Here is a 287,455-nt window from a genome sequence, read left to right on the forward strand (position 1 = left end):
GGATCAGTCAAACCCAGGGCTTTGTGCATGCTGAGCAAACACTTCCGCCATCTGAGCTACATCCCAGCCCAGGAACTGAACTCTTCATTTGTTAAATTAGTGCTCACAGGAGCACTGGAGCCATAGCTTCCCTGTGTATGAGTGTGTGTGTAAGTGTGTATAAAAACAGAACAGTGTGTTTGCATCTATGTAGGTATGCACAAATATGCCCATGTGTCTGTGGGTCGGGCAAATAAAGTGCCGAAGACTAAGACACACACACACACACACACACACCGTCACCCAGAACAGCAGTTTCTAAGTCGTTACTTTTTATTTTGAAAGATTCGTCAAGCTCTTCACGTCATTGTGAGAGTTGGCATGATTAATGAGAAGCAGCTTTTTCATGAAATGCTTGGAGGTGAACAAATTCTTCGCCTGTGAGATCCGACCATTTCACTGACTTGGAAGTTTCTCTTGATTAGTAGATGGTTAGTAGTGGGGTAGGGGTGGAGGGTGTGCTAGAAACTTCATGACGGTCATCTAGATGTGAAAATCAAACCCATTCGCCAGCTTCACTTTCTCAACGTTACAACTCTCTTTGTCTTCCTCTTGAGTCTCACTTTCCTGAAACCGCCTCCCAGTGCCTGGAGCCCCCAGGAAAAAGCCTGAAAGCCATAACCGGTGGAATCCTGTGAGATGTTCTGGTCCACCCATACATAGCCCCATGGCTTGCCAAAATCTGAACCAACAGCCAAACATGGAAAGAAACTGCCTGAAGAGTGCAGGAGATAGTGAGGTCTTGGGCTGCTGAGAGTCTACACATGCACATCACAGCTCTGGAATATTCTCTCAGCTGTTGACCTGGGCTACCATGACTATCTGGGTTCTGATTGGTGGATCCTCAGGTCTCGGAACATCCTTGTATCCTGTGTCTGTAACTTCCCCTTGCCTACCTCCAAACCATCAGGGGAAGACCCCCATATAGCCCCCACCCCAAAATGAAATAAGCACAGAATCTGAGTGGGTGAGTGTTAGAGTCAAGTGGAGAATAGAAATGAAAGCTGAACACCTCATGCTTGTGGAAAGCAAACTTGTGCGACTCCATTTCCAACACAGCCCGTGAGACACTGGGCGGTGCAGGGGAGGAGGGGCCTGTGGATGCGCCACGCCCCAGAGTCAAGTTATGTGGGGAAATGTCATGGCTTAGGTTATAGTATCCTTTTTTTTTTTCTTTTAGCACCGTTAATGTATTCAGTTAAATCTATGTTAGCACCTTATCCCCAGGCAGAACAGCCAACCATCCAAACATTTTAAACAAGGGGGGAATGGAAGAGGGGAACATCAGAGGGAGAGAGAATCCAGGACTGCAGAAGGAGGTGTGAACTTAGATCACCAGGTCCTTGTTGATGTCCTCTGCAAAGGAAGAAGAGGTGGAGTTAAAATGAGGTTTGGCCACAGAAAAGCCAAGGGGCTGGTTGAGAAGGGGACAGTAGGAGTGGGAGCAGGAGAGGGTAATGAGCCGTGAAGACGATCAAAATATACTATGTAGATGTATGAAAATGCCATAATGAAAGCCATCACTGTGTATAATCACTATGCGCTAATAAAACAGAGAGGCCGGGTGTCCATCCTAGGGTCTGTTGGATTCCCTCCCATCTCAGGACCAGGGGCCAGTGACCAGTCAAAGTCACTGAGAAGAGGGTGAGTGGGACCTTGATCTCCCTGACCCTAGACTGTTTCCATCTCTTGAACTGGCTGCCAAGTTGCACTTCCTGTTTCCTCTCCCCAGGCAGCCTGTTCCCAAAATAGCACTTACACGGAGTGAGGACTAATGTGTGACGTCCAGGAAAGAGACGTTCAGGGCGCAGAGACAAAGAGAGCAGAGCTGAGTTAAACAGGCAAAGGAGACAGGACAGACAAACGCCAGACAGAGCCACCAGAGGGGAAGTGACAACATCTCATCCCTCGGGGGCACTTCTTCACCCTGAGCCCCAACACTTACGCTCCTTGATGCCAAAGCAGCCCGCCCACTCGTCCAGGGCAATGTACTTGTCACTGTCCAAGTCACAGGTCTCGAAGAAGCGTGTGGTGCAGTGTTCCATGGGGATGAGGGGAGCACGCAGTGGGGCCAGCTCAGTGTGGGACAGGTACCTGGCAGGGAAGAGAGGGGAGGGTGTGAGCATGGGAGAACCCACAGCCCAATATGGGAAGCCGGTGGTCAGAGTCCAGAGCTGGGATCCTGGCTTTACCCGCAGCTCTGCCCTGGACCTATAGTGCTACACTACCTGACTCTGAGCCTCAGTTTCCTACTCCATCTGACAGGGGAAGGAATAGGCTGTTCCAGTTCTGAGTCTCAATGGCTTCCTTGTAAGGGTCACTTGGCTGAATGGGGACATAGAAACAATATATTCCACACCTGAGTTATAGTAAGTCAAAAATCTAGTGAGATCACACTATAGATTTTTCAATGTTCATACATCGATATATAGATGAAGGTGCCCAGAAAAGGGTCTAGAAAGAGACCCATCAGCCCTGTAATAGGCCTGAGTTATAGCTCAGCATTAGAGCTCCTGCATAGAATCCCCCATTGAGAATCCACCAGTAGAGGATTGGGGGACATGGCCCAGTGGTAGAGTATTTGACTAGAGCCCTCTAGTAAGGGGCTATGGTGTGAGGTGCCTCAGGGGTCGAGCACCTTCCTAGAATTCCCTAATGAGAGGCTTGCCTAGCATGTTCCAGGCCCTGGGTTCCATTCCCAATGCTAAAAATAAGAAATAAGTGAACAACAAAACTGGTGATGTTTCTGACTCCTGGGAGGGGCTGAGCCAGGGCTGGCTGGGCAGCGGGATGGGAAGGGCACATGACCTTCTTGCATCCTCTGTGTATCGTGCAATGAATGGCTTCAGGATTGCCCTCTGGGGTCCCTCCCACTGTCCTTCCTGCTGGACTCCAGAGCATGACCTTTTCTTCTTTTCCTTTTCTTTCTTCAGAATCCCAATTAATTGTCCCTAGAACACTATTGCCCACAAGGGACTTCAGGGGACACCACGACTCCAGCGTTCTTCACAGCCTCCTGTTTACAGGAGGCATCACACAGAATCTGACCTGGCCAGGACCCTCCTTCACCGTCCTGTGAGAAAACAGGTTCAGGTGGCTGCAAGGCCACCAGCCACTCTGACCAAGAGGAGGCTGGAGCATTTTCCCAGCCACCCAGCTCCAGCAATCCATCGAGAACTTTCTCTAGGCCACTTGGCTCATGGGATCTGGATGTCCCCTAGGACTCTCCCCTTCTTACCCCACCCCGTGTCACTCCATTGGATCCCAGCCACAGCAAGAGCTTGGGAGAGGAACAGCTAAGAGCTTCCCAGAGCCTCGGAGAGCCAGGCAATGGGGGTGGGGTGGGGGTGGGGTGGGGAGGGTTGACCAGCAGGGTGGGCAAGTGTCCTGGCGCACAGCCGGACACAGAGCGAGCAACGGGCATTTCAGAGAGGAGCCTTCCTGGCCTGGCATCTCTCTCCCAGACTTGCCAGCAGGGTGGCCCTGCCTGTCCCCTGAGTGACCACCTGCTTCTGACATTCAAAGCAAAGGGCAGGAAACGTTCTGGGAAGGATCAAATGAGTTACCTCTTTGGGCACTAAACAATGAGCTTAGTCTCATTGTCGCATAAGGAGACCAGCAGTGACAGAGGGTGGGGGGGTGAGGGTGGCGGGGGTGGGAGTGGGGAGGGATGGGGAGGTGGGGGGCCGGTTTTGCAGTGTCAGCTCAGGTACTGCTCCTCAAACGCCTTAGTGCCCAGGTCATGTCCAAGAGCACCCAAGTCAGGAATCTGCGCTGTGGAAGCCATTGACTGAAACTACGGGGATTTCTGGAGCTAAACCTCAGGCTGGATCTGGGACAGGGCCGTTGGGATGGCTGCCCTCTTCTGCTGAAGGACCACAAATGAGCGAGCATGAACGAGGGAGGCGTGAGCATGGCTGCTGTGCCTTGGCCCTGGGTCACATAGGAATCTGTTCCTGGATGCTCTCTCTCTGCACACAAGGGTCCCCTGCCCCTGACTTCACTGGTGTAGGGACCATTCTTTGTACTGCTGATTCCTGCTCCTGCTGTTAGAGGGTCTCGGGGCGTTCTTCCTCCCAAGCCATCATCTCTCCTCAGGATGCTTGTTCCATCTGCTCTAACCCTCAAAAGATTGCTGAGGGGCCTGATAGACTCACCCAGTAGCCCTCTCAGTCCAGGCCAGAGCTGAACCTATGGTCCTGAGGACCCTGACTCTTACCCATCACTGGGGTGCTGGTCCAGCTGGCCAAACTGCCAGTGGACAGGGAAGATGTACATGTTGTAATTCTTCTCGAAGTCTCGGGCCAGCAGCTCCACAGGGTGATCTCCGGCCTCCAGACGCTTCTCATTCTCATGGATCTTCTTCACCTGTAGGTGTGGAATCATCAGGTGACCAAGGGTCCAGGCCCCTTCCATCTGTGACAAGAGGCCACCCAGGCCAGAGCCCACAGTGAGAGAAAGAGAGAGACACTGGTGGGAGCCAGCAGCTTGTCCATAGATGGGGAGGCCATAGTACCACCTGCCTCAAGCCACCACTGCCTGAGGAGGCTTAAGGAGAGGCTGAGAAGTCAACATTCAGTCTCTGCCATGGGGCTAAATATGCCCACTGAAGGAGAAGGCCTGTTGACTCAGATGCGGAAGGAATAAATAGGGTTACGTTTTGGGTCTGTCCGCTACAGACCTTCTCAGAGCCTCCAAAGGCAGCTGGAAGTTTGTGTCCTGGAATCCAGGGTGAAGGCACCCTGCAAAGTGAGGCATAGGTCACCTCGGGGCCTGGTTCTAGGAATTAGCCCTTGATCTCCATCAGCAAGGTCCAGAGAAGTCAATAACAGGCACACTGGTCCACGCTGGGAGACCACTTACCCGCAGCTTCTGCTTCTCAGTGAGGAGGTTGTTGCCCTCATCTCTCTCGTACAAAGTGACCAGGACGTTTTTGAGCCAGTCACGCATGCGCAGAGGGAACTCGGTCAGCTCGGAATCCAGGCAGGGAGGGATGACTAGGGCACAGAAGACAAGATTCATCAACCTGGACCTGCCAGAGGGCAGACACACTCCCTGGCCACTCTCTCCTTCTTGTCCTACTCCCCACAGGCACTTCACTGGGCAACCTCGGCCATGGTGCCTCTGCCCCTCTGAGCCCGACCCTTCACAACTCGGTAAGTAAAGAAGGCTGCAAGGCGAAGCTCAAGGGTCTGGCTGCTTCCCAGCTTTCACCTAACCGGCTGGGGCACACCGCCACCCCAGATGCTCCTGCATCTTCCTAGGTGATGGGCAGCATGTGATCTCAGCAACAGGAGGCCAAACCCTGGAAAGTATCTGAAGCAACCTCTATCCATAGGTCCAGCATAACGACCATGGGGAGAAGGCTCGAGAATGCACAACCCCCAGAACCTCTTTAGAGATCATAACCCCAGAAGGGCACACCTGGAGAATTCGTTCATGCTCTCCTGTCACTGGACTTAGCAGTGGGCAAGAGAAGGCTCTTGCTTGCAGCCAGATTATCAGAACATCAGCCTGCATCCAGTTAGAATGGATACCTGGGGGATCTAGTGTGTGTTCTTCCATTGCTTTGAATCCAAAGAATGCCCCTCTGAGGCTAGGACCATTGCCTTCTGGGAGTGGAAAGCCCTATATGGAGCGGCCTGGAGAGGTGGGTGGCCTCAGAGGCAGCAGCATCCACTTGCTAAGGGCTCCTTAGAGCATGCCTTGCCTCACAGCTCAGGCCTCCCCACCAACGTTCTCTACTCTGTCTTCTCTTAGGCCCTCTAATCTATGCCTTCCTTTCACATCCCAGCCCAGTCATTAAGAGCTCAGGGCTAACTATTGAAACATTTGTTTCCTGCCCTCACTTCCTACAGCTGAAAGCCTCAGGCAGGGGAGGGGCCTTCCCTTGTTTTAGTTTGGTTCAGTTTGGCTGGCAGAGCTGGGGATGGGATCTTGTGCATACCAGGCAATCACACTACCACGTAGCTATAGTCCCAGCCCATGGGGAAAGATGGGCTATGTAGAACATGCTACAGATACACAGCTTAGGCTGTCTCACAGGCAGTGAGTATGGCAGAATTTGCATCTTGAGTCATTAACAGTGGGCCAGTCAGAGCTCCTGGCATCCTTTTCAAAATCTCTAGGCTTCTAGAAAAGGGAGATGAGGAATATGATGGAATAAGGAGCTAAGGGTCTGTGCCAATACAGAGGAACAGAAGAAAAGGACAGGTATGCCTCTATTTTTAAATGCACTTATTTATTTATTTATTTTGGTATAGATGTGTGCTCACAGTCACGTGTGCATGTGTCCACGTGTGGAGGCCAGAGGTCAATCTCAGATATCACACTTCAGGGGACATCGTACTTATTTTTTGAGACATGCTCTCTCGTTGGCCTTTTGCTCACTGATCAGGCTAAGAGGACTGACCTGTGATGCCCAGGGGTCCTCCAGGCTCCACCTCCCCAGTACTGGGAGTACAAGTGTGTGCTGCCACACATAGCCTTTTACATAAGTTCTGGGGGTGGAACTCAGTCCTTATGCTCATACAGCAAGCATTTTATCCTCAGCCTTCTCCCCAGCCCCAGGCATGCTCCTATTTGAAAAGCATTCAAATTGAAAGATCTTTAAAATATTCTAGGGGCCCAGGTCAAACATTGTTTTGGTTTTACTGTGTTCAAACAGGAAGGATTTGAGTTAGCCTTAGGAAAGAACATCCTTGCCTGGTGCTGGTGGTGCATGCCTTTAATCTCAGCACTCTGAAAGGCAGAGGCAGGTGGATCTCTGTCTGTGAGTTCAAGGGCAGCCTGGCCTACAGAGCAAGTTCCAGGACAGCCAGGGCTACACAGAGAAACTCTGTCTTGAAGAAAGAAAGAAAGAAAGAAAGAAAGAAAGAAAGAAAGAAAGAAAGAAAGAAAGAAAGAAAGAAAGAAAGGAAGGAAGGAAGAAAGAAAGGGAAGGAAGAATCTTCAATCTTTTCTAAAATGAGCTCCTATGGTGGCTAAGGTTCCTCCTAGGAGAAGATGGCCTGAATTCCCTTTATGAATGGGTACACTGAAGCTCAGAGAGTGGATGGAATTTACCTGTATCACAGAGCTGGCATCAGTGAGGACATAGAGCTAGCTCCCTGAGAAGGAGGCTAGAAGGTGTGAGGACACTCACATTTGCATGGCCCGATGTAGTCCAGGTGCAGCTTGTGACCCTTCTTGGTGCCCTCCAGGGTGCACTTGGTAGCGAAGAAGTGGCAGGAGGAGTCGAAGGTCTTGTTGTCATTGCTGCACACCTGTTGGCCAAGCACAGGGCACCTCGCCTTCATCCCCAAGCCCGACCTGGGATCCCTGTCCTTGTCCCTTTCAGAGATAGGGACACGGGAACCCAAATGATAAATCTTTTTTTTTTTCCCCAAATGATAAATCTTAACAGCCAAGTGCTCACACACACAGTGAACCAGAGATTGCAGAACAGAAGCCCACTGTGGTGGTCTGAAAGATAATGGCCCACCTACGCCCATAGGGAGCGGCACTATTAGGTACGGCCTTGTTGGAGGAAGTGGTCCTTGAGGATGGGCTTTGAGTTCTCAGATGCTCAAGCCACACCCTGTGTGTCAGTCTCTTCCTTCTGTCTGTGGATCAAGATGTAGAACTCTCAGCTACCTCTCTAGCACCATGTCTGCCTGCATGCCACTATGCTTCCCACCATGATGATAATGGACTAACCCTCTGAAACTGTAAGCCAGCCCCCAATTAAATGGTTTCCTTTATGAGAGTTGCTGTGGTCATGGTGTCTCTTCACAGCAACAAACAGTGACTAAGACAGTCACTCTAGACCCCGCTGTTCCACTATGTGAGAGAGATGGGTGATTCTGGAGCAGAAGTACATCTGAGTCATGGCCAAGACAAGAAAAATACTTCAAGGATACTAAAAGGTAGGGCTATGGAAAAGACACATGCACATGGAAAAAAGTACACAGCAAGCCAAAAACCATTATCCTTTGAAAGACACAGTGGGGCAGTTAAGATGGATCAGAGGGTAAAGACACTCAAGCAAGGCATGGTGGCGTACACCTTTTTTTTTTTTTTTTTTTTTTTCTTTGAGAGACAGTGTTTCTCTGTGTAGCTTTGCGCCTTTCCTGGAACTCACTTTGGAGACCAGGCTGGCCTCGAACTCACAGAGACCCACCTGCCTCTGCCTCCTGAGTGCTGGGATTAAAGGCGTGCGCCACCACTGCCCGGCCAGTGCACACCTTTAATTCCAGTATTCAGGAGGCAGAGGCAGGTGGATCTCTGTGAGTTCAAAGCCAGCCTAGTCTACAGAGCAAGTTCCAGGACAGCCAGGGCTACACAGAGAAACCCTGTCTCAAACCAAAACAAAACAAAACAACAAAAACAAAAAACAGAAAACTAAGCAAAACAAAACAAAAACTTGCCACCAAGTTTACTGAACTGAGTTTGATCCTGGGAGCCACATGGTAGAAGAAGAGAATTGACTCCTAGCACAAGCCGTGACACACACACATGGGCACACACACAAACACAAACAAGCAAACAAAGAAGGAAGGAAGGAAGACATCGTAAGGGTGGCCATGGCCTGGGGCCTGGAGCTTGGCTGATGACAGCGCCCTAGTTGACAAGGATGTTCACTGAACATGGGCTACTTGCAGAGAATGCTTTAGGCAGAGCACCCATGCTCCCAGTGGGAGTCTGGAACTGGTCCCCACTCAGAAGAAGGCAGCTATGGGACCAGTCCCTGGTGCAAACATTTTTGCAGTGCCAGAGCTGAATAGCTTGTGCATGGTAGGTGGGTGCTCTATCACTGATTTAAAGCCTTATCCCTTCATTGTTTTAATTTAAGACACTGTCTCACTACATTGGCCAAGCCAGCTTTAAACACACTGTAGCAGAGTGAAGCCTTGAACTTTCCTCTTACTCCAGCCTCCCTGTACCACCAGGGTTTGCCCAAAGAAAACTGAAGGGCCAGTGAGACAATTCAGCAGGTAAAGGTACCACATGGTAGAAGGAGAGAGCTGACTCCAGTGGGCTCCTCTAAGTATGGAGCTGGGTAAGAGAGATCTCTGTGTAACCCTCCCTCTGTGAAGACTCCCTGGATGCTGCTGCCTCTCTCTGCTTCCCATGTGATCCAAATGACTATTCAGAATATGGACTAGGGTGAACCTCAGCTGGGCCAACTGACTCATTGAGTCCTGCCGGAAAACCTCTGGTCATAAAGGAACCAAACAGAGAGGCTGAGGATTAAGCAGGGGCACAGATAGGAGCAGATTTTCATAAGGGAAGAACCTGGCCTGCAGGTGTGGAGTCAGTAAAGGCTTACACGTTGCGATAGGGGGAGACTGCAGCACCAGGGAGCAGTGGGATTGGGGGGGGGAGGGGAGTTAAAAGTGAAGCTAATATTTGAAGCCCAGAGGCAAGGTTTGTCTTGGAGAGATATTTAAGAATGAGCACCTAGATTGGAAGTTGCTGGAAGAATATTGGTACCAGGTTTTCTGCCCTGAGCCAGATGGTCACTACCACAATGGTTGGCTTAAGTATGTATTCAAAAAATATTTGCTTGAATAGATGGATAGATGAGTATGTAGATAGATGGATGGATGGATAGATGGATGACTATATAGATGGATAGGTAGATGGATGAATGAATGGATGATGAGTTTTGAATGGATGAGTAGAGTGAGTGAATGGGTGGTTAAGTGGGTAGGTGGGTAGATAGATGAATGAATGAGTAGATGGATGAGTGGATAGGTAGAAAGACAGATGGGTAGCTGGATGGGTGGGTGAGTTGATGGGTGTCTGAGTGGGTGGATGGATTCATGGGTGGATTTATGGTGGTGTGGGTAGATGAATGCATAAGGATGGGTGCATGGCTGGATGGGTGCATATATACATGATGGATGTGTGGATGGGTGGATGGATGGATACATGGTGGGTGTGTGGATGGGTAGGTGGATGGATACATGGTAGGTACACACATATTGGAGATAGAATGGATAGGTTTGAGAAATAACAATGCTGGGTCCTTGTCACATACCTGGCATCCTTTAACAAATGCACAGCAGCTCTAGGAGTTCAGGATTCTCTCTCCCTTTTCAGTTGTGAGGGTACTTAGAGATACCCAGTACCTTAGCTGAGATCTCACAGCCATCAAGTGGTAGAGATGAGGTTGGCAGTCAACCTTCAAGCAGACCCTAGACCCCCATCTCTGGGCACAATGCTTTGCTGACTACAGAGAATGCATGACACGGCCAGTGAGATGGCTTAACAAGTAAAGATGCCTGTCACCAAGCCTGATGAGCTGGAATCCTGCACCCCACATGGTGGAAGGAGAGAACAGACCCCAGCAAGTCCTCTGACCTCCATATATATGATACATACACTCATACCCACATAATAAATAAAATGCAAAACTAAAAGTAATAAAATTATGAGCAAGAGTGCATTCCAAGCCAGGTGGTGGCGGTGCACGCCTTTAATCCCAGCACTGGGGAGGCAGAGGCAGGTGAATCTCTGTGAGTTCGAGGCCAGCCTGGCCTACAGAGTGAGTTTCAGGACAGCTATGTTACACAGAGAAACCCTGTCTTGAAAAATTAAAAAAAAAAAAAAAAAAAAAAAAGAGTGCATTCCATCTGAGATTATGTAGCACTTAGTGATCATGTTCAACACAGAGCCTGGAGCCTGGTGGTACAAGTAAATTCTTTTGAATTTTCAGCAGCAGCCAGAAGGGTGGGGCCAAGCAGGCCCTCAACTATGACTCAGCTCCACTTTCCTGTTGTGACTGGTCCTAGAGGGAGGACTTCCAAGAACAGAGGGGCCCTGCTAAGTCGCCCATGCCCACAGATTCCTTAGCACACTGTGTTTCGCAGGGCCCAGGTCCTCACTCTTACCTTCTCAAACTCGCCAATGGGAGCAGGGCAGCTGGTGGGGTCCTGGCACACACACATGGGGGTGTTGCTCTCATCCAGCTCACACACCTTGCCGTGTTTGCAGTGGTGATTCTGGCAGGGGTCTGGGAGATAGAGCATAGTGTCAGCTCACCAGGATGGCACGTTCCCCCACACGACACAGATGGGAGTTTGGGGCTGACCGCTTTGGGCTGTACTGGACTCCCAACACCAGAGTTTTGGGCATCTCCCAATCCCCTGTGCTCAGTCACAGAGTTCAGGGGAGCAGTTGGCCCAGTCTAGGGATTAGAGATTCAGTTCAAGGTCGGGACTAGGCCCCTTTCAGAGGGCTAGAACCTCAGTCAAGGACTCAGAAACATGGGGTGCCTATGGATCCCCCAATGACTGAAACAACATCCAGATTCTCAGCTCTCTGCTGAGCAACCACAGGACAGCATTTCTTGATTCAAAGCGCTCTCTAGAATGACTTGGAAGACTGAGCTGTTGTCATGGATTCACTGGGCTGTGAGGTCCAACAAAATAGAATCAGGTGTCCGCAAAGGAAAAGGAAGAACCCAGGCCCACAGGAGACAATGGGCCCAGCTATGACAGGAAACAATGGCTGGGCATGGAAGAGGAAAAGGATATGACTCAAGACCCCATGCCCAGCCCCTGCTTCAGCAAGCCTGCCCAGCTCTCTCCAGATACCCTTAACTGTCCCCTTGAGAAAGCTAAAGTGGGACCTGGGGATTTGAACTCGGGGCTTCACGTTTGTGCAGCAAGTGATCTTACCCACTGAGCCATTTCCTTGGGGCTTCCATCTGCACCACTGCTTTGTTAAGACATAGAAGCCCTGGTTCAAAGGATTCAAATCTCGTTTGAATCTCTACTTCCAAAGTCCATGCCCTTGATCCCTTGGACACAGATGCCTCAGCCTATGGGCTGAAGCCTGGGGCCCTGAGTCACTCCCTCTGTACTTGAGCCATCAGACTTTACATTGGGTTCTTTTCTTACAGGCCCTGCTTCCTTGGGCCAAGTGGAAATTGAATGAGCCAGTCAGCTTTTTCAGATGGGCTCCCGGGAGGAGCTTGAGCCCAGGCTGAGGCCCTGGGGGAATCTTGGTGACCAGATGTGACCATGACTTTTGTGGGAATGTGACACCCAACTGTGGAGTTTCCTCTGCCCTTCACAGCTTGGATGGGCCTGGCTATAAATAACTCTATCCCAGACTCCCCTGGCCTGAGGATTCCCAGCTGGCCTTCCACAGCTACCAGGGCCCCACAATGCATCTCCTTAGTCAGAAACTTCCTGTGAGCTGTCCTTGGGCCTCCACGCAGGCAAGGGCAATCCAGATGTGCCAAGTGACAGAGAAGAGACTTACTGTCAGCCACCACCTCCTCGACAGTTTCCTCAGCACCGTCCTCAAACTCGCCCATTTCCACCTGGACTGGATTGGCACCCACGGGCACCTGCCATGGAAAAGAGAGAATGAGGCCAGGGGTCCCCATCCCACCCCAGACCTGGGAGAGAGCTGCAGAGAAGGAAGAGGGACCTACATGAAAGCTTTAGAAACCCAAAGAGGGTGTGAGGGACACACAGGAAAAAAAGTGAGCTGGACCCAGATCACAGTGCAAATGCTAGGGTGGAGAATTTAGGGGAAAGCCTATATTTATTATTAGTTTGTTCAATTTATTATTCTAGACTAAATATGTCTAGAGCCCTGAAATTCCATAAAGATAATCAGAGGCCTCCAAGATGTTAGGACAAAAAGCATGCCGAGCCCTCTACACCTGCCAGGCCCAACTGTGTGGGTCCCTTTGTCTCACACTGGGGGAAACTGCGGGTAATAAGAGAAGAAATATGATACGCAAACATTTCTGAATCCTCCCAACCTCGGGGCTTCACTGAAGCTTGGGGGAACAGTCAGGAGTATGTCTGGGGATATTCAGGTTAATATCTGTGTCCTGTGTGCACACAGGGAAAGAGTGTGTGTCCCATTCCAGTGAGGAGACCCACTACACTTGTCTGGATGGCCCAAGGAAGGGACCAGGCAGAAGGGGGCGGGGGGGGGGGGGGAGATTGGCATCCGTACCCCTGTCTCCTCGACCACGGTTTCTTCTGCCACTATTTCCTCAGCCGCTTCGGTCTGCTGCTGCTGGAAAAGAAGACAGGGTTCCGAGAGTTGGTCAAGGCCAAGGCCAGCTTCCTCTGTGAAGTGTCACTGGTTAGGAGCACAAGCCTGGGGGCATTGAGGTCTCAGGCTGGAGCACACAGTGCAACTCCATTCTCCTTCCTTCCTTTAAAAATTTTGTTATTACATTTCTTTTATTTGTATGTGTGTGAGTTATATGTGTGGGATGGAGTGAGCACCCACGCCACAGTGAGGCAACTTGTGGGAGTCGGTTCTCTCTTTCCACCATGGGGCTCCTGGGGATCGAACTCAGTTTGTCAGGCTTGGCTGCCGAGCCATCTCACTAGCCCCCTCTTTATTTCTTTTTTTAAAGTATGGGATACTTCGTGTATTCGTGTGTCCCCTTGCACCGGGGCCTGGGCCAATCTTCTCTGTATCCTTCCAATTTTAGTCCATCTACTGCTGAAGCAAGCCTTCATTACATTATTTCATTTCATTTGGACAGGCTCTTGCTACAGAGCACAGGCTGGCCTTGAACTGGCCAGTTATGTTTCAGCCTTCCAAGAGCTGGGACCATGCCCTTGAGCTACCACACTTGGCTTTTTTTATACTTTCCATCAAACCATCTAGCCCATCCATTATTTTACTGACAGGTCAAGTTATTTTACTGCTCGTCAAGTCTCAATACAGCCTGAAAACAAAAAAGACAGAAGACCTCCCTTTAACTCACAGATGGGGAAACTGAGACCCAGACAGAATGAACACCCTCTGTGACTTCTAATAGATGTCAAACCTTCCTGCCCCTCGTGTGTGACTCATTTTATTGTTATTAGAAAATTGCCTCCTGACATTTCAGATTCCAGGAGGAGCAGAGCAGGGTGTGTGTGTGGGGGGGGGGGGGGAGTGACACAAAACTTGGAGGCCCCTTAATTGGCTGCAATTGCTTCCAAAATTAAAGGCAATTACTACGCCAAGTCTTCAGTCCAAATCTGCCTGCCTGATGAGTTTGGCCAGAAGCTGCCATCCACCCACTAGTGAGGAGGGCAGGGAATGCCATTGAAAGAAAGAAGCTGTTCCTAGCCAGGCGTGGTGGCGGCACACGTAACCTAGGATTGGGAGTTGAAGGCAAACTGTATATAGAGAGACTCTGGAACGGGTAGGGGGGCTAGGACCTCATTTGGCCAGATGGGCTCTCTTTAAATGTCTTTCTTTTTTTGTTTCATCTTGTGTTACATCCACACATTCCCTGAAGATGGAGTAGTGGTCATTTCTGGTTCATTCTGATGGCAACCTCTCCCTCTCCCTGAAAGCCTGCCCAGTTCTAGTCTTGCCTCAAGATCTGACTGGGGCTGCCCCATCCCAGACCTCCTACAGCCTCCAATGTCATAATCTCTGTCTGCATCTCCTCTACTCCTCCCCCCCCCACCGCCCCCACAACTCACCTGGAGTCTGTTACTTATAATCAAATGGCTTCATAGACTCAGAAGCCAACCTGTTCCTTTCCCAGGACCTAGGTCCTTTCCCAGCTTCCTTCCCACCAACAGGCCTTCATCCCTGCTATTGACACCCTCAGAGAAGAGGCCAGTTCCAGCTAATGGGAGCCTGAGCTGCTGTGTAAGCTCTGACCTGTGGGTTACAGAGAGCTCTCTTTTTTGGAACCTTTACCCAATAGTTTCTTCCCATTATTTCTCCTAACCATGCTGACTTAAGAAAAAGACTTACGTATCTTTTCTTTAATTTTTAGATTTCTTTATTTTATTTTATGTGTGTGAGTGTGTTGCTTGCATGTATGTCTGTATTCCATATGCATGCCTAGTACCCACAAGATGTCAGAAGAGGGCATTAGAGCTCCTGGTTGTAAGCTATCTGTGGGTGCTGGGGATTGAACTTGGGTCCTCTGCAAGTCCTCTTAACCACTGCATCATCTCTTTAGCCCCTATTTTTTTTTTAAAGACAGGCTCTCATGTAGCCCAGGCTACCCTCCAGCTTACTATGTAGCTGAAGATGACCTTGAATTCCAGATCCTTCTACCTCTACCTCCCAAATGCTAGAATTATAGGTGTGTTCCATAAGGCTTATGAAATGCTGGGGACTGAACCCAGGGCTTTGTGCATGAATGCTAAGCAAGCACTCTACCAACTGAGCCACATCCCAGCCCTGCTGTCTCCTCCAGCACCTAGAGAAGGTTCAGAAGCTGGGGAAAGTGGGGTGAGTTAGAACTCAGACAGCATCTTTGGGTACTCACAGGGGCTGCCAAGGCCCTCCCGGCCAGGCAAAGGAGAAAGAAGATCCAGGCCCTCATGGTGCTGGAAACCCTGTGGGGAGAAGAGAATATGGGTCAGCAAGAGACACTTCCTCCTGAGTTCCTAAGATGTGAAAGGTGACTTCAGATAGGACTGTTAACCAGAGGGGAGAGAGTCGTATTAACCTCTTGGCAGTAAAGAGGAAGCCTCATTTACGGCTAAGATGCCCTTTGCACCTCTGACGCCCATTGTCCTACTTCTTAATGCAAAGAGCAGACATGGCCTGGAGCCTCCAAGGGAAACTATGCAGCTGCAAGTGAACGGATGTGGTTTGTTTGCTTCGTGGCTCTTCCCACCTCCCAGTTTCCTTCTATTGAGGATAAAGGTACGGGAGTTTTCTATTTATGGTCATAAGATGAAGTCTCCATTTTAAGTACATTGATTGCGGTTTTTTAATTGGTTGGAAAAAATGATGGGCTAAAAAGTCAAGTTTGGGCTCTTTGATCCCTCTTTGTTCTAAGGCTTTTCCCCCTACTCCTCAAGCTCTCCCTCCTCCACTCCTCCCTCTTAGTCCCTCCCTTCCCCCTCCTCCTCTTCTTCCTCTTCAACACACTCCCTCCTCTGTAATGGGAGAAGTCAACAGGAATCAGAGACAGTGAGATACACTTGAAAGCAAAGCCCAGGGCTCTGGGGTGGTGGAAACATTTTCTCCACTCTACCCAGAGGGATCCTCCAGGGACATCGCCCAGCAGTGTCCCTGTGTCGAGCTAAGATCTACAAAGTCCCCCTGGTCACTGCTCTGACCCAGCTTTCCAGATGTTGAACTTTGAACTCTTACACTCAAGCCTTGGAAGGGACCTTGGAGCAGAGACCTCTGCTGATGACTTAGGAACCTGTGGTGGGGACATCTGACTCCTTGTGCTGACCAGACAGGCTTCTGCTACCAAATGATCTAGAAAGTTCTTCCTAAATCTGCTTGTGGTCTATCCTGTCTCTTTCTATAGACTCACTGAGCAAGCCTGCTCCCTCTGCCTCTCAAGAGCTTTCAAAGGAGCAATGGTGATGCCTTCCTGATCTGGTTACCCGAGAGTTCCCCATCAGCCCCACCAATCCTAGCTTCTTCTAAGACATTCTCAACCGACAAAACGTGATGCTGGGAGATGCCTTGGCAGCATGGGCAAAACTATTAAACTTGGATTCGATGCCCAGGGTTCTCACTCTACCTCCATATTGTCTCCATGTGTGGGTTAAATTCCTTGTTCTCTCTAAACCTTGGCTCCCTATCTGTCAAGAGAGAGGGTTAGAAGAGGTAAACTTTTGAGATAATGGATGCAGCCTTTAAAATGCTTACAGTGAGCCGGGCGGTGGTGGCGCACGCCTTTAATCCCAGCACTCAGGAGGCAGAGCCAGGTGGATCTCTGTGAGTTCGAGGCCAGACTGGCCTACAGAGCGAGATCCAGGAAAGGCACAAAACTACACAGAGAAACCCTGTCTTGAAAAACCAGAAAAAAAAATAAAATAAATAAAAATAAAATGCTTATAGTAATGGAAGGTTGAGAGTGTAGCAGAGGAGTGGAGCATATGCTTAGCTTTCTTTCAGTCCCTGACACCAAACAAACACACACAAGGAAAGCTGTCTTGACATATCGCCACCTCCAGTATCCACCTTCTTCCCTTGGATAATAGTATTTGGGAAAAAAAAAAAAAGTCCAGGTTCCAAACATCTTTGAGCTGAGGATGTAGCACAGCAGTACAGAGCTTGGCCAGAATGTACAAGGCCCTGAACTCCATCTACAGCACCACAGAACTATTTGGATGGGACCGGAGTAGCAGAACAGGTAGAGGAGAAATGGACCACAACGGTCCGGTGCTAGCTGAAGCTGGAAATAGCCTCACCCCCTCCTTCATGGTGTCGGCACGAAGTAAAGCTATAAAGGAGTCAATGAATTGGTTTGGAAGCTTGTCATTGCTTCAGGATAGCTCTGGCTTCCTTTCCTAGTCAGTTTCTGGAACATTCTTCCCCCTCTCACAGCTGTTCACTTGTTTCCCTTCTCGCTTCTCCGTTTGGAAAACACGAGTTCAACATGCTCCGTGTGTGGCTTTGGGCCGACGGACCAGGAGGGAGCGCATCAATGAGGGACTTGTCTGAGGCTGTTTGGAATGGAAAGATCAAAGCGGGGCTGGCAGCTAGAGCCCACGTGTCACCCAGGCCAGGCTTCAACAGCAGAGAAGTGAAGTCACTGGAGAGGGAGCCAGGCTAGGACCAGACATGCCGTAAATTTCAGGTTAGAGGGTTAGAGAGACGATTCGTGAGTCTGGGTGCCCCGTCTGAGCAGAAGAAGGAGGGGATCTTAGGACCCCAAGATGGTCCTTCTTCCGCCATCCTGCTCTCTCAAATGCCCTGTCTCAGGCCCTAAGTCCTGGAGTGCTTCATGGCCTTAAGGCCAGAGGCTGGGTAAGGAGGGTAGGGAGAAAACAGACATACAAACTCTCAGGGGATGTGGTCATTGTCCACATCTTAGTTCTGCCTTGTGCTGCTCCACCAATCCCAGAATCCTTTTCCTCGAGATGTCAGGGTGAGCAGAGAGGGGAGCCCCTTAACTATTCCGGATGAAGAGCTACATTCCCGGGTTGCCCATGAGACACATCTCTGAGGTTCTTCTATATTATACCTCTGACCAAAGAGGCTGGGGACCACCCTTCAAAGCCAGCTGGAGGCGCAACATTCACCCCAGCCAGGTCAGGGCACAGGGTTAAGACCCTGTAGTCAGTACAAGGTAGTTGTGATCTTCCACACCCAAAGCTAGGTCCTGCACACTGGGGAACGTACAAACACCTTCAGAGTCTTCACAAGCCAACTTTCCAGGGACGGCCTGAGGCAGGTCTTTCTGCCCAAGAGAAGAATGAGGCCTAGAAAGGAAGATCCATACCCTTGCTAGCAGCCCAGCACATGAGTGACAGGTATCAGCCTGGTCTCTCAACTCTGTGTGATGTTTCCCTTGGCAGCTACCTGCTCCCGGGATGGTCATCAAGATGGTGCCCACTTGGGCCAAACTGGCCTGAGGCGTAGGTAGGCAAAATGCCCTGGGCAGGGGAGGAAGTGGAGGTGTATTACCCTTGGCTTGGTGACCGCCAAATACAGACACCCCTGGTCGGCACACTGGCGCCCCCTCCCCCTGTTCCGTACATTGAGTCTCTTTCTTCTGCCTTTATTTGTTCTGGAGAGAGCTGAAAACCCAGCCTGGGCTGCCAGCAGGACCCGAAGCAGAGGTCACTGGTCTAGCTCTCCTGATGGAAGAGTTGGGATGGAAAAGTACAGCCAGCCCCCAGCTCACTTCCCATCAAACCTAAAGGGGCTCCTGGGAGCTCCCTGCGGACATGGAGATGCCACTGCTTATCAAAACCCAGGGACAACCTTGGAACTGTGGGCGTTTAGACAGTGTGACTCAGGACCACACTCTTAGGACGACCTACCTTGGATGGAAAGTGTGTGGAGAAACGCAATCTCAGAAAACTTCCTAAGGGTCTCAGGGAGCTAGGCTGGCCTTGAACTTGATCTGTGGCCAAAGACGGTCTCATACACCAGATCCTCCTGCCTCCACCTCCCAAACACTGGGATTTACAGGCCTGAATCCACCACACCCATTTTGGTTGGTTTGGGGGTTTTGGGGTGAGGGGCCTGTTTTGTTTTTTGAGACAAGGTCTCATTGTGTAGGCAAAGCTGGCCTCCAATTTGTGATTTTCCTGCCTCTATTTCCTGAGTGTTGGGCACCACCAGGCCAGGCCACAGAAGTTACTGAACCTTGAAATGTTGCCAGTGTGAAGGCCTTGTTGAGAAAGCCTGCCCCAGAAGAGCAGTGCCCTTAACAGACCAAGGCCTTTGCTGGACCATATGACTATGTCTATGCATGAAATTAAAAACACAAACAAACAAAAAACAGAGATGGGGGGGTGTCAATTGATAAAGTGCTTGCTGTGGCTAGCATGAGGACTGGGTTCAGATCCCCAGTATTCATGTAAAAGCCAGGCGTGGCAGCACATGCCTGTAACTCCAGCACTAGGGAGAAGCAGAAACAGGAGGAATCTGGGGCTTGCTGGCCAGTCAGTCCAGCTGAATCAGCAAGACAAAGGCCAGTGAAAGACCCTGTCTCAAAAACAAAGTAGAGGGAGCTGAGGAGCAACAGCTAAGGCTGACTCTGGCTTCCACAAGCACATAAACAGAAGCGCGCACGCGCACACACACACACCACACACACACACACACACACACACACACACACACACACAGGGGGAGAGCTCAGTATAATAGGAGTGGAATTGCATACCTCAACACCCCCAAGCCTCTTGAAATAGCTCTAGGTTCCCCTAGAAACAGCCAGATACCCTTGGACAAGGAAGCCCCTAAGGTCCCTAAGGTCTGTTCTGAGCTCCTGAGTTAGCGCAGTGGATTTTGGAGTACCCCCTCTTCCCCCTTGCACCAGATTCTTTGTTTTTATTTCTGTTTCTTGTTGGAAGGGATGAAGCTATGGGAAGCGGTTAGGGTGTCACAGATGCTAAAACCTAGAATTGGTTCTGGGCAGCTGAGAGGCGGCTCCAGAGTTTGTGGCTGGACACAGCCCTGCTGAAATTCCACAGAGTCTCCTAAAGTGCCACGTTTCACTTTGTCTAGACCAGGCTGGAGGAGTTCCTGCTGCCTCTGCACCCTCCAGACCATGTGACTGGGTCCTGCTGGCAGCCCGGGCTGAGTTTTCAACTCTCTCCAGAACAAATAAAGGCGAAAGGAAAGGACTCAATGTACAGCCTGTGGCATCAGGGGTGACCACAAATGGAGGGGATAAGAAACATCAAAATACCCAAGATGTAACATCTGGAAAGGACTAAGGGATTCCAAAAGCAGCAGATATGCAGCACACCAATCTCCCCATACTCCTCTTGTGTATGTGGCAGACATTACTAATCAATCATACAGTATTTTCCCCTCAAAGTCTGGAGTGGCATCAGAATTTTGAACACCATTCTGACAGCCACTACTAGTGGCTTGCCATTGTGGGTCACATGATAATTCTTTACCAAGCCTCTACTAGACAAAGAACTCACGACTTAGAGAGAGAGAAAATAATTCACTCAAATTCCTAGGGCAAGGTGGTTTCTGAGCCAAAAAATCAGAACTATCTATACTTTTATTGCGATTGGTTTTTTTTCTATTGAAGTCTGACATCCTAATGTTACAGTTAGTACAGGATGATCCAAAGAGGTCCTTTAACCCAGGGCTTTATATCAAGTCACTATCTCTGCTCATGGCTTCCCTATTAGATATCTATGGCCTGGCAGGCGAAAGCAGAGCTGATTTGCTGCCCAACACACCCCTGGCTAGGGCAGAGGCTGCTCACTAAAAGCTTCTGTTAAGTCATCATTTGCTGGCTTTGGCCCTACCCTGTGCAACCCAGCTGTCCCTGGGGTAGAAAGTGAGTCTGGGAGGGAGCAGGGGTTCACACTCTACTGTGTAGGGGAAAGGTAGCTCCTCCATCCCCAGGGATGGCTGGAAGCTGTGCCAGCCTCTCCTTCTGTCTGTTTTAAGTTGGAGGCTAAGGAGGGGCCAGTGGAAAGTAACTGCCTTGGGCCTAATGACCAAGTCACTGGGGCTGAGGTAGGCCACTGTAAGCCAGCAAAGGGGGAGAGGAATTGCTGTTAATTATGTGTTGTGCATGATTTAGGGTCTACAGAGCAAGATTAGCTCCAAACTGACCAGAACCTGGTAAGGTTCCAAAGATCTGGAGGCTGGACTCAGCCACCAACCTGCTGTATACTCTCAAGTGAGTTACTTTCCCTTTCTGAGTTTCAACTTTTGTGTCTTGGAAATAAAGGAGGCACTCGAGAGAGAGAGAGAGAGAGAGAGAGAGAGAGTGTGTGTGTGTGTGTGTGTGTGTGTGTGTGTGTGTGCGCGCGTGTGCTTGTGTATGTGAAAGAGAGAGTGATGTCTTCTTCATGGCTGATAGTCTGTTTGACGGTATGTGTGTTGGCATCCTTGACGGTGTGACTCTAAGAGGTGACAAATGGCCCGACCTAGCATCTGTTAATAAAAGAGGATCAGCGTTTTCATACTCACCAGATGTACCTGGGGGAGGGGCATGGTGGCTGAAGAACTGACTCAGCCATTAAGAGCGCTTACTGCTCTATCAAAGACCCACATTCAGTTCCCAGCACCTGAATCAGGCAGTTCACAGCCATCTGTAACTCTAGATCTGGGGATTTAGGTGCCCCCTTCTGGTCTCTGAGGGCACTCACAGGCATTGTGCAAATGCACACACACGCACGTGCGCAGACATACATATATATGTTCACATAAATAAAAACAAATATTTTTTAAAGATGTACTTAAAGAGCCAGGCGGTGGTGGCGCACACCTTTAATCCCAGTACTCGGGAGGCAGAGCCAGGTGCATCTCTGTGAGTTCAAGGCCAGCCTGGTCTACAGAGCAAGATCCAGGACAGGCACCAAAACTACACAGAGAAACCCTGTCTCAAAAACACTAAAAAAAAAAAATGTACTTAAAGAATCTCTCTCCCTGTGGTGCGTGTGTGTGTGTGTGTGTGTGTGTGTGTGTGTGTGTATGTGTGTGTATCACTCAGGGAGAAGAACAGGAGGGTGTGGCTGCATTCCACACTTATTTTTAGCCGTGCTTGTGGTAAAGTCAGTATCTACTTATTTAAACTCTGTGCCCCATGTGTTTGCCTATTTATCTCCCCAGACTCATCCACCAGCCCAAAAGGCCTCGACTGGCAAGCATTCTTTGCCTCACAGCCGCTGCTATTTAAAGCTTATTTTCAACATGGAAAGCTGCAGCTGGAAATGAAAAGCCCAGCTGTGCACCGGGCTGCAGAGCCCACAGCTGGATGAGGGTCCACCCAGAGCCGGTGCCACCAGAGCCTTCTTTCCTGTTCCTCTCCCAAGACAAGAAAAGAGGCTGCTATTAAACGTGAAGGGTGCTGCCCATTCCAAGGAAATCAGTGCCTGGGACTGGGTTCACGGGATATCGAGCTCAGCTTGTCCCCACCTGACAGACTGGGAAACAAAGGCTAACACAGGTTGCTTTTACCAACAGCAAAATACCCTTCCTTTCTTCTTTCCTTTCCTGTGTATGATGTGTATATGTATTGTGTGTGTATGTGCGTGCGTGCGTGCGTGCGTGTGCGTGTGTGTGTGTGTGTGTGTGTGTCTTCGTGTCTGTGTGTGTAAGCCAGAGGTCAGTGTCTTCCTCTGTTGTTCTTCACCTTTTCCTTTTTTGTTTGTTTGTTTGTTTTTGAAGACAAGATCTCTCTATGAAACCCTGCCTAGCCTGGAACTCACTTATATAGACCAGGCTGGCCCCTACCTCACAGAGATCAGCTTGCTTCTTCTATCTCCTGTGTGCGGGGTTTAAAGGCTTGTGCCACCATGCCCATCTACTTTATTTTTTGAGACAGGTCTTTCACTAACCTGAAGCTAGTGAGCCAGCGAGGCAGGCTGGCCAGTAAGCTCTAGGAATCTGCTCTTCTTTGCATTCACCACGCCTGGCTCCCCATGTTGGGGCTGAGGATCAAAACACAGGTCCTCAGGCTTACAGCAGCAAGCACTTCAGACTGAGTCCTGCCTGGTCCCAGCCCGGATCGCCAGACTTTCTGTAGTGGAAGGCGCGCTGCTCTTGGGAAACTGAGAAGACTCCCAAATTGAAATGAATTGAAACAATGTATTTTTAAATACCCCTGTCAGCACTCTTGTTCTCTGACCCTAAAAGTTGGAGCTGCCAGAAGAAAAGGGACTTTGAATAATCCTATCTGTGCTAAAGCCGATCGTGCATCGTTTCGTTCCATCCAGCACCCTCTCCTAGGGACTGCTGTTACTGCCGGAAATAGGGAGGAAACCAGAGTTCAGGAAGAAGACAGATTAATTCAAGGTCAAACAACACCTTCTGAGCACAGATCCAAACCCCCTGTCTTGCAAAGGGCCGCACTAGAGGCTTATCGCAGTCCTGGGGCCCCTGAGACGTGGGAGATGGAGACGGGGCCAGGAATTTGCTGTCGTCCTTGTATTTGGGGCGGGGATGGGATGGGGTGGTGGCGGTGGCGTGGGGGACTGGAACCTGACGGTCCCTGAATGTTCCCAGAGTCCCCTCCCAGCCAGTAGGCAGACCCTAGGGGGAAAAAAGGGTTACCGTGGCAACTCGCATTCTTCTCCGAGTGAGTCACCAGGGAGAAGAGCCTCTTGGTGGGTGGGGCTTGGAGAAAGTTTCAAAAACTGACTCCTCAGAGCCGCCCCCTCCTCCCTCCCTCCCCCCTCCCCCCAGTGCGGCCTGTCGATGTGGCAGCTGATGGCTGAGTTAACTCTCTCTTCCCCTAACCGCTCCTTTCTGGTTTAATCCTTGGCAAATAAAAACTTGTGTCTGTTCTCGGCATCACACCCTTGCACCATTCTGGAGGTCTGATATCTGTTTGGGAAGATCTTAAGCCTGAAAACTGTGGACACCCATCATCTCTTTTACACACACACACACACACACACACACACACACACACCACTACACTGTGCACACAATATTCAGGAACTTTCAGAGACTCCCTGAAGCTATTCAAAGTCCAATTTATAGGATTCAATTAGTTATCTGGCTTGGAAAGTCTTACAGGAATTCAGGTGCTCCAGGGACTGACCCTCTTCCTTAGGACAGGAAGGCTAAACCCAAGGGAGATGCCTTTATGAGATCGCCCACAATCTGTGCCTAAAGCTTGCCACCCCACGTAGGGTCTGCATCTCACTCCACTCACTACGTGCACGCAGATGGTTCAAGAAACTTAACCTAGAGGATTGCCAGTGGAGGCACTTTCTCCCCTCAGGTACACTATCTGTCCCTGAGGAAGATGCCTGTTCCCTTTAGGTGAGACTTATCTCAGCCATCCTGGGTGTCACATACAGGAAGTTCACAGAACAGCTCGGAGCAGACAGGCATCCAACAGGCTGGTCTGTGAGTCTTGGGTGGATTCAGCAGTGAGGTAGGTGTGAAAGGTGTCCTGAAGCCCAAATCCCCCAGTCCCCCCACCCTACCCCGCCCCATGTCCCTCCTCCAATCACCTCACTCCCTCTGTCTGGATTGTATCAATTGTTGGTTTTCTCAGATGTCTAGATACAGTAAAAACAATTGTTGGTGGGTTCCTGTGATGACCAGCTCTCAGAATTAGGATGGGAACAATGGCAATCCCAGGTTGGGAGAGACAATAGTATCGCGGGCTGACTGACGCCACCGGATGATGTGGGGGTGGACAGAGAGACTCCAGGGACCTGAGCCTTCCCAGAGGAGCTGAGTGAAGGGAATGCCTTGCCTTTGCTGTTCGCAGATCGGTTTATCCTTCTCAAAGTCCCATTTGGACCACAGCACTCTGACCCAGAACTAGCTGTCTGTTCTCCTGGACTAGGGGGCCAGACCCAGCAGGCTACCAGCCAGACTCTCCGGGTTGGCAGCGTGATGGGCAAACGAGGATCAGATTCCCAGAAAAGGAGACAGCTGCCACCGAGGGTGACAGAGGACCCACGGCCTCTGCCACCGGAGAACATACAGAGAGAAAGTGCTCCCTGCAAATCGTGTCTATTTTCTGCAGAGCTACAGAGATGGCAAGTTCCCCTGTGAGTGAGCAACAGGCTTCCAGCCTGTGCCCTGAAAGGAAGCCTCCCTTCAGCTTACCTCCCCCGACCCCCAGGCTAGTCAAAAGGAAGGGGCAGAGGGATGGATGCAGCTTACAGAAGGGCAGGGGTGGCGGGGTGGTGCATACCTCGGCGCAGGCAGGCAGGCAGGCAGGCGGGCGGCAGAACAGTTCTGGCAGTCTGAAGGGCTGCAGGAATGTGGAGGGGTTTAGAGGCAAGCAGCAGGAAGCCACTTGGAGCTCTGGGCAGGGTCTGTCTCACCCTCCGCCTCCACCCAAAGGCCCTCCTCCTCTCCTGTCTCCTCCTTCCCCTGGCCTGCCTCCCCCTCCTCCCCAGAACCAAAGCTAACTGTCTTTTCTTCCTTCTTCGCCTTGCCTTGTGGCAGGCTGTGCTACCCAGACACCCGGGCCCCACCTGCCTCATCTGTTCTGGGGCTGCTGCCTAAACAGACATGAGGGTCAGAGCTGGAACAGCCACAGGAGTCACCTAGAACAGCCCTGGCCTTGTTCAGAGCTAGGCCGAGGCCTGAGGAGTCCAAGGCATTACCCAAGAGCCGCAGGGGCACAGCTCAGCCCAGTGTCCTGGCTTTCTCGCCCGCTAGTGAACTTGACTGAACCCTCCCGTGGACTTAGGCGAGGTGGAGAAGGGCAGAGCAATTGGAGGAGTGGGGAGTCTGACGAAACCAAGTGCCGAATTTTCTCAGTGCCAACAAAACAAGCCGCCACTCAACACTGACAAGGGTGGCATCATCCTTGATGAGGAAGTGAGGTCTTGGTCTAAAAAGTCCTCTCTAACTCCAGTGGCACCAACCATAGATAAGTGAGGGGTTGGAATTTAGCTAGGAGACTGGCATCACCAGTACCGGACAAACCCAGAGAGCGATAATATTGATAGATCGGAAACAATAGCCAGGGTTGGTGGGGAAGCCATGTTGACACAGCAGGCCTTCCATTTATGTGTTGTTTGTTTTGGGACAAGGTCTCACATAGCCCAGGCTGACCACTTACTCACTACATAGCTGAGGATAACCTTGAATTTCTGATCTCCCTGCCTCTACTCCCTGGGTGGTAGGATTACAGGTGTGTACCACCATGAGTGGTTTATACAGTGCTGGAGATTGAATCCAGGGATTAATGCATGCTAGGCAAGCACTCTCCCAATTAAGCTACATTCCCAGCCTGACTTAGATACTGTTAAGAGACCATTTAATAACAAGGGCACAGGCTCACGCAGGGCAAACGGCTTGAAAAACAACACCTGGCCAAAAGTGGTCCAAGAAAGCTGTCTATCATTTCAGCCTGGTTCTTCTTTCGGGAACGTGAGCTGCTCCATCCATGCAGCAGCTCTCGACTGAGCACTTCATGCCTGCCGACTTCAGGAGGTACCAGAATGGATGCTGCAGGAGCTTTGAGTGTGGCTAAAAGGATGTACCTCACGCCCAGAACCACTTCCTTGGTGATGCAGACCCTAAGGCTTCTCCTAGAAGGCCGGACTGACAGAGCCTTCCTGAAAGCATAGGATATTGAAGCAGTCATTGGGTTTGGATAACATGGAATTGGAGAAGGCAGGGAACAGTCTAGGGATAAACTTCTGCACACCAGGACCGCTGCCTTGCTTGCCATATCCTCACTTACCACACTCCTCCTGGCCCACTTGGTCCAGCCAAAGCAGCTTGCCCTTAGTTCATCGGGCACTCCAAAGCCATCCCTATGCCCAGCCTCTGTTCCTCACTCTTTTCTCTGCACATCACTTTCCTGATCCTGGACGTTTCCCACCCTTCAGAACTCTATTCTAACGTCACTCCCTAGAGAGGCCCTTCTTGGCCACTCAACTCTCTCCTTGCCTCTCTCACAGGAGGGTGGGTACCCTTAACATCATTTCCCTTCCTCCTCCCATCTGTCACCGTCTGACACCTCGTACTTCCTTCCCTTGACAGCAGCCCAGGAAAACAGAGGCTTCGTGCATCTCTCAGTCTGAAGGGTTTTAGTTAGCTAGTTTTGTTTGTTTTCAATCAATAATGGCCTTCTACTATCCCACCTGAAAAAAAAAAAAACCCAGAATGGAGTCTTTTCTTGGGGTTCTAGCCTGGGACAGAGACCCTCAGACCCCCTACCCTACGTACCTGGGCATTTTTCTGCAGAGAAGAGTCTTCTTCCTGGTTCTCCAAAGGGCCTGTGAAGAATCCTAAGACCTTTTGACTTGTAAGGCCCTGAGTCCTCTCCCTGACCCAATAGCCAGGAGCTTTAGATCACCAAATTTGGGGGGCCAGTAAACTCCCCAGACATCTGATTTGTCCTTGGGACAGGGGTCTATTTTTATGGGATCGGTTGCTATAGCTCTGGCCACCATGGAGTCTAAAATTAACTGCAGCCCTGTGTCTCAGTTTGGCAAACCTAAGCAAAAGGGTCTACATCTAGTATGGACTTTGGGTTCCCAGTTAGCCTTGGGTACAAATGTTGGAAACATGTTTGGGGCCAGGGGTTGAGGTAGAGTATGTGGGAATGCTAGTCAAGGCCCCTGGGAAGACAGAGGAACTAGAATCTCATGGACCAGTCAAGTGGCTCAGCAGGTAAAGGCACGTGCCACCAAGCCTGACAACCTGAGTCCCACCCCCCTAGCGAATTGTCCTGTACCCACAACTCACTCACCCAATGTGGTGTGTTCACCCCATCCACCACCACTCAAATAAATAAATAAAAAAGAAATGAAAAGAGAGAGTGATAGAATTCCAGGGAGGATTTGAATTCAGCATTAAAGAATGCTGAGGGACAGGAGTCCTGCAGCAAGGATGACCCTGATCAAGACAGGAGGTTGCGGAGGCTAGAGCTGGGTCTCCTGCTTCACCCAGGGTTTCATGGGAAGGGAAGGAAGCATAGGAGGCCTGGTTGAGCTCCCTCTCTGCCACTAAGTCTCCATTAACGTTACAACATCTCAAAACCCTTAATCTACAAAGTAAATTTATGCTCATTCCTAGTCCTGTCTGAACTATTTTTTTTCCATTTGTGAACTGGAATAGACAATTGAGTAACATTTCTTTTTGTGTGTGTGTGTGTGTGGTTTTTTGAGACAGTTTCTCTGTGTGTATTCCTGGCTATCCTGGAACTCACTTTCTAGACCAGGCTGGCCTTGAACTCAGAGATTTGCCTGCCTCTGCCTCCAGAGTGCTGGGATTAAAGGTGTGCACCACCACCACCCAGCTTTGAATAGCATTTCTTTTTTTTCCTTTTTTTTTTTTTTTTTTTTTAAATGTGCATTTGTCGGGTCCCCTGGAACTGGAGCTACAGACGGTTGTGAGCTGCCATGGGGGTACTGGGAATTGAACCTGGTTCCTCTGGAAGAGCAGTTAGTGTTCTTAACCACTAAGCCATCTCTCCAGCCCCATGAATAACATTTCTTAAACACACACTTTGGATCAAGCAATGAACCAAGTTTTTGCATAGATTTTCTGATGACCCTTACAAAACAGGAAGTGTGTGTGTGTGTGTGTGTGTGTGTGTGTGTGTGTGTGTGTGTATGTGTGTGTGTTATGGAGGCCAAGAAAGGTGTCAGGATTCCCCTGGACATGGAGTCACCAGTGCTTGTGATCTTCCCAACATGGGTGCTGGGAATCAAACTTGGGTTCTTTGCAAGATCGGCAAGCACTCAACCACTGAGTCACATCGCCAACACCTGGACCTGTTTTTCTTCATGCAAAATAAGAAGTAAGGACCTTGAGGTCCTTGCTCCCGGCCAACACCCCCTCCAGGTGCCTCCAGCCTGCTCCAATTGTGTCCCTCTATCCCACTGCCTTGGGGATGCCCTTGTGGCATGACTTTCTGTTCCACATGCCTATTTTATGTGATGCTGAGGATGGAAACCAGGGCATCCTGCAAGCTGGTGAGCTACATCCCCAACTGCTTTCCTCTGCCTTCAAGTGCTCCTCTCCCACCTCTACTTCTGCTCACATTTCTTTGTCTGGCTTTGATCCTCCTGCCTCCATCTTCTAAGGTCCCATGATGATGTTACTTCACCTCAAAATTCGTAATCTACAGACTTCAATCCAGCCCCTTTCTCCTTGAATGGCTAGGAAATAGAGGCTTACAAGACCAATGAGACAGTGTGGATGACAAAGCCTGGGGCCTTGATATCCTAGCCCAGGCTGAGCTGGTGCCAGCGTGGCCTGCTCTAGATGCAGGGCCAGAATCGTGTATCACGGCCCTCATGGCTGTGCCCTCTGTGTATCTGGCTCAGAGCCAAGGCTGCTGGGCTCACATGGCCAGGCACACCAGAGACTGACTCAGCCCATTGCCTTGTTACTGCATCTTTCTCCAGTCAAGTCTTCCCATTGGCTGGAAGACACAAAGATCCCATTGTCATCCAGGCCTTAGTCCCCTGGGCACAGAGGCTGCTGATCAGGGCAAGGCCAGACACAGCGGAGGATGAAATTTGACTTCAGCCCCTCGTTCCTCTTACCGCACTCCCCCAGGCAGCTAGGAGCTCTCCCTCAGTGCTGTGCAGTCCACAAAGGACTTTTCTCTTCCGGTCTCATTGAGCAGTGCACTGATTTGATGTGTAAAGTAGAGAAGCTGGGGTTCTCTAAGATTGCCTTGGCCCAGGTAGACTGGACAGTACTAGACAGTGATATCAGGGCTGGCTTTGCAGTCAGAGCTCTGGGCTCGGACCTGGGACAAGTTATTTAATTCTGTTTAAGTTGAGGCATGTTACTTAACCTCCAGCCTCAGTTTCCCCAACGGTAAACTGTACCCCTTACTTGTTACGAAGTTCTTGTGAATATTAAACAAGGTCATACGAGATGCATTTGGCTAACTGTCAAATGCCATAAGCACTCCATAAACATTAATAATCTTTTTTTAGATTTAATTTGTAATTATGTTTACATGAGTACAGATGCCCTCGGAGGCCAAAAGAAGGTGTTGGATCCCTTAGAGCTGGAGTTATAGGTGGTTGTAAGCCACCTGATGTAAGTACTGGAAACCAAATCTGGGTCCTGCTGTGGATATGGACAAGTACTCTGAAATGCTAGAGATTTGTGGGTGTGGAGCTGTCGATCATTTGGTAGAGTGAGTGCCTAGCAGTCATAAGGCACTGAGCACAGTCTCCAGCACAGCATGGTAGTGCATCCCTGTCACTTAGGATGATGAAGAAGGACAGGAGCTCAAGGCGTGAATGCTAGAGGTTCGTGTGACTGTTCTGTGGCTCTTCCATTTTCCTTCAGTGCCTGGACCCACGCCTTTGGGGTACAGGGTCTGCTCTGGCCTGCACAGTCTCCTGCCTCTCTGGGCCTGAATGGAGGAGCTAGGTGGTAGATTGCTTCTGCCTTCCCAAGTCCTGGTCTGTAATAGTCAAGCTGCTGGTTGAAGGCCAGGAACATTCACAGGCAGGCACCAATTTTCTGAACCTCCTAGAACTCCTTTCTGAAGGGAAGAGGAAAGCCAGACAGCCCAGCCCTGACACGTGGCAGCTTTACACGGCCCTGACGTGGCCCACAAACCAAACCTCTGTCAGTTTCAGTGGCTGTGTGGGAAGCCAGGAATGATGAGGACTACTCGGGCCGAGACGTGGCAACCCAGCCCATGACTCAGCCATCTGGCCCAGAGGCAGCCTGGAGACTCCATGCATCTTCTGGGGATCTCAGATGTCCTAGAAGAAGGATCTAGCTCGGTCTCTACTCTGCATCCCTAGCTGGCCCCCAGTGGAAGGTTCTGTCTCCTGACAGTGCCCTGTTGTGCCACACTCCCCATTTCTAGCTCCTGGACCCTCTCACAGGCTCTCAGATTTCTTATTAGTAGCTTGCTCAGGGTCTGTGAAGTCCTAGGAATCCCACATGGAAGCCTACAGGGGCGAAAGGGCGGGGCAGGTTTCCAGGTCTCTACCCTGCCCCCACTTGACTGCGGTGTCCTGCCTAACAAATCAGGGTTTTACCTAAGATTTCACACCTGAAAGTGATTTTACTACTTGAAAACAAAATTTGAGGGGACTGGAGAGATAGCTCCATAGTTAAGAGCACTTGCTGCTCTTACAGAGGACCCAAGATTGGGTCCTAGCACCCTACATCAGGAGGCTCACAATCACCTGCAACTCTAGCTCCAAGAGACCTGAAGCTCTTATGGCCTCTGAGGGCATCTGCATGCATGTGTGGTGCGTACACACACACACACACACACACACACACACACACACACACACAAATCTTACTGTTATAAAAAAAAATTGAGGTCAGGCATGGTGGCCTGTGTCTATAATACCAATACTTGGGAGGCTAAGGCAGGAGGATTGCAAGCTTGAGAACAGCCTAGTCTATGGGATGAATTCCAACCCTCTCTTCTTCAGGGTGAGCTCCTGTCCTGACAAAGAAATAAGCAACAAAACTAAAAACATTTCAAGTGTGCTAACGGACGTTGAGCCTACCGACTCTCTGTGTATATGAAAGTTCTGAGAGGAGAGCAAGGACCCCCAAAGGCAAGAGACCCACTTCCTGCAAGCCTCTGGATACCACAGTCCCTTCAGCACAGGCTGAAAGAGTAAAAAAATAAAGTGATTGCTTTGAACCCTGAAGCCTAGTGTCTCCCACCCAGAGACTGGTTCTTTCTCCCCTCTCAAAAGGTTTTCTCTTCAAACAAAACCCACCTGCAGCAGACAGCTCCCTTGGGGCCACCAGTGAGAAACTGGAGTCTACTTTCATTAAGAACCCAGTGTCTCCCAGCCTCACTCCCCCCCCCCCCCCCCCCCCCCCCCCCGTATCGTCTTCAGAGAGAAGAGCCAGCATCCAGCCTGGGTATCTGGAGTTTGTTTTTATGGTTCGGACACAGGCTCTCATTCTGGCTAGCCTGGAATTCGCCATCTTCCCTGCTCAGCCTCCAGAGAGCTGGGGTCACAGTTGTACACCACCAGCCCTGTAGCTTGGGTTTGAAAACAGCCGCCCGCTTTCTTCTCGCTCCATGTCTGGTGCTCCTCCTCATCTTTCCTCCTTTCCGTCCTTCTCAGCCTTTGATTTCTGTTTGCTTTTAACTTTTTTAAAAATTACATTTCTGGGGGTGTGGGTCTACATCACACATTTAGAGATAGAAGGATAACTGAAGACAGTCAGTTCTCTCCTTCCACCGTGTGGGTCCCAGGAATCGAACCCAGGTCGTCAGCCTTGGCAGTAAGCACCTTTACCTGCTGAGCTATGTGACTGTTTTCTCCACCTTTTAAAAAGAGCACTAGGTGGGAAGCTGAGAGACCCAAGCTCCTCACTAGTCATTCGAGGACACGGGCAAGTCAACTCCAACCTTTCTGCCTTGCTTTACCCAAACTTGAGATGGGCGTGTCAGCTTCAGCTGACCTTTTCAACAGTAAGAAACAAGGGGCAAGGTGGTAGCCCCAGCTCTGTCTTTCTTTTTGTGTCTCCAGTCATTTTGCTAATTTAATTGTAAACAGGGTTCTACATTAATACGATGTCTGAAAAAAATAATCGAATCCTTTAGAAATACCTTTACCCCTTAGAAATCACTTTTCTTTTAGACAGGGTCTCACTATGTATGTGGCCTTGACTGACCTGGAACTTGCTATGTAGACAAGGCTGGCCTCAAACTCAGAGATCTGCCTGTCTCTGCCTCCCGAATGCTGGAATCAAAGGTATAGGCCACCAATGCCCATCCCAGAAATGTTTGTCTATAAAAGGACTGAGGATTGAACCCGGAGCTTTGAGCATGCTAACCAAGTCACCTACCACCAAGCTACACCCTCAGCAATCTTTTAGACTTTAAATTCAGTGTTTGCCTTTCTTCCTCTTCCATCGACATTTCTCTCTCTCTCTCTCTCTCTCTCTCTCTCTCTCTCTCTCTCTCTCTCTCTCTCTCTCCCTGAATTCCTCACTCAGGGCTCAATGGTTGTCTTCTCCAGGCAGAGATACGGGATTCTCTACCTCCCACTCCCCAAAGCTCCCATTGACCTAGATTCGGGTCTCCTGTGTGGCCTTTTACTTGCAGCACAGCCTAAGATTCCAGAACAATGAGTGAGACCTGAGAGCGGGCCCAGATCCTAGCCAGATATCCCATCTGGTCCCAGGCTGCAGTCTCGGGCCCCGCCTCCCCCACACTGAGCAGCCTCCTCTCCAGCCCCACCCCCACCGAGTTATTCTCCTGATTCAGACATTTTTGCAGTGTGAAATCACCTCCACTGGGGCCAGCTGAAGCTGGGAGCGTGCGTGCCTCTGCTCACTGCAGTAGCTCTAGGCCCTCCCCTCCACTGCCACGTCCCCACACCCTCCTCTGCTCCAGGCCCTCAGAATTTCCCTGTGATTTCTCCCAACTTTGCAGAGAAACACAGACAGAGTGACCAAGACAAGTGGGATGGAGCTCTATTATTTCCCCATAGCTCCTGCTACAGACCCTGGACACAATCCATCCCCTGAGTGACGCCGTCAGTCGGATTTGTTAAATCAGGGCAGAGACAGAGTGAAAGGACACAAGAGTCCCAGAAGGTGACAGAGAAGAGACAAACAAAGAGATGCATCAAGGTTGAGAGACAGAGAGGCATAACCTATACCACAGAGAAAGAAACAGAATGTGACAGTGGACAATGGTCGACCAGTGACCTCTACACTGGATGGGAGCATGGCACCCGAGCCCATCCAGGCACTGTCTTTGCTCAGGGCTTATCTTTGCTGGATTTGCTGTTTCCTGTTGATTAGGCTCCAATTTTAAAGTTACATGTTAACCCATGGGTTTCTGTCCAGTGACACAATCTGATTTCCTTGTTGGACACTAATCAGTATCTCATCTGACCCAGCAGCCTTTCCTAGCATTTGCTCATTCAAGGCCTATCTGCACATAATCTTTTTGAATTCCTGAATTCCCTTTGTATTACCTGTCAGCTGCTGCTGCTGCTTCTTCTTCTTCTTCTTCTTCTTCTTCTTCTTCTTCTTCTTCTTCTTCTTCTTCTTCTTCTTCTTCTTTTTCTTCTTCTTCTTCTTCTTCTTCTCCTCCTCCTCCTCCTCCTCCTCTTCCTCCTCCTCCTCCTCTTCCTCCTCCTCCTCTTCCTCCTCCTCCTCCTTCTTTTCTCTTATTTGTGAAGTAGGAGTAATAATAATAATAATAATAATAATAATAATAACTTTTTTGCTTTTTTTTTGTGGTTTTTCGAGACAGGGTTTCTCTGTGTAGCTTTGCACCTTTCCTGGAACTCGTTTTGGAGACCAGGCTGTCCTTGAACTCACAGAGATCCGCCTGGCTCTGCCTCCCGAGTGCTGGGATTAAAGGCGTGCGCCACCACTGCCCGGCCTACTTTTTTGCTTTTGAGACAGGATCTAATGTAGCCTAAGCTGGTCTTGAGTTCTCTTAAGATGTAGCCTATGTAACCAAGAATGATCTTGACCTGATCCTCCCGCCTCCACCTCCTGAGCGCTAAAATTAGAGGTGTGCTTTGTTACACCCAGCTCTGGCCAGCATCCCTACAGGAAACCCTGTCTCAAAAAACAACAAACAAACAACAACAACAAAACCCTGAAAAAACAAACAAACAAAATCCTTCCTATTAAGGCAAGTGTGCATCTTCGGTGGCCCATACCTACATTCCTACCACTTGAGAGCCTAAGGCAAGAGTCTGGATGGTCAAGGCTAGTCTGGGCAACATGGTTAAGACTGTCACAAACACACACACACACACACACACACACACACACACACACAAACACACACACAAACAAACCCTATATTTTAGTGAGAGGCAGACCTAACATGAGACTGGAATGAAAGGGAGAGAGGCCAGAGGAGAGGGCAGAAGCTATATGGGAGAGATGGGGGGGTGAGGGAGGGAGAGAGAGAGAGGAGAGCTGTCAAAAAGGGTTAGTAGGGCTGATGCAGATGCCTCAATGGATAAAGTCACTTGCCACACAGCCCAATAGTCTGAATTCCATCCCCAGGACCCACAGGGTAGAAGGAGGGAACTGACTCCCAAAAGCTGTCTTCTGACTTCCTCAAGCATACTGTGACACACACCCACACACAAACACATATGCACACACATAAATACATAAATAAATGCAATTAAGAGATTAGCATTAGGCTGGAGTAGCTCAGTGGGAGAGAGCTTGTGTAGCGCTCATTAGGCCTGGGTGCAATCCACAGTGGCACAAACTCCTCCCCCTACCACTCCCCACCCTACTACTAGTGGAGACCTGAGACTTCCATGCACACACAGAAAGCTAAGAATGCCCAGAGGAGGGAATAGAGTGGAGAGAGGTGGAGATGAGCACAATTTCATTTCCTTCTTTATACCTCCATGTAGGATTTCTTACCAGCACATAATCTTGTCTATTTTACCCTTTTAAAACTGGGGATCAGCCGGGCAGTGGTGGTGCACGCCTTTCATCCCAGCACTCGGGAGGCAGAGCCAGGCGGATCTCTGTGAGTTTGAGGCCAGCCTGGGCTACCAAGTGAGTTCCAGGAGAGGCGCAAAGCTACACAGAGAAACCCTGTCTCGAAAAACAAAAACAAAACAAAACAAAAAACAAAAAACTGGGGGCCAAGGCCTGGCATGGTGGTACATGCTCAGCACTCAGGAGGCTGAGGCAGGAAGATCACAAGTGCAAGGCTAGCCTGGGTTACATAGTATGACCCTGTAACCCCAGCACTCCAGAGGGAGAAGCAGATGGATTTCTCTAAGTGTTGGAGGCCAGCCTGGTCTATATAGCAAGTTCCGGGCCAGCCAGTGCTTCATAATGAGACTCTTTCTCAAAAATGGTTAGAGGAGATGGCTCAGGGTTTAAGAGTGTGTACTGCTCTTGCTAAGGATTCAAGTTAAATTCCTAGTACTCATGACAGCTCACAGCCATCTGTGAACTCCAGCTCTAGAGGGCGCCCTCTTCTGGACTCCATGAGTACCTGTACTCAGGTGCATATACTCACACAGAAGCACATATACTCCTATGATTTTAAAAATAATAAAACAAATCTTTTTTAACTTGTAAAAGAATAAGAAATCAGAGAGAAGAGGCAAGCAAGACCATAAGGGAAGCAGAGGCCACCAGAAAAAGACAATATCACATCAGGAAGAGTAAAACTTGGGGCAGGAGAGATGGCTCAGTGGGTAAAGGTGCTTGCTGCCAAGCCTAAAGGCCCAAGTTCAATGCCCAGGACCCTTTGACAGGAGAGAACCAACTTGTAAGCAGTCCATTGACCTGTACACACTCACAGCAATATTCATGCATGTGTGCTTACACACACACACACACACACACACACACACACACACACACACACTTAATTAAAATGTAATAACAACTAAAAAGAGTGACAGACAAGGGCAGGAGATGTAGCTCCACTCCGTGATAACAGTGCAAATTTCGCTGGGAAATTGCTCTCCTGTAGCAGAGGGAGGAGGTTCCTGAGGGCAGAGACAGGGTGGTTACATCGGAGCCTGTGGAGCTCTCTACATTTGACCCTGACACCCAGAGGTGCTGCCCATTTATGGAGGAGGCAGAAAGGAAGTTGGAAGGGGTAGAGAAGAGGGAAACACAGAGATGGCCAGACAGATGCACAGCAGGGACAGATCCTCTGACCTTCTGGGACTGGCACCCGGGAGACAGAAAGTCAAAGAGATTAAGTAAGGAGGGAGAGCCTCCAGAATAACCCAGGGCTCAGCCAGCCTAGGGGTGGGCTGATGTTTCTCCTCAGTAGAATGAAACCCGGCTTCTGTCTCTAGGCCCTTAGAGCCCACTGCGACCTGGTCCCAGTATCAGCATCACCTTGGCTCCAGCTGCCACTCTAACTAGTTCTTCACTGACAGGCTTCCCTCCTCTCATCCTGTATGCTAACATGTTGTTAGGAAAGGATCTCAACACGCAGGCCACGTAGGCCACGTACCTCTAACTTCGAATCCTCCTAATCTTGGAAAGAGTCACCAGTAGCCAGCCCCTCCCCACATATCTTCTCTATTCTCCTGCTCTGAGCTATTGTCTTCTTACTACCCACCACAAAGACACAATTATCTTCTGTTTGTTGACCGACTCTTCTCTGCTACCCTCTCCCAGAATCTGGGCCATTGTCAGCCTTAGTAACTGGTCTGGCCTTATTTGACTGGGATTCGTCTCCGATCAAGAATTTACATTATGGGGCTGGGCATGGGGACTGTTCTGGTTTGCTTTTCTGTTATTGTGATAAAACACTGGCCCAATGCAGCCTGGGAGAAAAAAAGTTTACTTCGCCTTACACTTCCAAGTAATAGTCCTCCGTCACTGAGGGAAGGCAAGGCAAGAACCTGGAGGCAGAACCTGAAGCAGAGGCCATGGAGGATCCCGCTTACTGAGTGGCTCCTCATGGCCTGCTCAGCCTGTCTTCTTACATAGGCGAGGACCATCTGCCTGGGGGCGACACTGCTCACAGCTAGGCCCTCCCACGTTAGCCATCAATCAAGAAGATGCCCCACGGACAGACTGGTGGAGGCAGTTCCTCAGCTGGTGTCTTTCTTCCCAGGTGACTCTAGTTTGTGTCAATTGACAAAAACTAACCAGCATGGCCGCCATGCCTGTCAATCTACAACTTAGCAGGGAAGGGAAGAGCCAAGGTGTGGAGTCGGGGTGAATCTCTAGTTCCAGCCCAGCCTGAGCTACATAGCAGTATCCTGGAGAGAGAGCAAGAAAGAACAGAAAGAAATTTCCATTACATTTCTTTTGTCACAATAATACAAAAAAATCCTATAGGTAACAAGATTGGAAAGTTTAAGAAATACTAACTGGCCGGGCGGTGGTGGCGCACGCCTTTAATCCCAGCACTCGGGAGGCAGAGCCAGGCTGATCTCTGTGGGTTTGAGGCCAGCCTGGTCTACAGAGTGAGATCCAGGACAGGCACCAAAACTACACAGAGAAACTCTGTCTCGAAAAACAAAACAAACAAACAAACAAAACAATAAAAAACTGGTGGGGCTGAAAAGATGACTCAGGAGTTAAGAGACTGGCTGCTCCTGCAGAGGTCTGGGCTTGGGTCTCAGCAGCCACATTCGGCTCACAATTGTCTGTAGCTCCAGTTGCAGGGGATCTGATGCTCTCTTCCTGCCTCCCCAGGCACCGTATGCACGTGGTGCTCATACATTGCAGGCTTAACACTCATACACTTAGAACTAAAATAAATAAATATTTTACAATTCTTTTAAAAGCGTATCACCCTAAAATATATTAGGAATTTGACCTGGCTTTTAATTTGATCTTGACAAAGGACTCCTATCTTTTCTGAAGGATGGACCTGTAAATATCTATTGTACTTATTTTGGCTGGAGCATGTGCATGTATGCGTGTGTGCGTGCATGCGTGTGCTCGTGTGTGTGTGTGTGTGTGTGTGTGTGTGTGTGTGTGTGTGTTGCTGTTGTTGTTTTAAGCAGGGTCTCATGCAGCCCAGGCTGGCCTTCTGGCCTTGAACTTGCTTTTGCCCCCATGTTTCTGCTCCGTGTTCAGCCCTGCGGGCTGGGGTTGCAGGCACGTACCCCCACACTTGATGAAGTTGGGCCTTTGGTATGTTTGGTTGTTAGGTTTGCGTTAGGAGCTGTTCGGGCCTCTTTCTCTTGCTGGCTTCACAGCAGCCAATAGGCACCCTGCTGTGGCTGTGAGTCTGTAATCTTCAAGTCTCCAAAGGAAGTTTACTCTAACCAATCAGGGGCTACAGATGAGGCATCCATCTATCTTGTAAAACAGACACACATTAACTAAAGGGCCCAATCTCTCTTTTGTCTCCCGGTGCCTAGAGATTGGAGACAGTCTAACTACAAGTGAATATTATGGGCTTCTAACCAACTGCAGGCCATGGGACTCTCTGAAACTTACATGAAGTGACACCATTCTCTCCCCCTCCCCCCAGTTAGCCTTGTGGGCCTGAACTTGCTTCTGAACCTCAGCCATATTGTCATGGTGTTAATAACTTCCCCAATTTTTGTTTTGTTTTTTTTTTTTGTTTTTTCGAGTCAGGGTTTCTTTGTGTATCCCTGGCTGTCCTGGAACTCACTCTCTAGACCAGGCTAGCCTCGAACTCACAGAGATCTGCCTGCCTCTGCCTCCTGAGTGCTTGGGATTAAAGGTGTGATCCACCATCGCCCGGTTTATATCAGTTAGTCTTAATCTGCTTCCATTTCCTCCTTGAGCTTCCATTTAGAAAGCTTATAAGGATCTCCCACAATTCTAGACTTCTGTGGGGCAGCAGGGTACGGGAGAAACAGGATCTCATGTGGCCCAAGCTGCCCTTGAACTTGCTATGGAGCTGGGGATGATTTTGAACTTCTGATCCTCCTGCCTCTGCCTCTCAGGTGCTGGGATTATAGGCATGGGCTCCCAGGCCCAGCACCACAGTTCTGCTTGGCTTTGGCTGGCCTGCCATTTCTCAAAGTTTTTTTTTTTTTTTTCTGTTGGACACTGAGGCCTGTGTCACACCAGCGTCACTCTGCCCAGAGTAGACGGACAGGGTCCCGCCACTCCTGAAGTAGGTAAGGATGTGTCCACACAGGCACAGTGCACACTCGACTGGAAAATCACTTTCCTGGCCCAGGATGCCCATCTTTCTGGAAAAGTACTGAATGATCCCAAACTCTGTAAGAATCCATTTCTTATAGCCCGGGAAGCAACTGTGGAGCTGTGGAGCTGACTGAGACCTGCCTAGTCTGGGGTGGATTCCCCGGGGAAGAGCTGGCTGGGTCCCATTGCTTGGCATTAGATGGACTCAGTGTATCAAGAGGCCAGGCCAGCCAGCAGCTTACCCAGTGTGTGTCTGGACTTGTTTTTCCTGCCTTTCGCTGCTCCCTTTAGAGCCTGGCTGAATGGCCCCAGTCTCTCTGTTCTGCCCAGCCAGCACTGGACCCCTCCATGTCTGGCCAGCTCCTTTCCCACCCGCCTTGATAAACAACCCTCTGCCAGCTGGGAACCACAGCAGGAGGCTGTTTTCTCCCTCCTGCACCCCAGGATGCCTCTCCCTCATCTGGGCTGCCTTCCCAGGGCCTTGGCTGGGAACCTAGGTTAACTCATCCTTGGTTCACCTGAAGGAAAAGGGACTCCCAGTTTTGTTTTTAGCAGGAAAATGTTGTTTTCAAAACCAATTACTACCCAGAGCTTGCCAGTTTACAGGACAGATAAATACGGATGTTTATGGAAGGCTTGGTAATTATGGGCAAATATGGGAAAGAAAGTAAATTTCCATCTGTGGGGACCAGGTTAAATAAAATGATGGTGAAGTTATATGACTGAACACTATTCAGTCCCCTAAAAGCCTGAGTCATACCCCAACAATAACAGTAAATGTTCTGGGAGAAAATCGCCGTTTTCTATGGACAATATTCGCTTCACAGTTCCATTTTGGAGCAAAGGCCAAGATGACTGCTTGGCCTGTTAGATCAGATCACCTTTATTTCCACTCCTCAAACATCTATTTCAGAGTCAAACGTGGCAACAGAACATCTTGTTTCATCCCAAACTCAAAGGTTTCTTGGGATATAAAGTCTTGGGACATTAAATGTTGAGAAAATCCCAAGCGAAGACATAAGTGCCATCCCACCTTTAATAGCAATCAGACTTTTATATTTTAACTTTTTTTTTTTTTTTCAGGGTCTCACTGTGTATTCCCAGCAGGCCTAGAACTCACTCTGTAGACCAGGCTGGCCTTGAACTCGCAGAGATTCACCAGCCTCTGCCTCCTGAGTGCTGTAAAGGTGTGAACCACCACACACAGCCTGGCACTTTACTTTTGGAAGAATAGGTAGGGAACTGCTAATTTCAGACCATGTTATTAAGCCAGCGTAGTAGTCACAAATGTAAATGAACCAGTTGTATGCTTTAGGGGTGATTGCTTGTTGTTAAGATTTATTTTTAATTTTAATTATGTGTGTAGGCACATGCCCATATGTACAGGTGCCTGAGGTGGCCAGAGGTGTCAAATCCTTTGGAGCTGGAGTTACAGGCCATTAAAAGCCTCCTGACGTGGGTGCGGGGAACTGACCTCAGATCCTCACAAGAGCAGTGTATTCTTAGCCACTGAGCCATCTCTCCAGCTCCATGTTCACTTGTTTTGAGATAGGGTCTCCCTACCCCCAGCCCAGGCAGGCCTCAAACTTTTATCTTCTGCTTCAGCCTCCTGAGTGCTGGGATGAAGGCATACATCACCATGACCAGCATCCCACTTATTTTTTTCTTTCTTTCTTTCTTTTTTTTTTTTTGGTTTTTCGAGACAGGGCTTCTTTGTGTAGCTTTGCACCTTCCCTGGAACTCACTCTGTAGACCAGGCTGGCCTCGAACTCACAGAGATCCGCCTGCCTCTGCCTCCCGAGTGCTGGGATTAAAGGCGTGCGCCACCACCGTTCCCCACTTATTTTTTGAGACCTGGTCCCTCACTGACATTGGAGCTCTCTGACTGTGCAGGACTGGCTGGCTGGTGAGATAAGTCACACTACAATATCATCCAGCCACTCAAACAGACATGAAAGGACAAACTTGAGCTTTTCACGTAGTGTCTGTCAAGTAACATGTGTGGGGACCCCCTGCCCCCAGCCTGGGGGAGACTTAGTTCTCAATCCCCCCTTAAGTGAGACTGGGCAGGAGACTTTCCTTCCTGAGAGCTAAGTATGGAAAGAGAAAAACAAGTCTTTTTACAGGGAAGGAAAATGGTACAGTCAATCTCAGTGCCCTCAGGTAACATAGCTAGTGCCAGGACACAGGACACAAGAGGCTCCTCTGGGACAGGACAGTAAAAGGGTATTTGCCCTCCCCCAGCTCCAGTATAATCCAGCGAATGTGTTAGTCAACCGCACTAGTGAGACAGCTTATAAAATACCTGGCCAGTATTCTTCGAAAGTGGAAAATGAGAACATGACAAATGAGCTGATGACATGGTGAGCCCCTGTGACCCTGGACTAGGGTGGTGAGGGCAAAAGGATTTGGAGTTCAAGCCCAGCCTGGACTGTGCAATGAGACTGCTTCAGAGAAAAAGAAGAAACATGAAATGTAGGGAGTGAGGGCTGGGGGTGTGGCTCGGCTGGCAGAGTGCTTGCCCAGCGTGCGTGAAGCCCTGGGTTTCACCTCCAGCACTGTATGCCATGATGATGCATGCCTGTGATCCCAAACACTCAGGACACGGAGGCAGGAGGATCGGAAATTCCAGGCCAACCTGAGCTACGTGAGCTCCTGTGTCAAACTGCCAGAGCACCAATGTGAAGAGGTCAACGTGTACCCCAAGTGGAGCTGGGAGAGCAGGAAGGCAGACTAGGGAAGCTACTGGGTTCAGTGCGGCTCTGTCCAGCTCCGGACGCCCGAAGCAGCTGCCACCACAGGAGGTTTGGTCTGCAGCAGAGGTGGAAGCTGAGGTGGCACTGGGAGGATCTTAGCCCCACAGAGGGGTGTGGCACTCGACGGGCTCCAGGCTGCTCATCTCCTAGTCTTCCGACCTCTCTTTCCTGCCATCCCTCGCCACCTCTGGCTTTGTGGCCCTCTAATTACTGGGCACGCATAGGGACCACAGCTTCTGTTTAGGTAAAACGGGAGCCACGTGGCCACAAACAGCTGCCTCTGGGAGGGCTATTTCCAAATTGAGCCTGGACTGAGGGCAGAGGTGGAGCCAGGCCCAGCATGGGATGCCAGTGATTGCGCACAGTGGAAAGATGTGGGGATGTGCTCTCGAGTGCGGAGCCCAGAAGCTGGTTTTGGTGGCGCACCTACAAGGCTGGGGACTTTGTGGGGTTATCTGCTCCACCAGGAGCCACAGTGTCAGGCTGAGGATAGACAGGGAACCCCCACCACGACCTCTTCTTGAGCGTCCTCCAGTTCTCTGGGTTCAGTGCATCTGCACCCAGCCACATGAGGACCTTACTAGCTGGGCTAGGATCGGTGTGGCCCAGTGCCCCTTGGCCTTTTCCACCTTTTCTCAGCTCCCTTTATCAAAAAGGTATCCGGAAGGCTGGGCACAGTGGTACACACATGTAATTCCAGCACTGAGGAGGTGAAGGTGGGAAGATCAGGAGTTCAAGGTTATCTTCAGCTGCAAAGCAAAGTCAAGGCCAGCCTGGAGTACCCGAGATCCTGTCACAGAAAAGCAGTGGTACTGAGAAGGAAAATATTGACCAGAGTCACCGTTAATACGAGATTGTTTGATTTGGGATATTTATGGGGGACAGAAGCTGGAGAGGGTGGCAGAGAGGAGAAAGGACTCTTCCTATGTCACCACCACTGGGAAGAGCTAGGCTAACATCCCACGTGTTGCAGTTTACCAGCCCTAGGCATGAGGAAGGCTGAAGGTCAGGGTGGGCTTTCCACAGGAACCACTCCCGTGCTCCAAGCTTTGATTCTCAGGGGCATCACACCAGGCAAGGCTGGGGGACCATTCAACAGAAGCAGGGATACATGACCACCCCCACTGTCACCATTTCTGGCACCCTGCACACCCACAGACTCACACATAAACTCACACACACTCATGCACAGTCACATGCAGACACACACACACACACACACACACACACACACACACACACACGATGATAAAGTTTAAACCAACAGATTAAGGAAACATCATTCACTTACTTAAATTAAGTGAACACAGCCACCAGAAAACACAGAATTCTAAAAGCAGTCCTGATGGACACTCCCAAGAAATAACAGACTTGGACTGTGTAAAAGATGGGCACTAATTAAAGGAGATGTCATGAAGAGGGCGGTGGCCCAAATGACCAATCCCCTCCCACATGGCACAGGGACAACCCTCCAGGCGTGTTTCATTTTCATAGTCTCTCTCTCTCTCTCATTATCAACCTTCAGTTTTCCAACTGAAAGACAACGCTCTCCTTGTGGAACTGACATAAAGAATGATGAGAAGTCATCACTGTCGCAGGAGCTACGGTGGTGAGCCCCGTAGTACAGATGGGGAAAGTTTCACAGAAAAAGCCATCACCCTCCACCAGCCTCAGCTACCCAGTAGCAGGGGAAGGATGTGAATACTGAAGACCAGAACACGCTGGCTGCAGGAGGAAAACCAATCCATAAAACCGAATCAAAGCTGGGTGCAGTGGTACCCATCGATAATCCTAGCACCGGGGAGGATGAGGAGAATCTTGAGTTGAGGGGGCAGCCTGGGCTACACAGTGAGATTCTTCCTTAAAAAGCAAACAATTGGGGCTGGAGAGATGGTTCCATGGGTAAGAGTGCTTGCTGAATAAACACGAGGACCTGAGTTCAGATCCCAGCAGCCATACGAAAAGCCAGGTGTGGCTGCATGCAGTTGTAACCTTAGTGCTATGGGAGGGGGAGACAGGGTAGTTCAGGCTTGCTGCCTGCCGGGCTTGATCTAGAATCAGTGAGAGACTCTGTCTCAAGGGAATAGAGCATAGAGTGATACAGCAGGACACCTGACGTCCTCTTCTGGACTCCTCATACACTCACAGGCATGCATAGCTGCATATATAAGAAATACACGCATATGCACAAACAGCTCAGTGATAAAGTGCTTGTCTAGCATCTTCAAGGCCCTGGTTTGGTGGTCAAGATCAACAAAACAACCAAGTCAAGCTGCTTTGTCTTGCATGTTTTGGGTGGATCAAATTGGAAGGGTCTATTCTATATTTTTTAAGATTCATTTATTTATTTGTTTTATGTATGAGTGCTCTATCTTCATGTATGTCTTTATGCCAGAAGAAGGCATCAGATCCCACTCTAGATGGTTGTGAACCACCATGTGGTTGCTGGGAATTGAACTCAGGACCTCTGGAAGAGCAGCCAGTGGTCTTAACCTCTGAGCCATCTCTCCAGCCCCAGAGGGTCTGTTCTACATGAGTCTCCTAATGCCCTTGGGGAAACTTGGTGGCAACAGTGAGCATCTTGAAAAACTGGAAACTGGGCCGGGCTGGGCCTAGGTTGGCATACACAAAGTTCTAGATTTGGTGGTGCATGCTTGCAATCAGGGTTAGGTTGGCATGCACAAAGTTCTAGGTTTGGTGGTGCTTGCTTGCCATCTGGGAGGTGGAGGCAGGAGGTCCAGAAATTCAAGGCCATCCTTGACTACTTACTGTGCTCCTTGACCATGTCTCAAAAACAAAATAAATAGGGCTGAAGGGATGACTCAGTGGCGAAGGGATCACATTGTTCTTTCAAAGGACCTGAGTTCAATTCCCAGCACCCACAAAAGGTGACTCACAACTGCCTGTAACTCCAGCTCCATAGGGACCCAACACTTCTGGCTTCCAAGGTGACTTGAACTCAAGGCATATATCCACAGACATACATATACAAACACACACTTAAAAATAAAGTAAATCTTAAACAACAGCAACTGGGATGTTTGAGAACATCTGACTATTAACACCCTATCTCAAAAAGAAAAACAAAAAACAAAAAAAGCCAAACTCTTGCAGGCTGCAAGAATATATTATAGAGATTCCGCTGTGTATTAAAGCTATATCTAGAAATTTCAAGGCATTTTTCTAGAGAAAGCCATCTCTCATGGAATATTTGGTATTATTCAGTTTTTAATATTTCAGCTGTCTTCTGCTATGAAATTCTTGTGGGCCTATATACTACTAGGCCATTTGGCAAACAGTTCAGCTTCTCAGACCTGCTGATCCTCCAGGTAATTAACTCCCCCACTAAGCCTAAGCGACAAGCAGGCTGTAGATGCATAGCTTTGCTCCTTGTACACACAAAGCTCAGACTATCCCTTGCCTTCAGGCCTACTGGCATTCCAGAGCTATTGACTCTTCACTCCAGGTGGAGCAAAGAGTGAGGCAGAATTCCTGGGGGCAGAGAGTCATATGGTGGGGAGAAGAAGAAGAAGAAGAAGAAGAAGAAGAAGAAGAAGAAGAAGAAGAAGAAGAAGAAAAAGAAGGCGGCAGTTTGTCTGTAGAGGGTAGACAGAGCCACATGGCCAGAGAGAAAAGAGAAAGGCAGAGATTCCGTAGATGGTGAGGCAGATCCCTTGTAGAGTTTATCAGGTCCAGGAGTAAGAAGCTAGGAAGGATAGATGGAGGATGAGGGAACAGAGGATGAAGACAAGACCAAAAGCACAAGGCTTAGTTATTACTAGGGCTATGAGGGGACAGAAACAGTAGGCACAGAGAGGATCTGAATGTCAGGACAGAACTGAAGCTGGGTAGACAGAATTTTGTCTTAGAGAAATAACGTGTAAGGACAAAAGGCCTTGGTATACTTAGATTCTTGGCCCGGAAATAATTCTTGCCACTGGTTGTTTCTCTCTTGGGCCCCGTGAGAAGAATATTCTTAAGACTGGTCCTATAATACCAAACCAAATCAAAGACTTGGGCTTGGCAAGGGGGATGGATCACTGGGACTCACTGACTAGACGTTCTAGCTGGAGTTGTCAAACTCAAGGTTCAGTGACAGACCATGTCTCAGGTAAGAATTGAGGAAGACACCAGACATCGAGCTTGGGGATGGCTTCCCTTCTGAGCTGAGCTGGTCCAGTCTGCCTAGCCCATTGGAAACACCCAAGGCTTGAGACAGTGGTGCCTTTTAGGGGTAAGGGCTCCTCGGAGGGACCTTTGCCTCTTCTGTTCTAGTTGGAATCAGAACATTCAGCTGAGGCTCTTTGCTTTGTCGGATGACCAAATCCGAAGCACACTGCCCTCTAGTGGCCAAAAAACACATACCAGGAGGCTTGGGAAGAAGCCCTTGGGCCCTAAGGGACCACAAAGGCTTGGTTGGTAGGCAGTTGATTGAGGATGTAATTTTATGCAGCTCAAGCTAGCCTAAAACTCTCTATGTATCTGAGGCTGGCCTTGCACTCCTGATCCTTCACTGTCTGAGTGCTGTATCACAGGTGTGTCCCTTCACATTATGCTAGCACCTCTGTTCAAAGTGAAAGGATGCCTCGGTTCTGGCTACCAAGTTTCCTGGAGTGATGACATTGTGACTGTCCCGATGAAGAAACTTCCTCTGGGAGAGATTACCTGACTAGTCCAAGGCCATGGTTGGCCAAGGGCAGAGCTAATCTTGTGCCAGGTCCAGCAGTATAGTGCCCATTAAATGCCAGGGGATCCACATTCAGTTCCCTTTACCCACCTAAGGGATCTCACAACTGCCTATAACTCCAAGAGATCCAATGTCCTCTTCGGGTGTCCTCAGGTACCTGCATACACACGGCATATACTCATAGATACATACATACTCAATAAAATAAATCTTAAGGTTGGACATGGTGGTGCCTGCCATTAATCCAATCACTTGGGAGGCAGAGGAAGGTGCTTTTCTGAGTTCCAGGACTAATGTCCTGCCTAAAACAAGTGAACAAACACATTATAAACCTGCCTGTGCACAGCGGTCACTTGCAGAAAGCTGGTTAGTTTTCTTCTGGCTTGGGAAAAATGGAATTCTGGTCAGTGTAGGCTGGCAAAAGATGCCACGTTTTTTTTGTGAGGTGTGGTTTCCTCTTTCCAGCTCTCCCATCTGGGCCTGGGTCATGAGGTAATGACTTTGTCCAGATCATTAATTCTCCCCATGTTCTGAAATCTGTTTTGCTTATGTTCGAGGACATCTCAGACACCAAGTGTGTCCTGCATGGTTTGGGGTCCATCGTGGTATCTCTCTGGTTCCCTGCTTGGCAGCAATATAACACCTCAACCCGCCCCCCCCTTTTTTTTAAAAACTACACAAACTAAAACACTGCCTTGCTTTGCCAAGCAGCTCTGTAGATAGAGGTGGTGCTCTGAGGGGAGGGATTTGCCATGCCTCTCTCCTTGACCCACGAAATATGTACAAGTTAGTGAGTAGTGGATGCTTGCTGCAGGATTTCTCTACTCCAAATAGTTCACACACTCTCTGGTTCATTTTGTAACTGCCACCATCACAGACATTTGTGGAAGGCACTGTTCTCTCCCAGGCCTTGAGCACTGAGAGGGTAAGCAGACCAGCAGGGAGGTGCTGGAGCCAAACCCTGCTGGGGCAGCCGTTCTTCAGGGGCTTCCCAGCTAACTGCTTCAGAGACTCATTGTTATTCCCATTACAGAGAGGCCCAGAGAGGGCAGTGGGCTGCTCAAGATCACACAGCCGAGAATGGACATGTGATGGGCCCCTGACCTCGAATGGGAGGCTCTAGCAACCTAGGCAAACACAACAGCAGCTTGTAGGTGAGCAAGCAGTACCAAGAACACACAATAGACACTTCTTCAATAAATGCAGCTTGACTTTATTGCAGGGAAGCCGGCAGGGAGCCGGCAGGGAGCCGGCAGGGGAGGGCCTGTCTGGGCAGGAACTCCATGGCTGAGCTGGACTGAGCAGTTGGTGTTCCAAATCTGCAGGGAGACCAGATCAACGGCCTAGGAGAGAGGGAAAATTAGACGGATCAATGGCGCCACCTACTGTGCATGGGAAACACTGTACCTCAGTCTCTGGATTCCTCTCTGTACTGCCCATGGTAATTGGTGTATGCGCAGGTAAAACTTTGAATGCTACAAAGTAACCAGATCTGCTAACTCTGGGTCTCGGTGAAGGGCAAGAGCAGACTCCTTCCATACAGAGCTTAGACATGTTTGATACCTCCCAGGAGAACCTGGCTTGGTGGCAGACTTCTGTAATACCAGCACTGTGGAGGTAGAAGCTGGAGGATCAGGAGTTCCAGGCCAGCCTGAGCTACAAGAACCCTTAAAACAACAACACAACAACAACAACAAAAACCCAACAAAAACAGGCATGATGATGGTGATACAAGCCGGTACTTCCAGTCTGGGGAGGTGAAGACAGGATGATCAGAAATTCAAGACCATTTTCACTAAATCTTGAGTTCAGGGCTAGCCTAGGCTACCCTATCTCAAGTGAGCAGGCAAGTAAATAAACACACTGTATGATTCCCTTTGTAGAAAGTCTCTAAGCTAGCCAGAGGGTCGAGGAGCAGACTGGCGTCGTCAGAGGAAGTAGTGAGGGTGACCGGGCAACCAGTGCTTGACAGACATGAGGTGTTTGTATCAGATAATGAAAATGTTCTGAAGTAGGTACCAGTGTGCCCATGCTCCACCGTTATTTACAAGAGTTTCTGTGTCTAGACCATGTCCAAACTGCAGGTGGGCACGGGCCACTCTACCTTCCAGTCCTTACCCACAGAGATCATGCTTATCAAATATAATCTCTCCCCCCAAAAAAATTAAACAGAACATTTTTATTAGTATGGTGCAGGTGTGGGGGCCACCATATGTGTGTGTAGGTCAGAGGACGAGTTTGTTCTCTCCTTCCATCTTGTGTGGATTCTGGAGATCAAACTCCGGGCACCAGGCTTGCACACAGGTGCCGTTACCCACTGAGCCGTCTTCCTGGCCCCAAATACAATCTTACACAGAGAAGCTGGGGATGGGGGCTCCCATCAGTAACCACAGCATTTGAGGGCCTAGGGCAGGATTGTTGCAAATTCCAGATGGTTTAGGCTACACAATGAGGCCCCGTTTCAAAAATGATTTCTAAAAATTAAAACTAACAGAACCCAAACAAACAAAGAAAAACTTTAGCCAGGCGATGGTGGTGCACGCCTTTAATCCCAGTACTCGGGAGGCAGAGCCAGGCGGATCTCTGTGAGTTCGAGGCCAGCCTGGACTACAGAGTGAGTTCCAGGAAAGGCACCAAAACTACAGAGAGAAACCCTGTCTCGAAAAACCAAAACCAAAAAAAAAAAAAAAAGAAAAATTTTACATGGATGTCCAAACACGACAGGGTTGTTTGAAAGAGATGGAGGCCAGTGGCCCACCCTCACCTGACCTACAAAGCCCAAGGATGGAGGAACCATGCTGGATGCGCAGGTCCGAAGCATGGCAGAAACTGCTGGCATTGTTATCCCATTACAGGACAAATCTTAAAGAGGCTGCACAGGGATCCAAAAAGGCAGTGGGACAGAGTGGAGGGTCCACCCACTTCCCAGATCCGATCTCAGGCAACTCAAAAATGTCCCAGTCTGGAATGAGAACAGAGCTGGCCCCTGAACCCCAGACTCCTTGCTGTTCACATTGGCTTGTTCCTGGCCATGGAGAACATGGCTTTTATTTATTGTGTTGAATGTGTTTAGTCAGAGGACAACCTGAGGGACTCAGTTCTCTCCATCACGTGGGTCCTGGAGATTGAATTCAGGTTGTCAGTCAGGCTCAGCAGCAGGCACCTTCACCTGCTGAACCATCTTCTGGCCTTGTTTTTTTTTATTATTATTATTATTATTATTATTATTATTATTATTGTTGTTATTATTATTATTTTTTTGGCATTATTATTTTATTTTGACAGGATGTCTCTGTGTAACCCACGTTAGCCTTGACTTCCTGCTCCTCCTCTCTCGCCTTAGCCTCCTGTGAACTGGCTCATCCGTGTCTTTTAATTTGCTGGGATGTCACCATACACACAGAACACAGGGCTTGGGTTGCAAATGCTCACATATGAGGAAGAAGGAGGCTCTACTAAAAGGGGACCCTCCTACCCCCAGTTGATTACAGCTGACATATGCTAGGGGCTCTCACGGGTCACTTTTAGGGTCAGCGATACTGTAACCACCACTCGGGAATGCTCACACAGGAGTCCTGGCTTGTTCCGGCCTCTGCCACCCACCTGTCTGGACTCTGGTCAGGTCATGTCCATTCACCAGGCCTCATTTTTCTCAGTTCCAGAGAGGGTACAAACCACCAACGAAGTGGCTGTCCTAATTCGTGGGTCAGATGCAATGCACAGGAAGTGAGACTGCTGGGCACAGTGGGAAGAACGGCTGGATGGCCAGGTGAGGTCTGTTCAGCAGGGAAGGCACTGGCCCTGGGCCACTTCCTGCCTCCCTGGGACCCACAAAGGGGAAGGAAGAGAGCTCAGATGAGCCATTGATTCTGCACCGGGCTGGGCTAGAGGCACATCCAACTCCCAGCAGAAGGAAAGGCAGGGTGAGGATGAACTCCTGAACAAGAGTGCAAGGCTCAGGACACGGGTCAACTGTGAAGGGACAGTCACTTCACCAAAGCAAGAGGCTCTCCATTCCAAGAAGGTCAGATACTCTAAACTTAGACCCTGCTGACCAGGCAAGGTGGCCCTGAAGTTCCAGAAGGGACTCTGGGAACATAACACGGAGCTCTGTCTACTCACTGGAGGTCATCAAGACTCCTGAGCTTCTGGTTTGTCTGGACAGTGATGATGTACTTGTGACCCTTCCAGAGGTGGGCAGTGGGCTGAACACATCAGGGCCCCCTCCCACCTCACTTAAGAAGCCCAAGTTCAGGCTGAGCACCTCAAATCCAGGAAACTTCCTGAGTGCCAACTCAATGGCAAAAATGTTTAGGGTTTTCCTATTATTGATGCCCTTCAGGTGAGGTTAGGCAAAGGTTCTAAATCCCAGAGAAACTGCAATCTGAACTGCTTCTGGGCCCAAGCCTTTCAGGTGAAGGATTTGTAACCCATGGGACCCCTGGAAAAGCAACAAGCTTGTACAAGGAAGGCTGGGGCCTCACCCACCTACCTCTTTAGTACTTCCAGAGGGACTGGCCCAGGTCCTGGCTACTTGGGGCCGAGGTAGGACACGGCCTTTCCTGTTTTGTTGAGCGTGGCCAGCAGGGTGTCTGTGCTGTGCTCAGACTCAATGCAGACCTTCTTGTTGGGCAAGTCAATGTTGAACTCCACTCCTGCAGGAAGAAGGAAACTGGGATGTGGGAGCGGAAAGCAGGATCCCTCCACCCACTGAACAAAGAGGTCAACCTCCCTAATTATTCCGGTAACGCCAGGCCCCTCTCCTGGAGCCAGGGAGCAGCAAGCTCCTTCTGTTTTAGGCACCCTGAGCATGGCAAGCTCTGCTGCAGGCTCCTCTGTGTGTGAGGGGTTTTGGCGATAGGGATTGAACTCAAGACCTTAAGCATAAGCAAGCACACCACTTCTAAGCTATTTCCTCAGCCCTCTGAGTTTTCTTCTCTCTTTCCTCCCTTTCCTTCCCTCCTTCCATCAGCTCCCCCAGGCAACCCCCCCCCCCCAACATGACCATCACTCTAGTACCTCACTTTCCTACACTCATGCTAACCTTCCAATTTAGCAATACAGAGCTACTGGTACCCAGGGTATCAAAACATGCCAAGCAAGCACTCCATCACCGAGTTCCATCCCCAGGCCTTCTTTTTTTTTTTTTTTTTCGAGACAGGGTTTCTCTGTGTAGCTTTGCCCCTGTCCTGGAACTCACTTGGTAGCCCAGGCTGGCCTCAAACTCACAGAGATCCGCCTGGCTCTGCCTCCCGAGTGCTGGGATTAAAGGCGTGAGCCACCACCGCCCGGCCCCAGGCCTTCTTATACATTTTATTTTGAGGCAGTCTCATTAAGTTACCCAGGGTAGCCTTGAACTCACTCCACAGACCAGGGAGGCCTGAGTTTATGATTTTCCTGCCTCAGCTTCCTGCTTAGTGTGGAGACAGGCCTGGCTTCCTCCCTTGCTTTTCAACAGTTCCCTGTCTTTCCAGTGTGGTGTCTCCACATCTGCCCACGGACTCAATCCTTCCTAGGACAGGGGATCAGTTCTGCCTGCCCAATACCATTCTATAGCCAGTGCACCCAAGCCCACCTGGCCACACCCATGAAATACTTCCACACCATGAATCAGAGGAGAACTGTGGGGCACAGGTGGGATGGTAAGAGCCATTGCCAAACTGCCTTCCTACGGTCCAGCCCCTACTCCCACCACAAAACAACATCCACAATGCTCTCCTCTAAAATGGTGTGCCAATGAAAAGGCCCCTGTGGCTATGGTCAGGACCATTACAGGCCTTGGCTTTCCCAGCTGTCAACTAAAGGGGTTGGGGTTGGCCTCAACGCCTTTTCTTGCCCAAGTCACCCATTAGTCTGACTACCCAGGTCCTAAGCACTCAAAACACCTTGGCTGTCTTGCAGAGGCCAAGAAGGAGTACTGCTTACTGGCTCGCTTTGCTCCTCATGAGCTAGGCCCTCCCACACCAATTGTTATCAAGAAAATGCACCAGAGACTTACCCATAGGCCAGTCTGGTGGGGTCATTTTCTCAATTAAGGTTCCTGCTGGCCAGGCAGTGGTGGCGCATGCTTTTAATCCCAGCACTCGGGAGGCAGAGGCAGGCAGATCTCTGTGAGTTCAAGGCCAGCCTGGGCTACAAAGTGAGTTCCAGGACAGGCTCCAAAAGCTACACAGAGAAAAAAATAATAATAAAAAAAAAAATAGGGTTTCCGCTGCCCACATGACTCTAGCTTGTGTCAAGTTGATATGAACTAGCCAGCACAGGGATAAACTTATCAAAGGAAAGGCCCCTCAGTCCCAGCAGGGCTGTTCAGCACATGGTGCAGGGCATGATTGCAATCTCTGAATCTACATATAACAAAAAGTTACTGACAGTTGTGAGCTGCCAAGAGGGAGCTGGGAATTGAACCCGGGTCCTTTGGAAGAGCAGTCAGTGCTCTTAACCTTTGAGCTATCTCTTCAGCATACCCTATTCCATTTCTGAAGCATCTCCGGCATATGCTGATATGGACTGACATTCTCAGATCATAGCTGGGGATGCCCAAACCCAGGGGAGGGAAGCCCATGGCCTTGTGGGATGTTAGCAGCCAGGTTCTCCTTGATGTCTCAGATTCCTGTGAGCAGATATTTCAGTGTAGCTGGGTGTGGTGGCTCATGCCTGGAACCCCAGAACTCATGACACTGAGGCAGGAAGACTTAATGGTTTGAAGCCTACCCTGGGCTACTCATGGTGAATTCCAGGCCAGCCTGGGCTACCATGGGAGACCATGTCTTAAAAACAAAAAGAAAACATAAAAAGAAGCTATTCCAGCTCCCAAAGCTCAGAATGGAGTCCCTGAGCCACTGACTTACTCTCACTGTGGGACTTGGTCAAGGTACTTCCCCTCGGGCACTGGTGTCGTCAGCCTCACCCCGCCTTGCAAAAGTCACACCACTTTGTTGACTGACCATGTGTGACAGTCTCAACACTCAGTGGTATTGTTTCCCTAGGTTTTATTTATTTATGATTTGTAGAGATAGGGTCTCTCTCCAGGCTAGCCTCAAATCCATGGCAATGCCTAGTTTGTCTCGGCTGGGATTACAAGTATGAGCGGCACACCCAACTTTGCTGTAATAAACTTGTTATTATTTTTATGCTACTCAAGCCCTTTATTTCTCAGCTGCACCCCCAGCCTCTGGTCATTTTTACTTTCAGACAAGGTCTCCCTAAATTGTCCAGGCTGGCCTAAAACTTTTGATTTGGGTTTACTGGGATGCACCTCCAGGCCTGGCTATTGTTAATCTGTATATGATGTTACACTGCAGATCACCAACATACTAATATAATACCTCCAGGGCCCCAGAGCTTGGTGGTGTGGCCAAATCCCAGCTCTGCCCTGCTGGCTTTGTAAATCCAGCCACGTCATTGACCTCTAGACAGTTCTTGCCTTCATAAAAGAAGACAGTCGCTTCGCAGTGGTGGTGTGTGCCTGCAACTCTAGCGAGGATGGATGATGGAGTCCATGACCACCAGCCTGGGCTACACAGAGATCCCAAAGAGGGAGAGGAGAGGTGAAAAAATGGACAACAAAATAGACTTGTATACGGTAGCATGGTGGCACATGTTTGTAATTCCAGCACTTAGAAGGCAGAGGCAGAAGGATTATCGCAAATCTAGCCGCAGCCTCTTCTATATGGTGCATTCCGGGACAGCCAGGGCTACGTAGCAAGACTTTGTCTCAAAAACAAGACTGAACTAGGAGGGGAGGAGCGTAGTGAATGAAAGAAACCTGAGGTGGCTGCAGTGAGGTGCAGGACTTCTCCACATAAGCCACTGAGCAGAGGCCAAGGTGTGCACGGGGCCCTCCACACACTTCAGTACCAGCTGACCTGCAGCCGATCCTGGTAGGTCTCATGTATCTGAACACGACTCCCCACGTAACCATCTCCCCATCCCATCCCCAAGGGAGAGCCACTCACCTCCCAGCTTGTTGAGGACTCGGGAGACAGCATCAGCACATCCCCCGCAGGTCATATCCACGGAGAACTCGTGCTTCTGCAAGAAAGGGAGGTGTGAGTCAGGCCCTGCAGTGACCCATACACAGTCTGAGGGGCTACTTGGGCTGACAGGGAGCACAGAGAGCGGGCACAGTCCCACTGGAAGCCTGTCTGTGAACCTAGTCTAGTCAGCAGAGGAGGGATGCAGGGTTTCTGTGTATCACAGGCTGTACCAACAGAGACAGCCTCCATGATGCCTTTTGAAGGCCTGGCACAGGATCAACAGATTCAGGTCTGTGAAAGAAGCTCTTTTCCAGTTCGCCCTTGAGATGACTGCCTCTCGTATGAGCTGTGACCCCACTCTCAGCAGAACTAATCTGGGACCTGGTTCTGTATCAGAACATTAGTTTCCACATTGGAGTCACGGGAGCTCAGCAGCCTGGATCGGGACATCAATGATGCCAACAGGCAGGATACTCAGGTATGTGGCCAGCCACCACTGCTCTGACCCAAGTACCTCCTGCTCAAAGGTAGCACCAGGAAGGGAGAGGGTTCCCTGGGCTCCCCAGAACACTGGAGGCAGGTGGGAAGGGATCCTAGGTTCCCACACTCTCCAAGATATCTAACAAGTCAAGGCAGGCAAGTGTCTAAAAGACTGTGCTTCTGTTCAAGCACAGATATTCACTGTTGCACCCCAAATACTGGGAACAGCAGCAGGCACAGAGGAGGGGCGTCGCCCATTTTATGAGTGAGTCGATGATCAACATCACTTCTGGACAATGCCTGGGTCTCTGGCTGTTTTCAGAAGGACTGTGCCAATAATCCCTTCCCTCACAATATCTGGAAATGAGAACATCTGGGCTCCAACACTTGCAACTTGTATGACCTCAGTAGCTTAACTCACGGGGTACCAGTCCCTTCTCCAGGCTGAAGAAAGGGACAAACACAGGATTTGACATGTGGCAGCCAGGTTCCATTGTGACCTCCATCTTCTCTGCCTCCTGGTATTTATGCTCTTGAGAGTTCATTCCATAACATCCCAGCGTAAGCCTGTGTGTATTCAACATAAGGCTGAAGCACCATTATATGACTAAGCTGGTCACAATGCCAGCTTCTGCCCGGCTCCCTTCTCAGGTCATTCTGGAGCCAGCCAGCTGCCATGTTAAAGGACACTCTACTATTCACCCAGAGGTCTACCTGGTGAGAAGCAGAGTCTCCAAAGTCAAAGTCAAGGAGTGCACCAGCCCAGCTGGGCCAGCCTCTGTCCTGCACTGTTGTTCCATAAGTCCCCAAGCCTAGTCACTCTGCTCAGCCACTCCCAGGTCCTGACTCTAGGTTTGGGGATAAATATTAGAGGACAATAGATAGCTAATAGGTTAATAAAATGAGCTGGGAGGTGGTGGCGCATGCCTTTGATCTCAGCACTTGGGAGGCAGAGCCAGGCGGATCTCTGTGAGTTTGAGGCCAGCCTGGTCTATAGAGCAAGATCCAGGACAGGCACCAAAACAACACAGAGAGACCCTGTCTGGGAGGGAGGGGACCCAAAAAATAAAAAATTAAAAGATTATCGGACTAGATGCCTCTACGTGAAAGTAACTGGATGATAATTATGATAATTATTTTCTTCCATTTCTCTCTTGCTTTTGGAAAACAATGTCTTGGCCCCAGGAATGTGATTCAGTGGTACACTGCTTGCATGGAGTGTGCAAGACCCTGGGTTTACTTCCCAGTACTGAGACAGCCAAGCATAAGGAATGGCTTGGGCTATACACAACTGTCTCTTGACAGTGAACCTAGCAGCCTGTTAGCAACCCAAGACTGACTCTCATACTTGCTTTAAGCATTGGAAGTAAGTTACTCCCCTCAGCAATCCCTGATTTCCCCATTTCCATCCAAACGTCCTGAACCACAATCTGGAAACTATTAGCAATGGGCTGATCTGGCTTAGACTGCTTTGGAGTGCTCGCACAATGGGGTAAACTGTCCTTGAAGTGAAATTTCAGAGGATTCCTTATTTACCACCCTACACCTATGCGTAATTGGGTATACATATGATTCCAATCAGATGCATCAGGTGGGCGGTCATGGTGCACACCTTTGTTTCCAGCACTCGGGGGGCAAAGGCAGGCAGATCTCTGAGTTTGAGGCCAGCCTAGTCTACACAGAGAAACCCTGTCTTGAAAAATCCAAGTCAGTCAGTATAGAGAAGTGACCAAATTATAGCCCCAGCAAACAAATTCCCCCTTCTCTTGAATCCCATAAAAGGAAGCCCCAAACAATAAGTAGGGCCCTTGAGTACCCTCACGCAATGGCAGACTGCTCTGCTGCAGTATATTCTGACCTGTTTTGTGTATTGCTGTTTTGACTAGTTTCATTGCTACTTTGTGATCTATGTGCACCTTTACTTTTTAATTCTTTGAAGATGCTAAAAGCATAGAAACACCCAGCTTAGACCACAACCACCAGTAACAGTACTGCAAACAATAACCAAGCAATGGCTTTCCCATGCTTTCTTTCCTGCTTTTTTTAAATTCATCTATTTATTTTGTATACAGTGTTCTGCCTGCATGTATACCTATGCACTAGAAGAGGGTACCAGATCTCATGATGGTGGTGCTGTTGCCGCTGCTTTGAGGACAGGGTCTCATTAATGTAGACCAGGCTAGCCTGGAACTCACTATGCAGGCCACCCTGGGCCTTTAAACTATCTTCCTGCCTCAGAATCTCAAGTACTGTATAAACAGGTGCCCAACAGCATACCCAAATTGAATTCCCCATGAAGCTCATCAAAATATCTCTAGGACAGGCTGAGTGTTCTTTATCTGAGTGCTTGGGAGCAGAAATGTCCCTCATTAGGGAATATTTGCATACACATAATGAGGTATCTTGGGAATGGGATGAGTCTAAACATGAATCATATTTATACACACAGACTGAAGGTAATTTCATGCAAAGTTTTTCTTTTTTCTTTTTTTTTTTTTCTTCAAGACAGGGTTTCTCTGTGTAGCTTTGTGCCTTTCCTGGGACTCACTTGGTAGCCCAGGCTGGCCTTGAACTCACAGAGATCCGCCTGGCTCTGCCTCCCGAGTGCTGGGATTAAAGGCGTGCGCCACCACCGCCAGGCTCATGCAAAGTTTTTAATGCACCATGTTTGGGCACACACTACTTGTTGCATCAGACTCTGGCTGGTCAGAAACTCCCTATGTAAATCATGCTGGCCACAAACTCACAGCGATCTGCCTGCCTCTGCCTCTTGAGTGCTGGGGTTAAAGTCATACACTACCCCAGCACTCAAGAGGCAGAGGCAGGCAGATCGCTGTGAGTTCAGAAGCCAGCCTGGTTTACAAAGTGAGTTCCAGGACAGCTAGGACTGACTGTCACACAGAGAAACCCTGTCTCAAACAACAACAACAACAACATAAAAGTCATACCCTACTGTATCCAGCATACTTCTTTTTTTTTTCTTTTTTTTTTCTTTTTTTTTTTTTTTTGGTTTTTCAAGACAGGGTTTCTCTGTGTAGCTTTGCGACTTTCCTGGAACTCGCTTTGTAGACCAGGCTGGCCTCGAACTCACAGAGATTCGCCTGGCTCTGCCTCCCAAGTGCTGGGATTAAAGGCGTGCACCACCACCGCCCGGCTTAACTTTTTTTTTTTCTTTTTTTTTCCAGCATACTTCTTAGAAAAAAAAAAAGATTTATTTATTCTTTTTTCTTTCTTTCTTTCTTTCTTTTTTTTTTTTTTTGGTTTTTTGAGACAGGGTTTCTCTGTGTAGCTTTGCGCCTTTCCTGGAACTCGCTTTGTAGACCAGGCTGGCCTCGAACTCACAGAGATCCGCCTGGCTCTGCCTCCCAAGTGCTGAGATTAAAGGCGTGCGCCACCACTGCCCGGCTTATTTATTCTTTTTATGTGTATATGTGTGTGCCTTCATGAGTTTATACACATCAGGTATGTGCAGGACTGCACAGAACTCAAGAGTATGTAGCATTCCCTGGAACTGGAGTTAGAGGTAACTATGGTGAGAGGAATTGGACTTGGCGCCTGTGAGTAGCTAGTGCTCTCATCCTCTGAAGGGTGGTAGCTCAGTGTGGTAAAGAGTTTGCCTGCCATGACCTAAGTAAGGCCGGGGGTTCAATCTCCAGCACTATCAAATAAATAAATTAGGCTACCTTCCGTTTGGAAAATTACATTTGGGGACTGGAGAGATGGCTCAGCAGTTAAGAACACATACTGTTCTTCCAAAGGACCCAAGTTTGAATTCCAACATCCACATTAGCAGGCTCACAACAGCAGGCTCACTCTAGCTCCAGGGAGATCTGATGCCTTATTCTGGACTCCACAGGCACCTACACTTATGCGCACATTACCCCCCCCCCCCATATATAATATATATATAAAAAAAAAAAAAAAAGAAGCCAGGCAGTGGTGGCACACGCCTTCAATCCCACCACTTGGAAGGCAGAGGTAGGCAGATCTATGAGTTTGAGGCCAGCCTGGGCTACAGAGTGAGTTCCAGGACAGTCAGGGCTACATAGAGAAACCCTGTCTCAAAAACCCAAAACAATCAATTTTAAAAATGGTAATAAAAATAGGGCTAGAGAGATGGCTCAGTAGTTAAGACTACTTGTTTGTACTCTTCCAGAGTTCCTGAGTTTGGTTCCCTGAACCATGTCGGATAGCTCACAACCACCTGTAACTCTAACTCTAGGGGATCTGAAGCCCTCTTCTGATGTCTGCACACAAATGGCGTGGGCGCAGCACACACACACACACACAAAAATAAATCTAAAAGATATTAAGTAGATTGTACTTATTCACTTATTTACATGGGGGAGGAGTGTGTGCCATGGAATCAGTGTGGATGTCAGAGACCATGAGGCTTGGCAGCAAGCATCCTTATCAGCTGACCCAACTCGCAATCCTCAAACCCTCTTTCTGCAGTATTTTTCTAGCTGGAAAAGAGAACCATTCAGTTCCTCTCGCTGGGGCTCACTAAGGTGATTGATGATGGGTGCAAAGGTGAAAGGCTTTCTTTGCTCCACGGAACTCTTGCTGGTTTTAGAACAGCCAAGTGCCCATCCCCACATGCTGACTCTGAGTAGAAGCCCTGAAGGGGGTTTCTGAGGATAATTTTTGCTGCCCAAAGAAGTCAACAGTTAATCTGAGCTCCAAACTGAGAATTCCAACAAGGAAGTCTTTCACAGTACTGAGGTCAGAGGCCGGGCGGCAGGTCACAGGAAGCCAACATTCCAACTCAGAACTCCAACCTCCACCTACAAATTGTGCAACTAAAAACCTGAGTGAGGATGACAGAAAGTCTGCCTCATGGACAAGAGATCCAGTCCTCACAAGAGTATCTCAAGACCTGCTTCTGGATGTCTCCCAGTGCCTCTAGACCTCTGTTTTCTCTTACAAAGGGTTGTGGCTCAGTGGCAGAGCACATACACAGCATACATGGGCCTCGAATGAATTCAATCTCTAACATCACAAAACAAAACAAAATTTTAAGCGGAGCGCTGGTGGCGCACTCCTTTGATCCCAGCACTCAGGAGGCAGAGCCAGGCTGATCTCTGTGAGTTTGAGGCCAGCCTGGTCTACAGAATGAGATCCAGGACAGACACTGAAACTACATAGAGAAACCTGTCTCAAAAAACAAAAAAAAGCAAAACAAACAAAAAACCAAAACTTCAAGCCAGGTATGGCAGCTCACTTCTATAATCTCAACACTTGAGAAGCCGAGGCAGAAGGATTGCTATGAGTTTAAGGATCAGCTTCACTTATAAGCCAACCTGAGCTATAGTATGAGACCCTGTAACAAGCAAGCAAAATGAATCTCTTAAATATAATGTTTATACATTAATGAATCCTCTTAAATATAAAGTACATATTAATGTTATATGGCAAAATGTTGTATTATCACAAATACTATTACTTCAGAGAGCTAGTAAGTGGTAAAATCTTTTTTTGTTGTTTGTTTTCAAGCCAGGGTTTCTCTGTGTAGTTTTTGGTGCCTGTCCTGGATCTCACTCTGTAGACCAGGCTGGCCTTGAACTCAGAGATCCGCCTGGCTCTGCCTCCCGAGTGCTGGGATCAAAGGAGTGTGCCACCAGCGCCAGGCTTAATGTTCTTCTAGAGAATGATATTGGGTCTTTGGATGCTGGAGTCTGGATTCCTGACACTAATATCTAAGTATCTCTGATGTGCTGCACCTTTTTCTAAACACCTTGTACACTGTCTCGTTTAATAGCTACAATGATTTCATAAGGAAACTCTTGTCGGGGTACACTGCGTAGTGCAGGTCAGTTGAAAGAAGGCACTCCCTACATGAAATTTTAAGGCCTATGTGGCAGCAAGATAGTCCAGCCTCTTCTGATGGACTGAACCCCCAAAACAGCCATACAAAGGCATATTTATTGATTATTACACAAAGAATTTCCTCATACCAAGGTCCCTAATCTTAATTTACATGTCTTACTGAAGGATAGCATCGCATGCCTCCTTGACTCCAGTTTTTTATTACGTATCCTGTGCAATACATGCTAATACAAGAGCCTCAGGTGTGCCTGAGGCATCTTGTGACCAAAGTCATGGGATGGCTGCAAAGTTTCTTCAGCAAAACAATTCTACAGATCACAGGAAACAACCACTGTTTTCCATAAGGATTCTTCTCTAAAAAAAGTTGTTCATTCTAATATCTATCCCATACAGTGATTCTGCTAAACTCCTACAACATTTCCCTTCACAGGCTCTAATATCCCTTACTGGTGGCTTGCTCAGGGAAGAGAAATCTGAAACTCTGAGGGTAGGTACTGACTCAGGGAGACGCAGCTCATGCAGGGCCGGGGTTGGACAGAGTACACTGAGGTCCATGTTAAAACGGGCTGGAAGCCCGCCCACACAGTTCTACCCCACTTGTCCTACATGTATAGAAAAGTTACCATGCCTTGGGGACAGGATGGGTCCCTGGGCTGTGTTATATATTTTGATGACATAATTCTAGTTAATACCAACCACAGCCCTGCAAGTTCTGCTTTCAGTCCCTATTTTACAGAGGAAGAGATAAAGGCACAGAGAGGCAGAACAACCTGCCTGGGGTTGCCCAGCCGGAAAGCCAAGGGCACAGACTTTCAGGTTTCTGGGTTAAGCTTTGGTCTGCAAACCATCTTGGTTAAGATTCATTTCCCAGCACTCGGGAGGCAGAGGCAGGCGGATCTCTGTGAGTTCGAGGCCAGCCTGGGCTACAAAGTTCCAGGAAAGGTGCAAAGCTACACAGAGAAACCCTGTCTTAAAAACAACAACAACAACAACAACAACCAAACGCCCCCCCCCCCAAAAAAAAAAAAAGATTCATTTCCCTGGCTAGACTGGAGGCAACACTTGACCAAGACCTCTGCCTTTAGCTGTTGTTCATTTTTTTTTTTTTTTTCCGAGACAGGGGCTCCTCTGTGTAGCTTTGCACCTTTTCTGGAACTTACTCTGTAGCCCAGGCTGGCCTCGAACTCACAGAGATCCGCCTGCCTCTGGGATTAAAGGAGTGAGCCACCGCTGCCTGATGCTCACTGTTGGTCTTGAGATAAGGTGTCTACTATATGTCTCACTCCCATCAAAGTCCCTAGAGGCAGACACAGAATAGAGGGGTCCTCAAACTTTTTTTTTTTTTTTTTTTCTCCACTGCTGCCTTCTGGAGAGCCTGGCAGCCTCCACTCTGGGATCCCAGGGTCATGAATGATTCTCACACAGCAGGCAGACAGGCTTGACTGGTAGGATGGATTTTTATCAAGTCTTTTGTCTGTGCTTTGTGCGATCAGAGGAAAGGTCTCAAGAAATGACACCTGAGGTTTAAGACTGCATCAGGAGGGAGCCTCGGGTTCACTCACGGAAGATAATCTGCTAAAACATTCAATACCCGCGGGAGACCTCTGGGTTCAGAGGCACCAGGAGGAAAATGCTGCCGACCAAATCCCTAACCATTATCTCAGGAACTCAACTGGGATCAGAGCTTCCCTTCAAGCCAGTACAACTGGTTTTGCCCAGCACTTCCCAGTCGGCCTGGCCTCATCCTGGATCCTACCTAGCTAGCTCCCAACAATAAAGGCTTTCCAACAAACACTGGGCTTTTCCTTCTCTTCTTGTGTAATGTGTCAAAGGCCTTTATTTAACTAAGCGATGAGGTTAGAAGCCACCATGCATAGGAGTGGGTGAGTTCAAAGGCAAGATAAGCGTTGCTCTCGGCTCCCGAAACTCTGCTCCGAGGTTTGGGAACTCATGGCTGGAAAGGAAGAAAGTATCCTTTCGGTTCAATGTTGCCCAGTGCTCAAGTGGATGCGGCCAGAGCGGGCTGGGGAGGTGGAGCGAGACCTGATTCTCTGAAAACCCGCCAGCTCTGCTGCAGGGGCATGCATGTGGAAAGGGCAGGTACGGAGTTCTCTGCCCCACCTCCCGGCTTCAGTTTCCCCATCATGCAGGGAGAGTTGGGACTGCCCCTCGAAAGACTCCCCGGAGAGATCTTGAGGCCTGTGTTCTCCATCACAGTGCTCTCTGCAGCTTTCCCGAGGGTCGCGAAGCTGGAGAGTCGATGCGGAGAGTCAACTGAGGAACCACTGCAGCTCCGGCGACCGCCTGCGCCTTAACAGCAGCGTCTGGCCGGGCAGCGGTGCATCGGGCTGGAGACAACGGTTCGCACGGGCGGAGCGGCGAGGCCACTTACCGGCATGACTGAAGCAGCACGGGAAACGACGGCAGCGACGACTGGAGCGCTGGAGCGCCTCTCCGGTACAGCAACGCGGATCTTCCGGAGAGCGTTCTTGGAAGCCCTACCTTTAGGCCGACCCAGCCTCGGCTAGGCCCCGCCCTAGGGCTGGGCTCCGCTTAGTCCCCGCCCCTTCCGGGTTCAGCCACGGCAAGGCCCCGCCCTCTGAGGGAGGCTCTGCTTAGTTCCCGTCCCTTCTGCCAACTGGGCTGGCCTTCACCGAGTTCCCGCCTCTTTCTAGCCTGGATATATTAGGCCCCGCCTCTTTGGAACAGGTCACGAGCCCTCCGGAGGGGTGCAGAGGGATTGGATTTTTAGGTTTTTTTTTTGTTTTTTGAGACAGGGTTTCTTTTGTGTAGCCTTGTGCCTTTCCTAGGACTCACTCTGTAGCCCAGGCTGGCCTCGAACTCACAGAGATCCACCTGCCTCTGCCTCCCGAGTGCTGGGATTAAAGGCGTGCGCCACCACCGCCCATTTTTTTTTTTTTTTTTTTTGAGACCTACCCAAGACTGTCACGTGAGATCTTAGGATGCTGGGTCGTTTTCTGTGTGGGGCTAAGGAATGCAAGGCCAAGGGTCCTGGGAAGGAGGGATCCCGGCATTCCCTAAAGATACCATCTTCCTTGCTTATCACTCAGTCCCTATGCTAGAGTGGCCTGGCCTAGGGCTGCAGGCCTGTTGTTCCAGCTACTAGAGAGGCTGAGGCAGAAGGGTCCCGGGTTCAAGGCTTGCCTGGGCTGCAGAGTTCAAGGCCTTCATGGGATGTCCAGAAAACTAAGACATGGTGTCCAAGAAATAGGTCCCGTCCCCTGCACACCAGTCCCACACTGAGCTCTAATCCTCATTGGGAAGGGCACAGCCGTGGCCCACTGAGTGCAGAGTGCCTGGGCTCTGGCTGAGAAGTCTGGCTGGGAGGCTACTGGGAAAATACCTGCATCCCTCACTAAGGGAACTGATGCCACTCTCTGTCTCCTCTCCCCAGTTCTACTCTTGACTTCTAGAGAACAAGGACCTCCTGTCTATCTGTCCAGGACAGAAATGCCGCAGAGGCTGATGCAAAAGCCACAGAGCCAGTGCCAAGCACGGATGGCCCCAGACTTGTTCTGGGAGAAGTGACGCCGCCATCTTTATTTCACCTACTAATGTGAGCCTTCCTGTTACCTGCCCCTGACATGCCTCACTGACAGAGTCCCCACCTGAGGGACATGCAAGTGCTTCTGGTCTCAGTGCAGTGTTAGTGTTACAGTGACATCATATATATTGCCCTAAAATTCCATGTAGAATAAATTTGTATGTCTTATCATTTAAAGTTTTGATAGATTCAGCCAGACTGTCTCTCAAAAAAAAAAAGGGGGAGGGTGTTTTTATTTATTTATTTATTGGGTTTTCTTTTTCTTTCTTTTTTTTTAGGGTTTTTTTATTTTTATTTTTTATTTTTTTGGAGATAAGGTTTCACTATGTAGCTCTGGCTGTCCCAGAACTAGCTCTGTAGACTAGGCTGGCCTCAAACTCCAGAGATCCCCCGACATAGAATTAAAGACATGTGCCACCACTGCCCCGCTTTATTTTTTAATTTTAAAGATTACATTTACTTATTTTGTACGTGTGAGTTTTCACATGTCTGCCATGTCATGTGTTTGGAGGACAGAGGACAACTTTCACGAGTGGGTTCTCTCATGATGGGAGTTCCTGGAATCAAACTCTGGTCATTAGACAGTGGAAAAAGTTCTTGCTGGCCTGGTTTATTTTACTATTTTTTCTTTTCTTCTTTTCTTTTGATGGAGGGCGGGGAGGAGGGGAGAGAGAATGAGGTCTTACTATGTAGCTCAAGATGGGTTCAAACTTCTAATCCCAGACCCAAAGTGAAGACACACGCCTTTGATCCCAGCACTCAGGAGGCAGAGGCAGGTGGAACTCTGAAGTCCACACCAGCCTGGTCTACATATTAAGTTCCAGTCAGCCAAGGCTACATGGTGAGATCTTGTCTAAAAACAACAACAAAAAGATCTTTATATCCTGGGCCCAGGTGATGATAACAATCTGAGTTTGCTCCCCAGGTCCCCAACAGTGGAAGGACAGAATAACTACTTACTGTCCCACTGTCCTCTGGCCTCCGAGGCAGGCCACGGCTTGTGCACACCCACAAATTGAGCATGGTGATGCATGCCTGTTATCCCGGCACTTGGAAGGTGGAGACAGGAGGACCAGAAGTTAAAGGCCGGACTGTTTGGTCATGACTCAAACAAGACAACAAATTAAACAGGAAAAAAAAAAAAATCCCACAGTACCCAAGGGTACAGAATGAAAACTAAGCTTGCCTTCTCCACTGGGACAGAGTTCATCCCACTATCACTAATCATTAACTGTTTCTTGTGACTCAAATTCAATCATCACTAGGGCAAGCCCAGTGGACAGACAGGAATGGATGGTCCTGGACTACCCAGGCTGTCCAGTGTTTCCATGGCAGCCTCTGCCATGTAGTCCAGCCTTGTGCCCAGTATAATGTTCCCATTCTTCCTCCTTTACTTGCTTTCTCTTAAACACCTCTATAATAGAACCTGTAGACTGGCCCTCATCTTCTGGGTGTTTTGGTGACTATCCTTTGGAAGTGGAGGTTTTGTTGTGTCTGTTACAGTGTTATGTCTCTTTATGTAGCCAGATGTTTGGGTAGGGTTGTTTTCTTTTTCTTTTTTTCCCTTCCCTCCCTCCCTCCCTCCCTCCCTCCCTCCCTCCCTCCCTCCCTCCCTCTCTTTCTTTCTTTCTTTCTTTCTTTCTTTCTTTTTGAGGTATTCTCCCTACCAAGTCCAGGTTGGCCTTGAACTTGAGATGGTATTCCTGTCTCAGCCTCTGGGAGTGGTGGAATTCCAGGCCCCGCCTTTATCTTCTATCTCTGTTACAAACAGGGCTGCCCTAGAAATTACTGTAGTAAGCCCTTGTTTACATAGACGACCTCAGGCCCTGTGTGCCACCCTCAGACTAGTGAATCTTACAACTCTTGCTGAGAAGTTTTTTCTTGCGATTAACACAGTAGATGGCGATTAACACAGAGCCTCATGATTTGTTCAGCATACTAGAATGTGAGGCTGGAGTTCTCAGCCCTGAGTGGGATGTCTATATTGCCTGTGCACCTTCAAGGCTCAGGGTTCTTTGAAGAATAGGAGGCAAAAAGAATGTAAGAGGCTGGGCTGGAGGGATAGCTCCGCTGTTAAAGGCTAGGCTCACAACCAAAAATATAAGAATGTAAGAGGCAGAGAGTAGATAATGACTCAGGACCGCATCAGGGCATCTGCACCTATGAACCCATGACAGGGATGTTTTGCACAAGACCTGGGAAAGTTCAAGTCAAAGTTCCACAAGGTCCCACCCCTTAGCTGCGGAGCTATTGGTAACTGATGGCCACAGGAGAGGGAGAGTCGGTTTTCTTCAGGTAGGTCCCACCTCAGAGGCTATGATTGTTCCAGTAGATGCCCCTACACCCACGCACGTATAGGCAGTACTAAGTGGACCTAGTAGGAAAAACAATATCAACGAAAAAAAATCGAAAATCAAATCAAACAAACAAAAACCCCCTTGGGATTGGAGGAGAGGGAATAGGGTGGCCTTGATCAAAACGCTTCCCATGCATGGATACAACTCTCAAACAATAGAAAGATATGTATCTTTATTCTCCCTTTAGGAATACATCTTTACAACTTTTTTTTTTAAAAAACTTATTATTTTTACTTTTTTTATTATTTTTTTTTTGTTTTTTCGAGACAGGGTTTCTCTATGTAGCTTTGCGCCTTTCCTGGAACTCACTTGGTAGTCCAGGCTGGCCTTGAACTCACAGAGATCCGCCTGCCTCTGCCTCCTGAGTGCTGGGATTAAAGGCGTGCGCCACCACCGCCCGGCTATTTTTTATTTTTAAAGCTGGCTGTGGTGGTGTACTGTTTTAATCCCTGCAGAGGCAGAATCAGGAGGATCTTTGTGGGTTCCAGGCCAGCAAGGGCTACGAAGTGAGACTTTGTTAAAAAAGTAAAACGAAGGAAATAGAGAATGAAAGAAAGGCAAAGCAGCCAGGAGAGCGAGAATTGCAATTAAAAAAAAAATCCTTGTGAAAATCTGTCAAAGTTCTCTGATTCCTTGGCTGGACTAAGTATCCTAGAGACTTCTCCATGCAGAAACGTCCGTGCCGCTTCAGGGCTTGGCGCTTGCCGTCCTAGAAGCCGGTTCCCACTGGAGGCTCAGCGCGGGCCACCTGTAGACAGGCACCTTGAAGCCTCCCGCTGCGTCACGGCAGAAGATGCCGGGCTGCCGGGCCCCAGGGGGCACTAGCGACTTTTCACTTGGCTTCTGGCCTCCAGAGTTCCAGGTTCCGTATGGTTCTCTTTTCCTTCTAGCCTGGGCTGGGCTGGCTCTGAGTCTTTCCTTTGCACTAGAGGACTGTCCACGTGTTCCCTTTTAGGAAATTCGCTGTAACACTTTAACGCCTGTATTCTCGGTATTAAGGAAGTTAGGGCAGGAGGATCGCCGAGTTCGAGGTCTACATGGCAAATCCAGGTCAGCATTGGCTACAAGGGGAGACCTTGTCTCAAAAAGCCTTTAAAAAAAAATCAAAACAAATGAATGCAAGATTAGCTTGTATGTAGCCCAGGGTGACCTAAAATTCTCCCCTTGCCTCCACCTCCAGGGATCCTAGGGAACACAGATCAGGGTCCTGTCTGTACCTAGAATTCGGACCGCACCTCTATTAAAGAGTTCATAGTGGCCAAACAGAGGGCTCACAGAACCCCGATTTGCGGACAGTAGGAAGTGCTACTTGGTCCCTGGAGCGTTTGTAGGGGAACTTAAGGCGTGTCTGCCTAAGAGTTGGATAAGTTCCCATTTCAGTTAGAAAAGCATGTGACAATGGCTGGCGGTGACGCACCCCCATGGCGCACGCAGGCCTGAGGGTGATCCGAGTGGGGATCTTGTCTCTCCAATCAAAGGGAAGGAAAAACCTGAAAACGTCCACGGGCCACTCGTGCACCACCTGCTGGAAAGCCATGGGGGACACGCGCGTTCCCAGCGAGGCTGCTGCACCGGATGCTTTGGAGTATCCTGCCTGAGCCAATTTCGCTGTCCTCTGTGGCCACTGTAAGGGTCATCAGTGAGGGCTCTTCCGAAACGCATGTAGAAAAAAAAAGTTTTGATGTGAAGAGGAAAAACAAAAACCAAGAAACTTTGTCACTTAGATCCCGGGTACCAAAGTCGCCAGGGAAGGCAGGAAAGGGGGTCCTCGGGGACAGAACTCGACCTAAGAGGAAGAGAAAGGAAAAGGGAACGGAAGGTGCAGCTAGCACATCCTCTTAACCGCCCCGGAGGGCACGGCGGCCCTGGGGCTGTCTTTGGAGAGGTCCAGCCCTCCCTGTCAATTAGCTTCATCTGGCGTTGCGATTGGCTGGTGGCTTCCTTGCTCCCCCCGCGTCCACCTCCTAGTTGCATGGGGTTTACTTCCCCAAAGTACACGGGCCCCACCTTGTGGATCAACCGCTCCTGCCTGAACCGCGGGTTTCCGCCCAGAGGAAGCTATGTAAGCCAATGAGAGCGGGTGTGTACAAGTATTGGCCTGTCTGGGTGTCGCTCACAGGGCATCCCGCCCCTGTTTTCACAGCTCACTCAAGTATTGGTGAGGCTTCGTGTCCATCTGGGCTCTGGATCCCGTAGTCATAGGCAGATGCGGCAGCCACTCAGGAGTCCGGCCCCTGGACGAAGGCACCGTCCAATCGCAACCAAGGGGCGCGGCGGCGGGGCGGCCATTGGTCCCTGCGAGCGGCCGGGAGCAGCAGGTTGGGCTGAGCGCGGCTATATAGCTGGCGGCGGGCACGCGTGCCGCGGCATCGCGCGAGGGACGCCGCCACCTACTCCCGCGCTGCAGCCCGGTCCTCCCGCTCAGCCGCGCAGGTACGTGGGCCGCGGGTGGGGCGGGGCCGATGTGGGCCGGGCGGGAGCCGAGCTGGGGCCGCGAGCGGGGCGCCCGGGGAGGCCGCGCGGCGCGTCCCCACCCCCACCAACGGCCGGCGCGGCCTCCTGATTGCGCCCTGGGCCCCGCGCGTGGTGTGCCGCGCCAACGGCCTTATGGGGCCCCGGGTGGGCGTCACGCGGCTGGGTGGTCCGCGTGCTCCGCGCACATCTTCCGGCGCGCTCCTGCTCTGCGGGTTGATGTAGCTGGGCCTGGATCCCAAGGAAGCCTTCGGGATATGGGGGTGGGGGGGATCCCCACGCTGAGAGCGCGATCGCTCCTCCCAAGTCTGCAGAGCGGAGGCGCGCGACCCCAGGATCAAGGGTTCAGTGGTGCAGGGACAGTCAGCCGCAAGCCTTTATCTCTCCAAATCCCACTGTGTGCTCCTGCACTATGCTGAGGGCTTCCTCCTTTCCCGCCCTTCCCGGTCACCTGGGCGCGATCAGGTAGGTACAGTGACTTGGAAACGGAGGTGGGTGACTTGGACCAAGGCCCTCCGCCGGGAAGGGACTGTAGATTGCGTGGCTGCGGTACACCCTTGACCACTGAGCTCTTGAACCTGGGTGCAAACCTCAGCATGAAAAGACCTGTGGTGGCATCTGTGCGAGCCGGTGTCGGACTCAGGAGAACGAGGTTGCAAGTGAGGTTTTGAATGACAAAGGAGGACTTGGCTTTCTTCGAAACTGGATGGATTTCTATTTGGAGAGTTGATAGATGCGCCTTCAGGTTAGCTTCTGGGAAAAATAGAGAAGAAAATACAGCCAGTGTAATGTAATGAAAGAGTGTGCCCCTCAGCATGTCCGAAACGCACCTCGAGGTAATGGGAAATTCCCGCCAGCAGGAAGTCAGGCTCTGACACTAGATCTTGACTTTTCCAGATCCCTTTTAACTTTTAATGTTTTCGTTTTGAATCAGAGCAAACTTAGATTAAAAACCTTTGAGAAGATTATAGTTCAAGGAAACGAAGAGTTTAAATTCTCACCGGAGTTGAGGTTAAAGTTTGAAATTGGATAGGACCCTGGATCTAGCTCAGAGGTGGAGCCCTTGGCATGGAATACAGGAAGCCCCAGGTCTAATCACCAGAGCCACAAATAAGTCACATCTGAAATTGTTGGGGAAAGGATGGTGTCCAGTGTCCAGTGATTGTGAATTGGGACCCAATCACTGATTGGATTTGTTGGCAAGCACAGCATTAGGTCTCCTGCCAAAACCATCTATGATCAACTCTTTTTCTTCTCACTGTGGAGCTCTGATCCTCTCGAGTGTAGGAGTTAAGGTGTATCCCACCAAGACCAGCTCAGCTATTTATTTTAGCCCTTATTTGGCTGGACTCCTAGAGTTTGCAAAGATGTTTTCAAAGATTTGTGGTCAACCTATCTTTCTGTGTGCTGACTATATTTTTGAATGTTTAGGTCACCTTTACTCAGGGCTTATAAAACATGTTAGTTTGTAGATCCAAGTCATGGCAAAACAGAAAAAAGACTACAACAAAGGTTTTGTGTCTCACTCTCAAGGCACACACCCTTGCCAAAAGTTAAAAACCATAGAAGTTTAATGTTGTGTTTCTATTTTCCAAATGAATACAAAGTGGCAATAAAGAACCAAACACGGTGAGGATGAGTGCTGAATTTACTGGATTGCTTCTGAATATAACATTGTTTCCTTGGAACTTGCTCCAGTTAATCTGCAGGCAGGTAGGCGAATGTTAGTAATTCATCACATTAAAAAAAATAAGGTAGTGACCTGCCTTTAGCCTGGGAAGTTTGAGTCCAACTAGTTTTATTAACTGCTTGAGGTCAAATATATTAAGGTGAAATTATCTAAATGAGGGGAACTTTTGTTAATTTCATCCTCACGTGTTGGAAAGAGCTGTGCGCTTGGCCTCAGACAGATGGTTAGTAGAGCAGGAAAGGGAACATACAAACTGACTCCCTAGCTTACTGTCAGAAAGAAGGGAGTTGAAGCAGTGATAGAAACCTTGGGCTGCTCCCTTTCAAGGTGGCCAGAGGCTACTGTTGGAGTTACATCTTCTTGTTTTGAGACAAGGTTTCTTGATCTGTAGGCCTGACCTCAGATCTGCCTGCCTCTGCTGGGACTGAAGGTATGCGTTACCAATGCCTGGCTGCATATGATATTTTCAGTGGATGAGTTCAATGCTAACATGTTTAATATAAAGCTGAGAATTTGTGACCCAAACCAAGTTTTTTTCTCGATTTTTTTTTTTTTGTCAATGTAATAAAACTGCCTAGTTTTTTTTTTTTTTTTAAAGTTTCAGTACTCACATAGAAGATATACTTCAATTATATCACATTGTTGATTTACAGAGGGGGTAATTGTCAAATAGGTAGCTCAAGCTGGGTCTAGTGATGCACACCTTTTAATTCCAGCACTTGGAGGTAGAGGCAGGGAGTTCTCTGAGTTCCAGGCAAGCCTGGTCTACATAGTGAGCTACAGGCCAGCCAGAGCTACACAGTGAGACCCTGTGTTCCCCCCAAATTAAAAAATGATCTGCCATGTCCCCCTTCCCCTGTAGTTGTCTCGGCTAGTGGGGGGACCTCTGCCCAAGCCCAGGAATTAAATATAGATTCGGCAGCTGTCACCCTACTTGTAGTTAGTGACCAGTGTCCGTTGGCTAGAAATATTACTATTCTTAGTTTTTTTTTTTTTTTTTTTTTTTTTCTCTCGAGACAGGGTTTCTCTGTGTAGCTTTGCGCCTTTCCTGGAACTTACTTGGTAGCCCAGGCTGGCCTCGAACTCACAGAGATCTGCCTGGCTCTGCCTCCCGAGTGCTGGGATTAAAGGCGTGTGCCACCACCGCCCGGCTATTCTTAGTTTTTGGTTTTGGTTTTTTTTGTTTGTTTGTTTGTTTGTTTTTCGAGACAGAGTTTCTCTATGTAGCTTTGCGCCTTTCCTGGAACTCACTTGGTAGCCCAGGCTGGCCTGGAACTCACAGAGATTCACCTGGCTCTGCCTACCGAGTGCTGGGATTAAAGGCGTGCGCCACCACTGCCCAGCTAGTTTTTGTTTTTTAAATGTGCAACTTTTTCTGGGAACATGAGTTGCTATAGGTAGGTGATAGGGTTAAGAGTTAGGAATACTTGTAATGCATGGTTTGCATTATATATAAAGTAGAAAGCTGCAGCCTAGGGAGGGAGGTCTTGGCTTTGTAGTGATGTTCTTTAGCATGTGCTGCATTTTAGGTTAAAAAAAAAATTAAAAGGCCAGTGAGGGGCCCTGTGTCTTGAATTGGGGCACATCATTGTAGGCGTCCGTTTCTGGTGGCTGGTCACTACGTGGCTGCTTTGGTGTGGTGGACTGAAATTGGGACTTAACGTGGACTCTTACTCAGCCACAACCCCAGGTACTTCAGGTGTTTGAAAAATGGTCTCAGGGCCAGGCTTGGCTACATAGGAAGGCAGGCTAGCCTGGATTGCATGAGACACTCCCCCACCCCCATCTTCAAAAAATCCTGGCATTGTAGGATCCAAGGAATAGGAGCTGTTGTTTGGGATTGAGTGTAATGTACCTTTTGATCTAGTTAGATGTTCTATTTTGTGATGCTTGGATCAAACCAGAGCTAGGACCTGTGCATGTTGAGCTAGTCCTCTGCCCTTGAGCTGCATCCCTTTACTTTGGGGTGTTGCTGTCTAGCACAGGCTGCCCGGACTCTTTAAGGTGTGGGCTGCCACATGGGTTATAGTTCTCTGCTAACTTTAGAATGGGCAAGGGCTACTGAGGGAGAGGAAAGCACATTGTCCAGCTTGCTGGTACTTGTAGTTTTTCTTCCTGGAAAACTTAGTATTTGAGATAGTTTTAGATTTAGAGAAGAATTGCAGCACAGATCTGTGTACCTCATCCTATGCAGTCAAATGTATTTCTCGAAACCAGTGAAGCTGGGAAACCCTGTTGACATAGGCTTTATTTCGGTTCCTCAGGTCCTTCTGCAAATGTCCTTTCTCTGTTTCAGGATCCACCTGAGGTGCCTCATCCCTTAGTCTTGTCTCCTTTATCTCTTCTCATGTGAGTTTCTGTTCTTTGTCCTTCACAACCTTGACACTTAGGATCTCATTTGGGTCTGTCTTAGGACTGAATTGAGTTTATGGCTTTGGGCGAGGACCACAGAGGTCTGTACAACAATCTCCATGGCATCCATAGCACTGTAGCTCGTGGTACCTTGACGGTGTGGGGAGGGTGAGGTAGCATGTGTCAGGTTACTGTGTTTTCCTTTCTTCCCACTCTTTATTAAGTCCAAACTCTTAACTCTAGGGAGAGAATCTGAGTTTGTATACATATATACTAAGGCTGCTAAGATTTATGGCTTTTTGTGAGGAACTCACTCTGTATGTATACCAGGCTGCCTCTCAAAGACTTATGCCACCGTACCAGCTGGGGTTTTGTTCTTGAGATAGGGTCTCCTATAACCTAGTCTGGCCTCTAATGCTTGCTGCCCCTGCCTCTGTCTCCCAGGTTCTAGGATTAAAGTGTATAGACTTCTGGTTTCGAAGAATGTTTTGAAGCCTTTTTTTTTTTTTTTAAATAGTCTTGCTTTTCCTTAAAGCTTTCCTCCTTGCCTGGCGGTAGTGGTGCATGCCTTTAATCCCAGCACTTGGGAGGCAGAGGCAGGCGAATCTTTGTGAGTTCGAGGCCAGCCTGGTCTACAGAGAGATCCAGGAAAGTCGCAAAGCTACACAGAGAAACCCTGTCTCGAAAAAAACAAAACAAAAACAAAAACAAAACAAAGCTTTCCTCCTTAATTATTTTACATGCTAGCTTATTTTTATTTTGAGGCAAGATTTCTCTGTCTCCCAAGCTAGTATTGAATTTGATCTGTTTCAACCTTCTGAAATGCTAGATTACAGCACTCCCAGCTCCTCTTGTTAATTTTTATTCTTTGAGTTGTGCTCAGTATTTGACCTTTTTTTTTTTTTTTAAACAGTTCCCCTGTGTAACTGCTCATGGATGTCCTGGAATTCACTTTGTAGACCATACTGTCCTCTAAGACAGGGTTTTCTCTGTAACTAAGGCTAGCCTTGAACTCACAGAGATCTGCCTGCCTCTGCCTCCCAAACTGGGATTAAAGATTTGAGACACCACTGCCTGGTTATTCTATCCAATTTTTAATTATTTGTATATTAATGTTTTGTTGGTATAATCCCCCCTCCCCCCTCGATACTTCTCTTTCTGTGGTATGGGCAATAAACCCAGGGTCTTGGGTGTGCTAGGCCAGCACTGTGACTTCGATATGTTCCCAGTCCATATTTGAGTTGCTTATTTTCCCTGCATGGTCTTGAACTCTGGAGTATTTTCTTCTTTGCATTAATTAACTGGGTATTTTGCCTGTTCAGCTTAAAATTAGCCTTTCACCAGGGATTGTGGCAGGTAGGGAGTCTAAAGAATTTAAGAGACAGATCACTTGCTTCTTTTTTTTTTTTTTTTTTTTTTTTGTATTTTCGAGACAAGGTCTTTCCTTTTTAAATCTTTTTCAGAAAGATTTATTTATATGCTATGTATGTAGTGTTTGCACACCAGGAGCGGGCACCAGATTTCATTATAGATAGTTGTGAGCCACCGTGTGGTTACTGGGAATTAAACTCAACCTCTGGAAGAACAACCAGTGCTCTTAATCTCTGAGCCATCTCTCCAGCCTGAGACAAGGTTTTTCTGAATAGCTGTCCTGGAACTCATTCTGTAGATCCACCTGCCTCTGCCTCCCAAGTGCTAAGATTAAATACCTGCGCCACCACCTCCGGGCAGCTTGCTTGCTTCTTAAATAAGGAGATTGACTTCTGTAACAAAGTTACTCTGGTCCTGGGAAGACATTGTTTCAGTTCTCAGAGCCTGGTTTCAAACATTGAAATACAATGTATATAATCTTCAAACACAATTGATAACATTTTAATATTCTTATTTTTTCTTAGTGTTTTTGATACATTTGTAAAATAGTTAAAATGACACTTTGACACTATTCAGAGGATAGTTAATACTTTGTATTGCTTGTTAAAGAATTCCTTCTGGGCAGTGGTGTCCCATGTCTTTAATCCATTACTTGCAAGGCAGAGGTTCACTCTTAAGTTCAAGGCCAGCCAGGTTTACAGAGGGAGTTCCAGGACAGGCACAGCTACACAGAGAAACCTTGTCTGAAAAGAACTCCCCCCCTCCCCAAATGAGCAGATTCTAGTAAGTTGTCTTCTGACCCCCAAGTATGTGGGTGCTTGTGTGTGTATATATGTATACACACTAAATAAATGTAAAAAATGATAAAACTGCCATGATGGTGTACACCTTTAATCCTAACAGTCAGGAGATAGGCTGGTAGATCTCTGTGAGTTCCGGACCAGGTTCACACACACACACACACACACACACACACACACACACACAAAGATAAAACACTTCTTTTCCATGTCTGTTTTTGTCTTATGCTCATGGGTGAGTTCTTTGAATATAAGCCCAAGAAAGAATTGTAGGTTATTTTTTTGAGGCCCCATCTTAGCAGGCCAGCACCTACTCCTGACTGAGGTGACATGCTTGGGGATCTTGCCTGAGAAGTGATACATCTTCAATGTTTTGTTTGTGCATCTGGTACTTCCTAGGAATTGCCAGTTCTGCTTTAATTATGTGCCGCCGTGCTCTTCTGGAATTGTTCAGTCCCGCCTTTTTAGGCAAGTGCTCTATCCCCAAGCTGGGTTGTTGTTCTTTCGTGATTTTCTGTCTTTGGTGCTGGGGACTGAACCCAGGGCTTTGCTCATGCCAAGCATGCTCCTCACCACTGTTCATTCTGGATAGTAATTTATTATATCATGTTGCTTAAAAAAGCCCCTTAAAACTGTCACTTAAAGTGAGCTGTTGACATGCTATTTTTGATTTTGTTGGAAAGAGTAAGCAGAGCTGTTGAAACTTTGAATGGGGGGTGTCTGGCCTTTGTCATTCCTACTCCCCATGTGTCAGCAAGTAGAGTGGACACTGTTGGTTGTCTGGACTTGGGGGAGGAGCCTTAAGTGACACTGTCCATTTCAGCAAAGAGGTCATGAGATCAGGCAACCTGAGGTCAAGTGAGACATTTTAAAAGTTTATGTGAAACTTGTAAGCCTGTCAGTCCAGCCCGTAGGAAATAGGTGCTAAACAAGAAATCACTGATTTGTGTGTGGTGTGTTACTGCCTTTTCTTAGTGGTTCTGAGACTGACTCCAGGTCTATGCCAGGTAAACACTTTACCTCCGACTCCCACCCCTGCAGCCCTGTGTGTTTTGTGATTGAGTTTCTTTTGTTTAAATAGATTTTTTTTTCATACAATATATTCTTTTTGTTTTGGACAGCCAAATCTTTATTTTGAGAGAATGGGTCTCTGGGGGGGTGGGGGTGGGCCTGGGGCCTCACTGCACAGCTTGTTCATTGGCACTGCCTCCAGAATCCTGTGGCTTCATCACATCCGGAAGCTCTGGAGGGCTGGAGAGGGCTCAATGTGCAGGGCTTCAAAGGCATCATCTGCTCGGAAGGCCAGGCCCACTGTGTGTTGTGGCCTGTATCCGGGCTGTCTGGCTAGTGAAGCCACACGCGCCCAGAGTTTATCCATCATCAAGGAGCTAGCTGGTCATCCTTGTACAGCCGCTGCTCGTCTGGGGCCGCTTGAGGATGCCTTTGACTATGCGCTTTAATCGAACATGGTGCTCACTCCTTGGCCAGATCATGACAAACACATCCATCCCGGCGGCTGCTTGACGCGCCATCGCCTCATACAGTATATTCTGATTATGGTTCCCCTTCCCCAGTTCCTCCCTGATCCTGTCCACTTTCCACCCACCCAAATCTACACCTTTTCTTTCTCTTTCATTAGAATACAAACAGGTATCAATAATAATAATAATAATAATAATAAATAAGATAAAATAAAAACAAACCAGAATAGGACAAATCAAACTGGAAAAAAAAGAAACCAAAAAAAAAAAAAAAGCACAAGAAACACAGATGCTGAGATACACACATTCACACAGAGAAAACCCATAGGAACAAAATCGAAACCATAATATATAAGCAGAAGATCTGTAAGGCTAAAAAAAAAAAAGCCTAGATAAACAGATAAAGCATTGTGAGACCAAAAATGTCCAGAAATACCATTGAGTTTGTTTTGTGTTGGCCATCTACTGCTGGGCATAGGGCCTGCCCTTATAAGTGTGATTATATGAGACTTACTAAAGAAAATTAATTTTTTCTCTGCGAGGAGTTACCAGTTAGAGATAGCTTCTGAGTTAGGGGGTGGAACTTTGTGTCCTCTTCCTTCTCAAGACAGACCCCCATCTGGCCCTATGCATGCTGCCACAGTCTGGGGGTCATATATGGGTCAGCTTTGTTGTGTCTGGAAGGCCTTGTTCCTTGGTGTCTCCTGTCTCCACCCGCTCTTAGAATCTTTCTGTCTTCTCTTCTGCAGGGTTCCCTGAGCCCTGAGGAGAGGGATTTGATGGAGACATCCCATTTAGGACTGAATGTTCCAAGGTCTCTTACTCTCTGCACATCGTCTGGCTGTGGGTCTCTGTATTTGTTCCCATCTGCTGCAGAAGGAAGCTTCTCATGATAGCTGACTGAGCAAGGCACTGGTCTACAAGTACAGCAGAATGTCATGAGGAGTCCTTTTATTGCTGTGTTAACTGTAGTGTTTGGTTTTCCTCTAGATCCATGTCTTACCTAGTCTCAGGTTCTTGGCCTCCAGCTGTGTCAAGCATCTCACTGTACATCTTTTGGAGTGGGCCTTAATTCCAGTGACTGAGTTTATTGAAGGATTAGGTGCTCTTCAGATTGCTTAATAAAAATGTGAAGTTGAGGGCTGGGGAAATGGCTTAGTGGTTCAGGATGTTTCATTCACACAATGCACGTGCATTGGCACACGCAGTAATAAAAAACTGATTATAAAACATCATTGGGGGGTTGGGGATTTAGCTCAGTGGTAGAGCGCTTGCTAAGGCCCTGGGTTCGGTCCTCAGCTCTGGGAAAAAAAAAAATCATTGGAATGTTAAACTTTGTTAATTGAAAGTGGCTTAACCTTTCATCTTTCCTAGGCTAATTTTCCTTCATTTCTGGTTTCCCTAAATCATAATGATTTAAAGGTAGGGTTCATATCCTTCCCCAGAGGTTACCCTCCTGGGAGAAAGTGTAAGAAGTTGGGGCAGCCTCAAAGCGGCCTATTGAGCTTGCACTCCCTGGACAGGGCGTCTGTGCTTTTAGACTAGGCCTCCCTGGGTGTGGGCAGACTTGCTGGTTCCAGTTGAGTCATCCAGCTGGCCTGCTTCCTGGTGCTGAGCTTGGTAGCTTTATCGCTGGCCTGTTAGTTACGTTGGGGATGGGGTGGGGTGCGGGGGAGGTGTGTATGTGTCGTATTTGTAGCTATTTCTAAAAGCTCTTTGGAGAGGACACAATGTAACGGAGCTCTGGCTGAATAAGGGGAACCTTGGAGCCTCCAGTTTGTGTTTTCATAGAACTTGACAGTTTTCACAGGTTTGCATTAGGTCTCCATTTGCCACCAAGGAACAGTGACTGGCAGATGTGTTTCTAGAAGGAATCTGTTTGAATTGTTTTGTTTTTCATAATTGTTTTGTGTTAGACAGAAATTGATAGCCTGTTGAGGTCCAGCATTTGAGGCCAAGGCTGGAGGAGAATGAGTTCTGGGCCAGACTGGGGTACATAGAGTTAATCTGCTTCAGAGAATTGAGAGTTGACTAGTTTAAGAGTGAGATAAAAGCATTCTTAGGGGTCGCTGTGTTATCCATGCTTCATGTTTGAGCTGGGAAAGAAAATGTAGACTACTTCAAACTCAGCAATCCTCCTGCCTCAGCTGAGATGATTAAGTATGTGCCACCATGACCTTCTGTGATGTCTGAGAATCCCTGATGTTCAGCGTGTGTGTGTGTGTGTGTGTGTGTGTGTGTGTGTGTGTGTGTGTGTGTGTGTTTTAAGGGAAGAGTTTATTTGCCTTACCCACTTCTAGGTCACAGTCCATTGAGGTAAGTCAGGACAGGAACTCAGCGGGAGCTAGATGTTTGCTCACAGAGTGGTTTGGAGTGGGGTTCTAGTGCATTCTTTAGTGTTATATATGGGTTGCCAGTGTCACCTGAAGGAGAGAAGAAACATGGCCGAGGTTGCAGGGGACTCCAGACCATTAATCTATATCTAAGTAGCTTTATGGGTGGCTCTGAATTTACAGCATGGAGACTGTTTCTAAGGAGGCAGTGGAGAATTTTCCAGTTGCTACCTTAAAAATCTGAAGATCATGGAGTCAGAATCTGAACTTAGATACTGTAGACAGACGGGGCCAATGCACTTCCGTGGTCTTCGTTGACTAGGATCAAAGTGTCTGTTACTAGTTTTTTTTTCCTCAGCTGAGCCTTCAAGAAGGTAGACTGCTCTCCTGCTGCCACCTGCAGCTGCTCCATAGTCAGCTGGGGCAGGGCTTCTCTGGCCACATCATCTACCAAGTTCATGTTGGTAAACCACACAGTTGAATTAACAAAAGCAAAATAAGTGGACTGGAGAGATTCTTAGTGTTCTTGCAGAAGACCTGTGTTCAGTTCCTGTCACCCACGTGGTGGCTCACAACTATCTAACTCCATAAAATACCAAGTGCACGTGTGGCACACATACATTAAAAATGTTTTAAATAAATGTACTTGTGGTTTTTTATTTGTTTGTTTTGGTTGGGTCACATTCAGAAATGTCCTGACTAGATTCTTTTTTTTTTTTTTTTTTTGGTTTTTTGAGACAGGGTTTCTCTGTGTAGCTTTGGAGCCTGTCCTGGAACTCACTCTGTAGTCCAGGCTGGCCTTGAACTCACAGAGATCACCTTGCTCTACCTCCCAAGTGCTGGGATTAAAGGCGTGCGCCACTACTGCCCGGCTATGACTAGATTCTTTTTTAATTCTTTTCTCATATATTACACCCTGACCGTAGTTTCCCCTTTCTCCTGCCCTCCCAACACTCTCCCCTCTCCCCAGATCCACCCCTCCTTCTTTCCATTCAGAAAAGAGCAGGCCTCCCAGGGATATCAACCAAACATGGCATATCAAGTTATAATAAGACTAAGCACATCCTCTCATTAAGGCTGGCCGAGGCAGCCCATTAGGAAGAAAAGGGTCCCAAAAACAGACAAAAGAGTCAGATAGCCCTTGATCCCAATGTTAGGAGTCCCATATCACCAAGTTACACAACCATAACGTTTATGCAGAGGAACTAGGTCAGACCCATACAGGCTCCTCGACTGTAGATTCTGTACCTGATCTCACAACTGTAGTTGGAAAAGTGAACAACCCTTGGGGTAATTTAGTGAAATAAAAAAGTGGGTCAGATATTCAAAAACAATGCAATAAGTGGGCAGTGTTGCACTTGGGAGGCTGAGGCAGGGAGATTGTGAGTTCCAGGCTATCCTGGACCATAGTGTGAGACTGTCTCAAAAACCACATGCACACAGACAATCAGCCTTGCATGGTGTAAACAGCAGTAGTCTGAGCAATAGTGATGCTAATTAGGGGGATTACCCAAGCCAAGGAGTTTGAAGGTAGCCTGAGCCAACACACCAAGATCCTAGGTCAACAAAAGCAGGCATGAGCCAGATGAGGGTAGAAACTTAAAACAAGAACGTGATAGAACCAGTCCATCTTTCCCCACCCTACTCAAACCTTGATGTCCCATTTGACTACCACATTTTCTCTTGATAGTAGATTTTAGTGGCTATGCTTATGGGATAGATTAAAGTTGCCATGATCTGAAGAGAGAGGGCTTTCCAGTGTTCTCCCTCTATATGAAATGGCTGAACAGTAAATAAACTGCTGCTTATGACAATGGGTTAAATGTGGTTAAAACCCAAAGTTTGAGTAAAGGATTTTTCCCTCCCATATTTAATTTATTTATTTTTTTGAGACACTTTCTCTGTGTAGATCTGGCTGTCCTGTAATTCACTATGTAGTCCAGGCTGGCCTTGAAGTCACAGGGACCCATCTGTCTGCCGCTGCCTCCAGAGTGCTGGAATTGAAGGCATGCACCACTACTTCCCAGCTCCTTCCTGTGTTTTAAACAGGGAGCAAGCAATATGCTCTATCAGTGAAAACCCAAGTGTTAGCAGGGATGTACTTTTCTGATAATGCTGCTAAGACACCCATGTCTTCCCAAATTAGTGGAATAAACAGTTTCTTCTTTAATGCATAGTAGATGCTGTGCTGCTGTTAAACACGCATATTAATAAAACTGAAAGGGGGCTGGAAAGATGTTTCAGGTTAAGAGCACTGTCTGCTTTTTCCATAGGACTGGGGTTTGATTCTCAGCACCCACATGGGAGTTCACAACTATCCGTAGCTCTAGTTTAGGAATCCAATGTCCTCTTCTGGCCTCCCAGGGCACCAGATGCACACATGGCAGAGAGACATATATGTAGGCCAGACACGGATACCATATACTTAAAACAGCAAAAAAGCTGCTATTGCTGTGAACTCTGCACCCGATCTCGGAACTCTAGTTGGGAAAATGAATAGGATGCCATGTTTCAGCTTGGGAGATTGCTGCATGTACCAGGTCATACCAGAGGATATTGAGGATTTACAGGTATCTTTGTAAATGGAAGTATTAATTGTCAGTCTCCATGGTATTTTGAGCTGTTAAGTTTTAGTAAAAGAGTATCTTGTTAACTGTATACTATTTGATTTTGATTATTTTATTTTTTACAATAAACTAATGAGAATGTTAAGAATTTATTTATAGAGTTAACTTTTTTTTCTCTCTAAACTGTATCCAGCTTTATTTTATTTATTTATTTATTTATTTATTTATTTATTTATTTATTTATTTATTTATTTATTTTGGGTTTTTCGAGACAGGGTTTCTCTGTAGCTTTGGAGCCTGTCCTAGACTAGCTCTGTAGCCCAGGCTGGCCTCGAACTCACAGAGATCCACCTGCCTCTGCCTCCAGAGTGCTGGGATTAAAGGTGTGCGCCACCACCGCCCGGCATATCCAGCTTTATTAAAGATACTTTCCATACACAATCATGGTTTTTCAGGCAGGACATGGGTAGACAGTCATTAACAATATACAAGAACTTCCAAACTTCCTTCTTGTATAGACTACCAAAATCGGAAAGCAATTGTAAAACCCGATGAACCTTCATTAGGTGCTTTGCGAAGGGGAAGAGCTTAGAGTGAGGGCTGACGGTTCACAGTGAGGATGCTGTTTAACAACTTCTTACAAGCCGACCCTGACTTTCAGAAAACGAAATGAACTCGGCAGAATTATCAGTCTGAAGATCCACGATCTTTTATAAAAGGAACCGCTGCTCTTTTGAGGACACAATGATAGCACTGCAAAGTCCAGATTGCCTGATAGACCAGCAAAACCAATTTGGGGGGTCAGGTTCCAACAGGTCTCTGGTTTGAAGGGAGTTAAGTCTATGTTGATGGTACAGGGGGAGGAAGACACAAAAATGAATTTTTTTTTTTTTTTTTTTTTTTTTTTGGTTTTTCGAGACAGGGTTTCTCTGTGTAGCTTTGCGCCTTTCCTGGAACTCACTTGGTAGCCCACGCTGGCCTCGAACTCACAGAGATCCGCCTGGCTTTGCCTCCCGAGTGCTGGGACTAAAGGCGTGCGCCACCACCGCCCGGCAAAAATGAATTTAGAGTTTTCCACACAAGGCATTTTGTGCCATGGTGGCACATATGTCAACACCAGGACGTCTCTCCTGAGAGCCAAGAGGAGTCTTTCAAAATTATCAGGAAAAGATGTTTTCCATCATCAACCATCTTCAATCCAGCTTGGGAGACATTTTGTTAGTGACACATGTCCCCCTCCCCCCAAAAAAAAACCAACGATGTGTTCTGTGTGCTTAAAAAAACAAACAAAATTCTGCATTTTTATAAAACTTGATAAAAAGTAGTATTTCAAACTGTACAGTCACCAGAAGTACACAGTTATCAAAATGCACACATCTCACTTGGCATCTTCAGCACCTTCAGCTCTCTGTGCCTGCTCTGTTTGGGCTTCTCCATTTTCTGTACCCTTACCGGCATCAGCTTCCCCCTTCTGCTGCTTGGGGACCTTCTCTCCCTTCTTTGCAGGGGCATTTTTAGGCTTGGGCTTTGGAGGAGCAGGTTTAGCAGACAACCTTGGCTTTATCTCCTTTAGTATCCCCTTTCAGTCTTTCTTTTGGGCATGGCAGTGGCGGGGCACGGGAGTGGTTCTCGCTGTCTTCCATAGGGGTTAACTTTTTTTATTTTGGCTTTGTTTTTTGAGACAGGGTCTTACGTAGCCTTGGCTTACTTGAAAGTAGAAATGTAGGCTTGTCTCAAACTTACAGATCTGCCTGTCTCTGCCTTCTGAGAGCTAGGATTAAAGGCATGCACCACCACACCCAGTTAAAAATTTCTTTTATGTGTGTTTGTCAGTATGTGTGTATGTGTAAAAGATGCCAGATTCTTGGAACTGAAGTTACACATGTTTGTTAGCCACCATCTGGGTGCTGGAAACTGAACTCCCATCTTCTGGAAAAGCAATGGCCGAACCGTCTTTCCAGCCCCTGCAGTGTGTTTTGTTTTCTTCTTTGAGACAGTTTCTCTGTGTAGCCCTGGCTGTCCTAGAACTCTCTCTTATAGATCAGGCTGGCCTTGAACTCAGAGATATGTCTGTCTCTGCCTCCCAAATTGGGATTAAAGTCATGTGCCACCACCGTCTGGCCTGTAGGGTTTTTTTTTTTTTTTTTTTTGTTGTTGTTAGTATACTAGAACTGTGTCAGCTGTACCAGAGTGTGGTGTGTGGTACATGGGCATCAACTGTAATGCCTGAGGTTGTTCTTGAGTCAAGGACAGGAGAGCAAGAAAGAGCTCAGAGTTAGTGGTGGAGGTATTGCCAGGTGTAGTGGCATGTGCCTTTAGCCTCAATGGCAGCATGTCTCTGCAGATTTTGAGGCCATCCTACACAGCAAATTCCAGGACAGCCAAAGCTATGCATAGGAACCCTGTCTTGAACACAGCCCTCCCCCTGTCCCAAGCCAAACAAAACAAAACAAAACAAAAAACCCAAAACCAAAAACGGAATGGAAGTCCTTTAAGTGAGCTTAGGAACTTAATAACTGGGCTGGTGCATGCTGGGAATGTACTGTTGGGGTTTTATCTCTAGTTTAAGAAAACTGAATATTTGGAATAATGAGTTTACATTTTTTCCCTCATATTCATCTGGCTACAATACATTTGGATGTAAAAATTATGGATTTAGTTTGTTCTTGTAATGTTTATTCCTTTTTAAACTTTAAGATTACCGGGTGTGGTTATAATCTTTACTGGTTGAATTTGAGAGGCTGAGGCAGGCAAATCTCTGAGTTTGATGCCATCCTGGTCTACACAGTGAGTTCCACGGTAGCTCGACCATGGCGGGGAGACTCCTAAGAATGCTGAAGCGATGGTGTACAGCTGGCTTAGCACAGTGAGTCATTCCTTTTCAGGCTCTTACAATTGATTGACTGACTTGTATTGTTTTACAGGTTGAATCGACCAAAGCGATGGTTATGGAGAAGCCTAGTCCCCTGCTGGTCGGGCGGGAGTTTGTGCGACAGTACTACACCCTGCTGAACCAGGCCCCGGACATGCTGCACAGGTGTGCTTTCATGTGCCTAGGAGGGGTGTTGTGGGATGACTCTTCACATAAGCACCTATAAGTAGAGGTTTAGAAAGAGCATAAGATCTTACCATGGTCGGTAGCCCTGGCCTGGCCTGGCCTGGCCTGGAATTCACAGAGTTCTGCCTGCCTGTGCCTCCAGAGTGCTGGGATTAAAGGTGTCCACTATGCCTGGCTCACACAGATTTACTTTGTAAAGCTGTATTAATTCACTAGTGAGGTGGTTAGAATCTGTCTGGTATTTTTGGTTGTTGTAGTATATAAAACTATGCGGACTTAGATTGATTTTTCACACAAATCCTAAGATGAGTTTGCTGGGCTAGAGCACTATATTTTCTACTTCAGTCAGGCTGGAATTTTTTTTTAAAGCTTTATCATTTCTAAGACAGAATCTGCTTCTCTTGACAACCTTTTGGTAAAGCATTTCAGAAGCTGGCCTCATCTTATAGATGTTGATTTTCAGAGCATTTAAAATTCTCTGGATTCACCTTTCAGCAGCAGAAAAGGTCTTTGCATGTTTTTACTCTTCTTCCTTTTTTTCTTAATTCTTGCTGGGTTTTATGTCCGTTTTCTTCTCTGCTCTGCCTTGTAAATGATTTAAATTTGTGGTGTCAGAACCTGCATCAGCGCAAACCCAAGCTGGAGCTAGAAGACACTGCATGCACACCTCTCTTACTAATGCTGTTAGAGCCTACGATTTCCTTTTCCTGCATTTCCATTCCCATCGAGGGTGGAGTGGAGAGGGGCCTGGTGGAGAGAGCAGAGGCTGCTGAAGTGAGTTCCTTTAGTCATGTGAAAAGTAGCATGTTGCCTGATGCATTGGTGCATGCCTTTAATCTCAGCACTCTGGAGTCAGAGGCAGCTGATCTCTGAGTTCCAGTCACATCTGGTCTACGTAGTGAGTTCCAGACAGTGCTCAATAGGAGAAACCTTGTCTCAAAAAGGTAGATGTGGATGTTGATAGAAAATACAAAGCCGTAGCGTGGCTCACTTATTTTAGAGTTTATTGGGCTGACCCAGATGTCTCCCGGGATTGTTCTTTAGTGGCATTTGGCCGTACATCTCTCTGATATCCTTGTAGTGAAAACGGTATTTGAGGGTATAGGCGGGAGAGCTAAAGGAATGAAAGGCCGTACCGCCCGCACACAGGACAACTGCCCACTGCCTTCTCAGGTGGGAAGGCACCGACTCTTCGGTCCGTGACAGGGCAGCTGTCCTCAGCGGAGCAGGAACTTGACTTTGATTTTAAGTGCCTGGCTTTGCTGACAAACTCCAAGGTCCTTCCCAACATGATCATCCTGCCCTGAAACCTGGAAGTCGGGACTTGAAAACCACACACATGCCTCACTGACTGAGATGTTCCCACGCCGGGTATGTCCCTGCTGTGAGTCTGCCAGTGAGGTGGATAGGTATCAAGCCTGAACACTAAGTACCTGCTCTTCCGGTCCTTGAAGATGAGAAGTAAATTGCCTTCTCTTGTACAGATTTTATGGAAAGAACTCTTCCTATGCCCACGGGGGCTTGGATTCCAACGGGAAGCCAGCGGATGCAGTCTACGGGCAGAAGGTGGGTGCTATGGACCAGTAGCAGCAGCGGAGATAGTTTCTTGCCTGCCAGGCAGCTGGTCCTAGAGGGGTGACTCCTGTTTAGTTCCTTGGTTTGCTGAACTGCCTGTGTGTTGTCACATTACGTGTCTGTGCTAGATAGCTGGCTTCTGCATAGGAATGCCATTTCTAAACTTAAAAGGTGTTCATTTGCCGCGCGGTGGTGGCGCTTGCCTTTAATCCCAGCACTGGGAGGCAGAGGCAGGCGGATCTCTGTGAGTTCGAGGCCAGCCTGGTCTCCAAAGTGAGTTCCAGGAAAGGCGCAAAGCTACACAGAGAAACCAAAAAAAAAAAAAAAAAAAAGTGTTCATTCAAGACAGCTTTTTTTTTTTTCTCTCTCGAGACAGGATTTCTCAGTGTAGTTTTGGTGCCTGTCCTGGATCTCGCTCTGTAGACCAGGTTGGCCTTGAACTCAGAAATGCACCTGGCTCTGCCTCCCGAATGCTGGGATTAAAGGTGTGCGCCACCACCGCCTGGCTCAAGACAGCTTTTTGAAACATGATTTTGATATGTGTTTTTCGCTGTCCAGGAGCTTGTTATGTATGTCTGTCCAGCCTCCTGCCTCAGCTTCTTAAGTGCTTGAATTATACATGTGGCAGGACAGTTATTTTTAAGGGGCTGAGCTGTGATCACTGGAACTAGAGTACACACAGACAGTTGAACTGTATTGTAACAACAGCAGAACTGGAGCACAGACAGACAGTTGAACTGTATTATAACAACAGCAGAACTGGAGCACAGACAGACAGACAGACAGACACACACACACACCACACACACACACAGTTGGGCTATATTATAACGGCAATGTATGCATTCTCTTTATCTGTGTTGTGTTGGGAAATTTTTATTTTTTAAAGTTCTTTTAAAGATGTATTTATTTTCGTTTTATATGTGTGTGGATGTTTTGCCAGCATATATGTCTGTGTACCATGCACATGCCTAGTGCCTGAGGAGGCTAAAAGAGTGCTTTATAACCCCAGGAACTGGAGTTGCAGGTGGTTGAACTGCTGTGTGGGTGCTGAGAACCGAACACAGGTCCCAGGAAGTGCAGGAAGAGCTCTTAGTCATGGAGCCGTCTCTCCAGCTCTGAAATGTTTACATTTAGTGATTTTTGAGGGAATGTGACTGTCATGGTATGCATGTGGAGGTCAAAGGTCACCTTGTCAGGAGCTTTCTGCTTCCTCCTTATAGGCCCTAGAGATCACATGACTATGGTCAGACCCCATAGCAAACACCCTTACCTGCTGAGCTACCTCACCAGCCTGGGATCTATCAATTTGTCTGTCTGTCTTTCTATCTATCAATCAATCTTGTCTCTGTCTCTCTCTCTCTCTCTTGTATGACTGGGTATTGTGTAATTTTAAGGTGTTAATTGCAGTACTAGAGAAGTCTGGTTGTGTTAACATGCTGTTCTCACTGCTGAGGCAGAACCCCTGGCAGAAGCAGCTTAGGCAAGAAGGGCTATTGAGGCTCAGGGTTTGAGGGTGTGTTCATCATGGTGGGGAAGAAACGTAGTAGAAGCACAAGGGAAGTGCTGGTGCTCAGTCCCCCTTCTCTTTTCTACAGTCCAGGACCCTAGCCTATGGATTGGTGCTGTCCATGTTTAGGATGGGTCTTCATTCCATGCTTGACCTAGTTTGGACACATGCGCAGAGGATTGTCTCCTAGGTGGTTCTAGGTACCGTCAAGCTGCCTGGAGCCATGGAACAGATTTTTGCCCTTCCGATGTGCTTGTTGTGTTGCTCTTGAGATGGCTTTGATTGCTTTGCTCAAGGACTGCTTGCAGGAGCAGGAGGTAGGGCTGAGTGTCAAGGACCAGATCCAAGAGAGAACACAGGGAGGAGCTGGAGGGTCTGCCAGGGTCTGTTTTTGGTGCTGGTAGCTGTTGTCTTAGTTTCTGAACTGCTGAGTTCCTGAGGGATTGACTCTTGCCTCCATTCCTCAGGAAATCCACAGGAAAGTGATGTCACAAAACTTCACCAACTGCCATACCAAGATCCGCCACGTGGATGCTCACGCCACTCTGAACGACGGGGTGGTGGTCCAAGTGATGGGGCTACTGTCCAACAATAACCAGGCTCTACGGAGGTTCATGCAGACCTTTGTCCTTGCTCCTGAGGTATGTTGCATGATGGCTGTTGGCTCTGTAGTGATGGAGCACGGAGATACTAAAAACTGTGTAGTCCCTGGATTTCTGGCAGCCGGGTTATAGGAATGGCTGCAGGGGCAGAGCTGCTTTGTCCTTCTGTCCTGGAGCTAGGGTGTTCTCACTAGCCCAGGGAGCTGTGTTATTGGGGGATCTCTTCCTTCTAAACCATCTGAAATGAAGGACACTTTGTATCCATTCATCTGGCATCTTCTCAGGACAAGGAATTCTGTCCCGTAACAGAATTTGTTAGCAAATTCAGGAAATACTACTCAGTATAACTTGATTCACATTTAAATTTCAGGAAATATGCCAATATAGTCTTCCATAGTAGTTTGTTTTTTTCTGAGCTAAGATTCTGTATCTAACTGTCCATTGTGTTCCTCTGGTAGTGTGTCTCTGGTTCCCGTCATTCGTAGTACCTTCTTACTCTTTTGATTTGCTTGGCCTTGACAGTTCTGAAGAGCACAGTCACATGGTGTCCACACTTGATGTGTTTTTCTTCTAGTCATCATTCAGTGCCATGATGCCATTTAGTGGCTCTGGTTTCCCAGGTAATGTGTGCAGGTCTTGCCACTGAAGTCAGGTAGCTTTCGTATCTAGTTTGTAAGCTGTGACCAATTCTTGGATCCTGTAGAGACATGCTGCTTGCTATCAGTTTTGTATGCTGTCATTGGTCTTAATGGGAGGCTCTTGGCTGAGTGCAAGGATGACAGATGGGAATGTCTGGTCCCATCCACTACCCTGGGTTCATTCATTGGCATTATCTTATAAAGAACCCCCCCCACCATCATTCATGTATATCTAGTATATTTAGTGAGTTATGATTCATTAATAACTCTTCAGCATATCCCTATGACCTGGGCTTAGTCAGTGGGAACCCTTCATGCTGTCCTGTTCTGGTATGGGCACAGGATGCTTTATGTCCTTGTGCTGGTCCTGGCTCCTTAAGCCCTGTTTGGGAATTAGCTTGTTCCGTTTGTTCATGGTGGTTCTTTGTAGTTAGGCTTCTGAAGGTTCCACAGGTGGATGATGAGGGATGTCATCTGTGCCTTCAGAGAGCAGGGGCAGGAAGCTGCATAAGTGTGGAATCTCCTTATAAGGACTTGCTGAATAAGTGTTTTCTCTTGCATTCATCTAAAAATTCTGTTTAGGATAGTAAAATTACTATCCCTATCTTTAAAAGAATTTTTGGAGTGGATGGGGCATTTTTAAGACAGGGTTTCTTTGTGTAGTACTGGCTGTCCTGGAACTTGTTCTGTAGACCAGGCTGGTCTCAAACTCAGATCTGCCTGTGCTGGGATTAAAGGCAAGCACCACTGCCACCTGGCAGATATTTTTGTTTTGAGACAGAACCTCATTATGTAGCTCAGACTGTCCTGAACATCACAGAGATCCTTCTGCCTCAGCCTCCCAAGAGCTAGAATTGCAGGTATGTACCACCATTGAGTGTGTAGTTGAGATTTTTGAAGGAAGACTTAAAGTGTAAAATACTTGACAGCCATGCTGGTGCATACATGTAATTCCAGTTTTAAAACCTTTTTGTTTTATGTGTGGGGGTGTTTTGTCTGCATGCACATAGTGAGCTCAGAGGCCAGAAGAGGGCAGTGGATCTCCATGTGGATACTGGAACCAGAGCCTGGTTCTCCTGCAAAAGCAGCCAATGCTCTTAACCACTGAGCCATCTTTCCAGTTCAGCAATTCCAGCTTTTGAGAGGCTGAGGCAGGAGGTTTGCTAGCTTGAGGTCAGTCTACAATAAACCAAGAGGTGATGTCTTAAAAGGAGGCGGGGGACAGATGACTTCTGTATGGGGAGAATTTTACAGCCTTGTATTGCTAATTACAGGCTCATCATAGTTCCTTTTTGTCTTTAAATGGAAGCCTTTATCTCCCTTAAGAAAATGTATTGTTGCATAAACCATCTCAATACACCAAGTACTATGGTATGTTTTGATATCCCACTTGTTGTGGTTGAGAGAACAACCTTAGAAATTGAACAGCCAATAAATGAGATGAGGGAATTTGGGCTCAAGTGTGTCTAAACCCACATGAGAACTCTTTTGAGTTTTATTACTGTAAGTACTTGTTCTTGGATTAATGTTTACTTAAGAGTTAGGGCATTTAAATACCTCCTTGAGTTGAGACTACAGTGCCTCTAAATGGTCAAAAAGTCTTTGGCATCCTATGCAAGAGTTTTACTGATTTTTTTTTTTTTTTTTTTTTTTTTTTCCCTATGTGAGTGACCATCTGGTGGTAAGGATGAATATTTTAACAATATGTCTGCGTGGTTCTTTACAACTGTATGAACAGGATTTCACACAGTAGGGCATTCAGTCTTGGCACAGATGGCATCTGCTGTTGAGTGCTGCTACTATTTAGCGCTCTCCCTGTTCTTGCCTTAGCAGTTATCAGCCCCCATTGTTAAAACAGAAATGTTTCTAGATGGTGCCAGATGTCGGCTGGGGCAAAATCTCCTGTAGCTGAGAGCTGCTGGTGTAGGGATTTGTTTTTTTGTTTTTAAAGGAAGAGTTTGCTTTGGTTCACGTTTGAAGGGTGCAGTCCATCATGGCAGTGAAGGCAGGCAGTGGGAATAGGAGGCAGCTGCCTACAGTGCATCAGAAGCAGGAAGTAGAGAGATGAATGCTCATGATTCATGTTTTTATAAGTCTGAATAACTGAAAACTTGTTGCTGACATTGCAGGGCTCTGTTGCCAACAAATTCTATGTTCACAACGACATCTTCAGATACCAAGATGAGGTCTTTGGTGGCTTTGTCACCGAGCCTCAGGAGGGTAAGTGTGAAGCCATAGACACAGTTACTTGTGTGGAATTTGTGAATGGCATCAGGTTGACTTATGAGAATGTTTTTTGTTACAATGTATTTTATTAATGAGTCTTATCAGCATGGCATCTGCAGGGATTATCTTAGTTAATGTGAATGGTTAGTTTCTCCTGGGTCAGAAGCAGACCAGTTAGCCCGGCTCAGTGTAGGACACCATGCAGAAGGCCTGGCACACCCGTGCTGCTGAGAGATGTGCAGCCTCCTCTAGGAACCTCAGTTCTGTAGAATGGGCAGTCAGGAGCTTGTCTTTTCTATGCAGGGAATGCCGTTCTAAAGCTTTATGCTGGTGTAGATAACGGCTAGAAGAAAGGACATGGTGGAGTGTGCAGAGTAGTCTCTGTGTCCCACCCGGCTCTAAGTAGAGGCCTGTTAGGTCCACTCCTCCATCCTATAGGCTAGGTGACTGCTAACAAGGTGGGGTGGCCTGCTGCAGATGCACGTTGTGGTTTTTGCTTTTTTTTGGTCACTTTATTGAGTTCGTTCCACAGTGTTCCTCACAAAAGCTGACATTTTCTTTCTGAGAAGGGATTTTTGCATCAGTCTTTGTTACTGTTAACTGAATCCCTGGGAAAGGGGAGTCACTTTTGAGAGTATAGATTTGAGATGGTCCCAGACCCACCGTTTTCCTCTGGGGTGTAGGCCACCCTGATGAGAACCATGTGACCACAGCAGTGGGCGATGACTGAATTCACATGCCACCTCGTTCTCTAGTCCCACAGTTTACTTGGCTGTATGAGTTCCTTCCGGGCTGGCCTTTGTAATAAACACAGGTGCTCTGTGGGGTCTCTCTTCACTCCTTTTGTGTACTTGATTTTCTCAGCTAAGACAGATGGGAGGCTGAGGAGCCCAGTGCAGAGTAACCTTCCCTACCCATCCCAGAATTGAGAGCAATTACAGATCCTACAAATGTCTCTCTTGCGGTGATAAAATACCCCAACTTTGGAAAGAAAGGGTTTATTTTGGCTCACAGTTTAAGGGGGACAGGTCTGTCATGGTGGGGGAGGCATGGTGACAGGCTGATAGGGCATGTGGCAGGAGCAGGAAGCTGGCCCGTCACATTGTATCAGCACACAGGAAGCAGAGAGCCTTTTCCTTTTTAAAGAGTCTGTACTTAATTAAAATGCTGAATTTTCCCTTAAAGTCTGTGCCTTGACTTTACCAAAGTGCCCTGCTTTCTTTCCTGTATTTTTCTTTGTGTCTGTAGTAGAAACTGTAAATTAAGGAACTTGTGGGTTTAGAGTGATTGTAATTATTTTACATATTTTCCTCTTAGAATCTGAGGAAGAAGTAGAAGAACCTGAAGAAAGACAGCAGACACCTGAGGTGGTGCCTGATGATTCTGGAACTTTCTATGATCAGACTGTCAGGTAAGGGAACTTCTCTTCACGTGTCTAGACTTGCAACAAGAAGTTGAATTGTGTTGGAGCAGGCGTGTCTTCTAAGGATTAATCTCAGGCAGTGAGCAGGGCTGGGTGTCTGTATCAGTGGGTAGAGGGATTGCCTAGTATACCCCAGATCCTGGGTTTGATTCTCAGCACTGCCTAAGTCAGGTGTGGAGAGATACCTGTAATCCTGCTGTTCCAGAGGCTGAGGTGAGAGGATTGCTGTGAATTTGAACATACCCTGGAGGGCTGTGGAGTGAGACTCTCCAGTGAGGAAAAGCAATGGTAATTTTCTAGGAAAATGGTTTGTGTTATTTCTGACTAGATAGCAATATGCAACTTGTTTATTTTTATGGCATGTACTGTGAAAACTGTTTAGATAATGTTTATAAGTTGCTTTGGTTCAGGTTACTAATTGTCGTGTAGATAGGAGCTCACTTTGTAGCTGAGGCCAGCCTGGAACTCTTAGGATCATCTGTCCTAGCCTTCTAGATGCTGGGCTTACAGGTGTGCACATAAGTATCAGAAGAATTTACTTAACTAGATGAATAAAATTTCAAAACCCATAAGCTAACTAGTAATGAGAAGTTTCACAGCCCAGTACTATGGCTCAGAGAAGGCTGGGTGGCTCAGGATGACCTGTGTTTGATTCCTGAAACACCCATGATGGAAGGAGAGAACTCACTCCTGCAAGCTGTCCTTTGACTTCCATGGGTATACCGGGACACATGTGCAGCCCTCCTCCCCATAAGTCAATGCAATAAAGATTGTTAAGGTTGTCCTGGGGGCTGGAGAGACTGCTCAGCTGTGGCTCTTGCAGAAGACTTGAGTTTAGTTCCCACCACCCACATGGTGGCCCATGGTGGCTTAGACACACTCTTAACTCCAGTTTCAGGGGTTCTGATGTGTTCTTCTGGACTCCAAAGGCCCTGGCATGGATGTGTATACTCTCAGAAACATACATAGACATATAAAAAATAATTTTTAAGGCAAGTTTTGGGTTATACTCTTTTTAAAAATTATTTTGTCATGACCTCAAACAATGAGTATAGTATTGTCTTTGCTTTTTTTATTGTCCTGGTCCTAGGGCAGAAATGTTTTTAATGGGCCAAAATGTATACTATTGTCATGGATGTTCCATGTGTCAATACTCAGTGCTCAAAGCCCCTTTCAAACCTTTATCAAAGTATGGTCATACCTGTTTACTCTGGCTGAGTGAAGAATGTGTTTAACCACAGACCTACTGAGGTCCGGTGCCCAGAGGAAAAACATGGCCAGGGACAGTGTGTGTTGGCAACTGGTGTGGAAATGTAACCACTGTTTGGAGGTGTAACTGATGTCTTCTCTCCCAGAATTCCTTGTGGCTTTTTAAAGATTTATCTATGTATTTTGTGTATATGGGTGTTTTGTCTGCATGTATGTCTGTACACCAGAATAGGGCATCAGCTCACATTGTGAGCCGCTCTGTGAGTGCTGGGAATTGAACTCAGGGCCTTAGGGAAGAACAGCCATCTAAGTCGTCTCTCCAGCCCCCTTGTGTGCTTTTATGGGAGCTGTTTTTTTGTGGCTAAAGCCATAGATAGTAACATTTGCTATCTTGGATTTTGAAGCTAACTGGCTTCACTAGCCTTGCTGTGCCTGAGCTAGGCCTCAGAGATCAGAGAGTTTGATCTTTCTCCATTCAATACAATGGTTCTGTGATCCATATAAATAAGCTAATTAATAGTAACTGAGAAGCACTTGACTCTGTTTTGATCCTTAAGATCGTATGTTCGTCAGAATTTAGCAAACAAGCTCTTGTCCTGAGACCTTTCTCTTATGTCATAGGTGGCTCCAAGTGTCTGGGTGGGTCATAGAGACAGGCTTACGTTTCTCAAATTCTCCCATGACAGCAATGACTTGGAGGAGCATTTAGAGGAACCTGTTGTGGAGGCAGAACCGGAGCCGGAGCCGGAGCCAGAACCAGAACCTGTGCCTGACATCCAAGAGGACAAGCCTGAGCCTGCATTGGAGGAAGCTGCTCCGGAGGATGTGCAAAAGAGCACTTCCCCAGCCCCAGCAGATGTCGCCCCAGCACAGGAGGACTTGAGGGTATGGCTTGGGGCTTAGCACTGTGTTCCTGTGCTGAAGATCAGTCCCAGGGTGTCGGTAGATGTGCAGTGTCCTAGCGTTGGCCGCTCCAGAGCTCTTTCTGTTTTGAGACTGATTCTCATGTCTCCTAGGCTGGCCTCAAAGTAATCCTCTGACCTCCATCTCCTGAGAACTGGGAATGTAGTTATGTCCCATCAGGCCTGACTTTGAAGACTCTGGGGACTGAGCCACATCCTCACTCTCTGCTAATTTTGTTTATTTGTTTTGGTCTTTTGAGAAGGGTTTCTCTGTGTAGCCCTGGCTCTCCTGGAACTTGCTCTATAGACCAGGCTGGTGTTGAACTCAGAGAGAGATCCACCTGCTTCAGCCTTCCAAGGGCTGTGATTAAACACCTGCACCTAGCCTTCAGCTAGTTTTTAAAATCTCTTTTTCTCAATCGTAATTACTTTGGTTGACTTTGAGCTGGTCTCACTAAGGCTAGCCTTTCTTAGTCCCCTAAGTATTGGGATTATAGGGGTGTATTGGTATGCTTGACTGCTTCCAAGACAGTGTTGTAAGCTGTACTGTTTGTAAGCTGGCACATGCTTGTAGACTCTGCCTGTGATTGATGCAGAAAGGTGTATGTATGGGAAGCAGACATTAATGACTCTATGTTGCTCTGATGTGTCTTGTTTTTCTTCCCTAGACATTTTCTTGGGCATCTGTGACTAGTAAGAACCTTCCTCCCAGTGGGGCTGTTCCAGTGACAGGGACACCACCTCATGTGGTAAAAGTGCCGCCTTCACAGGTAAGGGTCTGAATCTAGGACTTGGGGTAGACTTAACTGCATTTAAATGGGATCCTGGTATACAGGGAAGGGGAGAGGCTAGCAGGTGGTGGTGTTTTACTAGTGTGGTGAACGATGCAGTAGCTAGAGTAGCACTTGGCCAGAAAGCAGGGCCTTTTATGGTTTGTATGAAGTTTTCTTTCTATGAATGTGGACACACAGGTCTGTGCATGCATGTAGAGGCCAGAGGCCAACACCAGATGTTGTTCCTCGGGAGCTGTGCACTTTGGTTTTTTGTTTTGTTTAGTTCTTGTTTTTGAGACAGGGTCTTTGTAGATCTGGAGCTCTTAGATTAGGTGAGGTTAGCTAGTCAGTGATCCTCAGGGAGCTACCTATCCTCCTTGGAGCCACAATTGCTATTTTCTAGCTTAATAATTTTGTTTAAGAAAATAGACAAGGGGTGGGAGAGATGGCTCAGCTGTTAGGAGCATTTACTGCTCCTAAATGGGGGATCAATTCCCAGCATCCATACGGTGGCTCCAGTCCTCGGGGATCCAGTGTATAGACGATGCATGTACTTTGCACAGATTCATACAGAAACACATAATTAACAAAATTATTCTTATTGTTTGGGTATGGTTATTTTGCCTGCAAGTATATTTGTGCATCATGTACCTATCTGCTGTCCTTGGAGGCCAGAAGAGGGCATAGTGATTCCCTGGGACTGCAGTTATAGTTATGAGCAACCAGGGGGTGCTGGGAATCAAACTTTGGTTCTTAGTGCTCTTAACTCTGAACCATCTCTCCTGCCCTACATATATAATTTTTTTAAGTTTAAAAAATGTGTGTGGGGGTAGGTGGCTGGATTATGGCTCAGTGGTTAAGAGCTCTTATTGCTCTTGCAGAGGATCTGGGTTCAATTTGCTTACAACCATCTGTAACTCCAGTTCCAGGGGGTCCAGTGCTCTCTTTTGGCCTTTTCCAACCCAAGACATATGCATAGTGCACAGACGTGCATGCAAGCAAAATGCTCCTACACATAGGATGAGAAATAACGAGGCTGGTGAGATGGCTTAGTGGATAAAGAAAGGCACCAAGTCTCACAGCCTGAGTTGGATATGTGGGACCTACTTGTATGTGTATGGTATGTGCATAGCATGTCTGCACTTACACACAATAAATGTAATTAAGTTTGTTTTAAAAGAAAATTAATATCAGATAAGCAAAGGGTAATCAGTAACCTTTTTTTTTAGCCCCGTCCAGAATCTAAGCCTGAATCTCAGATTCCACCACAAAGGCCTCAGAGAGATCAGAGAGTTCGAGAGCAACGGATCAATATCCCTCCTCAGAGGGGACCCCGGCCAAGTAAGAGCTTTGGAGACTTGTCTAGCTGGTGGTTTGAGATGGGAACAACTTCTCTGGGTCTGCTTGGTGCGGTGGAATGACTTGGTTTGGGGCGGAGGGAAATTTGTTCATGAAGAGTCTGAGAGTCTGTTTTGTCTCTGAAGTCCGTGAGGCTGGTGAAGCAGGAGATGTGGAGCCTCGGAGGATGGTGAGGCACCCTGACAGTCACCAGCTCTTCATTGGGAACCTTCCACATGAGGTTGACAAGTCGGAATTGAAGGACTTTTTCCAAAGTAGGTGCTGAGTCTCCGTGTCCTGACTTCCTAAGCAGCCTCACATAGTGGAGGCACAGGTGTAGTGTCAGCTCTTCTAGTGGCAAGGAGCAGAGACTTAATGATCTGTTTAGTCCAGTGCTTGAGTGAACCTTCACTTCCACAAACATGAGTTTCACTCCAAAATAACGGATGTCATAACTGCCACTTCCCTAGAGCGTGACATCAAGTGGAAAATTCCACCCTGACCTCAGTATCATGAGATGTAGGCATACTACAGTGTTGTATAAAACTCTTTACAGGGCATGTAAGGATCATGTGAGACATAATGCACTTGGGTCCTCTCTCCAAGATCTAAAATTCACAAAGCCCATAGCCTGAAACACTTAGATCTTGGTTATGAGCATTCATCTGAGGGGCATTTGAACTCTTTGCATTTTAGTGTGACATCTTTAAAATCAAGTGTGCATTTTCGATTCATAGCACATCTTTGTTTGATGTGAAACCGAGTGCTGGGTAAGCTGGGTGTCTGCAGAGAAGTCATGAGCTCTTTGCACTTACAGATTATGGGAACGTGGTGGAGTTGCGCATTAACAGTGGTGGGAAGTTACCCAACTTCGGTTTTGTTGTGTTTGATGATTCTGAGCCTGTTCAGAAGGTCCTTAACAACAGGGTAAGCAACTTTGCATCTCTGTGTGTGTTTTGTCTGCATTGATAATATGTGTGCCAGGTGTGTGCAGTGCCCTCAGAAGTGAGAAAAGTGGGGGAACATCCCCTGGAACTGGAGTTATCTTTTTATTTATTTATTTTCTTATTTTCGAGACAGGATTTCTCTGTGTAGTTTTGGTGCCTTTCCTGGATCTCGCTCTGTAGACCAGGCTGGCCTCGAACTCACAGAGATCCACCTGGCTCTGCCTCCCGAGTGCTGGGATTAAAGGTGCGCGCCACGGCCTCCCGTTGATGGAACTGGAGTTATCTATTTTGATAACTCCAATTGTACTGGCAGGTGACTCTTGAGGTGCTCTCGACCTTCTCTCCATGTCGCTATGCGGGTGAAGGTTCTGCACTCACTTCATAGTCTGTTTTTTTTTCTCTTTTTGTGGGTTCAGCACTAGCTCACTGAGTATCACTTTCCATCCAAGAGGCCCTCTTCACATTCTTCTTCAGGTGCCTTACTTTCTTATCGTTGAGCTGTTTTCTCCTTTTATTTAAGTCAGTTTCATGATGTTTTTACTTGAGGTACCATATTCTGCCCAGTAACCCCAAATCTGAGGAGGCATCTTTTTTTTGGTTTTCGGAGACAGGGTTTCTCTGTGCAGCTTTGCGCTTTTCCTGGATCTAGTTCTGTAGACCAGGCTGGCCTCGAACTCACAGAGATCCGCCTGGCTCTGCCTCCTGAGTGCTGGGATTAAAGGTGTGCACCACCACGGCCCAGCCTGAGGAGGCATCTTTATGTCATTGTTTACCTGAAGTTTGCTTTAGTTACTAGTGAGTTGCTTGTGTTTCAGGGCTGTTCAATTTGCCTCTTTTCTACTCCCCATATAAGCATGTACTGGTAACAGGGAGTTCAACAGAGAAGCAGGTTTGTGAGCTGGTTGAAGCTGCTTCTCCTCAGGGAGGCTTTGTTTCTTTTCCCAGTCAGGAGCTGGTCTCAGTGTCTGCTTTCCTTGTTCCTCACAGCCCATCATGTTCCGAGGTGCGGTCCGTCTGAACGTGGAAGAAAAGAAGACCCGTGCTGCCAGGGAAGGAGACCGCAGGGATAACCGCCTTCGGGGACCCGGAGGCCCCCGTGGTGGCCCGAGTGGTGGGATGAGAGGCCCTCCCCGAGGAGGCATGGTGCAGAAACCAGGCTTTGGTGTGGGCAGGGGCATTACAACTCCAAGGCAGTGAATTGCTTGGCCCAGATCTCCACACAGCACACAGCCCTGGCTCCTGCAGAATGGTGAATTCCTTCAACCAGCCTTTGGTGTCTCAGAGTAGTCTATTATAAACTGCTCGAGTTTGTACAATTTTAATTTCGCTTGTGTTCATGGTGTGTGCCCCTCCACTCCCCCTTTCCTCCCTGACCTTTTAGTCCTTCACTTCCAGTTTTCCGGAACGATACTTTAGGAGGAGTAGGTTTTTAAAGAAGAGGGAGGCTCGCCTTCCTGCCCACACCGCAGATACAGACTGGAGTTTAACAGCCATTCCCCAAGGAGCGCGTCTCGCTTTTCACTGACAGTGGATGTTTCATTTGTTGGGAGACACGGATTTGATAAACGTTTTGGAAGCAGGAAAATCCATATTACCTGTCGAGAGTCACGACTCCTTTCTGGTGTGGAAAAATTGCCTTTTGGCAACTGCCGCTGGGTCCCTGCTGGTGTGGCTAACTGAATAAAAGGTGTTTCCAGAACTTTGTTCTTTTGACATGTGATTACCAAACAGTTCTAAACCTCTGTTTTTACCATTGGATTTTAAATTGTGACGTAGTCTGTCAATGTCTAGAACGCAGCTAAGGATTTTTTTGTTGAACTGTTAGGTTTTTTTTTTTTTTTTGAGGTAGAGTTTTTCATGTTTTATTTGTATTTGTAAAAAAAAAAAGAAAGAAAAGAAAAAAAAAGAAAAAAAAGGACAAAAAAATCCCCATGAGAAAACAAACCCCCAATCTGATAACAAAACCAAGCAAAACTGTGCCTTCTATTTATCTTTGATTCTGGTCCTGACAATTGTTTAAAGAAAAGTAATAAAGATTCTAGATTTGTGTTCAGATTCAGAGTATGTGGGGGAACTGTAGAATTTTTTTTTTTTTTGATCACGTGTATGTGTCGTGTTAACATTGTTCTGCCTTATCCTGAAATCACGCCTCAGACTGGACCGCTTTTGAGGAAGGTGCTTCTGCGAGGCCTCTGACCTCAGTGGCTGATGGCCACGTTCTACTCTGCTGTCTATCTGGGTTCCTTAGGGGCCCGTCAGAAGGATTTGGCTTGAATCTCGGACTTGGCTAATGTGCTCCAGGGTCTGCATATTTTTTTTTCTTTAAATCATAGCCATATGGTAAATTTTCTATTTTGTTACGGTTCTCTTTTACTGATGGACATGCAGTGGGTGTTTCTTGGAAAAGGCCAATTTTTATTAAAATATTTCTGGAAGAAAACTTCATCTGGCAATGTAGACTGCTAAAACTCACTTCACAGTGTTGTGTTGAGTGTTGTGTGTGAGATGGGTGAAGGTTTGTTTACACAGCTTCAGTGTGTGGGTAACCAGATTGTCAAATCTAACTTGCTAATGTTTTTATGTGTGTGTATGTATGGGGGGTGTATTCACACATGGGTGTACCACAGCGTACTTGTGGATATCAGAGGACAAATTGTGTGCAGTCCTTATATTCCACCCTGTTTGAGACAGTCTGTCCTTTTTCTTGCATAGGCCAGGCTAACTGGCCCATAGCTACAAGTTCCCAGGGATCCTCTCATCTTGCTGTAAGCACAGGGACTGCAGACATAAGCCGCATCTGGCTTTTCTGTGGGCTCTGGGGTTAATCAAGTCTTCACACTTGCACATAGCACGCCTGCCAGTCATCTCCCCAGCCCTCTTGAACTGTCACGGATGGGTAAGTGTTACAGTTTTGTTGTTAGAAAGGGTAGTTTGGGTGGAAATGACGAAGGTATCGGTCTGGTCTCAGTACCTCACAGATCTGAATATTGGCAGCATCTACACGTGAGGTAGCCGAGTCACATGACTGTTTTAGGGTTAGTTTAAATATTTTCATTTGTTTTAGGCCAGTGATTATAGGAAAGTGTTCAGCATGTACTGCTACAGAAGTAGATCACGTAAAGGTTTTGGTGACAAAGACAACAGCCAGGTGTGGTGGCACATGACTTTAATCCCAGTACTCAGGAGGCAGAAGCGTGTAGATTTGTGTGAGGCTAACCTGGTTTAGGAAGCAAATTTCCAGTCTGGCCAAGGCTGCATAGTGTGACGTCAAAAATCAAAACAAAAAGGCAGCCAAAGAAAAAAGATACCCTAGATTACTTCTGAAAAAAATAAATTGAGGCGGTGCACTTTGGCATAGGCCTGTAGTCTCAGATACTAGAGAGCCCCAGGCACAGGAAAATTTCAAGTTCAAGGCCAGTCTGACCTATGTAATAAGGTCTCTCTAAGTTTCAGTAACTCAGGTAAATCTAAAAATGATTTTCACAATTGTACTAAGTCAGATGGAAGTTCTTCCTCGTCAGGAGTACTAACCTACTGAGGCGATTGACGTTTGACAGTACAAGGTGAGGAGGTGTCTTGGGATCAGTACTGCCTCTTATATTCTCTGTGGGTCAAGGGTGATCAGGATTGATCTGAGAAATAAAACAGTTTCCTGTGGGTACATGGAATGGTGGTGGGATCGGGAGATAGAAGTCCTGTCTCTTTGGCCTCAGATAAATGGGAAGTGTAGATCTCCATGACCTCTCTGTATTGCGTGGGTGCATGTGTGCATGTGTATAGGGATGTAGCAGTATGCCTGAATTGCTTGTGACCAGCCCCACTTGGCAGCAGTGGGATTGGGATGGAGATGTGCTTTGAAAGGGCATGGACCTGATGGGACTTGGCAGCACAGTTTACATTGCTGAGAATCTGGATGTCAATACTGACACCACTCAAATCCTAAATCTCAGTGCTTAGAGGCAGGTAGGTGTTTATGGCCACGTAGAAAGCACAGCATTTTTCTGTATGTATGAGGCTGACTCTTACAGCCTCAGATCAAATTAAGATTTGATCTGTAGGGATGACTCTGGATAGTTCTTTGTTATTGAGTGGGGTTTTAACCTGGACCTGTGATGGATTTTTTTTATTTATGCGTACATGTGTGTATGTTTGTGTGAATGTTGGCCATGTGTGTGCAGGTGACTTAGGAGGCCAGATGATGTTGATGACTCGCTGGAGCTGGAGTTACAGGTAAGTGAGCCTTCCTACATAGGTGCTGGGAACCGAACCCATGTCCTGGAAGAGCAGCAAAATGCTCTTAGCCACTGGGCATCTCTCCAGCCCCGAGTCTTTGTCAGACGTAAGTAAATCTTAAACAAAACTGTTTTATTTGCTTTCATGGTGAGATGGTATTCCCATGTTCTTCAATCTCAGCTGCTGCTCTGGAGCAGTGGGAATTGGATAGTTAAAATAAAGGCACATACTTGTAATCCTGATGTTCAGGAGGCCGAGGCGAGAGGATTGTGAGTTCAAAACCAACCTTGATTACAAACCATGAGCCTGTGCAGCAAAAAACAAGTGAACTCACTTAACTTTCATGTCTACCCTGTGGATTATGGTACAATAACAAGGGCAAGATATGGCATGAAGCAGTTGAGTGAGCAGGGCTTCCAGGAACAGGTGGGGTTTCTAGGCAGTACCTATTGTGTTGAACCAGGAGCCCGTGTTCAGCTGAGTGCCTGTGAACCAGGTATTCCTAGAGTGGGATCGCCACTGCACAGACCTGAGTTGCTGTAACATTCAGAACACAGTAGCGCCCCTGTTCCTTTAGGAAAGTAAACTCATTGATTGCTTATAGAACTGGTGTTCTGTCCCCACTCCCCTTAGAGATGGATGCATTTACTGTCTCAGCAAGCTGTTTTTTTGTAAGAAGGGCGGGGGAAGGGTACAGGTGTGTGTGTGTGTGTGTGTGTGTGTGTGTGTGTGTGTGTGTCTGTGTGGAAACCAGAGGCCAGAGGAGATAGCCTTGAGTGTTCCCCAGGAGTCATCCACTTTTTTTTTTTGAGATGGTCTCACTATGTAGCTGTAGTTCTGTAGTTGTTCTGGAACTTGCCTCCTCTTTAACTCACAGAGATCCACCTCCCTCTCCCTGTCAGATGTTGGGCCTGCGGCACACACTTGCAATCCTGGTGCTCAGGAGGCTGAGTAGGTGTACTGGAAGGCACCTATGTTGAAGTTCCTAAGTGATGCCTGAGTCTATGTTTGGAGTCAGTGAGGTGTGCAAGCCCGCATCAGGCTCTACCTTGTTCTTTGAAATAAGGCTTTCTCACTGGGACCTGTTGCTCTCATTAGGCTAGGTAGCTGGCCAGTGAGCTCAGGGTGTCCACCTGTCTGCCTCCCCAATGCAGGATTACAAGTGTGTCTCCCGACACCCAGCTATTATGTTCTGCAGACTGAACTCAGGTCCTCAGGCTTGTGCGGCAGGCATTTTACAGAATGAACAGTTTCTCCAGCCTTGCTAATGTGATGCTTTAAGAGCTGAAACTCAGCTGCCATTTTCTCTGAGGTCTTTCAGTATATGTATTTGTATTTGGTGTGTTGGTGCTTTTAGTCCCCAGGGGCAGTGTTTGGGGCGGAAGCACTGCCCTGTCGCCTTCCTGCCAGGCTATACAAGCCACGTTACGTATCAATGGCCTGCTGTTCTTTTTCACACGATTCACTCGTGAGGCGAGGCTCCAGCTCGTGGAATGACAAGAGTCCCCATGGTATTCCTGGACATGCTAGGTCCATAGCTTCCCGTGCCTTCTCTTCCCTGAACATGGGCATGTGCCCCCAGCCCCATCTCTGTTTCATACCAGTTTTTGTCAAGACCCAGTTCACTGTTAGAATTGTAAGTGAACAAATTCACCTCCCTTTCATTTTGTTTTGTCCCTATTTGAAGTTCTGTCCCGTTCATCATCATAAGTAGTGTCTTCCTGGAGGACTCTTTCTCATGGTTCAGCCTGGAGTTGGAATTAGCTTTTTACCACTGTGTTAAGTTCTTAGGGAACTGAGAACAGATGCTTAATGTCTGTATCCCACAGGGAGGCACCTACCCTGAAGTCCCTAAGTGATGGCTGAGTCAGTGACTGGAGATAGATAGCCTTCCATCAATTTCAGATTGTGTGACATTTCAGTACAGGAAATTTTTGGAAGACTGGGAGGTGGAAGTAGGGGGTCTATTGAGGAAGTCTGTGGTCTGAGTATTCTTCCTGGATGTCCTTAGTCCATTGTAGGCATTGTCCCTGCAGGACAACTGATTTCTCACAAACTCGCTACTCATGCTCCACCCTGCTAGAAGGGAGCAGTCAGTTTCCCTCCTTCCTCCCTGCATCCTCCTTCCTCCCTGCATCCTCCTTCCTCCCTGCATCCTCCTTCCTCCCTGCATCCTCCTTCCTCCCTGCATCCTCCTTCCTCCCTGCATCCTCCTTCCTCCCTGCATCCAGTCTTCAGAAAAGTCCCATCATGCTACCTCAACAGACTTGACACCACACTCCTCCCACCCCGTGACGTCACTGGTCTCCGTTCATCATTAGATTAATCTTTCTGAAACAGCCCTGGCCTTGTACCCCACATGTGTTTCTCTCACCACCCCCATAGACTGTAAGCTCTTTGTGGCAGGATCTGTGAGTGAGTCACCTTCGTTAACCCCCAGTGGTATCTACCAATAAATATTCTTGACTAAACAAATGAGTTCTCATTTCTCACTATGAAGTCCTAGTGAAATGCTTCCCAGGTTATACACAGGTTTTTCTCTGGGGGTAACTATAGGATTTCAGAAGTTCTCACAAGATTGGCGAAGTCTAACAATTAGGAGTTAATCACAGAAAATTTCAGAAAACTTTAATTTTTTTTCATTAGAATTGGCATGGATATGTGTCTATGGATGGCTCAATAAATATACTTTTATATACAGCACAGAAATTTTACATTCCATCTTTAAATTGCAGAAATAGATTTTTTTTTTACAAGCTAAAAAGACCTGAACCAAAACAAAACAAAAATAACAAAAACAAACCCTGCCATAACTTTAATGACTTCATGCAAAAAAGGGAAGGGGCCAGAGAGAATTGCCTGTTCAAGGTTGAATGGTCAATGAGACGTAAAAATAGTACATTAAGGAAGCGGTTGCTTAGCACGCTGCTTAAGGTGGGAGCCAGACAGATCCTTAACTGCAGCTTTAAGGCCATACCTAGTTTATACATATGTACAAAGAAGTTTCCATAGAAAACACATGGTCACATTCTCTTCTGGGAAAGGATGAGGAACTTCCGTGAGAGTAATTCAGACCCAATTTTCCAGGTCAATTCATCAGAGATGTCCCGGGACTGCTACTCAGCAATCTGCTTTGGCTATGTGGCTTGTGGAAACCTCCCATTATGGTGGTGAAGTACTTTACAGCTCAGCCTACAGTGCCCAGCTAAGCACGGCTCTTGCATCCTTTGGACTTAGGCAATTGTAGGCATCTTACCTCTAATGGACCCCACATCCACACTGGCACTGTGATAGGAAGGATGGCAGGATGCCCTTGTAGGGTTGAAATGCCCAGGGAGTCTTAACTTCCAGGGAGCATTTCCTACCTGTTTTAAGGGGCTGAATTTTCTCCCTTGTGATTTGTGACACATTTCAGTTGGAAGCTAACTTTACTGGGGAGGGAAAAAGGAAATATAAAGTTACCCAAAGAGCCATCTGTCCTGTCTCAGAACCAAGCCAGAGAACTCTGAAGACAGGTTAGCTTTGTGCAAACACCTAGATGGATGAACTAGAGATGACAAAGGGTAGTCCTTTGGAGGTGACTCCCAGGTCCACAGGAAGTCATTCGCTTTGGCAAGGTTTGGGTGAGACTGGGGTGGCACATTGCTCCCATCGGCAGAAGCTAGCTCATTTCAAATGAGTGAATTACATCTGAGGTTCAGGTGAGAATGGAGAGCTTACCAAGTCTGGGAGAAACAAGGCAAATGCAGCAATCACTCCAGGCTTGTAACCACCCAGGCATGTCGAAAGCCGGTCCAGTCTGGTTTGGCAGCTCCCTGGCTTGTTTGAACAGTCACTTCATTTTTACTAGTATCAGCCTTTGAGTAGCACTGTCAAGGACTTGCGTGGATCCCAACAGGACTGTCACGAGGTTGATCCTGACAATAACAAGAGGGCTTCAAACAACTTCCGGTCTTGTCTTGGCCACTTGGTTTTTGAGACAGGGTCCTGCTGCTTAGCTCGGGCAGGACTGGAACTCACTAAGTAGCTCAGGGTTAGGTCTTCCTGATTCTACCACCTGTGTGCTGGGATTATAGTCATGCACCACCACAACTGGCTGTCTTGGTCACTTTGTTTATTAGAAGACATGTATTTTATCCAGTTTTTCAAGGTGGTTTTTTTTTTTTCTTTCTTTTTTTTAGGCTGCTGCAGCCCCTGCTATGCCAATCTTTTGTAAGCTTAACTCTGGTTGCTTAAATGAAAAAAAATGCGAACATACTCCTCACCTCTTTGTTGTCCGTAGTATACACATCAGCATGCAGTAGGCATTGCATGGGTCCAGTATGAGAAAGAAGGAAGATGAGCCCCTTTGGAGCCCAGCTCGTTCATCTCATTTTAACTTGGTGGCGATATTATTATCATGGCTGCAGCGTTGAAAGATGAAATCGTTATGACATGAAATTGGATGGGTTTAAAATGTGCAATTTATCTCATCCAACACTTCAGCTTCATTGATACCATTCTGGCTAAATTAGCGTGCTGAGAGCACAATGTCTTTTAATATGAGGTAGAAATGCATCTAACATGGAGAACATTAACCTACCCAACTGCTTGTGTGATAACCCTCCCTTTCAAGCTAAGACCTAGGGACAATCTTTTACAGAGGGAGATACTATAAGCCATCCCCCCCAAAATACCCCTCCTAAATTTGCCAGGGGAAGGAAGGCAAGTTCCTGAGGGTGGGGGGAACCTGCCCTTTTGTGCATTTGCACCTGCAGTGGCGTGAACAGCATCTGGTTCCTGTCTGTATTTTCTCCTCCATACCGCTTCTTCCTTGTCTGATTGTGTGCCTGGAATAATTCTTCTCTAGGTTGGGAAATGATTTTTAGATGCAGCTAAGGATGAAAACAACATGTCAGACTTCTTTTCCGCCAGGGCTGCTCTTCAGTGAGATCAACAAGGTGATGTCTGGACCACAAACTCAGCTCTAGAAACACCTTCAGTACACTGCTGAGGATGTGGTTTGGGGGTAGAGCTCTAGCCTTGCATGCCACGGGCTGTGGGTTCAATCCCCAGCACCACAGCGGGGAGAACAGAAAGAACACAGGTCTTCACTGTCTGCCGTGTGTGCTCCGTCAGTTAACCGTGACAGGAAGGACTTTTTTAGTTAGTGTTCTTAGTGAGCTCCGTGAGGAACCACAACTTTTAGGAGACGGTTCAGTCAGTAAAGTGTTTGCTTCACAAACATAAGGACCTGAGTTCGGATTCCCAGACCCATATAGAAGCTGGGTCCAAAAACCTTTCACCTCTACACACACACACACACACACACACACACACACACACACACACACACACCCCACAAAATAAATAAACAAGCCTGACTCCCAAGCCCCTATCTAGCTCTAGAGCCTTCTTAGCGTAAACTCTTAGCACTTAATGGGATAAATTGATGACCTTTGAGATGTGAGTTCCCACACGACTACTTTATATGCTTCCAAGATCGAGGAAAAGCAGGTTCTCCCATGAGAAGTGCAGAAGAAGCTGAGAGGGCTGGGGACATCACAGGGGTCAGGAAGGAGATGGAGACTTCTTGCTTTGTCCTGCCAAACGGCCTAATGAGACCTGATCTGTAGCATCTCCTGTAAGCGTGCCCGATAGGCACAGACCCGCCTCTCCTAACCTGCCTTCAATTCATTATCCTTCACCCGAAAGTGCAAGCAATGCTTACATGAGCCCCTTCGTTTTACCCCTGGATCTTAGCACTTGCTCAGTCTGCTTGAGATTGTCCTGTCGCATCTATCAGAGCTTCACCTGTTCCTTACATGACCGCTCAGCTGGGCTTCCGATACACCACCATCTACTTCTTTCTCTGTGGCATCCTCCATCTCCCATGCTAGTGACTCTTTTGGAACTTCAGTTGTTGCCTCCTACATGGTTTTATTTGGATGCTCAGCTTTCATAGTATGCCACTTTCAGTCTTAACACAGCAAATGTAGGAAGGGCAAGAAGAAAGTCAGAAAAATTGAGAATACCTCTATTTGTAATGTCACATGTGGTTATAGTCTAGTCTTGGCTGTGACACATAACAATATGAGAGAATTCTCTGGTCCAGTTAGGTTAAGTTGTTCTGTCCAGACTGAAGTATTCAAAGGCTAGTGTGTAATTTTCATTTGGAGACCCACTAAGTCAGACGTGGCCTTCACTAGAGTCCATTCAGAGTGAAACTGTCCTCATTACCCAGATGATCTGGGGGCCCTCGGGAAAGAAGCTAACATGTTCCTGGGTACATTACTCCTACAGGTAGTGAACCTGTTTTGCCAACACCCTGGCTTTAGGATAGAGCTGAAGAGCCTAGGCGAGCCCTGGGAAATAGCAGGAGAGACCTTGAACGGGGAAATGGACTGCCTGGGGTGTTGTGCACATCAAGTTATCTACCGGACAGTTAGACCAGGAACAAGGGGATCCCGAGACAAGTATCTATTTAGTTCTTAGGGTTTTTGTTTTGTGGTGAGGGAGGAGTTGACTCTCTACACGTTTTGTAATTCCATTTCCCCCTTTCATTTCTAGATCTGGGATGAGAGTGAAGAGCTACTGGACAACCCTTCTTTTCTGGAACATTGGTCAGTGTTTCTGTTTCATTTGGCTCTTATCTGAAGGTGGCTCCTTTTTACTCAAACACCTGCCTGGAAGAAGTAGCTGGGCGGCTGTCCCACAGGGTTAAACCATTTGCCTGCTAAACAGGTGGATGAGACCCCCAAATAGTAAATGGTTGCCTTGGATATAGTCTTTCAAATTTGGGATCAAATGTCCTATGCTCCAGAACCCCTGAGCATCCGTCCTAAGAGTGAGATGCTCTCAGCACTGTCTCTGCCTGTTGTCGCTGCATCTCGCCCTGAATTATTCAGTCACACCAGGTCTCACCCTGCTCAATTTCAAGGCCAGCCCTTAGAGACGATGCTTATCTTTGGCTCCTAGGCCTTTCCCTGTTTCTCATCTTGAGTGGATGTTAAAGGAATTCTAGACTTTGGAAAGCCTCAGGGAAGGTCTTGTCCTAGCTCTGCACTCCAGCCAAGTTTACACCTTCCTAGCACAAGCCCCCCCCCCCCCCCCCCCCCGCAGGATCACAAGTAAGGCACACTGTCTGTATCCTCCAAACACCACTGATTCTCACCTGCCCTCCAGCTCACTCCTCTTCGTTTTCAAACTTCAGTAACTGCTCAGTGGCTTCATCTCAGCCAAGTTCCCTGTGTATCAAGCTGTGTTAGTAGATTATTAACCTTGAAGATGAGTTAGTGAATTTATATTGCTTATGACTACATTTTGAGATAAGGAAGAGAGAAATTGCCTCCCCTCCCCCTGAGACAGGATTTCTCTGTGTAGTTCTAGCTGTCCTGGCACTCGATTTGTAGACCAGACTGGCCTTGAACTCACAGATCCACCTGCCTTTGCCTTCTGAGTGCTGGGATTAAAGGCATACACCACCACCACTGAACATTGGCTTTTGATCAAGATCTTTGATTTCTAATCTAGTAAAAGTATTCACCAGCATTTGAGTGGTAACTAGGACTTAAATGTTCATATACTGGGATGTTCTTAAACAAAAAGATCCAGACTTTTGATCTGCAGCTATCAGATTCATTTTAGTGAAATATCTCATCTATATTCTACTTTTTTTTTTAAAAAAATGATTTATTTACTTTATGTGCATTGATATTTTGCCTGCATGTATGTCTGTTGATGTCGGATCCCTGGAAGGTAGAGTTACAGGCAGTTGTAAACTGCCATGTCGGTGCTGGGAATTGAACCCAGGTCCTCTGGAAGAACAGCCAGTGCTCTTAACCACTGAGCCATCTCTCCAGCCCCTACTCTACTTTTAATAACAAAAACATTGATCTATTTCATTTCTTCAATTTCATGCTCATCAACAATTTGGGAAGTTAGGATTCCTTCAAGATCACAGAAGGTGAAATAATTTGTTGAAGATTAAAAAACACATACATGGAAGAGGTAAATGGACACCAGCCAGTCTCAAAACTCAGTTCCTTGTCCTCTGTGGGACCAGGCCTGGATACTCTCTGTCAGGCTTTGTCTTGGGCTAGTTATCTTTGGCTCCCATGACTTTCACTGTATGCTTTGGACACTTCATCTGGAAGGGATTTTAAAGGAACTCTAGGCTTTGGAGTTATACTGCTTAGGAAAACCATGGCAGGGTTTAGAGAGCTTTCTGAGGGTGAAGGGTGAGGCCCCTTCCCATTTTCTGCCCTGTAAGTACCCCAGTCTCCTATACTAGACCCCTCCTTTGAAGGCTTTTTTCCTCAACAACAATCCACATGGCTGCCAGTCATGTGACATCATCTCCTCATCTGTCTCTCCTTTTCATCAACCCCCACACCAGGGAAGTACTCTTCTACCAGAGACTTGTTTATTGCTCTGGAGATTTTGACCCACTCAAGGATGTCTTCTCTGTCACTGGGATGTCAGAGTACAACAGACCAAATCCTTGCCAGGATGTATGTTTTCCTTGTACAGACAGTCCTCATGGCTGAGCCATTAAAGCAAGACACATTCACTCCTCTCTCATCATAGACTCTTGTTACTGTTCTCTAGAATTGGAGGAAAAGAAGAAGGCTCTCACTTCAAATTTCTGAAGTAGAAAAACAGAATCCATGTTCTATTTAAAGAATATGTTTCCTGCTTGCTTGGGTGGGAGACACATTGTTCTAGTTGAGTCAATGGGTAGAAGTCATTCACTGATTCAGACTTATTGGCCACTTATCAATCCAAGAGACATCCCGAGAAAACCCAGCCTCACCTGTCTGGGCAGAGTTAAGGGTGGAGGGTAGGTAGAAAGTGCTGAAGATGATCATGAAATAGATATTGATAGCTTCCAGCGTGACGTTCCTTGTTCTGGACTGGGTTTCCAGCCTGGCTGGGAAAGGGCTGTGACCCTCAGAGCCCCGAAAAGATACACTCTGCTTGTCATCTTCCTCAAAGGGTGCAGTCGCTGCCAGGGTTGTGACAACCCCCTTTGGTTTCAGCATGTTGCAATGAAGCAAGACAGAAGACAATTATCAGTGGCAGTACCGTCTTGACTGAAGTGCCAATCTGTCCTGTAATCCTGGTGCCTCTCAAAGACATTACTTCTTTTTATGATGCTGGTAAAGATGCATATGCTGGATGAAATGAACCAGCCTTCTTGGTTATTTGCCTCCCAAGTAGGAAAAAAAAGGCAATGGAAAATATTGGTATACTTCTGAAAGGCATTACTTTCCTATTTATTGATAGTTTAGAAAAGGAAATAATTGGGGTGAAACTTCCTTCTTTTTTTCTAGAGTTAATAGAAAAATAGATCTCTCTCTCTCTCTCTCTCTCTCTCTCTCTCTCTCTCTCTCTCTCTCTCTCTCTCTCTCTCTCTCTCACACACACACACACACACACACACATTTTCCACGGGAGCCTTTGCCATGAAGGGTCTTGCAGGTGCTAGAAAATTCCAGCAGAGGGCAGAGTGGAGTCATTTATTTCTGAAACCAATGGGATCCCTGGAGCAGTTGGTGTCCCCACCTGGCTCCTAGGATAAGCTGCAGCTTTGGAGGTGAATTGAAGTCATCTGCTCCTCTATGCCCCTTTCCAAGTTTCACACTATGCATGAAAACCAGTATGTACTGAAGAAGAGCTTCAAAACGGGTAAGGTATTCTCTGCACGGACATCAGATTTCCATATACTGAAACATCCATTTTATACCTGTAATCCCAGGACATAGGGCCCTTTGTGCTCAGCCTAAAGGGGAAATTGGGAAAGCCTTGCCCTGTTCATTGGGGTCACCTGAAAGCTTTGGCCTAAATTATCTAGTTCAAATTTCTTTCTTTCTTTCTTTCTTTCTTTCTTTCTCTCTCTCTCTCTCTCTCTCTCTCTCTCTCTCTCTCTCTCTCTCTCTCCTTCCTTCCTTCCTTCCTTCCTTCCTTCCTTCCTTCAAGTTTTGATTAAAAGTGGTACAAGAGGAAAAGCAAATTTGCAAATTTTCTGAAGAAGAGAAGCAACAGGAATTGTGTAGATCAGTGCAACTGTGCATAAATCTACATGCTTGCATGGAAGCCTGAGAAATCAAAACGATGGTAAGCTTTAAGTTGTGCAAAGATCCTCAGTGTAAACACAGATTCATAGCAGGTAGAGCCAGGGAGAGTTCAGATACTGTCCCATTCTCTTCACAGTGCATTCAGAGAGACCAAAGCTTGGACATCCACCCAAGAGCATTTTGTGTATTAACCGTAGGCTTGATTCAGGTTGTCTCTTTGCTTATGGTCTGAAGGGTTTCAGTGACATTCCCCAGTATGTCTCAAAGATGTGAGCCCATTGCTTTGCTGAATTGGCCACCTGGGCCAGACAGCTCACAATGGACCATTCCAAAATGATGACACGGGGACCTAGGAGCCCAGATGAGACTGGGCAAATGGTTCATTGATTTCTCTGTCTTAGGGTGATTCCAGATGCTTCCCGTGGAGACCATTTTGGAAGGTGCTGGGTGGTTCTGTGTTCAGCACAGATTCTGATGTGTCCTGGTGCCTCCTGTGGTCGCCCCATTCACCTGGTCTTGAGTCAGTCTGTGCACAGTAAGGAGAGGGCTCCATTGGTTATTTTCTGTTACAAATATCTGTTACCTAAATAAAGGGGATAAAGTGCCACTGGAAAGGACTGATTGCAGCCTCTCCTAAGATGCACAGCCCTGGAGTGACGAGATTCCTCCTCTTGTGCTGAGGAAGATGCTCACGGCTCCACACACTGGCGTCTTCATCCTGAACTCTGGCTATTCAAGGCCATCTTCACTTTTCCCACTTCGAACATTTTTCCGGTGGGAAAGGACAAACCTTAGATGAGAGTCGTACACTCACAGGGCTCCCACTGCTCAAGATTTCCTGTAAACAAAGGTCCTGTGCCCCCTTACCCAGAGCCGAAACGTAGATTGTTTTTTTGGATCTCACAGTCCAAGAGGAGGCAAGGCACGGGCCGGTTGCTGAACCTGGCGGGATACTAGCAGTTCAGTCTCATCCCTCTGGCTGCACAGTGCATCTTTACTCAGAACTCATGGTCTTTGTCTTGGCTTCCTCTGTTTTAGACCCATCTAGGCATTAGCTTCGATGCCACAGGGGAGAGCGGAAAACTCCCCAGGGAAAGTGCATGGCAGGGGGGCAGGTAGGCATCACCTCATCATCCCACTTCTCCATCCTGCCCCTAAGCTCCCTAGCTGATTGTCAGCGATCAATCTCCATCCTACCTCTAACTCTGACCCAAGGCCAAGACTGTAAAGCGCTAGGACAGAAGTGCCATGCCAGTGCCCTAGCCACAGGCCGCAGGACTGGGACAGGATTTGTGCCATGGGTAGGGTGGTTCTGTGCATATCCAGACCTGTCAGCGGGACTCCTTCTTCCAACTCAGTTCATCTCAGTCCCTGTCTCTTTCCCTGGAGTGCCCTGGCTAGTCTGGGACCCTTCTGGCACTTCAGAGTTAGAAGGAAAGAGAACTATTTGTCTAACTTTCCTACATGTTAAAGCTGTGCAAAGCATCTTTAAAAAAAAAAAAAAAGACTTATAAAAATATAATGGGGTCATTCCCCCAAGCTTCCCATGTTATGATATATGAAATGTCAAAATATAATGAGTGGACTTTCTAAATATCATTGTCTCTTCCCACCTGTAAACAGAATGGGCAGCAGCAGCAGCAGCATCGGTGGCTTCCCTTTCACATCTTCAAACTGTATTCCCGCCTGGCATTTGGGACCTGTTTCGGCCAGGCCCACCTTTCCCATAATGCACCTACTTGCAGTTCCAAAGAGACTCTCCAAAAAAAATAGACATTTGGAAAAAAGTTCATGGGTTTACACTCAGTCTCTCCCCATATTGTTTCTCAAGATTATTACTTTTTTTTTTTAAACAATAAAAAAGATTGCATATTGGTAATACAACGAGAAGACCATGGCGGCCGTAGAGCTGGCACTGAGTTGGGCTGGCGCTGAAGCGCAGAAGCAAGAGGAGCAAGCTTGGTGCTCTGTTGGGGGGGTTCCTGGGTTCTCCATCCCCAGGCTTCTGCAATGGTCCTTCTCCTCAGTCACTTCCTGCTGTTAGTCCACCTTTATCCATCTCCACGACCCACGCCTATGTCATGTGACCCTCTCGAAGCAGAGGTGGAATGGCTTTTTGGCATGTGTCCACCGGGGTCAGTTTGAAGACAGACATGGCATTTGTAAGGGTGTGATGTGGGCACATACCACAGCAAGCTTATTAGTGACCATTTCTACTCTGGGAAAAATTGTCCATCACTTTGGGGATTTTAAAAGTTTAAGCAGTTACTAGGCTGATTTAAGAGATGCGTCTTTTGTTCTTGTGGGATTTGCATTAACGTTAAGCATGGTTATATGTCATATATTACACTACTTTCCTGCTCTGGGGCAGGCGGCACTGACCTCCAAACAGGAGACCCCCCCCCAATCAAACCAATGGACTTGAATTTTGAAAGCTGTGATTCCCCGATCCCCCTCCCTCACCCCCACCCCACCCCTCATGGTCCTCAGTTGCTGTATTTGAAAAGCACCCCCCAACTCATGCCCTCGGAGGCTAGATGAATATTGCCATACCCTGGAAGTATCCACCCCTGTGGTCTCTATTGCACTTGGTGGAGGGAGATGGGTGTGCGCTCTCCCTCTCTCCCTCCTCCCCTGGCTCCCAGCCTCGGTGCTCCTCCCACCACCCTCTCCCAACCCCCCACCCCACCCCAGAGCCTTCACTTGTTGTGGACATCCTCCCTTCGGACGATCTTGTAGATGATCCAGTAGAACATGTTGAAGATGAGGAAGGCCATGGGGAACCCAATTCGCGATATCTTGTCGATCTTCTTGGCTCTCTGGATGAAGAGTTTCCGCATCTCCTCCGGGGACTTGGACGGTGCAGGAGGGGGGTTGGTGGTGTTGTTGTTGTTGGCACCCTTGACAGAGATGCCATCCTTGGCCTGCAGACAGGCTGGCCCCATCCCATAGGCGGAGAAGTTGAAGCGGCCTTCTCCACCCTCATCATCCTGAAACAGATTCAGCATGGGGCTCTACTTAAAATAAGACAAGGGCTGGGCACCCTCCCTGCAAGGCACTCCCCTGGGGGACCAGGCCATGCCATCTGATCCTCCCTGTCTCTTAGGCTTTGTGTCCCCAGTTGCTGGAGGCAGTCTGGCTGGCTGGGGAGTTCAGCCAAGTAGAGGGGTGCCACTCGCATGCTGAAACAGATGCAAGCCAGGGGATGGGAATGGGTACAGATTCTGAGGCCCGAGCTCCACACCAGGCTGTGGGGCTTTGTCATTTACTGACTTGTGACCTCATACTGGTAACTTCCTTCCTGGTGCCTGAGAATGATTTCAAGGTTTCTTCTCAAGGCTTTTTAACCACTGGAGACTTCACTGAGTAGGTGGCTCCAGGCTGGCCTGGGTTTGGGTTAGAGTTTTGGAGAGTGGTTTGCAGACATCCCCTGCTTTGCCTCTGTTGCATCCTTCCCATCTTCCCCACCCCGTGATGGCCCGGGAAGGAGCAGAAAGCTCCTGGCTTTCCCATGTTATGAGTCAGGGAAGCCATGGCTTCTTCCTGCCTCAAGTTCCCATGCCATCACCTCCAATAGTCTTCTGATTTCCATAAGCTTGTCACAGGCTCTTTGTTATTCGGCTCCAACTTACCTTTCCAGCCCCACCCCATTTCCCATGTGATCTGTACCCCTGCTGGCTTTCTTGGCCTTCTCCTCCTTTGTAAAATGTTTGATCCCCGATCCTAGTGGTTCAGCCCTTTCCCAGCCAGCTCCGTCATGCCCTGGTCGGTCCCCTTAACCTGCAGTTCCACAACAGGACCAAAGGCCAAGGTGTTTGTTTTGTTTTCTGTGTGTATGTGTGCTCACAGGTGTGTGGGCACATGTGTGCATGTGTGTGGGACATGTGGAGGCCAAAGGTTGATGTCAGGTATCTTCCTGGATTCCTGTCCTTCTTTGTTGAGACCAGGTCTCTCAATTGAACCCAGAGCTCACCAGTTCAGCTAGTCTCGTGCTGGCCGGCTTGCTCCCGGGATCCCGTGTCTGCCTCCCTTGAGCTGAGATCACAGGCGGGCTACCCCACTGGCCTGGCACTTCTGGTTCTCACGCTTAAGCCAGAAGCACTTTAGTGGCTGAACCATGTCTCCAGGCCAAGGCCAGTGTTTCAGCTGCAGCTGAGCCGCCAATTCAGTGTGTGGTGCTGGCAAGGTCCACCAGCTCACATTGCCCTCCTGGATACCAAAAACTTCCAGGAGAGGAATTCTGTCTTGCTTTTCCCCCAAAAGACAGTGCCAACGAGAGTAAGAAATGCAATACAGGGTCCAATACTCTGATCTTCCCATGCCTCTGCCACCCTTGGGCATGCCACCATCTGGCTGACCTGGATGTCTCAGTCTTCCCGCCTCAGTATACCAAATGCTGGGATTATGGGTGTGTGCGACTATGCCTTGTTCTACTAAGAACTTTCTAGCAGGCTGCTGCTGACCTCAGGATAATTAAATTCTTCCAGTGCTAAAGAAGGCCTCAGATTCCCTGGCGTGTGTCCACCTGTTCCGTCTCCCTTCATGCCATTTTCTGTGTGACATTATTCTTCAGTCACCCTGAAACATTCCCTCACGTTTGAGGATGTTGGGCTGAATTCCTCTTTGGTTGAGTTCAAGTTATTCTCTCCGCTTTGCCTCTGCCTCCAAAAATGGGAGCCCTGGCCTCCCACTTAGGTGCCCCTTGAGCTCCCAAAGACAGGCTAGCTGTCCTGGAGAGTGCCCTGTGAGTGACCCCGAGGAGAAGCTCCGATTCCACTGGGTTCTGATTCCTTTGCTGATCTTGCCCCTCCCATTAGATCAGCAGTTCTCAACCTGTGGGCCACGACCCCCTTGGGGGGTGGTGGTGGTTTGAAGGAGAATGACCTTTTCACAGGGGTCGCCTAAGATCACCAGAAAACACAGATATTTACATTAGGATTCATAACAGTAGTAAAACTACAGTTATGAAGGAGCAACAAAAATAATTTTGTGCTTGGGGGGTCCCCACAACATGAGGAACTGTATTAAAGGGTCATGGCATCAGGAGGTTGACAACCACTGCCCTAGAGAGAAAGCTTTGTGAACAAGCAGCTGTGGTGCAGCCTGTCACCCCAGTGTTTGGAAGTAGAAGCAAGAGGATCAAGAGTTCAAGGTCGGCTGAGCCACACAGACGGAGGTCAGCTTGAAGTACACGAGGTCCTGTCCCCCAAACCAGCAACACCCAGCACCCTGAAACAAGCACTGAGCAGACAGACATGTTCTTTTGGTGCAGAGGCCCAAAACCTAGCAATATTATTACTTCAGTAAATGGCATCTTCACCAGCCCCAGCCTCCTTAATTGTTTTTCTTAGACTTACTTATTTTATGTGCATGGATGTTTTTCCTGCATGTGTTTATGTTCTAAGTGTAGGTAGTGCCTTCATTGGCCGGGAGAGTGACAGGTATCCTGGACCTGGAGTTACAGACAGTTATGGGCTACCATTGTGGGTGCTGAGAATCAGACCTGGGTCCTTTACAAGATTAGCAAGTGCTCCTCAATATCTATCTGAGGGAGCTCTCCAGCCCACCCAGCCTCCTTTGACATATTTTCTTCTCTTCATTCCTTTGGTTTATCTAAGTGGGGTTGCATTCTGCATCAGACACATGGCTAATGACCGGGAAATGTTCAGTGAGTGCATCTCAGAATTCACCGTGGAAGAAAGAGAATGTGGGTCACATACCGAGGGCAGACAGGTGCAAAGCCAACACTGGAAGGTGGTGGAGGCTTCACACCAAGGCCAAGAAGAGGAATGTGGGAACCAGCACATTCCTGGACCCAGGGGCTGGCAAGGGACCTGGGACTTCATTACATCTAAATGTAGCTGAAGTTTTTCTGTGTCCTGTTTGGTCCTCAGCCACTCAGACCCAAGTAAACACATGGAGGCTTATATTAATTAAAACTGTTTGGTCATTAGCTCAGGCTTTCCATTGATTAGCTCTTACATTTAAACTTAGCCCATTTCTGTTAATCTATATGTTGCCATGTTATTCATGGCTTTACCTGTGTGCCATTACATGCTGCTCCCTGGATTGCGGGCTGGTGTCTCCTGACCCAGCCTTCCTCTTACCAGAATTCTCCTTGTCTGCTTATCCCACCTATACTTCCTGCCTGGCTATTGGCCAATCAGTGTTTTATTAAATCAGTGTACAAAAGCATTATCCCACAGCATCTAAACATAAACTTGCCCTTACTGTTAGGAGGCAGAGAATAGAGACTGTTGTTTTCCCTTTTTTATGGCTGTTGTCACCACACAACACAGCCCCAGTGCTGACAGCATGGGAATGGAGGACACAGAAGTGTAAACGGTCTCTACACATCTGCAGCTCTAACTCAGAACTAACGCAGCTAGCGCTGAGCCACGCTGATGCTCTAAGAAAGCAGTCAGGCTGGAGAGACGGCTCAGCACTCAAGAACACTGGCTGTTCTTGCAGAGGACCTGGGTTTGGTTCCCAGCTCCCACATGGTGGCTCACAACTGTCTCTAACTCCAGTTTTAGAACCATTTTTTTTGTCTCCTCTGGCACTGGGCACATACATCCACACAGACAAATATTTATAGACATAAAATAAAAATAAACTTTAAAAAGATTTAAAAATGAATAAAGCAGGTATGGGCTGATAAGATGGCTCAGTGGGTAAAAGTGCTTGCTGCTAAGCCTGGAAAACCTGAGTTCAATCCCTAGGACTCACACAATAGAAGGAGAGAACAGATTCTTACAAGTTGTTCTCTGATCACTGTATTTCTGCATATGTAGACATTCATGGACATTTGTGAGTGTGTGTACACACACACACACAGACACACACAGACACACACACAGACACACACACACAGAGTATTCAAGGCCAGCCTGGGCTACATGAGACTGTCTCTAAAAGCAAATAAAGAAAAGGAAAAACTTGGAGTGACATTTGCAGTAAGTGAGTAGTAAGTACGTCGTGTATATAATTAACCGTCTCTAGACAAAGAGGAGCACCACCACAACATAAATCCCTACCATATATAACAGACTCTCTTGGTATGGGAAACATCACATTAGCTTTCCCAGACATTTTCGGAGATTTATGCTCCACCTTCCTTATCTGTTACTCATTGGCAGGGGAAGAGGTTTGGCTCCATCTAGATAGACAGCAGCCCCTTGTATCCTGGAGAAAGGAAATGCCTGAGGAATGACGGGCAAAGGCTTGCTATTCTGACTGCAACCAGCAGATGACAGGACAAGCATATTCATCTGCCTGGAGACACTTGGGGACGGAGCAAGAAACTGGAACACAGACTGTGGAACCCACCCGAGGGATCTGGAGCGTCTGCTGCATCTGGGCCCCACAGAAGCTTCCTGAGGACCCTTCTAATGAGGTGGGCCAGGGACTTGAAAGACTGGATGCTTTCTGCCCAGCAGATGAGGCAGCATTTGAAAACATGGAAAAACAGTGGGTGTTGGGGAGCCTGGCCCAGATCACTGGCTGAAAGAAATCCAGCCCAGGGCTAGTTCCTTGCCACTCACCAGCAAGAGCTTCAAAACCTGCTCAGGCTTATTACTCAAGGGAGGTTTCCGCAGCCCAAATCTGCAGGACTTCAGTGCAAACCACACCCAGATGCCAAAGGGAGGTCTTCCATAGTGTGAGCCCAAGTAACTGACATTGGTCTCATTGATTGATTGATTGGTTGGTTTTTCAAGACAGAGTTTCTCTATGCAGTAGTCCTAGCTGTCCTGGAACTCTCTCTGTAGACCAGGCTGGCCTTGAACTCACAGAGATCCAATTGCTTCTGCCTCCTGAGTGCTGGGATTAAAGGTGTGTGCCTCCACGATCCAGCTCAGCCTGTGTTCCTAACCACTGTACCAGCTCTCCAGCTCCTCTCTTCCTTTATCCCTTTCTCCCCCTTTCTATTTCTCCCCTCCCTTCCTTCCTTCCCTTTTTTTCTTTCTTTTCTTGTAGCCAAGGCTAGCCTTGATATCTCTACCTCAACAGTGATGTTGTTGGGCTTACTTACGGGGCTGGGTGAAGGGTTACTCACAGGAGCATGGGGGCCTCCAAAGCAGCCACAGGGGGAAGTCTTTGCCCAGTCTGGATGATGGCTTCCCCATGGCTGCCTAGAGGATTTCCCTTCTTCAGTTAACCTTTCCTAGCTTTTAACCTTGAGCTTTTGATCTTCCTGCCTCAGCTTTCAGAGTTCTGGGATTACAGTGGAAATCACTGCACCTCATTTTATTTCAGATTTTTTTTTTTTGAGAAAAGATCTCATGTAGCTCAAGTTTCCCCTTGAACTTGATATAGCAAAGGATGGCTTTGAACTTCTGATTCTCCTCCCTCTACCTCCAAGTGCTGGGACTACAGATGTGCTTTCATGTCTGGATTTATGCAGTGTGAGGTATGGAATGGGGGGAGGGGCTTCACAAATGCTAGGTGAGCACTCTACTCCAGCCCCCACTTTTTTTGAGACAGAGTCTCATGCTGTAGTCCAGGCTGACCTTGAACTCCCGATCCTCCAGCCTCTGCACATCATACCCAAGTACTGGAATTGCAAGTATGCACCACAGTGTCTATAGATGATTACTACTCCAAAGGAGGGACTTGGTGTCTAAAGGGCAGTAGGTAAGGCTAAGCCTTCTAGGAGGTTCCATCTAGCCTGCCAAATCTTTTCCAGTAAAGACATAGAAAGACCTTGTTGTCTGGACCTGCCCTAGAAGATCATCCTATGGTAGAGTTAATTGAATCATGTTGCCAGTGTTTAAATAACATACTAATGGGGAGCCGTGTGTGTGTGTGTGTGTGTGTGTGTGTGTGTGTGTGTGTGTGTGATAGTTTTCATCCTTGACGCCGGTGTGGCAGGGACAGAGTTGAAAGCTTCCTTGGAACCTCTGACTTCACCCTCAGCACAGTCTCCCACCAAGCCAGTCTTTGTAGATGATGAAGAAATGGAGCCCAGAGCCAGGCCGGCTTGAAGTCACATTGCAGAAAACCAACAGCAGGCCTGCCCCAGCCTGCCCTGTCTGCAGGATGAAGCTGGTTATTGTCCTGACTACAGGCATTTGCTTCTTGATGTCACATGATCCCTACAGCACTGTTGCTGTGGTTAAAGAGAGGCTCTTGGTAGCCAACTAGGTCATTATTCACAAGGGGAAAAGTCAAGCTTTTCAGGATTCGATCCCTCACTCTCACTTGCCCTGCCCATGGGGACAGCCCAATGAAGCAAGGGTAACCGGACTGCTCAGAGATCTTCCTCTGTCCACCAGATGCCCCTCCCTAGGCCACGCCCCAAAGGCCTACCTTGTGATGTCGCCGCTTCCTCCTAAATCGCAGCAGCTCCTTGTGTTGCCGAGACACGAAGTTCACGGCCGCATATTCCAGCAGAGCCGAGAACACGAAGAGCAGGCACACAGCCATCCAAATGTCAATGGCTTTCACATAGGACACCTGGTGTGAGGATGGGAGAGAGCACGGGAGGTGAGCGGAGAGGACAATGTCCTGAAATATTGCAGCTTGTAAGTTTTAAGCCATACACTGTTCTGAACAGTGTGATGAACTCTTGCATCATACTCCTCCATCCTGCTAGCAACATACGCTGTCCTTTCCCAAGTGTATCCACTTTGTATACACTGCAGACGTCTACCAATCACTGAGTAGGCATGCGCATTATCAGATTGACTGTGGCCGAAGCACAAGTATTATTTACTTAATAATGGCTCCAAAGTGCAAAAACAGACAAGCAGGGAATTTGGATATGACAAGAAAAGCTACAAAAGCCTCTTTTTTTTTTTTTTTTTTTGCTTTTTGTTTTTGTTTTTTGAGACAGGGTTTCTCTGTGTAGCTTTGCGCCTTTCCTGGAACTCACTCTGTAGCCCAGGCTGGTTTTGAACTCACAGAGGTCCACCTGGCTCTGCCTCCCGAGTGCTGGGATTAAAGGCATGCACCACCACCACCCGGCTTACAAGGCTTCGAAGTTCTCAATTTAATACAATTTAATACGGAAAGAAAAATAATCCTTTGCTGACATTGCTAAAATCTACATCAGCAACAATTTTTTTTTTTTTTTTTTTGGTTTTTCGAGACAGGGTTTCTCTGTGTAGCTTTGCGCCTTTCCTGGAACTCACTTGGTAGACCAGGCTGGCCTTGAACTCACAGAAATCCACCTGGCTCTGCCTCCCGAGTGCTGGGATTAAAGGCGTGCACCACCACCGCCCGGCCCAAATTTTTATTTAAAGAAAATTTTAACCTTATTTTTTATTTTACATACTTTTTAAAAAAATTTTTTACATATTTGCATATAAGTATTTTGCCTGTGTGTATGTCTGTGCACTATAAGCATGCAGTTCCTCAAGAGGCCAGAGAGGGCACAGGATCCTTTGGGACTGCAGTTACAGATTATGAGCTACCCTGTGGGTGCTGGAAATTGAACCTGGGTCCTCTTGGAAAAACAGTGCTCTTAACCACTGAGCCATCTCTCCAGCCTAAGAATGCATTTTTTCAAAAAAAAAGATTTGTTTTTAGATTATATGTCTCTGTGTATATTTGCATGTGAGTGTAGCATATGAGGAGACCAGATAGGGTCACCAGATCCTCTGGAGCTGGAGTTATATAGATATTTGTGAGCTGCCCAGTGTGATGCTGGGAACTGCACTTGGGTCCTCTGGAAGAGCAGCAAGCACTCCTAACCACGGAGCCATCTTTTCAGCTCCGCAGCAGAACACATTTGTCTACACAGTTATGGTGTGTATAGGAAAAGAATACGGCATACAGGGTTTGGTACCACTGTTGTTTTATGCACTGGCTAAAGGAAGAGTATAGCGGAGTGTCTCTAGAATATGACCCCTGTGGATAAGAAGAGATTGTTGTGCCAGGCGTGATGGCGCACGCCTTTAATCCCAGCACTCAGGAGGCAGAGCCAGGCGGATCTCTGTGAGTTCAAGGCCAGCGTGGTCTACAGAGTGAGTTCTGGGATAGGCTCCAAAGCTACCCAGAGAAACCCTGTCTCCAAAAAAAAAAAAAAAAAAAAAAGCGATTGTTGTATTGAGTGTGGATGGGACATCGCTGATCTTCAGTAACTTTCCCCACTGCCCACTGCTCCTCAGCTGGGATATTTGGATGGCAGGAGCAGAGGAAGCTAGGAAAAGCATATTGAACAAGCTGGGCAGAATGTCAGGGAAAAGAGATGATGCTTACGAGAGAAGGGATAAGAGGGGGATGGTGCACCTCCATCGCTTCTGTTTGTGGAGTGGAGCATAGCATGTAAGTCTGAGAGGATGCTGGACTGAGCATTAGCACGAGAGGAGGCTGTTGGTAAACAGCACTGTCAGGACCCCGGGAAACTGCCCCTTCACAGAATCATTGAGCACACTGGCAGAAATTGCTACAGTCACGTGACCTAGAACTCTGTTAACTACCAAAGGCTCATAACAACCCTGCGAGAACTTATTCAAGAAAAGCAATTGATGGCTGAGAGATGACTCAGCGGGAGAAAGGGCACTTGCTGACAAGCCTGATGACCTGAGTTCAAGCCCCAGGACCCATATGGTGGAAGGAGAAAACCAACTCCCCTAAGTTGCTCTCTGACCCCCACACAGACTGTTGCTTATATGTGTCCCCTATCACCCCCAAATGAAGAAAAAAGGTAACAACAACAAAAGCAGCTGGATTTTGGAAAGAATAGCAAGTTCATAGCATTGTTTTAAAACTGTTGAAAACTGGTATGAAAACTTCTCTGCTTCCCCATCCCTGAAGATTAACATGTTTCTATGGCTTTTCTGTTCTGAACATTCCAGAATTTCTTTATGAAATAATGTTAACAACATGTGTCCTTCCGTGACTGGTTTCTCCCACTTATAATACTTTTGCGGTTTATCTTACTGTTGCATTCAACAACAGCAGTTTATTTGCATTTATTTATTTTTAAAGATTAATTTTATATTTATTTGTGTGTATGTGTGTGCGTTTGTACGTGTAGACGCACATGTGCGCAGGGTCCAGAAGATGTCATCAGTTCCCCCTAGAGCTGGAGTTACAGGTGGTTGTGCACTGCCCTACCTGGGTGCTGGGAACCCAATGGCGGTCCTCAGCAGGAGAAGCAAATGCTCTTAACCACTGAGCTGTCTCTCTAGCCCCAGCAGTTTATTGTTACGCCTTAATAATATTCTATGTATGGATACACCGCACTGTTTTTGTTCATTGGATGGTGGATATCAATCATCTCCATCTTTTGGGGGAATAGAGAGCGATGCTATAGAGTGGCTGTATGCATGAATTCATTTCCCCCGGGGCTTCGGGCGCTTTAACTTGCTCTGCTCCTATCCTAACCCTCCAGACCACAGCAGCCTTGACAATCAGCAGCCGGAAAAGCACAGTAATAACCAACCACCAGGCAGCCACTGGAGAGGGCAGAGGAGCCACTTCAAACCGGTTCCCTGGGCCCTGCTCGCCTCCTTCGACCTCCCTAGCTGTTCACTTAGAACTCCTACTCACAGGCTGCCTTTATTTGACCTGATTTGGAGTGGGCCCAGTGGGAACAGTTTTCATTTGTATCTTTTTAATCGGGGGGACATTTGTTGAAAACAATTAGTGGCAATTGCTATCAGAGGCACTGAGGCAAAACGACAGGTTAATCAAAAAACTAAAGAGGGGACCGGGGACGGACGTAGCTCAGTAGTGGGGCACTTGCCTGGCAAGCTCAAGGGCCTGGGTTCAAGCCTTTGCAATGTTAAATGAAAAGTTCAGGAAAGTGAGCTGTGTCATGAGATGCCACAGCAGACTAATCTGAGAGTGCTCAGAGAGGACCCAGGCCTCCCTGAGCCCTGAGCAGGAAGTAAAGGCTGAGGCCAAGCTGTAAAGTGCCTGACTAGTACTGACTCTAATAGACTCTCTCAGGAAGAGATGGGGATGTGCATAGGATCTGGACATTCCATAAAAATCTGTGTGGTTTTTTTTGCGTGGTCACTAGGCTGAGTGAGCCAGACTTCAGTGGTTGATATAACAGAGGAGACAGGTTCACAGCAACAGTTCGGACAGAGTTAAGAACAGACATCAACAAGTCCTTAGGGGGTAGAACCTGAGTTCCAAAAATTGCCCTGTTGTATTATGTAATATAAACAATTTATAAGATGTGCAAACAAACAAACAAAACAAAACAAAAAAAACTCTCCCACCAGAAAAATGACCCAGTTACAGGAAAACAAGGTGGGTCAAAGGGGTGGCACCTGAGGACACCAGATCTCAGACTTAACAGGGATTTAATTATTTTATTTTATTTTTAGTTACATGTATATGTTATGTCTGTGTATAGGTATGTGCACAAGAGGCTAGAGACATTGGATCTTCTGGGGTTGGATTCCTAGGAGATTGTGTTGTGGGAACGGGGAACTAAACTCAGGTCCTCTGTAAGAGCAGCGAGTGCTTTTAATCTCTAAGCCATCCCTCTAGTCCCTTTATTTTATTATTTTTAAAAACAGGATATCATATAGCTGGCCTTGAACTTGCTGTGTAGCTGAGGATGACTTAGAACTCCTGATGCTCCTGTCTCTGCATCCTAAGGGCATGTGTGCCACTATCACAGTGGGTAGACAAAGACATTGAATTAGTTGTCTTAAATATATTCAAGCAATTGAAAGAAACTGAGTATAGGAGTCTGAGCATGGTGGCACACACTTGTATTCCCAGAATTAAGGAGGCTGAGGGTGGAGGATCGCCCATATATTTGAGGCCAGCTTGGGCTACAGAGTAGATTCTGTCTCAAATAAAACAAAAACAACACAAAGAAACTAAAGGAAAATTTGAGAACATTCTCTCACCACACAGAACACATTAATAAAAAGATAAAAATGATAAGAGAACCAAATGAAAACTCTGACGTTGAAAGAAAATAATGAAGATGAGAATTTCACTGGAGGAGACAACAGTGAATCTGAAGAGGCAGAAGAAAGATCCAGAGAACGTGGAGCAGAACCAGCAACCTTGAGATCATGAGTCTGAGGGACAGAAAGAGGGAAGAGGAGTGGAACCACAGAGACTCATAGGAAACACCAAAGCCACCAACACATGGTGACCAGGGCTACAGAAGAGACAAAAAGGTAGAATAATTGACCAATTATCTACCCTATACCTATCATCTATTTATTAATCATCTATCAATTATCTATCAACCTATTAATAACCTATCATCTATTTATATAGCATTGATCTTTTATAACTTCTTCCAACTGTCTACTTATCATCTACCTGTCTGTCTCTCTGTCTATCTATCTGTCTAGCATCTATTTACCTATCCAATCTATCTTCTATCCTATCTCTATCATATATTTATGTATGTATCTATCATCTATAGACCTATCTAATGTATAGTCTGTCTCCCTCTCTCTTCTATCATCTCTCTCTCTCTCTCTCTCTCTCTCTCTCTCTCTCTGTCTGTCTGTCTGTCTATCTGTTCTTGTTTCTTTATTGTTGCTGTGACAAATGCTCTGACTGAAAGCTGCTATGGCTGACACTTTCAGTTCACATTTCATTATTGAGGGAAATCAGGGTGGGAACCTCAGAGAGGTTCTTGAAGCAGAAACCACGGAAGAATCATGCTTGCTGGCTTGCTCTCTGCTCACTTGTGCTCAGCTAGCATTCTTATAATTTATTTATTTCTATTTTATGTGCATTAGTGTTTTGCTTGCATGTATGTCTGTGTGAGGATGTCAGATCCCCTGGAACTGGACTTACAGTTGTGAGCTGCCATGTGGGTGCTGGGGATTGAACCCAGGTTCTCTGGAAGAGCAGCCAGTGCTCTTAACCTCTAAGCCATCTCTCCAGGCCCTAGCATTCTTATATAGCTCAGGACCACTTACATAGGGATGGTACTGCCCACAGTGGGCTGAACTTTTCTACATCAATTAACAGTTAAGACAATCTATCCATAGACATGCCCACAGGCCAATATGATCTATGCAATCCCTCAGCTGAAATACCCTTAGATGACTCTAGATTGTATCAAGTTAACAGTTAATGCTAGCTAGGAGTGTATGTATGTATGTAAGTATGTATGTATGTATGTATGTGTGTATATGTATATATTTATGTCTGCATATATGTCATTTAATCTATCTATCTTGTTTACATGTAACATCTATCTATGCTATGTGTCTATTTATATATCTTCCTATCTCTGTATATAAATAAAACAAATGTGGCTAAGTACTAATAATTGGTGAATGCAGGTAAAGGTCATGGAATACATCTTGGATATTCTTTCAGTGTCCCTGTGTTACATCAGAGGTAATGTGTGGTCCTGACTGGAAACAGTGCAGACACTGTGTATCACCAGCACAGGTGTGGCATGAATAGCAGAATACAATGCTGTGTCTGGTGCTAGTGGACAGAGTGGGAAGTGCCTTGGACAGTTAGAGTGAATGTAGCAGAAGCTGGGCCTGGCGTTAGGGAAAAGCAGAATAGGATGAAGCAGCAGCAATGGACAGCAGTGGGGAGCAGCATGGTACTTCACAGGAGGGTGCCAAGGAGTAGGGGCATGGCAGTACTGTTATTCCTCGCTAGGGAGATGTGGAGGGACAGCAGTGTAGGGAACAGAACACTATGTTTAGTGTTAAGGGCGAATTAAGCAGAGTCTGTGTTGAGTCTGGTGGGAGGACTGATGAGCTAGAACGCTGAGTCAGGTGAGCACGGACTAGCTTAGCAACCTGGGACTCCACCTACATCATCCTTCTCCAAACAATGCATCTAGCAACCTAGGACCCCCACCTACATCATGTTGCATGCCCAGCATTATTCAACTGTGGACAATGGATAATGGCCATGAAAAACTTCCCTTTTGTGGATAGTTCCTATTCAAATATCCTTCTGGATGTATCTACGTACAGGAAGGAGGGGGCTGCTCCAGTCTGAATTGGTTTGGGAAGCATGAGCAGTGAGGCATACTGTGTCTTCTGAACAAACTTGTAGGGAGAATTCTCCATTTACCATCTTTTGTTGCTGTTCTTTGTTTTGAGACAGGGGCTCACTATGTAGTCCTGTCTAGTTGGGAACTCATTATGTAGACCAGGTTAGCCTGAACTCAGAGATCTACTTGCCTCTGCTTGCCAAGTGCTGGGATTAAAGACATGTGCCACCACACCCTGACCCTTATTTACTGCTTATACCTATGCGTAATTGGGTGTGCATAAGATTAAAATCAGATGCATCATGGGAAAGAGCATGCACAATAAAGTGTATATAACTCAAATCTGTCAATCACAACAGAGAGCCACCCAGATCATACTCTTTAGCCATCAGTCTCTCCTTCTTTCAGGGTCCATAAAATTAAGTCCCAAACAGTAAACATACCCTTGAGTCCTCTCTTTCTCTGGTGGCCTGCTGCTGTCTTTAGCAGAATGCCTGATTCATACTCTTCATTTTTTTGTTTTGTTTTTGTTTTTTGAGACAGGTTTTCTCTGTGTAGCTTTGGAGCCTTTCCTGGAACTTACTCTGTAACCCAGGCTGGCCTGAAACTCATGGAGATCTGCCTGCCTCTGCCTCCCGAGTGCTGGGATCAGAGTCATGCGCCACCACTGCCTGGCTCTGATTTATACTCTTGATTTGCTCATGAATAAAGTTTTCTTGCTATTTTGCAAACTGTATGCATCTTCCCTCACTCCTCAATTCTTTGAATAAGATGCTAAGAACCTAGAAACTGTGGTCCAGGCAGCAACTTCTGGAAACAATGCCATACGCAGTATGTATATCCATGGTGACGCACACTGTATGTTCTCCATGTCTTAGGCATGGATGAAGGATGCTGGATTCTTCTCTGTTCTGGGGTTCAGTACTCCTCAATGGTGCTACTCACCTTGGGTAGGGAGGCTCGGGAGCCAGAACTCTGTGTGGTCATGGTGAGTACAGTGGTGATGCCCAGTCCCACACGAGCTGGTGCAGCATCCATGTTGATCCAGAAGGAGATCCAGGACAGGATGACAATGAGCAGACTGGGAATGTACATCTGGATCAGGTAGTAGCCCATCTGCCGCTCCAGGTGGAATCGGGCCTCAATGCAGGTGAATTTACCTACAAGGAATGACAGCAGAGGAGCCATGGAACATGCTAGAGAGTGGCAGTGGTATTAGGGTCATCTTGACTGGAGTTCTGGTCCAGCCCCAGGCCATCTATGCTCATAAACAAGGGCTTGACTTGTTCTGTGCCTCAGTCTCCTCACCTAGGGTAAATGAGGTAACACAGTTGACCCTCCATATCCATGGGTTCTATACCCATGGTTTTAGCCAAGTACAAGTAGAAATGTTCAGGAGTTCCTGTCCTCACACCCCAGACAATGGGTGAACATCTGTCCACACAGCATTTACACTGAGTTAGGTATTGTCAGTCATCCTGAGATGACGTATGCAGAAGGGTGTGTGTATGTCACATACAAACACTGCCCCCCTCTGCCAAGGGGACTTGAGCATATTTGGCATCTTTGCATCTAGGTATCTGAGGGGGTCCTGGAGACAACCTCCTGGGAATACTAAAGGGTGACAGAAATAAAAAATAAAAATAAAAAAACATACTTCATATGGTTACTCTCTCTCTTTTTTTTTTTAAAGACAGGGTTTCTCTGTGTAGCTTTTGGAGCATGTCCTGGATCTCGCTCTGTAGACCAGGCTGACCTCGAACACACAGAGATCCACCTGCCTCTGCCTCCTAAGTGCTGAATTAAAGGTGTGCACCACTACCACCTGGTTTGGTTACTCTTTTTTAAAAATTACATATTCATTTGTGGTGTGTGAATGCATGCACAAGTGGACATGTCATACCCTGGCCCTTGTGTGGAGGCCAGAGAACAACTTGTGAGAGTGAGTTCATTCTTCCACCATTTGGGTCCTGAGGATCAACCTATGGTTGTCAGGCTTGGTGGCAAGCACCGTTACCCTAGGAGTCCCCTTGCCAGCCCTTATGTAGTAGCTCTTACGGTTTTTGTGGGGTGAAATGTGCTTATGAAAAACTATGAGAGTCCTCACATGTCGTGAATGCTCAGCAGCATCATTTGCCACCACCACCATGACCATTATCCCCATCATAATTATCATCGTCACTATCATTTCTGTCACCATTGTCATTGCAACATCATCACCATTATCATCATTGCCACCATCACTGGGATCAGCATCACCACCATCTTCATCATCACCATCATTTTAATTACCTTCACCATCATTTGAGTTCTCCCTTCACCCACCATGGTTCATCGAGAATGGGCTGATTTCTAATGGTTACTAGTTACCAGTTAGAACCATGGCCTCCCAGCTCCCTCTTGCTTGGGTCCAAAGCAAGCACTTTGCTTCTGCACTATCAGAAACACAAGTTTCTGTGTGGCAGAGCCCACCCTGCATCAACCAACTCCCCCTCCTTGCCTCAGCAGTAGGACCCCTTGCCCAGAATAAAGAGTGTTTACTAGCTTCCCTGCTAATTAGGTGTGGCCCAAGCTTAGGCGAACATCCCCAGGACTCACAGAAAGGACATCTCAGTGGCATTTTTTGTTTTGTTTTGTTGTTGTTGTTTTAAACCTATTCCGTTAACCACCAGGTAATAAACACGGAGCATGCAGTTCTGCAGCTAAACGGTGTCTGAAACGACCTGAGGTCCCGGAGAGCATGGTGGCCACTTGCACCCACCTGTGTTATAATGCTTGGTGCAGTATCTCAGGTCCTTCTCCTCTTTCAGGATAAACTGAGGCAGGGTCAGTCCATCCGCCACCTGCACGGCTCCCTGTTCCTGCCACTCAAAGATGAGGTCATTCATGGTGTATCCAACTGGGAGGGATTGGAAGAAGGAACGGGTCAGCAGGTCTCTGCGTTATCCTTAGGGTCGGGGGCTGAGTGAAGCCCCAGACCGTGGTGGAGGTCAGGGAACTCCATTGCCTTCTCTTCTCTACCCGCCTCGTAAAGGAGGTGAAACTTGGTAAATTGTAGAAATTTATTCCCCAGCCCTCCCACCTAGGTTTGTCCTGGGGCTGGCTCCACCCCTCACCCCATGATGAAGGGTGATTGACACCAGCACTTCTTGCACATGCCACCTCTTGAAAACGTCCCCCTTTGTTCCCCACAGGTTTTCCTCTGGGGAGTGAATCTACCACATGCATATGTGGGAAATGGTGGCCTAGTCGAGGCAATCAGATTTCTGCTCCAGGACCAGCTCCTTTTTTATTTTCTTGAGACATGGTCTCATGTAGCTCAGGCTAGGCTCAAACTCACTATGTAGTTAGATCTGTCTTCAAACTCACAATCCTTCTGCCTCAGCCTCCTGTGGCATACACTGTCTAGTTATTTCCTACCTTGTGTGTGTGGTGTGACATGTGTATGTGTTCATGTGGTTATGTGACTATGTGTGTGTAGGCCAGAAGCTGACGTCCGGTGTCTTCCTCAATTGCTGTCCATGTCATTTATTTTTAGAAAATATCTTATTGTTATTTTAAAATGTGTGTGTGTGTGTGTGTGTGTGTGTGTGTGTGTGTGTGTGATGTCACATGTGTGCAGATGGCCTCAGAGGCCAGTGGTGCCAAATTTTCCTGGAGCTTGATTTTCAGGTGGTTGTGAGCTGACCAGTGTGGGAGCTGGAAACTGAATTTGGGTCTTCTGCAAGAGCAATATGTGTTCTTCTTTTAAAAATGTTTTATCTATTTTTATTTCATGTGGATTGGTGTTTTGCCTGCATGTATGTCTATGTGAGGGTGTCGGATCCCCAGAAACTGGAGTTACAGACAGTTGTGAGCTGCCATTTAGGTGCTGGGAATCCAGATCCTCCGGAAGAGTAGCCAGTGCTCTTAAGCGCTGAGCTATCTCTCCAGCCTTGCAGTATGAGCTCTTAACCACTGAGTCATCTCTCCAGCAACCACCTTATTTTTTGAGACAAGGTCTCTCACTAAACACGGGACTTGTTGATTCAGATGGGTTGGCTGGTCAGTGAATTCCAGAGATCTTCCTATCTCTGCACTTCTGGCCATGCAGGGCTTTTACATGGGGCTGGGGATCCAAACTCAGGTTCTGATGCTTGTGTGGCAGGCACTTGCCTGGCTGAGCCTTTCCCCTGGCCCTGTTTCTGCTTCCACCAAAACACTCCACTGGTTCCCCTTTGCTAGAGTGACCTATGCGGTCAGTTGTCTACCTCCCGCGCTCAAGTGAGCATCCTCAGACATGATTTCTCTAGACCATTTCTCTTTATTCCTAGCAGGCACATTCACAAGGGACTTGGCACAGTGCTTCCTCCTGGGAGGACGCAGCTGATGACAAAGTCTGTGCCCCAGTGAGACAGAGCAGGGGGAATTATATTTCTAATGTGTATTCTCCAAGGAAACCCTCTACTTGGCACTTGGAGTCATAAAAGTACTCTCCCGGGATCCAGTGATTAGGGAATTTCTGCCTGGCAATGGGTAAATAGGAGCCTGGCTCCTTTAAAAAAAATGATTCGGGCAAGGGACTCACAGCTTTCCAGTTGCATGATACATGTCTGTACATCCATCGGGAAGTTCTTCAGGTCCATGGGGCAGGCCAGCGTCAGGGTGATCCTGAGAAGAGAAGGGACTGGGCTGACACGGGCACCACATTCAGGGAGTCTGTGTCTCCAGGCTTTTGCCAGTTGAAATCATTGTTTCATGTAGGGACCAGAGACCAGGGGACCAGTGCTTATAGAATGAGCGTGTGCACATTTCCAAATTCCTGGGATGGTAGAGGAGGCTCGGTGATGGAAAGGAGGTGTCCCAAAGCCATCAGTCAGAGGGACTTCTACATTTCTCTGGAACTTTCTTGGATGCTAGTGATTGCTTTTTAGCAGATTGCTGGGGTGCCGGGTTTGCCCCTATGCCAACTCTTCCCTCAGGGAGATCTCAGGTTTTCCACAGAGTCCCCAGCCTCAGGTACTCCTATGCTTCAGCAGTAAGTGTTGAGCATGGCTCTTGGCTGCTTCCGTTCACACACTGGGCCTGTCAAAAGCAAGCCCAGAGCCCCCACCCACTGTTGGCTGTTCCCACACCGCTGACTCACATCTGTGGCTTCAGGCAGGGGCAGGTGTAAAGCAGTGGGCCAGTTATTTGTTTTGGGGTGTTCAACCCTTCTAAAGGCTGCAGCCCCAGAGCCAGAGGGAGGGAGCCCTTCTGTAACACCTCAGGCTGGTCGCTGAGTCCTGATGGAGCTGGTTGTGGGACTGGCCGGCATGCTCCCTGTTGTCTGGAAGCCAGGCCCACTTCTTGAGGTACCCAGTTGGAGATGTCTCCATTGAACATAGCTACCGCCACCACCACCCCAGCTGCACACCTGGCCCTTTGTGAACATCTCTTCCAGCTCATACCACAGGTGTGTGTACTCTCCTCTAAGGACATCAAACAAACAAACTGGGGGCGGGGCGGGGGGGAGAGGAAGAGGGGGGAGATGGGAGGCAGAGAAGGGGCGGGAGGAGTGAAGAGAGAACGAGCGAGCGAGGCCCATTTCTGAAGCTAAAAGCTCTGAAGTGGGGCAGCTGTCAGGCTGGGTTAATTTCCAGCTGCTGAACGACCTTGGGACCATCACTTTCTGCTGACCTGTCCTTCTGTCACGCTGCACTGGGACTCTGCTTCCCAGAGACATGAAACTGTCCTGGCAGCAGTGAATTCCAGGCAGAGGTGACCCTCCCTCCAGCAGCCCACCAGGGCCCTGGTGGCTGACGCCGGGCCCCATGCCATTCTTCATCCAGATGTGGCTGGTAGGGCAAACTCAATCAGCAGAGCTTCCACATCCCTACCCCTCAGCCTGTGGGGGGACTGAGCCCAGACCCCTCTGAAGCTCAGGATCAGGCCAGCCTCTCCCCTTTCCGCCCTGCCCCATCCGGGATATGTAAGGCTCTCTCTGAATGGGAGATAAGATTTCTCTCCCATTGAGGAACTGAAGGTGGGGGGTGGAGGGCATGGTCATTTAGCACTTTGAAGCTCCTTTAAATCAGAATGCATCCATTCATTATCATGTATTGATGTGCAGATGTAAAGTGGTGGCCGGTGACCATTCTGATTCTCCAGAAGTCTGGAGACCCAACCAGAAAGCTGTGGCTCTTTTGATTCTTCAGATGGCATGGGACCCACACTAGTACCCCATCAGAGCTTACTTTCTGACAGAAACCATGAAAACTTGGGAAGGTTTCCTAAATTTCCACACCCACACTTTTCTGATGTATATAACGGGGATCATCAAACCTAGTTCCTGAGTTATATAATGATGTAATACATGAGAAGTGTTCTGCATAGTCCATTCTCCGAGTTGCCAATGCTGCAAGTGTGAGTCCATTTCTCCACTTGTATTGTCCACTGTCCCTGTGTCCTGGGGAAGGAGGTCAGGGACTAGGGGTGTGTGTGTGTGTGTGTGTGTGTGTGTGTGTGTGTGTGTGTGTGACAGAGAGAGAGAGAGAGAGAGAGAGAGAGAGAGAGAGAGAGAGAGAGCTGGTGTCAGAGAACACTCTGAAAGCTTAGCACCTATCTAATGTCTACAGGCTACAGACACAGGGAGGGGGCCTGCCTCCCGAGGCTTAGTACAAGGTAAGTGGAATTCAAAGCAGGGAGGCAGCAACCCTGGCTTATCCTCTCAGACTGTGCCATTTACCTGGTGGTCCCATTTACTGCCAAGCTGCCGAATCTTGCCGACTTTGTCCCTCTACCCTGGCTACTGATCATGTCTGAGAAGTCTATTTTGTCTTCGTTGAAACACAGGGTGACTGAAACTCCACCTTCCCTCACAAGCCTTTCCCATCCTCTCTTTGTGCTTATGATGAAACCCACTCCTGGGATTCCCTGACCTTGTTGTTGGCTCCGGAACTCACCTGATGCTGTAGAGGACATTGCCATTCCGGGAGATTCTCAGCAGTTTGTTGTCAGTGGTGATCTCATGGAAGTGGGCTCCCTTCTCATTGGCAAAGAACAGGTCAGGCTTCCAGATGGAATCCAACATGGACGGGTCAAGGTCCAGAGAGTCGTCAGGGTATTCGTTGTAGGCCAGACGGGGGTCATTCCACTGCTGCCTCAGGAAGATGTTGACTCTGTAGTCCTGCAGCCCCAAGACAGCAGTGGTGGTGGGGGTTAGGCTCTGGGTGCCAACTCTCAGAGGTCCCGGGTGCTTATGGCTCATGGGCTCCCCAACCTGGAAGAGGCTGAGTGTGGCTGCCTCCCCTGATGTGACTGGGCACCGGGGGACCAACAATTGCTCCTCTCTATCCTCAGCTAAGTACACTTAAATCTGAACTTTAGAAGAAATGTTTTATTTTGAAGGAATTTCAGCTGAGCGTGGTGGCTCATGCCTGTAATTCCAGCATAGGAGGTTGAGGCAATGTGTCTCCCTTCCTTCCTTCCTTCCTTCCTTCCTTCCTTCCTTCCTTCCTTCCTTCCTTCCTTTCTTTTCTTTCCTTGTGTGTGTGCAGCGTACATGTGATGGCCTGAGGACAACTTGTGGGAATTAACTATCTCCTTCCACCATATGGCTCCAGGGGACTGAACTCAGGTCACCAGGCTTGACGACAAGCACCCTTGCCTTTTTTTTTTTTGACACAGGGTTTCACTGTGTAGTCCTGGCTGTTCTGGATCTCACTTTGTAGACCAGGCTGGCCTCCAACTCGCAGAGATCTGCCTGCCACTGCCTTCTGAGTGCTGGGATTAAAGGTGCGTATTGACACATCCAGCTTACTCCTCTACATTGTAAATGAATAAGTGTAAAAAAGGAAGTTCAAGGTCATTCATAGCTCTGTAGTTTGAGGTCTTGCTGGGATACAGGAGACTCATGCAGGCCAGGGCAGGTCCCACTCGAGCTTTGCTCGCCAGCTCTCACTGATTGGAGAGTTGTGGAGAGGCCATTTTAGTTCCATTCATGCCTGGGAAAACTGTCAAGACACTGGGCAGATGGAGCTAAGGAATATTCCCTAAAAAAGAAATATTTCAGTAGGAAGTCTTTTAGGGGCTGGAGAGATGGCTCAGCAGTTAAGAGCACTGGTTGCTCTTCCAGAGGACCCAGGTTCAATTCCTAGCACCCACACGGCAGTTCACAACCACCTGTGACTCCAGCTTCAGGCCAATCTGACTTCCTCTTCTGGCCTCTATCAGCACTGTACACACTCACTCACACACACAAACACACATATAAAAACAAAATAAGACTTAAAAAAAAGGAAACTTTTAATTTTGCTGGAGAGGTACTGTAAACTTGGGGTCCATTTGGGATGTATTTCTGTTTCCCAAGGCAGAAAGGAAGAGCATCAGTGTTGGGCTCCCCAAAGGGCATCACTCTCCCAAAGATTAATGACCCCAAGTCTGACTTTTGGTGCCAACCTTCAAGAAATAATACACACACACATGTACATAGTACATACACACACACACATGCACACACCCACATGTGTGCATACACCCCTCTTACATGTACATCCCCCACATTCATGCACCCACCCATACCCCACACCCATGCACACCCCACACCCTTGTGTGCATGCACATACACATGCACACACCCATATGTGTGCATACCACCCATGCACATCCCCCCATACCCATGCACCCACTCATTCACCCACGCATACACCCACACCCTTGTTTGTGTGCTCACACACACATGCACACACTAGAGATATCACTCTTTCCCTGGGAGTGCCACAAAATGAGGCCCCACTGTATTTTCTTTTAGGGTGCTGCTTCTGAGCTCCCCATTAGTCTTGATCAGTCACTAGCAGGGATGAATGCAAACAAACGATCTTCCCATGCTCACTCCGCCCTGTCCACTGCCTCCCATATGCTTCATTCCAGTGGAAATATCGACAGCTTTATAAACGTTCCAAAGCATTTTATAGGATTTTCCTATAATTTAATTGCAGCCTGTCCCTCAAGCCTCATAGAAGGTGACGTTTGGTCTCATAATCTCAGGTCTTATGAGTCCCAGGATGGGGGCTAGGCCTGCCTATTGTTTAAAAACTCCAGTTCCAGGGTATCTGACACCCTCTTTCGGCCTCCACAGGCACTACATGCACAGATGTACATGAGATGAAATACCCATACTTATCAAATAAAAATAAAGAAATAAAAATGAAAAAAAAGTCTAATTATATTTGTTTAGTCTGTGTGTGTGCGTGCAAGTGCATGCATGCGTGTGTGTGTGTGTGTGTGTGTGTGTGTGTGTATCTGTGTACGTGTGTGTGCATGCACAAGCATATGAGTGAAGAAGTGGGGGTCAGAGGACATGTTCCAGAGGCAAATTCTTTCCTTCCCCTATGTAGGACTCTGGTCTTGAACTCGGGTTGTCAGGTTTAGTGGCAAGTACCTTACCCATTGAACCATCTCACCAACCCTGGAGGTTGGGTTTTGTTTTTCTTGCACTGGTGGTGGCATCCCTGAAGCTGCCCCTCCTCTCCTAGTCCTTTGGAGCTTACACAAAGAGTGCGTGTTAGGATGGGTTCTGGGAAAGTCACCTGGGAAGTGAACAGACTATGAATGGCTGGGCAGAAAAAGCCTCCAGTCCCCAAATCCCAGTCATAATTTTGATGTTCCTGCTAGTGACATGTCAAGACTGTTCATGTAGCTTCGAGGAAGAAAAGGAAGTGACATTTCTTAAAATGTTTTCCATACTGTCACACACATTTAATTCTCACTAAAACTCTGCAAACAAACACCCAGATTCCTCCAACAAGGGGAAGAAATGGGCTTGGAAAGGCTGAGGGATGTGTCCAAGAACAGGGTTTATGGGTTGGGGAATCTAGGGCTGCAATCCCATTGACCTAACCCTCTAGTGAACACTTGACTTGGATGGAGGAAGTTGGTTCTTGCTTTGGATATGCTGGCCCTTGTTGCCTAGCAAATTCTGTGAACTCAACTTAAGCCCTACTCCCTTTAGGAGCTAGATGCACTAGGTACCCCCTGGTTTTCTTGCTGAGCTCCCAGTAGGATGGAATCCTCAGAAACACGCATGTGGGTGCTTCCTCCCCGAGAGCGGCTCCTCTCCCAACCGTGATTGGCAGGAATTGCAAAGGATGACGCTGAACTTGTATTTTCCCTGCAGCATCTCTGCTACCCCAATAGTCCTCTCTTACTTTCGTGTCTTTTTTGCTGTTGTTGTCTTTTTGCAGAAATAATGTATGCAAACAAATAGAATGGTGCATCTTTTGAAAGAAGGAAATAAGCCCCACAGGATCTCATTATAAAATGACTAGTGAGAGTCACAGTGAGAGACTGGGACAGCGTATCGTGGGGTCCCCATGCCTGACTTCTTTTCTGACCCATGGCCTCCAGGTCCTGAGAGCTTCTCTGGCTTCTGAGTTCTCCCCATGACCATTGGCTCCTCTTGGAATCTGCTTCTCAGACAGGTTCCCACCATGGAGTTTTCCCTCCAGGGTTGGTAAACAGTTGGGAATGAAGCTCAGAAGGGATTGAAATGAGTGGTTCAGTGGGTTGAAAGCCAAGTGCTGCTTCGGTTTCTTAGCCTTACACTTTGCTGGCTTGGTGTTTGGCATATGTGAAGTCCATGTGCAAGTTCAGGAGCCAGAGAGGCAACAGTGGAATTCTCCAGCCAAGGATTTAAGGTCCCACTTTCACAAAGGCAGCTCAAATCCCTGAAATGGGGGCACTCAGAGGTATAGTCAGTCCAGTTATCTTCAGCATCAACTCAAACAGATTGCAAGACTTGAGATTCCTTGACAATCTTATCTCTGGTAACTGGATAACTTGTTGCTTTGCTTATAAGACCAAGGAAAGATATTAACTCACCCATTCATCCACCCATCATCCATCTGACCATTTATCCATCCATCTACCTACCCATCATCCATCTATCCATCATCCATCCATCCATTCACCCATCATCCATCCATCCATCCATCATCCATCCATCCATCCATCCATCCATCCATCCATCCATCATTCAACCATACATCATCTATCCATCTATTCATTGTTCACCCATCCATTCATCCATCCATCATTCACCCATCCATTCATCCATCATCTATCATCTATCCACCCATCCATTCATTTATACATTCATATTCTAAACATGTGATGTCTTCTATTTGTCACTTATAGTTAGATATCTCCTCTTTCCTTCCTTATGTTGTCTAATTTAACATTCTAATATCTAATAAGCTCCTTTAAATTCAGAATTGGGGTGAAATAGGAAGCTCAAAATGTTTGAACAGGAAAGCTCTCAGAGCTTGTGAGGGTGTGTTATTAGAAAGGAGATGTGGAAGGCAAGAGGCCCACTTGCTATTGTCAGAAGCAAGAGACACAGCAGTAAGGGGTGGATGGAAGAAGCAAATTCATGTTCCTATTTTTCTTTTTATGTGTAGCCCAAGCTGTCCTCAAACTCTCAATCCTCGTGCTCCAGCCTCCTGAGTGCTGGATTATAAGTAAATGCCACTATACCTGACTCATGTACCTTTTAAAAGACAGCATTTTATTACTTTTTTGGGTGCATATGTGTTTGCATGTGTGTGCACATGCTATGGCGTGGATCTTGAGGTCAGAAAGCGATTTGCAGGAGTTGGTTCTCTCCTTCTATTGCATAGATTCTGGGGCTCTAACTCAGTTTGTGAGGCCTTGTGGCATTCGCCTTTACCAGCTGAGCCGTCTGCGGCCCCCTGTGCACATTCTGAAGTCTTAGTTTTCAGTTCTCAAGGAGACAGCTGAGTTTTCCTTTGCTAAATTCAGATAAGCTCTTACCATTGACTGGGCTGAGTTGGATACAGACTAGCAGAAGCAGAAGGAGAGGCAGAAGGTTTTGGTTTCTGCACTTGGGGAAACTTAGGTTATCAAGCACACAAGGCAAGATGTGGTCACAAATATCCATTATAGGAAGCTCAGACTATCCATGGTCTCAGGATGTACTAACAAATTGTTATCAGACGCAGCCCTCAAACCATAGGGGCTTGCTTCCAGCAAGGTTAGATGAGAAGGTGGCACTCTCAGGATATACTAACAAATTGTTATCAGATGCAGCCCTCAAACCATAGGGGCTTTCTTCCAGCAAGGTTAGATGAGAAGGTGGCACCTGAGATGTCCATTTCAGTTTGTCTTTCCTCTTGAGGCTTGTGTCTCAGAGCAGCTCTTGCACGAAGATAAGGACAGCGGCTGCTTATGGTATCTGCTTAGCCGGGAAAGGAGCCAACAGCACATGAGGACAGAGGTGATGTGTGAACACTGAGAGCAGCCATGAGGAATGGGGCCATAGCTTCAGGGTGTTTAAGATTAGAATGAGGAGAGTCAGGGGTAAAAGGGATCTCATGCAGAAAAACAAAACAAAACAAAAACCAAAAAAAAACCTCCAAAAACCCAGCACAGACAGAGCTAGGTAGGCAGGGGCATTCACGTTTACTCAACCTAGCATAACAACAGCTTCTTTTTACTGAGCACCTACTGTGAGCCAGGCATTGTGCCTAAGCATGCCACATAACTTGGCTGTGTTTTTTTTTTCTTTTTCCTTTTGAGAATAATCCCATGGCATAAGTATTTTCTAATCCAATTTAAAGAAAGTGTGTACGTATTGGTGTATGTGTTTATGGGTGCATATGTGTGGCCATTTGGATGACAAACATCCCCTACAGGCTCATGTGTTTGAACACCTGGTCTCCAGCTGGTGATACTCCCTGGGAAGGTTATGGAACCTTTAGGAAGTGAGGCCTTGCTGGAGGAAGCATGTCACTGGGCTTTGAGGGTTTATAGCCTGACTTCACTTCCTGTTTTTTTTTTTCTGATGAGTGTGGATCTAACGTTACCAGCCAGCTTCCTGACCTTGTCAGCACGCCTTCCCCACTGTGATGGACTCCATACCTCTAGAACTGTGAGTCAAGATAAATTTTTCTCCCTTTTGCTTCTTGTCAGGTTATTTTATCACAGTGACAGAAAAGAAATGAATAGTGTGTATATGCAAGTGCAATTGTGTGGAAGCCAGAGGACAACTACCATGTGTTGTGGAATATGAGTGTAAGGTGTGGTACATTCATTTATGCTGTGGAATATTTGTTTAATGATGCAAAGATGTGTTGCATTTTTTAATGTTGCGTTTGTTTAACTCTGTGAAGCTGTGTTACTTTGTCTGCCTAAAGCAACTGATTGGTCTAATAAAGATCTGAAGGACCAATAGCAAGGCAGGAGAAAGGATAGGCAGGGCTGGCAGGCAGAGAGAATCAATAGGAGAAGAAATCTAGGGAAGAAGAGGGAGGAGCAAGAAAAGGAGAAGGAGAGGAGGACGCTAGGGCCCAGCTACCAAGCTACACAGCCAGCCATGAAGTAAGAAGGAAAGAAAGATATATAGAATAAAGAAAGGCAAAAAGCTCAGAGGCAAAGTGTAATTAAAGAGAGATGGGATAAAGAGAGATGCGATAATTTAAGTTAAGAAAAACTGGCTATAAACAAGCCAAGCTAAGGCTGGGCATTTCTAAGTAACAGGAAGTCTCCGTGTATTTATTTGGCAGCTGGGTGGTGGGCTCCCAAAGAATTTAAAACAAACAAACAAACAAACAAACAAACAAACAACCAACACCACTAACCACCATGTTGATCCTCAGGTGTTATCCACCCTTTGTTCTCTCTCTCTCTCTCTCTCTCTCTCTCTCTCTCTCTCTCTCTCTCTCTCTCTCTCTCTCTCTGATTTATACCCCCCTCCTCTGTCCCTCTGTCCCGCGATCTCTTTCATTCTCTGAGACAGGATCTCTCACTGACCTGGAACTTGTCAAGTAGGCTAGGCTGGTTTACTAGTGAGTTCTAGGGATTCACCTGTCTCTGTCTCTGTCTTCTAAAATGTGCTCTGGGGACCATCCTCAGGTCCATGCTTGTAAAGCAAACACTCTGCTATCTGAGCCAGCTTCTCTGCTCTCAATTTGATTTCAAAGACAAAGAAGACTCAAGGAAATAAGTATGCTCAAATCACATGGTTGATAAAGAAGGGTTGAGGGGGTGGAAGTGGCTTGAGTTTGAACCTAATTTGTCTGATGATATAAAATTCACACTCTTATTAGACAAGAGAATTTAGACAAGGTATATGAAGTAGGAAGTCCAATTGTTTCTGTTTGCAGATGATATGATTCTATATATGAAAAACCCAAAGACTCTAACAAAGGTTATTGGAAATGATAAATGAATTCAGTATTAGGATACAACACCAACAAACGAAAGTCAGTAGCTTCTCTATATACTAGCAATGAATTTGCTGAGAAAAAAATAATCAGGATAGCATCCTATTCACAACAGCTACAAAATGAAAGCAAAGAGCAAAACCCTAGGAGTTGGGTAAGTAACTCAGCAGATTGCTTCCCTAATATACACAAAGCTCTGGGTTCCATTTTCAGCACCGTATAAACCGGGTGTGGTGGGGCACACCTGTAACTTCAGTACTAAGGAGATGGAGGCAGGAGGATCAGAAGTTCAAGGTCGAGGTTGGAGAGATGGCTCAGCAGTTCAGAGCACTGGCTGCTCATGTAGAGGATTCCCAGAACCTGCATGGTGGGTATCCACGGTCTGTAACTCCAGTTACAGGGGATCTGATGCCCTCTTCTGACCTCCTAGGGTACTGCAGGCATGTGATACATAGATAAACCTCAGACAAACACTCATACACATAAATTAATTAAAAATCCAAAGAATTTCAAGGGCATCCTTTACTTCATATAGAGTTTGAGGACAGTGTGGGCTATATGAGACCCTGTCTCAAATATAGCACGTGCTCCCATTCCAGTTTCAGGAATAAACTTAACTAGGATGTGAAAGAACTCTTCAATGAAAATTACACAACTTAAAAAAATAATCTGAGGATACTGAAAGGTGGAAGGACCTTCCATGTTCACAGACTGAAAGGACCATTGTTAAAAGACTCCTGCCACACAAAGCGTTTACAGAGGTAATGTAGCCTTCATTGAAGCAACAGAGACAGGCTTCACAGAACTTAAGAAAAGAAATCCTAAAACTTATACGGAAGCACAAAAGCCCAAACAGTCTTGGTTGGAAAGGACAAAGCTGGAGAGTAATGGTACCTGATTTCAAGACATCTCACTGAGCAATAGTTAAAAATGGTGCAATATCGGCACAATTACAGATGCTTAGATCCATGAGGTAGAACGCGGTACCCGAAGTAAATTCAGCATCTTCAGCCAACTGCTTTTGAAGGTGCCAAGAGTGTACTGGAGAAAAGAGCTTCACCGACAAATAGTGCCGGGAAACACTGGACATCCAGACGTAGAACACTGAAAGCTCATTGTTTGTCTCTCACTCTGCTAAAAAAAATTAGCTCAAAATAGATGAGACCTTCATGTAAACCCTGAAACTTTGAAACCACTAGAAGGAAAACATTGGGGGAATATGTTGAGATTGTAGCATGGGCTGTAGTTTCCTGGACAACTCCAAAAGCTCAGAAAACAAAAGCAAGAATTGACAAACTACTAAACTAAAAGGCTTCTGCACAGCAAAGAAAACCGCCAACAGAATGAAGAGACAGCCACAGACTGAGAAGCACTATTAACCACTGAGCATCCTCTCTAGCTCCTAGATCTTTAAATATCATGACCACCATTTGCACAGGTGTTACTTCTAGCTGTGGAGACTTCAGTCTCAACTACATATTACACATGGTCCAGGGGAGCTAAGCAGATTTCCCAGGATGTCAAGCAGTGCCATGACTAAGGCAAGGCTTACACGATGTGATGGTTAGTGTTAAATGTCATCTGGACAGAATCTAGAATCATTTGAGAGAGGGGCCTCTAGACATGCCTGTGGGGGTATCATCTTGATTGTGTTAATGAGTTGGGAAGGTCTGCCCACTGTGGGTGGCGTCATTCCCTGGGGAGAGCATCCTGGACTGTTTAAGTGGAGAAAAGGAACTGAGCAGCAGCATGCATTCACTGCTCTCTGCTTATTCTTCTGTTCAAAATGATTTATTTTTAATGTGGATGTGCAAGCGCCCGCATATCTGTATATGCACCATGTGTGTGCAGGTGCCCGTGGAGGCCAGGAAAGGGCACCAGATCCCTTGGCACTAGAGTCACAGGTGATTGTGAACTGCCGTGTGGGTGCTGAGAACTGAGCCTGGGTCCTCTGTAGGACCAGTAAGTTCTCCTAACCACGGAGCTGTCTCTGCAGCCCTCTGACTGCTTCTTGATTGTGTGCGGCTGTATTTTGACTAGGTGCTCTTATTACCTTGATTTCCCCACCATAGTAGACTGCACTTTTGAAGTGTGAGCCAGAATAGAGCCTTTCTTCCTTCAGTTGCTTCTGTCAGAATATTTTATCATAGCAGTGAGAAAGGAAGACACATGGGCATTTGACTTCCATCTCGATGCTTTTCCTTCTCTGTGTTGTGTAACTTTGGAAGTTGTCTCATGGTCAGGACCACTTGGTTCCAGTCAGTGGCAAAGCTGGGATTTGAACCTAGGAAGTTAGTGCCATCCAAGCATTTAACCAGGCTCTCTCTGAGTTCATGAACCCTCAGTGCCATTGGGTATGGCAGGGAAGTGACACAGAGGGCAAAGGACAGGAAACCTCTGTCCTGGCTGTGTGCCTTCCTCAAGTCCAGAGCAGATGGGTGCCCCATCTTTTCCTGGGGTCCCTCCAGCCTTTCTCACTTCCCCCATCTTTTCCTGATGTCCCCCATCCTTTCCTGATGTTCCCCATCCTTTCCTGATGTTCCCCATCCTTTCCTGGTGTCCCCCATCCTTTCCCGATGTCCCCCATCATTCCCTGATGTCCCCATCCTTTCCTGGTGTCCCTCCAGCCTTTCTTGATGTCCTTCATCCTTTCCTGATGTCCCCCATCCTTTCCCTATGTCCCCCATCCTTTCCTGATGTCTCCTTCCTTTCCTGATATCTCTGCAATCTTCTCCATAGTCTCCATTCAAGAGCGTTAGAGGCCCATCTCACTGTTGTGCCATGTGCTGTCCCCTTTCCAGAAGCCCGATCTGAATCTTCATCTCCTCTAGGACATCACGCTACTGAGCATTTTCCCAGTTGGCTATCGCACGCTCAGAGTAACTTTTTGCTGTCAAGAGCCAAGAGCGTGCTTTGGATAAGTGAAGCTAAGGATCCTTGCCTGTCTTTATGGGATCAAGAAATCCCAGTATGACTCCAAAAATCGTATAAAAATACTGACAGCATCTACTTTGATTGGATGTTGAACATTTGTTAGAACTTTACATGAACTGTGTCTCTAAACTTTTTATCATGCAGGCACATGGGCCTTGTGATGCCCATTTCACAGGCAGGAAACAAATTCACTGGATTAAAGCAGAGCTCAAGCTCTTATCTATTTTTTAAAAATACTTATTTGTGTGTGTATGTACATGTGTGTGAACATATGTGTGCCACAGCACACATGTGGATGCCAGAAGACAACTTGGGAATTGGTTCTCTCTTTCTACCATATGGGTTCAGGGAGTTGAACTCAGGCTGTCAGATCTGCCTGCAGGCACCTTGAGTGTCTCACCATCCTGAGGTCAGGTTCCTACCTGAAGCCACACAGTTGCTGAGCACTAGGCTGTATATATGGGATTCAAGACTTTTGGTTTTCAGTTCCACACTATCTTGATAATTGTATAATGCACTTTGATCTCTTTTTCATAAAAGTAAAACTGCCAGGTGTGGTGGTACACACTTTTAAATCTAGCATTTGGGCTACAAGGTAAGACCTTGTCTCCAAAACATTTTTTTTAATGGTTTTTTGAGACAGGGTTTCTCTTTATGGCCCTGGAACTTACTCTATACGCCAGGCTGGCCTCAAACTCAAAGATCCACCTGCTGTTGTCTTGGGAGTGCTGGGATTAGAGGCATGAGACACCACTGCCTGGCTCTAAAACATTTTTAAAAGCTAAAAAGTTCCGTCTACTTTATCTTAAATCTATTTTCAATATTGATTATTATATTAAAAACATTTAAAAGTGTTTTAAAATTAAATATTTGCTATTTAAATATTAAATATTCTGTTCAATATTTTAAAATGTTACTCAATATGGAATGGACGTAAAATTTTTTAAAAAAATTTCCTGTCGGACATGAAGGAAGGAGTTGAGTAGGTAAGGTCTAACGGGACCCGGCTGGCTGTGTTGCTGGTGGAGTCACAGTGTCCGATAGTTATCGGGGACTATGGGGGTCCAGCCCCTCTATAGTCCCCTCCCAGGGTCCGGGAAGAATCTATAACCAGCTGATAATTAATCTTTGATGAAAAGAAATGAATCTATGTACACGAAATTCCTTAGTCCATACACTTTATTATTCTGTCAGTTCTCTCTACAAGCTTATACTCTGCGATCATTTTTAGCTCCTTTTTAACCCAATTTCTCTTTACATTTATCTGTTGTCCCCTCCAGGTTCTATCTTAATTCCTTCATCTAGTTCTGCCCCTTCTAGGTTCTCATCCATCTAGTTCCTTCCCATATCAGCTCCTCTCCCATCTCCTTCTCTCTCATCTTGTTCTTCCCCATCTGGCTCTTCCTCATCTCCCATCTCGTTCCTCTGGTACTCTCTTCTAGCCCTTTAATCTAGTTCTTCCCCATCTCAGTTTGTTCCTCTCAAGTTCTTACCCATCTAGTTCTCCTATTCTCTTTTCTCTTCTCCATCCTCCATTCTCCACGTTTTACCTAAGTCTCTCCAGAATCCAGTTATATCAAGCCCCTGGTAGAGCAAGGTCACCAGGCTTGAATTCTACGGGGTCATAAAGGTAGGTAAGAATTTTCCTCAGGCAGTGACTACCAGGCTTTCTTTTACAACCCCAAATGGGAGTGGTAAAAGAGACGGTCAACTGAGTGCTAACAACCGGTTAGCATATCAAAAAGGGGATCTATGTGCTCAGTCTACATTCCTAGAAGTGGTTAGGAAAGAAGTTAGGGATCTGTTAGTAAGGTTGTATAAAAAGGAGGGTCCAAGCTAAACTGTGTAAAGCTATTATTTAACACCCACCTGACCTACGTGGTGTCTCCTTGTGGAATTTATCTTAAATCAGGAGACTTGCATGTGGGCAATTATCACTGTTAGTTCTTGGAAGTAGCTAAGGGAGATATCTGATTCCAGAGAAAGCCTTTCCTGAGGCTGTTTTCCAAATACCTGGAATGTGTATGTCCAGAGAGTGATCAGTCCACACTGTTAGCCCTTCTTAGGGAAAAGTCAATTGGAAAAACTATGAAGGCACACATGATTTTCAATAAGAGAATACAGCTGATGTATAACAAGCCAAATAACACCAAAAGCTCCTTGGAATTGGCTTCCTCTGGAGGAATTCCCTGATCCCTCCAGGTAGTGACTTTGCCATAACTAGCTGAGTTCTTATGATATGTTCTTGCGGCCCGCAGCAGATGGTCAGTGTCAGGACTCGTTTGGGAGACTGAAAATATGGGTGGATTTGTAAGTGGCTGTTGAGGGTGTAAAGTGAAGGTTTGTTAACCTTGAAAGACAATCTCCAATGGTGAGACGTGCCACTGATGCACTTGGAAAGGAAATCACCAAGAAGGCTGAATGGAGGTCAGGGAGGTTGCTCGGGAGGTACGGTGTTTGCTTCACAAGCATTAGGACTTAAATTTGGATCCCCAGTATCCATGTAAAAGCCAGGCACTGTGCTGTCCATCTACAACCCTAAGGCTGGAAGGGTGGAGACAGAAAGATTCTGGGGATTCACTGGCCCACAAGCCGAATTCTAATGGCAAGTTACAGGGTCAGTGAGAGACTTCCCAGGCACTCACACCGGTGAGCACATGTATGGGTGCTGCCCATTTCCCCAGGGCAGAACAGAAGTGCCCAGCATTCTTCTCTTCTGTAAATAAGGACCAAGATATATTTACTCTTGTAAGGAGGAACACGGGAATTAAGCAGGGGAGAGATGAGGGTCTTGAGAGCCATAGAAACTCAGGAGAACAGTCGAGAGAAGCAACGATGTCCTGATCTGTGACCCTGTCTTCCCAGTCAGGATTAGCTTGGAGCCAGGAGGAAGCCAGGGCGCAGGGCAATGGTCCGCAGATCTCTCGAAGTGGCTCCTAGCCACAGGGGAGTCCCACAGTCCTCAGCTTTGGAGTCTACGCAGCTTCAGCACAGCCTTGGAGGAGGAGCTCCTACAGTGTCCGCTCCACGCCCTTGGGCTTGAGCTGCTGTGTTTCAGCATCATCTTGAACATGGAGCCACCACTTCAGTGTGCCCTCCACTTCGACAGCACCTCTCCATTCCCAAGGCTTCGCCAGCATCCCGTCATGCTCACACACGTGATGCCGGCCAGGTTCAAGACGATAATTGTGACCCTGGAACCCAGCCCTATATGGTGCTGTGCTTTCCAGTGGACAGGTGGTCCAGTTCAGCACTAACACCAGCCCAAGACTGTGGAACCTGAGCATCCAAGGTCTGAGGTCATGCTCAGCTAGCAGCCCCCACCCCCAACAGAGCTGCACAATAGTGCCCCCTATCATCTGGAGCCCAGGCCCTTGAAGAATTTACTAATCTCAGTTGGTATTGTTCTGAGACAAAAATCATGTAGCTCAGGCTTGACTCCAGCTGGCTGTGTAGCTGTGGATAACTGTGATTTTCTGCCTCCACCCCTGAGCACTGGGATTGCAGATAGGTATCACCATACCTAGTTTATGTGGTGCTGGAAATGGAAGCCAGAGCTTCCGACACTTAATCAACTGAGCTCCAGCCCCAGCTGAGTTATGCTTGAGGGAATCACATTAGGGAGGTGACCCAGAAGCAAAGCCTAAGCACCCTAGACAAACCAAGTCCAGTACTCTTTGTAGGACAAAGTCTCTATACAAGCTTCTCCATAGATAGAGCTGGAAGATATGGCTGTCCCACACGATGTTCAGATATCGATGCAAAAACTGAAGAAACAGGCCGAGCAAGGGAACACAGAAGGTCTAAAGGAATGCTATGAGAAGCTAGTGGCTGCCACCAAACACAACGAGGCTCTAGTTACTGCCACAAAAGAAAAGGAAATCAATGAAATGCCTGGGAAAGGGATACAAAATAATGACCTCGGGGAAATGCAGTGGCATGAGAAAGAGCATAGATACGTGATGTGACCAACTCAGGAGAATAGTTTAGTGTCTGGGAGATGGGATGAGAAAGCCAGCAAAGAGGAAGTGGTCCTGAAGAAAGAACTCGACGCCGTCTGTGCTTTGAAAGATTCCACCAATAAGATGAAGATGTGACTGAATCAACAGCAGACCCAATGTACTGGAACTAAGAAAGAGGAAAAAGGAATGACAGGACTTATGGGACCAAGTCAATGAGCAGAAATCTGCAATGTGGGCATTCTGGGAGGAGGAAAAGGCACAGGGAGGCTGTTTAATGTAACACCAGCTGACGCTCACCAGATCTTGGGAGAGATGTGGACTTCCAGATCCATGAAGCTCCAAAGTTGCTAAATAAGAGGCTGGGGATACAGCCATGCAGTTGAGAGTGCATACTGCTCTCCCAGAGGACCAGAGTCTGGTTTCCAGCACCCACGTCAGGTGCAGTACTTGCACTCATGTGCTCAGACCCACACAAAGACAGGCACACATGCATGTAATTAAAATAATTAAATATGTATATTTTTGGGAGTGGGGCGATGGCCTGGAGGGTGAGAGCACTGGCTGCTCTTCCGGAGGGCTAGGGCTTGATTCCCACCACCAACACAGCAGCTTAGTAACTCCAGTCACAGAAGATCTGACATTTCTTCTAACCTCTGTGAGAATCAGGCATTCACATGGTGCATGGACATACATGCAAGCAAAACACCCGTGTACAGATGATAATGTGAAAGAAAAAGTTTTTGAAGTCTCCAAATATGAGGTGGTTCCATGAGTTAAGGTGCTTACAGCCCAGCCTGACAACCTGAGTTTGATTCCAGGACCCACACAGTGGAAGGAAAAGACTGACTTCTTTGCAAGTTGTCCTCTGACCACAACAGGAATGCTGTGGTGCCCTGATTATCACAAACAAACAAACAAACAAACAAACAAACAAATGAAATAAAAGTCTCCAAATAGACACAACCCCCAAAAGTCCTTTCTGGGTTATTATAGCAAAGACTGTCGACAAGTCAGACAGAGCCAGATGTGGTGGTACATGCCTTTAATCCCAGCACTCAGAAGGCAGAGGTAGGTGGATTTCTGTGAATGTGAGGCCAACCTGGCCTACATATTTTATAGCTCTATTTCCTACCTGGTAAGACTCTGTCTCAAAAAAATCATATAAAGAATTCCATAAACAGTAGAAGAGAAGTATTAAGTATCATAGGAGGAAATCCCCTTAGACTAAACGTAGATTTTTTTTTTGCAGCTTGGAAGGGAATGGGATGACACGTTCAGAGTAGAAAAGAAGGCTACTCTTGGAGAGTCAGACTAATAACTGAGATGCATATGAACAGACTCGGTGAGGCCCAGCCTCAGCCATAGTCATCTGTGGTTTCTCTCAATGTTTGTATTCAGGAATTTGTCTTCTTGAGACAGGGTCTCATGTAGCCCAGGTTGGCCTCAAACTCCTTGAATTATTTGTTCCTCCTGCCTCCACCTCCAGAGTGCTGGCATTCTATGTCTGAGCCACTGTGTCTGGTTTTATGTGGCGCAAGGGATTGAATTCAGGGCTTCACACATGCCAGGCAAGCACTCTATGGACCGAGCTACACTCTCAGCCCCTTGGGAATGTGTTTTCATTTAATAAGGAGAACCCAGATGCGTCTCATTGTACAGGATGATTTTGTAGACGTGCTGGGATAATTCTGTAGTACAAAAGGAAGGTCATGGAGCAGGGATTTGGCAGTTGGGGATGTTGCTTCATCTGAGGGTCAGGGTCTCCATGTCCCAGTGGACACTAACTTACATATGATTACAATGAATATATGTGTGCACATGTTCAAGTGTGTGCATGCATGTACATGTACACCTGTTTGTGTACCCGTGCATGAGAAGGTATGAGGTTGGCGTCTGGTGTCTTCCTCCATTGCTCTCCACCTTATTTGTTTGAGACAGGGTCTCTTGCTGGGACCCAGGGCTTCCCAACTAGCTGGCCAACAAGTCCCAGGGATCCTCCTATGTCCACCTACACAGCACTGGGATTATAGGTGAGCTATGCCCATCTTTTTATGTTGATGCTGGGGGCTGGAACTCAAGTCAGGATACTTGCATAGCAAGCATTTTGCCCACTTTCGTTGTTTTAAAATTTTATTTATTTATTTTCATGTGTACATGCATGTGCTTGCCTGAGTTCACGGGCATTATATGTGTGCCTGGTGTCCACAGAGGCCAAAAAAGGATACAGGATTATCTGGAACTGGAGTTGCGGGCAGTTGTGAGCTGCCATATGGGTGTTGGGAATTGAACCTAGGTCCTCTGGAAGAGCAGCCAGTGCTTTTTATCACTGAGCCATCTCTCCTTCTTGCCATTGGAAAAGGGCTACTGGGTGGTCAGGTAAGATGTATTTTAGAATTGTTTCTTGGGCATCCTAGCGTATGGGCAGTGGTGGCAAGGGAGTCCTTTCGTGAGCATGTGAGCATGCCCTGGTGCACTTGTGAGCACACAGGTAAGCTCCATTGTAAACTGGAATAGCTTGGCAGTCTGGTCTCTCTACTTCAGTCTCTTTTGGATTACATGGTTGAGTCAACTCTCTCTAAGTTTGGTCTGATGGAGAGCTATACTCTGGGCTGTCACTAACCCCTGGCTGTGGCATCCTCCTTAGTGGTGGACTAAGGGTAGCTATGAGAAAACACTTCCAAGATTGCCCAAAGCCTCATTTTGTGCCGGTTGCAGAATCGAATGGCCTTTGCCTTCTCTTCGTCATCAGTGATTATTGAGTGCCTCTGTGTGTGCAAAGGATGCACCATGTTTAGAAAATATTGGAGAGATGTCAATCATTTCCATGTGAGTTCCCATGAACTCAATGCCATCCTCGTTATAACTGGAAGAGATTTTTATAGGCCTCAAGATGTTGACTGAAGTTCACTGGAAGGAAGGGTGGACTCCATGAGAGCATGCTTATATGAGTGTTGAATGATATCACAGCAAAACCCAATAATTTATATAATCAATACGCAGCAATAACTTTCACACACACACACACACACACACACACACACACATGCAAGCACGTGTGTACAAACAAGACAAAGTAATACAGAGTAAAGCATTGCATTTGGGTACTGGAGCCCATCATGGTGACACCCTCCAAAAGGAGGTCATGGATGCTGTGGGGGAGAGAGTGATGTGGTATGAGGCCTTATCAGTGATGTGCTGTAGTGGGACTTGCAAAAGGTGCTGGAACACAGTGACAAGGTATATGAGCAGCTGTCCTTATACCTTCAACTGAGAAATGTCATTGAGCGACTCCAGGAAACTAAGCACTCAGAGTTATACATACAGGTGGATTTGGGCTGGAACTTCTGTGTTGACACGGTGGTCCCAGACACTGCACACATTTGTGCGGCCCGGGGATATGTCTTTTTCCTGGAGTTAATACTGGCTGAAGCTCTCAAGTTCACTGACTGGAAGAGTTCTCTCCTCACAGAACTCAGCGACGGCCCCACAGAGGACCCGTGACTATGAAGGCCCATAGCCACGTGATGCTAGAGAGACTTAGAGAAGTACAAGGCCTGCAGAATTTCCCAGAGCTGTCTCCCCACCGGCTGCGTCTCCCCACCGGCTGCTTCTCCCCACCAGCTGCGTCTCCCCACCGGCTGCTTCTCCCCACTGGCTGCATCTCCCCACCGGCTGCGTCTCCCCACCGGCTGCATCTCCCCACCCTCCGGGACTGAAGAGCCGGAATGCCTTGGAATCACACAGCCCTTCTTTTTCCTCTGTCACTGATTGACAAGTGCCCCAGGGACCAAAGTCACTGGAAGACCCACCCACTCTGCAGAACCTCGAAAACACTCCAGAGGTCGTGCCCCTGACTTGGGTTTCCCACTTGACCTTATGCTTTGCCCTGTTTTGTCATCTTGTGACCCCTGACCTGCCCTCCTCACACTTGAATTCCTTTCCCTAGATATTTGTATCTGTATCCTTTCTATTACCATAAAGAATAGACTGGTAAAAAATACCGTTCATACAGAAGCAAAAATGACTAGTTGGGTCAAGAGAAACTTAGTAAGAGAACAACAGAGGACTCTGCCAGACATGACTACAGGGTTTTACAGTGATCTAAGATGTGGTATTGGAAGGGACAGAACCGAAGAAGGAAACAGTCAAAGATTTGAGGTTAGGAATTATATAGATAGAATTCAATTTCTGAGGAAGACAGTATTTTACACTAGCGTAAAGAGACTTCGCTGGGTGTGGTGGCACACACCTTTAATCCCAGCAGAGGGAAGGCAGAGACAGGGGGATCTCTGTGAGTTCCAGGCCAGTCATGGCTTCATGGTGAGGCCCTATGTCAAAACCCACACCCAAACAAAACAAGACAGGGACCACTTTAAAAATGGTGTTAGAAAAAAAATGTGTGGAAACAAGTTATGGTGGCCTATGCCTGTAATCCTAGCACTTTTGAGATGGAGGTAGGGGGATCAGGAGCTTAAGGTCATCCAAGTTATATAAAGGAGGGCAGCCTAGGATACATGGGACCCATCTCAAAAACAAAGCAAAACAAAACAAAAAAAACCCACAAAACAAAACAAGCACCAAAAGTGTTGAAGTACTTGCTACTCCTGCAGAGAGTTAGGCAACAAGAAATAAATACTACACAGAAAAATAAAGTGAATTAAAGAGTTATAGATTAAAAAAAAAAAAAGGAAAAGAAATTAAGGCTCCGTGAGTAAGAGCACTTGATGCTGCACAAGTGTGAGGACCTGATTTTGAGTTCCCGACACCTGCATAAGAAGCCATGTGTGGCCATGCACGCCTGTAACCCCAGCGCTGTGGCGGGTGGGAATGGGAGTGTCCCTGGGATTCACTGGCCAGCCTTGTTGAAAAATGACAAGCTCCAGGTGCAGTGAGAGACCTTGTCTCAAAAGAATAAGGCAGAGAGTGATAAAGGAGGATGTCCAATGTCATCCTCTGGTCTCTGGGTATATATGCATGAATACACACACACACACACACACACACACACACACACACACACACCTGTATATTATTCGAAATGCCCAATCAATATACACAACAAGGCTCACATTTGCTAAGAATTGAGAATGCAAATTAAAAGTGACAGTGAAGTACCATTTTGAAAGTCATATTTGGTGATGACAGAAAGCTTGATAATATTCTGGGTGAAGGATGAAGAGAAATGATCATCACGGTACGTGAGGCAGGTGATGATGGAGGCTTCTCTAGAAGAGGGATGGACAATAATATTTCTCAAAATACTTTCAAAAAGTGCACTCCAGCGCTGGGGAAATGGCTCAGTGGAGGAGTGTAGATGTAACCAACTGTCTTTTTAAATAAAAACCACAAAACCAATGCAAAGAAGAAAGCCAAGAGGTCAGAGCTAAGAGCTAAAACCTTACCCTTCCTCCTGCGGTGGTCCTACCTCTCCGAACCAAGCTACTTTCTGTGTTAAAGTCCTTATATAGAATTTCTGTTCTGCCTTCTCATTGGTTGTAAACCCAACCACATGACTGCCCCATCACGGCCTGTCTGTATAGACCTCCAGGTTTTCTATGATTGGTATTGAGATTAAAGGCATGTGTATCCAATACTGGCTGTATCCCTGAACACACAGAGACTTACCTAGCTCTGCCTACCAAGTGCTGGGATTACAAGCGTACGCCACCACTGCCCTGCTTTCCTATGGCTTGCTAATAGCTCTGACCCCGGGCAACTTTACTTATTAACAGAGGAGATCCTTGCTGTATAAGTACAGGGTCTTAAGTTTACTTCCCCAGTACCCACATAAAAAGCCAAGTGGGCGGTATGCACCTGTAACCTCAGTGCTGGGGGGTGGAGACAGGATGGTTCCTAAGGCTTGCTAGCCAGCCAGTCTAGCAGAATTGGTGAACTCCAGGGTCAGTGAGAGACTCTCAGAAGAATAAGTCAAGAGCTGGAAAGACAGATCCACCAAGCCTGCATAAGCCTGATGACCTGTATTCGATTCCTGGAACCCATATAGAGGTGGAAGGAGAGAATCCACTCTTGAAAAATGTCCTCTGACTGTCACGTGCACAATGTGGTACATGCATGCATGTGCATGCTCACACACACAAACACTCACACACATTCACTAAATAAATATTCCAATAAAGTTTTCTAAAAGGGAAGAAGAGACACTGGGTCCCTCTCTTTTACTCCCTCTCTCCCTCACTCTGCAGAGGGAAGAGACCTGAAGGGATGCAATAGCAGACAGAAGATAGCTCTGTCTACCCACCAGGAACCCGTCTCATTGGAAACCAACCCTGGTAGCACCTTGACCTTGGATTCCAGTCTCCAGAATTGTGACAAAATCAATTGCTAATGTTTGGGCAGCCCACTCGGTGATGTTTTGCTGAGGAATACAGCAGTGCTCAGCCTTGCAACGCATCATATCTCCCTGGCTACATGTGTTGATATGGAAACCGAATGCTGAGCTGGTACCTGAGGACCAGAGCCCAGGAGAGCCCTCTGATTCACAACAGACTCTGGATGAGGGAGAAATGAATCTCTGTTTTTGAAGGCACATTTGTTGGCTTCCTCATCCTAAGGAAGTCTAGCCTAAGAGAGGTCAAACAGAACCAGGGCCCTAGAGCTCAGTATCAAACTTAGCACACACAGGGTTGTAAGTGGGGAGGAAAGAACACAGGAATAAGGTCAGGACAGCAAACAGCAATATGCAGAAAGGTATCTTTTTGTACTTCTGTGTTGGAGTCCTTGGCTGATAGCTCAGTGGTTAGTGATGTCTTGTACTTCTGTAGCAGTCAGAGAAATGTGTGGCCCACTCATAGAGGCAGGTGCTCAGAGGGAGCTGCACTTCAGAGGTGTTTCATGGTGGCTTCCTTTCTGTGCTGTGATAAAACCCTGATCATAATCAGCTTAGGAGAGGGAAAGGTTTATTTCAGTTTAGACTGCCAGGTCACAGTCCACACTGAGGGAAATCAGAGCAAGGACTCAAGGCAGGAACTTGAAACAGAAACCCATGGAGGGTGCTGCTAACTGTGAACAAAGCTAACTGAGATCAAAATACATTGTACAACCACATGTACACATCTCTTCATGTATACATATGGGCCCAGTGCACACATGCTCACAGCCATATGCCTCATGGGCACGTCTCTTTGATGTTACATATCTATTTCAAAATGGTACATGCATGCACACATGCATGTGTGTTAATCTACGTGGCCCCATAATCCCACATGCACACAAATGCTGCACACGAACACAGGTGTTGCACTACACACATGCAACCTCATGTGCACATGTGTATGGGAAAGCTAGTTGCTTCCTGCTGGCTTCTAGATCTAGATCAGTGGTTCTCAACCTTCCTAATGCTGCGACCCTTTAATACAGTTCCTCATGTTGTGGTGACCCTCAACCATAAAATTATTTTGTTGCTACTTCATAACTATAATTTTGCTACTGTTACGAATCGTAATGTAAATATCTGATATGCAGGATGTCTGATATGTGACTCCAAGGGGGTCACAACCCACAGGTTGAGAACCACTGGTTTAGATGTTTCTCTTGTAGATAGAGAGTTGCTGTAGAAGGGGTCCTCTTCCCCACTCTCCTTTTTACCCCTGCCTTTTGAGACAGCTCTGGGAAGGTTGGTGAGGGCCAACCTTGGCGGGGTGAGTAGAGATCACTGTGGTCTTTCTGTCCTTCCCTGATCTTAGGTCTGTTAGCCTGGTGAACAAAGCCAGGCTCCCTGATGGAAGAAGAAGGAGAAGTAGGGAGGAAAGAAGGGAAGGGATGGAGGGAGGGAAGGCTTGGACTGGGCCCTCCAGTTGCTTCTAGGGCTTCAATACTCTCCCGCTGTTCTGCAGAACCAACAGAGCCTGAAAAGGTTCTGACATGGTGACTTCATCTGTACTGCTATAAACCCTTGGTGCCCAGGCAGCTCTTGGTGTGGAGCCAGGGGGATTGGTGGTCAAGTGCAATCCTCTCTCTGGCCTCCCATTCATTCCCTGTCAGTCAGTGAGCTCCCTCTCAGCTCGGATGCCCTCAATGAAATGAGACAAGCAAGTCTGGATGATCCCACGTATTTAGGAGAATATAAGCTTTGAGGTGAGAGGGAAAGCTGAGTTCTAATTCTACCTTGGCTACTTACTAGCTGTCTTTAGGTAAATACCCTAAGGTTTCTGACCCTGAGTTTCTGCACTTATTACTGGGAGTGACCTTGCCTACCATGGGGGTTGCTGGGAGTCTAAATGAGATAACAGAGGCAGAGTGCTCTGCTCACTGCCTAGCACACAGCAGCATCTCGAGGGCTCTCGTGAACAAGCCGCCACTCTTGCTGTTAACAGGAACTCAGGCTGGCTCTGCAAACACACCCTGAAAGGCTGGGAAGGACACGTGCATGGGGAAGTTTGTTTGGTAGGATCTAAGGCAGCGCTACTTAACCTGTGGGTAGAGATTCCTTGGGGTGGGGGTTTGTTGAATTACCCTTTCATAGGGGTCACCTAAGATCATTGGAAAACACAGATATTTACATTACGATTCTGATCTATCTATCTATCTATCTATCTATCTATCTATCTATCTATCTATCTATCTATCTATTATGTATACAGTAAGTGTTCTGCCTGCAGGCCAGAAGAGGGCACCAGATCTCACTGTAGATGGTTATGAGCCACCATGTGGTTGCTGGGAGTTGAACTCAGGACCTCTGGAAGAACAGGCAGTGCTCTTAACCTCTGAGCAAAATTCCAGTTATGAAATAGCAATGAAAATAATTTTGTGGTTGGGGGTCACCACAACATGAGGAACTGTACTAAAGGGCCGCAGCATTAGGAAGGTTAGGAACTGCTATTTAAGGGGAGAAGAGAGTGCAGGGAGAGAAAGCTTTGGCTACTGCACAGAAATCCGCCTGGGTTTCTGGAACACTGTTTTGTACCATGTGACCTTGCCTAAGCAGCCTGAGATTTACAGAGATCAGCTTGCCTCTGCCTTCCAAGTGCTGGGACTAAAGGTGTGCACTATCACGGTAGGCAATCTCTACAGTTTTTTTCTAGGTCTGAGATTTTAGATTTCTAAGTCATATGCAAAGTAAATTAAGCATATAAATATACATGTATATATACAAATATGTATATTTAGGAAGATAATGAAAATGTACCATAGTATTCTAGAGTGTGTGTGCTGGAAGGAGGAGGGTGCCTCTGTCTTGATTGAGAGACAGGCAGCAGGACCTGTGCCCTGTGGGTCATCCCAAGGGAAATGTATTGCCAGTCCTTCATTCTGCGCTGAACATTGACATTTCCTTGGACTCCTACTGTGGGCTGTTCCCGGAGTCCTCATCTCCTGTTTTCCCCTTAGGTACCCTAAGATTGGTGTGCTATGTTGGGTTTCCATCTTGTATTTATATCTGTCTGTCTATCTATCTATCTATCTATCTATCTATCTATCTATCTATCTACCTATCTATCTATTTATATTTGTGTGTCTGTGTTTGTGATTGTATCCTTTCTTACAGAGCTTGCTCATTTCCACAAGCAGGTGGTTCAGCCACTGATTGGTTTAAGTAATTAATCAGTCAACTAATATGCACATGTAGAGGCTGTAGGTTAAATTTAGGTATTGCTCTTCAGGTGCAATCTACATCCCGCCCCCCCACCCCTGCCCCAGGGCTCACTGAGTAGGCTCTGCTGGCTGCCAGTGAGCTCCAGGGATCTGCTTGTCTCCACCTCCTCTGCACTGAGACACGTGTGCTAACATGCCTAGTTTTTAACGTAGACTTTGGGGGACTGAATTAAGGTCCTCATGTTTGTGTGGATAACACTTTTATCAACCGCGCCAGATTCTCCCCAGCTCAGTAGTCTTCTGAATGCACAGCGCACCTTCTTGACTCTGTCAAGACAAGTTTCTTTGCAAAAGAGCTGACTTTGGTCCCTTTGCCCCATGAAGATTTTTGCAAGTCAACACCGGGAGGAACAGGTCCAGTGTTTGTAAATGTTGAGGACCAAGCAACAGCTGGGCCTCGTGAACAGTGCATCTACTTTGACTTAATTATGTAACAAAAGGATTGAGTTTCTGCAGCTGCACTGCTCTGTTGGCTGCTGAGGTTGGTCACTTCCGGAAACAAGGATTCAGGTGGCCATGAACTTGCAGTACAGTCTGAGAGGGACGAGCAGACACTGGTGCAGCGGTAAGTGCGGCTGTGGGAACTGAAGAGCGCTGAGACTCCAATGAGCGCTCCTTGAGGTGTTTGGCTGGCTTTGAATTTGCCATGCAGCATGAACTTCTGATCCTCTTGCCTCCATCTCCTGAGTTCTTGCATGAGGTAGCACACACAGTTTATGTGGTGCTGGTGGATCAAATCCAGGGAATCCTACAAGCTAGGTAGGTACTAAGTCAATTGAATTGTATCTTTAGCCCCACATACGAAATTCTGCTCCTGCAGACAGTCATGGTGTAATTGTAGGAAACAAAGACAGTGTTTCCTACGATCATTTTTGAGCATGCACATTTCAAATCAGTATCTTTGGGTTGCACTCGGTTGGAATGTTTGATTTTGCAAATTGCTGTTTAGACTGCTGACTTGAGTTTCATTAAAAATAAAATGTGCTTTGGTTTGGGATTAGGGCAGAATTTCCAACAATTTCTGAAAATGTCTTAAACACACACCTGCCATTTTTGTATTGTGTATTGATGTGATGTATATTGATGGCTTTTGGCACTGATGGTTCTGAATCAAAATATTGACCAACTCTGGAAAATGCTGACAGTGTCTTATATCCTACAGCATCAAGTATCTGGTCAGGATTACATTTTAGGGGCTGGGGAAGAGTGATTCCTGTGCAAGCACAAGGACTTAAGTTCGAATCCCCAGCATTTAAATAAAAAGCTGAGCATGAAAGGCTGGTGTGGTGGTGTACTCTTTTAATCCCAGCACTCAAAGGCAGAAACAGGCAGATCTCTATGAGTTCAAGGCCATCTTGGACTACATAGGAAGTTCCAGGCTAGCTAGAGATACACAGTAAGACTGTTTTTTTTTCTTTTTCTTTTTCTTCCTTCTTCCCTCCCTCCTCTGTCCCTTCCTCCCTCCCCCCCTCCCTCCCTCCCTCCCTCCCTCCCTTCCTTCCTTCTTTGCTTCCTTCCTTCCTTCCTTCCTTCCTTCCTTCCTTCCTTCCTTCCTTCCTTCCTTCCTTCCTTTCTTTTTAAAGCTAAGCAAGACTATGAGCATTTGCACCCCTAGCATTGAAGGGGTGGAGATATGAAGATTCCAGGAGTTTTCTGGCCAGCCAGCCTACCCCAACAGGCCAACTTCCTGTTCAGGGAGAGACCCTATCTCAAGGCAGCAAAGCAGAGAGAGATAGAAGGTACCTCATGTTCTTTTCTGGTCTCTGCAGTTACATATTCATGATTTTGTCCACCCCCATGCTCACATGCACTACACACACAAACACACACACACACACACACACAGAAGCACACCCATATATAGGAATACACACACACCAAGGCATACATACACACACACACACACACACACACACACACACACACACACACACACACACGGCATAGGAGCACATACATACACAAAATTTTAATTCACTTATGTAAAAAAAAACTAAGCGTATCTATTGCTTTAGTATAAACATTTGCTTTGTCTTTAATAAATGGTAAAATGACATGCATATTAAATAACTGTCTTAAGATGAATTTCTGTATGATTATCAGTAAATATTTAATTTGTGTACTTATTTTATATACTTACATACTTGGGATCATGTAAAAATTTATTGGGCACAAAGGGGTTCTACGTAGAGATAATTTAAGTAGCTTTGGCAGAGAAGATGCAGAGGTGGGTGGCAGTGGACTGGGGACATGAGGTGGCAGCGTGTGTGTGTTGGGGAGAGCCGAATCTTACTCTACTCACAAATTGACTCCAGGCTGTTTTTTTGTTTTTTCCTACAAGCTAGATCATTCCCTCCATATGAGTACAGTTGATTTATGTTTTGTTTTGACGGACTAAGAAAAATCTTTAAACTGTCATCTCACACCTTTGGAATTCCTAATGTCATATCTCCTTTTCACAGAAACGTGAAAGATGGAACAATGCTGGCGGAATAAGATAAAAAAATTACCCATAAGTCTTTGAGTCAGAGATGATCACTGTTAACATTTGCCAATCTTTGCCTTGTGTTTTCCCCCTGAGAGCAACCGATTTATTTATTTAGAACTTTTTACTATAGAATTTTAAAGAACATAGTAAACAGAGAGCAAATAACACAGCTGGCCCAGAGCATCATTTCAGCATCTATAACTGGCGTGTTCCTCCATTCTCTGGGTAAACTGGAAAGCCATCAGCAGGTTTTCACTTTTAGTGATTTATTTTTGAGACTGGGTCTTACGATGTGGCCCAGACTGGCCTTTAAGTCATTATTCCCCTGCCTCAGCTTCTTGAGGGTTATACAGCCTGCTGTCATTACAGGTGTGCACTTCCACAGTCAAGCATATTTTCTTTTAATGTTGTTTGATGTGTGTGTGTGTGTGTGTGTGTGTGTATGGATGTATATGTGTGTGTGTATGTGTGTGTTTGTATGGATGCATATGTATGTATGTGTTTGTATGGATGTATATATGTGTGTGTGTATTTGTATGGATGTATATGTGTGTGTGTGTTTGTATGGATGTATGTGTGTGTGTGTGTGTGTGTGTGTGTGTGTGTGTGTGTGTGTGTGTAGGCCAGAAGTTAACCCTGGGTGTTGTTTCTTAGGAGCCATCCAGCTTATTCTTGAGACAGAGTCTTTCACAGGAACCCGGGGCTCCCCATGAGGCTAGTCTGACTGGCCAACCAGCTCCAGGGATCTGCCTGTCTCCACTCTCCCTGGTCAGTGCTGGGATTAGAAGTCCATGCCACCACACCATCTTTTTTATAGGTGGATTCTGGGGATTAAACTCAGGTCTTCATGCTCCAGTGGCAAACACGTCACTGACAGATCTACCTCCTCAGCCTCGTTGTTTAATTTTTAAAACACTTTTTTTTTGTTGTTGTTGTTTTGAGACAGGGTCTGGGTGGCCTGGAACTCATTCTACAGGCTAGGCTGGCCTCAGACTCATAGAGATCCTCCTGTCTCTTCCTCCCGAGCCTGGGATTGTAGGCATGTACCACCATACACAGCCTCCACTGTGACATTTTCATACACACAGATATAATGGATTTTAATCATATTTCTCCCTTATTACACTATAATTTTGCTCTTGTGATTCTGGAGGTTTGTCCTGTGCTAACTTTATTAGTAGCTTAACCCTCTTCAGATGTTAAATGTTTACCCAAAGCATTGAATTGGACAGAAAAAACTATTCAAGCCTCCAGGAGACGAAACAAAAACACCAAATTCTGTGCCTTCTTAGGGGAACCCCGTGTAGCGAAGAAATATTCCCAGGGCAGAGACACCTACTGCAGAAACGATGGTCGCTATAACGTACTCACCATGGTTGTCTCAGCAATGGAGCCGAAGCTGTTGATGAAGATGTTGCAACTCACGTTCACAGGGGGACCTACCAATCAAGAGAGAGTCTCACTGAGTCTCAGGCTGTAGAGAAACTAACTTCAAGGATAGACCTCCCCGCAGGGCCAAGGAGCCCCCTGCTTGTTATCTACCCACTCCTAAGTGTCTGGGACCTCCAGCTTGCATTTAGCATCTCTGCCAGACTAGACTCCCCAGCCTCCAGGTAACGGGCAGGTACACCTCACGGGAGGCTGAGCCAAGCTGTACATTCATTAACACAGGGTGATTCATCATCCTGCCATCTGGCTGAAATCCCTTCCCCAAGCCCCATCGGTGCCTTCTAATTTGTGTCTGAGATATATTTATGGCTACAACATTTGGAGGCCATCTCAGGAATTGCAAGGAACAGCAAGTTCTTTGCCTTGAACTTATGAACTGAGAATGAAGAGGTGATGATGGGAATTACCAGGCGAGGGATCTGGAGGGAGCCTGATGAACAGTCCACAAGCCTTTGTTAAATACTTTGTGGACAAGTATTTTTTTTTTCCAGCCCTGCTATGTCCAGAAAAGAAGGGAATGAATGCCACTGCCTTGGTACTTGTTTCTGGGGGGTGACTCTTCCTGATTGAAGCCTGGATCCATTTCACACTGTGAACGGCAGCAGTTACCAACCTCTGAGCTGCTTCAGTGAGACCTGTCATGATCTCCCCGTGTCCTCCCAACAGCTCTGGTGAGGGCGAGAGGGGCCAAACTATTCGTCTATGGCCACACTGCTAGAGAATGGTGAAGCCAGGCTTCTTGTTCTGATTTGTCTAATTCTTAACAGCTATACCATGGGAAGCAGCTGGAGAGCGAGGAAGAAGCAGGGTCATGTAGCCAGGGGCAGAATCCAGAACCTGTGTGTGTGTGTGTGTGTGTGTGTGTGTGTGTGTGTGTGTGTGTGCGCGCGTGCATGCGCGCGCGCGCGCGCGCGCGCACACACACAGGTGGAGGTCAGATGGTCACCTTGGTCATTATTCCTTAGATGCCTCCCACCTTGTTTTTGGAGACATGGTCCCTCACTGTATTAGTTACTTTTCTGTTGCTTTGATAAAACACCATGATCAAAAGCAATTTCTGGGTGAAAGAGCTTGTTGGGGCTTATGGTTCCAGTCAGATAAGAGTCCATCATGGTAGAGGGGACATGGCATCAAGGGGCAAACATGGCGGCATGGTAGCAGGAGCAGACCGCCAAGAGATCACAACCTCAAGCCTGAAGCAGAGAGAGAGAGAGAGAGAGAGAGAGAGAGAGAGAGAGAGAGAGAGAGAGAAAGTGCTAAAGCTTATGGGGGGAACATTTCTCATTCAAAGCACCACAGTAGGCTAGGCTAGCTGGCCACCAAGCTCCAAGGACCCGCCTGTCTCTACCTCCTAGCACTAGAATGGTATGTCTGGTTTTTCCTGGGTGCCGGGGATTGAACTTAGGTCCTCAGGCTTGCAAGGCAAGTGCTTTACCAATTTAGTTTCCTGCCCAGATTTCCCCACCCCATTTATGACACAGGTCTTGTCTTATAGCCCAGGCTGATATGGATCTACAGTGATTCTCTGCCTCAGCCTTCTGAGGGCTGGGATTTCCAGGCGTGTTCTATCAGGCCTGGCAGAGTCTAGAAGATTCAACAAGGAGTTTCCGTATAAACAAGTATGAAACGGCTAGAGAAAGGCATAGGACCATGAACAAGAGGGGTCAAAGGAGCAGAGTCCAGCTCAGAGAGCGTCTGAAGACTAAGACAGGAAGACCTGAGAGGGGAGCTGACCTTGGTCTGACCTTGAAGGTACTTAGGACTTGGATAGGTCATAGACCTTCACTTGAAGGGTTATAATTATGAATGCTTCCAGGGCTTATCTCTTGTTGATCTCAAGAGGTGCTGAGGCAGGAAGAGCATAATTGTCCTCATGTCTCAAAGTCATTCATCTGGGCTCACTAGGTGGAAGGCAGTAGGGCCACAACTTGAGCCCAAGTTTTCTGATTGTGGAAAGAAGAGAGTGGACAGCTTTATGTCCTCTGGTACCCAATCCATCATGTCCATCTTCAAAAGGTAACCCATAGCTTGCTCACAAACGTAGCTAAGATTCTCTTTCTCTCGGAAGGCTTGATGGATAGGAGGAAACTTTCTCTTGGGGTGAGAATTCAGGTCTCCCCTCAAAGCAGTAAGTGTCAAACTCTGGGGTATACGTACAACCCCAGCCTCTCCTGCTGTTGAGGCAAAGGACAGACTCTTCCATTTTCTGAATCTTAGTCCCCTCAACAGTTTGGAGGGAAGGCTGGACATTATTATTATTATTATTATTATTATTATTATTATTATTATTATTGATCATCATCATCATTGTCCCCATCGTCATCCTCATCATCGTCCTCATCCTTCTTTTTCAGGAGCAAATTTATCAGAAGCTGGTCTAGAGGAATACTAAGGAAATCTTTACCTCAAATATCTATCTTCAAGGGCTCAGGGAGTATCAAGAGCTTTTAGGGATATAAGGGGTTATGGTACGACAGTGGGTGGGAAATCCCAGGGGTGGGTGAAGTATTTCTCATTAAAGGGCCTCCCTCTTCCTCCTTTCCCCTGATACCCAGTGCTGAGGATGGAACTCAGGACCTAGCCCATGGTAGGCAAGAACTCTACCATGGAGCTGCTCTACCCTCCCACCCCCTACCCCCGCCCCCACGTCTTGAAAGTCGGTCTGATTCTGGCCTCCTGGGACATCTACATTTCCTTTTCAGATGAACCAAGTCATGAGAAGAAAAAAAAAAAGGGGGCAGGGCTTCCAGAGAACGTTAAGGACAGCTAAAGATAAGGGAAAGGTGGTAGCGAAAGGGTCAGGGGACAGTCTGAGTGAGGCAGAAGCTGGCGAGGGAAGCTAGGTGGCCTGTCTTAGCTCTAACAGCATCCTTTCAGGGAAGCTAGCCTATAGTCTAGATTGCAGGCTAGTGGGGCTGGGGTCCTTTCCAGCACTTCACCAACTGCTTTCCAGACTTGTGTGTGGCTGAGGCTAAAACCTGAAAAATGTCAATTGCAGAGCCCGTGAGCTGTGGTGGCCTGTGCCTGTAAGCTTGATGCCCAAGAGGCAGATATAGGGAGACCAGAAGTTCGAGGTCAACATGGGCTCCAGAGTGAGATTGCTATCTTAAAAAAAAAACAAAACAAAACCAAAAACCAAAAACCAAAAACCAAACGAAAACAGAACAAAAATTGCAGGGCCCTTGGCTCAGCCCTTAGCAGCGACTCTTAGCACAAGGCCTATTGTATAACAAGCCACCTGGGTGATTTGAATGCATAGCTGGGTTTAGGGGTTGCTGGGAAGGATCACATCCCCCTTCAGAACCCAATGCCTTCATCGCTGGAAAACTCCGCATATTAAAAGTATTGTTTGCCTATGCTGGGTGGGAATTACTGCTTGTTAAGGTCACATAAACTGATGCTTATTTCCCTCATTCATTTAGCCCCAGATCCAGGTTTTTCTTTTTATTTAGCCTCATATCATTTAGATGCCCCAAAGAGTTACTACTCATGCCTTGAGGTGATGCGCCCAGGGCTGCGTGCATCCGGCACTGTGACTTCCATATAAATGAGATGCTGATGTATGAGTGTGAGAGGGCACCAGGCAAAAAAGACCCCATGGGGAGGTGCGGTTCATGGGAATAAATCTGAAATTAAATTATCTTGAGAAAATTACAATCCGGTTGCCGTTGGCAGCAGGATAATGTATATATTTCATTAAATATTAAAGTTTAATTTTGCTTTTGTGTATGTGTTTGCATTGGGCTATGCCCCTGATCCTGGAAGCCACTGCAGAATACAGAGCCTTAGCCGAGGCAAAGCCTCAGATGGGGGAGGGCCTGGTCCTTCTCCTTGCATCCCTCTTTGGAGGCTAAGACAGGGGCTCAAGCCCAGGAAGGGATCTCTCAGGAGGAACATAGGTTGGATAAGTGGTCTTAGTGCTGTTTACTTCCATACTAGAGTGTGAACTGACTTTGGGCTCTGCAGACCAAGCGTCTGTAGCTCTTGGCCACCTCAGACTTCAGACTGGCCAGAAGCAGGTTGCTCGTGTTGTACAGGCAAGCTGCTGAGGGAATAACTGCTGAGGTTTCAAAGTGTGTGTGTGTGTGTGTGTGTGTGTGTGTGTGTGTGTGTGTGTGTATGAGTGTGTGTGTAGGGGGCTTTTAGAGTCTGGGCTGCATGGCCATTTTAGGAATGCTGAGGTTTTCCTGGGCTTTGGGGAGTCTTAAATCTTTGAGTCTGAAGTGGGATAAGGAGAGGAGACCAGGTACAGTAGGCTTCGCTTTCTGCTTTAATCTTAAGGGAGAGGAGCAAAGCCCTACTCTTAGCTCCTGGGAGGTGCACATGAGACAACCTTGCTTCTAGCCAGGCCTAGGCTGAAGGGGAGCCCAGTGGGAAGTAGGAAGATGTCTAAGAGATTATGTAGTTCTATAGATTTGGGACTCAAGTGTTCTAAGTAAGATTTTCAGAGAGGCACAAAGGTGCATGCTGTAATCTCAGTACTTAGGAGGCTGAGGCAGGAGGATCTTGACTTTGAGTTCAGGTGGGTTACACAAGCTTATTGAGGGCCTTCTGTGTGTGAAGTATGGTGGCATGCACAAAGAATCGCCCTTGAACCTTGGAGGAACTCTTTGGAGCATCTGTATAGTATGAGGATAAATGAAAAGAAAAACCTGGATCTTGGCCTCAATGAAGGAGGAAAATAGGCCTCTGTTTAGGTGACCCTACCATTTGACAAAATGAATCCTGGAGAAACAAGACCGTGATATGGTGAAGTTCTGAAAGAGTCCACCAGGGGGCGTTGTGGACTGAATTCCTAAAAAAAGGCTAGCTGAGGCAATTGGTGTACCCTGGTGGCTAAGGTCCGTTCCCTCCTCTGCCAGAATGTGTTTGGCTTAGCCAATGGTATTCTCAAGAGATGTTCTTTAGTGTCTGTTTTGGAGATTTTGACATAGAACCTCAGACTTAAGTCTTGTCTTGGAGGACCTGACTAACCACACAGTTTTCACTCCTTCCTGGAAGCCCTGGGCAGGAACTGAGGAGGAGTGGACCTTGCAAGGGACTTGGGTTTTCTATATTTTACTTATTCATTTACTTGGAGAAAGAGAATAGAGAAGGGGGAGGTAGAGGTTGGGTGTCTCTGACTATGGCTCGAAACCTTATCTTTTGCGACAGGGTCTCTCAGGGAACCTAGATCTCATCACCTGGGTGCTGGCTGGCTGGACGTCTGCCCACGTCTGCTTGTCCAGTGTTAGTGTTGCAGCCAGGTGTGGCTGTGCCTGGCTCTTACATCAGTGTTGGAGATCTGAACTGCAGGGACTTTTAACTCACTGAACCGTCTCTCTCTAGACCCCCAGTTTTCTATATTTTTCTTATCTTCATCACGTTCCACCCTTCTTGTAGCATATCTGCCTGTCACCTCTCCAGGTGTTTGAGATTTCAACTTGGCAAAGCACTCCAGCCAACTGGACTACCAAGTGTCCTGTCCCTAGGAGAACCAAGATGTGCTGGCTAGTTTTATGTCAATTTGACTCAAGCTAGAGGCATTTGGTAACCTCAGTTGAGAAAATGCCCCTACCAGATTGGCCTGGGGTGTATTTTCCTGATTAGTCATTGAAGTAGGGGGGCCCAGCCCACTGTGGATGATGCCACCCTTTGGAAGGTAGTCCTAGGGTCTATAAGAAAGCAGACTGAGAGAGCCAGTAAGCAGCATTCCTCCATGGCCTCTGCATCAGTTCCTGCCTCTAGGTTCCTTCCTGGAGTACCCACTCAGCTTCCCTCAGTGATGGACTGTGATGTGGAAGTGTAAGCTGAACCAGATTCCCTTTTCCCTGCCAAGTGGTTTTTGGTTATAGTGTTTATCACAGCAATTGAAACCCCAAGAAGCAAGACTGTGCTAATGATAATGGAAGGGTGGTTGGGGGCCAGGGAAGGGGCTATTAGGGAAACAAGGCTGGGAGGTAGGCCTGAGCACAGCTGCCCAAGCTTCTCCCAGATCGTTTTCTGTCTGCAGAGACTTGTGGACAGAGCAGTCAGAGAAGGGAGTGTGGGGAATGGGATGAGGGGTGTGTGGAGGCAATATAGGCAGACATTAGTTAACTGGTCCCAGCTGTCAAATACATCTTTGCTCTTGGACTTGAGCCACAGGAGTGACAAGGAGAAACACCCAGAAACAAGAATTGATCTCATGGCTGTTGGTTCTTGGAATAATATTTTTACAGGGTGCTGTGTGGAAGATTGGGGTGCACAGAGTCCCAGGAGGTTCTTGAAGCCGTGTCTGCAAGATTCACATCACTGAAGACATCATTCAAAGGCATCAGAGAACACAGAGCCTGATCTTTTGTTATTGGCACTAAGGTTCCAATGGGACCATGAATGCAGAGAACTTTGTCCAACTGCCTGGACTAGCATGTGTAATTTGGCAGTGATGGACCCTGAACATGTTTTGTTTGAATTTGCATGATCCAGGAATTAGGAATTTCTTGTAGAGCTCAGTTTGGGGCCCACATTCCCATAGGGGACCTACAGGCTGGGGGCAAGGGAAGCCATCTTCATTCACAGGAGCCTGTGGTCCTTTTTATCCACTGTCTCTACCTGGTGGTGTCTGACCTTTGTCTGGGAAGACTCATCCTGAATGTGGGCAGCCCCACGTCATGGGCTTCCATCCTGGACTGAACAAAGAGAAGCAAGGCGGATGAACCCCAGAGATCTCTGCTTCCAGATTCAGCCCTGTGACTGGGTCTTCACCGCCAGATGGACTGTGTCCTCAGACTGTGAGCCCAAACAACCCCTCCTTCGCCAGGTGGCTTTTTGTCACAGCAAGGAGAAGAGAAATCAGGACTCCCCCAACTTCAGTGGGCATGTGAAATGACGAGTCTCACTTACACGAGGAATTTGCCGAATTGTTTGTTAGTCTGTGGGAGCCTCCTGCAGGTGGGTTTGAGTAGGAGGGCCCCTTCTAGAACAAACAGAAGTGATGCTCCTTGGGTCAAGGCCAAGGTGGACCAGCTCCTCATCTGTGTCTCAAGACTCCTGGCAGAAACCTAAAACCCCAAGCATCATGCCTCGTGACTGTACACGTAGCCAAGCCTGCATTGCAGAAATGTGAAAACTGAGACCCAGACAAAGGGCGGAGCTTGTCCCAGCTCACAGAGGAAGCTCGTGCTTCAGCCAAAACTTGACCCACATTCCTTGTTTGACCGTCTATGACACTGGACATAGTGAAAAAGACCTAACTCACTTACTGACTCCCAGAAGCCAGAGGTACCGTTGAGTCGAATTCTCTGAGGCTCTGTCTGGACTTGTTGGGGAAAGAGATTGCATTGATTAGCAGTGTCTGCCTTGGGTGGAGAAGAAAGTGTGTGTGGGAGGGTCACAGCATGTGTATATCATGGGAGAGCATTTCCTGTGAATACGAAAGAAGTGTTTCCCTACCTTTAAAGTTGGGCCTGATCCTGGCGTCATACCCAGAAGTCCTCCCCATGAGCTTATCCAGGAAGTCTGAGGGCGACATAGGCTTGGGTGCAGAGCGGGCAGCATCAGCCTCCTTGGAAGCAGCAAGGCTAGGAAGAGAGAGAGAAGAAGCACAAGGTTGACGGCAGCTCTTCTCCATGCTCTGATCAGACCCTAGCCTTGTCTAGCTATGAAAACCCCTGGAGTGCTCTGAGCTTGAGCGAGGTCTTTAAGGAGGAAGGCACAGGCCACACTGTTTACCCAGCCCCCGTGGAAGCCAGCATCTGACAGGTTGAGAGGTCTCCGACTCCTCCCAGCGGCTGAGATCATGAGACATCACAGAGGCTGCTGGGTCTCCTCGGGAGAGGAGGCTGAGGGGTTGGATCTGGGTCTCCCTTGAGGAGAAGAGTGAGGGGTCAGTCTGGCTGCCTCAGCTCTGCCTTGGGTACCCTGCCCTCTCACAAGTGCGTGGGCTATTGAAGGATCTCAGAGATAACCATTTCCTTTCAAGTTCTCCTCAGAATCAGCTATCGTAAAAATAAGTAAACAGATAAAAAGTTGCTACAGTCAAATGCATTTGGAAATACAAATTCACCCCCCTGACCTTTTGCAGGCTTATACACTTACGCATATGAATGCTTACATTACAAAATAAGCGTTTTAGAAATCCACCACTAGAAACTGGAGGTGGTGCATGCCTGTAACCTCAGCATTCTAGAGGCTTAGGTAAGAGGATTGCTGTAAGTTTGAAGCCATCTTGTGCTACCTTTTTTTTTTACCCCCCCTCCAAAAAAAAGAGAAAAAAGTGACTTCCTTGAGAAGCCCACCTCCACGCTCACGGGTGTCTTTCTTCATGAGCACTTCTCTTTTTCTTAACTCTGTGCTGAAAGTCTAGACCAAAATATCTTCAATAACTCACATCACTGCTAACAAAAAGTTGGGGGTGGGGTGGGCAAAGTTGAGGCAGGGTGGTGGAAGGTTCACCACGAGTTCCAGAGCTGATCAGTTAATCCTTGGTACCAGGAGTTGGGAGGTTAAAAACCAAGTGTCTGGTGATGTTCCAAGGTATTTCTGTCAGGCCTCTTTTCCCTAACAAGGCAGGTTAGTAATGCCTAAGCAAAGTCCCAAAGGTGCCCAGATCTCAGTGGGAGTCACAGTTGGAGCCATGAGGATTGAAGAGCAATCACTTGGGTTGCTTTGGGTCCCTTAAAAGACCTGAAGTCTACAGCTATGCTCACATGGAGGGGTCCATATGCTGCCCTGGCAGAGGCTTGTGGGTCTTCAAAGATGGAGGAAACACAGAAGCAGGGTGAGGTGCGCGTGCGCGCGGTGTGTGCATTAGCCATGTGTCCCCCAAGTATCCATCCTGAACTGGACTCATTCTTTGCTCACCCTTCTTTCTTGAGCCTTTGTCTTCATTGCTGGGGACTGACCCCAGGGTCCTGCACACGTTGGGCGGGCATTCCACCACTGACCGCCTCATGCCTCACCCTCGCCCAACTCCTTCTCTGTTGGCGTCCCTGCTAATTGTCTAGTGATCTGCTGTAATGGCTGCTGCTCAGCTCTGTGCCTCACCGCAGCAGGGCACGTCCCTTTTCTTTCATGTCCTGCTGCAGCCCAAGTTTACCCTCCAAATTCCAGGCCACTGCTTTCTTCCTGACTCTACCACCATCTCTGCTTCCTAGGACTCCCAGTCGGGGTCTCCTGTGTCTGCATCTTCTTCTCTTCCTCACTCACCATGTCCTGTTAAGCTATGAGATAGCTGTGATACATTTATTTGCAGGGTTATGTTTCCTGCCTCAGCTTCCTGTATGATGGGATCCCAGACATGCACAGTTACACTGACTTTAGAAGTTAAAATTACATTTATCTATCTATCTATCTATCTATCTATCTATCTATCTATCTATCTATCTATCTATCTATTTAGTGTGTGTGTATGTGTGTGTGTATGTGCATATGCATGGTGATCCAAGGACAACTTGAAGAAATAATTCTTTTTCTGTCCATCTCGTGGGTCCTAGAGATCAAACTCAGGCAATCACACTTGATGACAAGAGCCTTTACCCAGTGAGCCACCTGCTAGTCCCAACTGTTTGTTTTTGAAACTGTATCTGTTTATATCCAAGGGCAGGGATCACATAATTTTCTTTTATTTATTCCCTATTTGTTCTCTAATCCCCCAGGTGTCTACCCTGATGTCTCAAACTTAATTGGTGCTCAGCAATTGCATGGTGACTGAACGATGATCGAGACACTCATTAATTAATCAAATATACCTGCTAATAGGAAGTGTTTGTAAATATTGGTACATGGGTTAACAATTTAAAAATGATTAGACTATTATACACAGTAATAAAAACACAGACACAGTCTGGTGTTTCTTAGGAGATTTGCAAGGTATGCTGGGATTTCCTGGACATCCTTGCTCAGGCTCTGAGAATGCTCTATTCAAGTCTCAAAGAGCTGTCTTGGACTGACGAAGGACATTGTGATTGTTTGTATGTGGCTAGTGGTGCCACTGGGGTCCTGTGATGGGATAGATTTCTGCATGTGTTGATGGAGGTGCCATGTATCCCAAAGGAGGGTGCGTAACAGCTATGCACAGAGACTAGAGTGTGGATGTGGAGCAGATAACATCACAGAGCTTGGTGTGTGCAAACATGAGGGTACCTGTATCCGTGACAGGTTAGGACCATTTGTGGTCACGTGGGACACAGTGTGTACAAGGACAGATGAACGCTGACAACTGTTGATGCATGTGTTACACATGTTTGTTTTCCTATGCATTGTAATATATAATGTAGTAATGGCTTCCATACCCGCTGCCTGTGTCACCCCAGGAGGGAGAGGCAAGAACTGAGAGAGAGTGTGAGCCATGAAGGAATACTGCTTAGTGGCTTGCTCCCCATGGTTTGCTCAGTTTATTTTCTTATACACTCCAGGACCACCTGCCTGGGGATGGCACTGCCCATGGTGGGCTGGACCCTCCCATATCAATCATTAATCAAGAAAATGCCCCATTGCCTCCCTCAGATTGCCCTTGCTGACAGGCCAGTCTGAGGGAGGCAATGCCTCAGTTGAGATTCTCTCTTATTGAGTGATTCTAGGTTGTGTCAAGTTGACCGTGAGACCTCACCAGGATAGGGACCGTATCGGCCAGGACAATGACAGCCACATGTCATAAAGGGGAGCGCTTTGTGTACCAGTGCCTCTGCTGCTTGCCATTGTTTATAGCCTGAGGTTGTCCTCACTGACAGGGGAGAGCTGTGTAGGAAGCGTTTTAGATACACTCAGACCTAGCGATGACTGTCTCTGAGACGATGGGAGCATCTGAGAGAAAACTGATTCAATAATGACTCAAGCTGGCTATGGTGCTACACCCCTACAATCTCAGGGCTTGAGAGGCTGAGGCAGGAGGATTGTTACAAGTTTGAGTCCAGCTTGGCATACAGAGTGAGATCCTATCGGGGGTGGGGGGGAAGAAGAAAGAATGGGGCTAGAGCTGGCTCAACAGTTAAGGTACTTCACTGCTCTATCAGAGGGCCCAAGTTCAGACACTCGCACCCACATCAGGTGGTTCACAACTGCCTGAGACTCCAGCTCCTAGGGATCCAGCACCTTCTACTGTCCTCCGTGGACACACATACATGTAAAATAAATCTTAAAAACCCCCTCCCCCCAAACAAAAAAGACACAAGCAAACAAACCAACAAACCTAAATTCAACATTATTGTGTGTGTTCAACAACAACCTCCGAATCTCCAAGGTTTCCTAATATTTCCCCAGAAACGAAGGCTCCATCATTGATGCCAAAGTGGTCATTTCCCTGTACCTGATAATCCTCATCCATTTCTGCCTCTGTTTGGACAGTGCAATTTGCACAGGATTATTTTAAGCCTCTCTCCCATCTTCAGTGGATCTGTGCTCTGGGCATCTGTGGATAGTAAACACACTGCATTTGGAGTCACTGTCTCTGGGGACTCTACAGAGGCGGGACGAGTCTGACAATGAGGCACCTGGCCTCGTATAAGTACTAGGAAGCAAGGCAAATTACTTCATTTTTTAAAGGAAGATTTACTTTATTTTAGATCGTGTGTGTGTGTGTGTGTGTGTGTGTGTGTGTGTGTGTGTGTGTGTGAGAGAGAGCAGATGTCCATAGAATCCAGAAGAGGGCATTGGATCCTTAGAGCTAGAGTTATAGGTGAGCTGCCTGACAGGGGTGTTTGAAACTGGACTAGGGTCCTCTTTGAGAGCAGCAAATGCTTCTTAACTATGACCCATCTCTCCAGCCCCCAGACAGATCTGATGAGTCCTAATTGACAGAAGGTGAAGGCTCCTCTGTCCCATGGAAGATTTTTGCAGTAAATGCATCTTTGGACAGAACATGGGGAATCTGACATCTTCTGCTCAGGGCATGTGTCCCACCAGGGGCCTTAAGGCATCTTAGTTGTGACTCCGAATGGCAGATACCATGTGCATCTGTTTGATTCTTTTTTTTTGTCAACTTGACACAACTTAGTGTCACCAGAGGAAAGGGACTCTTAACTGAGGAATTTCCTCATTAGACTGGCTTGGGGCATGTCTGTGGGGGCATTTTCGTGATTAATGATTGATGTGGGAGGGCCCAGCCTGCCGTGGGTAGTGCCACCCCTGGGCAGGTAGTCCTGGGTTGTATAAGAAAGCAGGCTGAGAAAGTCAGGGGAAGCCAGCCAGCCAGCAGTGTTCCTCTATGGCCTTTGCTTCAGTTCCTGCCTCCAGGTCCTGCCCTGAGTTCCCGCCCTGGGTTCCCTTGCTGGTGGACTGTCATTCGGTGAGCCAAATAAGTCATTTCTTCCCTCAAGTTAATTCTGGTCAGAGTTGTTTATCACAGCGACAGAGAGAAAACTGGGCAGCATGGGAAGGCTTGAGCACAGTGTTCAAGCTGTGAGGCAGGGCAGTGGAAGAATGCGGGGACTGTGGGGCCTTGGCTGAGTCACTCCTGATTTTCAGGGCCCTATGATCTGAAATGAGTGGCTTAGCATGATTTGAGGAGAGCCCGAAGCCCCAAAGCACCATCTTACGAGTTTGCAGTATCATGTAACTGGTCTTGGGGTGGGAACTGGTCCTGATTCCTTTGGGGGATGCACACATACTTGTCCTGGTTCTTTCTCATTTAGTGTCAAGATGTCTGCTCAGTGAGCCAACTCATTTCTCAAGGATTTTTTGGGAAGAAAGGCCGGACTGATGTCCAGAGTCTCATTCTCCAGGTACAAGGAAGAAAGAGTATGGATCTGCATTTTTAGATAAGCCAGGATTGGCTAGGACATGGAAACTTCCACTTACATCATATGTAGTACCATGCCACCAAGGACTGTTTAGGGTTAGCAGAGGGTGGTCCTCACAGGGCTCCACGCATTTCATCCCTCTAGCTCACTATAGGCAGAGGAGGCCTAGAGGTAAGGGCAGGCAAAGGGATAAGGATTAGAGGTAGTACAGGAGAGAAATTATGAGGCCCAGGTGTCTGAGAGGGGGATTCTGGGAACTGGAGGAGGAAAGGGAAGCAGGAAGGGTGCAAAGAAGAGGAGACCCCAAGGGTGGAAGCCTTTGAGGGTGATTAATGGCTGCTATCAAAGGACTGGCTAATGTAGAGCAGTGGTTCTCAACCTTCCTAATGCTGTGGCCCTTTAATACAGTTCCTCAGGTTGTGGTGACCCCCAACCATAACATTACTTTCATTGCTACCTCATCACTGTAATTTTGCTACTGTTATGAACTGTAATGTAAATATCTGTGTTTTCTGATCGTCTCAGGTGATCCTTGTGAAAGGGTAGTTTGACCTCCAGAGGTGTTGCAGCTCACAGTTGAGAACCACTAATGCAGAGGTTGGACACCCAATGAAGTTGTGGGAGTGGGGGCAAGCAAGAGGGCTTGTGGGTGGAATGACATTGGTGCTCAGACTCCTAGGCTGGTGTGGGGTTGCCTTGAAGACACAGGGGAGGAAAAGTGTGGGCGGATCAGCTTATCTAAAGTCTGGAGGTAAGAGAGAACTTGGGAAGCAGAGAGAAATTGTGTGTGTGTGTGTGTGTGTGTGTGTGTGTGTGTGAGAGAGAGAGAGAGAGAGAGAGAGAGAGAGAGAGAGAGAGAGACAAAGACAGAGAGAGAGAACAGTGGCAAGAGGGTAAGCGATGAAGGTGGAACACAACACAGGTTGGCGTTGCAAGGATAGGATCCGTGGTCTATGTCCTTATGGTGGGTCTAAAGTTAAGGGAAGTGGGGGCTGGGGATATGGCTCAGTGGGTAAAGTGTTTGCTATGCAAGGATGAGAACTTAAGTTTGAATTTCTAGAACCCATGAAAACCAGGGCACATAAGCCAGGCACGGTGGTGCATATCTTCAGTGCCGGCACTTGGGAGGCAGAGGCAGATGGATCTCTGAGTTAGAAGCCAGCCTGTTCTATCTTCTGGTTTATTAATACATACCCACTGTATGCATCAGGTGTGGGCTTGTGGCATGTGCAAATAAAACTGTCACTGCCAACCAGAATAATTTCCCATACAAATGTCCCCTTCAGTTCCTGGCACAAAGCAAGGACCCTTTGTCACCCAATGGAGCAGTCTTTGCCTTCTGTTTTTCTTTGTGCATGCGTGCGTGCATGTGCGTGCACGCGCACAGGTGGATGTGCACGTGTCCATGTGTCTATGTCATTCTCAATTGCTCTGCACTTGTTCTTTTGAGATAGTCTCTCACTAGTGAACTTAAAGCCCACTGATGAGGCTGCGGTGACTGGCCAGTGAGCCACAGGGGTCCTCCTGACTCCACTTACCCTGGGATTATAGTTGTATATCACCCCTCTCAACTTTTTCATGTGGCTTCTGGGGACTGAACTCGGGTCTTCAGACTTGCAATGCAGACACTTTTCCCACTGAATCATCTCTTCAGCTTGCCCTCTGCCTATTGATTGTTCAAGGGGACAGAGCTGGTGAGATACCGTAGCTTTTAGGAGAGGAAGTTGCCATCTGGCTTAGATGGCACCATCAGATGCCATCTAAGAGGAAGGCAGTATTTGGTTGATCAGAGACACTGTCTGAGTTTTTAGTGATTTAAGCCTCCATGCCCTATTAGAAAGACCCGACAGACATCTGCCACTGTCCAAGCTGTGCTTTTGAATGAAGGGTATGGCAGATGGTAGGGAGGTGCTGTCTTCTGGGCTCTGGGGGAGAGGTGCCTAAGCCAGGCTGGTGTTCTTGGCTTGATGAACTGAACTGATTTCGGTCCCGGGTTTTGACCCTAGCAAGTTTGGAGATTGTCATAAGCAAGGATATGGCCGGCCACCCCCAGCTTCTCCTGAGTTGCATCATCAGGTCAACATCTGGCTTCCCCTGGCCAGCTGTGCAGTTCTGATTTTATTTGATTGCAGTAAGGGGCTTAAGCTGGTGGGGGAGAGCCTGACATTTTATTACCCTCACTTCATGATCTGCTAAGCAGTCCCAGGGAGCAGAATGCCACAGCCATGTGCTTTAAGTTCCTCTCCCCAGGGTCTTAGGGAACAAGATGCCCTTGCCTCATCCTGAGTTCCATGGCTGCACGTACGAAAGAGGCACACGTATTTCAATGTGATTCTTCTCTTCTGCTATCGAGATGGAAGTCTATGCTCAGGGAGCTGCAAAGAACTTCGGAATTCTTCCGGTTCTGGTCATGCACTCTGTTGTCAATTCTAGCCTGGTGCTTTTCAACAGCGTTCCCCAGCCTTCTGGGCACCAATTCTCTTTCTTTCAGTGTCCCCACAGAGCAGGGCCAGCCACAGAATGAGTTCAATGAGAGGGCTAGCAAAATTTAAGGAGGCTCTCCCTCTCAGGGCTGTGGAAGTTCTAGGTTTTGTCTGGCAGGGACCTCAGAAAGAAAGCTCCTCCCTTGCCCACCTCACCTTGGTCCTGGCATCTTGGAGCATCTTGGGTCCTCCAGCCTGGTCTCCTCAGGCCACAATTTCTCATACATTGTCAAGTGCATTCCCCCAAAGGGAGTGTGTCTGTCTCTCTCCCAGTCCATCTTATTTTCAGAAAGCTTCCCTTGGTGGCAGGAAACATCATGAACTGAACACTGATTGTGACCGACTTGCATCTGAACATACTGCATCTTATTTTGTAGAAAAGTCTGTTTCATTTTATACACAAGGAAACCGAGGCTGAAGCGCGTGACTTGATCAGGCCAGCTTCTGCCCTTCCATTGGGTACTTGCTAAACAATGTTCACGCTTTCCTTATTCTCACCTCCTCGCACTTTCCATGCATGTGTCAAGGCTTGGGTCAGGGAAGTCCTCATTCTCTGGTGGTTGGAGACCAACCCTCAGCTTTTCACCCTTCCGTCTCCACAGAATAGGAAAAATTGGGTCTCGTGCAGACAGGAGTCAGAGCATAACCTCATAGATTATGGCTTTCATGGAACAGAGAGCCAGGTGCATGGGAAGGACCCCAGAGACACTTGTTAAAAAATATACATTGAGATCCTGGATAAAGCTTTAGTTACCTGTGTAGTCATATTTCATTAGGGGTTCAATCAGTCTCAAGTCCTCAAATCCCTAGGCTCATGGCTGTAATTCCAGCACTTGGGAGACTGAGGCAGGAAGATTGCTATGAACTTGGGGCTTCATAGTGGGTTTGAGGCCCCCCTGGGTGACAAAGTGAGACCCTGTCTCAAACCAACCAACCAACCAACCAACCAACCAACCAACTAACCAACCAACCCTTAATTCTAGCCCTGGTGTCTTCAGTCAGACCCTTGGGAAGATTCTTCCTGTGTGTTTGCACGCATGTGTGTAATGTAGAGGCTGGAGGTCAATGTTGGGTGGCTTCTTCAATTGCTTTCTCCCCTATTTTTGAGACAGGGTCTCTCACTGAACCTGGAGCACATGACTTTGCCTAGACTGACTGGATTCTCCTGTCTCTGCCTCTCTGTCATTGGGTTATAATGATGTGCCGTAGCACCTAGGTTTTTCTCCTGGGTGCTGGGAGTCCAATTCAGATTCCCATGTATGCATGGCGAGTACATTACTACCCAGGTCATCTCTCCAGTCCAAATTCTTTATGTTCTCTGGGAAAACCCAGGACAATGAAGTAGAAGCCATTACTTTTTTTTATTTCTGGAATACTCATGAATAGTGAATGGAATGACAGGGCAGCTCGCCACTGCCAAACTCATGTCTGTGCAGAGGCCCCATATTCCTGATACCTTATTTCACTAATTATAATTCCACATCAGCTACTTCTCTTGTCTCTGATTTTCCCTGTGTATCTCACTGGATCGGGGTGGGGTGGGGTATGGGTTGGGGTGGGGAGGGTGTTAAGTGGTCCTGGATGAGACAGGGACATGGGGATTCAGGGAACTCTTTAGAGGCTTTTGTGTTGGGCAACAGGTCTGGGGTGGTGGTGGTTTGCTGTAGCTGAGTCCAAGCTCTTAGCAGGCCTGGTATCATCAGCATGCACACCACGAGTCAGCCTCAGCCGGGAGAGCGGACGGCTCTTATTACCTTCAATGCGGCTTTCTGTTTAATCAGATAAATCTCACTGGAGAAATGTGTGTGTGTGTGTGCAGAGAATGGAGCTTGGGCTTCTGAACAGAAAGTTTAGGGAAAAGAGATTGAACAGACGAGTAGAGCTTGGTCATTTGGGGTCACAGGTGGAGGAATATAAACACAGAGGACAAACAGGACTGAAATGGAGATGTGTGTTGGAGAGCTTGTGATGGCCGGGGCTCCTGTTCACTAGGCATTCTGCATGTATTAGCACATTCAGTCTCCTTAATGACCCCACAAAGATGACATCATCACCCCATTTTACTGATGCAGAAGCTGACGCATTCCCTCTCAGACATTTAGCCAGGACTGTGCCTCTAGTGAAGAGCAAGCCTAGAACCCAGGCATCTCTTCTGCCCACACTGTGGTGCCCATGCTTCTGATGACCAGCAGCTGCTCTTTCATGTTAAAGTTTCCACAACTCTTTGGAACTGTAGGTGAGAACCTGGGGTACTCGGGATTGAAAAGACATGGTTTGAGAACAACATGGACATCATTCTTGACCCGTGATCATCTTGGATCTCCATAGCATCCTCACAACAGCATCACCAGGGAAAGAGACTTGTTCATGGCCTTAGATAGTAGGGCTGTAAGGCCACTGAAGGGTCCCTGGATCTGATGTGGGACATTTGTTTGAAGATTTGCTCATTCTTAAAAGGTAGTAAAGGGATGGGTGAAATATTTCTTTATTACTTATGAAATAATCTCTACCAAAACTTGTCCCAAGTAAGTCAGCAGTGGGCAGGCATGGTGCTGGGGTTGGAATACAGGGTAATCCCAGCGCTTGGCATGTGGAGACCAGAGGATTGTGAGTTCAAGGTCAGCAGGAGCTACAGAATGAGAGCCTGTCTCAAAATGCCAAGGGCCCGAGCGTGGGGTTCAGTAGTAGAGTGCCTGTCTGGCATATGCAAAAAGGAAAAAAAAAAATCAAAACAGCCCCTCCCCCCACTTGCCATTCATCTTACCCCTTTCCGTCCAGTTCACTCATTGTTAAAGCACCATCTGCCTTTACAAAGGCAGTGACAAAAGGTCCCAGTGTTTTATTTTGTTTTTTAACCAATGTTGTGGAAACAAATGTTAATTTCTCAGATTAGTCAAGGGTTTTCTTTATTAGGCACTTCAAGTTAATAACCATCGCATTTGAGATAGTGTTAAGTTCATTAGTTCATTTATTTACTTACTAAAAATAATTATAGAATACTTATTACATGTCTGAATAGTCTGTGTTGGAGCAGAGTTTAAAAACAACAATATCCGCTAGTCCTTATCGAGTGGCTATAAAGTACCAGACATGCAATTAATTATATTATGGCTGGAGAGATGACTCAGGGAGCAGAAGCACTTGCTGTACTGGTGTGAGAACCTGAGTTCGAATCCTCAGAACCCACATTAAGCTAAGCATGGTTGTGCTCATCTGTAACGCTAGTGCTCCCATCACAGGATGGGAGGTGGAGACAGGAGACTACCTGGAAGCATATGGGCCAGTTGATCTGGTACATGCAGTAGCAAATCAGAAGAGATTGTCTCAAGGTAGAAGGTAAGGACCAACACCTGAGGTTGCCCTCTGACCTTCACCCATCCGCTGTGGCAAGTTCGTGCCTGCAAGCACGCACACACTAGAACAAGCCTGTGAACATATACATCACACACACACAAAAGGAAGAGCATCATATGGGCTATCTGCTCTTGTCTACAGCTAAGAATGAGGAAGCTGGGGGTCCTAGAGTTTTAATGTCCCACCCAGGTCCTCTCTCTTACCTGTATCAGTGCCCAACTTGTGACAGCCAATGCATCCCCGGGAACTCTCAAACTAGTAGGTGGAAATCAATCTATAACAAATAAGAGCTTGAGTGCCCGTGGCAACGCCTCCAAGGCTCAGGGAACATCGTGGAAGTGGGAGCGGAAGGAATGGAAGAGCTGGAGGAAGGGCTGAGCTGTGTAGAATGCTGAATTCCGGGCCTGCCGTGGCTGTTGCACTCTTGGACTCACAGTAGTTACGATTTCCTGTACAGATTCTACACTAGGTAACTCCTCGATTATTTGTACTAGTTCCTTTTCTAGGACTGCGATAAAATACCCTGACAATAAGTAACTCAGGTGAGAAAATGTATTTTGGCTTGCATTTCCAGAGGGATAGATGAAGCCCGTGGAGGTGGGGAAGACATAGTGAGTAACAGGTGAGTGTAGTATATGAAGGGAAGAGCTGGAGCGGGCTGGTCATACTCTCCTCCACTCTCAGGAAGCAGAGGGAAAACAGGAAGTGGAGCCAGGCTATAAATCCCCAAAGCCCACCCAAAGCTGCACTAGTGTGAGAACCGAGTTCGAATCCTCGGAACCCATGTAAAGCTAATCATGGTTGTGCTATCTGTGATGATCACACACACACACACACACACACACACACACACACACACAATGTGCAACTCAAACACACATTGTTTGCAGTTTCACTGCAAACTCAATACACACTGACTCAACTCAACTACACATTGCTTTCGTCGCCAGCTCCCCTGTGCTTCAGGATGAACCTCTATAAAGAGTGTTTACTTAGACTTCAGGAGACAACTCAGTAGAAAGGTGAGTGTGTGGGGTCTGAGAGACGGAAGGATGGTCATGGATGATGTGGAGGAGGGCAAGGTACTTGTGTCCTTCCTTATCTCAGGACTCAGTATCTCAAGTCTGTATTTTTCTCTTTGGCTTTCTTTCCTTTATACCTCCTTCCTATCTTTGGGATCTTATGGCTAAGTAACCTCTTCGGAGCTCAGATGGGAACCACACAGGGGTCTGGGTCTCAGAGATTCTTCATTCTTTTATGACTTAGAATCAGAGAGAAGCAAGCTAGAGAATGGTTGAAGCTGTGGCTGGCGACTCAGAAGTCTTGGGTTTGATGTCTGCCAGCTGCGATTATTTCTCAAATGATCTTGGACAATCCTTTCTAAGTGTAATCATTAGCTCCCTCAGCCAGAGTGTAGATACTTCTCTGCAACTTATTAATGATAACTGGAAATCATTGAGGGATGGAGGTATAGCTCATTGGCAGAGTGCTTGTCTAGCATGCATGAGCTGCTGGGTTCATTCCCTAGTATACACACACACACACACACACACACACACACACACACACACACACACACACACACACACGTTGAAGACAACATAATACACTATACAAATAAAAACTACTTTTGGAGCAGAACATACTTTCTTCCTCCTACTGCTTCTCTCTCTCATCCCCCAGAGCTATGAAAAACAAATGTGCATTTTGTAGCTCAGGGTATTTTGTGGTAGCAGTACAAGATGACTAACACCCTGTAGGTAGATCATGATCATTCTCTTTCTCTGTCTGTCTGTCTCTCTGTGTGTATGTGTGTATGGTATGTATACTTGCTGTTAACTGGGGTGGGGTGGGTTTTACAGAAGAAGTATTCTTCTTACAATTTGTATTATCAATATGAGGGTGGTCCTGTGTCATCAGTGTTAAACATCTTTCATTGACTCAGAGTTGGCTGATCTGGGCTCTGTGATGGTGAAGCATGGAGGACCTTCTAGAAATTTCTGGAAACTTCTCTGTGCTCTACACTGAAATCTACTAGGGCAACTTATGTTCCCATCTAGAAGTATCATGCATCCCTCTGGTAATTATTCTGCTGCACCCTTAGTAATTTCTCTGCAGTAAATTAATAGACTTACATTAGCATTTTGATACAAAGGGTTAAGATGTGATAGTAAGAGGGTAGTCATTGCGCCCACACAGATGGATGCTGTCCAGTGGCAAAAATGTCCAGCCACTAGCTGGCTGCTGGCCTTCAGACCAGAGCTCTGTAGTACTTTTAAGAACATTTTTTCCAATGATAGAGGCAATAGATGTATGTTGGCAAAGTACAATGAGGATGCAATAAAAATGAAACCCACCAGCATCCTGTCACTTGGATCCTATCAGGAGTCCTTTAGATGACATACTGATAAATTTCTTAGAGTTTTTTTCTTTCCCCTGTATAGATAGCTTTTTTTTTTTTTTTCTGAGACAGGGTTTCTCTGTGTAACAGTCCTGGCTAAACCAGGCTGGCCTTGAACTCACAATAGAGACCCGTCTGCCTCTGTCTTAGGTAGTTTAGTTTCTGGGTTTTTCACGGAGGATTCTGAATGAGCATATTTTCCTCGTTATTACATTTCTAGAAACATAGTTTTAAATGACAGCACACACCGTGTGTGTTCGTCTTTGTCTTCACTCAGTGGTCCTTCTGTGGATGGACTTCAACAGTGTTTTCCAGGGCCACACCATTTTGTAAGGTGCCTCCATTTTGGATAAGCCATGACAATTCATGTAGCTATGCTAATTATTTAGTTTCCAAACTAGAGTAAATTGTTTCTCTAGATTCTTGCCTCCCCCGGCCTGTGGAAAGATGCCTGTCAATCATCTGGTTCTGATGTTTCTTTTTTTTTTTTTCCGATTTATTTGTTGTGTATACAGTGTTCTGCCTGCAGGTCGGAAGAGGGCATCAGATCTCATTACAGATGGTTGGGAGCCACCATGGGGTTGCTGGAAATTGAACTCGGGACCTCTGTAAGAGCAGCCAGTGCTCTTAACCTCTGAGCCATCTCTCCAGCCCCCATCTGTAACTGACTACTCATTGGTTAACCTCTACAATGGCTGTGGGCTAAAAACGGGTGAGTTCAACCTCCTCCCCCTTCCCTTTGCTCTAAAATGCACATACAGGAAGGGACCCTCCCTCTGTCATGTGGACCTGAACCCACCTCAGAGCCTCCATCATGCTGCTGTTGTCTGTCCATCCACAGCACTAATGACTTCTGATAAATCTGTTACCCAGTTAGTCATCTGCCTCAGTATCCCCCTTGAACTGCAAACCAAAACCCTTTGGGCAGCATTTTCAACTTTAAGTCATGCTGAAAGTCCCCCTGTGACAAATCTCTGCTCCTGTTGTAGAAACAAAGCTGCCGAGTCCAAGGCTGGAAATGTTTCTGTGGTAGCCGGCTGTAACAGTGAGGAGGAGCCCTCCGCCCCACCTGACCTTCAGCACCACCACAGAAAACCGGAAACGGCGTCTTCACAATGCAGGTTGTGAGAAGTCGACAAGAAGGAAGACGGTCCCCTACCTTCCCTTCTCCTGCACCGGCTTCCACTGCCCAGGTAGCCACAGTCACTGATGCATGCTGGTGGGAGCCAGAGGCCTCTGTGGCAGGTGGTTCGGATGCCCATATGGTGTGGCACATTGTGCTGCTTTCTCTACTGAGTCACTCTGCTTGCGTGTGCTGCCATTTACATCCTGACAGTCCTCATGTCCTTGAATGCTTAAGACACAGGAAGACCATGGGCAGAACCCAACACAGATCCTGCCTTTTATCACCCAGTGACCTTGGGCAAGTCCCTTGAGTCTCCAAAGGACTGTTTATTGGGAATAAAAGAAAGATGCTCACAGAGCGTCCTCCAGGATGGCTAGGGTTAAGTAAGAAAAGACTTCTTAGGTGCTGACTGTCCTGTCGGCACAGGCACAGAGCACTTGTTTGTCTGATAGCCACCATCAATACAAGTCCAGACTCCTGCAGAAGGTATAGGTGGCCTTCACTGCAATTTGATTCCAGTCCAGATTAAGACTCTTCACTCTGCGAACCCCAGAAGAATGTAAAGCCTGTAAGAGGCAGAGGGACTGCTGGATGTGGGCTGCACTTCAAATCTTGGCTAATTTATTGTGTTCGGTTGTAGGCCCTGCATTTTAAGAGGGATATTAGCATCTGGAACAGGTCCAGAAAGGAACAACTGGGCTGGTAAACAAACTTGAAATTGACCTATAAGGAATAATTAAGGACTCTGGTTGTTTGGCTGAGAGAAGATTTAGGCAAAAGGGACCAGTGTGCTGGGCTGTTGTGGGGAAGCAGGGACCTGACTTAATGAAACAATGGTCTGGAAGTCTTTTTCTATTTTTCCGGGCACTGAGCTAAGCTGTTTGCAAATATTAGCTATTTTTCTTCTGCAAGATGCTCTGTGAGGTATGTGTTTGTATTCCTGTTGTAGAAGGAGGTGACTAAGCTTCAGGAGGCAGAAAGTGATGTGGCAGGAAGGTACATGGCCTGTAGGTGGCAGGGTAGGAGCAGGGCCAGACAGTGTGTGTGTGTGTGTGTGTGTGTGTGTGTGTGTGTGTGTGTGTGTGTGAGTGTGTGTGTGTGTGTGTGTGTGTGTGTGTGTGTCAGTGTGTGTGTGTGTGTGTGTGTGTGTTCGCTCTCATGTGTGTATTTATATGTGTGTGTTTTCACACATAGGTGTGAGTTCACATATGTGTGAGTATATGTGGAGGCCTGTGGCCAGCCTCAGTCACTGTTCCTCAGGCACTATCTACCTTGTTGTTTTGAGACAGGGTCTCATTGGCCTGGAGTTCAACCAGTGGGTACGTCTAGCTGGCCAGTGAGCCTCAGGGATCTGCTTTTCTCAGCCTCTTCAGCGCTGGGACTACAAATGTGTGCCATCACGCAGGGCTTTTTATGTGGGTTGTCTGCACCACACCCTGGGCCTCTGTGCTCATGCAATAGGCACATTACTGACTGAGCTCTCTCCCCAACCCTGAGGGTTCTGCTTCTGGAGTTTTGTAGGCTTGTTCCAAGCAACCAGGCAAGGCGAGTGGAGCTTTCAGAATGGGCTGCTTCATGCACGTGAGGATGGGCTATTCTAACCGTCAGAGCTTTCTTGTAATGGAAAAGGCTGCCTGAGACAGGGTGAGTTTCTGGTCAGTGTTCAAGCAGAAGCTGGAATTTTCCTTGGCCCTGTGATCTACAGGGCACAGCTGGGATGGTGGGTGCTGGGACCAGGACTCTGTTATGCACTTACATATTTTTCTAATAAATTAATTAAAAATGACTTTTTTGAGGGGCTGGAGAGATGGTTTAGTAGTTAAGAATGCTTACTGCTCTTTCAGAGGATCTAACTTCAACTCCAGCACCCACATGGTGTCTTACAACTGCCTGCAATTCCAGTTCCAGGGAATCACACACTTCTGACCTCCTCAGCCACCAGTACTGATATGTTCATACTATCTCCCCCTGACTATGTGATTAAGAATGAAGTAAATCTTTAAAAAATATAAACTAAAGAGTAATAGTTTTTGAGACAGAGTCTCAGGGAGCCCATCCTGGCTTCAGACATATTATGTAACTGAGGATGGCCTTGAACTCTTGACCCTCTTATCTCAGCCTCTCCAGTACTGGGATTATAGGTACTTAGTCTATGTGGTGCTGGGGGTCTGACCCAGGGGGCCTGTGCATGCTGGGAAAGCACTCGGCCAATTGAGCTACATCTTCAGCCCTCTTTTATTTTTTATGAGTTTTTTTTTTAAATAAAATTTTATTTATGTGTGTGTTTTGCTTGCATGTGTCTGTGCACCATATGCATGCCTGGTACCCAGGGAGGCCAGAAGAGGGCACTGGGTCATTTGGAACTGGACTTACAGATGGATGAGAGCTGCTATGTGGGTAAAGGGAACTTAGCTTGGGTCCAGATCTCATGGTGCTAGATAAAGAGGAAACAGCAGCAGTCCAGGGGTGGGGGTGGGGGAGAAAGTCTGTCACCAAGTTACCTCCTTCTTTTCCCGCCAGAGAAGTCTGTGATTTGGGGTGAGTCCCTTACCTTTCCTCCTCAGGGTCTCTCCTTTCTTCCTGTCTCATTGAATGGTCTTTTGTGTATAATAAAACACCAGATTCTGAGGGATAATGATTTTTTCCATATGAACACTTTGAATTGGATTAGATAAGCTGGTCTAAAGGAGTCCCATGTTAGTTAAGATGCTGGCTCTTCATCCCCAAAATGGGGTTGGTCATGGTACCTATTTCATGGGGTTGCTATTAAATCAAGAAGTTGTATACCCAGAGCACTTATCTTCTTAGGGTACTAAGAATTGAACCCAGGGCTTTGCATATGCTGAGTAGGTGCTCTACCACTGGGATATACCCATGTCTCCTCACCTGGAACATTTAGAAATTTCCCGACATATGGTAGGCTATAAACACGTGTTATTTGCTAATGCTACTAATTATAAGAATTCTTACTTAGAGGAATTCTTGTCCATAAGGCAAAGCTGTCATTCTAAAGTGAAATTCATGATGATGAGAACAAAATTATCCCATACCTTTGCAATTTATCTGCACGTCACTAGCAGAAACCTTATTCGATGCTGGGGAACGTTGTCATGGGAATGAGACATGGAGTCCTAGGCTCTAGTCTGGCCTGGACACTAATCCATTGTGACTTTGCAGAAGGGTCTTTCCCTGCGGCCTCAGTTCTCCCTTGGAATGGGAAGCACTAGACTTGGGATTTCTTACCCTCTCCAGCTTAGTTCTCATTCCACTCCGCCATCTCCCCCCTCCTTGACGGTTTTCTGAAATAGCCCTCCATATTGGGTGAGACTCTAGTTACCCGTTGAGAATGTGTCTTGGCTGTCACTTTCTTCTAAAATATCCAGTAAGTCTAGTGTTGGGGGGAAATGGCTGAGTTGGTAATGTGCTTGTCATGCAGGCATGAGGACTGGAGATGGACTCTGGGACATATATCAAAAAAGGCTGGGTGTTCTGGCAGGTGCTTGTCATCCTAGCCCTGGGGAAGTGGCGACATGGGGATCCCTGGGGCTCTCTAGCCAGCCAGCCTAGCCTGACTGGTGAGTCCAAGGCCGATGAGAGAGCCTGTCTCAGGGTCCCATAGACTCTGAGGAACTACAACTAAGGTTGTCCTCTGGTCTCCACAGGCATGTCCACACATACCCTCCTCCCAACTTATATGTACACACATACACTAACATATAATAATAAATAAATTAAAAACCCAAGTCTACAGTGTAAGTCTGGCCTTCCATCTTCCAATGGCCTTGTACTTCCAGCATCATGATTTCAATGGGGAAAACAACATCTTCTAGTTGCTCAGAAAAATCCCTGCAAACATATCGCAAGGTCTCAGCCTTTAGGCTCATTTACTCCAGGGTGAAATGCAGTCAGCTCAGTCATCACCATTTTGTACCTATCTTTCCCCTCTGTGGCTTAGGGTGTCTTTACCCTCGTTAAGGAGTTCTCCGCCTTGATCACCTTTCTCCAAGCTTGTTCTCTCTGGCATTCTCTTCCTTCAAAAACATTTTATTTTTACATTTAAAAGTACTTTGTATTATTGTGAAACATCAAGCATTGCTGAACTATTTAATGCCAGAAGTAAGAGTCCCCCACAGTCTCATTCTCAAGAGATGGCGACTATAAACAGTTTCTGGTCCACATCTCTGCACTCCCCCACTTCACATGAGAACACTTATCCACATTAAAAGATGAAAATTGTTTTCTACTGAATATACTTCTTTGATGCTTGAGTTTTCCTAACCCATTCAATCTCATCATTTACCTTGGGTATTAAAAAGATGTTTTTATTACATTTCCTTTATTTGTTTATGTGTGTGTGGAGGTGTGTATGGAGGTCAGGGGACAACTTGTGGAATCATTTTTCTCTTCCACCACGTGGGTCCTGGGGATCAAACTCACGTGGTCGGGCTTGGCAGCAAGCGTCTTTACTCACAGAGCCGTCTCATTGGTCCCTATCTTGGATATTTTTTACTTTACTCCATGGAATGGGATCACGTTGTGCCTCTTTCTGGTCATGTGACATGGGTCTCCTGTCTGCCTTTGAGCCTCCTCATCTGTAGGAAAATACGGTTTCCTCCCATCTGCTCATCTCCCCGTGTTATAGGTGCGATGAAAAGAGATGTATGGGTGAGTGAGTAGGCACTTGGGGGCAAACCTTTGTGGATGGAGCTCTGGCCCAGTCTCCTGTTTTATTGGTTTTGTAATGCTACCAGACTCTGAAGTTATTGTATGTGTGTCATACACCCGTTCTTGCATGTGCATGTGTGTACGTGCGTGTGCACATGTGCTAACCAGAGCAGAATGTCTGGTATTTTCCTCAATCACTTCTCCACATTATGTTTTTGATACGGGGTCTTCCACTAAACTTGGAGGTCATTAGATTGGCCTGAGTGGTTAGCCAGTGAGCTCTGGGGGTTCTCTTGTTTCTGCCTCCCCTGGGCTGCAGACTGTACCCAGCTTTTTATGTACATTGAAGGGATCAAAGGCAGGTCCTCACATTTGTGCAGCAAACACTTTACCGAGCGAGCCACAGACTCTGAAATTCTCATTTTCTCATTTGTCCCTTTAGTTTGTTATTTAAGCCCTTCTAGAAGGAAAGTGTTCTAAGGCCAGGACTCTCCTGTTTGTTTCTCCGTGTAACTTAGAACAATGGCTAGCCTCCAGTGGGAACTGGTATTTTTTTTTTTTTTTTTTTGCAGAGTGAAGAATTGACCCACTTTCAGCTGAATAGAAGGCCACTGGGAGGGGATAGGCAGAGTGTGAGCAGGTTGAGCCTGGGTGACAGGGCCTAGAACTGTCCACCCTCGTCCTTGGGCTCAGGGTCACTCTTTCCCTTTTATCAGCCCCACTCTCTCTGTATCCATTGGTCCCTGTGAGTTAGTCATTTCCCGTGGCCCAGTTTAATTATCCTGAGCCTCATGAAGCGGCCGTCATTTTTAGACTGTCTCCTTGTCTCCAGACAGCCCGTCGGACACTCCTCTGTGCTCCGCTCACTCTTGGCACCTGGCCTTCTTTAAACGGCCGTTGTGTGGCTTTTCTTGCTTTGCATGATGTCCAGGTGCTAGAGGTAGGACCTACACTCTGTTGGCCACCTCATTCAACAGAAATGGTGATCTGTCAGGGAGGGATTACTATTTCCATGTCACAGAAGAGGACAGTGGTGGCTTCAGAATCCTTGGAACAATCTTGCTCTAAGTCTCACAGTTAAACACATGGCATTACCAGGATTCCAGACAAACGAATCTCCAACCCCGGGGTCTCCTGCTAGCCAGCTTAAATGAAGCCTTATGCATGGCAGCTGGAAGGGCCGTCATCTTATGTAGTCTCATTTCATCTTAGACATGGAAAACCCGAGCCTCAGTTACGACCCCTGTGAAGCAGAGGGCTGGGGAGATAGGTGGCCCAGCAGGCGGAGTGCTTGCCTCACAAGCACGAAGATCTGAGTTTCATCCCCAGAACCCACGTTAAGAAAAAGCCGGGTGTGGTGGCCTGCGCTTATAATCCTAGCACTGAGGAGGTGGAGACAGGAGGATCCCTGGGACTCATTGGCCAGCTAGTCTAGTCTACTTGGGGAGTTGCTAGCCCGTGAGAGACCCTGTCTCAAAAAGAGGATGAATGGTACCCGAGGAACCTCAGAGGCTATACCCTGGCTTCTATAATACATGTACACACACACACACACACACACACACACACACACACACACACACACACACAAAGAGCAGGGCTTGCTAGTGGAGGAAGACCTGGCTAGCTCTGAACTCCAGACCAGCCAACCTGAGACAGTGGATCCAACCCATCTTTTGCTTGCTTTGTTACTATCTTTCTTTATGTGTCGGAGCCAACAAACCGCTTTAAGCCCCTCTTTCCAGACATGATGTGACCCCTTTCATTTAGAAACTTTTTTACTAGTAGCTATTTTGGGTTGCAAAGAGGAAGCCACCTCCAATGAAGTCCATACCTTCTTCACAAATGAAACCATTTCTGATGAGATCACATGCCTTCAGGGTACTATGGCCATCGAGAAAAACCACCTTAGAAAGTTTGTCCTATTCCACAGAAGGGACTTTGCTTCAGGCTTGGGGGCATGCTGGGAAGCAACCTTATCTTATCTGCAATGGCTCACAAGTTTGGGGAGGCCCAGAGCTCAGACATGCCCTGGCAGGCTGGGAGGCTAAGGCTGAACGACTTCCCGCCGCTGCATCAGAGCCAGGACTGGGACACCACTTTCAAGTCATGCTCTCCCTGTGACTCATTTATTGGAGCAGAAAGGGGTCATGGTGAGACACAGCAGTGCTTCAGGGTTGGGTGGAACCCGCCGGGTCCTGGGCTTCTGCAGAGCCAGTGACAGGAGGCTGTGAGCAGACAGAGCGACAGAGCAACAAACACTGTGTGCAATGTACCTGAAGCCACAAGGGTGGCACAGCTTGAGAAGGGCACGAGGGGCCAGTGGGAACCTTGGGAAGCACCAAGAGAGACAGTGTGGCTTTTGAGGGGTTTGTAGTCCAGTGCGGAAGCTAGAAGAGCTCCGTACGCAGATAAGCCACTTTGCTCGAACTGAGGGCCGAGGGTAATGCCTCCATTTCCAAAGACTTTAAAAAAAGATTTATTTTTACTTTTTGACTTGTATTATTTTTCATTAAGTGTATTTGTCAATGGGTGTTGGGGTGCCCACACAGGCCAAAGTGTCAGATCCCCCTGGAACAGGAGTTACAGGTGGTTATGAAACACTTGATGTGGGGGCTGGGACTTGAACTCAGGTCCTTTGGAAGAGTGGTATGTGATTTTCCAACAGGCTAAGCCATCTCCCCAGCCTGTTTTTCAGGAACATTTGAAAGGAGAATTGAGGCTCAGTTGGTGGTAGGGACAGTGGTTACCCAGGGGACGCCCTTGAAAAAAGTGAAGCTAGAGATGGGTCTTGAGGGGTATGGGTAGGATCTCAGATGTGAAGAGGGAATTACTGCCTGTTAAGGGTTTGTGTTCTCCCACGTGAAAGACTTTAAAGTGTTTAGAATGGACCCCAGTCACTATTTCTAGCTTTTAAAATCGTTTTTGAGATAGTGTCTCACGTAGCTCAGTCTGGCCTGGAACTCATCATGTACCCCAGGCTGACCTGAACTCCTGATCTTTCTGCCTCTACTTGCCTGAGTGCTGGGATGGCAAGCGTGGGCTACAAGGCCAAGTTTGTGTCTTGCTGGGATGAAACTAGGAGCTTTGTGACGGCAGGCAGACACTTGACCAACCGAGTTACATCTCCCAGCTCTCTAAAGACAGGAATCTTGAGATGGAGAAAGGCTGAACAGCTCCCAGGATCCTTCAACAAGGAAAGCAGGGTCCAAACCGCTGCACCCCAGTACAGGGCTAGCTGTTTTGAGCGCCTCTGAGGGGTGTGCCATTACCAGCTTTATGGACGGGGCCGGGTGCCACTGAGAGTCCAGAGCAGGGACTTATGGACACCTTCGGCTTAGGATTTGGTTTGTGTGATGTAAAGGAGATAGAAATAGAGGTGGGGGCTTAATGGGGGCAAGCTGGGAGATTTAAGTGTCAGATAAAGACACGGTGTGCTCCAGAGAAAGCCAGCACAGATCCTGGAACCATACTGGTCCTGCACATCACAGACTGTGGGCTTGAGACTAACTCCATCACTGTATGGCACAAATCGCATTACCATAGCAGAAAAAAGGGTTTCTGAAGGCAGACCACTTGCATCTCTGTCTAGGATTGCCTGGTCCAGATTAGGTGGTTCTAGGAAGACTCTTTAAGCTCATCCATACAATGGGATAAGTAACAGATTTTGCTTAACATATAGCTCTGAGGAGCCCACAGACTTACTCATATTCATCATTGAGAATAAAGCCAGGTACAAATGCACCAACATTTTGGTGACTGTTGTGGTATAAAATTCATTGACAGGATGGGTCTCAAACTGCTAAATGACTCATTCTGGTGAATAAGACTCCTGTGTGTTTGGGTCCTCAACGTTTCTTCTTTAGTTGCTTCACTCAAAACAATTACAAAGTTTCTAATGTAAAAAGATAAAGGGAATGAAAGGAACCCAGCAGCAGGTCTGTCTCAAAAGTTGATTGCCGGGGACTTAGCGTGTATTGATTTTTTTTTCCTCCCCTGGCTCTGGCCTGCTAGAGGCACATGGACAGACGTCTCTGTGTCACATGCTAGGGACAAGTGGCAGAGCCAGGGTGACTCAGGAGGGTCATCTGTGGCACCTGGACACTCAGCCTCCTGGTCCAGAGAGGTTCTGAGGAGACTTTCCTCTCTGTTTTCTGACAGCTCTATGGGAGCATGAGGTGAGGTGAGGTGACCGGCGCCTGAGGCAGAACTCTCCAAACTATTATTCAGAAGGGGAGGGTACTCGGTCCCCCATGCTGGGGTTAGACTGTGGCTGCACTGTCAGATGGTCTGGGTACAGGGTACCAATAGTTCTTAATATTTTGTTCCTGGGCCAGAGTATGCGCTGCCCTGTTTGGCCTCTCAATCAAGAACGTGCTCCCACCATCTAGATAGCTCTTCCACTCAGGTGATCTGGGGCACACAAGAAAAGGTGTAGTGGGGGGAAGCATCCACACTCTCAGGAAGGACTTAGCCCTTCATGTGGGGCTGGAGGGCAGCCAGCTCCTCCCTGTGGAAGGGATGGAGTTTGGAAACTCTCGTGTGTGTGTGTGTGTGTGTGTGTGTGTGTGTGTGTGTCACATGGGTCACGGAAACTGTTACTATTTACATCCGCCTGCAAGGAACTGGCTCTTGATTCTTTTGAGAGACAAACTTGCCTCCCCCATCTTCCTCATCTGCTTCAGTGTCTCCTGGTGAGTGTGGGAGGATCAAAGATATGGAATAATTCGGAGGGCTTCCTTCCCTGCCTCCTCTCCTCTCCTCTCCTCTCCTCTCCTCTCCTCTCCTCTCCTCTCCTCTCCTCTCCTCTCCTCTCCCCCCCTTCTTTTATATCTTAGGCTGGCCTGGAACTCACTATGTAGTCCAGATTGGACTACATATTTCACAGTAATGCTCCTGCCTCAGCTTTCCAAATGCTGGGATTACAGGCATTCTCTCTTGTGGTCCCTAATAGAGAGGTAAGGCTACTAGCGTGAGAACCACAACATCTCCCTAGGGATATGGCTTTGAGAGATTAAAAAGTCACCGTGGTGATTTATAAGCAAGGAGATCTGGCTTCTCCCTAGCATTACAATGTCTAAAAAAGGGAATGTGTGCATATATCATATGATTAAAATGATTAAGAGGGGCCAGTGAGATGGCTGAGGTGGTGAAAGTGTTTACCACCAACCCGACAACTTGAGTCTGACTCATGAGACCCACATGGTGAACGGAGAGAACAGATTCTTGCATGTTGTCCTATGACCTCTACACCCTGTGCTGTGGCATATGTGTAGTTAGATCTGAAAGTTCTAACCCCCATTGAGGCTTTGGTAACTGTCACGCCTACAAGGCGGGGCCAAGAGAGGACCCTGAAGACCCGAGATCCAGATGCGCAGGCTCTCTTGGTGCCTGGACCCTGGACACTAGAGGTAGACCAAGCAGAGTTCTCCAGAGAACACCACCAGACTGCGACACACCTTTCCCAGACCCTGTAGCCTATCCCTTCATTTGTAAGTTACGCCACTAAATAAACCTCCCTTTTAACTACGTGGAGTGGCCTTAATAATTTCACCAATACATATGTACATTTGCATACACATGTGTGCACACAAAGTAAAAAGTATAATTATTTTAAAAGCAATGAAGAGAAAGGGAAGGAATGCCTACCTGCTAAGAAGAATAAATAGTACAGCTCTATTAACTCCAAGGCCTGATGGGAAATTCCCAGTTCTCTTCTCCTAAGATTGCCCTCACCCCAGCCTCATTGCGTAGACCATGTTTGGTTTTGAACTCATGTCCCTTCTTTTTCAGCCTCCTCAGTGCTGGGATTACAGGCATACATCACAGCACCCGACTTTCACAGAAAGGGAGGACTACCAGCTTGATACCATCCCGGAGATGTGAACCAGTGTGGTGACTTAGCAGCCAGGGTTTGAACCTCGGCTTTACCTATGATTATCACCCAGGTTTCTTGCATCACCCAAAGGCCCATGATGGTTCTCCTCTAAACCTTGGTTCTCTCAGCTCTAGAATGAGCATAGGTACCATTGTCCTAAGTATTTTTAAGGCGGTTGGATGATCAGGCAGCTTACTCTGCAAACTGAAGTGCTACTGCAGGAGCAGGGTGACTTGCCGCAGTCCTCTGGAGCTGGGGAGGGTTGCAGAATGGAGCGCACGGCAATAAACACACACTCTCAAAAGCCAGAAGAACAGAGCAGTGGCTCTCATGGGTATGAGGTAGCAACAGACTCACTGGAAAGGTGGGCAAGTCAAAAGTGTGTAGAAGGAAGGACATGGTCCTGAGGTCAGAACAATGATGGGATGATGCAGAGTCTTCTGAAACTCTGGGAGTCCCAAGCAAGTGTCTAGTTAATGCCGGTTTGAGAGTATCAGGTGCTCAGGAAGATGGGTGAGTGACATTTTAAAGAAACCCTATTCTCTGGAGTCCCTTCTGACATCAGATCCACTCCTCCCTCAGTCCCTACAGATGCTCATTGCTGTGCCTTAGGCCTCTGGGGCCAGGATAGCATTCCCATCCCTGGATGCTTCTCTCTGTCTGCATCCTCTCACAGTGCAGGTCTGGTGTGTGAGTGAGAGCTGATGGTGCACCAGGACTCAGGGACTGCATCGCCATCTCAGGGTGGGGCTGGCTGCCCAGGGGAGGAGCTATCTTCTGGTGTGCTTATGTTCAGGAGAGGGAGCCAGAACTTGCAAGGAATGAAGGGGGACACAGAGGCATCATCAGGGTACACAGGCTTTGTAGACAACACATGGTGAATAAGTTTGGGGAATGATGCATGACTGATGCTTTGGGGAAGCCCTGTCCTCCTGTAAGCAACTTGTTTATATTTTCTTTTTTATCTGCAAAGTGGAAGAGCTTCTCCACACTTGGCCCTAGTTGGGATGACCTAGGGCCTTGCTCTTCCCCACTTCCTATCCATGTAAGCCTCTGTGTCGTGAGGGGGCTGGCAGAAAGACTGACTCTCATGCCCCAGCTCTCAGAAACTGAATCTCCACAAGACCCTTGGCACTTGCTATGTGCCAGAAACTTGAAAAACTTCAACCTAACAGCCTTTTCGAGCATTTCAGTCTCTGGTCCCATCCCAGGAGAGCCTGGTTCTGTAGTCTGGTCTGAGTATCTGTATTTTACCGTTAAAATGTTGCTACTTTGTGGCACTAAGGACTCTACCCAGCATCTCATCCTAGGTAGGTACTCTACCACTGAGCCACTTTCCACCCCTGACTATTTAATTTTTAAAACTATCTTTAATTATGTTTGATTGATGTATGCAAAGCCGTACATACGTATACAGCAGTGTGCACTTGTGAGGTTATCTCCACCATCAATCCCCCATGTCTCTCCATCACCTGAAGCATTGACTCTTCACATGCTATGGTTCAGTAATAAGACACTGTATGTAAGTTCGAACCTCTCAAATTCTTGGGATCCCTCTCCTTGGCAAGCCCCTCTTAACTAGATTTGGCAGGTCAGATTCTAGATCTGCTCAGAGCTCATGCTACTTCAGACTCCTTGACTTGGAGGGACAGTGTGACCCCCCCCCCCCGGAGTGAACAGATAGGAGGTCTGAGGATGCGGCTCCTGAGAATGGAATTGGGCTGGGGTGTCCTGTGGGCATCTGCTGCCCACTTCATGGCTGGGATTCCCAATTGTCAGCAGCATCCAGTTAAGACGGTAAACTCATCTAGTAATAGATCCTATGAAAGGCTGAGGGTGGTAATCTAATTGTACTGAATTAGCTTCAGACAATATCAACTTCAGAAAGTCACAAAGGGACCTTTAAACACCATTTCAAAAGCTTTGGTGCCCCAGGCTCCCCTTTTAAGGGATCACATTCCAAAGCCTGGGCTCTGTGTGGCTAACCCCCCTCTCCTAGCATCCAGCCACTGTTCCCTTCTAACTGCTGTCTCAATAAGTTGCTGGCACCCCGTTGTGTCTTTGGTTGTGTGTTAGGCTTAACAGGGAATGGGTTTGTGGGAGACAGCTGGAGTTCAGGGCAGAGAGGCCGTAAGTGCCAGGAACAGCAACTGTGACTGTGGCTTTATTTGCGGACTGGTAAATTCTCTGCTAGGTCCTTCTGGTACATTCTGAAGTCCCTTTCCTTCCTTAAATGCAGGTTTTTTATATAACTAAGGTGGCTTCCTTTTAATAATCTTTTGCTACATTGTGTGGGTAGGTTCATTGCCCAATTTAGTTATTATCCGATCTATTTTGAAGAATGAGAAAAATACCACTGAGTATGTGCTCTTGGCTTGATTTAAAGCCCACAAATTTCAGGTGGCAATTTAGGAGTCAGGACAAAAGGGGGGGGGGTGTAAGCATTGTCAATGTTATCTCTGATCTGCGTTCCATTTATTCTTTTGCAGGAAATCACCCACAAACTCTCATAATCTATAGAAGAAGTGGGAAATTCTATATCACCCTGGCAGATAGATTTGTATTTCCTGCTTACACCCTTCTTCTGACCGTCATGACTACTGTGGCAGCCCCTGCACCACTCAGTAAAGATTCCAGAAAGTTCTTAGTTCCCTTGAGCTAGAATTTCTGTGTGCATTAAAGTAAATCTATTCTCCTTTTGCAGTCACAGAGGTTAAATCAAATCTAGTGTTTCCCAATGTGGAGGCCGTGGGTACGTCAGAGGTACGGGCAGTCTTAAGGAGGACTTGGAATCTACTTAAAATGTTTCAAAGACTAGCCAGTGTCTGTTTACCTCTGCCCACACCATATGGGTTGACTAGGCAGCACCACAGGTCCTTACCACGTTTCATCTTAAATAAATTTAACTAGGTGCATTGCTTGCGCTGTGGTGGTCGGGGCTTCCGATAGTTGTGTGCTCTTCTGACTAATGACAATGGGCAGATAAGGCAAGGATGAAAAGCTGAAAAACAGGCTTTATGCGCGCACGTGGCGGGGGGCAGGTAAATGTTAAACAGAGTTGTTGACAGAAAGTAGAAAACCTTCGACTTTCTCAGATGGTTTTCAGATGAAGACAGTGGTGGAACAGCATCCCCTCTCACCTCTCTGAACAGTCCTTGGGATGGGAAGGGAAGATGTTTATCATCTCTGTCAGTCATCAGGTCCATCTTAGGGGAACTGTTCAAAGAGGGGAGTAGCTGGGTGAGATCCTCATTTTTTTTTTCTGACTTCTGAGTCTGGAAGTAACTGGGAACAGCTGTTATTATTATTTTGGTAATAGCTGAGATACACTGCAGTCACTTTAACCCAATCTGAACTGTTATGGGAAAGATTGGGAAAAGGTCGGCGCCAACAGGAACAGCTAAAAATAATGCAGAGTGTGACTGGCGGAGTCCTTTCATTTTACAGGTAGGCAAAGTGAGACCCAGAAGGGTCACAGACTCTTCTCAAGGTCATACTACTACAGTTAAATTCCAGATCTCAGGTCTGCTGCACACTAAAAAACCTGCAGAAGAGCCTTGAGATGGGCAGACAGGAGACAGTACCATTCATCTTAAAAAATCATTTTGGCTTCTGCTAGCTGATGAAGGAAATAAAGTTAATGACACCCACATCAGTGTGATGCTGTCGTAGGCTCTGTATACAGGCTGCCCGGAGGCGAGCACTGCAGACCCTCTAACGCAGGAGAAAAAGGTTTCTTCAGGAATGGCATGTGTCCCAGCAGAGTGCCCAGTTTTGAACTGGACACACAATCACATAGTTAGCTAACACCTGGTGAAGGGATGAAGGCAGGGAAGCCACTGGGGCCGGCTCATCCAGAGCCTTTGTGCAAGCGGGGTCCTGTCTTTGCAAAATGAGTTGCTCAGAGGCTGAAGGAAACTCACAAGGGTTGGGTTTAGCCATCTGAGTAGAAAATTAGAGTAGCCATACAGAAGGAGCCTTGTTATGGCTGTGCCGCAGGAGGAGAGCCGAGTTGACTCTGGAAGTCAGAACCCGTGGCCCATAGCTGTTCTGCTTCCTCCATTGCACCGCATAGCTGCGGCCTTTCATAAGGCCATCTCACAGATAAATTCCCCATGTGTCCTCGGTAGGTCATTCCCAGTTTTGCAAATATACAGATGTTATGTGTGGATTTATAATTCCATTTATTGGCTTTGGGTCCCTGTCCAAACTGCTCCTTGGGAATAAAAACATGAAATTTCTTTTCTATCTTTCCTAAGCCTCCAGAGGGCAGGCAGGCTGATTGACATTTTGCTTGGCTCCAAGGCAGACTTGCCCTATGGGCTTAGTTCTTTAGGAAAAAAGTCCTTGGGCCATTTCAGAAACTTCTAGATGCATTCTGCAGTGCCCCCAAATACAGTGGGCAGGACTCAGGCAGAACATAGCTGTTATCAGGGAGAAAGACCAAGGTGGTTGTCTGCCCTTCCTGGTAAGCTTGGGAACCTTCCCAAGAGGGTCTATCTCAGGAAAACACTCATTTGTGATAGAGATATTAAACAACGTCTTTTCCATGGTCTTTCTTATCCTAGAATTGATACAAACATCTGCATTTCAAAGTTTTGATCCGCTTTCTTAGCAAGTGACTGACACACAGAGTCTAAAATCTCAGCACAAGGTGTCATCTACTGGGATGGGAAACGGAAAAGGTACATAGGGAAAGGTGGTGATCTTGTGGGAAAACCACGCGGTTCAGGTCCCTCTGCTTTCAATCCCTGCTGAAGCACAAGCTAGATCCCTTTCTGTCTCAGCGGGACGTGCTGTGTCTTCTCCCAGGGGTTATTTCCCCAGACAGATTCGACTTTTTCATGATGACGATTAGTGCATCAGAGAAGCTGATTAAAAATTTGGGTTATTTTTATTGTCATTCACAACTTGGGCAATTCTGTCCCTTCTCACTGTACCCTGGGTTAGTTTGCAGTGTTTGGAGATGTTTTTGTTTGTCATGACCAGGGAGAAAAGATGTGACTGGCACCAGACAGGCTGCTACAATGCACAGGGCAGACGTCATGACAAAGAATTACAAAGATCAAAATGTCAGTAGTGCAGAGGCCGAGAGGCATCATTATAGATCATGTCTGTCTGAGTTATTGAGAAGGCAAGGAACTGTTGGAGTCATACTAGTCCCATCCTTGCTACAAGCCTTTGCCAAGACTCTGGGGGGGGGGATCAAAGCCATGTCCCTTTGGTTTAAAGTTGGGTTGAAAGGAATGCATTTCCAGCGTTAAATAAATAAAGAAAAATTGAATATTAGTTTTAGCCCAAGTGGATATAAGGCCCCAACCTCCAAGTGACACACAATTTGTGTTATTGGATCGCAGGGTGTCATGTATGAAACTTAAGAACGCCAGGCTGTTTACGAGAGCAGGAACTTCAGCCACATTGCTTTCCCGCATTTGTGGGGACATGGCTGATGAACACTGCAGTGTCGCTGGTCTCCTAGGACCCCAGTCTGCCTTGCCAATGCCTCCATTCACTCCCCGCAGTGGTAGTCGGTGAGGCTCCAGCACTGCTCACTTCAGTTTTTGTTTGTTTTGCTGTCGATGTCGCTGATTCTCTGGTTGCGCACAGATGCGATGCAGCAGCACCTTGGGTGATGCCCTGGTGCCCCTCCCCCCCAAGATTTTCAATAATTTCAAACAGGTGAGCCACAGGCCTTACTTAGCCTAAGAAGGGCCTGGGCCCTGGGAATATACACTGGCTCATCCCAACCCTCAGCCTGTCCCTTGGTGAGAAGGGCTGGTTACTCCCCTGTAACCTGTAAGGGAGCTGCTGGCCTCTGTTTACTCTACATTCTAAGGCTGTTGTATGTCTTACCTAAAACTTGAAAGATGAAAGTATCAGAGATGCAAATACCATTTGAGCAAGGACATCTTGCTTGGTTAACCCTCTCGTGATCCCCTTTGCTTCATTTATCTGGGAAACTGCAGAGGGGTGAACATTAACTCCTGAAACGAAGCAGCCATTCTCCTGCTTTGATAGTGCCGCAGCACCAGCATGAGCTGGATCTCTCTAGTCATGCCTCTTGCTTCCTCACAAACACATCGAGTTCTCGATCATGTCTATTGCTGTTTATGTGTGCCTTCACCCATAGAGGGGAAGGGAGACACAATGAGACTCTCCGACGAGCCACCACCAGTTCACTTGAGGAATTAACACAGCGGAGTCTCACCCTTATCTAAGCAATTACAATGCAGACCTTTTAGACTGATTCCCCTTTTTTAATGAAAGCTTATGTCTGGGAGAGGCAAAATCAAGGATTGCATCAAGAAAAAAGGAATGGGGGTGGGCAGAGTGATAAGACACTTCTTGTTTCCCCCCATGAAGTAGGTAAATCTCACAAGGCTCTGGGATGTTGGACTTAAGAAAATACTTGACTATTTACATTCTAAGCTGTGACTGGGACAGTGGCATGCTAAAGAAGTATTTTAAGAGGGTATTAAAAGCTTTAGCAGGGAAGGGAGGGGTTGTGTTGTCTTCATCATCTTGAGAGAAAAAACACAAAGAGAGACTCAAATTCAGAAACTGTCACTTGGGAGAGGAGGCCTCATCCATATCACCAGCCAGTGGATTAGTCAAACCAACAACTCTTGGCAGTGTAATAAAATCACGATTATGTGCTGTTTTACGATCAGAGAGGATCTTATTTGGTGGTCATATAGTTTTTTAGAACAACTGGATTGGTTTTTTTTCCCTCAAATGCCTATTAACTCACTACAGTGGTAAAACACGAGAAGCAGACACGCTAGGACGAGGAAGATTAACGATCTCTGCAGAGCCGGGAAGAATATTTTTCAATTCATATAGATGGAATTTATCATCACCACCTCTGAAGATGGCGTGATTTGCCCACTTACAAAAGGCCTATCTATTTCAATACTTCCTAAAGACGTGATTTTTCACTTTTCACTTGGACTAACACAAGAACGCTCAGCCTGTACGCAGAGAATTAGGAGTCAATGGATGGGTGTGGGGAGCCCAGCTATGGCGGCAGGGATAGGCATTCATTCATAAATAAGAACTGCCCTTTAGAGCAGGGGAGGGTCGGCTGTAACAGAGTTCAGAAAGAAGTGTGTATCAGGGAGGGATGGAGTCAAAGTTTTGAAAGGAAAATGTTTCTCAGTGTCTATGCGTAAATAGGCCTGATCTGCACTCAAGTTAGGGCTTTGCAAGCTGAGGTCATAACTGCGTTATCCCCTAGCTTCAAACCACAGGAACCTTGACACCCCCCCTCCAGAAAAACAACAAAAAGGGAGACAGAATGCTCTGTTTGTGTCCAGCCAGTCCAACTGCAACCTTCCGCGTCACCGCTAGTTGTCACTTCGCTCCCAGACGGGAGACCCGGGGTTTCCAGCACTGCGGTTTGAGAGAATGCGGTCCCAATTAAACTAAAAAACTCATAAAGCTTCTCCTTAAGTCCTCAGCTGAATGAAGGGTAACGAGCAGAGGGGCCAGGGGGCCAGTATCGGGGGGGGGGGGAGTGTAGCAGTCAGATAGACAAACCGCAGGAAACAGGCAAACCGCTGCCGCCAGAGCAGCCACTGTCTGGGACCTACACGCACCAGCCAGACACCCTGCGGGTGGAGGGGGGGGGGAGGAGGGGAACAGAAAGGCCTTCAGCACACAGCACCCCCTCCCCAACTGATGAGGCCGCGACAGAGTCAGCCTCTTTACTTCACCTGAACCGCATTTGCCCATAAGGATAGTCGTGGTCAGTATAGAAAATCGCGTACCTGAAGAATACAATGGTTTCCCAAAGGTAGAATCGCAGAGTGTTGAAGCTGTACATTTTCCAGATTCTTGTGCTGTAAAGTCCACGAGTTATGGGGGTGCAAAATGTTTCCGATGGGCACCTACGAAACCAGAGAGCGCCAATGGGGAAAAATAATCCAGATGTTCAAGGGAGCTGGGAAGTAGAGGGACGAGGTGGCAGAGCCGGGGAGAATTGCAGCCAGGCGCAGCCTGGGTACCGCGGACAGCGGCGGCCGTGCAGGTTCAGCACCACGGAGAGCGTCCAGCCCGGCTGCGGGCGGGAAGAGCGCTGCTGGTGCTCAACTCGCTGAAGGCTCCCTGCGGTGCTGGGAGGCACTCTTGGGGGTGGGTATATTTTCTTCTTTTCTTTTCTTTCTTTATTTTTCTCTTTTTAACCCTTATTTTTATGTCGAGATGGCCAGCTTCATGCAAACAAGAAATCCGTGGGGATCAGAGCCCTGGCCTCGGACCTTTAGACCCGGCTGGCATCTTCTTTCTGGCCCTGGGCTGGCCCGAGGGGTTTTAGGTTTTTTTGTTTTTTCTTTTGTGTGTGTGTGTGTGCGTGTGTGTGTAGGTGGTGGTGGTGGTGGTGGAGCAGGTGACGGTGCTGGCTTCAGTTAGATGTCGGAGAGTGTGCCAGGCTGGCGCAACGCAACCGAGTCCCTGAATCTCGTTCCCCTGCCTCCGTTCCAGTCTGCTGTCGCCTTGCAGTCCGTGTTTGCTGGTCCCCTCCGAATAAGTTGGAATTGCTGCAGGAACGGTGTCCCATTGCTTGGGGCTGCAGGCGCAATAGAGCCCACCGCAACTTTCAGGGGCTGCTGGGGTCCATGGCTTCCCAGCAGGGCTCAGGAGCTCAACCTTTCAGAGGCATGTCGGGTTTCTGAGCTCACCCATCTTCTGGCCAGACTCCCTCAGATCTTCAGACTGACTTTCTTACTGCATTAATTTAACAAACTGGCGGCGTAGAGGAATGGGGCGGGGGGAAGGGCCAACAGGAGGGGGTGGAGAGAGGAAAATGGGGGGAAAAACTCCTTAGAAGCTTCAAACCCTCCCACTCGAGATGTTCATTGGCCCGCGGCTGCAAAAACCATATCTTCTCTCCAGGTTCGGCCAATTGTGTGTTAGGCTCTGGGCTGAGTTTAACCCTTGAAGTGCTGGCAGAGACCAGCTTCCTGCACTTCCCAGGCCCCAGCGTCTTTGCAGGTCTTCCGTCGCTCCAGGGAGTTCATGGAATTCATCTTTTGAAGTCTTTTAACATCTTAACCTTGATTTTTTTTTTTTTTAAAGAAAATAGCTGTATGTAAGTGAAACACCATGAGCCCCAGTCCAGATGTGCTTAGGGGACTCAGTTTATCATTTTAAAAGGGTTACTTGGAACCAGATCCCTCAAGTTCTTTAAAGTGCTGAAGCTATAATAGTTGGGCCCACAAGACTTAGAAAAAAGTCTGAAAGGCAGAGTAAGTTTCCTTCCAGGGTCACTGTGGTAGGGAAATTCAGGAAAAAAGCCAACTTAGTTTCTAGGGTCAAAGGCAAGTGACCTGCCCAGTCCTTTTGAGAGAAACAGAAGACACACTCCTCCATCTGAACAGAGGAAGTTTGAATCCCATCATACAGGCTGGGGATACTGGCCTCCAATGGCAAAGCCAAGGAGTGCCTGTATGTATTTCGTTCCTACGATGCTCAGTCCTCCCCTTTTCTTTCACCCGCCTTCCTCTGTTTCTCTACCTTATCCGACTTTCAGAAATGAGATATACATTTCACTGTTGAGCCCATCTGGGAAGGTAGAGTTAATCAGATTTTCTCCCAGCCAGGGGACTTTAGTGGATTAATAGCCTCTGCAGGATTTTCTGGCCCGCTGGAACTGGCTGGGACTCTGGGGGCTCTTCCTTTCAAAGCTGCTAAGAGGGGGACAAGCCTTCCATTTACCCAGCATATTCAGGAATTCTTTTCTTGGGGCAATAATTCCTCACATCTCTGTTCTCTGCAAGTTCAGGTCTTTTCCCAAGTGAAGCTTCCTTTCCCAGCTCAGAATCAGGCCAGTGGAATCCCCTCTCTCCTGTACTGCAGAAGCATGTCCCAGAGGGACTCTTTCATGGCTTCCCCATGCCAGGGTTCCCAAAATGTTTTCAGTAGTGATTGAAAAGGAGATTTGCTATCCACAGTGGGTGCTCAGGAATCTGATACAAATGTCTGTGTAGATGTACCATATTGAATATATGCATGTAAATATGTAGCATATGTAATCAAAAGCTGACCATTAGCATGCCAGGAGACACCCCATATGGCCTCACTGCTCTCTAGTCACGCCTTAAGGTAATATCATTGTCTTTGTGTGCATATTGCAGACCAGGATGGCCTCAAACTCATAGAGATCTATCTGTTTCTGCCTCCTGAGTACTGAGACCAAAAACATGCACTTCCATGCCTGGCTTAATAAGTGTGTGTCCTCCCATGTGTATCATTTTTGGTTTATAGTCTGCATTGATCCTGAAGTGAACCTGAAGTGTCTATTTGTATATTTCTGTTTGCAATTGGTTTCTGTCCACACAGGCATGTATACTGATATCTTCCTCTGTGTGTCACATTTATGCATCAACATGAGTCAGTGTGGTGCCTCAGAGACATTAAAACAAGTAACAAGTTGGTAACTGTATCCTAACCTCGTCTGGTTAGGAAACACTTGCACAGTCAGATATGAATGCAATGTCTACCGCTTTCGTTTACTCCTCCCACAATGGAAAGTGTGTGTGTGTGTGTGTGTGTGTGTGTGTGTGTGTGTGTGTTGCTGTTGCTGGTGAGTGTGAATATCTCTCAGCTTGTGGTAAAAGAAGAGAGTGACTATGGCACAAAAGAGGGGCACTTCTGCTTCAACAGGTTTCTATTTGTGTGAGACTGACACTTTCAATCAGTTCACACACATGAATGAAGATGTCCCAAGCATGGGATAACAGTGGTCTGAACTCCTGGGATATACACTTACTTCAGAGACAACTGAGAAAAGCCAGATAGCTAAGGTCTGTCCAGTTCATTAACTTTTCCAAAGAACCAACTGGTTGGTTTTGTTTGGTTGACTTTGTTTATTATTATTATTTTATTCTCAAGTTTATTAATTTCTTCAAAAACATAAATGGATGGGACTATATGAAAATAAAACCTTCTGTACAGCCAAGAAAATGATCAGCAGAGTTCACAGACAATCTACAGAATGATAGAAAATCTTTACCATCTACGCTACAAACAAGAGGCTACTATTCAGAATTCACAAAGAATGGCAGAACATAAATCCCAAGGAAATACAACTACTAATCAACAGATAGGTGAATAACTGACTGACTAACTAGGTGGTTTTCAAAAGCAGAAACACAAATGGCCAATAACTGTTTTAAAAAGTATTGAGTATTTCTAGCTTCCAGGGATATGCAAATTACAACTTCTTTGAGATATTACCTCACCCCAGTCAGAATAGTTATCATCAACAACCCTGACAACAAATGTTGGAGAGGATGTGGACAGAAAAGAACCCTTATTCACTCTTGTCGGGGGTGTGAATTAATACAGTTATTATGGAAATCACTTTTGGAATATTTCAAAAATTAAAAATAGACTTGTCATATGACTCAGCTATTTTACTCTTGGACATATACCCAGAGAATTTTATACCCTGCCACAGAGATATTTGCAACCCTGTGTTTATTGCTGCTTTATTCACTAGAGCCAAGAACTGCAATCAACCTAGATGCCCATCAACAGATGAGTGGATAATGAAAATTATCTATCTATCTATCTATCTATCTATCAATATATCTCAAAAGTTGTTCACTGACTACGACTATGTGTGAACTATACCATGTGTGTACCCACACACATGCACCTCCCCTTACACAAATAAAAGAATAAAAATGTAATACAGTTTTAAAAGAAGCAAGTTAAGGGGTATATAGTAACATGGAGATTGACTTTTAGATGAGGCAGCCAGATCAGGGGATGTTCTGAAAGGAGACATGTGACCAGCCTTTGAAGAAAGTGAGGAGTGAGACAGAGGAGAGTTTTTCAGGTGAGGGGAGAAAAAGCTGCAGGGAGACAGAGGAAGGAGGAATATATTGGAGTGTGCATGCCCCTGGTCCAGTGTGCCTGAATGGAGGAGAGGTAGAAAGGCAGAGGGACTTTGGGGCTGGACTACTTCCAGTCCCTGGGGCTTATATTACCTCCAGGATAAGGATTTTGAGTTTTACTTAAGTGAGGCAGGGAGTCACTGGAGTGTGTGTGTGTGTGTGTGTGTGTGTGTGTGTGTGTGTGTGTGTATGTGTGTGTGTGTATGTATTTTTGTGTGTATATATGTGATGTATTTGTGTGTGTGTCTACATAAATCAAGGCAGGAGACACTCACCAGGAGCAGCTGAAAATATTCTTAGTGACTGGCCTTTTGTTCAAGTGTTTATGTACAGAAGGGAAAAATTAATCCAGAGAGATTAATCAACTTCCCCTTAGACCAGTAGCAGTTGGCAGAAGAACATGGGGATCTTAATTATAGCTAAAATGTCTTTCCAGTGCTTTTGCTTCAACTAAGAGGAAGGACATACAGAAAAAGGATCAAGGCAATCTAGAAGGGATGAGATTCTACCTGGATTACTAATGATATACAGATAAATACTATGTATTTAGAAAATGCACTTAATACTCTTACCATAGCAAACAGCTTAGTTTAGACTGGCTTACCTTAAACACAGGAGGAACTCTTACATTTGCCTACAGTTGGGCTACACCATCAAGCACAATGCTCATTTGATTGTAGTCTGTCTATACACACACACACACACACACACACACACACACACACACACACGCACGCACGCGCACACACACAAAACATAGGAGGGGCTCAGTAAACATTTCTTTCAAGGATGAGTGAATAAAGAAATAAAAGGAAAATAAAAAGTTTCAGGCAGAGGGCTTAAAGAGAGGGAAGGAAACAAGAGTGTTAATCAGGTGAGGTTTATCATCATGTAACACCTGGTATTAACAGTGTGGGGGTGGGGCGGGGTGGGGTGGTGGTGGTGGCTGGCTGTCCCACACTGCTCTCACAGGCATCAGTTGTGCTCTGTTAATTAACAATGAAATAGTGCCTAGAAAGGTGACCCAGAGGTTAAGAGCGCTTGCTGCTCTTATAGTGGACCTGAGTTCAGTTCCTAGCTCCCACGTCCAGTGGCTCAGAACTGTAACTCTAGCTTCAGAGGATGTGTTGCCCTCTTCTGGCCTCTGAGGGCACCTCCTGCATGAACTGGGGCACATACAGACAAGCAGGCACACATATATAGGCAATTATAGACACATAAAAAGAAACAGGCATGGAGATGGATGACTTTAATCCCAACACTTGGGAAGTAGAGGTAGGTGGATCTCTATGAGTTCAAGGCCAGCCTAATCTACACATGAGTTTCATGCCAGCCAGGGCTACGAAGTGAGACCTGTCTTAAAAAAAAGAAGGGACCCCAGAACTCCAGAGAAACTCCCCAGATCTCTATCCTGAGGAACAGCTGCTTACAGTACTAAGAGACCTTTCTACCCAGTGCTCTGATTAGGTACTCAGGGCTCAGGCGAGCAGCATGACTGACTAGTCTAGATCTCAGAACTGGAGTCTGCAGGGATGTCTCTGAACCCTGCATTCCAAAGCCTAGAGTGAAGGGAGAGAAGGAGGATCTGCACGGAGGAAATGAATACCTGCTATCAATGCAGATCAGACCCCGGCTTCCTGCCCCGACAGCTTGACATCCACATGAGACCCTGCATTATCTTCCGAGACCTCATTTCCATGCTTCCCTTCAGCTGCCTCTCCTTTCTTCTCAGCCTGGCTTTAACTCTTCTTTCATCTTTATTCAGTCAGTTCTTCTTGCTTAGCCTCTTATCTCTTAGAGCTTCCACAAGGACTTTGCGTATTACGGAGTCCTGGCAGAGGATACAGGTTTTTTTTTTCTTCTTCCCGAGTCTGCTCTTTTACTTGAGTTTGTTCATTTGTTTGAAAAAACATGCATGTCCTGAGCTTCAGCTGGGTGGGATACTGTATTGAGGTTCTTTCCCCTCTTTAGCTGGTGTTTACTGAGGTTTTTTTTTTTTTTTTTTTTTTTTTTTTTTTTTTTTTTTTTGGTACGTGCCAGGAACTGTGTGAAATGGTAGCAAAAGAGTGTTCATCCACTTGAAAAGAGGAGGGTTTAAAAAGAGACACTTGCAGTTCATATTTTAAAATGACTTGAAGGCCAGGCGTGGTGATACTTGACCACAATCCCAGCACTACAGATGTTGACACAGGCTTAGTTCAAGGCTCGCCTGGGCTACTGTATGTTACTTCTCTTGTCATTCTGTCTAAGTACCTGAAAAGAAGCAACTTAAGGGAGGAAGGACTTGTTCTGACTCACAGTTTAAGAAGGGGTGTGGTCCATCATGGTGGAGAAGGTATAGCCACAGGCTGCTCCATGGCTGCAAAACTGTGAGGCTGGCTGCTTGTTCACATCTCAGTGGGTCAGGAAGCAGAGAAAGGGAGGATGCTGGTACTTGGCTGGTACTCTCTTCTTTGCCTTTTAATTTATAACCAGTCTATGGATGGTGCTGCCTACATTCAGGGTAGGTCTTTTTTCTTCAGCTAATCCTCTCCAGAAATGCACCCACAGGCACACCCAAAAGTGCATCTCATCAATGTCATAGGGATTTCTTGGTGTGTGAGTGTGGGGTTTTTTTTGAGACAGGGTCTCCTTATGCAGGCATGCCTGGAACTTGCTATTTAGACCAGAATGGCCTCAAACTCACAGTGATTGCTTGTCTATGCGTGCTAAGTCCTAGGTATGCAAGTGTGAGCCATCATGCACGGCTTTGAATGCATTTTTTTGTTTGTTTTTTCTTGAGACAGAATTTCTCTGTGTAGCCCTGGCTGTCCTGGAACTCATTCTGTAAACCAGCCTGCCTTCAAACTCACAGGGATCCACTTGCCTCTGCCTCCCAAGTTCTGGGGTTAAAGGTGTGCAGCGCTACCACCTGGCTGAACGCATTTCTTAACCCAATCTAATTGACAATGAAGATTAACTATGACAACCACATAGCAAGTTACAGGCCAGCCTTGGCTACATAGTCAGCATATGACAGCATAAACAAGCAAACTATAAACAAGCCACCACTTAAAATTGAATACACAGGGGAATACTTAATGGGAGTAAGGTAATCAGTGAGAGATGGAAGGAGGGAGGAGAGGGCAATGAAGTGAATATGAACAAAATACATCCTTTGTTTTGTATTCCAATTATTAGTAAGGGGCTGAGGAGATGGCACAGCTGGTAAATACCTGCTGTACAAGCATGAGGTCCTGAGTTCAGATCCCCAGCACCCACACGAAGGCTGAGTACTGTGATTCAGCTCTAAAACCCTAGTGCTAGGAGGTATGAGTGGAGGAGACAAAGTAGATCCCCCAGAGTTCATTGGCCACCCAGTCTAGCCAATCAGTGAGCTCCCTCAGGTTCAATGAGGGACCCTGTCTCAAACAATAAGGTGGAGAGTGATTGAGGACGTCTTCTGATGTTGACTCCTTATACATGTACACACATGTGCACATACCCAATATGAACATGTACATACACTGCACACAATTTAATAAGATTGAAATACATAATATGTATGTACATTTTGAAGAATTATTTATGACAGGAATTGCCATATCACTCTATAGAACACTACCCTAACCCTCTGGTCTGTCTCATATCTAACCCCTTGTGGTCCCTTGCATATACACACTGTTTCTTTTGTTTCATTCACATGGAAACATCTTTGCTCACAAGAGGGCTTGGCCTGTAACTTTCCTTCTTTGAAATACCTTTCTCAAGTGTTCATACAAAATTGCTGTTTTGTGGTGGTGAATGTTTCTTCCTTCCTTCCTTCCTTCCTTCCTTCCTTCCTTCCTTCCTTCCTTCCTTCCTTCCTTCCTTTCTTTCTTTCTTTCTTTCTTTCTTTCTTTCTTTCTTTCTTTCTTTCTTTCTTTCTTTCTGTGTGTGGAAGTTGTATGTGTATGAAGGTGAGTGTGCTTGGGAACATGGAGGATGGTGGAGGACATCGGGCATACTACTCTGTAATTTTCTGCTTCATTCTCTTGAGACAGGATTTCTTGAACCTAGAGCTAGGCTGGTGGCAGGCAAGTCCCATTGATCCTCCCATCTCTGGCCTGTGCCCCCAGCACTGGGGTTACAGGCACATATACAGTCATGCCCATCTTTATATTTGGGCACTGAGATCTAAATTTAGGCCTTCATACTTATGCAGCAAGCGCCCTTACCACTGGGCACCCCTTTCACCCTAAAGCATCTTTATTTTTTTGTGTTAAGGTTTCAAACTTGGTGCTACATGCATGCTAGGCAAGTGTTCTACCACTGAGCTACACTCTCAGCCTTTCTTTCTGTTTTATCATCCATGCAAGACTGGTGTTATGTGGCTGGGCAGATGTCTTGGGGGTTAAGAGGGTTGCTGCTCTTCTAGAGGACCCATGTTCAGTTCCCAGCACCCATGTCTGGCAACTCATAATCAGCTGTAATTCCTGCTTCTAGGGGGTCTGACACCTTTTTTTGTCCTTCAGTATTCCCATGCATGTGGCATACACTCATACAAACACTAGAGATACAGTTTGGTGTCATTTTTTTTTCCTTCAAATGTTTACAAGTGTCCACTCCTGAAATTCTTTGGATGTGCAGGTTTCTCTGTGGAAGGCTTTTACTTCAGACTTGCACTTTTACTAATTTTTAAAAACCAGATAAGGGATCATTCCAAGTTCATCTTTTCTAATAACGTTCTTAATAAGAAGTGTATTTCTAGAATCCATCCACTTCATTTATAATGTTTAAATTTATTTGTGTAAGATTTGATGATCCCCTAGTTTTGTTAGTGTGTAGAGTCTTGTGACCTCTTTCTTTGTCATCCTGACACCATGTGCTCTCTCTCTCTTTCTAGATAGGTCTACGAGGGCAGCCATTTTATTAGTCACTTCAAACAAACCTTAATTTTTTCCTGTTTTATAAATTTGTTTTTTGTTATGTTTTGGGGGCTGTCATCTTGTTCATTTTGTGGGGGTTAAATTTAATTATCTCTCTTCTGACTTCTTGAATGAATAGTTGCATATCTGACTTTTGAGCTTTTAAAAAATTTTCTATTTAGTTGTTAAATATTTAAGATGTTGAATTTATCCTAGGCTTTGTATCCTCAAAGTTATGGTAAGTTATATTTCAAAAGCTTTGGAGACAAAGTTTCTCACTGAATCTACTGGAGCTCACTGATTGGCTAGACTGGCCAGCCAATGAAATCCAGGGACTCAACACTGTCCCAGCACTGGAGTTATAGACCTGAGCCACAGCACTCAGTTTTGATGTGGATTCCGGGGATTAGAACTCAAGTTCTCATGCTTTAGAAGCAGTCTCTTTACCAACTGTGCCAGCTCCACAGTCTCTTGTCGGATAATGTTATTAGTTAATCGGTATAGTTTGCTCATATTCAGTCTCATTGTTCTCTCTCCTGCTAGTTATGTGGTTAAGATGTTTGCTGGTTTATATGGTGCTTTATTCTTTGGTCTTCAGAGATATTTATTTATTATTTTTTGTTATTTTTTTTGGGGGGGGAGGTTGACCACAACATCACCCATATGACTTTGTAAAAGCTTATTTCTTTGTCTTTTTTCTTTTTCTTTTTCTTTTTTTGGTTTCTCGAGACAGGGTTTCTCTGTGTAGCTTTGTGCCTTTCCTGGGACTCACTTGGTAGCCCAGGCTGGCCTTGAACTCACAGAGATCTGCCTCGCTCTGCCTCCGGAGTGCTGGGATTAAAGGGCGTGCGCCACCACCGCCCAGCTGTCTTTTTTCTTTTTGAGAACAGTGTGTAACCAAGTATGACCTCACACTTCTGATCCTCTTGCCTCCAGCTCTTAAGTTGCTGGGATGACAGGTGTGCACCACCACCTGGTGTATGTGATCCTCTGATGGAACCAGTGCTTCCAGCATGTGAACAAGCTCTCCACCAACCCAGCTACATATCCAACCCTCTTCAGAGTTTTTTTCCCCAAGTATCCAGTTTTATCCCTTCTTGGCCTTTTGGGCTAAACTCATGTGTGTACTGTTTGAAGATGTAGTTCCATTTTTTCCTGGATTACACCTTATCTTGAAAAAATTTACAGTGGGTTTTACCTGATCTTTAGAAGTCGTTAATCTTTAGTTTTCCTGGTTGTTTTTAAAGTTCTTCTGTTTTTGACCTATAATCAATTTGATGTGAGGTAGCCAGGTTGGGTGTGCTTTATAAATATCCTACCTGGGACTCACCTAGCTTTGTGGACACGGGTCTTGGTGTGTTTCCTCAATGGCTCTTCTTCACCTCCTTTCCTCTTCTCTGGCCTCACCATCTGGGGTTCGATTATATGTGTGTTAGACCTTGTGACCCTCTGCTCACTTTGCATGTTCCATTTTCACTTTCTGTCTTTCATCAGTCAGCATCACTGCTCTTTTTTTTTTTTTTTAAAGTGCCATGTTCTGGTGTGTTTAATCTGATTTGCACTTTCTGTCAAGTTAATTTCAGTTATTATAGCTTTCAGCTCTAGCATTGTCACTTGGTCTGTTCCTCCCTCCTTTCCTCCCTCCCTCCCTCCCTCCCTTCTCTCTTCCTTCCTTCTCTAACATTTCCTCTGTTCCCTTCCCTCCCTCCTTCCCTCCCTCCCTCCCTCCCTCCCTCCCTCCTCTTCCATCTACATTTACTTTTATTTTATTTATGTGTCTCTGTGTGTCATGTATGTATGAGTGCTGGTGGAGGCCAGAAGGGGTGTTAGATCCTCTGGAGCTGGAGTTACAGGGAGTTGTGAACCTCCTAACATGGGTTCTGGAAATTGAATCCAGGTCCTCTGCAAGAGCAGCGAGTGCTCTTAGCCACTGACCCATCTCTCTAGCCCCTCACTTCTACTTCCATACTCAGTCCACAGTCTGTTCTTCAAACAGTGCTGAGAGTAATTCCCTCCTCTTCTTCCTCCTTTATGTGTGTACGTGTGTGTGTGTGTGTGTGTGTGAATGTGGGTGTGTTCATACCATTGTGCATGTGTGGAGGTCAAGGGGTCATGTTAAGTGTCACTCTTTACCTTTAACCTTGTTTGAGGCAGGGTCTTTTTGTTGATTTTCTATTGCTTATGCCAGTATAACTATCTTACAAACTTTCAGGGATTCTTCTATTCCTATTCACACTGCATCCCATCTCATCATAGGGGCACTGGAACTACAGATGCAAGCTACTGTGCTTTATATGGGTTCTGGGCCTTTACATTCAGGGCCTCATGCTTTTTTGAAGCAAGAGCTTTTACTCACCAAGATCTCTCCTAGTCACAAGAGTAACATTTAAACATTCAACTTTAGTATTTCTCACTGTATCCCTTGTGCACACAGAATGAAATACAGCTGATCACACAAACCCACATGATTGGCACTGCACCTCTGTCACTCTCTACCAAGCTACAGATCTTTGGTTACTCTTTTTTAAAAAAATATGTTTTATTTTACTTTTATGTGCATTTGTGTTTTTGCCATGGGTGTGGGGGTCCTCTGAAACTGGAGTTACAGACAAGTGTGAGCTGCCATGTGGGTGCTGGGAATTGAACTCAGGTCCTCTGGAAGAAGAGTCAGCACTCTTAACCCCTGGGCCATTTCTCCAGCCCTCTTTGGTTACTCTTGTTTGAGTCCAGATATTTACCTGGTTGTTTCTTTTCAGCCTGCAGATCTCAGATAAAAACATGACCTCTCCTCTGACTACTCTTCACAAAGGGTCTGTTCCCAACTGCCACCATTTGTTCTTATTTTTCTCCACAAGGATCACCCTTATTTAACTTTTTGTGAACTTAAGAATTTCTTTTGTATTTTAGAATATAAAAAGAACAATTAAAAGGCATTTTGTCTCTCCAAACTTATTGTTCATTTATTTCCCGCTGCTGTGATAAAATGCTCCAAAAAAGCAACTTAAGTGAGGAAGGTTCATTTGGCTCATTCAGTCACGGAGGGGAAGTCACAGCAACAGGATTTTGAGAGACTCAGTCATGGTAAGTCCACAGCCAAGAGCAGAGGGCCATGAGTGAATGTGTGCACACTAGTGTTCAACTTGCCCCCTCCATTTTACACAGCCCAGGATCCTCTGCTTAGTGAATGGTTCTGCCCACAGTTAAGATGGGTCTCTCCACAGTAATTAAGACAGTTTTGCACAGACATTCTCAGAGGCTGACCTTAATGTAGATAATCCCTCATTGAGGCTCCTTTCTCAGTTGGATCTAGGTTATGAAGTTGACGAAACACCACACCATGGCTACAGTAGATCATAAACACAACAAGCATTAAGTGGATGAATGGAACTTCACAAGATTTACTTTCTGTGTTGAGCTATGTTTCATGGATCTGTTCATAATGACCACATAGCACAGAGCCCTGTTGTGTCCTGTTTACAGAAGAATCATGTTGAAGGTGCAGAGAGACCAATTTCCTTCAGTTATAGCAGGAAAATGGTGGACCTGAAGGTTCAACTCCACCTTTACCATCTAATGTCAGGTTTTAGACTTATGATCTGTATCACACATTGTGAATTATTTGTTACAGCCAATTACGCTTTCTCTCTGACATTTTCATGGGGCCTCTTTTCTCAGTGCAAGGATGGCTTCATGTAAGATGTATTGGTCTGTGACTGTAATATCAGCCTTTGGGAGGCTGAATTAGAAAGGTTGTGAGCTTGAGGCTAGCCTGGGCTACGTAGTAAGACCTGCTCAGAATAATGCTTTCCATGTTAGCAAAAATGTGGCTTTCTCTTGGTTTTTTACCATGTCCCTAATTACAGTTTTTTGGGAAGAGATTTGAGGAGAGATATCTGCTCTTTTTTGCTTACCCAGAAGACACGTCACTCTCCCGGAACTCCCAATGGGACTCTCCCTGAGCAATACGTCTCTCTCACCCACTGCCACTGTGTTCGGTGTAGTATGATGGTCACAGTGCTGTGACTGAATACCTGACAAGGAGCCACTTAAGGTAGGGAGGATTTGGTTTGGATCAGAGTTTGAGGGTGTGGTCCATTATGGCAGAAACTGCTTGTCTACAGGTGGATGCCACAGCTGTGGTGACAAGCTTATGAGCCTGCTAGGTGACATGTGGATGCATCAGGAAGCAGAGAGGGAGGGGATTGCAGTACTTGTCCCTTTTTTTCCTCTTTCTTTTTTCAGTTCAGTTTTGGACTCTAGCCTGTGGGACAGTGCCACCCTTAACCTGGGTGGGGGTCTGTCTCCTGATTCAAGCCTCTCTGGAAATGTCCTCACAGGCACACACAAAGTGTACCTCACTAATACCTTAGGCGTTTCTTAATCAAACCAAGTTTATAATACAAATTAATCATCATATAGAAGGTTATCCAGAGATTCCATGGTGAGGTACACAGGGCTGTCAATCAATACAATCCAGTTTCTAGCAGGTGCTTGATTGGGATAAACACATGATGCCGGTCCGCTCACTATGTTAATTGTGAATCTTTCACTGGAAAGAGACTCACTTTAAAATGTTTTTCTTTCTCTTAATTATTTCTGTTTTTGACAACAGACAGGCTCCAAGCTCATTGTCTTCCAGCCTCAGCTCTTGGCTGCTGAGATTGTAGGCAAGTGCCACCCTGCCCAGCTCCTTAACTCTTAACTCTTAGAATATATACATAGGAGAACCCAATATACCCTGCTCCACAACCGAAACAAAATAAAAAAGAAGCCAATACTGAGGAAATGAAAACTTAGTGCTTGAGTGAGTCAGATTCCTCACAGTGTGCTGTGAGTGCCTGTTTCTAGTCGGTCTCAAACCATCATCTCCCCCGGCCTTTTCAGTTAAATGGACCAACTAATTTATCCTGTCCTCAAGCCAATTTTAGTTGGATTTTTCTTTCCATTACATTGTCAAAAGTCCCGATTCATAATGCTCCATAAAGGCTGGTTGATGTTTGATTGACTGTGGGCGTAGACTTTTGCCTAACTTAGGACTATATAGCCTGATTAGAGGCATAGGGTGTTATGAATGACCTTGAGGAAGCCTTCCCCTGCCTCTCCTTCCACAGCTTTCTTCTGTGCGTTTCTGTCTCTGGTATCTCAGTGGAGAGAAAGAACTCAGTGGAGGGGCTGCTGATGTTTGGGTGTCAATTAAGCAGAAATGAGGATAATAGGGAGATATCCTTCGGTACAAGATACCACGTGGCCAGAGCTGCTGAAAGGTGAAGGTGGTGTCTTCTGGAGAAACTGAGGCATGTGTCACGGATGATATGAAGGGAGATTTGGAGTCATCAGGTTACAATTTGAGGATTGGGAGGAGACATCAAAGCTGATTCAAGACACAGGATAGACCATGCTTCCAGGCTCCCTTCCCACTCACAAACAGCATGTAGGAGCCCTTCAGTGTAGCTGGCTTTTGCTAATCTTGGAATCAAAGCTTGTACTTGGGAGGTAAGTCCCCATTCATTTGCTATGCATAAGGCAGTAGGGGCAAAGTACATGTGTGTGGGCTTTTGAAGTCAAATTTGGGCTTTCCTACTTGCTAATGGTGACCTTGGCAAAGTTAATTACCACCTCTGTACCTTTGTTGTCCAATGTATAAGATGGTGGTGACAGTAACACCTATCTCATTAAACTATGAAGTTTAAAACACTTAGAACAGCCACAGAGAAGTGTGTGAATATCAGCAATGCCCCTACTCCACCTTCACATACTAGGCAGTCCTTGGTCTGTGTGCTGGATAGTTTTATGTCAACTTGACGCAAGCTAGGGTCATCAGAGAGGAAAGTGCCTCAATTTTGAAAATGCCTCCATAAGTTAGGGCTGAAGCTGAGCCTGTAGAACTTTTTTTTTTAAACTAGTGATTGATGGGAGGAGGGCCCAGCCCCTGGTGGGTGGTGCCATCCCTGAGCTGGTGGTCCTGAGTTCTATAAGAAAGCAGTCTGAGAAAGACACGAGGAGCAAGTCAGGAAGCAGCACTCCTCCATGGCTTCTGCATCAGCTCCTGCCTTCAGGTCCCTGCTCTGCCTGAGTTCCCGTTCTGACTTCCTTTGATGGTGAATTGTGATGTGGAAGTGTAAGCTGTACAAACCCTTTCCTCCCCAAGTTGCTTTTGGTCGTGGTGTCTCATCACAGCAATAGTAACCCTAACTAAGACAATCTCTCCTGCGTTTCTTTGGGACTGCCTTGGCCAGTCCTTCCTAGTGGCATCATGGGCTTCAGGCTGGAGGGTAGGGCAGGTCCCCCTGAGGCCCCAAAGCCTATAGAACAGTTAAAAGATAACTTTGAGACTGGAGATTCGAGCCACTGAGGCCTCTGGCTAATTCCCAAAGGCAACAACATTAGATGAAAATTAGTCTCCTCTCTCTGGTCTCTTCTGGGGTCCTGGCTGCTGGCATTCATTAAAGGCAGTTTTCTCCGGATTTTAGACAGTGTTTTAAAAGCTTAGAGTCAAACACTGGTCTCCCAAAGGGCCGGATACAGTTTCTTCAGTTTTCTCCCAAATCCCTGACCTGAATTTCCAGCAGCTGGGTTATTAGTGCATCAACAAAACATGTGCCCGGGGGATAGAAAATCCATTCTTGTCCTTTGGTCATTTAGAAAACATCAAGAAGAGAGAGTTCCTGCTTCCAGCATCCTCTGGGCTTTAGAGCAGAGTCGCACCCAGAACCATGCTCTGGCCTACCGTTTTGGGATTTAATGAGAGTGCAGTAAAATTTACTCAGAAACTTTCTTCTGTACACTTTTATTCTGTCTAATGATGTCATCAAGGAGACATCATTAGACATTGTTATCATTTTTAATTAGTGTTCAAAGTGATGGGTTTCATGTCTCTTGATCATATGTATCCCCAAATCCCCTCTCCCACAACTACACTCACATGCACAACCTGTCCCTCCCACGTACATAATCAAAAATAATAAAAATAAATATTTAGAAAGCTGTCCTCATCACTCAGCTTCTGTAACTACTTTCAAAGCACTTTCAGTGGTCCTTTTGAAGTCTGTCAGTGATACGAGCTTGGGAGTGTGCACTTCTGGATTCTGCTTACAGCCCGGGAGGTTTACCTAACAGTTCCAACAGTGAGGCACACAGCAAACCACAGGCTGCCTGTCTCAGCCGAGGGAAGTCCAACCGTGGCTCTTTTCCAATCTCCCTGCCCCCGTCTCCATCTCTCTCTACATCTGTAACATCTATATCTCTATTTGCTCTGCCTCATCTTTCCAAATCCGTAGGCTTCCGTGGCCACTCACCGTCCACTCTGGTGCCTTTCTTCCCTTCTTGGCCGTCGTTCTAGTTTTATGTCCATTGCTGTGATAAAATAGCCTGACAAAAAGCAACTGAGGGAAGAATTTTCAATTTCAATTTCAGGTTGCTGTCCATTACTTTGGGGAAGTCAAGGCAGGAACTTGAAGCATTGTTGTCCACAGTCTGCAGATGGAGAAGAAACACTCTGACTCTTGCTCACTTGCTTAGTTTTATACTCAGTCAGTTTTCTTACTCTTACCCAGTTCAGGGGCCAGCCTGTGAAATGGTTGATTGCGCAACATAGAGCTGAGGCCAGCTACGTCAATTAACAGTCAAGACAGTCTCCCACAGACACGCCCACAGGTCAACCTGATGTAAGCAGTTATTAAGACTCTCTTCCTAGGTGACTCTAGGTTGTGTCAAGTTGACAGTTAAAATCAGTCAGCACAGACATTCACTCAGCTATCCTGCAGTGTACCAGGCACCGTAGTCACCATAGATGAAAGAATTCATCTGAAAACCGGTTCTCTGAACCTTGTGGTATCCCATCATCCCTCACCTTCCTCCACTGGTGTCTATGTCACTCTTCAGTCATCTCAGATCACAAGCTGACTGTGTCTTACAGATGTTTCTGGTAGCCTCAAGCTACCTTTTATGGAACAAGATCAACATCAGGTTGTCAGCCTGGCACGGAGATTTTTGGGGTCTTTGGGGTCAGACTGTATGTGTTTAAGGGTCTGTTTTGTCCCTTGTGAGACAAGTGATCTTGGGAAAGTTCATGAACTCCTTTTTGATCTCGGTTTCCTAATCAGTTAAATGACATAACTTCTAGGGTTGCTGTAACGATCCCAGGAGACAGGTAAGCAGGTAAGCAGGTGTTTAGCAGAATGCATATGGTGTTTGAGTATTAATTGGAATGGCAAGTAGGCTTGATATTTTATTTCACTTTTTAAAAGCATTTATTATATTTTAAATTGTGTGTGTGTGTGTGTGTGTGTGTGTGTGTGTGTGTGTGTGTATGGGTATGTGCATGTGAATGACCACAGAAGTCAGAAGAAGACATCAGATCCCCATGGAGCTGGAATTACAGGTAGTTGTGAGCCATGAAACATAGGTACTGGGGATAGACTCAGGTCCTTTGCAAGAGCATTACACTCTCAACCTCTGAGCCACCTACCCAGCCCCTAATTTATTTACTTAACTTTAAATTAAATTTTTATTTTTTTGTGTATGCACATATGTGCACGTGTGTGAGCACACATATGCCTCATCATGTATGTTTAGGTAAGAGATAATTTGTGGGGTCTAGTTCTCTCCTTCCACCATGTGGCTCCATTAGGTTTGACATCAGATGCTTTTGTCCACTGAGCTCTCTCACTGGCCCCAAGGTCCTACATTTTAAAGAGTCGAGGGCTCCTACAGTTTATTTTAGGACCCAGCACAGGTGAGGTTCTCCATCTGTAGTTATCAGCACCATCTACTGAGTACTTTCCTTGCTCCTGGTGTGTGGTAGGAGTTCACCAAAGGTTTGTTACTGAATCCTCTCAACATTTCCCAAGAGAGGTGTTCTGGCCTGCTTGAAGACACCATACATGGTAAAGCTAAAGCTGGGCGAGCTGAAGCAGCTTAGCTTTAGTTTAGTCTGTAGAGGGGTAGAGAGCCTTGAAAACCATGGTGTCTGACTTTCAAGCGTGCATTCACTGCTTATCCAGTGAGAATCTGTTTCATTTGTACAGCCTTCTTGGAGCATCTCCATAGAGGGAGGCTGGGTGTGGCGGTTTGAGCTAGAATGGCTCCCATAAGCTCATATATTTGCATGTGTGGTGGCCAGCTGGTAGAATTGTTTAGGGAGGATTAGGAGGTGTGACCTTGTTGGAGGAGGTGTATCACTCGGGGGTGGGCTCTGAGGCTTCAAAAGCCCACACCAGATCCAGACTCTCTTTCTCTCTGCCCGATGCTCGTGAATCAGGATGGAATCTCTCAGCTATTGCTCCAGCGCCATTCCTTCCTGCCTGTTACCACGCTCCCTGCCATTACAACCGTGGACTAACTCTCTGAAACTGTAAGCAAGCCCTCAATTAAATGTTTTCTTTTATAACTTTCCTTGGTCATGGTGTCTCTTCACAGAAAGACATTGGTCAGTGCTGGGGACACAGTGTAAAAGATGGTATGATAACTGCTCACAGGGGATCCATCAGCTAGGAAGCAAACTTCTATCATGTGGGGGAGGGACAGAGGATAGGTACCATAAAGGGACCTGTGGAGGGCAGGATGGCACAGACACATCCAGAGGTTTTGCTGCCTTCTCTCTGTTTCTATGAAGGAGAGTGTAAAGGACAGGGACTCTTACCATGACTTGGGCCTTCCATTTCTGGAGGAGATGGAAGCTAGACTTTGGAGATAGGCAGGTGGCTCACAGCGGGGGCAGGCATTCTAGACAGCAAGCTTAGCCAGGTTAAAGGGGGTGGGAGTGGAGCTTCCTGGAAGATGGACGACTGCCTTAAGGTTTCCGCAGAGGGTATGCAGAGAACAGGGAAAGTGAAGACCGGTCTGAAGAAAGTGTGGGAGAGCACCTTAGGGAGGTCACGGCAAGGCAGGTAGAGCAGAGTCAGCAAGAACCAGGGCTCAGGCCGTGGTGCTGTGGCATGAGAAGGCTGTATGAGTCTGTAGGGATTTTTATCCTCTCACGGAACAACTGTCCAGGTCAGAGGAGAAAGCTGACAATTCAGAAATGGCTAGTAGGTCACAAGAGGTCACCTTAAGAGGTGGGGATTTTGGGAGTTGACTCCTGTTGCACCATGGGACTCAGGTGTCCCATTTCCCTTCTCTTACTGGAGGCTGGGAACATGAAATTGGTAAGGTGAGTCCTTTGTGAGTCTCAACGTCTGTGTGTCCTAGGGGGTGCCACTCATCAAGGAGATTCAGGAAGGGGAATTGTTCCTCAGATGGTTCTGCCAGGGCCAGGCTTCCCAGCAGTGCCCAGGAGAGGGTTCCACAGGGCGCTCTCTACAGCTGCACTGCAGCAGTGATGCCTTCCATTGTCAGTAGAGAGGTCATCAGCCATTGAATCCCCAGGGAGCACTGCAGGAGGGAGGTAGCTCCTGCAAGCTGCATTTGCTTCTCCATGATGAAATTGCAGTCTGCAGGGGAACACATGCATGTGTGGACTTCCAAATGAAGGCAGAAGGAAGCCACTGGGTGTAGGACACTCTCTTCCTTTCCTGAAAATTGACAATAACACCTACTCACCGGGCCCTGGTGAAGATTCAGTGCTCAGGAACTCACTTTATAAATAGAAAAAACATTATGAAAGTGAGGTCTTTTCTTCTTTTTTCATTTTGGTTTTTCGAGACAGGGTTTCTCTGCGTAGCCCTGGTTGTCCTGGAACTTGCTCTGAAGACCAGGCTGGCCTTGAACTCACAGAGATTGCCTGCCTCTGCCCCTTGAGTGGTGGGATTTTAAAGGCATGTGTCAGAATTGCCTGTCTTGAGATTTTTGTAACTTCTAATAGTTCTGATTAGTGGGTTTTGAAAAATATTATGTGCTCATTCAGGGGTGCAGGTTTTGGCTCTTCATAACTCTAAAAAAAGATGATTTTATTTTTAATTATGTGTCTGTGTGGAGGTATGTGCACCTGTGAGTGCAGGTGTCCATAGAAGCCAGTAGAGGGTGCTGGATCTCCTAGGGCTGGAGTTCTAGATGACTCACCTGATATGGGTGCTAAACTCAGGCCTTGTGCAAGAGCAGTAGGTGCTCTTAACCCCCAGAGTCATCTTTCCAGCCCCATCATCATATTTTCTGATGGACTCTGGAAACTGCTTCTATTTTTAAACTAAGGACTGATTTTTTTCCCTTTTAATTTTTTGCATCCAATACTTCTTACCTCACTGTTTTCTACTAAATTCTTTTCTGTTTTTCCTTTACTGGTAATTAAAAATCATCCCTTCAATGCTTCAGTCTTCTCTGTTTCCTTTGAATGTCTTCATCTTGGCCACTGGACCAAACCCCAACCCCTACCCAGTGAGTCTCTCCTCAAGAACAAATCATATTTCAGGGACTAGATCATACCCAAAGCAGTCAGAGCATTCCATCCCTGACTTCTCTGAACCTCTATTTCAGGAGAATCACCACAACTCCTCTGTGTCTTATCCAGGTAGGATTAGCTGAGGCTGTGAAGGGGATGTTTGCATGAAAGTTCAAATATGGTGCAGAGAGACCTTGGATGGTAGGAGCTGAGGAGGTCACTGGCCATTTGTTGAGCACTGGGTACCAGACATTGTGCTGGGGTGTTTTGTGTTCACTTTCTCTCTTAGCATTTGTTCTTGTTGTCATCTAAAACACCCTGACCAAAGCAAATTAACAGGGAAAGGGCTTATTCCGCTCACAGCCCAAGGGCACAGTTTATCAGGAGCCTGAAGCATCTGCTCATGTCCATCCACACTCAAGAAACAGCACTGACTGCTTCCCAGTGCTCAGCCTGCTTTCTCCATTTTGTGCATTCTGGAATGCTGTGCCTTGGGAATAGTCCTGACTACGGTCAAGATGGGTCTTTCAACATCAATTAACACCATCAAGTATAACTCCCAACAGGCTGCCCAGAGGCCCATCTTCCAGGTGATTCTAAATTCCATCAAGTTTACCATTAACACTAACAACCACTGTGTCTCATTGGATTCTTTCAGCACTGGGAAAGAGGGAGATGAGGTTATCTCCATTTAAAAGACTGGAAAGCAGGCTGAGGTTGAAGCCACTTGGCCACAATCTCCCGGCGGCAAAGTGATGGTGATGAGGTGGTCTCCACCCATGGCTCTTGAGGAACATGTAGGTATAACTATAATCCTGCATAGCCTATCTTTCAGGGAATATTTTCCCCAACTTAATACCCTGTTCCCAATGTCCTATGTTTCCCTGTGCAGTACTTATGACACTCCTCTCCATCTGTTGGTTTTTGTTATTTGTCTCCTCAGCTAGACCCCATCTTCCTACTCTTTGCCATACTGTACCTCTTGCTAAGGACTGGTACCAAGAGGGAGGCTGCAAGTGTTTGTAAACGAATGAATGATGGAGCTTAATGAGCGTAGGTGCTGCTTGGAGCCCTCATGTGGAATCCATGGGGAAGGAGAATGATGTACTTCTTACCAGCCGCAAATTCCTCTCCCACCAGCAAAGCCTTGGGAAAAGAAAGGGATGGGGAAATGGGAAGAGTCAGAGCATTCATTTAGATTGGAAAAACAAGGCAGCAAGATTTATTATTTAATTTGAGAAAGACGTAGGAAAGAAGTTGCCTGCCATGTATTTCTTTCCAATTAATCCAGCGTTTCTCCAATTTTAGCTTTTCATATTTCATCTTAATGATCTCATATCTGAGATCCAGCTCTAATATGATTTACTTAATATTTTCCCTAAAAACATCCTGCCTTTCAAGACATGCATGTATTTATTGTGAAAGGAACCTTTATAACACGCCAGTAAACATGAAGCCATTATCGCTTGCTTTAAAATGTGGGTGGGATGAAAATAGGTGAGGCAATAACAGAGAAAGTAATTACACTTTAGACAATTACCATTTGGCCACTGAAGGACTTGAGTCAGGGCTGGTTTTGTTATCTAAGAAAGATAACCAAGAAGTCACACAACAGTGTGTGTGTGTGTGTGTGTGTGTGTGTGTGTGTGTGTGTGTGCACGAATGCTCTTGCTGCTCTTGCCTAGTACCCGAGTTCAGTTTCCAGCATCCATATCAGGCAATTCATAGTAACTAGGTTCTCACGGTATCAGATGCCCTCTCCTTGCCTCCAAAGGCATCTGCACACACATGCACATACATACATGCACAGATATATGTGCATAAATAAGAATAAAAAATCTTTAATAAGTGGCAGAGTGGTGGGTTTGTATGTTTGTGTGTGTGCACATGTGTGTGGGTATTTGTGCATGTGTGCGCTCATGCATATGGAGGCCAGAGGACTTCGTTGTCATTCCTCAGGCACTGTTCATTTTGTGTTTTGACACACCGTCTCTTGTTGTCCTAGAAGTGGCCAAGTTAACTAGGCTGGCTGACCAGCAAGCCTTAGGGATCTACCTGTCTCTGCCTTCCAAGCAGTAGGATTACAAGTGCATGCTACTATGTCTGCATTTTTGAGGTGGATTCTGGAAATTGAACTTGGGTCCTTATACTTGCAAGGCCAGCACTTTACCAGCTGAGCCATCTCCCAAGCCCCTCGTGTTAGACACACTCTGCCACACTGAAGCTTTCTGCTTTACAGTTAGAGGCATTTGGAACCTGTGGTCTCATTAAATGACTCACTACTCTGTAGTGTCATGTCTGAGACCTCCCTGAACACACACGGACACTGTTAAGTCTGTGTTACATTGATTAGAAAGCACTCCGCCAGTGGATGTGGCCCTTGTCTCTCCTTCAGTGTGACATCTTAGACTAGTAAAAACAATCTTCGCCCTAAACACCCAGTTTGCTTTTGTTTCTTCCTGCCTTCCCTCCCAGCCTCATTCTCAGAGGGCACAAGGCCTGTGGTCAGGCCCTGATGCCTAAAGCCACCTCTGTTCCCAGTCTTTGGGGGTTCAATCTGGCCACGCTGGAGACCCCTAAGGTGAGCATTGCCCCAGAGGGAGCAGGTGAACTGAGCCCATCTGGGAACTCCTGCAAAGAAGCAAACCTACTTGAAGTCACCTTTTCAGCCCAGAACATTTTATTCTGGTGAAATCTTTTTCCTGCCCCAATTCACTCACTGCAAAAACTAACATAATTTATCTTGGATGCGGACATCAGCTTGGTGTTGGCTTTTTTTTTTTTTTTTTTTTTTTTTTTTTTTTGGCTTGAGTAACAGCTAAGCCCAAATCACTTGAAGAAAAAGAGGAGAAAAAAACCCACATCATGTTGCCAATTTGCAATCTGGAAATAAAAATTAATGTGCACATTACCACAAAGGCCAAGAAGAGAGAGGCAGCAGAGGACGTCCCATCTCAGTTTCCTTCTCCCTGTGTGTGTTGCAGTCACAGTCAGGTTTGGGTTTATTTTAAGATCAGGAGACCTTAGGCTCTTGGGTGCTCCCCACTGGAAGGGAAGGCACTTGGAATGGGACAGGGGAGAGAGGGTAGTCCTGTGGTCCCTTGCTGTTATCCCTATGATAACTCCTTCTGCAGGTCAGAAACACCTCCAAGGTCACACACATCCTCCAAATAGCCGAGTGAGGGTTGGATGAAGGCACCCAGATGCTAGTACTGCTATTTATGGCTGCTCTACAGGACTGGAAGTGTGGGGTTGACTCTGCGGCCTCTATTTCATACTCTCTCCATGTAGGACTGGCCACAGGGTCCCAGCAGACTGGGCCTCCTTCTGGACTCATTGTCTTGGGGAATCAATCCATTCCATAGAAGGACATTAATGGAATTCTGTAGCACAAATGACCTCTTCTGGGGCTGGGGAGATGGCTCAGTTGATAAAAATACTTGTCACATAAGCACAAGGACCCGAGTTCCCCACTGTTCATGTAAAAGCTGGCCTGGGCAGATAGCATGTGTCAGTCAGAGCTGAGGAAGCAGAGACAGGGAGACCCTTGGTGGCTAGGCTTGCTGGCCAGGCCTCTGAGCTGATCCAGTGAGTTCCATGGACCAGTGAGACCTTGTCTCAGGAAACAAGATGGAGAGTGATCGAATAAGACACCTGATGCTCACCCCTGGCCTCCATGTGAACACACGTATGCACCCCCCAAAATCAAATCAAAACAAGAAATGGCCTCTATTTTTCTCCCTTTCACATGACCTCTTTGGAACTCTCACCAAAGGCCTTTGGAGTGGAGGGCCCTTTCTCAACTTCTGTGGGAAGAGACCTTACAGTCATTTCTTTTATTTGTACAAATATAGACCAAGGTAAGATAACTATTCTTCCATCCTTAAAAACGTGTTTAATGTTCAGCCCTAAATGGACATCTATTTCAGCCATTCAAGGCTCAGGAAAGATCACAGAAGGTGAAGGGCCGGGGGACAGAAAGACCTCAAGAGCAGAGGGTGGGACTAAGTGTTGTTGTAGAGCTCTGTCTCCTTGACACGGCACAGGTGTGGCATCCATGAACTCACAGCAATGGTGGCCACCCAAGGCCTGCACAAGATCAAGCCCACCAACATTCCATCACGGACAGGGAAGGAGTCCATAAGGCCCTGGCCCTAGAGCAGTGGTTCTTCATCTTCTAATGCTTCCACCCTTTAGTACAGTTCCTCATGTTTTGGTGAGCCCCCCAATCATAAAATTATTTTTGTTGCTGTTTCATAACTGTAATTTTGTTAGTTATGAATCATAACGTAAATGGATCATATCTGTGTTTTCCGATGGTCTTAGGCAATCCCCATGAAAAGGTCACTTGATGCTGAGGGGTTGTGACCTACAGGCTGAGAATATCTCCCTCAGAAGCTATACCCACACTTTCCTGCCTCCAGGGTTAAAACTATATATATATATATATATATATATATATATATATATATATATATATATATATATACACATATTCCATGAGTGAGGAAGTTGCTCATCACAGAGCAGATAGAAAATTCCATGGTGATTTATTCAGGCCAAGCAGGGCTAAAGGCCTGTGTAGGTCAGGCCAGTAGTGCTCCCTCCCCAGGATGGACGAACAGCTTGGCCAAGACCCCAAGATATTGCAGACCCTTATTAAAGGTTGTGTGCAGATGGTGGCCTGCCTTGCCTACCTATGATGTATTTGTCCGCAGGGCTGGGAACGTGTCGGGGCGGAAGCAGATGGCTGGGGTTTCCCAGGCTGCCTGTCCAGTGAGTAATGGTCTCCTGTCAGCAGCTGCTGGGTGCTATGAGGATGCGTCTGCTAAAGAGAGGCTAAAGCCAGGGTGTGTGTGTGTGTGTGTGTGTGTGTGTGTGTGTGTGTGTGTGTGTGTATTCTTTATAACTTCATACACATCTACAATATTCTTTGACCAAAGAATTATTATTCTCTTATTATGCTTATTATTCTCTTTCCAGCCCACCAAATCTCCTCTTCTGCCCAAGCCTCCCTCCTACGTTCATGGCCTTCTTTTGTGACCTACTGCATTTAACTAGGGGTTAAATTCTGCATGAGCATGGATGTGGGGTTATCTGCTTTAGTGGCAGCCGTGAACTAACACATGTACCAACGAGGAATACGACCTCCCTCCCTGCTACTGTCTGTGGATCATCTGAGAGGGCTGGGGCCTTGTGGACTCTTCCCCTGCCCATGATGCAATGCTGGTGGGCTCAATCTTGTGCTGGTCTTGGGTGGTCCCTGCAGCTACAAGGTCATGGATGCAACACCCATGGCACGTCTAGAAGCCAGTGTTTTGGAGTGGTACTTACTCCCATCACCCTGCTCTCACACTGTTTCAGGCTCCTCTTCTGTGATGTTCCCTGAGCCTTAAAGGGGTAGAAGAGATGTCCCGTCTAGGGCTGAGCACTAAACAATCACTTGTTCTCAGCACTTTGGCCAGGCACAGATCTCGGCACTGTCACTTACTACAAAGAGAAGCTTCTCTGACTAAGGTTGACAGCAGCGCTAATCTACAGACATAAGTATAAACATTTAGAGAATGGTTTGGCATTATGTCCATAGCCCCCTCCTCCCAGGGCCCATGACCTCCCCAGCTGTGGGCTTTTGTGCAGGTTTACAATGTCAGACACGAATGGAGCAGAACTCAAATCCAAGCGGAAAGTGGTTGGTTACTCCCAGAGCCATCATGCCACTGTTGTACCAGTGGGCACATCTTGCCAGGCACATTGTTATTGTGATTCACAGAGTTCACAGCTAGGGGAGACTATTGTCAACTTCTCTCTCCCAGCAGCCTGAATACCGCCTTCGAGTACTTTGAAGTCTTGATAAAGAATTTCTTCTGTGTAGGCCTTCACCTCATTTTCCTTAGGAGGAACTGATAGTGCCAATCCCTCCAGATCTTTCAGCCCCTGGGGAAGGAAAACACTCTGTAGGTCTTCTGTCTTTGCTGGAACTTTACCATTCATGTGCCTGGGTGGATGGGCACAGAGGCCACCTGCCTTCTGCCATGGGGAGGGGACAGGCAGCATTCCGCTCCTAGAGATCACCCACACCTCTTTTCTGGAGCCTGGTGGTTGGCCACTGTCTTATCTCTTCCCTGTCCCTGACTGTGACCCCTCATCCCAGTTCTTGAGCACCAGCCATGCCATTTCAGGGACTGGTTGGTTGCCTCAAGCTGTCACCTCTGGAGTCCTGGGGTCGTTTCCTGGTGCATCGGTTCTGACAATTACAAGGCCGCTCTTTAGGATCCCATTCTTTTCACATTGAAGGGTGGTTATGAACCTCTGCAAAAGCAGCCTAAGCTCTTAACTTCTGGGCTATCTCTCCAGCCCCTAAAGTACATGTCTTTGGAATCTATATATAAATATAGGGTGCTGATGTGGTCTGAGGATTTGCTCCAAATTCTCATGTTGAAACTATTCCTCAACGTGAGCATATTGAAAGCTGTGGTATTCAGAGGTTAAGTCATGGTGGTTTTGGCCTCACTAATGGGGATTTGTGCCTTTACATGGCTACAGGGAGGGTGTGGGTCTTCCCCATGGAGAGACAGCCAGAAGACATCATCTTGGAGGCAGAAAAGTGGTCTCTTCAGACTCAGTCTATTGTTGCTTTGACCTTGGCCTCCTTACCCTTCAGAGATGTGAGGTGCACATTTCTGTTGTTTCTGAATGACGTGGACCCCATCCATGGCATTTAGTTACAGCAGCTCAGAGGTGCTGAGACTGGTGAATGCCTCTGTATTTTCAGGAGTTGAGGTCAGGCCATCCTGGATCATGTTTGAGGGTAAGTGTGGAAGAGAAAGAAAGCTAGGCCTTCAAGTCTGACCTGGAGCGGAATCCTGCCTTTGTTTCTCAATGGCTGAAAGACTCTGAAACAAAGGTTTAACCTCAAGTCTCAGTTTCTCACTTGGGGAAAATGCTTAGATTATGTCAATGAAGGCCCCCCTTACCCCTATTTTTCTAGTTTCCTCTTTTCCTTTTCCTTGTCCTTACCTCTCATGTTGCTGTCTGGGAGAAGGGGCCTTCTGGGACTGTAGACCAGCCTCCCATGGGTATAGCTGGTTGCTAAGTCTGGCACAGTGTCCAGGAGCTGGTCCCGTAGGGAGCACCCATAGCACTGCTGAAGGAATTTCAAAGAATAGAAGGGTCCCCAGAGGCTCTGTAGGTAGCTTGTGAGAGTCTCACTCTGTATTTGTTGTTGAACTCTCCCAGCTTTATGCTGATGACCCCGTGAATAGCTTAGCACCACTCTCCTGGACCTGCCCTCCACATACACCTAAGCAGACTGCTTCCCCGAGTCACTTCCACACCGTTAACCATTACACCTGTGTATCCTGGTCTAGCTCTTCCTTCTTAGAGATAACAGGGCAAGAGGATGGAAGTGGGGCTGGGGTGTTGGCTCAACTGGTAAAGTGCTTACCTTTCAAGCACAAGGACCTGAGTTCGACACCCCCAGAATGCATATAAAGAAGCTAGGTGTAGGGTAATGCCCTTGTAATTTCAGTGCAGGGGAGGCAGAGACAGACAGATCTCTGGGGCTCCCTGGTCAGCCAGCTCAGCCTCGTCAGTGAGCTTGACTTGAGGACCGTAAGAGATCCTTGTCTCAAAAACCAAAGTGCAGAGAGGCTGGAGAGATGGCCTAGTAGTTAAGAGCACTTGCTGCTTTGCCAGAAGACCTGGAATTGATTCCCAGAACCCACTTGACAGCTCCTAACCGTCTGTAAGTCCAGTTCCAGAGGACCCAGTACCCTCTTCTGGCCTCTAAGAGGCACCAGGCACACACATGGTGCACAAACATATATACAGACAAAGTACACATACATATAAAATAAGACAAAATAAAATAATTAAAACCAAAAGAAAAGGAGCAGAGTATCTGAGGAATGAGAGCTGATATTAATCTCTGGTATCTGCATGTACGCATGTACACATTTGTACTTGTATGTGCACACACACAGAGGTGAAATTGATCTCGGCTATCTGCATGCATGTGTGCACACATGTGCGCTAGTACACAAACACACACAGGCATACACACAGACATACACACAGACACACACACACACAGATACACACACACACACACACACACACACACACACACACACACACACACACATGAAAAAGAATCTACCTGGCTTCTCCAAGGTCATGCAGTGGCTGGGATGCACTCTAAACTGAGCTCTCTCCCCACGCAGGAAGTGAGGTTTAAAGTCTCAGGACAGGTAAGTATTCCTTATGAGGAAAAGGAATTTGTTTCCTAGGGAGGTTGATTTTCTTTAGATTGTTTTGACTATTTACTCCACAAGGGCTCCCTTCTGGATCTTGTTTATGTAGCATCCTGCAGATTGGCTGTTTCTTATCATCCTTTTACAATCGATGAAACAGATTAAACACACACACACACACACACACACGCACACACACACACACACACACACACCTAGTTTCCTTCAGAGCCCATGGCTTGCCTTCTCTGCCTCTTCCAGGGCCCCTCCCTTGGGTGAGGTTTTAAACATGATGAATTACTGTGGTCAGCCACAGCAGCGGGCTGTGCCCAGGGGAGCGGGCCCTTGGCTCCTTGATCAGCCTGGATCTCTCCAGCAGGCTGGCCAGCCTGCTGCATTTTCAGACACTGTTGCTGCTGCTGTGGCCACTGCTGCTGCATTCCCTCTATTCCAACAGAGACATCACAAATCACAAAGAGGACATGCCCAGTCTCTGGCCTGGCAGAGCAGAGAGGAGAGGTAGGTGGCATGGCCAGCTGGCTAAAATGCTTCTGGTCATCTTGGGGTTGGATCCCCTTCCCTGGACCTGCCAGGCATTGCAGTGTCTCTTACAGGACAAACTCAAGTGGATCTTGTGGCGTGGATGTCTCCAGGGTGCTAGATACTCTGACTCAGAGTGCTGCTATGCTGTCATTTATTCTTGTCTACGAGCATTTGCAGAATGAGACATTTACATTGTGTGCTATGCAGTATCTAGAATAGGAGGACAAGCTCCCAATGTCTGGGTTTGCATTCTAGTAGAGCTGCAATCCTCTGGGATAGACATCACCAGACAGTGCATTAATCCAAATAGCAAATGCTTCATATGTCTGGTGGGCTTTAGGTATTGGCTGATCATGGTTGCAGGCCACTGGCCAATGAGCTCTGGACCTGGAAGATGGGGAAATCTTTGCAGGGTCTGAAGGTTAGGAAGTAACATTTGTTCATTGATGTGGGAAACAGTCTTCCCCTGTGAAGGAGACCTGAGTATGGCCCCACTTTGTAGACCAGCTGCAGGCATAGAGAGCCCAAGGGCTTCCCAAGGCTGCTAAGGGGTAAGGCTAGCAGTGAGCCCCAGCTTTTCTTGACTGTAGCTCCTAATAGCTTAGTGGTTCTGGTGAGTTTCAGCTGGAACTGTGGAACAGGCTAGACCAAGGAAGACAGATTCATTCAGGTTGAACATCATTGTCAAAGGTCTGGACTTAGTGTTTCAAGCCTCCCTCCTGTCTTCAAGTTAAAAGAAAAGAGAACCTACATAATGCAACTCTCCCTGGGCCCTCTAGACTGCCCAGATGTTCAAAAAAGGGTTCTGGCCTCTCTACCATTAAACAGACTCCTAAGGAGGAATAAAAAGGGATTCTGCTTCTCAGGGCTTTTTTTCTCCATCTGCCATCTGTGGCTCAGGCAGCCTGTCTCATCCAGTGACTAGCTGCGTGGTTCAGGTGAACTGCTTGACTCTCAGTTTCTTTGTACATGGGGATGATAACAGTAGTCACATGTGAGAATGGTGAGAGGAATAAATTAAGATAGTAGTATGTAGGTGGTCCCTTGAGTGGATCAAGTTCTCAGAAGAATTAGCGTTGCTTTTTAATACGTGAGTGCATGCAAGGGTGCATCTGTGTGCAGGTGCTCACGTATGTATCTGCTTATGTATGTGGAGGCCAGAGGTCAGTCTCAGGTGTTATTTCTCAGGCACTACCTACTTTCTTTTTAAAGACAGTTATCTCTCACTGGCCTGGAATTTGCCACATAGGCCAGGCTGGCTGGCTCCAAAGCCCCATAGATCCTTCTGTCTCTGCCTTCCCAGTGCTGGGATTACAGGCTCACACTGCCATGCCTGGCTTTTTTATGTGGGTTTTGGGGATTGAACTCAGGTCCTTATGTGTGCAGGGCAGGCACTTGATTGACACAGACATCTTCCTTGTTTTCCATGCATATTTTACTTAAATATGAAACCATAGTTCAACGTTGCTAGGTTTGTTTAATTATTACTATGTACATTATATTTTGTTTATCAGACTTTCTAGAAAGCCTGGGATATGACACGGAGAGGCTGATGAGAGGCTGGCATACTAACATGGGCATGGCTTCAAACTTGCTGTCCCTCTGCCTCAGCCACTCTAGTCAGTTTATTTATTTATTTTTTTGAGTTGTATTGGACATGTAACACCAAGTTGTCCTAACATCTTTGTCATTGCCTGTTCCCACAGTAACTGGGTTCTCCATCAACCTTCCACTTAACGGGTGGATCATCTTGTCAGATTCATGTTTTCAAATCAGTCTCTCCCCTCCCTCTCGATGCACGAGCACACACACCACAGTTCCCATGTAAAGGTCAGAGGAAAACTTTAGGTGTTGGTCCTCATCTCCCACCTTGTTTGGAGACAGGGTCTCTGTTGTTTTTCCGTGGTGAGCTTCCAGGGATTCTCTTGTCTCCGCCTACCATCTCACTGCAGGACCTCTAGGTATAGATGCAAGCCATCATGCTTGGCTTTCCATAGGCTCTGCAGAATCTGGACTTGGGTCTTTTTCCCCCTCCCCCTTCCTCCCTCCCTTCCTCCCTCCCTCTCTCCCTTCTTTCCTTCCTTTTTGAGAAAGGGTTTCTCTGTGTAGCCTTGGCTGTTCTCTCTCTCTCTCTCTCTCTCTCTCTCTCTCTCTCTCTCTCTCTCTCTCTCTCTCTCTCTCTCCTTTCTGAGGAAGGGTTTCTCTATGTAGCCCCAACTGTCCTGGAACTTGCTCTGTAAGACCAGGCTGGCCTCAAACCCAGAGATCCGCCTGCCTCTGCCGTCTATGTGCTGGGATTAAAGGTGTGCACTACCAACGCCCAGCTGGACTTAGGTCTTCATACCTGCATGACTTTGTCTACTGAGCCATCACCCCAGCCCAATTGTCTAATTCTTCTGTTCCTTCTAAAAAAAAAAATCAACTCTCTTTCTTTCTCTCCACCCTTGTCTCCTCCCCCCTCAATGTTTTAAAATAGCACCAAGACCCTTCAATATGGACACGTGGGGAGGTTCCCAAATTTAGTTGCTATAACAGTTTGGAGCTGGACTGACAGCGTGAAAATCAATGGAGATCTTTATAAAAATATAGATTCCAGGGTTCCACTCCTGTGAATTCTGATTTAAGAGATCTGCAGAAAAATATCAGGAAGCTTCCTTCTCCTTTTTAAATGGAGTTGCTAAGCGCAGCCAGTTCAAGGAGAAAGTGTCTTTCAAGCCGTTGCCACTTAATGGGACAAGAGATGAGGTTTGTACTGCTGTCTGTCCTTTCCGGGTGGGGTGGCAGCCCGGGAAGAGCAGGGCTGAGAGAAGCACAGATGAGATGGGGATGTTCATGCAGTTGAACCCTCTTCTCACCACCCTCACTTGGAGTTAGAGCTGAGTTCTTGCTGGTCCTGGTCTCCCCCATTGCCTGCGCTCCCAGAGCTTCATACTGTCACCTCTCTGCTCCCTTTGTGGCAATTCCCAGTGCAATCTAACTAAAGCAATTTGTGGGGGCTCCAGCCCCAGAACAGAGTATTTCCACGGATTTTGCTCAGCATGCATCATTCAGTTCCCACTGCCCAGGAGGCTGGGTTAGCTGGCAGAGCCAGTGGCATGGATAGGCTTTCTAGGTAGGGTCTGCGAGGACCTCAGTTTCCCCAGACTCTAGAGTCACCTGACTAAATTTTAGTGCCTGCTTGTTAGACAGCAACTCCAGAGATCCCAGTGACAGATTTCAGGTCACATGGGCTGGAAACCCAGAGTGAGCATTTTAAATAGTCCTCAGGAGATTTTGCTGTCAAAAGCCCTGTGACTATGGCTGGAGAGACACTGTGACAGGCCCTGTAAATACTGTGGAGACTGGAGGGTCAAGAACATCAGGATACTGGGCTGACAAGATGGCTTGGTGATTAAACACACTGGCTGCCCTTCCAGAAGACCTGGATTCAATTCCCAGCACCTATGGGGACACAATCTAACTCCAGTTGTAGCAGATCTGATTCCCTCTGTAGGCAGAACTCCACTACACATGAAATAATAAAATTAATAATTATTATAGCCGGGCGTAGTGGTATACACCTTTAATCTTAGTACTTGGGAGGCAGAGGCAGGTGGATCATTGTGAGTTCTAGGCCAACCTGTTCTACATAGAGAGTTCCAGAACATCCAGGGTTACATGGAGTGCCCCCACAAAGAAAATAAATAAAGACAAAAGCATCAGCATAGGCTCTGTCTCTGTCTGTCTGTCTGTCTCTGTCTCTGTCTCTGTCTCTGTCTCTCTCTGTCTCTGTCTCTGTCTCTGTCTCTCTCTGTCTCTCTGTCTCTCTCTCTCTCTCTCTCTCTCTCTCTCTCTCTCTCTCTCTCTCTCTCTGTGAATATGGAAGTTAGATGGCTCAGGTCCTAAGGTGATTCTATCAGGACCCTGAGAACATTCTTTGAAAGCTTTATTTCTTCTTGGGCAGAACAAGGGGCTGGGAGCAGACCTCAGATTTAAGATTGTAGATTCAGACTATGTTTGTTATCTCAATATTTAAATGAATCATATGGGGGTATGATTATCAGGTAGAAATGAGGGTACCAGGTTGGCTCACTAACATCCCAGCTTGTGTCTCTAACCAGGCTTGGGGACTCAAGCCTCCTACATTCTGCCTACAACCCTAGACTTCTATAGAAGCATTAAAAACTGTAAAAAATACACCTTTTTTTTTGTGGGATGGGGCACAGGTATGGTGTGCATGCAGAGGTCAGGTTCTTTCCTTCCACCACGTGGATCCTGGGAATTGAACCCAGGTTGTCAGGCTTGGCAGCAGGCACCTTTACCTCCTGAGATATCTCACTGACCACTTGTAGAACCATTTTGAAAACCACTGAACTTGGTGGTAATAAAGAGTCTCTGTACTCTAAGATTCAGTGATTCTGAGTTTGAGTCTTTTCATTCAGACACAGACCTACACCCTGGAAGCCCCTTTCAAAGAACAGAGACTGAGAATTCTCTCAGGCATTTCATCTCCACCCCAGAAGCACTAATATCAATGCCTGTCTGCTGGTGATGGGTAGTGGGGTGAGGTGGGTCTTTTTGAATTCCACATAGAAAATTCTAGAAAACCATTGTCTGAATTGGAAATGTACACACCATTTTCTTGTAATCATTCCCTACGTAAAACAGCATATCAGTTACTTAGGAGGCATTGTATTGCATCAGGTATTACAAGTCACCTAGAACTTATTCAAGTATGTGGGAGGGTGTACATGGCTATGTGAGTCCTATGACATTTTATATTTTAAATACTTAAAAATGTTTTTACTTCAAGTGTTTTGGTTGACTGCCTGTTTTTGTAGCATAAATTAAAATTGCATACAATTAAAAACACTTATTTTTATGTGTATGTGTGTTTTGCCTCTATGTATGTATGTGCATTGTATGTGTAGTGCCTGAGAAGGACAAAAGAGGGCATTGGAACCCTTGGAGCTGGGGTTACAGACAGTTGTGAGCTGCCATGTGGGTGCTAGAATAGAACCTGGGTTCTCTGGAAGAGCAGCCAGTGCTCTTAGCTGCTGAACTGTCTCTCCGGCCCCTCCCTTTTCATAATTTTGTTATTATCTATTCATAGCATGTACCATTTTTATTACTGTAGATAATATTCTTTGATTATATCTGTCCTCATTAACACATCCTTTTTTATCACTCTAATAATCTTCCTCACTCCAACTATGCCCTTTCTGCTTTCACATCACTATTTTTCTGGATCTGCTGAAAGACTTTTAAATCTGAAAGTTTGGTAAAGTATATCAACATACATCAATAATGAGCTTGCAGAGAAAGGATCTCGAAAAATAAAGCTGCTTCCAGTAGCCCCGCCCCCAAAGAATAAAATACCCAGAAATACACGTAAACTAAAAAAGGAGAAGGCTTCTTTTTTTTTTTTTTGGTTTTTCGAGACAGGGTTTCTCTGTGTAGCTTTGCGCCTTTCCTGGGACTCACTTGGTAGCCCAGGCTGGCCTCGAACTCACAGAGATCCGCCTGGCTCTGCCTCCCGAGTGCTGGGATTAAAGGCATGCGCCACCACTGCCCGGCTACAGTAGAGGCTATAAAACACTGAGGAGAGAAATTGAAGAAGACACTAAAGATGGAGGGAACCCCTATGTTTGTGGATGGACACAATTAATATGGCTCAACGACAATATTACTGAAAATGATTTAGAGTCAACTCAACCCTCATTAAAAATACAAATGACGTTCTTGACAATAGAAAACATAACTCTAAAAATATACTAAAAATATAACTCTAAAATTCACAGAAAAACCACGAAGTCCCCAAGTAGACAAAACAATCCTGAGTAAAGAGAACAGTGCTGGAGGAACCTCAGTATCTGATCTGCAGTTATTCTACAGAGACATGGTAACAAAAGGGGAAAGTCCCTCCCTCGTCCTTGTTGGAGTGTTGACTGGCTTGATCTTGTGTAGGTAACCATGGGTGCTGTGAGGGCAACAGTCACAAAATGTCCCCAAGACTCAAGAGTTTCACAAAACTCTTCTGCGTTTTCTGACTTGTCGATTCTTTCTATCCCTCCTCTGGGATCTTTGTTGGGAGACTTCTAATGGTTGTACCCATCTCATTGCTTGTTACTGGTACATTTAGGGTGTTTTGAGCTCTTCTTGGTTCAGTTTTGGTAGGTCATGTATGTTGTGAAATTTACCTCTTTCTTCTGGAAACAAATTTCAAAGTTGTTGATGTATAAGGTTTTAAAATATTGACTAATAATTCTCTGTATTTCAGTGACATGTATTAGAATATCCCCCTTTCATCTTCAAGTCTAGCTATTTGCTTCTTTTCTCTTTTGGTCAGTTTGAGTAAGGGTTTGTCACTACCATTCATCATTTCAAAGGTACAGCTCATTGTTTCATTGATCCTTTGTAGTGTCATTTTGTACTCCAATTCTCTACTTTCAGTCCTGGTATTTGTAATTTTTTTCTTTCTTCTTGTTTTGAATTGGGCTTGATTTTGTTTTTCTAAGGTCTTAAAATGCATCATTAGGTTATTTATTTGAAATTCTCTCTGATGTAGGTACTCATAGCTATAAAAATTCACTTAGAATTATTTTTGCTATCCCTCACAAATTCTGCTGTTTCTGTTTTCATTTGATGCTAGAAAACTTAACTTCATCTTTGATTTCTTTAATAGTCTATGGATGATTTACTATTGTATTTCTCAATCCCTATGTGTTTGTTTATCTTCTCTTGCTGTTGATTTCTAGTTTTATTCTGTAATGATCTGATGATATGTAAAAAATTGTCTTATTTTTTCTATTTATTAAAACTTACCTTATGTTATAAGTGTGATCTATTTTATGAACTGTTGAAAAGTGCATTCAGTTGTTGAGTAAAATATTCAATCCATCTCTGTTAATTCCTTTTAATCTGTAATGTAGATTAATTTGATGTTTCCTTGACTTTTCAGTTGTTGAGATGACATATTGGAATCACTTAGGGCTACTATTATCTTGGGAATCTGTTCCTTTATCTTCCTAGTATTTGTATTTTACATTTGGGCAGAATGACATTTGTTGCATATGTGTTGTTGTATGTATCCTTTAACATGTGTAGTAGTCATCTTTGTCTCTTCTCATTCATTTTGACTTGAAGTCTGATTTGTCATGCATGAATACAACTGCTGTATTTGGATTCACTTTTCACAGAATACCATTCTTCACATTCTCATTTGTGGTTTATGCATCTTTCCTGGTAAGATGTGTTTCTGGCAAGCAGCAAAGAACTCATTTAAAAAATTTGATTTTTAATTATGTGTATATGTGTGTTTGTGCATGTGTGTGTATATGTGTGTGTGGGTGCTCATGGAGACCAGAAGGGGGTGTTGGATTCCCCGGAGCTGGCATTAAAGGCGTTTGTGAACCACCCTATGTGGGTGCTGGGAATGGGAACTGAACTCTGGTCCTCTGGAAAAGCAGTAAATATTCTTAACCCCAAGTTATCTTCCCAGCCCCTTGATTCTGTTTTTTAAATCCACTCAGCCAGGCTGCATCTTTAATTAAATAATTAGGGTTAGTATACTCAAGGCTCCACTTCAAAGGTGTGTATTACTTCCTGATAGTTCATTATTTCTGCAATGTTGATCCTTTCCTTACTGTCATTTTAGTAGCATTTCCTCTGTCCTGTGCGCTTTTGCGTATTTGCCTTTTTCTTTTATTTTGATATAAGCTCTCATGTAGCTCAGGCTAGCCTCACATTTGCTGTGTTGGAGACTAGTCCTGAACTCCCGATCTTCCTGCCTCCGCCTCCACAGTGCATGTATTACATGTTCCACCGTGCCAAGCGTCTCCTGTGCTTGTGGTGTATGTAGTATTTATCTTCTCTTCTCTGTCCAGCATTCAGCCAAGGATCCTTTGCCATGCTGGCTTAGTGGGCACGAGTCTTTTGGTCTGTACTCATCCTGGAAGGCCTTTATTTATCCATTGGTTCTGAAGGGCAACTGCTTGAGTATTGTCATTTAGTTTAGTGATTATTTTAGCTTAGATGCTGAAATATTTTACTGCCGATTCTCCTGTTCTTTGGTGTTTCTGTTGTCCCCAGTCTGCTTCTGTAAAGTCCCCAGCACTTCTCCCTTGCGGCCTTTGTTATTCTTTCTCTGTTTCATCCTCTTAGCATTTGAAGTAGGATTTGGTCAGTGTTTCTTTTCTGGTAAGTCTGTTTGGAGTTCTAAATGCTTTCTGTGTCTGGATGTTTGTAATTTTCTTCCCGAATCTGGGGTACATTCTGCTGTTATTTTACCAGATATGTCTTATGTACTTTTCCCTGGACCCTTAATACATGTTTTGATCATGTCCCACAAGTGTTGTGTATTCTCTCCTTCATGTTTTTTTTTTTAAGGTTTTACTTTTACATTCAATTATAGGTGTATGTTTGTGTCTATGCATGTGAGTTCAGGTACCCGTGGAGGTGAGAAAAAGGTGTTAGATCCTCTGAAGTTGGAGTCATAGGCATTGTGGATTGCCTGACATGGGTGCTAGGACCCACACTTAAGTCCTCTGGAAGAGCGGACATGCTGTTGACTACTGAGCCCTCTCTGTAGCCCATGTCTTTGGGTCTGCTGCATCTTCTATTGCATCAGGCCTGTCTGTGTGTCCTGAGATTTTCTCTTGGTGAGACCATGCTGAATGTTTTATGTGACTTATTGAATTTACATTTCTGAGATTTCCGTCAGGCTCATTGTCAAGATCTCTGTTTCTTTATTGATCGCATTCAAATCCTGCCTTGTCGTCTTTAATTTGTTTAGTTATTTTTCTTTATTTCCTTGGAATTAATTGATTTTTTTTGACCATTCTTTTGAATTCCCCATTTTGTATTGCATCTACTTCAATGACTGAGGGAGTTTGTTGCCAGAGAATTATGAATGTTTTGATCAGCCATGCTGCCTTTTAAAATATTTCCTCTGTTTCTGTGTTGAGATTGTGCTTCTGTGGGGGCAGCCATCTTTTATGTCTTACATGAGAGCCTTTTTGGGGACCAGTGTTCTGTTGACAAAGTTTTCTGGACTACACACCGCTTTGAAGCAGTGATTGTCTTTCCAAAAGGATCTTTGTTGTGTAGCTACCCCGTGACTTTCTTGTTTGTTATTCTATTTTGACAGTGTGTACTTCCAGGAGCTGGAGGGTCCTGGATCTTGTGTGAATCTTCCACAGGTGTAATACTTCTGGCAGATAGGGCAGCTGTGTCGTAGATAGTGGTATTTCTGGGCTATGTCCTTTCTGTTTATTCCTCTAGTCATTGACAAAGGACAAGGAATCAACATGGAAACTGCTTTGTGGCAGCCCATTGTAGGTATGGGGGCCACAGTGCTTGTCTTCTCCCTGCTGTAGCTGTAGGGACAGAAGCCCAGGAGTGTGTTTTTAGACCCCTCCTAGCGATGACTGATTGGACGCTGGTTGTCAGCTGGGCATTTTTTTCTTCTCTGTTCTTTGAGCTAAAGCATTCACTGCAGTTTGAACAGGAGTGAGCTGTATGTTGAGCAAGGTGAGCTGACTGTAAGTCAGGCTAAGTGTAGCTCAACTGCAGAACATCTACACCAAGCACTCAAGTTCTGTGGAGAAAGGAGAAAACACCTGCCAGTAACAGTACCAAATATCTAGCCAGGCATAGAAATTAAGTAAAAAGTAACATCAGCCAGTGATATATTTGAACTTAACCAGTACAAGATTTGTCAGAACAAAATTAACATAAACCAAAAAGCTTTCAAAAGTTAAAAAAATAGTAAAAGAGAAGAATGATAGTAAAATAAGTTAGAATATTGAATAGTGAAAAGGAGGAAGACAAGAGATGGTGGTAAGTGGAGTGCGAATGAATAATGAAAAGGAAAAAAAGATCCCAGGAAAACAAAAGAAGAAAGAAAATACATGTATATGAACCATTTATCAAATGTAAAGGAAAGTCTTAAAAAGAGAAAAAGAAGGGGACTGGAGAGATGGCTCAATGGCAAGAGCACTTGCTGCTCTTGCAGAGGACCAGAGTTCTGTTCTCAGCACCCATGCCAGATGACAGACTGCTCATAGCTATCTGTAACTCCAGCTACAAAGATCTGATGCCCTCTTTTGGCCTCAGCAGGCACTGCACTCATGTGCACATACTAACATGCAGACACAAACACATAAATAAAAATAAAAATGTAAACCTAAAAAAAAAGGAAGAAAAAAGAAGTTATTGTGTTTATTGGGGCATTTGTGAGGGCAAGTGTGTACCTTCTTATCCCTTTCCAGTTTCCCTTCTTTCTGTTTTTGGGGGTATAAGGAAAGGTGATAGTGATGCATTCCTTTTGTGTTTGTTACTCACCTGTGGGTCAGTGTGAGTGCTCTGGGGCCAGGGCTGGTTGGAAAAGTTTCATTTCTCTGCTCATACACAATCAAAATTCTTTTGACTGGAGTTTATTTCAGACAGATTAGCTTCATGAACTCAAGATTCTCTGGCATGAGCTCAACTCTGTCTCAGGATCCCTGGGGCCCTGGTAGTGCTCACTGAGAGACCCGTGGTGCATGCTGTCCTGGTAGAGGGGATACAAGCCTTGCCCTCCCCAAGACTGTGGCTCTGTGTAATACTCTCTCTTCAGTCATCTACCTAAGCTGTCAGGCTTCTTTTCTTTTTTCTTTCCTTCCTTCCTTCCTTCCTTCCTTCCTTCCTTCCTTCCTTCCTTCCTTCCTTCCTTCCTTCCTCTCCTCTCCTCTCACCTTCTTTCTTTCTTTCTTTCTTTCTTTCTTTCTTTCTTTCTTTCTTTCTTTCTTTCTTGAGATGGAGTTGCATGTAGCTCAGGTTGGCCTCAAACTCATTCCACTGCAGAGGTGACCTTGAACTATCCATCCTTCTGCTTCTACTTCTTGAATGCTGGGAATCCAGACTTGCATTGCCACACACTCTTTATTTGGTGTTAGTGATGGAGCCCGGGCTTTGTGCATGCCAGGCAAGCATGCTACTAAGCAAGCCACAATGCCAGCTGAGCTGCCTGGAAAGGGAAAACAAGCTGTGTTTAGCTGTGTCTCTAACCTGGATCCCCCTGCAAATTCTCTAAGGAGATGCTTCAGTGGCATTGTGTTGGAGGTACCTGGACCAGTGTAGGTGTGGCTGGGGCAGTGCCAAAGTATTTTCTGTAAGTTCTGGGAGAAGGAAAAGAATTTCCAAAGTAGCCAGCTTGCAGGGGTAGCCTTCTCAAGATGGCTCCCTCTTGCATACCTCCCCAGAGCTCTTCTCACACACCAGCTTGCAAAGTATGTTTCCTTTTTGGTTCTGCATCTCACTCTATGCTCATTCTGCCAATCATGGCGGTCCCTCTTTTCTTCTGTCACTCCTCCCCTCCACCATGCTGCTGGTGGGGAGTGGGCTCACCACTGGTGGTTTTTCTAGAACCAGACTCTCTGGGTCCCTCTAAGTTTCTGTCTGCCCACTCTTAAAGTCCCCATGTTCTCTCAGTCACCACCTCCCAAGCAACTATTTTTTGCCCATTCTGATCCCACATGAAGGAGAAGCTATAAAGGCCTGTGCTTCTGTTGATGCAAAAACATAACCCTTACCTCGAAGGGAATAACTGTTCTGGATCCAAATATGAGGGACCACGGCTTTGGAACATAGACTTTGATTAGCCCAAGTTCTATGTCCCCACACAGACAGTTTCATGAAGTTGTTTTATTTTAAATAGTAACAGAACAAAGAAAGTCATAAATCAAGACACTTTTCAAATACACCAGTGGAAATATCAGAAGCAGTTACAACCCAGCAGTGGAAACTCCACTATAAGCCTTAGCTGTCATCTACAGCAGTCTTAGCCCTTTAATTGGTAGAAATTAGGATTTGTTAAGTTAATACATTCCAAAATATTTTCAAAAATCTGCTGGCCACTGGATGTGAGGTCCAATTTCATTTGTTAGTCACAGGATGTTAGGTCTGTCACAGACGTGGACAAAGAATGGCAGTTTAATAGACTAATGGTAGCTCATGATAAATTGTAACTAGGCTCTGGAACTGCAACATTTCAACCTCTCCATGTCACCAGAGTTCTGATCCATCAATCAGCTTTTGCAGACACAGCTTCTTTCCAGAGATTCTCATTCATACCTCCAAACTTGCTGTCTTAAGACCTGTCCTCCCATGCTGCTCAGTGTGGCAGGCATGGGCAGCTACAGAGTTCTGTATCCTAAGACTCCTGGAACCAGCTCTTTATGGCTTCAGGGAGACAGCTGCATAGGTCAGGGTGGAGTAGAGAGTCAGTGCTGTGAGCAAAGAGGATTACTTTCACTATTATATTGATACAGCTGAACAGTGGATTTGATTTATTTGTCATTCATAAAAAGTGTGTGTGTGTGTGTGTGTGTGTGTGTGTGTGTGTGTGTTTGTATTTTATATGACACGAGCATGTAGTTTTCTTAAACTATAGGCTCTTTCAATCCCAGCACTGTGGAAGTGGAGAGAGGCCGATCCCCAGGGCTCACAGACCAGCTAGAGTCACAAACCTAATCTGTTTGGCCAGCTCTAGGTTCAACGGGAAATATTCAAAAAGTAAGGTGGACAGTGTGTGAGAAACAATACCTGAGGGTGACATCTGTATTCTGCACATTTGTACACACACATGCATGTCCTCCCCATATGAACACACATACACATAGGAAGTATATACATTATATTCACATATGCATACATGATACACATTGACTATACGGCTATGAGATATACTGTCTATGTTTCCTCTTGACCATCAGGCCTGCCACTCTGTGTCATTTCACATCCTTCCCAGGGCTATATAGGGTTGTCTGGGTGTGGGATGACTCCATTGGTTCCTGGGCTTGGTCACAAGATCCTGGCATTGATAGGGCAGGCACCTAGAATGGATCTGCCAGGTGTCCCCACTTCCTAAGGAACATAGGCTCTCAGGTCCCAGGCAAGCTTTTAGGGCTGAGTGGGACCTTCTGGCAAGGAGTTGCTGGCTTCTTTGATGGGGACTTCCAGGCCAAGGCATGTCTACATAGTCTTTGTCCCAGCAGCATTAGGTGTAACTGGTGTTTTGGAGGTCAAAGCAGAAAAGACCATGGACTGGTAAAAGCTTCAGGAATGAGTTGGTTGGATTGTGTTGTTCTAAAGCTGAGGCTGGGACTGGTCTCAGCTGTGACTTTATATGACGCCAGAGCAGCTTCTGGGAAGAGGAACCGCCATGGATATAGCTGTAGATGGAGTGCATGGGAGGGGAGGACTGTAGCCCCATGTTGGGCTCTGAAGAACCTGGACTGACCTTGGCAGCTGGTTCCACCTGTTGGCCAGAGGGTTTTTCAGGCACTGTGCCAGGCCATCAGAGGGTATAGCTTTGCTGGCTCCCATTTGTGGTCCTCTGTTAGGACATAAAATTAGAAGCTCCCTAAGGCTGGATGATGGGCTTGAGGCACTGTTCTACCATCCCACAGCCTGTAGTGCCTTTCTAATGGGGGAAAGAGGTGATAGCTGGGACTCTGGGACATGATCATTGTGCAGCTCTTTGAAGGAACTTGGCAATCCAATTAACATATGTCAGTTCGTCCAAGTGTCAGGGCTGTGTGGAACATGTTTTGAGAGTTCCCTGTGTAGAATTTGAGTATATACAGGGAAAAGAAAGCACCCTAGCAGACTGTGGTAGAAGCAGGATGTTCTGAGTCCTGCATGATAGGCTGGTCTCTTTGCCTTGAGATTGTGCACTGTGCCATTTCTCCAGATTCCAGTTTCCCTGCTTGTACAATGGAGTCTTTGATGGCTGCTCTTGATTTCTGAGAACTTAGAGGAGAGCAGGGAGACACTAACGGCAACCTGCTTTGTTGGATACTCTCTAAGGGCTCGTGCAGCTCCGTCTTTTCACAGTGTCAGGAGCTGTGCACAGCAGTATGACCTAGGTGCGTCACCCCATCTCGTTAGAAAACAGATGGGGTGAGCAAAGTCAGACTCAAGGGCTTAAACACTGAGTCCAGAGAACAGCAGCTGGGGTTCAGGCAGTGGGTCCAGAGTGCAGCAGGGGGTTCAGGCAGTCTGTCCAGAGAGAAACAGCTGAGCCGTAGGCTAAGGGTCCAGAGAGTAGCAGCTTAGCTGGAGTCTCAGTATGGATCATCAAATTCCCTGCCTCCTAGCCTGTGGCTCATCACACTCTACTGCTTGTTCTGAGTGTCCATTAGATGGTACGTTTTATAAAATGGGACAGTCACAGGCCAGGTGAAATCAACGTTCCTACTAAGCCACCTGTCTGAAAAATCACCATCTCCCTATGCTCCCATCTCAGGCACTTTCATCATGAAGGAAGGGCAGAGAGATGTCTGGTTTTCATTTGGCCTTCCTGTTGCCTCCCAAACATGGGCTGTGGCTCTTGCATGCTCCCATTTTCTATAGATTTTAGTTAGTGTGCAACTGATGATTTTAGTTAGCATACAAAATTATGGGTCTCATGATATCATCATACAGGTATGTCATTGTACATTTTTCATATTTGTTCCCTATTACTTCCTCCCCCTAGACTTTTTCCTTACCTCAAATAGTCTTTTTCCTGCTTTTATGCCATGTCCCCCCAACTCGCCCACTCTCATTCACCCCCCTTATATCCACTCCCACCCGTCCACACCACACAACCCCCTGCTACATACCCACACAGCCCCATTCACCCACACGGTTAAATCTAGATTCAGTGTTTGAGGTTAATGTGCCGTGCTTTGTTTTTCTCCCTCTCCATTATGCTCTCTTGTTTCTCATTCACTTTAAAACACTTATTTTCACCCTCAGATGGGTGGCTTAGCAGGAACATTAAATTTGCCTGGCCTATGGCCTGTGACTGCCACCTTTTATAAAATGCACCATCTAATGGCCACTCAAAACGAGCAGTAGAGTGCAGTAAGCCACAGGCCAGGAGGCAGGGAGTCTGATGATGCATACTGAGACTCCAGCCCAGCTTCTGCTCTCTGGATTTTCTATTTTCTTTCTTGTTTTGTTTTTAAGATTAGGAAAAAAATTGTGTGCGTGCGTGCGTGCGTGCGTGCGTGCGTGCGTGCGTGTGTGTGTAGTACCTATGGAGCCCAGAAGAGGGTATCAGATTCCCTGCAGTTAAAATTCCAGGCGATTGTGAGCTATATGACATGGGTGCTGAGAACCAAATATGGGTATTCTGTAAGAGCAGTAAGTGCTCTTAACTGTGGAGCTATCTTTCCAGCACCCCTTTCTTTTTTCATACAATATATAAATTTATATATATCAGTGTATTATACCTCTATATATCATATCTATATATGACCTATCTGCTTGTCTATCTATCTGTACCTACATATATCATGTACATATATGCTGAAATCTAGACTTCACTCATGAGAAAAAGCATGCAGTATTTGTCTTTCTGTCTGGTTTATTTTGCTTAACACAATCTCAAGTTCCATCCATTTTCCTGGAAATAGCAAAATTTAATTCTTCATGGCTGAGTAAAACTCCACGGTGTATATACATTTTCTTTATCCTCTCATCTGTTGATGGGCATCTGGGCTGGTTCCCTATCTTTTTAAAAAATATTTATTTATATATTTTACATCCTGACTGCAGTTTCCCCTCTCTCTCCTCCTCCCAGTCTCTCCCTCAACCTCCCCTCTGCCCTCCCATCTACTCCTCCTCCATTTCTACTCAGAAAAGGGCAGGCCTCCAATGGATATTGACAAAACATGACATATCAAGTTGCAGTAAGACTAAGCATCTCCCCTTGTATTAAGGCTGGGCAAGACAACCCAGTATGAGGAATAGGATCTCAAATGCCAGCAAAAGAGTCAGAGACAGCCCCTGCTCCCACTCTTAGGAGTTCCACAAGAAGACCAATCTGCACAATTGATATCTATATGCAGAGGCCCTAGATCAGTCCTATGCAGGCTCCCTGGCTGTCGGTTCAGTCTCTGTGAGCTCTTATGGACTTCTTACTGAAAGTAATCTACAGATTCACACAATCCCCATTAAATACCAAAACAAGTCTTTACAGACTTTGAAAGAACAATATTCAACTTCATACGGAAAAACAAAAACAAAAAAAAAAACAACCCAGGATAGCTAAAACAATCCTGTACAACAAAAGAACTTCTGGAAGTATCACCATCCCTGATTTCAAGCTCTACTACAGAACTATAGTATTAAAAATCTCATAGTACTGACATAAAAACAGATATGCTGATCAATGAAATTGAATTGAAGACCCAAACATAAATCCATACACTTATGGACACCTGATTTTCAAGAAAGAAGCCAAAAATCATACAAGGGAAGAAAGAAAGCATCTTCAACAAATGGTGCTGGTCTAACTGGATGTTGACATGTAGAAGAATGCAAATAGATCCACATCTATCGCATTGCACAAAACTCAAGTCCAAGTGGATCAAAGACCTCAACCTAAACCCAGATCACCGAATCTGATAGAAGAGAGAATGGGGGAATAGCCTTGACTGCACTGGTGCAAGAGATCGCTTCCTGAATAGAAAACACCAACAGCCAGACACTAAGATTGATTAATAAATGGGACCTCATGAAACTGAAAAGCATCTGGAAGGCAAAGACATCATCAATAGGACCCAAAGGGCAGCCTACAGAATGGTTCCTTGTCTTGTTGGCTATGATCAGTGCTGTGATGAACCTGGATGGGCAGATAGTGAGGTGTTCCTTGTCTCTCCTGTTCCAGGACTCTGGGATTCCTGTGATAGTCAGTCAAGGAAGTGCATAAGCAGAGAGGCCTCAGCTGCCCATGAGACCAACACAAGAAAGCCTTGAGTTTGGTGGCCACTGTGTTGTGGTGGGAAAAAATGTGAACTTAGATCTCTCAGAGCTGAGCTTGAATGCACCCTTGGCATTTACAGAAGAGAGAGTGTCAAGGTACTTGTGACACCTTGGGCAGGCCATCAGACTCCCCGGTGCCTCAGTTTCCTCATCTGGGAACGAATAACAACCAAAACTTACAGGATTGTTACAGGGTTCGGATAATTAGCTTGCCTGGTGTATATGTTAGGGTTGGTGGTCAAAATGGCATTAAAAAACTATTGATGTGAAAACATTTTTTATAAAACTAGGGCCAAGGCCTTAGGGGTTGTTGATCATTTCATATTAGTGATGGCCTGTTCTTTGTTCTCTACTTTGAACCCATTCACTTCAGTGCATTCTGATGACGTAATCCCAAAACATGTGGCCAATGGGAATGTTTTTCATTGTTTCTTCCTCATTAATTTAACTCCTCTCCTGGAATTGATGGCCATTTTTCCCCCTTTTTTGTTGCTAAGCAGAAGTACACGACTGTTCCTTCCCCCACTCACTCCAGCCACCAATCTGAATGATACTCCTTTGGTATTGGGTGAGAGGGTGGGGTCTGGTGATGGTGTGAGCCCTGCTTGAGAGTTCATCTTCCTTGTGTTCTTAAGCAACCTTTTCTTAGTTTCCTGATTTAGTGCCAACTCCTCCTCACCTAGGTCAGACAAAAACAGGGGAGGAGGATGATAGAATTTCAGAGCCAGAGGGACTGTCACTGGCCTGGGATTTATAGGCAGGCATTTGGTCTTGGGAGTTCTGGGTCCCAGGGGGTTTAAGAGCACCTGAAAACTGGAATGTGTCTCCTCTCACTGCACCAGCTGCTTGTAGTGTTCAATGGTTGCAGCAGGCTGCCCCTTGTCCCCCACTGTCTAGCCTGAGCTGGACAAATGTTCAACTTCAGCGAAGCTCAGACCTCTAAGTTGCCTGTGTAATGATAATTCTTGTTTCCTCACACATGCTTGAGGAAGCAGAGTATATTATACTTGAGGAAATAGTAGTTCACACCTAGAATGTACAGAAATAGTTGAAGGTTGTTACTGTGGAAAGCATTCGTTTTCTGGTGTCGGGGATGGACCCTAGGGCCTTGCATGCTCTGAGGAAGTGCTCTGCCACTGAGCAGCCACCCCAGTGCATTGATGAGAGTTTTATTTCTCTGAGCACATCTCCATGCCAGGCACGCACTGAGCCCTGCAGCCCTGTGGGGTTGAGAGCATCATATATAACATTTATTTCCCCATTCCTGTCTTATTTGCTGTCTCCCCAGCTTCACATATTTCCTACAGGAATTAACACTGAAAACCTTGAAGCAGAACATTCTGTGCTATTTCGGAAAGCAGAGACAACTCTGGGTTGGATACACGCACAGCATGAGGTGGGGTTTGGAAACCTAGAGGAGTCAAGGAGAGCAGGATGGGTTCCTGTGGACCACAGGGAGGGTTTTGATGAATTGTATCTCACATCAGTGTTTTTGGCGTTCTCCAGGGGATGTGTGATGATGTATGAAGACGTTTTGGGTTGCTACAGCTGGGAGGATGGGTGAGGCTGCCACTGGCATTGGAAGGTAGGGACCAGACATGGTGCTACACACTGTAAAGTGTGCAGGGTACTCCCCACCAGAGTTGGTACACGACATCACAGGTGCTTCCTGTTTTGGCTTCACACCTGCCCTGTACTTTGGTCTCTGGTCTTCCGTAACAGTGTGGAGGAAGAGGAAGGCAGCTGATATTTCATTGTGCAATGGGGTCTGTTCTGTGGCCACCATTGTACTGGAAAGGCATGTTTCATCTGCTTGGCAAGTTGGGACTCTTGAGCCATTCTGTGAAGGACTGTAAGCTTACCAGGGGAGAAAATCTGGGTAGTAGGCACTTTTAGCCATAACACTGCAGTGACTTAACCTTTCTCTGCCTTGGTTCTCCTGTCTATCCAGGGATAATGATAGAAATCATCATTGGGTTCCCACAAGGACAGAGGAGCAGGGCTGAGGAGCTTAGAGCAGGGCTAGCATGGGGAGACCACCACACAATCCCATCCATTGTTAGGGGCAGAACAAATTTGCTGTGTATGCATGATTCATCTTGTCTTTTATTCAAATTTTATAGGCTGTTTAGTTATGTAGGCAAGTGGTACTGGCTACATTTTTAGGGCAGAAAGTCATGCTTCAAGATGGAGGACAGAGAAACGAGCCCATGTTAGTCTGGTGGTGAGTGTTGATGGAGAAGTCTGTCCTGTTCTTCAGCTGGCGTCCCTGACTGACTCTGCAGAGTCCTCAGCTCCTCTGGTTCCTGTCTTCACTGCATTTCTGTGTCACTCAGTTTGTCCCAAGCTTGTTTTTTTGCTATCAGGTGATCAAGGACACTTTTGTCTTTACTGACGTGGACAAGAACTTTTGGGAAAAGATGTAGAGTCACTGAGACCGAAGGTTCACATTTAAGCACATCACATGGGACAGTTTGTCTCCCATGGTTGTTTCTGGTGCAGGTATTATGGATGTGTGCATGTATGTGTGTGTACATGAGGAGGGCAGAGGGCAACCTCAGATGACATTTCTTAGGAAACTGTCCACCTGTCTACCTTGTTTTTGAGACAGGGTCTCTCATCAGCCTGATTTTGCCCAGTAGACCAGGCTGGCTGGCCATCAAGTCCCCAGGATCTGCCTGTCACTGCCTGTCACTGACTCCCCAATGCTGGCATTACAAATATGCAAGGTCATGCCTGGCTTTTTTTGGTGTGTGTGGGTTCTAGGGATAGAATTCTGGTCCTCATGAGTACAAGACATACATTCCACTGACTGAACTCTCTCTCCCCCCAGCCAGTGTGTGTGTGTGTGTGTGTGTGTGTGTGTGTGTGTGTGTTTCTATTGTGTTTATTGTCTGGTTTCAGCAAAGTTATGATGAATTCTGTTACCATCTTTCCTTTGGACCAGGGATGAGACGTGGCTGGGAGTGGGGGAGAAACAAGTGCCAGGTTTCTCAGAACATCAGCGTTGGAGTGACACGTGAAAATGGTTGAGTCTTGAGCCCATCCAGAACTTGATTCTTTCAGGATCATTTCCAATGAAATGTTGGATCCGGCTTCACAGAGACCTTCCTGCCTGAGGGTCACAGGTGCCGTGGGACATTCATTCTCAGCCAGTCTCTTTTCTCTCCTTTGGGCATGGTGCTTCTGCCCTTCATTCCCCACCTGCTCTGTGGTTTCTGTGTCAATCAGTCCTTTTCTACCCTCACATATGCTTCCTTCATGATGTAATTTCCGGATCTCATCACCTAGGGTCTCCAGCCTCTGCTTATTCTAATTTACTCAGTTAAAATGTGTTATCAAGTGTCTTCTGTGTGCTAGGCATTGTGGGTACTGGGATGGAGTGTCGAGGAGACCTGGAGATAAGGTGAGCTCAGCTCCATCACTTACCACTGCACAACATCTGGCAAACAGTTAGACCATTCTGGTTGCATGGGGGTGGGTGGGAGGAGGTTGCTGCATTACTGGGGTTATTAGTAGCTAATAAATACATGGCAGGCACTTAGACCCAACCCAGCCCTGTACCTTGTTAGCACTGAGGAAATTGTGAGCAGGTGTAGTCACCCCAGCAATGGGATGATAGTGCTTAGGTGGCTGTTGTGGAAGTTCGGAGTCATGAAAGTTTAAGGAAGTAACATTGGAGGAGATGTGCAAGGTGACTGGGAGCTGGCCATGTGACACTGAATATGGAAGAGAGTAGTCAAGGCACAGGGAACAGCACTGGCTTTTGGTAGGGGAGGCACTTAGCTAGGGATGGACCATGGAGCCAGAGTAGTCAGCAGGCTGGCATAGTGTAAGACTTCCTAGGTTGTGTGAAGGAGACTTGGGTTGTCTGAGAGCAATGACCAGGCACTGAAAGGCTTCGGGTAAGAGCATAACAGGGTTTGTTGTTTAAGATCAGTGTGGCTGACCCTTATGACATCATTGTCCCTTTTACTTTTGTTGGTGCAGGAGATTGAACCCAGGACCTTACGGGTGAGAAGCATCCACCTTTTCCACCGAGCTCTACCCCCAGCCCCAGCACCTCTCTTAACGTTTCCATTTCCAGCACCGTCCTCACCAGCATCACCTGGGATCACTCTGGCTCTTTATGCAGCTTTAAAAATCCAACAGTTCCTGTCCACATTCTCATCCCATGAGGCCCCGCTTCCACCTACTGATCTTCAAGCCCCCCAAGGAATTACACAATAAGAGCTTAAAGTATTATCCCACACAGAAGAATGAAAATCTTTTAGGCCGGAAAGCGTTTGATTATAAGAGCACACAGACTACAGTTGCACAATGCCAGGCATAATAACGTGTTGGGTGGGGCAGCTCAGGGCAGCTCAGGGGAGGGAGCTCTTCAAACAGGGGAAGGGGCAGTCGAGACATCCTAAGGCAATCCTAAGGGCCTGCTCTCCAGCTGCAGCCTTTTAAGGCACAGGCTGCAGCAAGACCCTTGAGCCAAGTAGGGTCTCTGCACTGACTGACCCCTCTTTCTCCCCAGGGCTAGCTTCTCTGCCCCTCTCCACAGACTGAAATAACAGGGTGAGAGTTGCCAGACGGGAGTGACCTGCTGACATTAGAGTGACAGATCAAATAATTTATTTTCTTCTAAATCCGGATTATGCTGTGTAGCTCCCGGGAACTATTTTCGTGTCCATCAGTCTTGTTCTCATTGTGTGTGTGTGTGTGTGTGTGTGTGTGTGTGTGTGTGTGTGTGTGTGTGTGTGTATGTGTACTCCCGTGCTCACATTTTTTTGCATGTGTGATGAGGGTGTGTATGTATACACATAGACACACACACACACACACACACACACACACACACACATACACACTCACCACTCCCAAAACACATTCACAGGACACTTCATCAGTAAGAGCATGCCCATCCTTATATTCAGCTTACCTGTGTACCCTCACACATGACTTTTCCAGCTTTGTTGAGGTTTGACCCACCAGGTGGTATAGATTTGGGGTACATATGTAAATATACACACCTGTTCACACATCATGAGATGACAGCAGCCCTCAGGCTAGCTGGTACGCCATCCTCTTGTCCAGGGTCTCTCTTCCAGGATGAGAATACTCACACAGTGCCCTCTGAGCAAATCTCAAGGACACTGCACAGTGCTCAGAAGTCCAGTATGTGAGAATCTGTTTGGAAACTCTTGTTTCCATGACTGAAGCTTCCTGTCCTTTACCGTCTTCTCCCTACACAGCCCCCACCCCCAGGTCCCCACAGTCACACTTCTACCCTCTGCTCATATATTTGTCATTCTCTGCCTTACTTATTTCACAATAGGACATCCATGCTCACCCATGTTGTCACACTTGGTGGAGTTTTCTTTACTTAGGGATGAATACTATCTCATTCTGCACACTCACACACACAATTTTAATTTTAAAATTTATTTAAATATCATTTTTAATTTATTTTACATACCAACCACAGTTTCCCCCTCCCTCCTCTCTTCCCAGCTTCCCATCTACCTCCTCTCCATCCACTCCTCCTTAGTCTCCATTCAGAAAGGGCAGTTCTTCCATGGGCTTGAACAAAGCATGGCACATCAAGTTGAGGCAGGACCAAGCTCCTCCCTTGCATCAAGGCTGAGCAAAGTAATCTATCGTGGGGAACAGGTTCCCAAAAGCCAGCTAAGCACCAGAGACAGGTCCTGATCTCACGGTTAGGAGCCTTACAAAGAGACCAAACTACACAAATGCAGGGGGCCTAGGTTGGTCCCATGCAGGCTCCCTAACTGCTGGTCCAGAGTCCATGAGCTCCCATGAGCTCAGGTCAGGTATCTCTGTGGGTTCATCCATCATGATCCCCATGGCTCGTACAATCTATCCCTCCTCCCTTTCTTCAGCAAGACTCCCAGAGCTCAGTCCAGTGCTTGGCTGTGGATCTCTGCATCTGCTTCCATAAGTTACTGGATAGAGTCTCATTCATGGCAATTAGGGTAGTCACCAATTTGATTATAGTAGATGGCCAGTTCAGACACCCTCTCCATTATTGCTAGGAGTTGTAGCTGGGGTCATCCTTGTGGTTTCCCTGGTGCCAGGTTTTTCCCTAACCCTGAAATAACCCCCCCTATCAAGACGTCTCTTTCATTACTCTTCCCCTCCATTCTGCCCCCAACCAACCTCCCGTACCCAGCCTGCCCAACTCTCCATCTGCCCTACCCCCAGCCCCAGTTTACTCAGAGAGATCTCTTCTATTTCCCCTTCCCAGAGAAATCCATGCATTCCTCTTTGGGCCCTCCTTCTTATCTAGTCTCTCTGGGGCTATGGATTGTAGGTTGGTTATTTTATACTTTACTCCTAATATCCACTTATGAGTGAGTGCATACCGTGTTTGTACTCAGACTCAGAAAGACAAATGTTCTTTTTTTTCCTTTTTTTTTTCTTTTTAAAATACAGAGTCTTACTATATGGCTTAGTCTGGCCTTGAGCTCATGGAAATCCTCCTGTCTCAGTTTCTCAAGTGCTGGGATTACAGACATGAGCCATTAGTCTCTTCTAGATAGGAGTTTATTAATCCAGTTGTTTGTGGGCAAATATTTACGTTTCCATATTGTAAATAGTTTTAACTGTTACCACAACTCAACCTAGACTCACCAGGGAAAAGAGCCTCAATGAGGAATTGTCTAGAGTAGATGGCCTGTAGACATGTCACCAAGGGAGTTTCATAATTAAGTTAATTGCAGTGGGAAGACCAAGCCTAAATGTGGCTGGCACCATTTCATGAGCTGGGTTCTGAATTACGTAAGAGAAGAGCAAACAAACTGCGCATTAAGAATGCATGCTTCCATTCTCCCTCTGCCCTTCACTGTGCACGTGACATGACAGCTGCTTCAATCTCCCACCACCTTGACTTTCCTGCAGTGATAGACCTGGAACTGTGAGCCGAAATAAAGCCTTTCTCCCCTGAGTTGCTTTTTGTCAGGGTGTTTTAATCACAGTGACAGAAATAAAGCCAGAACACATACCCAGCCTACAGTGACCAACACTGCTGTGAACACAGGAATGAAAACATTGCTTTGAGAACCTGCTTTAATTTTCTGAATGAACACACCCTGAAGTGGGTGGATGGATTCCATGGTAGTTCTACTTTTAATTTTTTGAGAATGTCTATGCTGCCGTCTGTAATGGTTGTGCAGTTTCCATTCCTGCTAGCAGAGCGTGAACCTCAACACCGCTTGCTGTGATGTCTCTCTCCTGACAATAGTCGCCCTAACGGGAGTCTGTCCACTTCTCTCAGTATGGCCCTGGTACTGGCTTCCTTTCGGGTTGGAGAGGGCGTTTTCTCCCCCTCTGCTTTCCCTTGGGTCTTAGTTAACTTCTAAGAAGGTGCTGGGACTTTCTGCCCAGAGTGGTGTTGGTACAGCAGCAGCAGCGTGGGCTGTCAGAAGGGCAGATGTTCATCAGACTGTGATTAAAATCTGGTCAAGTTGACGATGAAAATTCACCGTCACAAATGAGTGAAGAAGCTTGCTCAAGAAGAGTATGTGATCATTTGTTCATTCATTCATTAATGTGGAAATATTCCTGGCCATCTACAAGGTACCAGGCAGTGTGCTGGATCTTGGGAACACACAGAGTTCAGTGTAACAGGGAGAGATAGGCACATGACCTGTGGGGTACAGTGGGGAGCCCTTTTCAGTTACTCTGAAACAAAAAGAAGGGTGCCATTACCTGGTTCCTGAGATGGTTTACTAACAACCACCTGGGGCTCTGGGATCACTGACACCCTATACTTCAGGGACTTTTCTCAAGTGGAATCTTTGGCTCAAAAGAGAGGACTGTGGAAATCTTAATTTGGATCTTTTTCTTGAATTTTGTGGGTAACTTTCTCAGGCATGGGCATTGATTTTTAAAGAATAAATCTTCATGATTTAACTTTAAACAGTTTCCTCTACTTCAGTTTGATGGGGACAGAGCCCAATCCACAACCCTCACTAAGGATCAGATGGAAGACGCATCCAAATATGAAGATGAATGGAGCAGGGTAGAGCCTGCACTTTCTTCCCTACGTCCCTCGTGCTGTCATTTCTGGCTTCCTCCTTCTGTTCCGCCCTCTCTGCCTTCCTTCTCTCCTTCCTCACATGCAGGGGTTCAGGATAGACTGTTGCATGGCATGCTTACTTTAACATCTAATGGAGCAGACAGATGAATGAGCCATCATAGCAAAATGTAAGAGATTCTGACTGGAAGAAGTTGCCATGGACACTCAGAACAGACACCGGCTCTTATCTAGATCTGGGAAGCTTCTTGGAACAGAGACATTGGCCTTGCCAGCTGGGGGTGAATAAAAGAAGTGTGAAAGCTAGAGGCTAGTGGGTGAAAGGAAGGGGAGAATCAGGGTAGGGCGCTTATCCTTGGGGTGCAGCATGTTCAAAGACCCAGAAACTTAATGGATGTGATTGTTTGGGATGCTGAGAGGAGGGTAGGTGGGGCTGAGACACAGAACTGGGAGGGAGGAGGTTTGGGGTGAGGGACAGAAGGTACCCCCTCACCACTCATGACCTGTTAGTCCCTGTAAGTGGTTTGGACTTGATCTTGGGTAGGAAGGGTCATGGCTGATAAAAGGCATTAAGGTATGGAGTGACGTGAGCAGATTGGATGATGGGATGACCACTGGTGTTCCTGGGATGAGTCTGAAGGCAGTGGAAGGAGCAAGGAGCTGTTTTCAAGGCTCAGGTCAAGCTAGCGTTGTCTCACCATCCCACTGATAGCTGGGAGCAGGGTGTGTGTTCCTATAGGCTGGGCTGGGCAGTGCCTAAGGCCATCCTGACTCTGATAGCACCCAAAGCCTGTGTTCGCTCAGTGGTCCAGAAGTTCATTTCGGCCCACCTCGGGGGTAGGGGTCTTTGCCCCATGTTTCCGTAGGGTGACTGGTGACCACCAAGGCCAGATGCTGCTGAGGAGGAGTTTGAAATGTGCAGGCTGTCTTCAGGAGGAGGATTTGACCTGTGAAGTGAGTGAATAACTTCCTGTGAGCCCGGGTCACTCTAGAGGAGGTGCTAAGAATGTCATGTGGTGGGATCTGAGACTTCAGAAAGGCCCTTTGCTCCGAGGGCCTTCCCTGCCGTCCTGCAGATACCAAACAAGAGCAATGGTGACTCAAGCTTTGCCTCTGAAAAGCCCACCCCAACTCAGGTGGCAACTCATGACAGCGGTGACCCTGAAGCTCTCTGCAGGGCCCACACACAGCTGGACAGGAGGGACATTCTCCTCCAGGCAGCTCGACTGGCCAGAGTGGCTTCAGCCTGGCTCAGGTTGCTGCTGGAGAATCTTGTAAGCTCCAGCTCTGCAGAACTTGCAAGGCTGCTCATCTCCTGAGACTCGCGAGCTTCATTTCAGAGAGTGTTTCAACTCAGAGGCAATAGCTGTCTATACCAGAGGCTGAGTCAAGAGGCTTACCATGAGTTCAAGGCCAGCCTGGGCTACATAGTGAGTTCCAGGCTAGCCTGGGCTACAGAGTAAAGCCTTGTTTCAACAAGCACACAAGCCCTCAACACAAAAAGGCATTCAAGCCGGGCGGTGGTGGCGCACGCCTTTAATCCCAGCACTCGGGATGCAGAGCCAGGCGGATCTCTGTGAGTTCGAGGCCAGCCTGGGCTACCAAGTGAGTTCCAGGAAAAGGCGCAAAGCTACACAGAGAAATCCTGTCTTGAAAAAACAAAAAACAAAAAACAAACATACAAACAAAGGCATTCGAAGTCCCCAGCACTTGTCCTTGCCCTCTTTCTTCATTAAGCCATTACCCTTGGGAGGTGTTTAGTGGAACACTGAAAATTGCTTCCATGGAGAGATGACTTGCTGTGAGCCCTGGGCTGTGCTGAGGCCGAAAGGCATCCTGACATTTAATCTGTGCAGTAGTCCCCTCAGGAGGAGTCTATCATTTCTCTTTTCAGATGACAGCACAGAGGTTCAGAGAAGTCAGTGTGCTTGTGGAGTAAGTCCAGCAGGCAAGAGCGAGCTCCCCCGTGGACCTGGCTGTCTCGCCAACTTTGTTGATACCGTCTCAGTCTGGGCATCAGTCTTCTGCCATACTGTTGATGGTGTGCAGACCTTTGTCCCTAATCCCAGGGCTCTCTGCCTCTGCTCTAGCGGATCTGGGTAAGCCCTGGTGCTGGGCATGATGGCTTGAGCCTGTACTCTTATCATTGGGGTTTGAGGCAGAGGATCCAGAGTTTGAGACAAGCCTGGGATTCATAGCAGACAGTGTTTCAAAATACTAACAAACAGCCCTGAGGTCATTGGTCTGGGTGGTGGTGGTGGTGGCGGCTAGCCTGGCCTTAGGGACTTAATGATGATTTAAAACATTATTCTTATTGATTGATTTGATTGTGTGTATACATGAGCATGTGATTGTATGTATGTCTGGTCCAGGATAGCTTTGGCAAATGAGGCTCCTTTGTGTTTCTATATTTAGGATTGTTTTGCTAGTTCTCTGAAGACTGTACTTGAAATTGTGGTGGGGATTGCATTGAATCTGTACAGGGCTTTTGGTGATATGGTGGGTTTTTTTGGGCATATTATTTCAGCCTTCATTTCCCTGTCATGGGTGGAACATGTCTGCATGGCACATCTGCTTTAGACTGGCTTAGAAGGTGTGAGGTGAGGCCTTGGGGTGCAGATGTGCTGGAAAGTGGGGGTGGCTTGAGATACTCTTTAACAACTGGGCTGTAATGATATTTTCTTTCTGACATTGAAGATTCTATGTATAAACAACAGTTATGCAGTCGGTCCTGGAACAAACAACCCTCGAGAGAGTTCTATATACTAATTCCATTAGGATACATTCTTGTAAGTAGAAACACCTGGTTAAAGAATTTGTTCACTTTGAGGGGTTGGTGAGCTGGTCTAGTGTGTAAAGGTGGTTGTCACCAGGTCTGATGACCCGAGTTTGATCCCTGGAACCTACATGATGGAAGGAGAGCGCTGACTCACATACATTGTTCTTTGACCTCTATACATTCACTGTGGCTGTAGGCCCTTCCCTCATAAACAGATCAGTAAATAGATAGATAGATAGATGATAGATAGATAGATGGATGGATGATAGATAGACAAATGGTAAAAACAGTGTATACTCTGAAATTCTTGATGTAAATGGCCAAATTGCCTCCCAGAAGGCATTAAACAAAATAGTTAAACAACATTCTGCCTGAGAGTGTGACTTAGTGGCAGAGCATTTGCCTAGATAGAATGCACAAGGTGCCAGATTGCATGCCGGGTACCGTCAGAAACAGACAAACACACACATAACAGATTGCATGCCGGGTACCGTCAGAAACAGACAAACACACACATAACAGATTGCATGCCGGGTACCATCAGAAACAGACAAACACACACATAACAGATTGCATGCCGGGTACCGTCAGACAGACAAACACACACATATCAGAACCCAGCTTCCACATTTCTCTTCTGCGGACAGCGTCAGTTCTTCCTCTTTTGCTGCCATCCTGTTGTCAGGTTGTTTTCCTGATTTTAATCATTTTCATTAGAATTTGTAGTAGTTACTTTTCTGTTATTGAAAAACTATCCCAACAAAAGCACCATTAAGAAGGAAGAGTTTGTTTTGGCTTATGATCCAAAAAAAGAGTCCACAACAGCAGCATCAGGAAGATGGCTGATGATGTTTCACCCACACACAGGAAGCAGCGAGATAGAACAGGAAGTGAACTGAGGCCATAAACCCTCAATGTCTGCCCCTAGTGATGCACTTCCTCTAGCAAGGCTACACTTCCTGATGGTTCCATAACCTTCCTAAAAAGCGCCACCAACTGTGAAACAAGTCTTCAAATATGAGCTGATGGGGACAATTCTATCCAGATCATAATAGTGTCAGTGACTATTTTTTATTATTTAGGTTAAGGCTGTAACTTTTTCTGTCTTGGGTATTGTATTCATTTCTTCCAACTTTAAATTTTCTCATCTAAGATGTTTGTGCTGCAGTAATTCAGATCTGTAGATTATTTTTTTCCTTTGCAGATTCTGCAACTGATTTCTATGTATGAGAGATTTTAAAACTTCAAATTAAACATTTATATACATTTGATTTTATTTCTTTTAATAACTGCATTTTAAAATGTAATTTTTTAACACATAGCAAATTAAGTTTTGGCACATAGAACAAGATGACTGAGTTTTTTTTTTTATTATGAATATCTCCCTGAGTTCTTCAGAGATTCAAATATCCTACATCTGTGTGAGCAAACTTTGTTAATTTATCTTTTTCTAGAAAATAATCGATTTCAATGGGATTTCTCAAACGCTATTAGCCTTGAGCTGTACACAGTGTTCTTCATACTAAAATAGAAAGACTCTCATTTCTAATAGGTTTTATTAGATACGGCTTTTCCCTCAGCTGTCTTAGAAGTTAAAACAAGATTTTTTTTGGCCTTTATTTAATATTTTCTCTGTGTGTGCATCCACGCATGTGCCGCAATGAGTGTGAAAGGGCAGAGGTCAGCTTGTGGGAGTCAGTTCTCTCCTTCCACCATGTGGGTCCCAAGGCTCAAACTCAGGTTTTCAGGCTCGGCAGCAAGTGCTTTTTGCTATTGAGCTATCTTGCTGGCCACCAAAACAGTGAAAAAAATTTAACAATCTTATGGGTTGAAGAGACAGCTCATCAGGTAAGAGCACTTGCTGCTCTTTCAGAGGATTCAGGTTCAGTTCCCAGCACTACATGATGACTCTCAACTGTCTCCAACTCCAGTTATAGGGAATATGACACCCTCTTCTGACCTCTGCAGGCACATATGTGGTGGTATGTAGACAGACATACATTCAGGCAAAACACTCATACACATAAAATAAAATAAATGAACTTAAAATAAAAAAATTAATGACCCCTTAGAAACTTTATTAATTACTCCCATTAAGCTTTGCATCTGGATTGGATGGTCTGGCTGGCTTACTTTGTTGTTTTTTTTATTTTCCACCAAAATCTTGTCTTGTCTTTAGTGCTTAATCCATTCCCCTCACCCTTCTTGCTGGATAACAGTACACGGGAAACTACTGATTTTAATATCACACAGTTATGATTAGCTTCCATGAATTTTGATATTCAGTGGCCTCAAATTTTATTACTTTATAAAGAATTCAGGGTACAGTGAGTTTAAGTTCTGTTGTTACTCAACAATGATTTGGAAGATTAGTGGTTTCTGAGAGCCTGGAAATGTGAATCTTGTAAGTCTACTTCTGAATGTTATTGCTTCCGGCTTTGAAATGGCACTGCCATACTTATTTTGACACCTTATCAAGATAGTTACCGTGGCCTCATACATGATTGGCTCTTATGATTCCTAAGGCTGTGTTGTAATGAACTAGTTTAAACCAACACATTTAGTTCTTACCATTTGTATTCTTCCAAGCTTAACTTAAAAACAGGTTTATTTTATGAATGCGCATGTGCTTGTGTGAATGTATGCATGTGTATACGGATGCCTTGGAGGCCAGAAGAAGGCGTTGGATCCCCTGGAACTGGAGTTACAGACAGTGATGAGTCTCCAGATGCGAGTGCTGCCATTGAACCACAGTCCTCTGCAAGAGCAGCAATTTTAACCTTAATTTTAACTGCTCTTAACCACTGAGCCTTCTCTCCGGCCCCTCATCTTATTATTTTCAACTTTTCTAATATAGGCTGTAGGTGTGTGTTTCATTATCTTACTACATAATTTTCTCAATAGCGAGATAATGTCACGTTTGTTTCAAAGAATTGTCTTGACCGATAAATTAACCAGACTCCATAGTGTACCAAATACTTTATAACATGACTGGTCTTATCTTCTGTCATGAACTTTGAGTTCTATTCTTCTCAAATCACAGTTGTGAATCTGATTTCTTGCTGTTCAAATTGTCTGTTGTGTCGTTTCTCATTAATTTTTAAGCCTTTCTTGTGGTGAATATTACTTTATTTCAGAAAGATTTCCTTTCAGTGGAGTGGAATTTATGTGTGTGGGGAGCAGTTACTCATGTTGAAAGCACTTTTGCTCATGTAAAACAATTGCTAAACTCATTTGCACTTATTTTTAATGTCTACAATTTAGTCTTTTTAAACTTTATATGACTTTATGCTTCCTCTTTTTATGATTTTTCTGTGTTTAATGAAGCACATGTTATTTTGCCCTGGTGTTTTGAAAAGTTATGTTCTGTCTGTGAGCACTTTTAATGTTTTAAAGAGACACATCTTATCTATATTTGTGTAATTTTCAGTCAAGAGCAAAATTATACTCAACATAAAATATTCATTCAGTTGTAGTGATCTCATCTTCTACAAACATCTCAGTCTTGGTTAATATGACCATGTGTTAGGTCTGCTAGATCTAGATTAATATTAATAATATTAAAGCAATAATTTTAATATTCAATGTCAATACTTTTTATACAGTTTTATACAGTTACAATTCTTGAGATTCATCTCTGCTTTGCTCAGTCTCCATGGTTGCTGTCAACCTTTCATTCCATTGATCTTCCATTTCTCTGGCTTTCCTTTTGTCTCTTTGTTTCTTTTGGTTATCTTGTCAAGTTTGTGTGTGTGTATGCATGTGTGTGTGTGTGTGTGTGTGTGTGTGTGTGTGTGTATGTGTGTGTGTGTGTGTGCGCGCGCGCACATGCATGCACAGGGTCACTTGGCCATTCATGCATGTGTGGCACTCAGGATTTGATGTCAGGCGTCTTCCCGCCTCACTCTTCAGGTTAGTTTTTGAGACAGGGTCTCTCTAAACCTGGAGCTTGCTGCTTTGGCTAGACTGGCTGGCCAGTGAGCTCTTGGGACTCATCTGTGTTTGTCATGCTCCTTACCCAGCCTCCCTGCACTGGGATTACAGGTGCATGGCACCATGCCTGATTTTTCACATGAGTGTTGGGGGTCTGGTCTCAGGTCCTCAAGCTTGTGTGATAAGCTCTTGATGACTGATCATGTCCCCAGACTTGTTTTTGTGGTGGTTGTGTTTTCAGAAATGCTGAGTGTCTCACATTCAGTTTTCCATTCTCTTCCCATTTCTCTCACACGCTTCATTCTTTCTTTCTGCTGTCTGAGAAAGCCTCCCATTGTGGTGATCTCTGCACTGACTCTCCTTCTTTCATGTGTCTTGGTGCTGTTGTTGTATTTTCAGGTTTATTTCAACAGTTTAATTTCACTGTTTTAATTTTAAAGCTCACTCAGTTTAATTTCCTTTTGTTAGTAAGTTCTCTTTGGTCTGTTTCATGTTATTGTGTTTTGTTTGTCTTTTACTGGACATGAGTCCTACTGACTGTTCCTGTTCTTTTCGCAGGTGTTAGGTGTTATGATCTTTGTTGAGAAGACAAATGGTTTTCTGAAATGTCTTTTCCGTCATGTGGTAGATCATTGCCAGGATCTTCAGGATGCTCTTCCTTTTCTTGGCACTTTGCCTGGAGCCCACACTAGTCATCCTGCAGAACCTTCGGCTGTTGCAAACTGTTGCTTCCCAGGTTTGAGGGTGCTGGCTTCCCTTGCGTTTGTGCTGGATCAGGCTTACAACCAGAAGGCAGGGCATGAGTGGATTACCCCATCATCTCTGTGTTCGTAAGCATTTGGATGTGACCATGGTTCATAGCTGAGGATGACTTCCCACTTCAGGGAACCTTTGTGAGTGTCTGAAGACATTTCCAGTATCATTTATAGGTGGGGTTTATAGGCCTGGTATCTAGTGGGCAGGAATATTGTTAAGCAGGCCACAGTGCATGGGGTATTCTTTATCAAGATGGCTAATAGTGCTGGAGCTGAGATGCTTTGGTTTGTATTCTCTGCGGTGCTGAATTCACATTCTATTTCACTTACTCTGCTGTATTGTATTCTGATTTCATGGAACATGTGTGAGATTCAATTTCCAACATGTGTAATTGCCAGGTAGAGATAGGTAGATGATGGATAGATAGACAATAAATGAAAGGACAAGTAGGTAGATGATAGGCATATGGGTGGATAGACAGATAATGGACAGACTAATCAATGATGGATGGATGCGTTATAGACAGACAGATAGATAGATAGATGAGATAATGATGAATGAATTATGGCTAGATAGATGAATAAATAGATTTATGATAGATGATAGAGAGATAGATGATGGGCAAAAGTTGATAGTTAAATGGATACATGATAGATAGGTAGATAGATATATACGTACATGATGTATTGATGAGAGAGATGGATGGATAGAGGACAAACAGATACTAAATAGATGATAGGTAGACATATAATAGATAAATGATTGGCAAATACCTATAGGTGATAGATGTTAATGATAGATAATGATAGATAGATGATAGTTAAACAGTAAGTAGATGATAGATGATGATGATGATAGATGATGATGCATAGATGAAGATGGGTAATTATTGAATATAAGGGCATCCTTTCTCCCAGATAAAACACTTTGATACATGAAGACATGTTGCATGGTACACATCTGCATTTCCAGCCCTCTCTGTTTCATGTGTAGAGAGTTATTGTCTCTCAAAGGATGCAGAAACAGGGCACCAGAAGTTGGGGTGTGAGAGTAGGTGGACCAGTGTTTGTTCACTGACTTATCCACCTATCAAGTGTCATGCAGAATGTGCCAAACTCTATGTTCCAGCCCTTTCTGTCAGATGTGGCTGCTGCGTGAGCTGCTGAGATGGCTGAGCACAGCTGACAGTTGTCAGGGACTTCCTGAGAAGCCCTAAGGTGTCTTAGGACAGGCTCTGGGAGGTTTCCTCTTCAAGACCACCTGTTTTATGATGAGCAGACATTCCTGTGAGAATCCATTTCTTTTTCTTCATTATGAATGTCTTAAAAATGCATGTGTTTCCTGCTGACTTTGGCTATTTTAGTGGAAAGTTGACACAGGGGGCTGGTATAAACATGTAGATAAGAATTCACCACATAGTCCTGACTGGACTCAAGCTCATAGTCTTCTTGTTTCTGCCTCTTGAGTGCTGGGCTTGCATGTGTGTGTCATGACATGCAGCTTCGCTTTAATTAAAAAATGTTTATTAGTGTATGTCAGTTGTACAAATTAACATGTTTCATTCTGATACTTTCATGAGCTCTAGTAACACATTCTGATCAACTTCAACCCACTGGTGTCTCTTTCCTCTTACGTATCTCAGTGATTTTTCTCTTTTCCCTGATAACCTCCCTTTTACATGCATGTTGTTTTTTCTCCCTTTTCCACACATAGGATTAAACAGTAAACACATTACACTTTTCTTTGTGAGTCTTTCTTGTTTTGTTTCATCCAATGACCTCAGTTCCATCTGTTTTTCCAAACAACTTCCCATGTTTTATTCTTGTTTATGGCTCCATTATCTATCATCTATCTACCCATTTACCTATCTGTGGTGGCTTGAATGAGAATGGCCCCCCTAGACTCATATATTTTAACACTTGAGCCTCAGTTGATGGAACTCTTTGGGAAGGATTAGGAGGTGTGGTCTTGTTGGAGGAGGTGTGTCATGGAGGGTGGGCTTTGAGGCTTTAAGCCTCCTGCCATTCTCAGTACGCTCTCTACTTCCTGTTCGTGAACTGGGTTAAGAGCTCTTAGGTACTGCTTTAGCACCATGCCTATCTGTGTGCTGCCGTTCTTCTCCTGAGGATGGTCATGGGCTCTAACCCTCTGAAACTGTAAGCCCCCAAAAACTCTTTCTTCTACAAGTCATCTTGTCAGGATATCTTATCACAGCAACAGAAAAGCAACTGATTGTCTGTCTGTCTGTCTGTCTGTCTGTCTGCCTGCCTGCCTGCCTATCTATCTAGAAGTTTTAGGGTCATTCAAGAATAAGATCATATTTGCAACAGAAATAATTTGATTTCTTCCTTTCTTATTTGTATCCCATTTTCTTGTCTTTAAAATATCTTTAAATTACCCCCCCCCCCCCGTGTGTGTGTTTGTGGTGTATCATCTGTGTTTGAAGGTGTGTGTCACAGAGCACCTGTAGAAGTCAGTGGACAACTGAGAAAGTCAGTTTCCTTCATCCACCTTTAACAACTAACCATCTAGACAACCCCTATTCCTTGTCTTGTTGCTTGAACAGATCAAGTCCACAGTGATGAGAATATGAGATCTCTCTTTCATTCCTGATTTTAGAGAAAGTACTTCCCTTTTCTCCCATTCTGTTATGATGACAGCAGCTTTTTTTTTGTTTTTTGTTTTTTGTTTTTTGTTTTTTGTTTTTCGAGACAGGGTTTCTCTGTGTAGCTTTGCGCCTTTCCTGGAACTCACTTGGTAGCCCAGGCTGGCCTCGAACTCACAGAGATCCGCCTGGCTCTGCCTCCCGAGTGCTGGGATTAAAGGCGTGCGCCACCACCGCAGCTTTGCTTTATGTCATCTTTATTATTATGAGGAATGATCATTCTATACATGCTTTATCTAGGGCTTTTATTAGGAAGGGATCTTGGATTTTTTCAAATGTTCTTTACCCATTTACTGAGATGATCATGAAGATTTTCCTCTTCATTGTAGGTTTTTCCTCCTTCCTTCCTTCCTTCCTTCCTTCCTTCCTTCCTTCCTTCCTTCCTTCCTTCCTTCCTCCTTTCCTTCCTTCCTCCTTCCCTCCTTTCCTTCCTCCCTTCCTCCCTCCCCCCTCCCTCCCTCCCTCCCTCCCTCCATTCCTTCCTTCCTTCTTTATTTTCCTTTTCCTTTTTTTGAGACATAGTTTCATTTTGTATCTCTGGCTGGCCTGCGATTTACTTTGTAGACCCACCTGTCTTTGCCTCCCATTTGCTGGGATTAAAGCTGTGCATCACCAGCCTCCTCTCTACTGTATTTATGTGCTATCTTGCATTTATTTTTTTATATGTGTTGAACCAGCCTTACATTTCTGGAATGAAATTATTTTGATGATGGTATATAATCTTCATGCTTTGTTGATTTAAAGTTACAAGCATTTTATTGAGGATTTTTGTATCTGTGTTCAACAAAGATACTGCTCTGCAGATTTCTTTATTGATTATATTCTAATCTGGTTTTAATATCAGGGTAATACTGGCTTCACAGAGTGAGTCTGGAAGCATTTCTCTCTTCCTATGTTATGCAATAATTTGAGGTACATTAGTGATGATCATTTTTTAAATATGTGGGAAAGTTTGTCAGTGAATCCATCTAGACCTGAACTTTCTGTTTTGGTTGTGAGTCTAGCCTTTAAAGGCTGAGCTATCTCTCCAGCCCCTGAACTTTCTGTTTTAGGAGAACCTTATTACTGTCAATCTCATTATGTGTTATCCATCTATTTAGGTTTTTATATCTTCTTGGTGCAATTTTGATCAATCATATATAACTAGAACTTTCTCCATTTCCTCTTGAGTATAATCCTTAATGGGTATCTGAATTTCAGTGTTATTAGTTGTAGTGTTCTCCTTTGTAACATTAGCATTTTTCTTTTCTTTTCTTTTTTGGTCATTATCTGATTGTGTAGCCCAGGCAGGCCTCAAACTCATTATGTAGCCAGATTCTCGATGAGCTCACACTCCTCCTGCTGTAGCCCCATGAGTACTAGAATTATTGGCATTTGTTTTGGCTAGTTTTATTAAGAGTTGGTCAGTCCTTAAATCTTTTCAAAGGACCATCCATGAGTTCATAGATCCATTTTAAATGATGATTTTTTTAGACTCTATTTCATTAATTTCAGATCTGAGTTCATTCCTTTCCTTCTATTGGTTTTGGGTGCTGCTTATTCTCATTTTTCTAAGACTGTGCAGTGCATTGTTAGGTTATTTCTTTGAGGTTTTCTAATTATTTAAAACTTTTGGGCACTTAGGATTATAAACATCCTTCTTAGAACGGCCTTGCTGAACCTCACACATTCTGATTCTAAGAACTTTACAAATTTCTCATTGGTTACTTCAGTAAACTACTGTAATTTGAAAGTTCAATCCCCGTGTGTTTGGATGCTATCTGTAGTTTGTGCTGCTGGTTTCTAGTTTTACTCTGTTACATTGATAAGAAAAGAATGAGGAGAGGGAGAGAATGAAATGGGAAATGGAGAAGAAAAGAAGAATCAGAACATTCGAACAGTGAAAGGAAAGACAAGCAGGAGAAACGTAAAAATGATTGATTGAGAGAGAGAGAGAGAGAGAGAGAGAGAGAGAGAGAGAGAGAGAGAGATAACTTGAGCATTAGAGAAGAGAAAAAATAAAATACCTAAAGAAAATAATGAAAAAGAATATACAATTAAAAGAAAAACAGAACATGCACACATGTGCACACCCGGCCTGACCAACCAACCCACCAGCAGATTTAAAACACTGAAGTGTTGTCTCTGCTGTGCTTGTGTAGGTAAGAGTGTGTGTTCACCCCAAGGCCAGCTGACTCCTTTTGTGTTGTCTTGGGCTCTGTGCCCTTGAAGAGCATGAAGTCTTAGGGGGTGCCCATCACTTTCCCCTCCCCTCCTCTCTGTTCCCTCTCCCCTCCCTTCATCCCTTGTATGGCCATGACAGCACTGATCTTTGCTGTGTTTGGACCTCAGGCCCTTCAGAGCCCAGACAAAGGTGTGGCTCCCACAGCAGGTCCTGTGCTTCCAGTTACCAATGATTACAGTTGGCTGATGCTGTCCCTGCATGGGATCACCTGCTGGCTCTGTCTCTAGATGCCCTTCAGCTGACCTCAAGTCCACCCACCTTACAGGAAGTGAGCTTCACTGCCTTCCTCATCTCCAACCTAAATTTTGCTGCATGTATTGTCAGCGGGCTTGTTTGAGCTGCATTCTGCTGGTACCACACGGGGCTGTGAGGAAGACACGGGCAGCCTGGCAATACTTGTGGGTTCCAGAGAAAGGAAAATGTAAGGACTTCGCTTTCCAAGGCCGTAAGCTTGGGTGAGACCTTTTCCTAATGGTTATTGTACCAAGTGTTTAAACAAACATGGAACTGTTCTCAAGTCCCAACCCAACATGGAGTTCCATATCAGCCAAATCTAGCCTGCCTCCTGCTCTCAGCTGTTTCTGTGCCAATTTTGCCCAGAGCACCTCTTCCTCTTGCCTTTCTTTCAGTCCTTCCTTCTGCTGCTCTGCGAGGCCACCATGGACTGAGCATTGAGAATTCGTGCTCAGTTTCACATCCTACAGGGTCTCTAAGTCTCTGCCCAGAGTTGAGCTGCGTTACATCCCCATGTCTCTCACCTTGCTGAGACGCTGTTCTGTGGCAGTTTGGCTTCTGAGATGCTGAGGTGCTGAAAAGAACTGCTTGCCCCCGGCCTGCCATCTTGGCTTCTACATTTCTGACACATGCACCATGTGTGCCTTTCGCCAAGCTCCTTGAGAGGTGCCATTACATCTTGTTTCCCCTCATGGAACCAGCACATGGGGGCATCTGGGAACGTTTTGTTAGCAAGTGAGATTTTTGTCTGTGTTCATCCCACAAGGACCTGAGAAAGTTAGCACACGTCTCTCTGGGAGTGACACGCATGCCTGGAGTGAGGGTTAGAGGTCTGGCTCCACCTGTGAGGGCTGCAGGGAGTGCTGGATGTGCTGCCTGTGGGTCTGACACGGACGTTGGGAGAGTTGTATCTGCAGAACATTTCTGACTGCTTGCCCAGCATCAGCTGCAGACAGGCCCGTGTGAGGGCTAGCCACTGCAGCAGCTTCCCCCGGGTTAAAGCCAGGGCCATCTGGCCAATAGGAAGGAGCCAAGCAAGGCAGGCTCTGGAACCATGGCCAAGATCATCTTTTGACAGATGCAGAATAGCTTTTCTCTTTGCCTCTTAGATAAGATGGGACTCCTTGTGTTTTTGAGTGAGCCATCACTCCAAAGCATAGACACCTGAGGCACCCCAAGGGCAAACGAAATGCTATGCAATGCCATAGCCAGTTTTTCTGTGCATGGCCGCAAACTTCCCGGGTGCGGAGGCTCAGGCACCACAGTACAGAGAATATGGGGTACATAAACCTCTCTCACACAGGGAAGGGAGAAGATATGGGGCAAACTTGCTCGTCCCAAGCACCCCTGCCATGGGCATTCCTTTTGAATGGGGATTGGCTGGAGATCCACTGGGTTACTCCCTATGCCACCACTTCTTTTTCTAGGTACCTAGATTAGTGGATTTGGCCTAGGACATCAAGATAGACTTCTCAGTCCCACTCAGCAGCTGTGTGCTCTCCTCTCTCTGGACCCCATTTGTTTTATGCATAGGGAAAGGATGAGGCAGGGAACGGACAGAATTCTCATTCTGAGTCATGGAGAAGGTTTTCTCATAATTGTTGGAAAGTGGGTTTTTCAGCCAATAGCTTGGGCAGGGCTGTGGAGAGCTGGTCACACTGGTAAGGGGTATCAGCAGGGTCAGACAAGGTGCAGAGTCCACACATGAGGGCATCCATCCTCTCCTTTCAATCTGGTCCCCTCCCCATTTGACTCTGAGTGCACTGGGCATGTGACTGACGCCACCTACCTCTACCTAATCATCCCTCCCATGGTCACTGCAAATTCTAACTGTGCATTGTTCCTAACCCTATCACACAATGAAGTCATAAATAATATCAGAAAGAGCAAGGGTAAAAGAGTGCTCGCTTAGCATGCACAAAGCTCTGGTTCCATCCCCAACACAGCATAAAACAGATGCTGTGACATACACCTTTAATCCCAGCACTTGGAAAGTGGAGTCAGAAGAATCAGAAGTGCAGGTCATCCTTGGCTACACAGCAAGTTTGAAGCCAGCCTGGGCTACATGAGACACTGTATCAAAGAACAATAAAAGCAGACAATACCAGAAAAGTGACAACACCAGAAGTGGACATTACCAAAATGACCATTGTATATTGAGCACTTGCTTGGGAATCAGGATATTCTGAGTGAATTTATAGCTAGTATTTACTAATGCTTGCTGTATGCCAGTGTTGGTTACTGCAGCAAGTCCTTTCCCAGTGTGGTAATTGACTGACTCCTCATCACTGCCAGTCACAGTAAGCCCTGCTACTATCAGCACATTCTGCAGAGGGGGAAACGGAAGCTCAGAGAGGTTAAGCAACTTTCCTGGGATCAACAGCTTATACACATAAGAGCTTGCCTTTAGCCCATGTAAGCCGACCACAGTGCCCAGGCTTTAAGGCACTGCGCAATTCAGCCTTTTTGGTTCTCTCAAGTCTGCAAACTTAAATTTAAAACTTAATTACTCTCATAATACCGATAAACAGACTGGTGACTTGGAGCGGAGGGGAAGCTTTATTGAGACCACAGAGATGGAATTTAAACTCAGGTACGAGTAATTTAAAGTTCAGCTCTCCTGTTACTGTGTCTTGTCAGCAAATTCCCCTTTAAGAAAGAGAAACCCATTGCCTGAGACATCTGTCAGCTCTTACCACACCCGCTGGGGGAGGTAGGGGAGGCTGAGAAGGGAATGCCTTTTCCAATCTCCTACAGGCCTTTGGCTCTTCCTCCATACATCTCCGAACCATCCATGTTTCATCCCATGACCTCAGTGAATGACCCACTTGGTGTCCACACTGAGATGGGGACGGCCCTCTTTGCAGAAGAGAAAACAGTGGCCAGCCAGGGCTAAAGGACAACTGTGACGTGCTTTTTCCAAAAGCAGCCTTTGCTGCGGGAAGAGGAGGGCAGTATGTGGACATCAAGTCCAAGGGCGGGAGGAGAAGGCATGATGGATTGTGGAGAGTTTGCGCAGAGCAGAGAGGCTGAAGTTGACGTCAGACCTCCAGTTGGGCCAAATTGCACTGGCGACCGGCCTCCTGCAAGGTACACCTCTGCAACGAATCAGTTTCTCTTTGTAACCCTGGGCTTCCTACAACACTTATCTTTGTCCAACCCAATCTTGTTGGCCAGAGCCCAATGGCCAAGGGTGGAATGCTGGATCTCAGCTCATTTTGCTCAGGGCTGTAGGGTGGGCATGCACAGGAGCCTGTGGGCTGCAGCGCTGCAGGGCTGCGGGGCTGCAGCTGATAGAGGTTGCTGGCTCGCGGGTAGAGACCCAACGGCGTGTTGAGTCCCTCACTCCGATGCTTTTTTAGCCTCCCAGTGTCTCTGTAGCCCCTGCACCAAACAGAAGAAGCGTGCTTTGCAAAGATGCTCGGTGGTGGAAAACTGCGGTTGCGTGGATTGGGAGGGGGAGGGAAGAGAGCAAGGCGCAGTGCAGATGCGGCTGACGCTGAGGCTTGGCTCCAGCTCCTGCCAGGGGCGGAGGAAAGAAGAACAGAGTGGGCGGATGACCTGTTGGGAGATGGGCAGCTGGTCCACGGCTTCTGCTGCCTTTCAACCCGCTTTCTTCTACGTGGGAGGAGGCAGGTGGTAGCAGGGTAGATGGAGTCTTTATGCCCACAGAGTTGGGACCATTCAGAAGAGAGAAGTGGTCGGGAGCCAGGCAAGGGCTGTGGAAGTCAGCACTGGGTGACCTCCAGGATTGAGGTTATTATGGTATATTTCAGTCACCATAGAGACTCTAAGGTATTCTGGGCAGAAGGCTGGGAATGACATCTGGATCCTTTATGTTTGGGGCCTGGGGAAAGAAGAGCCTAGGAATTAAATAGACTTCAGACTGTGGGGTTTCCCCTTGTCTCTGAACAATTAGTGGCCTGTGTGAATCATATCATGTCTTTTTGTCACCTGATGGGGCCACTAGCCAATTTCCCTTGTGAAACTAATAAAGATCCAAAAATGTGCATGGGCAGAGATTGGTCACCATGCCACTCGCATGGCATACCCTTGTGGAGATTTGTAAAGTGGCTGATTGTGAAGGCTGAGGTCAGAGACAGGTCCCTTCTTCCCCAAACTTGTCCCCTCATTCATCTGTACCATGAGGTATGATGGGCAGGCCTTGGATGGATAACGGCACGTAGTGACAAGTGATGAGTGGCAAGTGGCCACTGGATCCTCAACTGTTGCTGGTAGGGTTGGGCCCACTGTTAATCCTGCCTTCCTACAGTTCCAGACAACAGCATGATTTTCTGCACCGGGGCAGTGATGTGTCTGACTCTAGTGTTATGCAATGCCCGAACACGGTGGCATTCACTGTCTAAGCAAGTGATTGATTCTCATTGACGCTGGATGCTCTTTCACTTGACAAATGTGATTGATCACAAAGCCAACAAGAGACTCAGGAGAGTTGGGCAGGAGACCTGGGGGCCTGGGGGCCTGGGGGCCTGGGGACCTGATGGCTCAGCTCCCTTATGTTAGCATGGTGTTGGCTTCTCACAGCCTCGTATCATCTATGAGGTCAGACCTTTTGTGAGCCTTTCCTGGGGAGGACACTGAGTCCTCCTGAGGTCATCTCACATGGCATGAATGAATGGCAGATCTGAGCCCAGATGGGGGAAGCTGCTGCTGTGACTATTCGGCCACTCATGGAGCCGTGTGGAGGAGCACAGTACTTCAGAGCAGGAGAACAACCGAGGACTTCCAGCTGCTCCTCCCCTGTAGAGAGGGAGAGGGGAGGTGCAGCCTGTGCTTCCCGTGAGCCAAGTGCAGAAGTGGGGAACAGACTTAGACCTCCTAGTGCACACAGAGGCCTTCAGTTTCTTTTTCCCCCATCAGGTTTCCTGAATCCAAGGCAGTCCAGTGTCATTAGCTTATCTCTTGAAGAAACTCTTGAGGGAAAAGGTCTATAAAATTTCTCCTCTGATGAGCCAGGCAAGACGGCAAGTGGGATTGGCGTGTGTGTGTGTGTGTGTGTGTGTGTGTGTGTGTGTGTGTGTCATGTGCATCTGTACATGGATCAGAGAGGAAGGGTGTCAGGGACTCGCTTTACAGACTCAGAAACATGAGGGACACAGACAAGGTAGAGGGGACAAGTATGAGGAAACACAGTAGAGGCAGTTCTCTCACTGTGAACATCCGTGTGTAAAGGCTTGAATTTTCACATACAGCCTGCTAAGCCAGTGTTGGCAGGAAGGATCACCTTTACTCTACTCTACTTAGGGGACATGGAGTTTTCCTTTTCTTTTCTTTTTCTTTTCTTTTTTCTTTTTTTTTTTGAGACAGGGTTTCTCTGTGTAGCTTTGCACCTTTCCTGGAACTCACTCTGTAGTCCAGGTTGGCCTCGAACTCACAGAGATCCGCCTGCCTCTGCCTCCCAAGTGCTGGGATTAAAGGTGTGCACCACCACCGCCCGTCTTTAAGATGGGGTTTTCAAAGACAGCTTTGATTAGGCACTGTGATCACCCTCTGCTCCAACCTTGGGACTCCAAGCTGTGTGAGCCAGGTTGCTACCATGTCTGGTTAGCTGCCACTGTTCACTTAATAAAGCCTACGAAGACTCATGTAGAGAAAGCCTTGGGAAGTCAGCCATACATGAGTGAGAACTACATTCCAAAGGAATTGCCAGCCCAAAGGGATGGGCTATGATGCAGAGAGATTTTGATTGTGGGGTTAAAGCAAAGAAAGGCGTAAGAAATAGTAAAGAGCAGATTAAAACAAGCCAGCTGACCTAGGAGATGGAAGGGCACTAGCCCACTAACCCCCAACTCACAACTTTCTTCAGGGCAGCTATGCCAACATCCAGTCCCTAAGAAATTATACTTGTCTTTTTCTGTCTCTAGAAGTAAAATCTATCATTTGAGACCAACTCTGTTCTGCCTCTGCTTTGAGAACTGAGATCCACCTCATTACAGGCAGGCTTAAAAAAACATGTTCTTCAATTTCTCTGTTAAGTTTGTTGTGAAAACCTGAAAACTTGTTTTGCAAGCATGCACACAACACATCTTCTCAGCTTTACCTCAATGTCTTGCTTGAAGCCCCTGCCCACTTACTGGGACAAGGGGTCAGTGCAGTCTCAGAGGGCCAGATATGAACTCTGGCCTTTACTAATAACATACAGGGGATATTTGAGAGACATATTTTCTTTTGACATGCATTTTGCTGTTGATGCTAAACTGGTGATGACTCAGGATGATGTGCACAGGGTATTTCTAGCCATCATCTCCAGAGAAGCCCATGGAGAGGGACTTGGAGGTCGGGGAGAGGAAGCTGAGCAGCCAGGCTGGTGGGCATCTCACCCTCTTCTTGGGTCTGAGTTGGCTCTGAGCTCTGAACTTCTCTGGAGTTGATGCTGGGAATTTCAAGGGCTCCATGCCATCTGTCTAATCCTCCCTGCTCTCTGTGGAGTGGGAGGGAGTAGTCAGGATTCCCTTCAGGGCCAGGAACTCCCAGAACTCCTGGCCATGCTTGAATATTCATGCCCTTTCTTTCACCATGCATTGTCCCCCCATCTTCCCAGCTGGTCTGTCTCCAGGGTCTGAGCCCCCAACCCATTTATGAGGAGGTCAGGCTCCATTACTGCCGTGTGGGTCAGCTTGCTATTGTTAACTCTCAGAGAAGAATAATGTGGAGGAGGCAGGAGGCAGGGAGAGGCTAGGGATGGGTATTCCAGTTCCACTGAGACCCTTTTGAGAGGTGAATGGAAGATTTGTGATACCAAGCATCAACAGAAAGATGGATGGAGTTGCCCAGACTGTGAACCCTGTGTTTGAAGTGGGGGTTATGGTAATGAGCAGTGACCCTGGAGATGGAGCTGTTGTGGGTAGGGCCACCTCTCCTAACAGAGGTGGTTCCCAAGGTCCCCCCCCCCGACTTTCTGTCCCTTGATGGGCACCCTTTGTCCCTCAGCAATCTGTCATTCTGCTTCCAGCACAGCTAGCCATTGATTGATTATCTGTGTTCAGCACAGGGGTGTCACCTGCTGGGTAGAGATTGTTCGGGGACATGCCTTGGATAAATAAACAACAAAGTAGCAGAAGAAGTTTATTTGGGGACTGGGAATTAAAAAAATATTATATTTATTTGTGTGTAGTGTGTGTGTGTGTGTGTGTGTGTGTGTGTGTGTGTGTGTGTAAATCTGAGGACAACTTGTAAAAGTTGGTTTTCTCCTGGGTTTGATTGAACTCAGGTCCTTAGGTTTGCCACAAATACCTGCTGAGCCATCTGTCAACCTGGCTTCAAACTTTCCTGTGCTTTGCTTGAACTAATGGGAAAAACCTATATGGACTCACTCACACTGTATTTTATTAACCATGATGTTTGTGTGCATGTGCGTGTGCGTGCATGCGTGTGCGTGTGCGTGCGCACGTGCTGAACATGCACTCTCCCCTCTGTGTATGTGTGCCAAAGGACTACCTCAGGTGGTGTGACTCAGTAACTGTCCAACTTGGTTTTTGAGACATGTCTGTCAGTGGCCTGGAATTCTTCAAGTAGGCTAGGCTGCCTGCCAGTGAACCCCAGAATCCTCCTGCCACCACCCGCTAGTGCTGAGATTATAGGCAGGCACCCCAAGCCTGACTTTTTAAAACTGTGTTCTGAGGATCAAACTTTGCCCTTGCAAGACAAGTATTGACCTGCCAAGCTGTCTCCCCAGCTCTGCTTTCTTATTTTGTATCTACCTTAGACTCCTGTCCTTTGTCACTGGCCAACGCATAGCTAGAAGAGTCTAGAAGGTTTCAAATAGAATGTCACAAAGACATTCAAAGCACGTTGGAATGATGTATTTTAGTGGATTCTCTTCCTCCATCTGCCCTGCCTACTGAAACCCGGATCTTCCCTTGTATCCTACCTCCAAGATCTTGTCCTCTGTCACATCCCATGTATAGTTCAGCCCACTCCGTCCTTCCTCAGCATCTGCTGTTACTCTTTGTATTGAGGTTTTACTCACACTTACCCACTTCCTCCCATATATGCACTAACCTGTCCCCCCCCCCCCCCCGCCCCTCTGTCACTGATACCTTTCTCTTCCTTCCCCCCCCCCACAACATCACCCTCCCTGGGCCTTCATGTCACATGTATGGAGTGTTATTTTATTACTGGGGTTTATCCCATGTCGCTGTTGTCGTCGTCGTCATTGTCATCGTCATCATCATCATCATCACACACATGCGCACACACTACGGGCTAGGGAACCTCATATGAGAGACCATATGAAGTGGGGCTCATCTGGCTCAGTCATGTTGACGATTATCCCATTCACATGTCATTGACTTAGACTCGGCAGAGTTTATAGAATTTTTGCACTTACATTCAAGAGGCACACTGTTGGCTTTCCATCCTGTGCATCTTGGTCTTGATAGGACTGTAAGGGTGACATCACAGGTGACAGGGGGATGTCCCATCCTCTTCACTCTTCTAAGACTTTGTACAGAATTGATACATTAAATCTCCCACAGAATTTTTTATTGAAGCCACCTAAACTTGAAATTTTCTTTCAGGTGAAGTTTCTGTTCCTTCTCCTCATCCTTATTTATTTATTTATTTATTTATTTATTTATTTATTTATTATTTCTTAATTATTTCTATCCACAGAGCTGTGAAGGTTAGTTTCATCAGTCAACTGGACACAATCTAGATTCTCCTGAGCAGAGTCTCAGTGAAGGACTGTTTGGACCAGGTTGGCCTATGGGCAGGTCTGTGGGGGATTGTCCCGATTGCCTTAATCGATGTGGGAAGAGCCAGCCTGAAAGCAGGCAGTGCCAGTCCCTGAGTTTGGACTGTTGAAGAGTGGAGCAGGTGAGCTGAGTACTAATGTGTTCACCTCTCTGTTCTTGACTGTGCATGTGATGAACGTGGCTGTTTCAAGTTTCCGACTTGACTTCCCTGCTATGACAGACTGTGACCTTGAATGGTGAGGTAGAATTAACCCCTTCTGGGTGGCTGTTTGTTGGGATATTTTTATCACAGCCACAGAAGTAAAACTAGAACAGTAGTCCTGGCTGTGGAAGTCATACCTCTCAGGTTCAGGTTCTTGTCTTCTTTTTTTATTTTGACCAATCTGACAACTGGTTTATCAACTGTATTGGTTTTATTATGGAACAAATTCCAGTTTCCTTCATTTTTCTCCACTGTTTTCTGCTCTTGCCTTTATTTCCTAGTTCTGATGGTGGAGGCTAAGATGAGTTTTGTCTCTATTTCTGACATTTGATGCCGAGTATTTTCCTCTAAGTACTGCCTTGGTGATACCCTGTCATTTTGACATGTTGTGTCTTCAATACTAATTAAAGTGCTTAACATAACTTAGTATGTATGGGGAATTTCCATGGGTCACTTAGAAGTATATTAGCTACTTCCCGGCTATTTAAGTGTCTTTCTAGTTCTGGTGTTTAAAAAATATTTTAAATTTACTCTTCAAGAATTTTATATATATATATATATATATATATATATATATATATATATATATATATATTGATTATATTGATTATATCCCCCTTCCCCCTCCATATCATCCTGGATACCCTCTTATGTTCCCTTCCCAACTCCATGTCCTTTAAAACAGTAACTCATTTGAGTCCAATGAATACTGCCCATAAACCCATGGGTGTGAGCCATCTTCTTGGCATGGGCGACCTAACAGCGGTCTTCCCCCTCAAAGTGACTCTTCCCCAGTAGACATTTATTTATTTACACATACCCCAGGCTCACCTCAAACTCTCCACCTAGCAGAGGATGACCTTGAGCTCCCGATCACCTTACCTATGCCTCTTGGGTGTTGGGGTTGCAGTGTGTACCACTATGTCTATTTGTGAGATCTGCAGTATAAACACCCACCAGCAGCAGGACCCCTATTGGAGGGAACTGAAACACAGAGTGGTAACTGTGATGGGGTAGGACTAGAAGCCATGCTTTCCTTTCATGGTCTAATATACACACCATGTCCTTACTGGTCCACACCCCTACCCAGGTAGTGTTTCAGTAACAGCAAGGTGTGCTATGTCTGAAGGGATGGACAATTTGCTCAGTGTAGTCGTGGTGAGATGGGCAATTTGGGGAATTAAGAAAGCAAGACTTAGCCTTGTGGTTACGTAATGTAATGCTAAGCAAACTGAGAATCCAGTCAGGTTGTCCACTGGTAAATGCACAATCTCATTAATGCCAGTGTGTAGGGTTGAAAAGAATCACGTGTGTGAGCACTGTTGGTAAAAACCCAAAACACCTAGTCTAAAGTGAAAACAGGAAAACAGCTGTGGGGGAAGCCGAGAGACAGCTGTTGAGAGTAAATATGGAATGAAGACTAAGTAACGGTGGAAACTGTGATTATGAATTAGAATAGAAATGTTATATACCTTGACAGTGTGGAAATAATGGAACAAATAGAAATATTGAATGGGGGAAGGTTAAGAGTGGAAGAATATGAATTCTGACATTTTTATGAGACTAAAATGATGTTATCCAAAATGAAATCACAGTAGTATAAAAACAATGAACATAGAATTGTTTTAAAGACAAGATTTATTTTATATTTAATTATGTGCCTCTGTATCTGTGTATGTTTGTTCATGTGTATGCGGGTGACCCCAGAGGCCAAAAGAGAGCATCAGACCCCACCCTGGAGCTGGAATTACAGGTGGTTGTGAGCCACCCAACATGGGTGCTGAGAACTGAACCTAGGGCTTATGCAAGAGCGGTGCTGGTCTTAACATTAGGCTGTCTCTCAGCCCAAGCCACACCTTCTTAATGATGTCACACTTTCCCCCTTGAGATAGAACATTTTTTGCAATTAAAATAACCTGTTCTCTATGGTTCAAATATTACTTCTATTCACTTACTTTTTCATTAAACTATAATTATATGTACCATATTTAGTTTTAAAAGAGTTATAATCATCTCTACTTGGTTGTATGCACATATATACACAAACATAAAATTTTAATCATAAAAATTTTTGGAATTTTGCCCATATAATAATATATGGAAACACTGGATTTTAGGTGATTGCTTTTTAATTTTTTTTACTTTGTGTCTTGGATTTTTTTTATCATAATTAAAAAAAGATGCAATTATTTTTAGAGGTAAAAACCTAGAAGAAATCAGAGCATATATTAGCTTCCTTTTTTTTAACCATTTAAAAAGATTTATTTTATTTTCAGTTTTGTGTGTGTCTGTGCATGTGCGTGCAGTTGCCTGTGGAGGCCAGAAGAGGGTGTCAGACCCCCTGGAACTGGAGTTACATGGGGCTGTGATCCTCTCATTGCGGGTGCTGGGAACGGAGTTCCAGTCCTATGCTAGAGCCACTGAGCTTCAGCCCCATACATTTATCTTTATAAACCTACTTTACATATTTGCATCTAACCAAGTCTATGTACACCTTTGTTTCTTGTATCATTCCTGCTTCATGTATTATTCTATTGCATTCAATATGATGATTCTAATGTAATAATTGTAAAATGTTAATATTCCTTTATTTATTTTTAATTATATGTAAGTGTTTTGTCTGCATGTATGTAAGAACCTGGTACATGAAATGACAAGAAGAGGGCATTGGATCTTCTGGAGCTGTCTTGTGGGTGCTCGGAACAAAACCTGTGTCTTCTTGAAGACCAGCAATTGATTTTAGCCACTGAGCCATCTCTCTGGCTCCTAATACTGCTTTATAAGACAAGGTTGGGTGTGCTGGAGGGTGTATGACCCTAAACATTAATATTCCTTTTATATACCAGTTTAATCATGTCTTTATTTGAGGGATTTATATTGCATGTAAGATTTTGGTATTGTAATTACTGTAATAGTTATATGTAATTGCTAGTACTTCAAGGTATCGTGAAGATGAGTTCCTGGGAGACAATTTATTGGGCCACAATAGCTGTTTGAAGCCTTCGAGGTATGTTACCAGACTGTGTCAGCTAGCCAATACTGGTTCTGATGATTCCAGAATTTCTTTGAGCAGAAACAAATTGGGTAAACAATATCATTTGAGTAGAAAAGAATGAGGTTTACTTGGAGGTCAAGTTTCATGCATAATTACATTTTCGTGAGGGGAGGTATAAAATCGTGACAACAGAATAAAGCCAAATATTTACAAAGGACAGGTTGAATGGGGTCCTCTATTCTGTGTGTGTTACTGGGGATTGAACCCAGGCTCCTTCTCATGCTAGGCAAATGCTCTTTCACTGAGCTACTCCCCAGCCCTCACAAGGTATGCTGACTTCTGTGGTTACATGTTTCGTTACATGTTTCCTAGTATAGTTGGGATCTTAAATATCCCCCCAAAGCTCATGTGTTGAAAGCTTCCTTTCCACTGTGGCTCTATTGGAAAATGGTAAAACCTTGCAGAGGTTGGGCTTAGTGGAAGGGGTCAGTGTGGAGACACCATTAGTGGTATGTCAGATTTGGATCCCTTCCCCTCTCTTACTGCTTCCTGGATACAGGGTGGTCAATGGCTTTGATTTATAACATACTCCTGCTGTGGTATTCTGCCTCCATGCAGGCTTCAAGGAATGGTGCCAAGTCACTGTAGAGTGAAGGCCCTGAAACCATTGGCTAAAAGAACTCTTGCCTTCTTCTGAAGCTGTATTTCTTTGGTATTTTATCACAGCTCTGTAAAGCTGACTAATACATTTGATTTTAACCTGAATGAGTTTAGTCAATGAGGTCAATGAGTGTTGCCTTAAGTTCAAACCCCACAGAATTTTGTAGATCTTGCTGTAGGATCTACAGGACATGTTAGGTCCATCAGGCCCAGACTCCTCTTTCTTGCTGACATTGACTGTAGTTAATTTTAGATAGTTGAGGATGACCTTGATTGTCTAACCCTCCCTCCCACCTTCACCTTCCAAGTCCTAGTTTGTGCAGCGCTGGGAACTGAACCCAGGGTATCAATTGTATTAGACGTGTGCTCTACCAACTGAACCACCTCCCCAGACCCTCTTCATGACACATGCTAATGTTTTCTCTTTGCCCATTCGGCCACCCTTCTGTGCTCGACTGAGTCTTCCAGGCAGTAGTTAATCCATTTAGTCCCACTCAAGTGCCACAACAGCACAAGGGTAACACGCTGTTTCACATTCACAGCATTTGAAGCAGAGTGAATGGATTCTCTTACAGAATCTTCCAGCACTTCCCTACAGGCTATTACTGCCTTCATATTTTAGACCAGGAAATAGAAGCTAAAAACCAAGGGAAACAGAAAACAAAGTGGGCAGATTTGGATGCCCACATGAGCTCAGTGGAGGATAGAAGATGGGACCTTCATGGGTTTTGTTTTCCAGGAAGGATCTGGACATTATATTTACCCTGTAATTTCATGTAAAGACTAATTGCCTTTATATCTGATGATGTTGTATTGGATATAGTCCTCTCTATCTATCTACACTTTGTTTCTTGTAGGGCCTTCTGCATCCTTTGATGAACTGGCAATGATGTCACTGAGAACTGGCAGGCTAGATTTATTGAAAAAATGATTTTACATATTAATTATTTATTATTTATTGTGTGTATATGTGTATGTGCCATGGTATATGTGTGGAGGTCAGAGGTCAGCTGGCAGGAATCACTTCTTTTTTTCTACCTCCTGGGTCCTGGGGATTGAACTCAGGTTGAGCTTGGCAGCAAGCACCTTTATCTACTGAGTCATCTCGTTGGCTTAAGATTTGTTATTTTCCCCAGTGAAGGAAAAAATGTATAACGTATTATGCATGCTATATAGTCATTTACATATACTCGTATAGAGATATGTATCACTGACTGGGTTTTTATGCTTATGCACACAGTTTTTACTTTATGATGGTGTCCAAGTTGGCTTGGTCCACTTGACACAGTAGAGAGTCCTCTGAGAAAGCCTTGATTGAGAGTCATCCAGGACAGATTGGCCTTTGGACATGTCTGTGGGGGCAGGCAAGTGGTTTGGGCTGTATAAGAAAGCTAGCTGAATCCACACCAGGAGGGAGGCAATAAACAGCCTCCTCCTTGGTACTGGGTTCCTGAACTCCTGCCTTGACTTCCCTCATGATGGGCCATGACACACCCTTGCCTCCCCAAGTTGCTTTTGGTCAGAGTCTTTTATCACAGCAACAGAGAGAAAGCTAGGATTTGGAGTGTGGTATATCTGTATCTTTTCCTCAGGCTGTAGTGCGACACAGTGAGTCACACAGCATACCCTTTAGTCCATACATCTTTACTTGTAAGTGTTCATGGCAACGAGTCATTGGTTTGGTTTGTGGCCTCTGGTTTCTGCTGCACTATTGATACTGGGCCCTCACTGGGACTCCTCTTGAATATCCTGTTGTTGTCCTGTGTCTTGGAGATCCCGAAGCTTTGAGTCTGCAGGACTAGCCCCTATATGTGCTTCAGCAGATCATAGATGGGGTGGATGTTGGGGTGGGTCAACTCATAGCCCTGGTTCAGGGCCTGTGCAATTGCTGGGTTGGTCAGCTAGCCACCAGGGTGAGCTCTCCAGCACTTGCTAGCTTATCCTACAGAGCAAGCAGCAAGGGATGGGACTGGTTTTTCTGCTCCCACACACTTGGGGCTGGCTCACTCACACCTATACCACAAAGGCCAGCTCTATTATGCTGCCCAGGAAGGTGCAGGGGCTAGTCTTTTGAGTGCCGCAGCTGGTGAGAGTCAGGGCCAGCTCTCTTACTCTCCTGACCTCAGGGCCAGCTCTCTCACTTGCCACATGTGGCAAGTGGGGGGAGGGCTTCTCTCCCTCACCCATGCCACCTTACAACAGATCTCTCACACTCAACGCTCACGTTCTCGGGGCTGGCTCATCTGTGCTCAAGTCGACAGGGTCAGCTCTACTGTGCTGCCCAGGTGAGGTGCAGGGCCTGCTCTCCCGAGTGTTGCAGGCAGTGCAGGCGGGACCAGCTCTTGCACTCTTATGACCAGGGTCATAAGAGTCAGCTCTCCGGCCTGCTTCAGGCAGCGATGGGGAGGCATCTCTCCCCTGCCCACGCTGCAGCATGACAGATGAGTGGGGCCAGCCCCCTCAACCCCATTCTCAGATCCCTCTCACCCATGCTTCCGCCAGTAGGGTCAGCTCCACTGTGCTGCCCAGGTGAGGTGCATGGCCTGCTCTCCCGAGTGCTGCAGTTGGTGAGGGGCTGAGTCAGTTTTCCTGTCTGCCATAAGTGGCAAGGGGCGAGGGGACTGGGAGGGCATCTTTCCCTCTCCCACACCCCCACATGGCAGATGAGGGGGCGGGACCAGTTCTCCCACTCTCATACCCGCTTGCCTTCCCACTCCCCCAAACAGGGTCAGCTCTGTCCTGCTGCCCAGGAGAGGAGCAGGACCCACTCTCTTGTGCTGCCGCTGGTGAGGGGCGGGGCCACTTCACCCTAGTGTTGCAGTCAACGAGGGGCAGGGCCAACTCTGTGCAGCCTATCCTCTTTGCCTGTGGTGTTAACAGGGGCCAGGGACATCCATGCAGACCGGGGCTGCAGTGGGGCCACAGGCCCAGATATGTCCCTTGGCAGCAGTCCAGGCCTGGACATCACCATGGCCTTGAGTGGCAAGCAGGCCACCTACCTCAGCCTGCTCCCCACCTCCTTCACCTCTTCAGATCTGCTTCTCTCTACAGGACATGAACCATTATGTCTCTCTCTCCCTTCCCTACCCCGCCATATATTTGCTCACCATAATAGTAGCGATAGCCCTGGACAGGCCTGGGGGTCTTCTTCTCCGGCTCAGTCTTAATGGACAAAATGCTATTTTTACAAACTCTATTTCCTGTCTTTCTTAAAGTTTCCTTCAGTGCGGCTCCCTCTCTTTTCTCTGGCCAAAGTGACTTCTCTCCATGGAGAGAAGAATGTACGTTAACATTATAGTATCTACACCCACATAAGGCTATGGGTGCTGGGAAGGTAACACGAAGAACGTATTGGTTTCTGTCTACCCCCTCCTACTGTGACAGTGACTGTAGGTGCATGATAGTGGTGTGTCAGCTCGATGTCTAGTTTAACTGTTGTTATACATTTAGCTTGTTGAAGTTGGGGTGTTTCATTCACTTTTACATCCCACACAGTCTCACGCAGCATATGACGCAAAATAGGGATGAAAAATGTCTCCTGAATGAATGAATAAAACACACATATCATATTAGCTGAGAGTAGGAAGACAGTGTCTCAGAGAGAGGGGCAGAGAGGGATAGCCCTAGCCTCCAGGCAGAAGTGCAGGCCTGCTTGACCAAGGGGATGCTGAGTTTATGATTTTTTATGAGCCTCTGTGGACTGACACATAAGCATAATGAACCTGGGGCTGGGGAGACCACTGTGGATAAGAACGCTTGCTGTGCAAGTGTGAAGACCTGAGTTCAGACCCACAATTCATGCAAAAAGCTGAGCAGCACATGCTCCTGTAACCCATTGTGGTTGGAGTAGAGGCAGGAGGATGGCTGGGGCTTCCAGGCTCAATGAGAGACCCCATCTCAGAGGATAAGGTAGAGAGTAATAAAGAACACTCTGGCCTCTGCATGTGCACCTGCTCACATGTATGTGTACATGCTATGCACCACACACACACACACACACACACACACACACACACACTCATGAAAGAAAGAAAGAAAAAAATAAAGATAAATTCAGGTGTGTGGTCAAGGTCAGTGGTTCTTAACCCATGTGTTATGACCCTTTTGGAGGTCAAATGACCCTTTCACAGTGGTCACCTAAGGCCATCAGAAAACACAGATGTTTACATTATGATTCATAACAGTAGCAAAATCACAGTTGTGAAGTAGCAACAAAAATAATTTCATGTTTGCAGGGTCACCACAACATGAGGAACTGTATTAAAGGGTCACAGCATCGGGAAGGTCAAGAACCACTGGTCAAGGTTGAGAGGAGATAGGCATAGAGAATATCAGAGCCTCCATAAGCAGGAGGAGCCAGACCAGGGAGGCTCTCCAAGGAGCCCCGCAGCTGGAGGAGAAATGGAAGCTCACACTGCGGCGTTCTAGCTCCTGTTCAGGCCATCAGTTTTCGCCTGCCTTACCCACACAGAAAGTGCAAACTCATTTATAACTAACTCTCCAGGGGAAAGGCAGGAGTGCTCAGAGACCTAGAGAGAGTTGAAATTCTCATAATTAATTTTGTTCTGGGAAGGCAAATCAGGGCACTCTTTCCTTTTCTTACTATTAGGCTGCTATGTGGCTACCATGTGGTGGGATGGAGTTGATGCTCTTTTCTAAAATTGGGCTCTTTGCTGGCATCTCATTCAGATGTCTCATTAAGTAATAAAATAGCATTCTCCATAAATCTCTAACTGACAGGTGAAAGAAACTGGGCAGCTAGGCTGTAAAGAAGGGA

General features: G+C 46.6%; 4 protein-coding genes, 2 non-coding genes and 1 pseudogene across 9 annotated transcripts; 3 read left to right on the forward strand and 4 right to left on the reverse strand.

Annotated features, from left to right (window-relative positions):
• Positions 1-290: 290 nt before the first annotated feature.
• Sparc (secreted protein acidic and cysteine rich) lies at positions 291-25,129 on the reverse strand. Of its 2 annotated transcripts, none has more exons than XM_059270593.1 (10): positions 25,085-25,129; positions 15,290-15,359; positions 13,006-13,065; positions 12,295-12,382; positions 10,917-11,038; positions 7,184-7,304; positions 4,903-5,036; positions 4,259-4,407; positions 1,985-2,133; positions 291-1,395 (listed from the first exon to the last, which is right to left on the reverse strand). In XM_059270593.1, the coding sequence occupies exons 2-10, from the start codon at positions 15,344-15,346 to the stop codon at positions 1,367-1,369; spliced, it is 909 nt and encodes a 302-aa protein (XP_059126576.1). In that variant the 5' UTR covers positions 15,347-15,359; positions 25,085-25,129; the 3' UTR covers positions 291-1,366. The 2 variants fall into 2 exon arrangements, with proteins under 2 accessions (XP_059126576.1, XP_059126575.1); XM_059270592.1 differs by having other exon boundaries at positions 13,006-13,068; positions 25,085-25,128.
• LOC131918111 (U6 spliceosomal RNA) lies at positions 13,413-13,515 on the reverse strand. Its single transcript, XR_009380855.1, has one exon. It is a non-coding gene; the product is annotated as a U6 spliceosomal RNA (small nuclear RNA).
• Positions 25,130-48,064: 22,935 nt separating the features above from the next.
• On the reverse strand, positions 48,065-63,735 carry Atox1 (antioxidant 1 copper chaperone). The gene is made up of 4 exons (XM_059269340.1): positions 63,556-63,735; positions 54,834-54,909; positions 51,368-51,530; positions 48,065-48,218 (listed from the first exon to the last, which is right to left on the reverse strand). Exons 1-3 carry the CDS (start codon positions 63,559-63,561, stop codon positions 51,406-51,408), a joined length of 207 nt encoding a protein of 68 aa, XP_059125323.1. The 5' UTR covers positions 63,562-63,735; the 3' UTR covers positions 48,065-48,218; positions 51,368-51,405.
• Positions 63,736-69,384: 5,649 nt separating this feature from the next.
• On the forward strand, positions 69,385-100,051 carry G3bp1 (G3BP stress granule assembly factor 1). Of its 2 annotated transcripts, none has more exons than XM_059270594.1 (12): positions 69,385-69,518; positions 85,076-85,188; positions 86,694-86,775; positions 88,762-88,935; positions 91,664-91,754; positions 93,078-93,171; positions 95,079-95,277; positions 95,963-96,064; positions 97,297-97,408; positions 97,552-97,680; positions 98,223-98,332; positions 99,340-100,051. In XM_059270594.1, exons 2-12 carry the CDS (start codon positions 85,094-85,096, stop codon positions 99,547-99,549), a joined length of 1,398 nt encoding a protein of 465 aa, XP_059126577.1. In that variant the 5' UTR covers positions 69,385-69,518; positions 85,076-85,093; the 3' UTR covers positions 99,550-100,051. The 2 variants fall into 2 exon arrangements, with proteins under 2 accessions (XP_059126577.1, XP_059126578.1); XM_059270595.1 differs by lacking the exon at positions 69,385-69,518 and adding an exon at positions 69,814-70,022.
• On the forward strand, positions 81,241-81,380 carry LOC131918142 (small nucleolar RNA SNORA29). Its single transcript, XR_009380882.1, has one exon. It is a non-coding gene; the product is annotated as a small nucleolar RNA SNORA29 (small nucleolar RNA).
• Positions 100,052-115,342: 15,291 nt separating the features above from the next.
• Positions 115,343-203,620, reverse strand: Glra1 (glycine receptor alpha 1). Of its 2 annotated transcripts, none has more exons than XM_059269342.1 (9): positions 203,565-203,620; positions 170,604-170,731; positions 163,113-163,180; positions 135,471-135,694; positions 133,115-133,197; positions 131,309-131,446; positions 129,493-129,707; positions 121,953-122,099; positions 115,343-115,633 (listed from the first exon to the last, which is right to left on the reverse strand). In XM_059269342.1, the coding sequence occupies exons 1-9, from the start codon at positions 203,618-203,620 to the stop codon at positions 115,343-115,345; spliced, it is 1,350 nt and encodes a 449-aa protein (XP_059125325.1). The 2 variants fall into 2 exon arrangements, with proteins under 2 accessions (XP_059125325.1, XP_059125324.1); XM_059269341.1 differs by having other exon boundaries at positions 115,343-115,657.
• LOC131916066 (protein UXT-like) lies at positions 152,761-153,360 on the forward strand (annotated as a pseudogene).
• Positions 203,621-287,455: the final 83,835 nt, after the last annotated feature.

This window comes from Peromyscus eremicus, chromosome 8a (genome assembly GCF_949786415.1).
Source record: "Peromyscus eremicus chromosome 8a, PerEre_H2_v1, whole genome shotgun sequence".
Lineage (NCBI taxonomy): Eukaryota > Metazoa > Chordata > Mammalia > Rodentia > Cricetidae > Peromyscus > Peromyscus eremicus.

Coding starts and splice junctions, on each gene's coding strand:
- Sparc (XM_059270592.1), bottom strand. CDS start 15,346: ATGAGGGCCTGGATCTTCTTTCTCCTTTGCCTGGCCGGGAGGGCCTTG. Junction 12,383..13,005: donor CCGTGGTCGAGGAGACAGGG/GTACGGATGCCA, acceptor TTTCCATGGCAG/GTGCCCGTGGGTGCCAATCC. Junction 11,039..12,294: donor CGAGGAGGTGGTGGCTGACA/GTAAGTCTCTTC, acceptor TCTATCTCCCAG/ACCCCTGCCAGAATCACCAC.
- Glra1 (XM_059269341.1), bottom strand. CDS start 203,620: ATGTACAGCTTCAACACTCTGCGATTCTACCTTTGGGAAACCATTGTA. Junction 170,732..203,564: donor GAAACCATTGTATTCTTCAG/GTACGCGATTTT, acceptor CTCTCTTCCTAG/CCTTGCTGCTTCCAAGGAGG. Junction 135,695..163,112: donor CCATTGCTGAGACAACCATG/GTGAGTACGTTA, acceptor TTGGGGCTGCAG/GACTACAGAGTCAACATCTT.
- Atox1 (XM_059269340.1), bottom strand. Junction 51,531..54,833: donor AGTCCTCAACAAGCTGGGAG/GTGAGTGGCTCT, acceptor TTCTTCCTGCAG/GAGTGGAGTTCAACATTGAC.
- G3bp1 (XM_059270594.1), top strand. CDS start 85,094: ATGGTTATGGAGAAGCCTAGTCCCCTGCTGGTCGGGCGGGAGTTTGTG. Junction 88,936..91,663: donor CCTTTGTCCTTGCTCCTGAG/GTATGTTGCATG, acceptor CTGACATTGCAG/GGCTCTGTTGCCAACAAATT. Junction 91,755..93,077: donor TGTCACCGAGCCTCAGGAGG/GTAAGTGTGAAG, acceptor TTTTCCTCTTAG/AATCTGAGGAAGAAGTAGAA.